Source organism: Sturnira hondurensis, unplaced genomic scaffold (assembly GCF_014824575.4).
Source record: "Sturnira hondurensis isolate 20B ecotype Veracruz unplaced genomic scaffold, ASM1482457v3 Scaffold0022215, whole genome shotgun sequence".
Taxonomy (NCBI): Eukaryota; Metazoa; Chordata; class Mammalia; order Chiroptera; family Phyllostomidae; genus Sturnira; species Sturnira hondurensis.
In genome coordinates, this window is record NW_028094846.1 from 7,190,637 (window position 1) to 7,434,429 (window position 243,793).

The 243,793-nt window shown below is 51.5% G+C and overlaps 1 protein-coding gene across 1 annotated transcript; it reads left to right on the top strand.

Annotated features, from left to right (window-relative positions):
* Positions 1-56,977: 56,977 nt before the first annotated feature.
* Positions 56,978-237,596, top strand: PAPPA2 (pappalysin 2). Its single transcript, XM_037035167.1, has 22 exons — positions 56,978-58,103; positions 81,594-82,665; positions 124,019-124,164; positions 131,796-132,089; positions 133,701-133,893; positions 137,244-137,365; positions 140,203-140,692; positions 143,523-143,651; positions 147,063-147,154; positions 151,096-151,289; positions 153,067-153,219; positions 161,548-161,683; positions 162,081-162,297; positions 179,576-179,747; positions 183,094-183,271; positions 184,593-184,806; positions 198,498-198,666; positions 200,010-200,145; positions 201,760-201,869; positions 207,400-207,471; positions 235,372-235,470; positions 236,887-237,596. The coding sequence occupies exons 1-22, from the start codon at positions 57,185-57,187 to the stop codon at positions 236,959-236,961; spliced, it is 5,382 nt and encodes a 1,793-aa protein (XP_036891062.1). The 5' UTR covers positions 56,978-57,184; the 3' UTR covers positions 236,962-237,596.
* The last annotated feature ends 6,197 nt before the right edge of the window (positions 237,597-243,793 follow it).

Below are 243,793 nucleotides of genomic sequence, written 5' to 3' on the forward strand. Positions count from 1 at the left end.
ACACTTTTCCTTGTTGAGTTTTATTTAGCCAGTGGTACAATTTGGAGAGGAAAGGTAGAATAAATGCCTCATTCTTTCTGGTTACTTAGCAGCTGTCATGATCATGTTCTCCATCGTCTTCTAAAAGTGCCTTTTTATTTTAATTATCACAGACTCATGTGGTGTAGGTTCATACGTGCATCTAACATATTCGGCGAGTTTCAAGCAGTTGTAACAATTCTCTATTGCAGGTCAGTTGATCCCATTATTGGCCACTGAGAGCCTCCTCCACAAGCACTTGAACCCTTCGATGTGACCCCTGTAGTCTCTCGTGATTCCCTTGTTCTCTGATAGGACAGAATACTCTGGGCACAGCTTGTGCATTTCCCGCTCCAGACCTGCAACCTGCCATTTCTCCAGGAATCCCTGGTTTCTTTCAGCAGGAGAGGGCACCTTGAAACCACAGTCTAGGTGCAGAATGTGTTCGTTACTGCTGTGGTCATTGTTTCTTTGCCTTTTCAGAGCTAGGAAGTATTCATATATATTGAAATATAAAGTATGAATTCATTTGGATACTTCTAATTCAAATTTGGTTTGTTATAAACACAATAGGCTTAGAACGCCAATAGCGGTACCACTGTCACCAAGGTGATTACTGAGAGTTATATTTTCATTCGCTCTGTGCCTGTCCCTCTGTTTTTTAGCATGTGAGCATTCTTAATTTTTTAAATTTTAATAGGCTTTCTATGTAGAGCAGTTTCAGGTTCACAGCAAAATTGACCAGGAGGTGTGGAGGCTTCCATTAGGCCCCTGCCCCCACTGACGCATAGCTTTTCCGGCCATCCACCCCCGCCCCCCAAGAGTGCTACGTTTCCCAGTCGTTGCACCAGCATCGGCGAATCATTACCACTCAAGTGCGTGGTGCATGGTTTACACTGGAGTTTGCTCTGGGTGTTACATATTACATGGGTGTGGGCAAATACACAATGACATTATAATATCATGCGGAGAAGCTTCACGGCCCTCAAAACCTCTGCACTCTGCCTGTTGATCCCTTCCCTCCTCCCCTGACTCCTTACCTGTTCACTACCTCCGTAGCTTTACCTTTTCCTGGAATTTTACGTGGTTGGAATCCTGTAGTATGGTAGCCTTTTCAGCGTGGCTCCTTTCGCTCAGTCCTGTACATGTAAGTCTGCTCCACGTCTTTTCGTGGCTCGGGTGCTCATCTCGTTTCAGCCCTCGGCAGTATCCCATCGTCTCTTTTCCACAACTCGCCTGTCCATCCACTTGAAGGGGTCCCACAATTCCCTTAGGCTCCGTTTAAAAAATAAATTTCCTTCAACCTTTTTGTGTTTTCCTGGTTTTCAGACTCAGTGGTTTACATTGTGCTATTCTCAAGTTTGCTGATTCTTCCTTTTGCATGCTCAAGTCTGCCTTTGAACCTGTTTAGTGACTATTTCATTTCAGCTCTTGTGTTTTTTAGCTTTGGAATGACTTTTTGGTTTCTTTTTAGTTTTCCTAACTCTTTATTGATGTTTCTATGTTGTTCACATTTTGGTTTCTTTAGTTCTTTGAACTTCCCAAGACTGTTGTTTTAAAGTCTTTGTCTAGTAGATTTGCCTGTGGGCCTTTTTCAGGGACAGTGTCTGTTGACTTAATTTTTTCCTTTGAATGGACCATACTTTACTACTTCCTGTGATTTTTTGTTGTTGAAAAATGGACATTTGAGCTTAATAATGTGGTAACTCTGGAGATCAGATTCTCTTTCTGCCCTAAGGTTTGCTGTTTGTTGTTGTCGTTTTCATTTTTTTTAAATCATTGTATACTGCCTCTTTGCCAATGTCCTAAGGTGTAAATTTAGGGTCTTTTCAGGCCTTTTCTGACCCTGTCCCTTTCCCTGAGTGTGCGTGCTCACGCTCTAATTTTTCTCACGTGTATAGCTGCTTTTTAATATCCTAGTCTTTAATGCCTGGCTCCCAGAAGGGGAAAGAAATGAAGAAGGAGCAAAAGAAAGCACCAGGCTGTTAGGTCCCTGGGGTGTCACTTCTGCTGAATGGAGGGTTGGGGACTTGGCACAGTGAGGGAAGTACAGCAGCCGCCGCCGCCTGCCTTTCCCTCTGCATCTCAGTGATGAAAAGCAGCAGTCAGTGATCAGAGCCCAACACCCCAGCGTTTGGAGGTTTGGTTCCTCACTGCCCACCTGGCTTCTGCAAGCGGCGCCCAGATTGCTCCGGTAACATACGCGTAGCCACCTGCCGTGGGGGGAGGCCTGGGTTATGGATAGCCGGGACTGTGCTAAGAGCTGCCGTTGACCAAAAATTAACCACTACGGACTCTCCAGGCCTTCTCCTGCAAATTGCAAGACTTCGATAGGCTCCAAAGCTACAAAATAGTTACATCAGACAGATTCTGCCAGCGCCGTTGTTGTCTAGGTCGTGAGGCTGATTTCTGGCGCTTCCTCCTTCACTGTCTTGTCAGAAGCATCTTCTGAGCCCCAGGTTCTACCCTTAGAAGAGTCCTCTGTTGTATGGATAAGTGGGGGAAACCAGCGGGAGAGAAAATTACGTGTGCGGTGTGAACACAACTACCCCAAACAACTAAAATACAAACTGAATATTAAAATATGGGGAGAAACTAAATGGAAACATGGGAGTCCTCTTTGGTTGGTGATCTGAAGAGAAATTGCTCTTTCTCCTTTTCTTGATTTTCCATATTTTTCATTTTGAAGCTACAGCAGCATGAATTTACACAGCAAAACCAAGCACACGGACGCTGTGCCGTGATGCTGCTTCTGGGGCACACGGCTCCTCTGAAACGTGTGCAGCGGGTCTCCCGTGGCGAGAAAGCCATGCTGTCATTAATTCGGAGCTGGCACCGAGTAGGTGCTCAATAAATATTTGTTGAGTGAATGAACGAGTAGGTATGTGCATGTGTGTGGGTATGACTTGGCTCACAAATAACCGAAAGCCTAGCGTAGGTGAGGAGTTTTTAATGGAGTGTGACTGGGGATGGAAAGCCCAGATTCTCCACTCTTGGCCCAGCGTGCGTTGTTCCTGGCCCCCGTGCCTCCTTTCAGGAGGAAGGCCTGCACCGGGGAGAGATGGGTGCCTCTTTTAGTAAGCGGCAGGAACCCCGTGGGCCGTCACCGTGTCCTCCTGATACCCAGGAATAGCCCTTGCCAGGGCCCTTCCTGTCATTAGGGACCCTCCAGGCTGGGAACCAGGTGAGACGTTGCCAGGCCTATTTACTTTCTAAAGCTCTCACCAGACAAGTTAAACGAATGAAAAGGTCATCCATCCGGCAGCATCCCGGCAGGGCCGAGAAAGAAACCCAGCGTCTTGTGTTCCTAATAATAGAGATGAGCCATTTCCATGTGTGTTTTCCATGCTGTGTTTTGGAGGACGGGAGAGGGAAGTGTTTTAAGGAGGCGAGGAAGAGCTGTGGTCATTGGTTCACTTCATCATAGGAGTCTGAAAACGGGGGTGTGGAAATGTCAGAGGAGAGGTGGCCGGGTATCTCTGTTGAGAGACCTCGTGGGCACTGGCAGTGGACGTGGGGGGCAGAGGCCCAGGGGAGTTCCTGGCCTTGCAGGGGGCGTGGCTTTTCGGTGCAGCAGCGTGGTAGGTAGGATTTCTGATTTGCTCTAGGTATTCGGTGCTGTGTCTTTGAAGGGCCTTTGCAGGTTTTTGGAGCAGAGACTGTTTTTATGCAGCTTTGATCATCTCTCGTTCCCCCCTCAATATCTTTTCTGGTGACTGGGCCAGCATGGTGTTAAAAGAGTCAGAAAAGGGGAAATCACTAAAAACACATTCTCCAGGAGGGCTGCCTCTCGGTCTTGCCAAGATCAGGCTCCCCTGTGACCTAAACATGGTCTGAAAACTATCGGCAAGCGCTCGTTTCAGGTCAGGTTGTAGGGTCCGTGTCAGCAAGGACTTTGTCTGTCTTGTTCCCTTGTCCTGGCTCCGAGGACAGTGCCCAGCACACTGAGTACCCTTTGTCCACCACCAGAGCCGGAGTTCTGCGAGTTCAAGGGCTGAAGCTCAAGTCCCCACAGTCATAAGAAAACATGGGGACTGTCATTTTCTCCTAAATCCAGTCACCTGCCCCCAGATGACATGCTTTATTGTAAGGGGACATGAGGGAGAGGGTTCCGGGTGTGCCAGTGCAGTAGCGAGATAGCATGGTGACCACTGGCTTTGTCTGAGGAGGCCCCCAAAGTGGCATTTGGGGTGGCTGTCGGGGTGGCGATGGGTGGTCACACTGGTGACTATGTCAGGGAAGACCAGACGTTTTCATTGCAATGGCAACAATTAGAAAGCAGAGATGACCATTAAATGTGGAGGAGGAGGTCTGGAAATTCTCGGTCAGTTGGTTGGACCAGAGAATGGCCCCAAGACTGGCCCGGCCACTCCCTGCATGGTCTGCCAGTCCTGGGGCCAAAGAGGGGGGCAGTCTCGTGGACCCCTCGATGTGGCCTCTCTGTCTAGTCTGGGGAGATGACCTGGCTTTTGCCCGGCACCCACTTAGGTCACCGTCTCCTGTTGACGTCTTACGAGTGCGACTCCACTGCCCCTTTGGTGGACAAGCTGGGGTAAGACACGGACTGAGTTACACGAGGCCTTGGGGGCAGAGTGTCTGCTTCAGTGTCTCCCCGTTAATCAGCCAATGAGGGTGTTCTGTTCACGGGAACGTGACAAGAATTCTACCCAACCAGCAATTTGGAGACAACATAGTAGTCATTATGGTAGTAATATCAGCTAACTCATCTGTGGTACCTACTATATGTCCCAGAAAACCTTACATAAATTATCTCATTTAATTGTCACAGCAACCCATGGGATAAATACCATTATTATCTCCATTTTGAAGATGAGGAAACTAAGGCACAGAGAGGTGGAGTAATTTTTCCAAGGTCACACAGCGTATGAACTAAAGCACAGAGCCAGATTCTGGGAGAGTGTAAGGCAGCATTAGAACCATGTCTTTTGGACCCAGCTGGTTTTGACTTTCTGATCTTTCTTGTGAGGGGTGTGGTGGGTGGATGGTAGGGGTAGCGTCTGTTAAGTGTTTAGCAGAGTCATACACAGAAGGAAGTGGTGATTCTTTGGCCTTCGTGACCGTGAGGCGGTTGTGTAGTATATTCTGCACAGACCAGACTAATTTGCAGGTGATGTGGTTCAAGGTTAGTGGGCGAGCGGACCCTCCGGGGTGCCTGTGGGTGTTTGCTGAGTGGTTGCGGAGTCAGCTGGCTCAGAAACATGAGCGAGAGGGTGTCCTCTTGTGACTTCTTTACTCCTCACACTTTCTGTTGTTGGGCCACCTGTGTTACTCAGTACCCACTGTGGTTCAGGGTTCTCCAGGGAGGGTCCACATGCCTTGCTCCCCCATCAACTCTAGAAGCTTCCCTCTTCAGAGCCCTGTGCTCGGGAAGCCTCCGCATTATGACTCGATTTGTGAAACAGACAGCCATCATTTTCTTCCCCAGATTCACGGCCCATCGACCTCAAAGCACAGAACATTAAAAAACGTTATTTTCTCAAGCTTGAATTCGAAGACTTAGCCTTCAGCAGAGAAATACCCAGGGAAGTGGCCGTGGCTAGGGGCCCCTCTCCACCCCATCTTGGCCACAGGGCAGGGTTTCCAGCAGACTGACCCCTGTGAGGCCTGGCATTGAACACTGTTGTTCACTGACTCTCGCTGGAGAGGAGCCAGCCGGTGGGAGAGGGGGTGTGCAGAGGGCAGCCCCCCCGCCCCCGCAGGCCTGCCCACACCTCGCTCTCGCGACCAGGCCTCTCACTGGGCCTCCTCACTTCCCCGCTTGGCTTGGCAGTGCTGCTCTGGGCACCAGTCCCCGAGAAGTCTCTCTGCTCCCCAGTTCCTGGGGCACCCGAAAGGGCTTCTCTGGGTAAGCCTCAGGAACACAGGCCAGCCCTGGAGAGAAGGCGGTGGCGTGGTTTTCAGGCAGACAGACCTGGAAGGAGCTGGCACGCCTTGCTCCCGTCCTGAGGGACAGGTCCCCACTTCAGGAAACCCCCGTTCGAGCTGGCCCCTTTCCTGGCAGTCTGAACTGAGAGGCTGAGCAGGGAAAAGGAGAAATGCAGAATTCCACCCCACCTTACGGGCAGGCGTGTGGTTGGTGGGGAGTGGAGGGACGCAGGCTTGAAGAGCCAGGTGGGGAAGGGGACAGGCAGGGGCCACTGTATGTAGCACGCCAGCTGTCCCCCAGGCCAGGTCTGCTTTGTAGACGCTCACTATGTACGTCTCTCGACACTCGTGGGGGCACGCACATGTGACAGAGAATGGATGAAAGAAAATGTTTTTTTTTTTCTCCAGCAGTAATTTTCTTCCATGACACTGGTAAGAACCTCCCCCTCCCCCTCTCGTTCTCCACCCCTCCCTCTGGCTCTTGCCAGGGAGGAAAATCCTACATACACACCTGGAATCATAGACCAGACGGAAACACTAATGCCAGTCACCCAACTGTGCGCACGTTCTCCAGCTTCCCAGGGAGGCCGCACGAAACCCTCCCCTGGACGCACCTCAGCACCGACACGCACCTATGCCCGGTAGTGCCGCCTCCTGGGCGTCTCACCCTGCCCTTGGCCCACCTGCCAGTGGCCGTCCTACAGGGTTGTGGAAGGGCGGAGGGTTTCTGGAAATAAGTCTGACACCAGTCTGACGGAGGGGGAGAGGAGCTTTCTAAATATTGGATTAAGACTGGCTCCGCGACTATTGATATTCCCATAAGAAAGCCGTTAGTTAGCTTGCTCACCACTTCAGATCCCCATGAATATTTCATTGGTTCACTTAAGCTCTGAAATGTCAAGGCACCTACAGACACAAGGCACCTCTGTGGCAACCGGGTCATCCTGCCGCCCTCCTGAGCCGGGGACCCAGGCACAGCTCTGGAGTGGTGCCGAGTGGCAGCTTCAGGACAGAGTTGTCTGTCCGCCTCACAGGGATCTCAATTTGTATCTAACCGGGCCATCCCCTAGTGTGGCCAGGGCAAGGTTTCCAGAAGACACACCGTGGCTTAACACACATTTGTGACTCGTGGAGTAAGCAGACTTCCCCAGCTGGCCACTGCTTCGGGGGGGAGGGGGAGGTCAGCCGATGAATCCTCTTACCGTCTTCAACTGAGCTAATGACGGTGGCACGTCGGTTTCACTTGTGGTACTGGGGCGGAAAGGTAAAATTGAGGCTGTGATTTTTATCGTCTGACCCTGGACAAGAATGGATGTTTTTAAAAGGATCCCTGCATATTTCCCATTCATTTCAAAAGAATGAGTCTTTATTCCTCCCCATGGTCACAGTGCCTCAGCACCCTGGTGCTCTGGAATTCTCTCTTTCTCCTCTGTGACAGATTCTCATGCCGCAGGAGGAAAGGAGAGCAGTCACTCTACACAGGTCAGGAAAGACCTTCAGTCACGGTGAAATCTGTCCGTCCAGACCCTTCCCTTCCCTACACCAGATGCTGACAGTCCGTGCCTGGTGCTGAATGCATCAGAGCAGAGTTTGATATATGGAAGACCTGTTGGGAGTTCAGGTCCTGGCAGACAGATTCAGCATGACCGCAGGGACTTTGGGCAAGTCACTTAACTCGTCCGTTGTTTTCCACTCGACAATTACTAATTAAATGTTGTTATTTCGCTCATGACTCTTCTGGTTGTAAGTGAAGAAAATTAAAATCCAGTTGTCATGAACATAAAAAAAGGAATTCATCATGTCATGGAGCTGAAGCCTCCAGGGATGGCTGCGGGCTCACTGGCCCCCAGTGTTCACACAGACGGCATCAAGATTTGGTTTTTCTCGACTGTTCTTTCTGTGTCGGCTCCATTTTCACAGGCAGGCTTTGTCTTTGGGCGACCCGACAGCTACCAGCATCTCTGGACTTGTAGTCTGTCTTCTCAGCCTCGTGTCCGCTGGGAAGAGGGTTCACGCCCCCCGGACGCTCTGATTCTGGCATGTCTTGGGTGGGACTCTCACAGGACCAACTTGGGTCATGTGCTCATCCGGTCACAGTGACCAAGCGGGACAGCATTCTGTCCAGCTTGGAGCGCACGCCCAGCCGTGGTGTCAAGTCTGCTGAAACCATAGGTAGTGGGAGGAGAGGATGATGGCTTCGCTAGGAAACTCAGGATTCGGGTTCCACGAATTGGGGGGGAGGTGCTGGCAGGTAAAACCGACATATGTCCTGTTGAAGTTTGACCAAATGCCCTCCATGTTGCCAAATCCCACAGTCAAGTCTCCATCCTCCACTTACCCGGTCATTAGCAGCACCTGACACACGGATCACTCCTGCCTTCTTGCCATGTGCGTTGCTTTTGGATTCCAGGCCCTCCAGCCTCCACCTGTCCACGTCCTTTTTACTGACTGTCCTGTGTGCTGGTTCTTTTTCCTCTCCCTGACTGTGTCTGTTAGAATCCTATCAGAAACCATACCAGTAATGTGAGCGGAACAAAATATAGAGCACAGAACTGACTTCCACTAGTGTATAGTTTCATACATTATGTACATATACACACACTAGTGTGTAGCTTTGTATATTAGCAGAAAATGACTAGGAGAAGAAGCAAAAGGGGGCCGTAAGGGATAAAGAAAAACAGTGCAGAAACCCACCCCCCTGCTGAGGTTCAGAGCTCTGGGAGGGGGCGTGTTGGCTCCAGGAATACCAAGCCTGGTCAAGGCAAAGAATGGGCCAGGGCCCAGGGGTGAGAGCCGGAGGGTGTGGGCTGCAGCTGGTCCCTGAGGACGACTGAGGTGAGGGCTTCTGGACCTCTGGGCCCAGTCCTCAGACAATGGCACAGAATCCAAACCTGCCTCTCAGCAAATGGCACCTGGACTCCTGAGCCAGAACACTGGAGTCAGCTTCTCTTCCTTTCACACTTGACGTTTAACCTCTCATCAGATCCTGTTGTCTGCACGTCCTGAAGGTGTCTAGAAATGGACCTCCTCCCTGGCCACAGCACTGCTGTCTCCCACCTGGGCAATTGCATTAGCTCCCACCTGGAGTTCTGGCTTTGGTCTATTTGCCACCACAGTCCCAGGTCAACAGAGCAGCTTGAGTGACCTTGTAAAAATACCAGGTAGGTTCCACCAGTCCCCTGCCCACACCCCTCAGTGGCTTCCATCACGCTCAGAGAACAAGCCGGAAGGCCTGATACTGGCATATGAGGCCCTAGCTGACGTGTCCCCTCACCTCTCGGACCTCTGTCTCTCCTCCTGTCTCAGCCTACTCTGGCCTACCTGCTCTTCTGCAAACTCTCCAGGCATGTAGATTTTGCATCTTTGAACTTGCTCTTGCCTGTGTTCAGAAGCCACATGGTTCACTCTCCTACTTCCTTCAGTTCTTCAGAGCAAATATTTTCTTAGGATCCTACTTGGAATATTTTTAAAGGATGTTTTTACTATACTTTATTTTTCTTTGCAGCACTTATCACCATATATATATATATGTATATGTATACATATATATATATATACATATATATATACATACATATACATATATATATCACATACAGATCTCTATAATATAAATTATATATGTAATTTCTTATTGTCTTTCTCTTCCTACTGTGTATGATACATAAATACAAGCTCCATGAGATGTTTTGTCTAGTGTGCTCATTGATGTATTCTCAACAGCACATAGTAGGTGCTCAAGAAGTACTTTTTAAAAATGAAAGCATGCATGTGTACTCTAGCAGTACATGTGAGAGTCTGAACTAGGGTCTAGACTGTCACAGAGGTGTTATAGCCTGAAGCCTTGCCCCCAAGGAGCGCACCACCTGGTAGGGACACTTAGGCCCAGGTGCATCCACGGCACAGCTAGAATGTGATACCGCAAGAGTTCTCCTATCAGGTGCTCCTGGCACTTGGAACTTTGATTGTATCAAATTTAGGGAGTCAGGGAAGACTTCCTGAAGGAGGTGGCATGGAACAGTATCTTAACTCTCCTAGAGGGAGGGCAATGGAAGGCTTTCAAATGGAGGGACCACCTCAAGCAAAGGCCCAGACGTGGTAGAGCACCGAGCGTGTGCGAAGCCACTGAGCCATCCGTTTTGGGTGTCTTCATAGGTGGGGGATAGTGGTGGAGGGAGATGTGAGAGGAAAGACATGTTGGGACTGGTTTGTAGTTGGCTTTGATGTCTCAGAGTCTAGGAGGCCTGCGAGAGCCGTTGAGGGATTTTGGAGGAAGGGACTCGAGACATCTGGGTCATGTTTATGAGTAGAAGGGACGGGGCTAATACTCGGTGGGGGGAATGTGTTGAACAAAGAAGAAATCCTTGAAGGTGAACCAAGTCTGGGGAAGGTGAGAGGGGATGAGCTCAAAGACGAGGGGGGTTTGGTCAAAAGTTCCTTCGTAGATCCTAAGGAGGAGGGATATGACAAACGTCCCCCCGCTTCTGATGACTCACTACTGACGATTTGAAAACATGGCTCAGAAAATGAGGCTGCAGGTGCTCGTTGGGAACCAGCAAAGCGAGCCATTCCAATCACACAGCTCTCAGTGTGCACGGTGGCTGGGTGGCTGGGTGGCTGGCCGAGGCCGTCTTGACTGAAGGCTGCCAGACAGCCATACCTACGTGAATCCCTTTGGAAACGCGCTTCAACCCCAGAGAGCCTGCAACTTTCTAGTGCCCCTGTGTGCCACCAACGGTACCCCATTACCATGGAATTTTCACTCTGGGCAGAGCTGATGGCCAGCTTCTGTTCTCTGCTGAAGTTCACATTGACCTCAGCTACCGTGGCCTGTTCTGCAGAATCTCCCTGGGAAGCAAGTTGGGGAATTTCTGAGGAGAAAGTTCTAACCCATGACTAGCGATCTAGTTATGAGAAACCCTAGAGGAGCTAACTACTTTGGGAGCATTTATTGTTATTTTAAAATTCCGTTATTTCTCCAGTCCCTGTAATCCTGATTTTGGGCAAAAGCTCCCCAAGACATGAGCAGAGGGCAAGCCAAGTGGGAGGCCAGGGCTGGTCAGTATTCACAGTACAAGCACGGCCTGTTCCGCACACTGACGGACTGGTTAGGCTGGGACAGGCTCCCAGAGGTTTATTGGTTTGACTCTCATAGCATTTATTGAGTGTGAGTACGTGCAAGGGCCTGCGCTGGGACCGGGTGCAGCCAAAGATGAATAAGCATGGTTCCTGCTCCCCAAGGGGTGTGGGGTCAAGTAGGGGGTCAGAGATGTGTGTAAGCAACACAAGAGAGACTGTGAAGGGAACAGCAGGGGTTAAATAATGAAAGGTGTTGGGTCAAGGATAGTGGCATCCGGGCTTCAGATTCCCAGTTGGAATACTGGTATTAAGAGGCCTCTTCTAAATTCAACTCAGGCAGTGAGGTTGACGTGGGGATCCTAGCTGGGGTTTTAGGCAGGTGAACAGGAGAAATGGAAAGAGCTGCTTCTGAATCCTGCATTAGGGATGAGCAGCAAGTGTGTCTGGAAATAGGAAACCCTCGTGTTACGGTTCTCTTCTTTCCTCTGTGTGTGACACTGCTCTTTCTGCAGCTCTTCTGTGTGGGTAGAGACAGGCCCGGGTCATCCTTCTTTCCCTGCGTGGCCAAACTTCTATGGACATCATACCTGTTCTTTAAAATCAGGTAGACTTGGTTGGGTGGTTGTAGGCTATCAGTTCTTAGGGACGCCTTAGCTTTAGGCTATAATATATAAATAAAAAGGTAGAGTATAATGAGGGCTGGAGATTTTCTCTCTAGGTCTGTGTGTGCGTATAGAGACACATGGGGCTACAGATACGCAGATAGATAAAGATATACACAGAGACATATTTGTTTATGTGTTTTCCCCCTAGACCGTCAGCCCCTTGAGGGCAGGGACTCTCCCTCTGTCCCTCCATGTTTGTGTCTAGCCTTTCCACGAAATTAACTTAGAAGTATTGAGAACAGCGTTGTGGAGAGGGCTGATGGAGTGACTCTGGGGTCAGACTCAGGGTGGATCTCAGCCCTGCCACCGTGCAGCTGCGTGACCTTGGACTAGGGCCTAATTCTCCGAGGTTCAGAGGTCTCACCGGGATAACTGGGATGGCAGTGCTGCATCTCTGCATGCAGTTGAGAGGTACAGTACCTGGTGGCAGAGTCCACAGTAAGCCCTCGGTAGATGTTGCCCATTATGTCTAGTCTGTGGGTGGAGGAGGGCTGTTCCAACGTGGTGTGAGAGAAGTCCAGTGCAACTTGTGTCTCCTTGATCAGAGGAGACTCAAGGGTTCAACTCTTCTGTCCTCCGCCTTCCTCCCTGTCGCTTTTTCAACTTCTGCCACTTCTGTGCTCCCCACCGAGATCCCTTGGGCTTTGGGGCAGGGTGTGGGGAAGCCCTGAGGTGCGGACTCCTCTGTGTGCCTGTTCGTCTGAAGTGACCAGGGCTCAGAGGGGCCAGCACGGGCATCAGGAGCCAGCTGGCTCCCTCACACCCACTAGAGCTTAAAGGGCCCTGCACTGTGACGGGGGGCGGGGAGGTCCGAAGGGGCCAGGACCCCCGACTGCCCCCCTTACCGTCACTCCACAACCTACCTGGATCCCAAGAATCCCAGCATCGCCCAGATAGGGATTTGTTGTTGTTGTTACCATGCATCGTAGTCTGGACTGGAGGCTGTCCCACTTACTGCGCAATGTCTGGTGGCCACGTGCTGGCCTGCCCGGCCTGACCCCGGATTCACGCCGTGATCGCAAGGGCCGGCTCTGCCTGTGGCTCCCAAGGGCTGGGCCGCTCACTGGCTCTGCTGCCTGCAGGAGAAAGAGTGGGAATCCTGTCAAAGGCTGTAACCCTTGAGGAGTCATTGTAACTTTGTCCTTGGATCAGACTTTTGCTGTAGGCGGGCTAAGGGCCAGGCACTGTGGAGAGGCCGGAGTCCCAAACATGGAGAAGAGGAGGGACAGTCCCTGCCCTCAAGGGGCTGATGGTCTAACAGGGGTGTCCATCCTGAGGCTCATGGGTCACATGTGGCTCAGGATGTCTATGAATGTGGCCCAACAGAAAATTGTAAATTTGTTTAAAACATGAGATGTGTATGTGTGATTACGTGTGGCAATGTAATTAATGTATGGTCCAAGATAATTCTTTCAGCGGGGCCCAGGGATGCCAAAGGGCCAGACACCCCTGGGACTCTAATGGCGAGAACGGAAGCCGTGATGGCGGCCTGTGGCCCGCCCTACACTCTGTGTGGACTGCGTGCTGCAGGAGCCCCGAAGTGTTGAACATTAGTATTGCTGGGGAGGGGTTGGGAGCTGCCTTCCCAGATCAGGTGATGTCTGGGCTGGGCTTGAACACGAGTGTGGAGATAGGGGAGAGAGGAAGACGTTTGCATAAATAAAAAACATGGAATTTGAACACGTATGACACGTTTGGAAAATGCTGAGGCTGAGTGTGACCACTGCATTGGGGGAGCAGAGCCACGGGGATGATGGGAAGTAAAGTAAAAACAGATGGAAGCAGAAGGCAACAGGTGGTGGATGTCAAAGGAAGTTAGCTGACTTGGTAAGAAGTATACTTGAGAAAAATCAAGGTTGTTGCTTTTTACGTAAATAATGAAGATTGTCATAAAAATGGAGCGTAATTATTATTGTTTTTATTTACCTAAAACCGTTTTAAAATGAGTTGTGTTGCAGTGGTTATTCGTTTTGCTCTCATTAACATTGTTCTGTTCTGGGAAATGTAAATATTCCTGAATTTTTAACTACACTTTGAGTTTTCCGCTTGGTTTCATCCAATCTCACTGAAGGAGGAAAGTAAGATCAGAGAGACGACATGATGTAGCAAAGGCCCCGTGACAAAGTGGCAGAACCAGAGCATGCATCGAGGCCTTCTGTCCTGAAGTCCAGCACTTGTCAAACATAGCGGACCTGCACTGTCCTATTCTGGGCAGGTGTGTGGTTGGAAGTCCACGGGATGCTCCCGACCACCGAGCAGGGAACCCAGCGTGAAAGCGCCAGGGGTCAAGTGTGTGGGACCAGAGACAGCCAGATGGGAGGCCTGAGAATGAGAACGGTGTCTGAAACCAGAGGGCAGGTTCATGGAGCTCACAGGGCTCGCACCATAGAGTCCCCTGCCACCGCTGTCACAGGCGTGGCGCTCAGGTCACGCATAGGTGGCCGTGGAGCCGGCTTAGACTGGGTCTTCTCTCCTGTCCTGCCCTCTCCCAGCTCGGAAAGCGTTTCTGGCCCAGCAGGTGCTCCAGTGAGAGTGAGAAACATTTGAAACATTTTTTTTCTGTGTTTCCAGAATATGAAACAAAAATAACTTTTTTTGGATGATGGCGATGATCATAATGATACTATGCCGAAACTTTGGGAAGTTAAATGATTTACTTCAAGTTGTACAGTTAGTTGAGGGGCAGAGCTAGATTTGGATCTTAGTCTGTAACTGAGTCTGGGATCTGCTAGGTCCATTGTCCTTCCCTGTAGCCCAGAGGTGCTATCGTGAGGTGCCTTGGCCCACAGGCCACTGGGCTTTGTGGCTTCTTAGAAGGGTGTGGGTGTAGGGGGTAGCTGGTGCTCTGGCTGCTTCCACACTGCAGAGCCGGACACAGTTAAACTCAGCGCAGACCTTTCCCAGTAATAAGAACATAATCAGAATGATGCCCTAAATGCAGTCTGAACTTCGTGGTTTCCAGGCCATTGTCATCTGCAGAGTCTCTTTTAGAACCGCTTGGCCTGGTAGGTGAAGTGGGTTTAGGGTTCAGGACACTGGGAGGGCCCTGAATGGGTCTGAAACATTGCTTACTGTAACACACAATGAAAATATGTTTTGTCTTGTGGTCCAGTGGTGCCCTCTGACCTGTTCATTTTCTTTCACTTCACAATGTCAGTCACAATTCAATCAGCTGATCTCATGGCATGCTAGTCTAACCAGTTGCGACTTGCAGTTTGAAAAACACTAGAGACCACCTGTTCATGTCCCTCCTACTCGATGTCACAGTTCCACGACGGGGCAAGTGTGGAGTCATGTATGGTTTGTCCCATACTGATACCAGGTGGGACGCTGAGGGACAGGGAGGACGGAGGCCTCTTGCCTTCCCTGCCTCACATCACCTGCCCCACCTCACCTGCCCCACCTCACCCCTTTGTCTGGTTGTCAAGGGCAACCACTTCCAATTTCCTTTTTCCTCTTGGTACTTGATTTCCTAGTTCTAAGTGATGTTCTTCACCTGTTAGTTTTCAATTCCTGGTGTTAGCTAATAACTTCTTGTTGCTTGTCCACCCACCCTCCTCCTCCACCTTCATTAGGAGGTCAGGCTGACAGATATCACGATGGCGGCTCTGTGGCTCCTGACGCCGTGGAAGAATGTGGTTTGGGTGTGACGCGTTTGTGAGTACTGATCTGAGTAGAACAGACTTCATCCTCAGTTGCAGGCAGTGCTGCCTCCCTTCTTGGGGACAGAATTTGTAGCGTGGGAGCAGAGCAGAAGGACGCTTTCTGTAGACAGGAAGAGCCCAACGAGAGAGATCAGATGTGTTCTGTTCTTGCCCCTTAAGTTACCATTTATGTAATATACTCTTCCCCTGAAAGAGAGGGAATGAGAAGTGACAAGTGGCCGTGAAGGCTTTCCTAAGTCACGTCACCCCCAAGGAAACTTGAGCCTGGAGACACATTCAGGCATATGTCCGTCTAAGTTCTAAATAAGAATTCAAGAGCAAGTCCGCTTCTCTGGAATCAGAAAATAGAACTTGAAATAGGTAGTTAAAGGAACCAGAAACAGCTCTGTGCTTAGCTAAGCTTGCTTTTTTTTTTTGTATTTTGTTTTTTTTTTTTTTTGGTCATTGGCCTAGCTTAATATTTCTGTTGAATTGTGTTTTACCACTCAGAAACTCATTACCAGATGCTCCGTTCTGGGAGATCCAATTGTTAACATCATTGCATGAAATTAAATTAAAATTTAAAAACCACACAAATATTAAGACAAAGCTATGGATGTGTCTGAACATAAATGAGACCAAAACTCAGGCTGAATACTCTAAGAATGCTGAGCCCCTAAACTTCACTATGTAATTCTTCAGTTATCTAAGGTGAGGAGTGGAGTGTCCACCGTGCCATCGGCTGGTTTCAGCAGTGTTGTGAAAGCCCAGACCAGGAGCGGATCCCTGCCCCTGACAGTGAGTTGGGACTGCGTATAAGGGTTTTGTCTAAAGCTGCGGGCACAATCTTGGAGTTGCACTTAAAGGTCTCACGGCAGGGGGAGGCCACACACAATTCCCAGGCAACAATAGCATCAGGAGCTTCCAAGTTCGAAAGTCGGGACTCCTTCATTATGTGGCCTGGGCAGAAGATGAGAGTGCCAGCAGAACCATGTTCTGTTGCATGCTCCCGACCAGTCGGGGTTTAAATTTGCAACCTGAATCAGCAAAACTTTTGGCATTCGAGTCTACTAAAGCCGAAGAGCCAAATTTCTGCCTCCTGTTACATGAGCCCAGTTCTCACTGACGTCAAGGAGAGCTGTGCATGCCTAACTGAAGGCAGATCTTGGCCTGGGTTCGAGACGTAGGAGAACTGGCACCCCACGCTCACGTCAGAATGCTGTCCCGCCTGGCCTTCTGATAACGCGGCCTCCTCATTCAGAACCCTCTCCCCCCACACTGGGAGCGGGGCCTTACCCCAAAGCACAGATTGGAAGCATCATCTAATACAGAACTCTAAGCCAGATGCAAATTTAACGTAGCTATGACAAAAGCCATCTGAGTGGGTAGCTCTCTGATTTCACGAGCAGGTTATATGGGTGACCTGCCCTTGGAGTGTGCTCAGTGCAGCTTCTGATTTATGCATTTAATTATTATTGTTAATTCTAGGACAAGAAGGCTTGTACCTACTTCTCCCTTGCTGTTTCGTTCTTGTGCTTGAGAATACACTACCTTCCCTAATCGATTCCTGCTGCTGGCTTAGTTCAGTGCCTAAGACAGAGCCTGGGACCAGAGGATGTAGCCTTGAGACTATCTGTGGGGCAAACGGGTTTTATAAGATAAGAGATAATAATAATAATAATAGCTCACAGTCATGCAGAACTAACTATGTATCAGGCACTGACTTATATATATTAAGTTACTGAATCCTCACCACACCCTACCCTACAGGTTTATTTGTTTATAAATGAGGAAACTATACAGAAGCTCAGAAACTTAGGACGTGGCCGGGTAGCTCAGTGGGTTAGAGCATCATCCTGATACGCCAGAGTTGCGAGTTCAATCCCCAGGTCAGGGCACGGACAAGAACCAACCAATCAATGTATAAATAAATGTTACAGTAAATCAATCTCTCCCTCTCTCTCGAATCAGTAAACAATTTTTATAAGAAAAAAGAAACTTAACAGGTAGTAAGTAGGTGGTGGAGCTGGGATTTCAATCCAGAGGCCAGACTTTTGTTCACTCTGCTGAACTGCCTCACAGTTAAATGCAGGAATTGGTTATTATTAGTTAGCTCTTAGCCAAATAATGTATTTATAGCTGAGCAAATCTACAAGAAAGAAACATTTTACTAGAAAGTGCTTGTCAAGACCTAGTTGCGTGATCTTCACTGTCCGAAAAAGTTCTTCTCAATACTGGGAGAAATGGTGCGACCTCCCAGACTAACTGAGCACCCCAGTGTCAGGGCATCTTTGATATTTTTCAGCAGAGAGGGAAATGAAGTTTGCAGACAAATTTGGTGTGTGTGACATTTAAACAAACTTTAAGGTTCCGTCAACTGTGTCCCCTTTATTAAATGTGTCCGGTGTATGCATTGGCAATGAGAAGAAGATTCTCATAACTGCTTTTTAAATGTGGGTCATCTTTTCCCGTAGGAGAGCCTCGCTGATGTGATGGTTGGCTTTGCCAGCTGCTGGTGATCTGACATACAAATGCTCACTTTATGGGGAGGGCTGAGCGGCGCAGCTGCGACGGGGACACGGAAGCTTCCCCTGGCCCAGACCCTACAGGCAAAAGTGGGGAGAGCGTGGTAGCCCCATCCCAGGACTTCTCAGGTCCCTGCAGAGGTGATTCCTGAGCTGGGGATGGCCTTTTGTCTTGCCTAGGGGGTCTCCTTCCTGAGACCTGTGGCTTAGCAGTAGCCGCCTGCTTTCTTTCCTGGGGCTTCTGGTCGTTGGGTTCCAGTGGGCACGCCTTACTTTGTCTCCCTGCACCAGACACACAGACTGCCTTTTTAGGTCGTTGCCCGGCACGTTGTCTCAGATCTTCCCCTTGTGATAGTGGGCAAACCACAGGCCGTTGGAGTCTCGGGAGAGGTCACGGTCCGCCGTGTCCCTTGGCATGGGGACATCAAGAAAGGGGGTGAGAGAAGAAAGGAGAGTGGGGGTATTGTCTTGACAGGATTGAATTGGACACAGTGGTAAGTCATTCACGTTTTTTGGAGAGCGAGGAGTGTGACTTGTCTGTGGTCACGTGACTCATGCGTAACGGACCGGGACAAGAATCCAGAACATACAACCCCCAAAACCACACTCTCTTCATTCCAGACATTCTGAAATGTGTCGCAGGGCCAGGAAACCTTTTTTGTAGCTGGACAGAAAGAGCTTTGGATTTATGTCCACGAAAACCCCATGCCATTGCCAGGCAGTGTGGCGTACACCTTCAGTGCAGTCTCGCCCGCACTTAGAAATATCGCGCTGAGTTGGCTTTCTCCACCGTCTCTTTCCTTGTCTCTTCCAGCAGGGGGTTCAAATCCAAAGCCGGTTGTTTAGTCCTCAGATGCTGTCATCTCCTCCTCTACCTCTCTCTCAGAGAGGAACATCGTCTGAGCTGATGGCAAAAATGCTGGCCTGCAGATTTACAATGGGCTAGTCGGACCACCTAATGCAGGATTCATTTCCATGGTACCCCTTCCTAAAGATCATCAGCTCATACTCACCTACGTCCCGATGGTGCCCGTCAGAGCATTGACTGCATCGTGATGGGAGAGCTCCAGTCATTACACTCTGTACAAGCTGTAACACCAGCTCCAGTTTTACTTTCTGAACCAGGTATTTCCAACAGGGGTGCCGTGGGGTTCTCTTTCAAAATCATATTGTTTGGCACACGTGGTGTTTTTAAAAATAATTAGTCCTCATTGAAAAAACTAGGAGACTTCACATACAAATAAGGTTTTCTAGCTCTTTGACTGAGAAAGATTTTCCAGTATGGCACCCACATTCCCATGGAGCAGTAATGATCAGGACCTGAGTGGGGACTGGGTCCTTAAGTGGGACCTCAATTGGACACTTCAAAGCCCTCCTCTCCCCCTGAGTTTCCACGTTCTATGGTTGTGTGTCACTTGCTGTTAATTATCATGCACACACGATCGTTTTTCTAACATCCGGCTGCCTTAGTTCCTCGTGGTACTTTTCAATCCTGCAGGCATGTTTGTGACCCTTAGAATTAGGCAGCACAGAGTAAATATGCTCCTTCGGGTACATGAAAGGGATGGCCTTTAGCCCTCCTTTTTGTGAGGTATAATTATTTTCCTTTAGCTGTACCTTGTATGGTATAGCTTCTAATGCCGTCACTCCTCTGGACATGCCTGGCCCCTTTTATTTATTTTTTAAATATATTTTATTGATTATGCCATTACAGTTATCCCATTCTCCCCTCCCCCCCCCCCGCCCCTCACCACTGTCTTTATTCCCCTCCACCCTGCACGGGCCCCAGAGTGAGAGACAGTCCTGGAAGGCTAGAGCCATGGACGTTTGGTCCCTTCCAGTTCTTCAGTCACAGACGCCTCCAGGATCCGGGAAGCACCTGAGGTTGGGTGGGGAAGGCTGTTCATTTCCTGCGCTGTTTGCAGAGCATCCTGCTTTTTCCCGGACACGGCACTCCCCTCTCTTCTGGCATCTGCTCTCGGCCACGCTCTACTCTGGGAGTTGCTAAGTGCTTATGAGACTTTGGCCACAGAGAGTCACCCCAGGGAGGGCATCTGCCACAAACCGGGACAGTAAGAGATTTTTTCCTACCAGAGCTTGAAATTTTGGTTTCTGAGGTTATACAGAAGTGCACCTGAAGCTACAGGTGGCCAGCTGCTGTGCCTGTTGGAAATGTTGGTCAGAAAGAAACCACCACGCGGGGAAGCAGAGGAGTCAGAAGGGAAAATGCCAGGCAGCATCTCTGCGGGCCCTGGGACCGGCCGTCCCCAAGGTCGTCCTGTCCACATTTTCTTTCTAGTAAGCCAGTGTTTCCTCTTCCTTTGTTTCTTCCCTCTCTGTCTCCTCTCTGTTCAGTCCTCCCTCCTGCCATCCCTTCTTTTAAAAGCTTATTCATTCAGGGAAGAAACCTCACAGACTGTCACTCACATAACTGGGGACAGGTCTTTGCAGGACAGGGAGTGCTTTCTGATGGCGATGAGGAGGGCCCTACTTGCCTGCGATACATGGGTTCTGCAGGACGTGGTGACGACTGGTCCCCGCACAGCAACATCCTGGGGATGTAGCAGTGGTCCTTGTCGGCTGGCCTGGACTTTGTGCCCTTGCCACTCTCGGGACCCTCTGTCCACATCCCCTTCGCCCTCTCCAGCACCATGTTGCAGTGCCTGTCAGACGCTGTTGCCTGGCCCAGGAGCTTCTTGGGGTGGCTCTGGGTGAGCACATGGGCGTTGTTCTCAGCCTGCCCTGGAGCCCGGGGCGCGGACCCAGCTTCCCTGCCCCTGTTGCCCCTCCTGGTCATCTCCCTCGGGCTGGTCAGGAGGCTCACGGGGGACGTAACTCTCAGGTCCGTCCTGTCTGCTTCGTGTTGCTTCTACCTCTGAAGAGAGTCTGATGGCCATTTAAACGGTATTTCTCTAGCTGGCAACCAAACAAGACAGTCTTATCCTGCACACGGGGTGACCGGGTGGTACGGGAGAACAAGCGACTGCCTGGCCACTGCAGTGGGGACGTGGATTCCTCACCAAAAGGGGCCAGGAGTTTTCCTGATTTCTCGTCTGCACCAGTGAGGTGGGGACTCCATATTTTGGAGAAATAATTATGTACTAAATTGACTTCAACTATGTCTTATTAATCCTTGTATTCAGAAAAAGTAAATTTTCAGTAAGTAGGGATTCAACTTAATCGATTCCCATTTCAGAGTCTGTGGTTAGTCATGCCAGAGTAGGTGATCCTTGAGTCCTCAGGACTCTGTCTCACACTGACCCTGGAGCCTGGGAAACTCTGAGTGAGATGTTCATCACTCATGTTTTGAGTCAGTCTGTGGGCCAGGAGACGTACATTTAAACGGGTCTTAGTGGAGAAGAGGACAGGGTGGGAGGTTTTGACTGCTCCGATCTCTGCCGGGTCCTTGTGACCACCCCCAGCCCACCCCGGCACCACCAGTTTCTCTTCCAGCCTGGGAGGTGAGGCACTGGTGGACAGCTCCCTGCAGCAGCTCTCTTCCTGACGCCTCACCTCGCCAATTCACAGACAGGAGTTCTGAGGCTGGAAAGACCCACTGCCAACGGGAGGACTTGCCTCCCACTGGCCTTGTGGCAGTCCACCCTTTCTGGACCGTTGGCTCACCCGCGCTTTAGTTTGTTTTGTGAGTAATAACCTGAATCTGTGCGTAGATTTCTGTCCCTCTCCTTGCTTGTGGTAACTGAGCAGATCCTTGCAACATTTCCCTGGGTCTGAGGCTCTGATGTGTCTCTCTGTGTGTATGGATGTGGTCGGAGATCATTCTGTGCTTTCAATAATAAATGAGAACACCCTGGTCTAGTTTTGCAATGTTTATGCCCCTTGGTGGTTTAATTAGAAATCAGAGTCCCGAGATAAATGAGTGTGTGTTTAGATGCACGTGGGTAAATGCTTAAGTCACAGGAAGCGGGACGCTTCTGAAAATGTTCACATTTAGAAATATGTATGTGTGTGGAGAGAGTGGGAGGTTTTGTTAACTCAGTAAAGATAGCATGGTTTTCCAGATATTTTGTTTTTCCTCCCCCCAGTTGGAAATCTTTCCTATGTGTTTATTTCACTTCTAGGTATTTCATTTCAAAAATAAGAAAAACAATGATTTTTATGGATAAACCAGATTAAACATAGTGTAATTTTATGTTCCTAAACAAAAGGCAGAAGTGACTTTAGACCTGAAAGAACACAGAAAGAAAAAAAATTCAATTTCCTGATATATTTTATTTCCAATACTTTTTTCACCAGAAGTCAATTTTCAAAGAAAAAAAATTTTACCTGTGAGTCTGTGTCCATAGGTCTATAACCAAGTGATTGAGTTCACACTTGGTTTATGAGCTTCATGTTGTCTCACCATCGACGTGTAATATATGCCTGTTTATCTGAAATCTCTTTCTTCCAGCAACATGAATTTAGGAAATTTCTGGCTAAGATTGGAGGTATATTCTCTATCCATGCCATAAACCAAACACGACCAATTCTCACTGGAATTAGCCTTTGACAATGACTCAGTACCCGTCTCCCCTAACCTGAGTGCATGACAGCATACGTCTGAACCGTGGCCACTGTGGACTTCAGCAGCATTAATTGGCTAATGCCCAGTGGGTCTGAGAGAAATCATCTTTTAAATGTGAGGAAGCTCACTGAAAATATTGACTTGTATGGGCTCTACTCTGCAAATACGCCGTACAAATTGGTTTTCTTTTACAGCCTGTTAGCGCCTGGAAGGCTGCTGGGGTGGCACTGATGGGCTGTTGTCAATGCTACTCATTTCCAAATGTTAATCATAAGATGTTCTGTTTTATACATTTAACATGCATGTATCTAGATGTTATAAACGACATGCAAATATAAAACGCCATATTTCCTACACATGACATACATGTAGCAGTCTGTTATAACATGTGTAGGGACGGCGTAGGCACCCAGTTCTCACACTGATTCTGAAAGCGAAAAGCACAGTGGGAGCTGCAAAGCGAGTTCCCAGAGTTGATGCAAGAGTTTTCTCAGTTTCATGACCTCTTCTTCTTAAATTTTCTTTTCCAATTACAGTTCTCTTCAGCGTTATTTCGCATTAGTCTTAGGTATGCAGCTCAGTGGTCGGACAGTCACATACTTTACAAAGTGTCCCCTGATATTTCCAGTGCCCCAGTGGCACCATGCACGGTCATTACGGTGTCATCGACTATATTTCCTACGCTGTACCTCATGGTTAGCACCAAACAGTTAGCTTTAGTGTCCCCTCTGATAAATATCTTCCTAGTTTTTTTTAGTTGTCCTTATAGTCATCGGTTTCTCTCTTTTGAATAGTGATTACAAACAGGAATGAAAGATGGTGGTAAGACAGTCTGTCACTGCGGCAGATCTTTCGCGGGAGGGTGCCCCGTGCCCCTTACCCTGTCTCCATCCCTCGGGCCCCTGTCTCCACACCCCGAGTCACATCTCTGCCTCCGTGCCGACGGACGGATGGAGCATGGAACTGCAGGAGCTGAAGCCGGGGGCAGGCAAACTAATAACGGACTGCTGTACCTCTTGACATTTGTAAAACCCTTTCTCTCTCACTGAAGTAATTTTCCAGTCAGACATGGGGAAGCCTTTCCCAAGGTCCCGTCCATACAGATGGTTGTAAAAGAGCCGAGAGACTCCCTTGCACTCTGGCCTCAGCAGAGAAGAGCGATGACTTCTTTGGGCGGCCCTGATCATCCTGTAAGTGGCCGAGGGAACCACGACAGGCCCCTGGAGAAGAGCTTGCTGATGGTGTTTCTGTGGTCCGTGGCCCCTGGGGTGCTCACCATTCCAGCAGGTCGCCATGGTAATGCCATACTCTCCGGCCTCCCTCCGAGCCGTTTGTGCTGGCCACGCCAGCATCTCATTTATAAAATTAATGCGCCGTGGGGTTTAGCTTCACGGCTGCTAATAAAAGACAATCTTTGGTGGAATAAACGAGTAAACAGGGATCAGCATAAACTAGCATCAGAAGTAACTTCCGATGTAAGTTCTCTGTTAGGTCTGGATGGAGCCGTTTTTAAAAATAAGCAGGACTAACCCTGTTGAAAGCAGGGATGATCCGCGAAACAATAGAAAACTGTTCAAGGTTTATTAAGCACTTTTCTCCAAGTGTCTGGAAGATTTGCTCCTCATTGGCTGTCTGCACCATCCATCCGTCGAGAAGCCGAACCATTTGTCTGGGTGTTAGAACAAAGTCGTGATGCCTCAGATGAGGGTCCCGTCCCTGTTTTTGTTGGATTTAAATGATATTCGTGAAAGTCCACCTCTGGTATTTGGTGTGATGCGGTGAACTCTCACACAGCTGGGGGGCGGGGGGCGGGAGAGGAATTTACTTATGTTCTCAGCCAGTCTTACGTATTTACTCTTTCCCTGAAATGGTTAACACAATGGATATAATCAATGACTTTTTCAATTAGAAATTTTTTTCGGTTGCAGTTGACATTCAATATTATATTCATTTGAGATGTACAGCATAGCAGTGACACATTTACATAACTCATGACCCCCCCCAATGAATCTAGTACCCCTCTCACACCGTACATAGTTATTACAATATTATCGACTATATTCCCTATGCTGTACTTTACATCCCCGTGGGTGTTCTGTAACTGCCCGTTTGAGCTTCTCACTCCATTCCCCCTTTTCACACAGCGCCCTGCCTTCTGGTGACCATCGGCTTGTTCTCTGTGTCTATGAGTTTGTTTCTGGCGGGTTGGTTCTTTGTGTGTTTTAGGTTTCGCATATAAGTGAAATTGTATGGCATTTGTATTTCTCCGACTTCACTCAGCACGGTATCCTTTAGGTCCAGTCCTGTTGTCGTAGGCGGTAAGATTTCCTTCTTCATGGCTGAGTAATATTCCGCAGTACACACCCACTATCTCTTCTCTACTCAGTTGCCTGTCAGTGGACACGTAGGCTGTTTTCATATCTTGGTTAGTGTAAATGATGCTGCATGTACAGAGAAGTACATTTATCTTTTTGGATTTTTAAAAATAGAGCTACCATGTGACCGAGCAATTCTACTTCTGGGTATTTATCTACATAAATGTGAAACGCTCATTCTTATGGTGGCTGTAGGGGAGAACCCATCTCCTGTCGTTTCCCAGCTCCTAGAGGCCGCCCGCACCCTTGGCCTGGAGTGCACTTCCACCGTCAAAGCCAGCAGTGGCCCATCATGCCTTTCTCACGCCTGTGTTGACTCCTCTTCTCCCACTTCTGTGTTTGAGAGTTCTTTGATTTCAGTGGGCCCACCTGGATAATCCAGTGTCCCGAATTTAAGGTCAGCCAATCAACAGCCTTAATTCCATTTGCAGTGTTAACATAATTTAACAGAATTGTTTTTATAATTTGCCACATAACATGGTCACACATCTAAGGACTAGGACATAGGAATCTTTGGGCGGCCATTTTTCGGTCTCCCACACAAATATAGAAAAAAAAACTGAAGAGATACTTAGTATCATAAATTTTTTTTTAAACTTTGCCATGCAGGTAACTGGGAAACTTTCTGACTGTCGCAGTAAGAACAAGGACTTTTTAGTCAGTATGTTTCTTATTCCAGTGTGCCATGGCCCTTGTTCTTGAACCCAGGGATCACTACTCCGATACTGTGAAGTGAGGGGTTCTCGGGAGCGCAGCATCAGTTCAGCGGACGTCAAGTTGCCGCCATCGTGCAGCTGTCTCCGTGTCTCCACGCTCGGCAGGCAGCCGTGGCAGAATGCCTCTGCAGATTAGGAGCCGAGCGGTAGTCTTTTGAGAGAGGCGAATGCGTCAGAAAATGAGTTGTGCAAATAAGCGTTACATTCTTTTTGATTCCTGGAATCAAAATACAATGAACGAGAAACTCTTCTCCGCATGGGATGAAAACCCACAGCATCGATGACGGGTCTAGGGAGGCAACTTGAGAGCTTCATTTCGTATGTCTTCCTTATCTTCATTAGGTCGATCTCAGGAAATTGTGAAGGACTTCGTGGAGTGGGTCCGAAAGTTCATTGTCAATTGGTTCTCTCGTCTCTGCCACGGTCTTTCCGCAGCGTGGTGCTGTTCCTGTACTCGGTGGTGCTCTGGACCATTGCTGGGGGAATGGGTTGATATCAAATTGTTTATCAAATTCTTCAGTGTACCCTGCGGAATTAATTCTTCAGAAGTCATTCGGAAAATAGTGAAGTGCCCTTGAAAAGATATAAGCAGTACAAAAGGGTGCATGCAAACATCTCTCCCCATCTGGACCCCGTGTTCTGTGCCAGGGAGGTGTTCTCCTGCCTGTTGCTTACAATTGACATTTTAGTTGATGGAACTTGCTCTTCAGTGAAGTTGATCAAAATAACCATCCCAATGTCAATACAACATACTGGAACCTTGACATTCCCACCCCCATTCGCATGAGGAGAAGCAAGTGAGGGGAGCAGCCCAGTCCGTGGGGCGGTGCTTCCCGCTGTCGGGCTGAGCGTCAGACGCCCCAGAGGAGGCTGACGAATTCCGGCCATGTCAGGATTTAGGGCTGAGCTGAACCTTCTGCAAATGGCAAATGACTGTGGCCTGCTCATTGTCCTCACTCGTATTCTGTAGTCCTTGGATAAACTCTTGTGACTTGCATATATTTTTTCCTAATTTTCCAAGTGAATTTTTTTCTTTTTATGCTCCCATCAATAAATATTCCTGGTATTTCCTTGGCCGTTTCCCAAGGGAGAACTGCCTCTTCTCTCTCGCCCCACGGCTTCTCCCTGTCTGCTCTCACTTAGTGAGACACTAATCAGAATGGAAAACAGGATTTGGAGTTTTGAGAAGAGCAATTTCAGGGTATCTGCGGAAGTTGGGAGGCCTGCTGTGACCCAGCCATGTTACTTGGCCCAGTTGGCCAGTCGCTCATTCCACAAACTCCCCGACTCTGGAAGTTTGTAAAATGAGAGTGTTGAAGGCTGTTGCATCTGCCTCTCACTTCCTTCCCTGAAAGCGCTGTGGGCCTCGCCGTTGCTTTCTTCTCTTTAACCCACTGTGCCCTCTGTTACACAGCGTTATCTTGCTGGCAGCTCAGGAGGAGAAAGGGCACGAGTTCCAGTACCTTCCCGGGGTTCCATTTAAAGTGGGCAAGTGAGAGGAACGTGCCTTGGGGGAAGCACGGATGTAACAACTTTTTCCAGAGAGCACTGCCCGGTCCCTCTAAGGGCTCTCACCCCCTGCGATCTCTCCCTGAGTGGGTGGCCACGGTTTATTGCCAGTTTTATGGATGACTCGCCTGGAGGGCCTGCAGGGTGCTACTCGGCCCCCAGACACTGACCCCAGTCAGCCTCTTCACCAGGTTGGTTTCACAGAACAAGTTAACACCCGGGGAGAGAAGTCCCCTCAGCTTTCCCGTCACTTGGACTCAACCTCTGTTTCACTGCAGCCTGGGCTCATCACCCCTTTTATTTTGTTTGCAGAGAGTAAAGGTTTTATTTTTACTTTCCCAAGGGATGGAAAGGGCTGGGGTGGAGGTCTGCACCAGTCCGGAGTGGTGAGGGCTTTGGGCTTCGATTGGGCCTGGGGCGCTGGAGAGCAGGATGTTTCCATTGGGCTATAGCTTGTTTCAGTGTTGTCTGTGTGTGTGGGGTCCGAGTTGTCAGGTTGTTGTGGTCTGGTGTGTCCAGTTTCATTCCTGGAGCCTCTGTGCCTTCAGGGCCCTTCCAATAATTTGCTAGTCCAGTCTGGATGGATGTGGTTTCTTTAATTCTAGAGTTGTCAGACTTCTATTCAGCCTGATTTCTGACATTCCTGAGTGGCGGTGGTTCTATATTTTAGTTGTAATTTTTATGCAACGAGGCAAGCCATGTCCACCTGTGCAGCCATGTTGGCTGGAAGTCCTCTCTGCTGAATTTTCATGCCCCCCCCCCACTGTCTGCTGCCTCCCGCCAGTTCTCAGTGACATCCTCATCTTCCGTCATCACCAACAGCCCTTTGATAAAACACGAAACTTTAGAAGAGAGGTGTGAACTCATGTCTCTACGGCCTTCTTCCATGGGTCGAATCTGTTTCAACTTAAGTTTCATTGTCAGTAAGATGGGGGGCATAAAAATACATTCCTGCCAGGATGAACTCAGTGCCCACGAAGCATTAAGCACAGCATTTGGTACCTGGAAAGGCTTTCATAACGGTTAGCAAATACCATCAGCATTGTTATCGAGGGAGAGGGACTTGTAGATGTTAATACAGCAAGAGTGTCCTTGGGGGTCCAAAGTAAGGGGTGATTAGTTCTGACTGCGTTAGTGGGTCGGCCTCCCTGAGCGGGGACACTTGAGCTGCCCTGAAGGTCAAGTGGCGGTTCAATGGCTGGAAACTCTGGAAGGACATCCTGGTTGGATGGGTCCACAATCCAGTCTCTACATGATCTCAGCCAGGGGGAGGCGATCGCTCAGACTTTTAGAAAATGAAGAGTCCCAGGCTCACAATGGGAGCCACCTAGGCGGAAGGACAGTTAAGCCGCAACCCGCTCATGGGCTTCCTGCAGAACCTAAACAGACTTCTCAGGCCAGCGACTCATCCACAGGACAGATGACACGTACCTGTTGCATAAGCCCAGTGCTTCTGGCTTCTTTTCATCACATTTCTGTCACCTGTCTTTGTTCCGTTATTAATATCCAGCGCACTGAGCTCATAGACGTGATAAACTCTGTTTTGTACCCGTGCATTTTTCCGGCCAGGAGGGTGATTTCTCCCCACCCCATCCTCCTTCCCTCCTCCTGCTTCACTCTGACACGGAGAGGTTGTTACCCCTGTACCTCGTTCCATAGTGTGCTTGCGGCGCATAGGCAGCTGGGAACAGCCCTCACCGAGCAGGGCACTGCCTCTCCTTTAGTTCCCACAGCCCTCCTCTGCAGAAAACACTCTTTTCCCAGGTCATGGGTAAGACTCAAGGTGAAGTAACCGGGCCAGTGCCGGCCAGCCTGAATGTGATGCTCTGCCTGGTGACTTTCTCCAGTGATTCTTGTTGTCATCACTGGCCATCATGTCCCCAGGACATCCAGACCCCATTTCTCCCTTCTCTTAGTTTCTTTTTTTTTAAATTTATCTTTAGAGGGGAAGGAGAGAGGGAGAGAAACATCAATGTATGGTTGCCTTTTGTGTGTCTCCTGCTGGTAGTTAGCCTGCAGGGAACCGGCCTGCAACCCAGGCATGTGCCCTGACTGGGAATCGAACCGCAGTCGTCTGGTTCGCAGGCCCGAGCTCAATCCATTGAGCTATGCCAGCCAGGGCTCTCCCTTCTCTTACTTTCGATGTCCCTCAGGCTCAGGTCCATGGCTACCATGAGTGTCTCATCCCAAATACTGCCGAGATTCCCATTTCTGCTCTTGGAAGTCAGGTGGACAAAGCTTAATTCTGTCCCTTACGAGAGGCATTCGTGCATCTGAGGAAAGTTCAGCCGTAAGCGCCCTTATCATCATCACTTATCCCAGCCCCTCTTCTCTTTTGTCTATTGTGTTTCAAGGCAAAACAATTTCTGTGGATAAACCTTGAGGTTAAAGGATGACAGTGGTCAAGAAAGGTGACCATGTGACCATCCCCGGGACTCTGATTGTATCTCAAGGGCCCCTATAGGTGACTCACTTTCATTCAGCTACAGAATAGCCACACCGGTCCCTCCTGGTTTCTGTTCTGTGATTTCTGGCCTGAGTGAAACTCAACTCTTAAAGATGAATGAATCGAACTGCTCCATTGTGAGCAGGTAATCTGCAACCCCCGGTCGCCTGTTCCTACCGAGTTCTCACACCCGTAGACTCTTCCTCGGTGACGAGGAGACGGTCCCCACCAGTTACAGTGCTCTTTCCTCATTAGGAAGTCAGCACTGCGCGGGCACGTCCTCGTCTCCCCCCGCCTGCCCGTGGCTTTGACTGGTGGGGGCACCAACTGGGCCTTGATCCGCCTCCTGGAAGGCAGCACGTTGGGAATGGCAGGAGGAAGCAGGAAAGCATGAATATTAATTAGTGAAGATTCCAAACAGAAGCCTTTTAATTATATTAACATGCACAAGCCTGTAGGCAGCGAGATAGTCCCCGCCACAGATCTGTCGACAGGCCATCACCTCAGCCATGTCATTGCCTTTTAATGAATGAATATATACATTTCAAGTGGGGGAGAGAGAAAAACACTTTGCTGTTGATAAATATTAAAAGGAAACCGGCATCTGCGACAGCTCCTCTCTCTCGGGCTGGAGGTGTTTGGGGAAGGAAGGGCGGGCTGTCCCCTGGACCGCTCATCCCACGCTGCGAGAATGAAGCCTGTGGCCAGCATGGGTCCCTTGCAATTAAAAACAGGTCCCGGCGAGCCAGAAGCTCCACCTCTTGGCAGGGCACGAGGCCTTTCAGGAGTTGCATTAACTTTTCGGGTCACTTCCGAACCATGCGCCGCAGGGAACAAGGAACTCAGGGGCCTTCCTCTGTTAACTTGTTCACACAAAACACGGAAAGACTGAAGGGTGACTGGCCCCCCTGGGGGAGGGGCCATGACCCCACAAGCTCTAGAACTCCAGGGCGAAGAAGAAGTGGCTCTTAAGAAGGCAGATTTCAGCAGATCCTCGGGAGAAGACAGGCTGGCGGGAATATGGAGACACTCAGGACCTGAGGCCGGGGAAGAGGGTGGGCAGCAAAGCTAGTCACAGTGCAGCCTCCCAGGTCAGAGACCTGGAAACTGAGGCCTAGAGGGAAGGAGTCACTTGCCCACACTCAGGACTAGTTAGTAGGGTAGTCCTGTTCATTTACTTACCCGCTTCCCTACCTACCTGCTTCCTTCCTTACCTATTCACAGTACCCCCTCCTTCTCTACAGTATTGGCGGCCTGTGACCGTTCTCCTGACCCCCAGTCTGGGTGTTTTTCTAAGACTTCTGGCTGCCTTCCTAACTTTAAACAAGAACATGCTTGAGGACATTAAGAATGCCACGTAATGTCCACACCTTACATAATCAAGACTATCCATCCATGGAATCCAAAGTAGTTTGGGCTACATGCAGAGAGTCTATAAGGTTCGTCCCGGTCAACAGAAATGCCAACAGAAAGCCTGCAGTGGAGTTGCCCTTGATTTTGGAAATGCTGGCGGGGAGAGAAACAGACTCACCAGAAAACACCTGAAATTAGCAGCTTTGAAAGGAAGGTGAGCAGAAACGGACTATTTGAGGTGCAGCTTTTAAAAAATTCTGCGCATTTAAAATCCAGCCAAGAGTCCTCATGATTTCAAAAAGCTTTGTGTGGGCTTTTCAAGTGGAAGTTCGGAACCATTCGCAAATGGGTGCAGCCCTGCCCTTGAGCCGGCCCGTGGGGAGTGTGCAGGTGGCGGGGGCTGGCCTTAGGCTGGTCCTGCCAGTCAGTGAAATGGCATTCCCAGAGCAGACACGCATCTCACAGACATCTGCCCTTGGCTCCATGGGACCTCAGGCGAGACTGCGGATGACTTAAAAGGGGATACTTCTTATTGGAAGAGCAACTCAAAGAGCATGTCAAGAATAATAGCAAAGTATTGCTGCTCTTTCTCAGTGATGGAAATATCCACACGTGTTGCTCTGGAAAGCAGAGATCAGACCCCCAGTTTCTGAGATTTCGCACTTAATTTATCCTCATCACTGAGCCACAGTCATATAATGTATTCGGTGACATTGAAGAGAAGGAAGAGAACCTTGAAAGGCACGTGGCAGAACATTAGATGCCCACTCAGGTCCGTGCAGTGTGGACTCACTTTTTCCCGCGGTGCCACACAGGATTAAGGTCTAATGGTGCAAAGCAGAGCCAGGCATTCCCTTATCGGCCTGCTCTTCTAAAGAGACCTCGGAACAAGTAACTCAGCCCCCTGCAGCAGTGGGTACGCACTGGGAGCAAAGGTGCGCAGACCGGCGGCCTCCCTTGTGGGGGCGGGGGAGGCTCTTGGAGGAGGTGGAGCCAGAGAACGAGCCGGATGCACAAAAGTGAAGGTGGAGGGAGGCAAGGAGGCAGGGAGAGGAAAGGACGGGACTTTCAGAACCAAGGGCAGTAGCAAAGGCCCACAGTTTGGACCACTGTGTTGCTCCTGACTCTAGATGAAGGTCCAGGTGCATCTGACTCAGGGATTTGCCCCTCCGTGAGATGACAAGAAGAACTAATACAGCAGCATCCAGCAACCCACCATTCACGGGTCCCGTGTGGGTCCCGCTGTGCCACCCAGACGTTTGGAGGATTTGGCGGCTGGGAATCTCCAGGAAGTGAAAGAAAGCAACAGGAGTGCCCACCACCCGCCTAGATGATGGATTGCCGTGAATTCGAATGAGCCCCAACTCGGGGTGCATCACGAGGGCCCCTCACGTGCAGCTAGCATCTTTTCCTTTTTAAACAGAGTGGAGAAACTCGTTCATTGTCCGGTCGGTGTTACCAGGGGCTCGCCTCCTTGCCTGCACTTGTGTAAGGGGAGGAGGAGCAGAGGCATTTGACTCTAGAAGCGCGGGCTGGGGAAAGGCTGTGCCTTAGCGCTGGCTTGATGTGTTCAGCTGGTGACCGTCTTGGGGCAAGGTCCCGGAAGCTGACCCTGGGCTGAACCTTTGTTGCCTGAGAGGGGACAGGAGGGAAGTCCTCCTTTTGCAGTGTTAGTGGCCTTGGCTTTCCTGTAGACCAGGGACAAGGTGGGGACTAGAAATGTCACACTCCCCCCCCCCCCCCGGCCTTGTCCAATTCTACTTTCTACCTCTTTCCCCCCAGGCCTTGCATGGGTCTTGAATCCAGACACCAGGCTGATTAGGGACTGTGTGGGGTACTTTACCCTCACTGCTTCCCAGAACTACCAGAAAATTCTGGAATCATACCAATTCCGTTGAATTCAGGAGCTTGGCGCATTGCGGGGTATCTTGAAAGTACAATAGTTTGGGTTCAGGCAGCCGAGCCAGGTTTTCAGAGAGCGAGAGGGCAGAATTGCCGCAATGAGTTAGTCTGGGGAGCTTCCAGGGGCACGTGGCCATCGCGGAGCCTTTGAAGGTCTTGTCATCTGCGTGCCAGTGTCGGAGAAGGAGCAGACACGGTTCCCAGGCGGCCCCTTATCGCAGCGGCACATGCGTATCTCTCTGATGAAGGCGAACTCGTGCTCGTTTTGAGTCAGCCGGTGAAGTCCAGGCTTCCAGAGGACACAGGAGCCCTGCGATTAAGGGAGGAAGTGTGGGTGACTGAGTCAGGCCCGGGAGTGTGAGGAGGAGACGGCTTGGCGGGGAAGGACTGATTTGGTAGACAGCTTCTGCTACCAGACTCTCCTGGCCTGGTTTCTAAGGCTGGTGGAGCTGCCAGTGGAAGTGGACCCGGTGGTTCTCGTAAAAACTGTGCCTGTGAGGGGTTGGGAGCTAGAGGGGTGTGCTGGGGATCAGCGTAAGAAAGCGCAGCATTGGTGTGTGTGGATAGATCCGTGTGGTGTGGCGGTTAAAGATGATTACAGCCTTCCTCCCTCCCTCCTTCCCTCCCTTCTTTCCTTTTTCCCCTCCCTCCCTCCCTCCCCTCCATCTTCCTTCCCTCCTTCCCTGTCTCTTCATTCTTCCCATAAGGAGGGTGGAGCATTTCCCCCTCTTTTTAGGTAAGCGTTTTACCCAAGAAGGAGGCAGAGGTGATGCTATGTAACTTTTGGGGCAAAGCCCTGAGATGTGGCTTTCACTTCTACCTTTCTTGGTTCCTAGCCTCACACTGTGAAAAAACCCCACCTGGACCTCCCAGAGGGAAATCCAAGGTCCTGACCAGCAGCCTGCACTGAGCTCCCAGCCCGTGCTCTGCACTGACTGTGAGCCTCGGTGAATGAGGCCCCTCCTGACTTCCAGTCCTGCTGGCGCCCCTCCTGAACCTCCCCCAGCCCACCCCCAGGATGCAGAAGAAGGGCTTGGTCGACCCCCGCATCATGAGGAATAAGCTGCTTTCAGCCACTGAGTTTTGGGGTGGTTTGTTAGACAGTCCAAGATGGCCGGCACACGCAGAACCTCCGTGCTTTGGCGAGAAGGACTTCCCGGGTGAGGAGAGTGGGACGTACTCTGCAAGTGGCCCCTGTGATGGGAGGCAGGCTGGCTGGCTGGCAGCGGGAAGGCAGTCCCAAGGGAAGATGGGAGGAGGAACAGTGACGGCCACCAAACGGTGGCCCTTATTGTGGCACGTGCACCGGAGGCACTTCTAGAAGACGTGTCGGGATGTTGGTGGGAGTGGGTGTGAGAGCTAGAGGCTCCACCGTCAGGAGCAGGCAGGAGCCAGAGGGCCTTTCCCAAAACAGAGTTTCATTAACAGCCTGCAACCCTGTGGTTCCCTGAGCCCCTCTTCTCCCTGTGATCTGAATCACATTGGATTGAACCTCCGATTCCACATCTGGTCAAAGACCAGCAGGCTCCCCAGGATTGCTATGAGTTTTTAGCGGAATCGTTTTCTCCTCATTAGCCCTGGCTCTGGTCTCTTGCTTCCGCCATTTACGGCTCCCTTTCATGTTGTTTCTGTTCCACATAATATCAGCCTAAACATGAAAATTTAAACCTTCTCTTAATTTCCACAAGTTTCTACTCATAAAAGCAGTTTTTGTGATTAATGGACTTTAATAAGGAAATTTGAGGTGTAGGAAAAGGGTTTTTTAAATTCTCACCTGAGGATCTGTTCCTTGATTCTAGAGGGAGTGAGGGAGGGTGAGAGAGGCAGAGAGAGAGACACATGCAGAGAGACACACACACACACACACACACACACACAGAGAGAGAGAGAGAGAGAGAGAGAGAGAGAGAGAGAGAGAGAGAAACATGAGTTGGCTACCTGTCCTACACACCCAACTGGGGATGAGACCCACAACCTGGGTGTGTGCCCTGACTGGGGATCGAATCTACAACCTTTTGGTGTAGGGAACGATGCTGCAACCACCTGAACCACACAGCCAGGGCAAAAGAGGGCTTTCAGTTGTAGCGGTACAGACTTGAAATTGCACGTGAGACGGTGCTCGTTCTTAAAATGCTTCAGGGGAACCTCCAGCTGCCACTGGGGGACTTCCATGAACCTTGGCTCGAGCCTTGTTCCTTGTCATGGCTCCTCTCTCCCTCCCACCTTTCAGCAGCAAAAGGGGTCACTCTCCTGTTCTCCTGTGGCACAGTCTATGCACCTGTTGCGGTCTGTGTCTCACTGTCCATCCTAAGTCGCTTGTCAGGGTGTTTGCTTGGCAAAGACCCCTGTTCCCCAAGCTGCACTTGTGATGTCAGTTGTTCTAGGGGCAACGTTCCACTCTCCCATGTGAAACCCTCCCGAAGCCACTGCAGATTCCTTCAAAGATGCCCAGTGTTGGCCTTTCTCTCTCTCTCCTTCTCTCCCTCTCTCCCTCTCTCATTGAATGAGAGGAAAACCAAAATAACAAACCTGGGGGCCAGACCCAGCTTACTGCCATGCCTCTCCTTCCTTCCTTCCTTCCTTCTTTCTAGAGGTTGGAGATGATGGCCCAGTCGGCACCCTTGCAGGTGGTGTGTTCTTTGTGACTTTTCTACACTGCCCAGAGGAGGAGGGGGTAGTGTTCCTGAGTCTTTTCTCTGGATTTGCAGGCTCTCTCCCATCCCACATCCGCCTCCTCCCCCCACCCCCCGACTCGGGGGCAGGCAGGCAGAGCTGGCTTGCAGGTTTGGGCAAACTGGGGGTGTGGGCGGACACCTCTTTGGAGCAGATACAGTGACTTCTTGCCCTGACATGAAGTGGCCCGAGTATCATGCTGAGCCTGTGAGGCCGGGTTCCTTCATGACACACGCACCTTCATGGTGCACCTGTCTGTGCGGGCACTGACCTCTTCGGGCAGGGTGGTAGACGCGGTGTCTGGCCTTCCAGGACACCTCGTTTAAACCAAGTGCACTCGGTTGTGTTCTGGGGGAGCTGAGGAGCAGGCTGGGGAAGACGAACCTGTACTTGTGACATCCGAGCACATCTGAGGTGTCGCTCCTGCTGTATCTTCACTGAAACCAGCCATTTCCCGCTCACCAGACTCCCGGTTTCTCCCCAGACTTCCAGGGAAGGCTGTCCTCGGGCCTGGACGCAACTTCCCTGAACGGGGTCTGCATTTTTCCTAATTCTCGTTCATTAAACTGAATCTGGGAACCCAGTTACCTCTGGTCCCCGAAGGTCAGACTTGAGCCTCTGACGGTAGCTGGCACCTGGCTCATCACCACCTTCATGTCGCTCATCTCCTGGGATGGCCCAGCACCTGGGAATTGCCGACAAAAGTGATCTGTGCTCACAACTTCTGTGTTTTTTTGTTTTTGTTTTAAATTTTCTAAGTGACATGTCAGAGATAGGGAGCGGTCTCTTTCATTTAGAAACTCAGCCATTGATTTATTTTTACTCACTTTGGCGCGGCCCTGTGTGCAAGTGCACTACAACTGAGACACGGGATTTCTCGCCGAGAAGTTCATGACTCAGTGGGCGAAATGAAACGGTTGTACCTCCCCAGCTGGCGAGGCTCCCCTTTCCCACCTCCTTGCAAACACTTGTTGTTTGTTGACTTACTGATCGTAGCCATTCTTACAGGCGCGAGGTCACCCCTGACGGGGGTTTTCATTTGCGTCTCTCTAATGATTAGTGACATGGAGCATCTTTTCACCTTGTCTGTCGGGCATCTGTATGTCCTCTTTGGAGAAGTGTCTGTTCGGATTCTTGGTCCATGTTTCACTTGGATTGTTTGTTTTTTTGGTGTTGAGTCGTATGGGTGCTTTCATAAACTTCAGTTGGGCCTCTGTCTCCCGGCTGCTGAATTCACGGAGGCCTGCCTGTGGAGGTGCTGGGCGGCCGCTTGTTCAGTTGGGAGGCGGCCTCTTCTCTCCAGGGTGGGGACGGGTACTGGCGGGAGGGGGAGGGAAGGGCAGCAGCTATCGGCCCAGCAGAACTGGTGCTCGGGGTGGGGTTCTGCCTTTCCTCACCACCCACGTCTGAATGCTGCATTTTCCAACCTAAACACAAACCTGGAGAGAAGGGGATCCTGCGGCTAGCTCTGTTTTCAGTGCCGTGGAACATTTGCCGGCATGGCGATCCATCACTGGCTTTTTTTCCTTTTTTTTTTTAACCCCTCAAGATGAGCATTTGCCTTTTTTTACGGGTATGTTTGCATCTGCAATGCTACTTACTTTCTCTCCAGACCAAGTTTTCTTTTTTTTTTCCCTTCTTGCCTCATTTTTGCTATCTGTGCCATATTTCTTTAGAGTTTTTCTTGCCTCATCCCTTCTTTCATGCCAGGAGAAGTAAACCAAAATGGGCTGGAGAGATTCCAGTGCTCAATGCACAGGAACTGGCCAGAAACCTCCACAGCGTCACTTCACACACATTCTGGAAATTTCTCTTTTCCATTTTTGCAAGCGGGCAGGCAACCGTGGCTGCAAGGGGAGATAAGGCTCGGGGTTCAGCGCTGCTCAGAGGCCAGCGAGCCGAGTGCTCTTAGCATGCAGATCTGTTGGCCCGGTGTGTCTGGTGCTGCCCGCTGTCCTGGGGAGAGAGATGCCCCCAGTGGCTTGGGATGGCCAGGCCTTGGAGTCACGCTTTCGATCAAGCCTCACTCTCCCCCTGGGCCCCAGACAAGTCGGGAGCTGTGGCATCTGTGATGCTTACATCCCACCTGTGTCTTAACGGACCTATAGCAGATTCTCCTTCTCCCTTTAAATTGTGGTGGAAAGAGGCTGAGACTGGGATGGAGGGGTTTCCACCGAATAGCTCTGCGGTCATGGACAAGGCGCTTCACGTCTCTGGATCTCAGTTTTATTATTTGTAAATTGTAAGAGTTAGAAAATGCATGATTTTATATGAAAGGTGTGTATTTCATGTCAGATACTGGGGTTATGTTGGCATGAAAAATGGGGCCTAAGAACTGGAATCCGAAACTCTGTGGGGCTGAGGAAGTCTGTGCCTTTTTTTTTTCTTTCTCTCTCTCCATTTTCGTACAACTGTACTTTTCGCTTCCAGCTGGGAGAATCAATTCTGTGACACGTGAGAGTTTCATTGGGCCCCGAATCTTAGGCCACTGTGGTCATTCATAAAAGACAGCCAGAGTTTTAGCTCTGTCTGCAGGAGGCCACCAGGCCAAACTGGAACTGAATGTTCTGATTTGTACTGAGTTATTTGACAAGCAAACATGGAGCCCCTTTGATGTAAGCAGAAGCGTTCACACTAACACGGTCCCACTCAGCAGGCAGGCAGGCAGACCAGCGCCAGCGGGGGGTCCTGGCTGCCTCCCGGAGCTCTGCTTACTGTTGATGTGTGTAAGTCAGCCCGACTAGACCCCATGGGGTGCTCAAGGTTCCCCCTCAGTGGTTTTCAGTGTGTTGTGCCAAAGGCAAGGGCTGCCAGACGCGTAACTTTCTGAAACAGAATGGAATCTGAAAAAGAGCTCTCCTTGGGTGTGGCAGGTGGTAAGCCCAGTGCAAAGGTGGCCACAGGCCGGGAATGATAGTTGTGGGGTCAACCAGTGTCATCGGGAACCTGTCCTGGGTGCTGGGCTCTACCCCCGGTGACGCTTCCTGAAGTGGTATTTGCCCCTTTCAGTTTTTCCCACAGAGTCTGAATTTTCAACCAGTTCTCTCCGGCCAGTGGGTCCCTGTCCTTCCGTCAGTGTTAGGCTAACTGAGCAGCTTTTCTTCTGAGCGTTTCCGGGAGCTCCATACAAGGACGCGTTAGGTCTCTGTTTACCGACCAACCGACACCTGAGGGGTTGGCGGTTCTCGGGGTCAGTGTTTCTTTTTACATGAGTTTCCAGGACTTTCTTTCCAACTGAAGTGTGGCTAATACACAAGTCAGTTAAAAAAAAAAGAAAAATCTGCCAATCAAGTGGGTGGTCTCAGGATTTTTACGGGACTCACACAGAGCACGCACCAGCCCTCTGGCTCGTTTGGGCGCCGACCGAAGTTGATGTTCATGAAGCACATCTGTATCTTGGGAAACTGGGCTCCCTAGGGGCCTCGTGGGTGAGGGCTGCTGGGCTCAGAACTGGCCTTGACCTTCTGGCAGAGGGCTGAAGAAAAGCTGTCTCAGACTGTGACGTTTCTCGCTCCATAAACCAGCAGCAATTTGGTTGTGGAAGACCCCGGCAGAAACAACGTGAGAAAATTGAAAACACACAAGCACATTTGCGGAGTTTAATAGGGCCTGCTCTGGCTTTCTCCCTCCGGTACCTTGGAGGTGAGTTGCTGACCTCTATTTAATTTTCTGAACTGCAAGAATTATGGGCCCAAAGTTCAGTGAATCGGAGCAGGTAAGCTTTTATGCCTGCGAGCCAGCTTCCCCATCAGCATTAAGTCTACAAATAAAAGCAACATTACTATTTGTACTTCCTGGGGTTTGTGTGTGAGAGAAGCCAAGCGTGTCCCTGCTGGCCCTGCAAAGGTGACTGCCTGGTCACGGCTCTGTCCAGGTAATGCGATGGAGCCTTCCAGTTTGGGCCAGAGGAAACAACCAGAGCAGGTGGACAAGAGATGTTCAAAATAACACACGCAATTCCATTCAGAAAAGGGCACCTGCTCAAACAGGGACTGTTTAATTTTCCCCCTGGCCACTGGCAATGGACGTGTGCTGGGGGAGTCTTACGTTTGTGCCCTTCCTGGACACTCACCTTAGTCACGGCCGAGGGCCTGAAGGGCACCCAGCTTCCTGTGTCTCCCTGGCTGTAGATCAACACAGCAGGGGCGTCGCTGTGGCCACCGGCAGGCACGCAGGACAGTCACGTCCACATGCTGTCTTGGTTGTGTATTTGCCCGACTTTCTGTCCTGTGCTCCCTGGATCCCCCTCTGCCTATTTCTGCCTCTGTCCCTGCTGCCCAGCACCAATGTGATCTTTCCATGCCATACACACATAACCGAACCCCCCCACCCCGGGGGCCCCCAACTAGGCTAGAAGCTGCCCTGCTTCCCCGAGTCCTCTGTGCTGGTGGGATTCAGGCAGATGCGTTCATGGCCATGGCGTAGGTGGTTTCCGGGGAGGCCAGCTCGGGTTTGTGGCATTTGCATTGGGTTCCTCACCCTCGGGGTTCCCTCGGGACCACACTTTGCTATCTTCAGAACTCCCTCTCTTCCTGACACAGCGCTGCCCTTCTGCTTCTTGCCTCTGGGACGTGACTCCCAGTACCGTGAAGGCAGACAACGCAGGCAAACCTGCAGGGGGCGCTCTTTCCAGGCATGAGGTTCTCATTGCCTAGGACCTTCTGAGAATAGCACCTCATTCGAAGGGGTAAGTCCAACGGCGAGGATTGGAGGCATCTTGGTTGGCTGCCAGGGACTGTTTTAGCAAGGCAGTGATTGTACTTGAAGTCCTCCCTGTGTCTCTGTCCGTAGGTAAAGGGCTAGGTCACCGTCGCCATCACCCGAGGCCATTTTGTTACGACCGCACTCAGCATGCTGGTCCACCCAAAGACCTTCTGCTGTGGAGATAAGTCTTTCGTTTCTTCAGACCGCTGCCCTGGGAGCTGTTTGCATTCTGTAGCACGATGAAGTTATTTTTCTCCAGCCAGGAGTGAGGAAATGTTGTGCCCCCTCCCTGCTACTTCAATAGTGATGCTAGTTCATGTCTTGGTCAGCATTGGCCATGCCCAGTTTTCTCCTAGAGGACTTGGGCCTCGGTCTGGGGCAGCGTTTCTCAGACTACACCCTGCAGATATGAGGAGGTGCAGGTTCTGGCTCAGTGACTGCCTGAGATTCAGCTGTTCCCACGAGCTCCCAGGGGACGGCAGCAGCGCTGGACCCCCAGCGGGACCTGTGCGTGCCCGGGCTGCCCCACACAGCGCGGTCTCTGGCCACGTGTGGCTGTAGAGCTCTTGACGTGTGGTGGGTCCAGACTAGCTGTAGCATGAAATGCACCCCAGATTTTGAAGCTTAGTAAGTGGAAAAGAAATGTTAAAGTGTCTCATGAATTGTTGTTACAAAAGTATGGACTTGTATTTCGCAATGATAATATTTTTGGATCTACTTGATTATACCACTAGTAGTATTTTACCTTTTCCTTTCCACTTTAAACATGTAGCCGCTAGAAAAGTTTCCGTCACACACCGAGCTTGTGGTACGCTTCGGTTGGGCAGGGCTGGTCTGGAGAACCGCACACGGGCAGCAGGAGGGACGGGTTGCCGAGCCCACCTCTGGCCCCTTGCATTTCTGCCCATGGCCCCAGCGTGTTGCTCATTGGCCACCGCTCCTGACTGTTTTGCCAGACTTCTAACATTAGGATCTAGGCTCGCCGCTGATGTGTGGGCGTTTCCCTGATTCATCGCCTCCTATAGCCTCAACCAGGTGGTGGTTTAAACTTGCCCAGGTCCGAGGAGCCATCATAGCTGCTTAGAATGGGGAAGAAGATTTTGAACATAGCCGGTTGCCTTTAGATGGGGGAAAAATAATAAAATATTGAACACATATGAAGCTACTAGATATCGGCAGATAGGATAGATAAACACTGAAGAGGTTATTTTCCTTGGGATTTCTCACTGCAGGGAAGACTGTCTCCACCAGTGTTGGCTTATCTACACCTGAGTGTGGAAGAGGTGTGTGCCGGTGTGAAGCAGCTGGAACCACCTGAGTGTGGAAGAGGTGTGTGCCCGTGTGAAGCAGCTGGAACCCTGGTGTGTCCAATTCAGAGCTGCTTTCTCACGGGTGACCATCCCACACTGGTAATGGGGGGGCTCCTGAGACATCGTCTCATGTACCTGGGCTGCGAACACACTGAGGTGGGGCTCTTGGGGGCACTTGGGAAGGAGAGTGAGGGGGAAGAGGGAGGGATTGCAAAGAGTTGGAATGGAAGTGATTTGCCCCGGAATTCTGCTCAAAATTACAATGAAATCCTGTGCACATTGCTACATGTCTTGCCAGTCGGGGTGCAGAGGATTGGGGATTGCTCTTCACCGTGCTCCCCCTGCTCCTGCTTCTAAAGATCGGGGGGCGATGGCGGGAAGTTGTATAAAAGTGGGGAGTGGAAAGGAGTGGGCCAGCTTGCCACGGGGTGGAGAAAAACAAGCAGGAAGTGGAAAAGAGGTAGAAGGCGAATAAAACACGAGGAGAAATGTTTGTATAATGTTTTTACAAGGACATCAATGACAATGACATAGCAGTTATCTATTGCTGTGCTAAGCCACCTAACAAACAGAACCCCAGTGGCACACCGTGGCAGACTTGTTAGCTCAGGAGCTTGTAGGGTGGGTCTGACTTGGCTGATGGTGGCTAGACTAGTCTGTGCGTCTGAGGTTAGCTCCAGGTAGGCCGAGTGCCCTGTGGATTCACCTAGGTTAGATCTGCCTACCCGTGTGGGGGTTGGCTTGTCCTGGATGACCTTGAGTGTCCCTAGCCGCGAGGGCTGGGTGATGTTCTCTCACCCTTGTTCCTTAGTGCTCATCCTCCCGCAGGTTGGCCTTGGCACGTTCTCAAGGTCATGGCAAAGCAGTGAGAGCAAGCATACCCGATCTGTCACGTGAACACTTCACATGTGGTCATGTTCACTAACATCCCACGGGCCACGCCCAGAGCCCGTGTAGGAGGGTACTGCAAAGCCAAATGCAGGCGGGACCAGAGAATTAGGGGCATGGACCAGTGCATTACAAGTGATGTGAGTACCAGCAGGGATTGGCTACACCCAGTCCGTATTGACACTAGAAACTTGGCTCGTACACTATCTCACTTAATCCGCCTACAGACCGGTGAGGGAGGCACATTTACCTCCCCGGTTTTCTAGATGAGCATCAGAAGCTTAGAATCAGAGGCATCTATTTAGCATTTAACAGAGCTGTGCTTGGACCTTCCCGTGGAGCCCTAGGCCATGCGTCGAAATTCGGTGCCACGCTGCTTCCATTCGCGGCCTCGCTGAGGTGGGACAGATGGTTGTCCTGGTTCTTTCTCCTGAAGAGACCTTTCTTCACAGATTCCTTTAGACCTGGTTGATAATGAGGGGAAAGCTGGGGAAATACTTTTTACTCTTTTCCTTTGCTTTGAGTGCACTAGGTGCGGGCTCACTTCTGTTCCCCAGCGCTGGCTCAGGGGGTGCCCACTGCCCCTTCCCTCCAAAGCAGTGGGCAAGGCTCAGGTGTCATCCACGCTGTCCTGCTCTGCACCTCTGTGTCCGCTGCTTTGCACTTGGGACTTGAGTTCCTCTTGTGCCCTTTCCCCTAGCAGGGACTCGAGGCGGATCTCTGAATGCAGGAGGGGCTTGATTAACTAATGCCACACTCTGACTTACTTTCAGTTCCTGTCCATCTCTCTGCCTGGTGCATCGGATACGGCCATGCGGACCTGCAGCATGCCGGGTACCCTGTCCACGCACCAGATTCTGTGTACTCTCCCTTATTTTCCTCCTTTGGTGCTTAAAGGGATACGTCTTTTTGCTTTTTGTTTTTAAAGAGAGAAGAGGGTCGTTTAAAAGTGGAGGAGGTATGGTGTGTATGTAGGGGGTTGGGGGGGGGAGAGAGAGAGAGAAATGGGTGCATGAAGCCTCTTTCCCTGACACAGATAATCAATGAATGAAATTAATTTGGCACTTTCCAAATATTAGGTAAGGGCGAACCAAGCACTTCATAGTCCTCTTTGATTTAATCCTCCCAACCTGTGAGCTAAGCACTATCATGTTTCTGTTGTATAGAAGTGGAAATCAAAACAGGCGTGAGGACGTTTGTCCAAGGTTGTACTGATGATAGTAAGCGTGGACGCCAAGCCCCAGAGCCACGTCTGGTCGACTCCATTGCCTGTGCCTGCGTCCGCTACCTTCTCATCCCCGTTTCTTCATGGAGCTGGATCGAGCCGGGCTCTCCTCCGGGCAAGAAAGCTCTCGTGCTTGCTTTTAGAGATGAGGGAAGAAATGAAACATAATGCTCGTTTACTCCTGTCTGGACCAGTTTTGTTTCCCTTGTTGGGGGCCACCCCACCCCCCATCTCCTCCCCCACTGGCCCAAGTTCCCTAGGCTGTATGCACACGCAGGCAATCTCTTTTCAAAGTCCCTTTATCTTATCACTAGACAGTACTCCACAANCTGCAGCACGCCGGGTACCCTGTCCACGCACCAGATTCTGTGTTCTCTCCCTTATTTTCCTCCTCTGGTGCTTAAAGGGATACGTCTTTTTTTTTTTTTTTAAATATTTTATTTATTTATCTTTTTTTAGAGGGGAAGGGAAGAAGAGAGGAAAGAAACATCAATGTACGGTTGCTTCTTGTGCATCCCCTGCAGGGAACTGGCCTGCAACCCAAGCATGTGCCCTGACTGGGAATCGAACCGCGATCCTCTGGTTCGCAGGCCCGCGCTCAATCCACTGAGCTACACCAGCCAGGGCTTAAAGGGATACGTCTTTTTGCTTTTGTTTTTAAAGAGAGAAGAGGGTCGTTTAAAAGTGGAGGAGGTATGGTGTGTATGTAGGGGGTTGGGGGGGGGAGAGAGAGAGAGAAATGGGTGCATGAAGCCTCTTTCCCTGACACAGAAAATCAATGAATGAAATTAATTTGGCACTTCCCAAATATTAGGTAAGGGGGAACCAAACACTTCATAGTCCTCTTTGATTTAATCCTCCCAACCTGTGAGCTGAGCACTATCATGTTTCTGTTGTATAGAAGTGGAAATCAAAACAGGCGTGAGGACGTTTGTCCAAGGTCGTACTGATGACAGTAAGCGTGGACGCCAAGCCCCAGAGCCACGTCTGGTCGACTCCATTGCCTGTGCCTGCGTCCGCTACCTTCTCATCCCCGTTTCTTCATGGAGCTGGATCGAGCCGGGCTCTCCTCCGGGCAAGAAAGCTCTCGTGCTTGCTTTTAGAGATGAGGGAAGAAATGAAACATAATGCTCGTTTACTCCTGTCTGGACCAGTTTTGTTTCCCTTGTTGGGGGCCACCCCACCCCCCATCTCCTCCCCCACTGGCCCAAGTTCCCTAGGCTGTATGCACACGCAGGCAATCTCTTTTCAAAGTCCCTTTATCTTATCACTAGACAGTTCTCCACAAGTTCAAACCACCCATAAACTCTGCGGCCAGCTCTTCATTCACAGGCCTTTTAAAGGCAGACTCATAAAAAAGGCCAGCTGAGATTCTGGATCTGACAGTCTTCTCGTCTGTGTTTGCTTGGCCTCACAGGTTTCAAAACTTTTGGTTAAAGTTATGGCTGTTTATATAACCTTTACGGATTATCCCTCAGCTTCTTGAAGAGACTTAAGTCGTCTCTGAGCCCTTTTCCTTCTACCTGTACCCCAGTGTCTTGGCAGGGCCCAGGACTCACATGGTGATGAATGAAACGGGGATTGGAGTTTAATAGGTGCTAAGTAAAGGCCTTTCATTTCCCTGCTGGATAAGCCCTTCTCCAGGCCCTTTCAGTCCAGATGCCTGTGTGCTGGTCCGACCAGGCCGACAAGAGCCATTCTGACAGTGGAGCTTAGCGGGCTGGAGAGCTGCACCAGGCCCCTCGCCCGGCTGCCAAAGCGGTACAGGCGCGTGGTGGGAGTCTGGGCTGGCCAGCTGCACAGGACCCCACCAGGGAGGAGGGGGCCAGGGCCAGGTGAAAGGTTAGTGGAGGGAAGCACAAGCTCGGGTTGGGTCCTGGTGGCCTGACCCAGTGGGAGCCACACATGTCCCCTCTCTGCAGAGCGGGCCCCTCACACACATAGCCTGTTTCCATTCAGCTCTTCCTCCTTTCTCCTGGCTGAGTGAGATCCCCGTGGGTGTGTTTACACATACTGCGAAGGGTGCTGTGATGACTGTGGGTGTGCAGGCGCCCCTTCGACATTCAGAGTCACTTCTCTTTGGACGTTTACCCAGAACTGGGATTGCTGGATCACAGGGGAGTTCTGTTTTTAATTTTTTGGTAACCTCGTGCTGTTTTCCATAGCCGCTGCCCGGATGTGCTTTTCTCCCAAGAGTGCGCCAGGTTCCCTTTCTCCTCACCCTCATCCATGCTTACAATTCTCTCTCTTTGTTTGTTTTTTTTTTTTAACACTAAAAAAGCCAACCTAACAGGTATGAGGTAGCTCATGGGAGTTTTGGTTTGCATTTCTCTGCTCGTTAGTGATGTGTAACACCTTCTCGTATACCTGTTGGCCATTTATATGTCTAATTTGGAAAAGGTGTCTGTTTAAGTTCTTTGCTCCTTTTTTGAGGTTGTGGGGTTTTTTAAATGTATTTTATTTTTGCTATTGACTTCTGTGAGTTTCTTCTATACTTTGGATATTAGCCCCTGATCAGGTATATAGTTTGCAAATATTGTCTCCCATTCCGTAGGCAGTCTTTTCATTTCATTGGTTGTTTCCTTTCCTGTAGGTGGTCAGGCTTTTCTTTTTGGTCCGGGCTTAGCTGGGCCCAATGCTAGAAAGAGACATGAGGAACAGGTAGCCTTTTGCTATTCAAATAGCGCCTTGTCATTGCATCTTTGGAAGCGGTGGGGACTGTTCCAACCTTCGTGTGTCCCTTCTGGCCGTAGTCTGCTGGGAAGGGCTCCGGGCCCTACAGCACAAGGCTGAGGAGAAGCTTCTCTGTAGGATTTTTTTCTCCCCAGCAATCACAGTTTCTCATGGTCCCTCAGCTGAGCCTGGTTTCTTCAGACCTCTGGGGACACGTGGAAGACAAGACACAGGCACCGCCCTAGGCTGCTTTGCACGGTGGTCGTCGGGGGGAAGACACAGAAGTGGGTAAACTGTAGGGCTTGGCAGCAGGTGCTCACTTGGAGCTTGAATGAAATGCTAAGTGGGCATCTCATACATGCCCTTCTCTCTAGACATGCCCTTCCCTTGGAAAACTCATCTTCATTTAAGACTATGTTCAGAAAGCACCCCTCTGTGAAAGCCCTCGATTGCTGCTTGAGGAATTGGTGGCTTTATCCTGGTGTCTGGTGTCATGTTGCTCCCCCTCCGAGGCAGCACCTATAGCCGTGTCTTAACCATTGGTTTGTGTTCGGGCCTTCTCTCTAACCAGTCTGTGTGGCAGTCTAGGGCAGTGCCTGTATCTTCTCATCAGTCGGCCCCCGAATCTAGTGTGAGGAGTCCAGAATCTAGTGTGAGGGGCAGCAGGTGCCCAACTTAGGTTTCTTGGAAGACCAGGTGAGGCCCTAATGACTTACCTGCTTCTTCACTGAAGACCGAGTTCAGAGGGCAAGAGGGGGCCAAAATGCTGAGTTAAAATGAGACTCTTGACCACATGGCCAGGAAAACAGACCTACCTAATTCAGGCCAAGGAGAGCGAGCACTCGGACGCTCTACGGGCAGAGCTGACGTGTGGCCTTAGGTGGGAAACGTGTGTTCCGTGGCATCCAGCCTCCACACCACAGTCTCTGAGGTCTCACTGTCTGCCTAAGAGCCATTCAGAGCCGGTGACGGCCATGGTGCCCTCTGTCACTGCCACTTTCCATCAGTAATTTGAGGCACATTGTGTGGTATTGGGGGTCAAGGACCCAGACCCATGATTGGAATTTTGAGAGCCATAATGCTGGATATTGTTTTCTATTTCTTTTTAAGTGGAGGGAGATTGATGGGACTGAGTAAACTACGCTGGAGCAAGGAGCTCACCGGCTGACATTTAGAGTGTTTAGGTAGAACATGCTGTGTGCGTTTTGGGTATATGTATGTGAGACACACAGTTCCCACCATGACTGAGGAGCATGCCTTTCAGCTGCATCACCAGAAAGCCCCCAAAATGCAGTTGGGAGCCTCCACCTGACTTCCTCCCTTGTGAGCCCTGAGCGGGTATGGAGAGCTTCAGCCAGATTCCTCTGTATGAGATTTTGCCATCGGTTTACACGAGTGCCGCTCCTCGGGGGAAGGGCTGTGCCCGGGGGGCACCTGGAAGGTAGTGAGGGCGGTCTCGGGGTCCCAGTGGTCACAGGTTACTGCTGGCGTTAATTAATGCCAGGGGTGTTCGGCGGCCTTGTGTCGCAGGAGGAGTCCCACAGAATGAATCCCCCTGCGTCCTGCTCGACTCTCCAACGTTTGTCCAGATGCTCCTGTGGACAAAAAACTGATCACAGCTGCAGAGTCAAGGAGCTGCTCTGTAGGCAGTAGACACGCTGCGTCACAAATGTTATTTTCTACGCTTTAAGTTGACTTTCCCAGGAAGGCAAATAATGTGTTATCGAAGGAAGGTTTGCCTTTTGATTTGTTTGTGGATTTTGCCAAAGGGTTGTTTCCCGTTTCAGGAAATGGCACCGTCAATGCCAAGGGCTGTTCACGTACCTGAGTCACCCACACGCCCACCTGCCGGTCCGCACTTGGAGCTCGTGCCGTCATGTGACTGCTGCCAACATTTACTGACAGATTTGCCCCAATTTCGGTGCACCGGCACCAAGAGGGCACCTGGAATTGTGGCCCATCCTTTTCTTATGTCCCTGGAAGCAAACTTGTTCATGAAAAGTGAGTTCCGGCCTTTGGTTTGTTCTTTTTTTTTTTTTTTTTTAAAGATTTTTATTTATTTATTTATCTTTAGAGGGGAAGGAGAGGAAGAGAAACATCAATGTATGGTTGCCTTTCATGCGTCCCCTGCTGGGAGTTGGCCTGCAGGGAACTGGCTTGGAACCCAGGCATGTGCCCTGACTGGGAATCGAACCGCGATCCTCTGGTTCGCAGGCCCGCGCTCAATCCACTGAGCTACACCAGCCAGGGTCTGGTTTGTTCTTTAACGCATTCGTATCAGAAATTAGGTACACATGGAAATTCATTTACCTTTACTATAAATGTTGGTTTTCAAATGACTTAACTTTGAAATCCTGTCAGGTAGGTCATGCTGTGTTTGAATTTTCAGGACAAGATATCTGCTACAAAGCAAGGGGCTTTGGGGACCCCCGGGAATGACAGATTTAGATGAACAAAGAGCAATTGGAACGACTAAGAACTGGCATCCAAACGGATCATTGAGAGTGACCGAAAGCTTACAGGAGGAAAGTTGTAGGTGGACAGTGTGGAGGAGTGGATGTCTTCTGTGGTACTAATGTTTATTAAGCACTGACTCTGTGCCTCGTGCTGAGAAATGTGTCTTATTCCAGCCTCTCACGTGTGGCTCAGGCCCAGTCTTGTCCTGGAGACCACACAGGCCATGGGAGCAGAGCCCAGATTAGAACCCGTATTTGTCACCTACAGAGCCTGCCCGCTACACCAGACCACCTTGGTGGAGTTTAGTCTGCAGAGAAGGAGCTGGCACTTTCCTTGGCATCTCCTGTGGAGCGGGCTGGGGGGCCTCCGACGCCCAGGGCTTCAGGCTGCCTTGGTCTGTGTTCCCGCCTCCTGCTGGGGCTGGACCTTCAGAATGGCTGTGCTGGGGTTTAGGAAGGGAAGTGTTGTCCTTTTTAAAGAGTTTTTATTTATCTTTAGAGAGCAGGGAAGGGAGAGAGAAAGAAAGAAAGGGAGAGAAACATCAATGTGAGAGAGAAACACTGATTGGTTGCCTCTTGAACATACCCCAGTCAGGGACCAAACGTGAAACCCAGGCATGTGCCCTGACTGGGAATCGAACAGGCGACCTTTTGCTCTGTGGGATGACACCCAGCCCACTGAGTCACACTGGTCAGGGCAGAAGGGGAAATTTTTCTTTTCCGTAGGCCCACTCTCTTTCCTAAAGACATCTGGGGGGCACATCTGTTTTGAAATACAGTGGCACCTCAGTACCTAGCGATGAAGCATTTTCTCTCGTGGGGCAGAGTAGTGACTCATACAAGTTCTAGAAAGTGCAGCGAGCCCCAGGCAAATGCCAAGTGCCAGAACATCTTTTTCTCATCACAACGCGACAAGTACTGGGTTGGATGAGGGCGGCAGCCGACGAGGACCGAGGTGTGGCTGTACTTACCCGTGGACCACATCTCAGCAATGAAACGCCAGGAGCCCCTCTGAGTATTCAGAATCTGGGCTAAAGCCCGGAGTTCCATGTCACAGTTGACCTTAATCCAGAAAGTATACATTTTATGATGGTTAATAGACCATCAACTAATAGCTGTTATTAGTGTTAAGCGTTTGTATTAGTGATAGGGCTAACTCGACATTTATCTATCTTGCATGATTTCTCCCAGTTGGAGTTCGTGAGTGAGGGAAGTGACTGGTTTTCTTAGATTTTGGCAAGGGCCGTGAGAACAGGCATCTTTGGGCATCTGGGGAAGGCACCTTAGCGTCGGCAGGGGTGGAGTTAGCCCCTGGCTGCTGCTGGCAGTGGGCCTACCTTTCTCGGAGGCATCGGACCCTCCACCAGAGGGGACTTTAGGAAAAGACGTAACGGAGGATGCTCCAGAGAGACCACCGGGACGTCCTCGCTGGGAAGAGTCTGGCTGTGGTGTGTAGGGGTCCGGTCATCTCCGGGGTGCGTTCATGTGCTTCCAGAAGAGTCGGTGTAGCGTGGGAGTTACCAGCGAGGGCCCTGGAGGTGGGCAGTGCTTTTCAAGGCATTTGGGCTCAGGTAAGTGACTCAAACCCTCTGTGCCTTAGTTTTCCCGTCTAGAAATGGGGCTCATAGTGGAGCTGTCTGCTAGGTTCGTTGTTGGGTTAAATGAGATAATTTATACACCTTGTTTAGTAGCTTTACATTGACTAGTAGTTGCTACATTGGGCACCCACTATGTGCTCAGTAAACGCTGGCTACTATTCCTATGACTCATTTGAAAATGGGGATCGCAGAAGTGCCCCCCTCACAGAACTGATGTGAAGTCTGAATCAACTACTCTGTGTAAAGTGACTCAGACGGCACCTGCCATGTGGCAAGTAATGAAAGTTATCATTAATACTGTTCTTACCACTGTTTTGTGAGGATTACCCAGTTTAAGATTCCAGCACAGCATCAAGGTGGAAAGCCGCTTCCCTACTTGTACTGTGTGTTCTGTTACTGCATTTGGTAAATACACTGGACTTCCTCCTCGAGAATCACAGCTCAAACGCTTCCACCTATTCTTGCCGCTCGTGTTACGGTGGCGTTACACTTGGCCACGGGGCTTTCTGTAAAAACTCAAAGTTCAGGGGCGTCCCTTGGGAAGGTGCACTCAAGTCTCTCGGATAGTTACAGGAAGTGGGCACTGGCTGTTGCTTTTTTTAATCACTGAGGAATCAGAATCTTAGAAAAGCGTTGAGTTGAAAAATCGGAGAACCTCAAGTGTGGCCCGGAAGGGGGCTTGGAGAACTGCTGTTGCAGCCTCCTCCTTTGACAGGTGGCTCCCCCACCCAAGGTCAGGCAGTTCGTGCAGGGCCGGCCGAGCAGGGCCCTGCCCGTGGGCCAGCATGCACTTGGGGACTGGTTATTTGATTAGTTAGGGCTATTAGTCGATGGAACCGGGACTAGAAGCCAGCTCTGCTCCAGAAAGTCTGGGTCCACGCGCTCCCTCAGGGCCAAGGTGAGAGCTCAGTGCAGAGTTTAGTTACAGAGTGGCCCTTAACCGCGACCAGGCAATGTCACTGTGCTCTGGTCCTTGGCATCCTGCAGGATGCAGAAGAGAAGGACACCGTATTCAGAATCCAAAGCCCCTGGCTCCGCCCTGCCTCCGTTTTTCTCCCGCCCTCTGCCCTGGGTTTACTGAGGTGCACAGCTCACAGATGTTTTCGTCCTCGTGGTGAGGAGGAAGGAATGCACAGGAAGGTGCTTTGGGTCAAAGGCGGAGCAAGTATATACCACGTCTGGTTGTCCTTGTCGGGAGGCTGCCGGTTGAGGAGACTCAGGGCACAGAGGCAATCCTCACTGAGGCCAAGCCCTGCAGAGCCTTTTCCTTCCCATGAGCAGGGCAGGGTCCAGCCTTGCTCTTAACCCTCCCGCAGCACCAGGCCTCCCCAAGCTGGTTCCAAGGCCTGAAACGTTACAGGAAACACTTACCCAATAGGGGCCGTCACTGGGGGAAATTCATCTGTGGCCTGTTGCCCCTGCCTTACCTCTCCTAAGCGGGTGGGAGGCCTAACCTGTGGAGGAAATACTTTGATCTAGTTGCATGAAAGGCACTTTGCAAAAACACTTTGCCGTTTACATCGCTAACAAGTTATAACAGTACTAGTGTTGTGGAAAAGGGCACGATCATCTAACATACTGAGCTCCACTCAGTTCAACCCAAAGGGCCTCTCTTGGCTCCAGATGTGTCAGGAGGAGTGAGAAGCCCAGATCCGCGTTTCCTTGTGAGTGCCGTGTGACTCTGCTCCCTGGGTTGTTTTGCCCAGATGTGGACCCTGGGAGGCCAGTCTCGTTCTGCCTTCCAGTCCCCCCCGATTGGCGGTGGGTGGCAGACAGCAAGGCAGGTGCAGATAGCGCAGGGGAAACCTGGGTTGGGATTCAGGAGGCCTGGAGGCCATATGTGGCCTGGCTCTTAATTGTGTGACTTTTCCCCTTCCCTCACCCGTGAAAACATGGGCTGTGCTCGGTCACCCCGAAGGAATCCCCAGTGACCCCCATGAGTGATAGAGACACTGCCTCTTAGCTCTGGGTGCTGGAGACTGGGGAGAAGGTGGGGGAGTGTGGGGGGCAGAGAACAACAGCCCTGAGCTGTGGAGCGAGAGCCTTCGGGGAAGCTCGTTCTCTCCAGCTCTAGCTGAATACAGTTCCAATAAACATATTGCTGAAATGTTTGCTTCCGGGTGTCATTTCAGACTGCAAGTAGCTAAAACAGATTCTGCTCCTATATATAGATACCGCGTTTGGTTGTGTTCTGGGAAGGTTTCATTACTACGCTCCCTGGCTGCCTCCCAGATGAGCTTGTCCCTCAAGGGATCAGATTTGGGAATCAGAGAGTCAGCGAGGACCCGTGACTGTGTCTAGGGGTCTCCCCCCGCCCCACCCTTTCTTCCCCCAGCCTCCCTCCCATGAATGCTCTGTACCGCAGGTGGATGCCAACTGGACTGGCTCCTCCCTGTGTTCAGAGACTCTCGATAGTGCTGGTGACAATGCTGGTGGAAACTGACCAGCCCTACTGTGGCAGCAAACACAAGCAAAACAGCTCTGATATCCTGGCTTAAAGGAAACACAGTGTAAATGGGGTTGGAATGAAGTGCAGATTATCACAAACAGCTCAGGCTTCAGACAAGAGGACCCAGGACCCTCCACGGGTAGAAGCAAAGGAAGGGGCAAATAGGGTTTTTTTGGAGGGGAGGAGAGGGTGTCTACATTTTCCTTGTGAATTCTCCAGGGGAAGAGGTTGCTGGGAAAGAAAAGGTGGACGAAGGCCGGTGGCCACAGGGGAAGGAGACACGGGCAGGCAGGGAGAGGGAAGAGGGTTACTTACGGAGACGAGGCAGAACCCATCGGATTGTTAGAGAATGTGCCCAGTCAACAACAGCGGGCCCCTCGAGTGAGTGTCCTTGGTTACAAAACCCAGCCTCCACCTCGTCTGGCCGTGTCCCGCCTCACCTGCCCCTGTGGCTTCTTTACGTCGAAGCATCGTGGGTCTGAGCTGCCTCCCTGGTCTCCATATTCCATGTGCCTCCCCGCCTCCTTCTCTTTCTCCCTTCCTCTCTGTCTCGTTCTCCCTCCTCTCTTTTTTAGTCCTTTCTCCTCCCAGACTTTTCTCTTCTCCCTTGGTCTCCTTCCCCTCCCCCCTCCATTTCCCTCTTTTCCTCTTCCGTCCCTGCTCTCCCCTCCCTCCTTCCCCCTTTCTCCTCTCTCCTCCCTCCCTCCCTCCCCTTGTCCCCTGGCCCCCTTTCTGCCCCCCTTTCTGTCCCCCTCCCCTCCTTCCTCCCTCCATTTCCCATCTCCCCAACCCCTCTCCCTGTGTTTTTTCCTCCTTCCCCTGCCCTCCCCCTCCCACTCATCCTTGTTTATCTCTAGGCTCCAATTTCTTGCCTTATAGATTTACCTGCAGAGAAAGACACCGCTCCTCTTGCAAAAACTGTTTAAGAAATCCATATCCTTTCCCTTCAAGCCTTGGGCATTTCAGCAATGATATTCCTCCCCCAGCTGCCCCCGTCAAAATAAAATAAATTCAGCCAGCTCCTGCTGTGTGTCCTTAAATCCATTCCCTCTGGTCTCGCTGGTCTGAAAGCCTGTACCCTCGAAGGGGCCTCCTGCATTTGCTGGCAGCCCTGCTCCAGTCTGATCGCCACAGATAGTGCTTGGGAGTGAAAAAAAGGGGGGAAAACCCTCTTGTTGGAGATTTCAAAACAGATTCTACCCGCTTTCCAGTCCGTGGACTTGCGGAGTGGCAGGGCTTAGGGGAGCGGGGTAGGGGACTGGGGTGCGGGCGTGCGTCATAAACAAATAAGCCACAGAACTGATAGCTGCGTGTGAGTGTGTGTTTCCTGTGGTGTGTTTGGTGTCGCTCTCCCTGGCATCCCGAGTGGGTGCTGTAGGAGCCTGCCTTCCCTCACACGTTCGCTGGGGTCTGGTGTGTGTGTGTGTGTGTGATGGAATTGGGGCGGGGGGACGGCTGTGTTTTTGATCTGGTGCACTGGACAGAGGAGCTGAGGCCAGCCCACCTTTCCGCACATGTCAGACAGATGGGATCATTGTTAAAAGCCGTGGCCGAGCGGTGGGTAAGGCAGGGAGGGGAGAGAGAGGAGGGGGACCTCGGAAAGAGGGGGGCACCTTCTAGTGGCTTTGTGTTTTCACACGTTGGAACTGACAGGAGCCCAGCTTCTCCGTGGGGGGTATCTCGAGGGCAGGGGGCTGCTGAGGGGTGGGGTGGAAAGGAGAGCGAGAGGTGGGGTGTTGGTGGGCAGGGTTATGATGTCCCAGCAAAAGTTACAACAGGAGGAAAACACAGACATGGTTCAACATTTTTTTTTTAAACTTTGGACTGCCAAGAGCTGAAGGAGAGTGGTGAGCAAAGGAATGAAGGCGAGAGGGAGAGAAACTAAACTGGAAGCTTGAGTTTTGTGTGGCTTCTTGAAAGCTGATGAATGGATTATTAGCGGCTGAGAGCCAGGAGAGACCTATGGGCCTGCGAGATCATTCCCACAGGAATGGGGGAGCAGTGCACGCGGCTGCTGCTTCCTTGCTGCGTTATCCCTCCTTCCTGAAATGAATGGTAGGAATCCTTTTTCTGGGGGTTGTGGGGGTGGCATGACGGGGTGGGGGGAGTTTACTTCTCCTTTTCTTACCTGGGTGTCTTCCCTCCATTTTAAACTAAGCTTCCTCTCCTTCCTTTTTTTTTCTGGTTTTTGCTCTCTCACGCTCTCTCTCTCTCTCTCCCATCTCCCTCTCCCTACTCTGCTTTTCTGTCTTCCCCTACATCTCCCCCTACCCCTTCCCAAAGCCCCGGCCTTTACTGAGCTGCTTCAGGAAAAATATAAAGAAATGAAGGGCAGAGTCGGGGGAGCAAAGGGAGAGATGGAGATGATAAGAGGAATAAGGGTAGTCCAGGGCCAACAGATCTGTTCAGTGGTGTCCACGTGGCTGTACTGATATCTTTCTGGGGGACTCGCTTTGGGTCTCCAGGGGACACAGCCCAGGGAAACAGGGCATGCCCCTGAGGGGGTGTTTGGGGTACAGCATCCTTAAAGAAATCGGTGATTGGCTGGGGCAGAGGAGCTGGGAAGACCACGAGGAGACCCAAAGCAGAAGAGGCGGTGTGATCTGACTCCGAACTCTGTGGGCTGTAGGTTTTCTGTTTGGGCAACACAAGCGGTGATTGTAGAAGGACAAGTGATTTTCCTTATTATTCAACCAAGGACCCACTATTATCTCTCCACCTATTTTGTGCCTACCTGAGGCCAAACACCCTTGCCTGTGTTGAGAATGAGAACCGTGCTGTGTGTGTGTGTGTGTGTGTGTGCACGCATGCGAGACTCCTTGAGGTAGCCTGCATTTAGGCAGCATGATTACAGAGGCGAAAATCACAGTAGGTACTTCCCCATCCTAGCCATTCATGTCAGATCAATTGAAAAATACTTGCTTGGGTCTAGCTGCTCATTTTTGCGAATTACTTATTCTGAGCATCTCGTTTGTTTATTTGTTCACTCAGCACATGGTGACTTTTAGTAGCCAGAGTGAGAAACTTCAGAGAGTGTAATCAGCATCTTATGGCAGGGTAATTGGTTTTCTTCTTTTTTTCAAATGTCCTGTATCCAGTGCATTTGGGGTGTTTTGTTTTAAATCCCAAGTGATTCAAATAAGAGAAAAAAATACAGGAGGTTTGTGCAAAGCAGAAGAAAGAGATGTGAGGAGTCCCTAAAAGGCTGGTGTGGGTTTGCTAGGCAGGGCTGCTCCCGACACACGTGAGCGTGTGAGTGTGTGAGTGTGTGAGTGAGTATGTGTGTGTGAGAGAGACGGGCGGGGGGAGACATACAGAGAAGAGGGCTCCAACACCGTATTGATTGTTGGCTATTGATTGTGTAGGCTGCGGCTGCTGAGAGAGGAAGCCCGAGATGTTTCTTGGGGAAACCGAGAGTGGCATCTGTGCCCTGTGCCTCGGGGAGGTGGGGGGTTGTCGGGGGGAAGGAGGGGACAGGGAGTGGGTGGAGTGATGCACTGAACTTATTAGCTTTGACATCATCGTGGTCTTTAAATGAAACAACCGAGGAGATAATTCTAGGCAGAGAGGAAGGGAGATGGGGAGCAGGAGGGGCCGGAGCGAGCAGGTTCCCTGAAGTATGGGCTCTTCTTCTCACTCTCTTGTCCATCTTCCCAGGGACCCACAAGTCTCCAAGAAGGTCGAGTCCAAGGCTCTCAGACTCATCAGGTTATTAGGGCGTCAGACCAGCAGCCCAAAGGAGCACTTGACAGAGACCTGCAACATACTGACCAGTCGGAAGGGGATTTAAAAACAAAAACAAAACCTTCAACACTCCACCACCCCAAGCCTGGAGCTGAGAGGAGCTCTGTGACCTGCAAGGCAGACCGGAGGCTGGAAGGACTCGGGCCGAGGACACACCTGCAGAGTGACAGTTAAGTGCCCTCTTGGGTCTTTGTGCTCCCCGATGCTGTTTGCCCTTTTCCGTTAGCATAAGACTCTGTGCATCTGCATACACTTCCTTCTGGGCGTTTGTTCGAAGGTGACTGTAATTTAGGTGAAGGACTACGGAAAGGAGGGAGCTCCTGGGAAGGACCAAAGTGGACATCAGAGGAGAAGGGTCTTTTTGATGATTTCAGGTTGCGAGGGCTACATGTTTGTGAGCGAGTGTGTGTTTGAGAGGCTCTGGCTTCTGTCCACGTGTCCCTCCTCTAGAATCAGCGAGGGGAGGGGCTACTGAGAAGGGGGGTAAAAAAGGAGAAACCTGAGCTCTCTGGAGGAAATTCAAAGGAACCCAGGGAAAGGAGCTTCACTGCGAGGACCGAGCTGGAGCAGGGAGGGAGGTGAAGGGAGAGGTGAGGGCGCACGCTGGCTGGGGCGTGGAGACCGCCTGGCTCGGGCCCCGGAGCAGGTAGCCAGGAGAGGCACTCTTTTGGGGCTGCCTGAAAAAGTTTGGTCTGTGAACGTTTCCCCGGTGACCGCGAGTCCACGGCTGGCCAGCTCTTTCTCTCCAGCCCGTCCCCCCATCATCCCAGTGTGGTACCCAGAAGTTGACTTCTGGTTCTGTGTGAAGAGCTGGGGGAAGCATGATGTGCTTAAAGATCCTGGGACTAAGCCTGGTGATCCTGGCTGGGTGGGCGCTCAGCCCGGCCAGCTCCAAGCCGGGCTGGCCACACAAGCGGTCCCTGGCTCAGAGGGGACACCTGAGTGAGATGCCATCGGAAGGAGAGCGCTGCTGGCTGGGCACCAAGGTCCGAAGACCCAGAGCTTCTCCCCAGCATCACCTGTTTGGGGTCTACCCCAGCAGTCCTGGCAGCTCCCTGAGGCCCTATCCTGTGGGGGATCTGGGCACCCACCACACAGGACGCAGGTTGCCCACCGCCCAGGAGATGGCTGTGAGCAGGGTTGGCCCAGCCCTGACCCCGAGAGCAGCCGTGAGGAGTGAGGCTGAGCAGCCGGCTGCCCTGCGGGTAGGGGATGGTCCTGTCCGGCAGTCAGAGCTGCTGGGAGACGATGGTGTTCATCTTGATGATCAAGGATCCAAGGAATCTCTAGGTGAGGCTGGGACTGGGGGACGCTCAGCCACGGCAGCCACCATGACCACCACCTTCGCACACCAGAGGGCACCCGAACCAGAGACCCAAAGGCAGGGTCTGGCCAAGACCAGGCGACGTCGCCAGGTGGCAAAAGGGCAGGCAGAGGGTGTGCACAAAGACCTCAATGTCTCTCCCCAGCATTTCCAGCGTTGGCCTAAGCGTCCCCTGAAGCATGGGGTCAGAACCAGTCCTTCGGAGGACAGTGTCCAGAATGGCAAAGGGAACCCCTACCAGGAAGCCGAGACCTCGAACTCCCACGGAGGGGGACTGCCCGTCTTGTACTTCTCGGGGAGGCGGGAGAGGCTGCTGCTGCGTCCGGAAGTGCTGGCTGAGATTCCCCGGGAGGCGTTCACAGTGGAAGCCTGGGTGAAGCCGGAGGGAGGTCAGAGCAACCCAGCCATCATTGCAGGTAATACCCCCCTCCTGGGCTTCCCCTGCTCCTCGGGGTACGACTGGCTTCATTTTTGATGGGGTCAGACCATGGGGGTGCAGAGGGGAAGGGATGGATGGAGCAGGAAAACCAGGAAGGGCTGGCCAGGAAGAGGGGGTAAGAGGCTTTCTGCACCAGCCCAGCAGGGCTCCCAGCCTCCCTACAATAGTGATACAGTGATGACTGTGTGACCACAGAGGGTCTGTCCCTTGTATCAGTCTGTGGTCCTGCTCACTGTGCTGGCACTTTGGAGACCTCCAGCCTACTCTCTCACTCCTCTTTAAAGGGGAAGACCCCCAGTTCTTTGTCACTGGGGATGAGGTTCACACACCATTTCTTATAGTCCAGTAGGAGAGACCCAGGCAAGTTGAAGCCCTGTGAGAGCCCAAGGACCTGGGTGGTGAGTCGCGCCTGGGCTGGGCCGGGCAGCCAGAGCACCAGACGGCCAGGTGCTCAGCCACCGCGTCTGGATAAGTGCCCTGTCTTTGAACTTAGCAGATAGCTCCTATCTGGTTCAGGTCCTGGGGTCCCCTCCTAGTCACATGTGAGCCTAGGGACATAGGGGTCCCCTGGAAAGTGTGGGCACTCACAAGCCAGGAACCTGGCTGCGAGCCCTGGTGATCGTGAGAGGAGCCTGAGAAGGCACCTTGTGTAACGCCACGGTTTCTGTTGCAGGCAGCCTCTGGGGGCGTCACCCACACCTGTTTCCCACTACACTCAGATCTCAGTTTTCCCAGGCAGGCACCCAGCAGGTCGCAGGAAAGGGTGGGGTTAGAAAGAACCGGCTCCCTTGTTTTACTGAAGGGAACTGTTTCAAACACAGGTTGGGGATGACACCTGACACTTCATCATTCCATGTCATCCCTTTGGGGCCCCCCGCCCCCAGCGACAGAACCTCACCTGAGGCTAGGCACATGTAGGACCTCTTGAAGCTTATTTGTTTGGATCGTCCACAACACCTGTGGGTGTTTCCAGTCCCAGTACGTGGAGACGGAAACGGGAGCAGCACAGAGCCCGCCCGGGGCCCCCTGGGCATGGAGCTCTGTAGCCAGGGAGCGCTTGACGGCTGTGCAGACAAAAAATGAATGTCTCAGGTCACTGGACGCCTGCAAATGAGCTTCAGACTAGAGGGCGAAGTCTAGGAGGGAAAGCCTCTTCAGTGGGGAGTTGCTGCAACACCCCTGCTGGACACGCTGTCTCCCCTTTCTGGCTGCGATTTCTCCTTTGGAAGCTGGGATTCCCAGACGCTGAGCACTGGAGAGTTTTGTGGCTTTACCGCACTTTATTTTGGGGTGGGAGAGGGTGCGAGGCGGGGGGTGGGGGTGGGGAGAGGGTGCAAGGCTGGGCTGTCACATAGGTGGGGGTAGAGACGGAGGCAAAGGAATCCCTTGTTCCAGGGCCAAGTGGAAGAAATAACAAGATGATTATCTGACCAGGCTTGGCAATGCCGCTGCTTTTCCCAGATGACACCTCCGTGCCACCTGATCTGGCTTCCCGGTGCCCATCTGCGGGACGGCGGAAGGGGGGGGGCAGTCTCACCGTCTCGCCCAGGTCCGAGGCTCTGTTCACCCCTCCCCTCACAGTAGCAGCCCCGGCTCTGGGATCAGTTCCCTGGCTTCCAGGGAGGCGTTAGGGAAAGACCCAACAGCAACACACGAGAGAGGCTCATAGAGACTTGCTCTGGGTTGTTAAACCTCAAACCTGGGGAGGCAGACTCCTGAGTGGGGGTCCCTGGCCTCTATCCTGACCCTTCAGTGTCCTCCTGTCTCATCTCGATTGGTTTCACTTACAGCGCTCCCGGTGACATCTCCCCCACCCCCTCCCATGACCACCTGTCCATCCCCACCAGTTGCCCCCCCACGTCACTGCTACACACACACACTCAGATCCTTCTCCAAAGCGCCCATTTGAACCCTCTTAACCTCCCTAAGCATGTAAAATCGGGCAGGGAATCTTTTGCAGACAGTCTAGCTTCTGGGGTTTCTCGCTCTTCAAATCAAGGTGGCCTCTCTGGTGTACTGGTATTTCCCCTCAAGTCTGCACCAGGAAAGTGGGGGGGGGGGTTTGCCTAGGGCTGTCTCCTCTCCAGCTTCCACCCTATGTCTCCCTTCAGCCTTGAGCACATCAGTAATTGTTCAGGAAAGATTTAGGCTAAAAGTCTGGGAAAATGGGGAAAAGGAACAGGTCCTCGTTCTTCAGGATTCTAGCAACCACACTCCGGGGGGCTCAGACATCCCTTTCTTCTCACTGTGCATAGCTCCTATGCCTCATGAGCCGTGGTGGAGAACTCTGCTGGGGCCAAGGTCAAAGACAGCCCCTCTAAGGCAGAGAGGTCTCTTATTTGCATTTATTTACTCCCCTTAAGAGAATGGTGCATTTTCCTCTCTTGCCCTCTCCCTGGCCATGTTAGCAGGTTGAGGCCTGTTCCTGGGGTGACTGCATCTGCCCCCCCGCTGCCCCCGGGGCAGGGTGGCAGCTACGGGGTCCTGTTCCTGGGATGACAGATCCCCCTCTCCCCAGTGTTGGATGGCAGCTAGTAGGTCCTGTTCCTGGGACTGAAAGCGATTCAGCCACTCACTTGCACTGGGCTGGCCCTGGTGCTGCAGGACTTGGCTCCCACACTCTTTCCCAGCAGTCCCCAAAACTCAGTCTCCACAGCCCTAACTTAGGTCTGGTGCCCTGGTTCTCCATCTATTCACCAGGGGCATTTTCTCATAATCAAAGACGTCTTCATCAAAGACACCAGCCAAAGTGGAGAGGGACCCCTGAGATGTGGGGCATCGGGGAAAACTTCCCACACAGGGCACTAGGTGGCAGTGTTGCTGCACGCACAGGAGAGCTGGCCAGCCTTGGAAGCCACGTTGTGGGGAAAGTTCTGGTTTCCTGAAGGGCTGTCTCTGCCCTGGCCTCTGGGCTGTGTTTAATCATCCCCTCCCACAGGGTGGCTGGTAGGCATCCCTTAGGGTCCGCTTCATCCAAATTTTTTTCAGGATCTATGTGAAGGGGCCGCACTGGCATTTTGGGGGTGTGTGACTATGACCTTGAGCAACTGGTAAGGTACGAGAATGTCTGATCACTATGTTGTATGCCTGAAATTAATATAATCCCGTATGTCAACTATACTTTAATTGAAAAGAGCTTTATTTTCCAGAATGAAAATTAGGGGAAAAAAAAAAACATCAGCTAGGGTTACCTCCTACCCTCTCCGCAAACTCACACCCAAAAGAGGAAGTTGTGTTCTAGAACGGATTGCCAGAAGGCCATCCTTTAGCGCCAAGGACAGTGCGGGCCTCTGTGGCCCGCAGAGGGGAGTGATGCTGAAAATGAGACCTCATGAAGCTGCTGCTCTCCTATAGGTCAGAAGCAGAGCAGTGAGGTCTAGGCAGCTCCGTGTGCAGCTGCAGCTGAGGGGTGGGTGCCCCCTGGGAGTAGCCTGAGGTCGGGACCCCTTTGGGACCGACCACTGGAACTCAGCAGTGGACAGAAGCCAAATTCTGTGCCGTCCCGGGGTGAAAACTCCCGCACCCAACCCTGAAACCATCCTGTTCCTCTCCCCGCTTCTCAACTTCCTTTCCTCTCCCTCACCCCCAGCATACACAGAAAAAAACCCTTTTAATAGGTTTCTCCTCACCCATAATTGATTTCAAATGTTCCCTGAACTTGCCCAGCAGAGCAGCCACCTGCAGCGCCAGGCCGCAGGAGGCCGAGTCCGTGAGTTTCTGGCAGGACTGCAGCCCTGGCCCAGGTTTCTTCGTTCAGCAAATATTTGGGGGGGGGCCTCACCATGCAGAGCACTGTGGGGAGCACTCAGGTGTCTAAGAAACGGTCCCTGACTCAAAGATGAGTTTTCCCCTGTGAGAGTCCAAGTTTCAGAGCGTCTCCTGATGCAGAACCCGGGAGCCAGATGAAGCTGGAGTCGGACCCCGTCTCTGACGCTCATCGGCGCCAGGATCTTTGGCATCCATCACACTGTTCTGAGGCCTGGTTTCCTCACCTCGAAAAACGAGACAATGTCTTGCAGCATATTAGGGTGTCCAAACCGGTCATGTATGTCAGTGCCCAGCACGAGGCGTGAGCCGAGGGATCGGTTCCCCGTGCGGCCGTCACCATGGAGGCCATCGTTCCCGAGTGACCTCCTTGTCTTTGCGTCTGACTCATGAACCTCTAATTTCTACCTAGGCGGGATGCTCACTTCAGTTCCTTAGAGTGTCAGCTTGCTCGCCCGTCGGGGAGTGGTGGTAGACAGGGTCTTTTTACACGGTGGTCTCAAGGCGCTTGAGACCACGGTGCAGTCGGAGGCCCGGAGGAACGCTTATCTTTTAAACTCACTTGTTCTTTGTAGCCTGGGCAGCATTCATTTGAATAAGCTGGACAAGGGTCCCGAAGTTCATATAAGGTCACCAACCCTTCTGAGAATGTGATGAAAACTAAATCCCCCCTCAGGGAAGCGTGCAGGTTTGTGCAGTTGACGTTACTTTGAGGGTTCTCTGGGTTTCCTGGTGGCCAGAGTCTGCAGGCGTCAGGTCGGAAGCCTCTTGTTTAGGGCATATTGGCAGCTTTTTGTCATTGTCGTCGTTTGGAATGACACCTGAGTAATGAGCTGGCCACCCCTTTTCCCAGTACGGGAGCTCTGCACCGAGGGGAGGAGCTTTGATTGCGTGGAGGGTGGAACTTCACAGAAGACAGATTCGCAGGCACAGACGTGTCAACATGGATGTAAAGAGGATTTTGAGGGAGGGCTGCAGGTGCTGTCTCCCCCTTTATGCAGTAGGACTCAATGGGAGCCACTGAGCCACGCCAGGCCTTTCCCGGAGCTCCTCTGAGACAAGTTCCCCCACCACCCCACTGCACCCATCATGTCCCAGCTGCCTCTTCCCTCGCTGCACCCCTGCTCAGAGTCAGAGTGAGTGCCTGGGGCCTGGGCGTGCATTTCGGGCTGAGCAGCCCCTGACCCCCCGTGGAGTGGGAGAATCGTGGGGCTCCGGGGTGGGTTCTGTTCACCTGCCTTGACTAGGATGAGATCTGTGAGTTTGCTTGTATACAAGGTGAATCAGAAAGGCCCTCCAGAAGAGAGCAGTGTCTGCTGGTACAAGTGAAGCAATTGTCCCCTGCCCCTCGGCCGACAGTCCGGGGCTGGCCCCCCCGTGCATGCAGCCCTCCTGGGTCCCCTACCCCAAAGGGTGCTCCCACCCCCCGAAGCCTGTCTCGTGTGGTTTTCTGGCGCACATTGCTTCCTGCCTTATTGGTGCTGTGCGTCTCATGTCTGTGTGCTGAAGTCCCCCAGGAGCCAAGCGCATGCCTGGTTCTCTTTGGTTACCCGGAAGACTTTGAGCAGCGTTAGAGTCTCAGTTGTGTTTACTGGGCAGAAAAGTAGAAATTTAGATCACTGGGAATCCATTCAGAATGAGGAGCCGTCTGAAACTCGAGGTTTTTTGTGGAGAAGTGGGGCAGCGGCTTCCAGATTCTGCTTTTGCTGTCCACACAGGCGGCTCAGGGGCTTCCGAGGGGAGCTGCCAGGCACAGACCTTCCGGCAGCTCCCCTCCGGCCTTCCGCAGGAGCGGCTCCCATCTCATCTGTCTCAGGTGAAGACGGGGTTTGGTACTTTCAGAAAGCGTAATTCCCACGACTCTAGAGCAGAGCTGGGTGGACGATGACCTCAGGGCCGCATCTGCTCCAAAGCTGAAGACCAGTTTTGAAAGTGAAATTTTACTGAAACGCAGACACACCCATGGGCTCTCCTTGGCTCCTTCCGTGCCACATGGCTGGGTGGAATCGCAGCAGCAGAGGCCGTGCAGGGCTGACCGCCTGGCCCCGTGTAGAGGAGATTTGCCCCCGTGCTCTAGAACACGGCCTCTGCCCTTAAATGTGCACAGAGACCACCGGGGGTTCGTAAAATGTTGCAGCTGCCTTGGGACTCCGCCTCGCAGTCTTCCGGCCATGGGGCTTCACCGACCCAGATGGCACATGTGCCTTGGTGTGGCAGGGACACGGGCACGCCTGTCTCTGGGAGACTCAGGGCTCTCAAGGCTCCAGCTTGAAGACTTCCAAGACCTTGCAGAACATTCCTCAGATGGCCTGGCTTTCACCCGAACTTGCTTCCCACTCCCCTTCCTCCAAGGCTGGGCTTACATCATGGCCTGATGGCTCTCCCAGCCTTTCTCGCCCCTCCCCCCCCCCATACAACACTGAGCACTCCCCGCATCTGAGTTTCCGAGTGCTCAGCCATTGCTGTCTCCCTGGCCCACGTGGTTCAGGGTCTGGGGTCTGACTCATGGGGTTGGCTCTGGGACTCGAGGCCTCCAGGTGTCCAGGGTGTAGGCTGGGGAAGGACAGGCCCTTCTGGGTGTGGCACAGAGCGCTTTCCTCAGAGCACGACCACCGTGCGAGTGTCCTGACGTCCCCCTCCCGCCTCAGTGCCTGACACCTGTGACCGCCCTCCTGCGCCAGTCCCCAGCCTGCCCTTTCTGCCACTCTCTGCGGGGACAGCGCAGGGGGCCGGGGCGCTGTTCACTGGGCTCTGTGCCTGTCCGCTGTGAGCTGCAAGCCCGCTTCCCCTCCTCAGGAATGATGTGGAAGCCCCCGAGGCTTCCACAGTTCGTGGGTGGAAGTGCCCAGAGGTGACAGGGCCAGGGCGGGGGACTCAGAGTCCCCTTTGGCAGGCAGCCTGAATAAACCCAGCCACTTGCTTGTCACTCGGAAGGCTTTGTCCTCCCCCCCCCCCCTGCTCCGTCCTTCACGCTCTTGTTTACGGCTCCTCTGGGGTGCCATCTGAGTCATTCATAATGTGTGCCCCAGGAGGCCTGGCTCCATCCCCGCCCCAGTCTGTGCTTTGGGGAGGCCAGATAAACAGGGGGGGTGGGGGAGGAGGCTGCACCTTAGCTGGGATTCTGAGCCTGTACACTCTGCACATTCGTTGCGTCCAGTTCCTGATGCCATAAACAAGTCCATAAATCCTGGGCTTCTGCACTTCAGTACATGGAATTAGGATACTCTGGGGGCTTGTCAATCCCCTTCTGCTCACATCATACACCCCGTAATTCTGGCACCTGCCAGAGAGCGTGCCTCTATGCTAAATTTGTGTCTGCAAAGTAGTGGTAGCATCCTCTGCTCCTTGTGTTCCCTACCTGCCTTCAAACCGTCCCGCCCTTTGATCTTTTCAAAAACAGAACATCTGAGAAGCAAAGTGTAGTGGTCAAGCAAAAACGCCCGGTCTCTCTGTGAGTCAGACCTGCGTGGGGGAGAAGAGCGGTTCTGTCCAAAAATGCAATATGGTCCTTGGAACCCAAGTCCCAGAACCTTTTGAAGTCAAAGCATGGCCATGGCAACCAATCAGGATGCCATACCCAGGCATTATGGCTCATTTCTGAATGAGAAGTCCAGCTACCGATCAGAGGGGAAGTCCTAGCGCTTTGGAGTGGATCCTTAGGTGAGTCATCAGTAGGTGAGTCTGCTGGTGACTCAGCATTTGCTCGCTTTCACACAGATAATTACTGGGCCTTCTGGGCCAGTTAGGGAAGAAGTTAAGTAGTTTGGATCTGTGTGTTCACCCATCTGTCCATCTGTCTGTCCATCCATCCAACCATTTTTGAGCTTCTGATAGGCGAACTATCAGGCATTTAACCATGTGCTGGAGAATTCGGTGTGAGGGAGGCAGGGGCTGTGCGTGGGCGGTGCTCATGGCCTGCTGGATGGCAACCTGTAGCTGATTGTCCCGGCCTGGCCCTGGGAGGGCCCAGGATGCCTAGGGAGTTTGAGGGCTCCTGGGGGCTGGGAGAGGAGGCCTGGGAGACAGCAGACCTGGGGAAGAGAGAAAGGGGTAGAGGTGTCAGTGTCGGGTGGCACAGGGGCACCCAACAAGCCAGACGTCCTAAGTGGGGCTCATGGGACGCAGCAGTCAGGACACCAGTGGCGGCTGGAGGGACAGCAGTTCCGCTTCAGAGTTGGGGGGTGGGGGTGGCAGAAGGGACTCTGCCTGGCAGGGAGTGCGGATGTGGGTGAGGGGCGAGGGAGCAAAGGCAGCGTCGTCTCGAGTCCTCACTGTGTCCGAAGTAGACACAGGTTCCCAGAGGCTTTGTTTTCTCAGCCGAGGGTGACGCAGCGCGCTAGGCCCTGTGATAGGGCACGGGTCATCCAGAGCCGAGACGGCACAAACACACGGGGCCGTGATGGAGGATGAAGTCCCGGAAACGCAAAGCAGGCGGATGCGAGCTCAGTCGTTCCAGGAAGTTACTGAAGACGGTTTTTACTAGACCAGTGCTCGTGTGGCCCTTGCTCTGTGCCAGGCCCGACCGTGGCCACTTCACAAACAGGAACTCCCGGGTAACTCGAGGAAGGTGGTGGAGAACCTGGAGCACAGAGGGGAACGGGGTGCTGCCCCGGGTTGTACAGTGAGTTCGTGCAGCGGCAGGACTGGCACCCGAGCCCTCTGCCCCCGGAGGACATGCTCTTCTGCAGAATGCGGAGCTGTCTCTCACTCTCAGCCCGAGCACGGAGCGGAGAAGGACCCCTCCCTGCCTCAGACAAACCCTTCTCCGTCCCGCTTCTCCCGTGCCCTCCAGCCCAGCACGGGTCAGCTTTGGCCCTGTGGATCCTGGCGGTCTCTCAGCTGAGGGACCCCTTTCTCCTCCAGCTGACTGCATCGAAGGGAACCTCCCCCAATACAGAGCAGTTCAGGTCGCCTTCCTTCCGAAAACCCTCGGGCGGCCCTGCTGAGCGCTCAGGATAGGGTCCCGCTTCCTTAGGAGGCTGTAGGGGCCCCTGCTTAGCCTCTCAGGCTAGTCACTGCCCTCCGGGGTAGACACACACTCACCCACACGTACAGGTGTGTGCACGTGCGTGCGCCTCTGCACACTCACACCCAGACCTCACTCGCTTGCACTCATGCACACACACCCACTCTCTCAACTTCCAGCGACACCAAACTAGTAGCAGTAGTTTCTGTCTTTCCTGGCCTCTGCCCTCTGCCCTCTGCACTTTTACTCCTAACAGGAAACTCCTCCCCCACACCTAACTTACTGGAGTCACTGCCAGGGCTATTCACTAAGTGGCCCCTCTTGCAGGAGCCCTCCCTGGTCTCAGCGAGGTGGGCTTGCTCTTCGAGGGTTCTCCTGTGTCCTGTCCTCGGCCTCGTGGGGGCACATAGGTCACTTACCCTCACTCCCACCTGACTTTGTACTTGAGGAGCTGGGGGGTCAATGTTAACCAAGTGGGGGTGGCCCTACTGCCATGCCCTTTTGTTTCTACCTTACGTGGGGCTGGGAGCTGCTTGAGGCCAGGGCTGGGCTTTGTTCATGGCTACACCCATGGCATGTGGTACCCTGTTTGCAAGCAAAGCCCAGCCAGCACCTGTTCGGTAAGAAGTGAGCGAGGGAGGAAACCAGCAAGGGGGAAGACTTGGTCGGACAAACTTGGAAGTGAATTGTTCTCTTTGGAAGCTGGCACAGAGAGAGACGTGTGATCTTTTGGTCCGGACAGTTTGGAAGTTGGCTAGGAGGCTGGAGGTCTACTCGTAACAATGGAAGTAGTGGTCCCCCTTGTCTTCTGCGTCTGGACCTCCTGCGTCTACCTACAGTAGATAACTCTCCGTCAGGGACTGGCCTCCCGGGAAAACGGGATGTAATCGTAGCCTGGTTGATCTGCGATGATTTTTAAATTTTCAGAAATGGTTCAGTTTATTTGCTCTGTATTGACTATGGTTTGCACGTATCAACTCTTTTCCATTCTCTCCCTAGAATTCTCGCTGTGTTTCGTGCACTTGCTCACGTTGTTTCTGTCCCAGGAGGGAGGGAGCAGGGGAGAGTGTGTCTGGGGGGGCTGGTCTCACCAGTCTGGGGAAGAGGCTTTGGTCCTTGGGTGCTTTCTGTGCTCTTCTCAAGTTCTGATGTTACCACCAAATTCTTTTCTGAGGGGATGGAATTCTTTTAACATGAAACACTTGCAGGCAGTACCTGGCTCGGTTTATTTTTTAATTTGCTCACTTGCTAATTCAATTATTGAAGAGATGTTTATTGACCACAAAGGAGGTATTCAAGATCTATTTTTGCAATAAAGTCCAACTTCATGCAGAATAATAATAAACACTAAGCACAGCAGAGATCTATTTTAGACATTGTTTGTGTCAGGGCACATTAATTTTTTGGAATAATTGCATGATAAAATATCCTCCTAATCTGGCCATGGCACGCATCCTGAGAGTAGAGGTAATCTTGGGCACAATTCCCTCCCTGGGTGTGGCCGCCTTCCTGGGCCTTTGCACAGAGTGCAGGCTGTCATTGGCCTGAGCTTGGCTGGGACCAGCCGTGGCAGAGGACCGGACACAAAGGCCCTGCCCACTCTGGTTTCCTTTCTGAAGAGAGGTCTGGGATTCAGGAAAGGCCTGCCACGTGTTGGGCAGCAGAGAGCTGGGCAGGACAGAGAGAGGCGTCTGCTTGCCCTCTGCTTCCCTCCACTTCTGTTACCAACTCTTTTGGGGGCCCTGCCTCCCACTAGGCTACTGTCTTCCTTTTCTCTACTTGGTGGTGGTTCAAGTTCAAGTTCCTGAAGCTTAACATTTGGGGACTTCAGAGTGCCTGCAGACTTCTGGGGGCTTAGCTGGATCCCAGTCATCTGTGGGTAACCCCAGCACCCAGGGTGGGGCTTGGACTGGAGTAGGCACTTTGGGTTGAATAGATGGATGGAGGACGATCTGGTCCCTTTCTACCCCTGGAATGGGACTTCTCCTGACACCCTAGAGTCGACCATATTATCAAGCAAGGGAAGGACTTCCCTGACTTCTCTCCTCTCCACCTATTTCCAGCTCCTGGCCTCTGTGCGAGCTGTCTCTTCACCTTAACTGTTCTGCATGTCTCTCTTTGTTCATCTCATTGTTATTCTTCATGGAGTGGCTAGGAATTCAGCATCTGGAGGTGGGTGTTGCAGGCTTGAGCGCTTTCCTAGCTGTGTGAACGTGGCAAGCCGAAGTCCCCTTCTCCGTGAAGCTGGTGTGAGGGTCACTCCTGTCCGATTGAATTGCCGTGTTGGTTAAGTGAGTTGATAGACTTCACAGGCTTAGAGCTGTACCTGGTGCATGGTGTGTTCTCAGTCAGTGTCTGTTGCCTTTTTCATCCTTTGGCAGTGATGTGGTGGAAGAGAAAGGACCCAGCACCTTGCCTTCAGGTCACTGCCAGGCAAGCAGGCCCAGGCTGTCACACCCCTCCTCCCCAGGGCCTCCCCTGCCCCCTCCAGTCCACGCACACTCTCTTCCCTTAGCTCTCATGCACGGATATGTTTGCACGACTGTGTGAGATGATGGGACGTTGAGTTATTTGTAGCGAAACCTCAATGCTCTGGATTCCAGCTAACCAGCATCCTCCACTCACCCTCATGTTAGGTAGTCTCCCTTCTAGGAGATAGAGGCACAAGACTAACGATGAATTCAGAAGAGGGGTCTGGGAGAAATACAGCCCGACCATGGAGGTGGGGGTTCAGCTTATTCCTTCCCACCTTCTGCGGCCACTGTCACAGGATGTGTCCTGACGAGAAGCGGTCAGAAGGATAAGGACCTTCGGGTCCTTCAGGATGAGCCCAGAGACTCCAGGCTCAGGGTCCAGGGACAGCATGGCCCGGTGACAACTCAGCCTGGCCTCTCCTTCACAGGCAGGACTCTGAGGCTCCGAGGAGGAAAGGCACCTTCCAGACGTCACGTAGCAACAGACAGGGACCACTTCCCAAGTTTCTTGGTTCCCAGTCTGGTGTCACTTCAGTGCTTTAGGTTGCCTTGGTTACTGTAAATCTCTTAGCGGAAAGTGACAAAAAGCATTTTAGAAGGATTTCCAATAAGAAAATTCAAAAAATTATGATGTTAGTCCTCATGTGACCCGACATGTCAGTTAATGAGATTGCCAGTTTTCCTCGTTCTTTGGCGTTCCCACTCAGAGGTCAGCTTCAAGGGTCCAGTTTGAACACTGGGCTCTGAAGACGCCCCTGTGTCTGAGTTGAGAACGGGTCCCCGTGTTCTCTGGTTTCTGCTGAGACTTTTGAGCGGGCGTGGCATTTCGGTTTGTGTGTCGCTGGTATCACTTGGGTCCTAGGAAGCAATCTGGACCCCCTAGGTTACTTGTGACCTCGTGGTAGAGGCCAAAGTGTTCAGCTGTTCTTAAGTAAACAGAGGCAGGACGTGTTCCCTGAGTGCCCAGGAGCCACATTGCCCGTTGCTATGAGAAGTCGTACGGTCTTCACGTGTCTCACGTGGAGAAAACCTGATGTGCAAGCATCTAACCTCAGCTGACCGGTCAGCTAGGCAGGCATTTTCCTCATGAGAGGATCTTGTTCACGCATCTTTTAAATAAGCCCCCTCCTCACCCCCGGCTGGCCCCCCTCAGTGCCTCTGTATCACGAAGGGGACAGCGGACATCGGACATGGTCTCAGCACTCCTTAGGGGGCATTGATTCCACCAATGGTACCTGGGGAAAGGAATGCCAAAGAAAACCTCCGAGAGGGCTCTCAAAACTATTGGTGGAGGAAAGGAAAAAACAGGAAATTGGTGTTGCTTAGCTGGAGCTGTAAGAGCAAGTTCTCAGAGGGACCTTGCGAGGGGAGGGGGGTTGTGGGGGAGGGGACATCCTGCTCCGGGTGTCTCCCAGGGCCAGCCTGTGCCAGGCACCTAGGTGTCTTACTAAGGTTACGATACACACAGCGCTCCTGGCTGTCTAAGGTGCGGGGCATCACGCCGCCATTCTCCTGGCTTCTGCACAACCTACCTCTCGCATTTGGAGGTTTCTGTCCTTCCTGTCACGTTGCTGGAATTGCAGGGCTGAGTTTTCCCGTTTCTGTTAAAAGTGGGGAGGTCAGGCTGGAAGAGCAACCCAAAGGCTGCTCCTCACCTCTGCTGGGAGGCAGCAGCCCAGCCCACCCCTCTTATGCCCCCATGCTCCCTCTGTGAGACCCCTCTCTGCGTTTACCCACGGGGCATCAAGGGGCTGTTCATCGAATTTTGGGGTCACAGGACCCTCAGAGCTTCTTGGATGATTGGGAAATTTCATATTGCTTGTTCTCAGAGGTTATTAAAAATGGTTGAGATGACACTCCCCCCAAAATCCACATGTTCAAAATTGCTTTGGACATTCTCCCCTACCCTGTCCCTCCCTCCCTCCCTCCCTGGCTTGGAGCACAAAATACAGCTCTAGGGACATCACCCAGAACTGGTGGGGAGGTGACAGAAGTCTAACTACCCTTAGTTCTTCCAGATTCATCATAAGAAGAGGTAAAAAACAGTGCATTCCTACAGGGCCCCTGTGGTTGGTAACTGTGGGGAGTGAGTAGTGTAGGGGGAGCTGGTTCTTCTATTAGAGGGGGGTGCTCTCAGCAGCTCTGCTAGCTGCCTCTTGTGGATTTAATTCATTAGTGAGTTACCATTCTGACTGTGCACAGGACATTGGCCTTGATATGCTGGGAGTGGGGGACAGTGCAAGACAGGCTTACCTGCTCTCAGGGAGTTTATAATGCACTTGAAGAGAGAAGATCTATACACATCAAAACAATGATAGTATTAGCAATAAATAACAATATCAGTGCTGATAGGTGCTAAGCACTCTTTTTCTTTTTTTTTTAACATGTGTGAGTTAATTTAATCTTCTCCAAACCCTATAAATTAGGTGCTATGATCTCCACATTATGGATGAGGAAGGTAAGGTAAAGAGAATTGCTCGTGGTTGTAGAGGTACCAGGTTCGGTCGACCTAACGGGTCTCATTCCACAGCCTGCTGGCGAGTTGGAGCAGCACGATCCACCTTTTCGTTCTCAGCTGGCTGCTGGGCCGGCTCCACTCAGCCGCTTGTGGGTCTGGACCAAGGTCTTGGAGAGTCTGGGAATGAGGCAGGGTTGTCCGGGAGACCCTCCGCGGCTGCTGAGGGCCTTGTCCGGTCTGTGGAAGGCTTGGTAGAATGCCAGGTAGGCTATCCGGGTCACTTTTTTCTGGCCTTCATGGATTACTTTCTCAGTGAAAAACAAAAACAGCTGGCCCCCCAGGCAGTCGGAAATGAGTGCCCAAAGCCTTGGGGCTTTTTGCTGCAGGGATCAGGGAAGCTTTCTTAGGGATGAGGCCCCGCTGCCCCCAACTTATTCTCGGTCCATGGCAGAGCTGAGGACACACCCATCTGAGTTGCGCTGCCCCCTCCTCCCCTGCAGACCCGCCTTGCTGACTGCCACCCTCGGTGGCCCACCGAAAGCCAGGGAAGTCCCTGTGCTGAGTCCTGTCTTCCCCATGCATAATGGGAGCACGCCCACCAGGAAAAGTGCCCCGTGAGGAAAGGTTGAAAAATGTGCTGGAAAGATGCTTGTGAAGCCTCCCGGGAGCTCTGCCCCACTCTCATTTGTCAAAACTGGGGCTCACAGATAAAAGGGGCCTAATCCTGTCTTGGAGGAGAGTTATCTAGCCGAGCCGAAAACGCCTCCGTCTTGGTTCGCTCTCTCCCACTCTCCTTGCCTGCTGACACAGCCTTCCTGGCTGCCAGGTCCCGTCTTTGATGGATGGCCCAGCTCCTCCCCCTCGGCCCCTTTGTTCCCTGGGTGCTCTCTGCGGGGGGGCGGGGGGGCGGGTGTGGGGTGAGTAGTTCTGCAGGAGGGCAGCAGACCCACCGCATGTGGGGAGCCCCAGGCACGACATCCTGGGGAGGAGGGACCTTGCCTTGTAGCAGGTTGATTTATGGTCATGACCTAACCTGGCCCTGTTTTTAGCTCGTTTTCCTCCTAGAAACAAACTTCCCCCACACGGCATGTTTTTTCAGTTACCCGAGCTGACGCCGCTGTGCGTGACTCCTCTGTTTTGCTGAAGAGGACCTCACCTTCCTGGAAGGGATGGGCGTTCCGGAGAAGCAGGCCTCTCCCGCCCGATGCTGGCCCTCCCAGAGGTGCAGAGAACTTGGCCGGGGGTGCTTTCCTGGAAGTGAGGCCCCACGGCCGTGCCTGCATCCAGGGCAGCATTTCCATCCAGACCTCAGCCCGATCTTCTGCCACCTTGGCCTGTTGTTAAGTGATCTCCTCTGTGGGACCCCACCATGGGTAGATGTGCCCCCCAGACTGGCGCTTTGCCCGAGGAAAGCTTTCAGTAAGTCTTACCACGTGTGCTGTAATCCGAGGGTGTCGGGTCCAAAAGGAAGCCACTTACTAGGTGATGGCTGGGAAGGAGCGCATCTCATGTCATGGGAAAGGCCAAGCACCTGTAGTTGGGCAGCAGAGTGTGCTTGGCCAGGTGCAACTGCCAGGCTGTTGGGGTCCCCCGTGACTGGTGGGAAATGCTCCTTCTGGGAGTCCAGAGTCTCATGACTCAGTTCAAGGGCAAGAGCAGAGCAGGAGCACCAGGCAGGAGCTAGGACCTGGCCCCCCTGTGATTGTGTGGGAAATTCACACCTGCCTAAGGCAGGCCTTTGTCAGCAAGGGACTCTCAAAGGCGTGGCTGGGTACAGAAGTGGCAGCCACGCCGTGAGGCTCCCCACACTGCAAAGACCCCCTGGACCAGGGTAGCCCAGGAAGGTTTCAAGGACAAGGCAAAAATTCAGCGGACCTTTGAAGGTCCAGCCCATTGACGGGAGGTATTGCAGACCAAGGCGGAGACCGCGTTTGGAGTCTCGGTGCCAGGGAAGTGGTGTGTCAACTGCAGAGCAGAATTTTGGGTGGGAGCGATAATGGGGGAGAATGAAGTCTCGCTGAATCCTTCTTGGCCTTGGGTCTACATAGCCTGTCAGACAGGGGCAAGTTTTTTGTCTTTTCTGTTTATTTCACCACTCTGAAATAAGTTCACGTAATGTCCTCGAAACACAAATGCTCCTCCGCTTTGAGGAAGAAGGGGTAGGAGATGGTTCTTTCTCTTCTTTTGTTATTACCATAAAATAAGAATGCCAAGGACAGGTTGATTCCCCACAGTTCTCAGAGGACTCTTTTTTTCCCTTTTCTTTTTCTCCCTTTATACTGACTTACATAACTACCAGGGTGAATAAACTTCTATGCCCGATACGACGCTGGGAGCACTGCTGAAGGCCGGTTCCCTCTATGTGGTCTCGTGGTCAGGGGACTCCATTCTCTCACGACTGACTGACAGAAGCTTCCAGTAGGGAGGAGAGAAGGAGGTGGTCTCTCAGAGCGGTGTGATCGGCCCTGCCGGGACCCTCTCCCTTCCCTTTCTGTTTCATGCTCCTGCACTGGTCACAGACCCAGGGAGAAACCAAGGGAGACGCAGCGGGGGTCGGGGGCCCTTGGCTGGGAAGCGAGCTTTCAGTCGAGGCTCCTCACTAGCTTCCCTCCCGAGTCCTGGCTGTGGGATAAGAGCCCCCCTTCTCCTTGGGGTCCTCTAGAATTGATGACTGAGTGTTCCATGTTGCCAAAAACCCTGCAGGGCCACCCAGAAATGTTGTCAAATGTTCAGGAGGCAGCCTGTCAGTTTAGGTGTTGGCCGCCCCGCGAAGGTCAGCTGCTGTGCTCCCAGGGCCTTCTCCTCAAACCCTTCCCAGGCGGGGCTCTTTGCCTGCACGTGATTTTGAGAGCTAGTTGCATTCGCCTTCCAGAAGTGGTCTGCAAATTTGTCCATGCCACACTCACTGGCCCTTACCGTTCTTGCTTTGAAACAACAACGAACCACTTGAGTCGCAGGGTTGGAGATACTTAGTGCAGTGGGAAGAGCAGGGCCCTTTGGCCGAACAGAACTCATTTCAATCCATTTCTCGTCCTTTGTCGATTAAGACTGTGGATAAATTCCTGAAATTCTGTGATCCTCAGTGTTTTGGTCTGTGAGTAAAGATATAAAATTCAGCTCGTACATTTGTGGGAGGACTTCTCAGGGGTGGTACTTGTCCAGCGCCTGGAACGTAGAAAATATTTAATCATAAGTAGTTTAAGTCTTTTTTTTCTTCTTTGCATAAGCAGCAGACCTCCCCAGTGCAAAGAAAGAGCCCAAGACGTGGCAAGAAATGGGGTCCCTCCTCTCCAGGGGCCACACCGACCGCCCCATCACACAGTTTGTAACACTCCAACTGTGATGTTTACCATTACAAGGATTTTTCATAATCACTCAGGGAGACTGTGGCCCAGTTTCAGAGAAGGCTTTTCTCCTGAGGGAAATGAACTCTATTGATTCCGAATGCTGGCACTGATAACAGACACTTCCCTTCTCCTGAAGACCCACATGAGAATATAGCCCCGGGAAGCCCCCCAGGGTCTCCAAACGTGGGTTTGGGAGTTGAGATCAGGAATACAATGAGCAAGATAGGCTCCCCCCATTTGGTTTCCTTTCTCTCCAAGCTTAGGTTAAATACAAGGTAGGGTGTCAGGGCAATTTTCTATTTGGTCAACACTGACGCACAGTGGAAGCCAGTCCCAAGGAAGAGCTCAAAGAATGGTTCTTAAAGTTTCAAGATGATGCGGCCCAAATGTTTGGCTCCAGCACCACCACCCTTTTTCAGCTTCCATCATCTGATCTGATTTCTTCTAACCCGTGGGCTCTCATAGTTCAGTTTGGTGTTGAGTGATTTCATAAATCATATTGATGATCTGGTCCCTGTGTTCCTCCCAAGAATGTGTCTCCCATGTACATCCAAAGTTATAAAATCTGTTGCATCAGCTGAGCCTGACCATGGAGAGTGTGTTGGCTTAGATTCCATGGGTTTTGTTGGCTTCGCTTTGCTAGATGGAGAAGAAGTCTCCTAAATGTGGGGACTTGATACTTTTTCTTTTGAATCAAAGTCCATATTGACCCTGCTTTATGGAGATCAGGGAGCAGGGGTGGGGGGCCCTCCTGAATGCATGTGGACGAGCATGCAGGCTGCTCTGTGACCCCAGGTTGCAGCTGGGAAGATGCTGAGGAGCAGACCTGGGATAAAGATTTTATTTCGCAAGTACCGTTGATTGCTGGGTCCTCGGGAAGATATTTTAAGGCTCAAGACTGAGCGTGGAGGCAACATTAACCTTTCCCCACTTTAATAAAAAAAAGACTTTATTTTTATTTTGGAGCAATTTTAGCCACACACTAAAATCGAGAGAAAGGTGCAGCGGTTTCCCATGTGCTCCCAGCCCCCCACATGCGTGATCTCCCGTGTGATCAGAATCGCTCACCGGAATGCTCCTTTTATTTTTCACCAAGGAGGGAACTACGCTGACACGTCATAATCATCTGAAGTTCACAGTTTGCTTGAGGGTCCACTCTCAGTGTCATACGTCCTGTGGGTTTGGACAGAAGCATAATGACCTATTTCTGTCATTATGGTATCACACAGATTTTTCCCACTGCCCCAGAAATATGCTCCGCCTGTTTGTCTCTCTCCCCACGCCCCTGGAGACCACTGATCTTTTTATCATCGTCGTCCTTTTGCCTTTTAGAATTCTGTGTAGTTGGAATCATACAGTTCGTAGTCTTCAGATTGGCTTCTTTCACTCAGTGATACACATTCGTGTTTCTTTCATGTCTTCTCGTGTCTCGACGGCTCATTTATCTCTAGCACTGAGTAATATTCCATTGTCTGGATGGAGCACAACTCACCCACCACAAGATCTGACAGCTGTGAATAAGCTGGTACAAATGGATGTGGGCAGGTATTTGCACGGACAGAGTTTTCACCTCCTTTGGGTAAACACTAAGGAATGTGATTGCTGGCTCATATGGTATGAGGAGGTGTAGTTTTTTGTTTTTTGTTTTTTAAAGAAACTGCCAAACTGTCTTCCAAAATGACTGGGCTAGTTTGCATTCCCACCCACCGTGAGAGAGAATTCCTGTGGCCCACGTCCTCACCAGCATCTGGTCTTATCAGTGATCTGGATTTCGGCCATTAGGCGTGTCATGATATCTCGTTGCTCTTTTATCTCGTATCTCCCTGATGACATCTGATGTGGAGCATCTTTTCATTTGCCAACTGGCCACCTGTACATCTTCTTTGGTGAAATGTCTGTTGGAGTCTTTGGCCCACTTTAAAATTGGATCTTATTTTTTCCTGATGGTTAAGTTGTAAGAGTTCTTTGTGTATTTTGGATGACTGTCCCCTATCAGGTGTGTTTCTTGTGAGTGTTTTCTCCCCGTCTGTGGCTTATCTTCTGGTTCTCTTAATATTGTCTTTAGCAGGGAAGTTTTTAATTTTAATGAAGTCCAGCTTATAAATTCTTTTTCTTATAGGTTGTGTTGCTGTTTTATCTAAAGAGGAATAACCACATTCAAGGTCATCTACGTTTTTTCCTGTGTTGTCCTCTAGGAGTTTTATAGTTTTGCAGTTCACATTGAAGTCAGCGGTCTATTTTGAGCTAATGCTAGTAAAAACATACAAGGTCTGTCCAGAAAGTATCGAGGCATGCAATCTGATAAATAGAGACATTTATTGAAGAAGATACAAAATACAAGAAATGTTTTACGTAGGACAATGACGCCTCAGTTCCCTTTAAAGTAGGCATTTTGGGACCTCACACAGTTTTCCCAGTCGTTATCAGCTGCCTTGTGGTATTTTCCTAAATCTCATTGACCATTTGAAATCTCTTTCCTTTCAAAGGTGATTTTAGTTTTGGGAAAAGCCAGAAGTCGCAGGGCACCAAATCTGGGCTATCAGGGGGCTGAGTCATCTGGGTGAGTCAATGTTTCACCAAAAAAAAAAAAAATCTGCGTGAGACATGATGCGCGAGCAGGTGTGTTGTCAGGATGAAGCTGCTAATCACTAATTCAGGATGAAGTTGCCCGTAGCTGCAGCCTTCTGAATCATCTGAATAGTTTCTGTGGAGGAATGTTCAAGCGTAATGAAAAATTTGATGGAGATTCATTGCTCTACTCGCTCAGTCATTTTGAATGCGATGTCCACACAGTACACATGCTCACTCAATGGTGTCTACCACCCCCACTGACTAGTACAGTGAGGTCATCCTTGTTCACGCATGCGCATTCCAGTCCACTCTCCTTGGCTGCCAGATTACATCAATATTGTGCAAACAGTTCCTATTATTTTAACAATGCCTGGACTTTTTTCTGGACAGGCCTTACCTGTGTCTAGATTCTGTTTCTTTCTTTTTTTCTTTTCTTTTTTTTTGCATGTGAATGTGCAGTTGCTCCAGCACGTTTGTTGAAGAAGCTGTCTTTGCTCTACCGTGTTGTCTTCGCTCCCGATCAAAGTTCAGTGGACTGTATTTGTTGAGGGTTGTTTCTGTTACGTTTCAATGATCTATTTGTCGATTTTTTAAAGTACTATACTGCCTTGATTACTATAGCTTTCTGGTAAGTTTTGAAGCCATTTTAACCTCTTTTAAATGATAAAAAAATCAGATCCCCAGCAGAGCAGCCACGAGTATTTCAGCAGTCAGAGGGGGAAGGAGACGCTGGGCCACCTACAGCTGCTTTCCTCGTTAGTCTTCACAGCGGTGGAACCGGCTCAGACTAGCTTGCCAGGGCCAGTGATGCCCATCTCTCCAAACCCCGTGTCAGCAACATCATATCAATATCTTAAAATTGACCTGTGGGGTAACATACCACAGAAATTGGCAAATGCTGCAAATCAGGACTAGTTTGTTTTTCTTCAGAGGACTGGCCATCCGACACAAAGCAGCGTAACACTGGTTTTACATCTCATTTGCTTTTCCTTTCAGCACCTCCTCCTCACATGCCTTCTCAGCACCATAGTTAATGTTTCTTAGTCACTTGGTATCAGTTAGGTACTGTGCTAAGATTTTTTGCAGCAACCTCATGAGGTAAGTCTTCTGTGATCTCAGCGTATGGTTGAAGGAGGCTGAAGAGCAGACCAGCGATGGACAAGTTTCGTTTGCAGGTACAATCTACAAATGATTACACTGAGGCTCAGCAAGATGGTACAGTTTTTCCGAGGTCTCCCAGCATGTCAGTGGTGGACTGGAGACTGGGGTTTCTGGCTGAGTCCTACTTGTAGCCACCATGCACGGTGTCATTCCCACCACAGACAACTGTCCTGGGCGCCCGGTGGTGGCACCCTGGTTCTTTCTGCCCCCAGCCCGACAGCAGGCCTCTCAGAGCCTCAGTGTCTGCATCTCTGTGATGAGGCTGGTGATGCTCATCTCGCCTACCTTGGAGGATGGCTTGCTGCTTGAATGGTAGTTAATACAGGGTTGCTTTGGAAAGCCTCGAGTACTGTATACGGGGGGGGGTGGGGGTATATCATTCCATGCTAAGAAGTGAAGGAAGAAATATTTATGAAAAGAACACCATCTCCCCGCTTAGAAGATTCAGCTGAAGTGGGTATTTTATATAAACACAGGTTGTGAGATATATTAGAGCAGTGTTTCTGGGTGAGCTGGCAGAACCTCTGATCTGGGATTATCTAAATTTATCGCTTGGAATACTCAGGAGGGCTCAGGCCTCCCTGACCTTCCCAGACAGTCTGACTAGGAGGCAAGGCCAGCTTGGCGTCAAAGGCAGGTCCGGGTGGCACATGTTCTCTAGGAATCACATTGCTAAGGGGGTGGGTCAGTGCTGGACCCTTGACACTGAGTCACTTTAGGGAGAATTCCTGCCATATTATGTTCCTGTTGTAGTAAAGAGGCTTAGCGCTGCTTACACTTCAAGCAGTGAGCGTATTTCATTGCAGTTGTTTATTAGGCTGAGTCTTCTGCGCTACACTGAACTTGCCATGATTTCAGACAAACACTGGGCTACTGTAGAAACCTCCAGCGCCCAGTGTGGAGGTTGGCAGCGGGAGCTGCTTCATAGGTGTCTGCGGAGCCAGCACGTGGGTCCTCTTGTGCGGCTCACGTGTCTCTCGTGCCACAGTTGGCCATCTGCAAACTTTGGAAAGCTCCTCAGATGTCTTAATTGCAGTTGGACCAAGCATGCCAGGCAAGGCCAGCAACTGTGGGCGTTTCATGCTACAGTTATGCTGCGTGCTCTCAGGATATCAGAAGCACTTGGCAGGAGCACAAAACCTTCCATGTGTTTCATGTATTATACAGCCCGAGCTCCCTACTATGTTATATGAAGGCTACCTTGACCGCTCTTACCCCAGGTACCTCTGTCTCTACTGTCCCCACTGTGGGGAATGATCGTCTGTAATTCTTTTGCCTGGCCAGTTCTTACACACTCTTCAAGATTAGGTTCGGGTCTCGTCCCCTCCCATAGTCCTCTCTGGTTCGTGGGTTGAGATTCGGCTGTGTTCTCAACTCACCTATGTCTCTGCTGACCTGAGTTCTGACATTATATTGAAGTGGCCTTTCGTGTTTTTTACCTCCCCCCGAGACTTCTCAAAGGCAAAGACCAGAGGAGTGTCCATGTCGGGCGGGCCAGCAAATGTTTGAGGAACTGAGTTCACTGATTCCGAGTGGAATTCCTTTCTCCAGGAGGAGCGTGACGGGGAGATGGAATGTGAAGCCTTTGTGGTTTCGTAGAACAATGGCCCTTCAAGTGACCAAGCAGGGTTCCCCCTTCCCTCCCGTGCGAGGTGAATCTTGGCGCTTCCTGGTTATAGGTTCCCTTTGGTGACTGAAGCTGGGTTTGTCTGAGCAGATTGTAGTTCTAGCCTAACTATAGACTGGGCTATTCAGTCTTACGGGAGAGGGGACTGGAATAGTTCTCCATTCTCATCCTCCAGATGAGGGGAATGGAGCTGTGCATTCAATGAAATTCCTGGGAGGAAAAAGTGGGCTCACAACCAAAGGTGGAAACATGTAAGGCTTCCGGACCGGCTGCTGGGTTCCCTTTCTACCTGTGGTCACGTTGTGTCTAAACTGCTCTTTCCTGTTGCCAAGTTATTAGTGATCTAATTATCTGTAGGCACTTCTTTGTTTACTCAGTTGGATGTAAAAGTCTTGTGCCTACGTTGAGCAAGGGGGTAAGATTGTGGGCGGTGAGCATCTTTGTCTATCTGGGCAAGGCCCGCTCTGCACTGTGGTGAGCGTCAGGGGTTATGAAATGGTCATTGTTGTAACTCACTTGACTAAGTGAGGACCGTGAGGCAGTGACATTGTGCCCACTCTGGGGACCTGCTGTTCTTTGTGAATGGGTGTCCTTGGCCTGAGAGGGCCACTGGAGGGAACAGCGGGCTGGGACTGGCATTAGGCTGTTACTTGCTCTCTGACGGGACTCTCTGATCCATCAGCTCCTTGTTCTCCCCAGGAGAATCGTCTTTTCACTATTCAGCAGAGAAAATGACTTTGTGAGGAGACAGGAGATTATTATGTTTTGTAAAAAACTATGACTGTCCTTGTGGCTTCGAGGTCAAGGAAGGGGCCAGGGGCCAGGAAGAGGAGGCATGGATTAACGTTAGTATAAGCAACATTTGTATAAAAATACCAAATTGAGTTCAGTGTGATGGAACCTCAAGTCAGGGATGGAGGTTTGCCAGAATGGTGTGATAAGGGTACTGGACAGGCATCTCAGGCAGGGAATTTGTATCACTTCATTTTTTTCCCGTGAAAAACCTTCATGCCTGCTATTCACATGGGTTTTCTTCTCCCTTTCTCTGTCCCCCTTTGTATCTGGCATTTCTCCCCTCGATCCTTCCTTCTTTCCCAGGTGTATTTGACAACTGCTCCCACGCCGTCAGTGACAAGGGCTGGGCCCTGGGAATCCGCTCAGGGAAGGACTCGGGAAGGCAAGATGCTCGCTTCTTCTTCTCCCTTCGCACGGACCGTGTGAAAAGGGCCACCATTGTGATTGGCCACAGTCGCTACCAACCAGGCACGTGGACCCATGTGGCAGCCACTTACGACGGACAGCGGATGGCCCTGTATGTGGATGGCACTCAAGTGGCTAGCAGTCGAGACCAGTCGGGTCCCCTGAACAGCCCGTTCATGGCCTCTTGCCGTTCTTTGCTCCTGGCCGGAGATGGCTCTGAAAATGGGCATTATTTCCGTGGACACTTGGGCACACTGGTCTTCTGGTCAACGGCCCTCTCACAAAGCCACCTCCAGCACAGTCCTCAGCATCCAAGCGGGGTGGATGAGTTGACCACCCTGGTGCTGACAGCCACTTTTGAGCCCCTGGAAGAGCAGTGGGTCCCCTTTAGAGATGACGAGTACCCACGGCTTGAGGTTCTCCAGGGCTTCGAGCCAGAGCCCGAGACTCTGTCACCTCTGCAGCCCCCACTTTGTGGGCAGACAGCGTGTGACAATGTAGAGCTGATCTCCCAGTACAATGGGCACTGGCCCCTGCGAGGAGAGAAGTCAATCCGCTACCAAGTGGTGAACATCTGTGACGACGAGGGCCTGAACCCCACCGTCAGTGACGAGCAGATCCGCCGGCAGCACCAGGCGCTCCTCGAAGCCTTCGGCCGCTACAACATCACCTGGCAGCTGAGCGTCCGCCGGGTCCACAACTCCACCCTGCGCCACCGTGTCGTGCTCGTCAACTGTGAGCCCAGCAAGATCGGCAATGACCACTGCGACCCCGAGTGCGAGCACCCGCTCACGGGCTACGATGGCGGCGACTGCCGCCTGCAGGGCCGGTGCTACTCCTGGAACCGCAGGGACGGGCTCTGCCACGTGGAGTGCAACAACATGCTGAATGACTTCGACGATGGGGACTGCTGCGACCCTGCGGTGACGGACGTGGGCAAGACCTGCTTCGACCCTGACTCGCCCAATAGGTAAGAGCCCAGGGCGCAGGGAGTGCTGTTGGTGTGGTGCATTTGTAGCATCTTTCTACATTTTCGGTCTCTTGGGTACTAAAAGGGTTCACACAGCCCCCAGGTGCAACGTGCATCCACCCTCCAGACATTATTGTGCTTTTGTGAAGTAGTAGGTGTTGTGATAAGTAACTAGGGACACAGAGATGACTAGGATGAGAGACAGCCCTCACAGGCAGCTGTGTATGTGGTGTGAAGTGCTCCTGAAGATGTGCACCAGTGCTTGAGGCACCTGAGCAACCTAGCCCACAAGAAGAAGCCAGGGGACTGTCACAGAGAGCAAACAAGGTAGATGGCATTCAGCACTCTTCTGTCCTCAGGTTCCCAAGAAGTTACAGGAAGAGGCCGCGTGTGCTTGGCCTCTGGTGCAGGCTGAGCAGTTCACCTGCTTTGTGGACGAACCCAGGATGTTGTATATCTTACCTCTGTCTCCTTTAGGATCGGGGGCTCCTCACTGGCCCCATTACATTCCCTTCTCCACACAACATCCAGAAGCAGCCTTTGTAAAAGATCTATCAGATCCTGTTGTTCCCCTTCTTAAAATTTCCCCCACTGTGCCTAGAACAGAATGCAGACGCTTTGCCTGGGTCAGAGGCAGGCCCCTGCCTACTCTCCGGCACCCCCTCCCCCCAGTGCCCCGCTGCACAGCCGCCCTGGCCCCTCCTGTCCCACCTCCCCCATCCCTGCCTCCAGGCCTTTCATTAGCTGGTTCATGTTGGAATCCTCTTTTTCTTGAATTTCCCTTGGTGGGTTTTCTCTTGTCATTCCAATATCTACTTAAATGTCACTTCCTGGAGCAGCCTTTCCTGATCTCCCAATTTAAATCAGCTGATCAATCATTATTACATCCACTAATTGTACTTCTCTCTGTTACACGTATCACTTCCGGTGTTTTTCTTGTGCAATCGCGTATTTAGTATTTATCTTTCCCTAGTTCTATGATCAGGGCCTTTGTTGGCCCTGATGCTCCCAAGGGCCCAGAACAGCCACGGACCCTCCTCCCTGTTTATCTCATGTTCATCGAAATGAATGAGTGGGTCTGGGGTGTCTGCCATGGGCCAGAAGCCAGTGAGAGGATTTCCACTGGACGGCCTGTGTGAGGGTTGGGGAGTGTTAGACGGAGACAAGAAAGGAGAGAGGTGGGTGGTAAACCTGTTAATTTGTGTGGATGGGCAAGGCCTCCCCGTTAGGTCACTGGCACCTCTGTACAAATGTTAAAAAGGCTCACACCTGAGCTGTAGACTCAGTGGGAGGCGAGAGGACCGGATGTCAGTTCCCACCGGGTACTGAGAGGGCTGCCCTTGTGTGTGTTGGCCACAATGTGTATGGTAACTCATGGTGTCCCCACGTGCGGGCAGTCAGTCAACACCAGTTCATAGGTTTGCCTGTGGTCCAGGAATGTGGTGTCAAGGATTGAGTGTAAGGTTTGGAATCAGGGGACACAGTTGAATTCAAGAGGCCTCACTGCTTCATACAAGTGTGTACAGGGCGGGTGATCAGTGTCATTTGTGTTACCGGCACCCCAGGGTTGTTCTGTGAGTCAGATGGACTAAGGCACAGGAAAGTGCTTGGTAACCGCCTAGTTTTCAGTGCCCCCAAATAGTCCTAAACTAACATCAGTTGCTATTACCATTATGCGGGCTGATAGGTGGGGGAGGCCTTTGTTTATATAGCAACATTGGGGAACCGACCACATTATCAGACATAGTCACGCAAGGAAGATTCTGTTTGGGTTTGGTTATTAGATTTTGATAACCTTAAGCAGAAGCTAAACCTCACTGGTAATAGTGGTTGCCAACTCTTAGGGTCTCCAGAACGGCAGGGGAATCTGGCTCACTCCTGTTTGTCTGCGGGTTCCTGCAGCCCACTCATTGCCCTGGCCAGTTGAGCTGTCCGTCTCTCATGGTAGCGGCATCATTCCCCTCGGTGTGGCCCCGTGTTCTCTGAATCCCCGCAGCCGGAGACCTCCTCTGGGTCTCTCTTTGTGACTCACTCCACTTGCTGCCACCATGATTGGCATGGCAACTCAGCCCTTTCTGTCTGTGGACCCAAAAGGGACTCAGGCCTTTTCATCCCTACATGCAAAACTCGCTGTGTGGAATAAAAGGAGCTATCTATATTTCTGATAGTTAAAAATATTTAAATCAAAGTAATAAATGCTCATGGCTAAAAATATTAAATTGTGTCAAAAGGTGTAAAGAAGAATTATAGCCCCCTGCTTAACTCTTCCCCGCCCTTGTCCACTCTCTACACTTGCACCCACATTTGATTGCCTTACCTGTCTTTTCCGGTAGTTACCTTCATGTCTCCAAATACTGTGTAACTTGGTCCATCCACTTGAAACGTCATGCACTGATTTGCTCTTACCACGATAAAGACAAGAGGAGCTCTCCCTCTGTTTCCTGCTTCTCCCCTCCTTCTTTTCAGCAACGTTATTGTACTGTTTTTAGTTGAATCAAGTTAAATTTACAATATCATCCCTATGAAACATTGTTTGCTGTTGTTGAAGAACAAAGTATTATTTTGTTACTGTGTGTTTCTTTCCTGGCATAGCTTTTCCCCACCCTCTCTCTGCTCCTTGAGTCTCTGTGCCCTCCCTCCCTCCCTCCCTCCCGGTCTTCTGACCCTTTCCCTTCTTCTCTCCTTCATTGTGTTTTGGTACCTCAATTGCTTTTGCATGTCTTATCATAACAGCTAATCCGTAGAAATAGTGTCTTTTTTTAAATACTTTTCAATCTCCCTTCTTGTTCATTTTGTTATTCTCTCTACTTTCAATCTTTCTCACTGCTGCGCAGTTTTCATCCTGGAACTTCTCTTTTTTTTTTGGATTGAAACCACTGTGTCCTGAATTGAATGGCTCTCTCTTAATTTACTACCTTGTTTCTCTAGAAAACACCCTTAAGTAACTTTCTAGGAAAGGGTGGTTTTGGTGATTTTTTGAAATGAATTTTGCACAATGTTTTTATGTTGCCTTTACACAATACTGATGATTTGTCTTGGTGTAAAATTTTGGGTTGTAAAACAGCTTTCAAACTCCTGCATAAATTTATTCATTGCCTCTGGCTTCCATTCTGATCATTGTATACCTTTTTAGAAGTGGGCTATTTTTTCCTTTAAAAACTGTTTAGAATGTTAGCCTTAGCCTTTTTATTTTAGGGATATTCTGGCATATATTTTTTTAGCATTGGACTTGTATTTTTATTTTTTTGTTGAGTACTCAGTTCCAACACTCATGTCCTTCGCTGCTGGCAAGTTCTATTAGATTAATACTTTGATTTTTACAAAGTCATTTTTTTCTTATTTCTGTTCTACCCCAAATCTCTTGAGGGTGGATCTGCTGAATTCTGTTTTTTTTCCCCCTCTCATATGGTCTATCTCTTTGTTATTTTGTTCAGTTTTTTTTCTTTTGGAGAGTTCCTTGAGTTTATCGTCCAACTCTTCTGTTGAATTATTTTTATTTCAGCCATCGTACATTTAAGACCTTTGACTTTCTGTGTTAATCTACTTCTATTTTAAGGAAGCAGCCTTGCTTGATACTAAAAATGAGACCCATTCTGATTTTCTTAGGTGCACTGTATTTGGTTGGCAGGTGGTCAGCTTTCCCCCCCTCCCTTAATTCCTGTCTGTCTTTTATGTTGGAGAGTTTCCTCAAGTGTCCAGAGTGAGAAGCACACTGTTACGTTTGTACTTGTGATGAACCAACAAGAATCATTATCTCTGGATTTACTCTTTTGGAGGAAGAAATCTGAAGGCAGAACATAGTGGAGTGGAGTTTCTCTTTCCTAAATTCCTTATGTTTATTTCGTTAAGGAATTTCCCCCCTCCCCCATCCTCTGCCTTTTAGTCATTGTGGTGAGTTCTGTTATTAAAAATATTGAGTGTTTTTCATAACTCTCATTGGCAAGTACCATATTTTGAAAAACAATTATTCCCATGTTGTGCCAGATACAGTAAGCTAAGCAGAGGGACAAATTAAAAAAAAAACAAACCCCCAAAAAACAAAGAGTAAGTGCTAACAACTAGTGGAGGGGGTTGGTTATTTCATGTGCACTCCCTGGGTTTAAACCCAGGCCAAGGCACTAAACCAATGTGGAGTGTGGACTGAGTTTTGGGGCTGTAGCTTGGCTCATCGGAATGGACTCTGGGTTCACGGAGACATGGACCTAGAATTCGGTGAGAGCCATTTGGTGGTCTCTGAACTGAATCGCCCCTATTATACAGCAGCTATTCCCATGAAATCACAGAACTGAAACTCACAGTTCCATTATACCGAGACTCTAAAGGGCCTCCAGCTCCAGCAAATGTTTGCCGGATATTCATGGAGAAAACCAAGGGTGCCAGGTACCGAGTCCTTCTGTTCAGGAGGTCACAGCTCAGTGAGGGGAGGGGGGAGGTGCACCTGCAGGTAGATCACTCACATGCAGCTGCATCGATTGGTGTAGGACACCCACCTCATCCCTGCAGTCCTACTCAGCATCCCTGCTTTCCCAGCCCAGTGAGAAACCAGGAATCTGGCCCAAAGAAGCTCCTCTCCCAAAGGCGCAGTGGAGGAGAGAGCCTGGAGAATCCAGCATCAAACATCTGTAACCCAGATGGGCCTCTCCAGGGGAGAGTATTTCTCAGACTTGGGACTGGTCAAGAGGAGATATAAATTATAGACGTGTCCCCCAGCCAGTTGGGCAGTGTTACTGAGATAGAGGAACTTGGCCATGGGCAGGGAGGCGACATAGGCCAGATGTCTGTTTCTCCATAGTAGCTGCCCTAAGAGAGGGTCTGCAAGCACTGAGGAAGGCAGGGACTTCATCAGAGGACAGTCACAAATGTCACTGGCCACTCCTGTGAGACATCCTAGGAAGGCAAGCCAAGGGACTGTCTCTGCCCTTGGGGAAACTCGGTTCTCCTGACCCTGGGAGACTTCAGCTTTTTTTTGGTCATGAATTGTTTCTGTTGTTTTTCTTTCTAAAACGATGTCTCGGAGGTGACGGGTCCTCTGCTGCTGAGCCGACTTTCCGTCCTTTCCTTGCTCCTCCTCTCCTTCCGCATCAGAGTGGAGCTCGGTGCCCGCAGAACTGGGGCAGCATGCTTGCCTCTCCGCTCTGGTTTCTGTGTGTCAGATTTCATAATGTGGTTATCACACAGGGGAAAGGCACCGAATGAAAACCAAGGGCTGAGATGGCCGAGCACAGTCGAAGCCACCATCCATCACCAAGTGTCAGACCACGCTGTGAGGCCGACCAGGGGGCGCCCTCTGCGTGTTTTCGGAGGGCCGTGGTGGGCTAAGGTCGCCGCGTGTCGGTGACTCACTGTCTTCGTTGCTTTCTCCCCTGAGTTTTGCTGCTGGGGCATCTGAGGGCAGTGGATGGCTGTACGTAGCTGTGCCGGGACATGGCCCACTTCCCTCTGAAGGGTCCTCCTGGCATGGCTGTGGAGACAGTCACACCCACGGTTGGGCACTGCAGGACATGTTATCCCGGGGCAGGAGGGCAGATGCGCACAGCTCCCAAGGGAACAGGCGGAGAACCCAGTGCTGCCTGGACTTGGATGCTTGGGAACAGCTGTGCTTTGCTCGCCCACCCTCTCCGGACATGCGGCCAAGGGCCCTGCTGGGCTGGGCCCCTGCAGCGGTGGGTCTGGGAAACATCAGCCAGGCTTCATCACAGGTTCCTTTTGAAGTTGGGATTCAAAGTTCCCTGCAGCCAAAAAAAAACACACGCGGGGAAAATAAGTGTAAGGGGGTGGAAGAGGGTGGAGAGTAGATACATGGAGGGGAAACTGAACAGCTCTTCCCAACGTGCCCGCAGTGCAAACTCGAGAGAGAGAAGACTCACCCCATACTCCTATCACCTGGCCAAGAGGTTAGGGGGTGAGAAATAGGAGAACACCTTACAGGTAAGCTCAGAAAGTGTGCCTGTAAATAGAAGCATCTCTTGTCAGTTTTCCAACAGGCCTGTTTCTCCCCAGGCCCAATAGGTACACATCACACAGTACAGAAAACCCACAGTCTCTCTGTTCACCTGGCTCAGAGAACTTTCCTTCCCAGGTGAGTGGGCAGGGGTGGTTTTTCTCCTTTTCATGGTTATTTTGTAGCCACAGAGGTGGACTTCTGAGCCAGCCATATGTTGTGTCTGCGTTAAAAATATTTTCTCCTAGAAACTTTTTGGGAGAGACCCTGGTCTCTGAGTACATACTAGTTCAAGACACCTGGGCCTCTTCCTAGGAGTTGGGACACCGGCCCCGGCACCCTGGCTAGGTGCCATCGGTCTCAGATGGTCACGCTGAGGGATCCCTTCCTGGAGCTTCAGCCTGGGGACTTAAGAAATAGCCACGACTTACAGACATTTTCTGTTTCTTCAGGAGGCCTGTTTATATGTTACTGTGGAGATGAGAGTGGGCCTCACGGCTGGGCCTTCCCCTGACTCAGACAAGTCAGTGGGGGGAGGGGGCGGGGGGGCGTGGAGCCTGTAGTTCATCTGGGCATCAAGCTTTTGCTGTTTTTGAGGATTTGTTTCAACAGAGTGTCACCCTCTGGAGGAAGCTGCTGACCCATTGCTCTCTTGAACCCCCATGTGTCTCTGACTTCTCACCAGGAGCCCTGCCTCCCGCCGGGAACTTCCCCGGACTTCCCCAGACTTCCCCAGACTTCCCCATCCTGGTACCTGGATGTCTTCTGTGTATCCTTTAAGACTCTGCTAGGATGTCACTTTCTCCACCCTAGAAACATGCCTTTCTGTCTTCACACAGGAATCAGCTAGCTCATGTGTACGGCGCCCTACCCGCTGTGGTGGGTCACCACTCCGCTCAGGCCCCATCGTCCCTCACCTGTATCACTACTGTGGCCTCGTCTCCGGTTCCCCACTTTTCCTCTTGCAGCCCTCCCCGTCTGTTTTTAGCCAAGCAGCCAGAGTAATCCTGGTAGAGCGGAACTCCGATCAGCTCATCCCTCTGCTCAGGATCCTCCAGCAGCTTCCCAGCTCACTCAGACTCAAGGCCAATAGTACTGCTGTGGCCCATGGGACACCACCGGATAGGCCCCAGTTGGTTCTGGGGCCTCCCCTCCTCACGTGCTTCTTGGTGCTCCATTCCAGCTGCACTGGCCTGCTTGCTGCCCTCGACTTGACAGGTGCACTCCAACCACGTGAACTTTTTTAGTGGTTTCTCACTCTGCCGGAATGTTCTCCCTCCAGATTTCTACATGGCTAGTTTTCCCACTTCCTTCTGGTCCTTCTCGTAAGTCACCTTTGGCGGAGCCTTCTCTGGTGACCTCGTGTAAAATTTCTCACGCTCCTTGGACTCTTCGTAGTTGCTTTCCTGTTTCATTTCTCTTTTTAGAATTTACCTTTAACCTGCTACATATTTTCAAAATGTTGCTTCCTGCCCATCTTCTCTGCCAGCATGTAAGTCTCATCAGAGAGGAGGCTTTTGTGTGTTTCGGTTACTATTTTACCCTCTCACTTAGAGCAGCAAGAGTAGGGTAAGTGTTCAGCAAATAATTGTCGAGTGAAGGAATGTTCTTGTCCGAGTATGGTGGTTGGCAAACCATGGCCCGTGGACCAAATTTAGCCTACCACCTGTTTTTGTAAATACAATTTTATCGGAATGCACTTTTATTGGAATCTACTTGTTTACACATGGTCTACGGCTGCTTTCATGTGGTAGAGTTGTGTAGTTACAGTGGAGACAAGGGCCCACAAACCCTAAAGTGTTTACTGTTTGGCCCTTTACCGTAAGAGCTGGCCACCCCCTGCTCGGGTACATGTTCATCATGCCCTGTTGTGATTACCCAGTGCTTTCTGTCTCTCACGTAAGACTCGAGGCTCTTTGTTTGTAGTTCTGGTGACATTGGAAGGATGAATGAACATATATGCGAACTAAAAATCGATGACCTATGGGGAACGACAGGGTTGGGCAAGGGTTCGGGTGGGGTAGGGTGGGCTGCTTGGTACAAGAGAAGGGGATATGCAGAACCTAATCCATCCAACTTGTCTCATTACTGTGGTACCACTGCATGTCCAGGAGTGAGTGAAGTAACTGAAGGTAACCATGATAACGTGAGTGTATCAGCTGGGGTGGGAAAGGCTACAAACAGTTCTATCCGTGATCTCTATCAGTTCTATTGTTTTGAGTAGCTGAGCTTGCACGTGGCTCTGAAGGTATGACACATGGAGTCGATTTTCAGGATTCAAGAAATAGTCAATTACAGTAGGCAGGAAGTTAGATGAATCCTCATAGGCCAGAGAGACGGTGATGGACAGGTAGAGTGAAGTGGCCCAGAACGGAACGCAGCTCCCTGTAATCAGCTACAGCCTCTTGGAAGTGATGGCGCTGACCATTAGGCTTTTGCGGTTGTGAGGGACAGAGACTCACTGCAGTTAACTGAAGGCTGTGCAGTCACGTAGGGGCTGGAGGTGGAGCTGCAGCAGGTGGAGGTGGGTCTGGCTTCTCCACGTCTCGGTGCCCCTGCGCCACGTGCGTCCTGTTCAGTTTGCTCGGTCTCCCGCGGTTCCCGCCCTCCTACAGCCTGACTGTACAACTGAACTCAGCCGGCTGGGACCCCTGTTTTGTCTCCTCTTCCGATTCACGTCTTCTCGCTAATTGTCTCAGTTTCTTGTGGACCCTTGGTTCAACTTCTAGAAATAGTCAGTGTGAATCGACTCAGTTCATTTTTATACATTAGGGCCAGAAGTCTTAGGTTTCCAGTTCCAGCGGCTGTGGCCGGCAGAGCAGGACTTTGGGGAGAACTTGGGGGTTCCCAGGGCGGTCCTCTCTCACCCGGAGCGCCAACACACCTCGGGGAGTGAGCTGGGGTTTCATCGTTACTGCTCAGGGACGAAATCCTGGCGGGGGGAATTCTCGGTATTGCCCCTTGCCTCATTCCTCAGCCCTTGCTATTCCTACTGTGTAACTGTCTGTCTATCTGTCTGTCTGTCTATTTATCTATCATCTATCAGTTTTACCAATGAAACAAAGCCCTTTGCATGAATTATCTCATTTAATGCTCATAACATCTCCAAGAGGCAGATATTTTGATTATCTCCATTTTACAGAAAAGAAAACGAAGATTTAGAGAGTTCGATGATGGTCACCAGGCAGAGGCAGAACAGGGGTTAAAGTCTGATTTCAGAGTCTGTGTTATTAACAACCGTCCTGTTCCGTGTATTGGGTGTAACTCTTACACGCCCAGCAATTGCTTTGTCCACAGTAGGTGTGTAACAAATACTTGTTGGCTTTAGTTATAAATGGTTGTTTCAGGGACTGTATACCTGAGGAGATGAGGGAGTGGAAGGGGGACATACTGAGGGCTGAGTGTTTAGAAAGCACGTTGTGTAAGGTAGGTTCCTTAAACCATGAATAGTTAAGAGCAGGAGAAAGAGCTTATTAGGAAAAGGCAGAGATACGAACCGAAGTACAGAGAGTCACATGCAGACGCATTCAGGCCACTCCGAGAAGAACAACTGGACAGGAGGGGACGTTTCCTAGGGAAGAGAAAGAAAGAAAATTAGAAAAGCCGTATCAGGAAGGCTTTCGGTGTTGGGCTAATGGATCGGGACAGGAAGTGGTGGGGAGTCATGGGTATATGTATACGGAGGTATCTGTCCACAGGTGGGCAGGCATCTGTTTTAATGTACAGCTGGTCTGAGAGTCGCCATCGCTCAGGAACATTGGCTCTTCCTTCTGGGATCAGTTTCTTTATACCTGGAAGGCTTTTCTCCTCCTTCCTTCCTTCCTCCATCCCTCCCTCCCTCTTTCTCTCTCTCTGTTTTCTTTATTAAAATGTTTTCTAGTCATATATTTTTAAATTTTCACTCCACAAAGATGTTTTTATTTTACCAAACTTAAAAGGTAACTTTTCCAGGCATGCAGTTTTTTTTAAAATTTTTTTATTTATTTATCTTTAGAGGGGAAGGGAAGGAGAGAGGAAGGAAACATCAATGTATGGTTGCTTCTCGTGCATCCCCTGCAGGGAACTGGCCTGCAACCCAAGCATGTGCCCTGACTGGGAATCGAACCGCGATCGTCTGGTTCACAGGCCCGAGCTCAATCCACTGAGCTACACCAGCCAGGGCTTCCAGGCATGCAGTTTTAGATAGGCTATTTGCTTTCTCTTATCAATATATTGTGTTATACGACAGTTCCCTGGTTTCCTTTGATACTGTTCAAAAGTTAGCTACCTCCCTGTCATTCATTCACAGTCTCTTTGGCTGTTCTCTCTTTCTCTCTCTCTCTCTCGTCTTCAGTGTTCCAAAGTGCCAGTGACACTGTGATGTGGATTTTGCTGCATCTGAGGTTTGTCGTTATGGACTCAGTGTTGCCAAGTCCAAGCACCATACTGTCATCGTGGTTGAGGAGGTATCAGTCACATCTCTTCAAATACATTTTTCTAATTTTTCCACAGTCTCTTTCTGGATTTTTCGATTCCCGGTCAGGGCACACGCCTGGGTTGTAGGCCAGGTCCTCAGTAGGGGACTCGAGAGAGGCAACCACACATGGATGTTTCTCTCCCTTTCTCCTTTTCTCCCCCTCTCTCTAGAAATAAATAAATAGAATCTTTAAAACAATGTTCAAGAAGGAAGACCAAGGTGCTGTCCAGGGAGGCCCATGTCTACCACGTGTGTGTGTGCTCAGTAGCTGTTCAGAACTGCCTGCTGCACGCGTGCTACAGAGTTGCGGGTGTCGTAGCATTTGGGCCAATGACAGAGTTAGGGGCTAAAACCTTAAAGGATGAGTGTGGGGCTCAACCCAACACCATAGACATTTATAGGGGCGAACTTAGATTTTAGAATGTGAAAAATGTGAACCAGGCTGCTGGATATTTGTGTTTGCAGCAGTCAGTGTGAAAACAACAGTCAGGAGCATAAGTTTCACACGAAGCAAAAGTGTGGTGTAGCCAATGAAAGCCCGCCAACACCTTTGGGCTCCATGGGCAGGGAGACCACGGTCAGAGGGCTGGAAGGGGCGCCCCTTGTGGACACAGCCCGAGTCGCTCCGTCTGGGGTCTGGACGCATCAGCTCTGGGCAGCAGGTTTTATGAGGAACACCGACAGCCCGGGGCACATCCGAAGTTCGGGGAGGAGAGCGGTGACAAGTGAGACAGTAAAACGACCCTGACTCCCTTCCAGGAGGGTATTTGAACTTCTCCCTGCTCGATCAGGAGCCAGCGTAAAGGGCATATTTGAAAAGTCACACTGGCCTCTTGCATCTCATTCGTTTTATTCACTCACCCACTAATACATTCAGTTCCTAACAAAGTTACTGAATATAAAGCCAAGTGCTGTCTCTAATCATCTGCAGGAACTAACCAGCTTGTCTCTCGGCTTTAGTCTCCGTCCATCCTGACCCCCAAGTGGAGCCTACACTGTCACCAGAACGATCATTCTCGGAGTCATGCATGTGCCCAGCCCTTCTCAACTGGGAGCTCATTTGGGGAGAAGTAGGGCTTCGAAGTTGCTCTTGAAACATGGGTAGTGGAGACCAGAAGGAAGAGAGTATTAGGTGGGGGGAAAAGGGTAACAGAGAATTGGTGGTGTGGACCGGAGGAAGGACCTGTCTTTCTCCGAGACAAGGGAAGGAGGTGAGGGTAGACTCAGATGTCTGAGTCGCTGGCAAGCAGGCAGGGATTTGAGAGAGGTTTTGCCTGGAAGCCTTGATCATCTTGGTGAAGAGAGAGGCAAGGGTGTCTTGGGGCGGGGGGACGGTGACTGACAGTGCAGGAGCTTGAGGGAGATTGAGATTGTCCAAACAACCTCTTTTTCATCAGTCTCTGCATGCCAAAATTGGAAGGAAACATGATTCTAACCCATTTCCTTCTTTCACGAGCCGTTGCGCAAGAAGATGATTCTGGAAACAGCTGCTGTGAATCTCTGAGGAGGTGGAACCAAGGTAAATTCTGAAAGACAGATGAGCCTACTCGGATTCACTCGAGGAATCTCCCAGCTGGGTCTTGGGGATCACTGAGTTCAACTTTGTATGTTACATTAGGTTGTATGTTTCAGAAAGCTTGTCTCAAGTCACAAAGCAAGTCGACTGTCTGATTGGACGCCTCACGGGAGGTCCTCTGACTCCTTGTGTCTCCAACTGCACCTACCTGCTCAAGCTGACGGGTCTGAGTACCCGCCTCAGCCTCTCCACTTCATCCCATGCCTTTGCGGCACCGTGTGGCCTCAGAACTCTCTTAGGGATCAGAGGAGAAACTTTAAAACAACAGATTCCTTAAGACACTCCCTTGCCCATGTGGTCATGTGCTTCTCAGGTCCACTAGTGTCACATGCTGCGGCAATTGGGTAGAAGATTCTGGAGAAGGAGAAAAATAAGGAGGTTGATCAGAAGAGGATGTGAACGAAAGTTCAGAGTGGGAATGAAGTCCAGAGCTGCCCGTCAGCATGGGTCATGTGACTCCCAGGAAATTAGAATGGGCTGACTCTGTGGTGTCTGTGGCCCAGTGCCTGGGGAGGCTTCTGGCTTGGTGACCAAGTCTTTGCCGCTGGCGTGGAGAGCAGCGTGCACGTCCCGGTTTAAAAATAACAGAGAGCCCTGTGCCCACGCTTCGGTGCCGTTGCCACAGGAGAGGTTTGGAAATCAGGAAAAACTCCAGCGACGAGCGGACTGAAAAAGCCGTATCATTTTTCCAGAGCTGGCGGCCGTCTTCTGTTTTGAAGAATGAATAAACCATTAACCCAACTGGGGAGGGGGGTGGGGAGAGAGGACGAGGGGGATGAAGAGGTGGGTGAAGGAAGAAAAGAGCCAAAGTATAGAGCGGGGGTGTCAGATTCATTTTCCCCAGGGGCCACATCAGCCTCCCGGTTGCCTTCAAAGGGCCGAATGTAATTTCAACTCCTTAACAGTGAAGGAGTGGTGACATACAGTCCTGAAATTATCTTGGCCCTTTGAAGGTAACCACCAGGCTGATGTGGCCCCCTGTGGAAAGGAGTTTGACTTTCCTGGTATAGAGGCACATTTTCTTTTCTCCAATCGAGAATTTGCATCTTAGATACCAGGCTTTCACAAGAATTAGATGGAGATTGGGTAGCCCACCCACTGGCTACTCAGTCTTCCGTGGAGGGTTCAGCTTGGCCATTTCCCGAGGGGTGCGGCAGCTCCATGGGCTGCGCCGGGTACTGCGCCGTAGCAGCATTTGGTGTGAGGTCTGCTTTGCCCGATGTCTGTTGAATGACGTCTGTTATTATATGTGTAAACTTGAAACACTGGCCAGAAATGAAACAGGTCTCTTGAGATTATATTTCTGTCTTGATTTCCTTCCTTCCAGTTCCACGCCGGGGCCTCCTCGGGCATCTAGAACCCCCACACTGTGTCTAAGCAGGGGTGCACAGTGCTGATGAGGCCCGATTCCGAGGAGACAGGAGTGTGGAGAGGCCCCACGTCAGAGTCACCTTGGCAGGGCATTGAAGAGGCTCCTTCCAAGGGGGTCAGGACACTTACCACGTACGGCTCCTCAAAGTCGGAGCTGACCTAGGAAATGCTCTCACGGTGCTTCCTTTTGTAGAAGGTTAAGACCTGTGGCTAGAGCTATGAGAATAGCATGTGGAGTGTGGGCTGCATCGAAAGCTAGAATTTAGGAAACTTTGCTAAGCCGCTCTATGAGAGGCAATCCCTGTGATGTTTCTGACCCCAACCAGTACTGGTTTCTGTTGCCTCTCAACTTTGGTTCCTCCATTTTGCAACTTGAGATATTTTGGTATCAAGCTAAAGCTTGAAGCCCTTGGCCGTGCTAGATTCAACTTGGTGGCCTCTGCCCCCGGCTCATACTCTGAGGCTCATCTTGTCAAAACAGGTTCTCTAGGTAAGTCACCCGGACCTTCCGAAGGCATCTGCTTCCTGCCCTGTCTTTGGGGGCAGACCGCCATTGGCCCTGTGTTTGTTACTGACCATACCGAAAGGCCCAGAAGGTAGCTTTCACCGCATTGCCGTCAACCACTCGGAGGCCCCAGGAGCTCAGAGAGATCTTGCCCGTGCCGTGGCTGCTTTTGATCGGCACATGTAGGTCCATATTGACATTGGTGTTGCAGTAAATGACTGTGTGAAGAATGTCCTAAGAACAACTGAGCAGTGAGGTCAAGAAACTACCCTGAGCGTTCATTCTCCCATTTGCTCATTTATTCAAACATTTGCAAAGCACGTATGATGTCCAAAGTACTTTTTCTCTGTGAGGTTTACTGCTGTGGCAAAGGAATCGTGTTAGCGGTTAGAGATCCTAGAATCTCAAGCATTCCCGAATGCAACAACTGCCTCCTTTGTGCAAGCGAGGTGACAAGTTCACAACGGACTGGACTTGCGTTCACTGCAAGTTGGCTCTCGTTACCGTGTGTAGTGAAACGCGCCTGCCCACACAGAGTACACAGTCAGGACTGCAAAGTGGGCTGTGGAGGCACAGATGATAACTAAAAATAATTGTTATGTGTTAACTAACTTGTCACATGTAAGCTGTTATGTACTACGGGGGTTATAGAGAAAGGAGGGACCACTTCCAAACTGTGTTCGTCAATAGGACGGTCACATAATTTGTCACACAGATCGGGACGCCATTGAGGAGGTAGGTCAATAATTAGGGCAGGGTGAGGGGAACAAACTGGGACTGTCCCAGTGAACCCGGCCATAGTGTCGCGTTTCCAGGAAAGGTTGGGTGGGGGGGGGGTTGCATTTAAACCAGACCAGTGCACATTTAAACCGTAATCTGCCATTTTCTTTTTCCCATGTACCTTTGAATTGGCTTAAATATATCAAGTAATAGGGTCACTTGCTAAGACTTGGAAACACAGCATATGCTCTATGCTGTTATAAAAAAAGGACCTGTAGTCATTTACTTTGGAACACAGGCAATTCGTGTTAAATAACTCTGTGATCTGAGGAGGCCAGAGGTGATCTCTACAGAGCTGTGGTGACCTCAGGTCAATGGCTGTCCCCAGAGGTCACGTATCAATTTTTCTCACTTTTCATATCAAGGTGTCTTGAAGGAAGTGCCCTCACTAATATACTTGATGATGGTGAACCGCGAGAAGGCGAGTTTCCTTCCGAGTTTGGAGACTGAGGACAGCTGAGGGACAGAGAGGTGGTAGGCATGGTGGCATGCCGCGTCCAGTCTAATGACACTTACAAAATCATCTGCTCTCGTCAACTCCAGTCACGCCCACCTGCGTCCAAGAGAAATCAAAGTAGCGTCAAATGATAAGGGAAATCATTGGCCAAATGAGGACTAGAGCCATTCCCTCCCCTCGTTACTATGACATCTGTCTCAAGAGCTTCCATTTTGAGCCCCACTCTCTGGTTGCTGTTTTTCCCTTTCTAACTCTGTTCTGAACAAAATCCCCTTGGCCGGCTGAGTCAGTGTGTCTCTGATTCAGAGAGGTGGATGGTCTGTGTGTGTCTCTGATGACTCACTGTTGGCTGCATAGACCCCTGGGCTGTGAAGAGGTTCTGGCAGCCAGGAGGCCATTGCAGTGAACAGTGTGAGCTCCAGCCGTGCCAGGAAGCGTTAGAGCCAGCCTTCATTATGGTTGGGCCGAGAACGCAGCCGGTCCTCATTTCACCTGGGGCTGTCCCTCCTGAAGCCTCCTCTCCGGGACCAGCTGCCTCTGCCTTGCCTGCAGGGGGCAGGAGAGAGAGAGCGGCCCTGGCAGGCAAGAGCGATAGAGTCAGGTGTGCAGAACGCTGGGGAGATTTCCCCAAATCTCAGATTTTTGTTTGATTCCATTAGTTTGCTGAGCCTCTCCTGGGCTCCTTCCTTCACTTTGTGACCTTAAATAACGTGCAGTCTAAAGAACAATATAAACAGACAAGCAAACAGAAACAGACTCATAGATAAAGAGAACAGGCTGTGTGTCTCCAGAGGGGAGGCATACTGGAGGGCTGAGAAAGGTGAGGGAGTTGAGGAATACGGGTTGGTTGGAACAAAACAGTTACAGGGATGTAAAGCACAGTGTAGGGAACATAGTAATATTGTTATAGATATGTCTGGTGCCAGATGGGCACTGGAAATATCATGGGGACCACTCTGTAAAGTATATGATTGTCTAACCGCTATGCTATATGCCTGAAACTAATACAAAGTTAAACAAAAGTCCATTAAAGTCACCATGCACCTGAGCAGGTGTTCTTCCTGCTTCCGTCACCTACCCCAGGAGATGGTGTGGATGGTTAACGTGGCCCTGAGAGGGCTCAGAGTTCCTTGAATGCTAAGCCTTATAAGTTATGAGAGTGAGTGAGCTGACACAAATCCCCAGCTAACAGAATGTGTTCCTCTGGTTCGAATTAGTGAGTTTGTCATTGTTGTGACAAGAATAAATTAAATGCAAACCAAATAGGGCGCATTTTTATTAGTAAGGCTCTTCAGATCTCCCTTTCTTTTCCTCTTATCTGCTGTTCCGTTCTCATCTCTCATCATTCCTGGAATGCACAAAACTTCTCATCGTTTTCCAAACATGTCAGGCTTCTCCTCGTGTTTGTGCCTTTGAAGTCGGCCTCCCTTGCCGGAGCAGTCCTTTGCTCCTTCCATCTGGTGCCCTTCTTCTTCAGACTCCGCTTCCTTGTCTCCTCCACTCCCATCCCCGGGCCCTCCCCTGCTCTTCCTTCACTCTGTTGTTGTGTTTGTCCGTTGTCATCATGATTTTAGGGGGTTTGGGAGTGATATGTCCTGACAGAAAGGCAGAGAGAGTGAGGACTTGGCAGAGTTGGGACTGGGGACTGAGCCAGGTTGTGGGGGTGAGGGGGTACTTGTGGGCACTTGCCAGTGGGCACTCGAAGTAGGCAGCCCAGTCAGCAGAGGACACTGGGGCTGAGGACACTGAGGGTACCACCCGGGGACGTTGCTGTGGTCCACATGCCGAGGGATCACTCAAACCAAAGAAGGGCTGCAGCCAGTGGGCGGCCCAGATGGAAGCAGGGGTTCAAGGCCAGAGCTGGGAAGGAGACTTGATAAATATCACAGGGGTGGAAGCCCAGGGCTCACCCTGCCCTGATGGACGTGAGTCGGACAGTATGGTCGGTTCCACACTGTCGGCCCTGAGGCTGCCGACAGAACTCTCCAATCAGGAGAATTGGGCCGGAACCTAGAGAGTACGACAGGGGGAGAGTGTCAGTACCTCCATTTGGGAAGAGCCGGGGAGGCGGGGAAGGACTGGCGTTCCGGCAAACGGAAAAAGGCGCTAATCTTCTAGCATTGGAGCGTCCACTCTCACAGAATGCAGCTCGTGTCTGGTTCATCCCGTGTCTCCGTGCCTAGCACTGTTCCTGGCATGTCGTAGATCTTCAGTAAATGATCGAAGCGATGGACACATGGATAAATGACTCCCTGCCTCTGTAAAATGGACACACACGCCATCCACTATTGGCTGTAAAGGAACACTAAACCAGCACATTAGTGATGCAACCCATACTGTTGGGCACGCGTCCCCTTCTCACATTGTCATCCCACTGTTTTCTGAAAAAATACGGGAAGTCAAATTCATTTCAAAAATAGAGTTGGCATTAATGTCTTCATTATAAAAGAGGGTTGTGCAGAGAGAAGAGTATACAAAGCATACATATGTGATTTAAAGACCGACTCTGAGGTTTTCTTTTTAACAGCTCTGTTGCTGAGGTGACTGGAGAGGACACCTGTCTTCCAGCCTTTGGGTGGTGGTGTCCGAATGAGCTACAGTGTGCACCCGTGTCCCTCTCTCAGAAAAGCTGAAGTGACACATATTGAGAGTGGCTATTGATTCTGCAGGGTTTCCCATAGTGGTCATTGAAAATAGGAATGGATTAAAAAATTAGTAAAGCTTAGTGTTTGGGACATTCTTATCAACAGAGTCACACTCGAAGTGATTTCACGGGGAGATCACATGGGAGCGCACTGGAGGGCTGGAAAAAAGGAGACAGTGAGGATTAGGGAGGGAAGCCGGGAGCTCCACTTCCAGAGAATGGAAGGGGTGAGTTGAGAGCGCCAAACCCCACTGCGTTTCTGGGCTGGGTGCTCAGCAGCGGGAATGCGGTATTTCTTGGCAGTGGGACTGGATGGCCTGCTCGTCACATCTGTTTTTCCTCTTGTATCCGAGCAACTTCCTTTATTTTTTGCTGTTTCTTTAAGGATTCTGACCTGTCCTTCTAGACCTATATGCCGTTGGTACCAAGAGAAAGGCTGGCACTGTTTTCTGAGGATTTGGCTACCAGGAAGGAGCCTTTTCCCGTTAATTACTCCACTAACTTCCACGGTATAGATTTTAGGACTGGGACCATAAGAGTCCACTGGTTTGGTATCAAACCCAAAATGTTATCAAATAACCCGTTGTTCTGGAAATAATTAGTCGGATTAAGTCAACAAGTTGTTACCATACATTGTTTTCAAAGAATGGACTATCTGAAAGAATGCAAGTGCCAGATAAGAATCTGAGAGTTGGATGCGACCACAAAGGTCTCCAAGGCGAACCCTTTGAGACTCTGCCAAGTTCAGTGACTCGCCCAAGGCAAGGGCTGGACCCAGGCCCCTTGATTCCCAGCCCAAAGCCCTTTCTCCTGCCTCCAGGTTCTGACTTAAATTTGGTTGTGCATAAAAACTGAATTTTATTGTGATGTTTGTTATTCATGTACAAAGAATCTAGACATTGGCGTTATTTTCAAAATCTGTTTTGATAGTGTCATTTTTATCCTTCCTTACGAGGAAAACCCTATGAGGGAAGTGCTCTTGGGAAGGGCTGAGGAGCGGCATCCCAGACAAGAGGGCAGGGGTGTGATCCAGGGCACAACAGGAGAGCTGGCTTTAGGTTCCAGCCTGCCCGGGTCACTCCCACGGTGGCCAGGAAGCAGAGCTCAATGGTCCAGTGGGAGTTGGCGGGTCAGGTGATGCTGGGAGCCTGTCTGAACCCTCCTCTCCATTCTGTTCCCTTGTGAAAGAGGCGATAAGGTGACCAACTGAGAGTGAGGATGTGAAGAGGAAGGTGTTGGAGGTTTGAAAGCAGAACAGAAGATGTGAAATAGTTTGCAGGTGAACAGGAGGGTGAATGGACCAGGGACATGTACTGAGATCTGGACAGCACAAGGCCCACTTGAGATTAAAGGCCACACATTTAACATTTAAATTGAGTCTGGGCAGGGTATTTGTGTGTTCTTCTGTGGCCACCCTTCAGTTACAGGGGCCCAGACAGGTCTGTGGAAATGTTGAGTCAACGGGATTTGGGGGTTCGCCAGGGATGCATACGATGGAAGAAGACGAGGGAGTTGAGGATATATGCAAAGGAGGGGGCTAATGATGAAGACTTCCGATCTCTGCGTGTCAGAAATCCTTGTCCTCTTCTGCAGACCTGTTGGAGCCACGGAGAACTGCCTTCCGACTGGGCTGTGGGAGCTCCCAGTGCAAGTTTGTCGGATGTGTGACTCTCAGTGAATGAAGTCATCCTGAATCATGTGTTTGCACCACGGTGCTGTGTGCCGTGCGGGATACAGATCGAGGTGTGCCGTGATTTCTGCCATAAAGAACTTTATAAATAGAATATGATGTAAAAACCACTAAAATAGGAAGTGAAAGAATTTTGTGTATAATTGTATAGATGTATGTGTGTGTACGTGTGTGTGTATTTTATCATGCCATTGTTTTATTGCTATTGGGCATTTTCTTTGAGTGATGGCTCTTTTGAAAATACGTAAGTAGGGATACACCCAAGCAAGGCAGCTGATACCATGGGTCTGTGTAGGCTGGTTTTTAAAGGTAGTTTTAGAAAGATAGCCTTGTATTTGCCTTCTCATTCGGTTTGTCATCTGAGATTGAAACTGTCTATAGGTTGTTGAAGGATTTGCAGTCTCCTATTTTTAACAGAGGTTGCTCCCAGATAAAATGCAGTTTTCCTAGTTCCTCTGCTGCACAAGATGTATTGCGTGTGACAGGTCTTTTATGTTAACAGCTAGATATGGAATCCTGGGCTGTAGTTGCAATTTATGCTGCCCGTAAAACTCAGGGCCGTTGCCAGCGGTGGAGAAGCAGTCAGGGTTGGTGTAAACAGATGAGCCTGATCCCCGCCCGTCGTCGTTCACAGCACCTTCCCCGTGAGAGGCGTTCTCTCCAGAAACTCCTCTGACACTATCAGGAAGGTGCACACGGCATCAAAGCCAGGCTTCCTTTTGAGTAGGCGGGGGTGTGTGGACACACAAGTGGTGTGAATTCCCAGGCATTCTGCGCATCAGAAAGCGGTTCCTCTCGTCTGTCAGCTGATTATGCCTGCAAGTTCATGACTAGCACACTATTTTCATGACTTCAGCCAAATAAGAGTTTGTTCTTTGGTAAAAAGAAATGTAACCATATTCATCATTGGATAACAGATTGAAATGTTAGACAATGGACTACCCAAGTGGGTGATCACAGGGATGATGGAAAATTTCTATGTATATGGGAGTTTTTGGAAGTCCAGATGTACAGGCAGCTGGGTGGGCTACTGGTATCAACGCCTCAGAGAGCAATGTGGAATTTAGAATTTCAGACCCCAAAAGGGGTCTGTGTGTGAATTTAGCTGGAATCCAATTCCATGTGTGCTTAGGGTACCCAGTAGGGAATGAGGAAGTGAACGTGGGGACGGTAACACAGGTCCAGCTTTAATGACCAGGCCTGGGACATATGGCAGAGGCTGGCTCTCATGATAAGGTTTTCTTTCATGTGTTCATTCTAATTCACAAATTATTGAATTAAGCCAGTGTTTATTGAACATCTCCTGTGTGCCAGGCATTGAGGAGGACACTGGGATAGGAAGGCAAATGCCGTAATTATCATGCACAGTGATAGGATTCTGACAGACTATGTCCGTTATAGTCTAGAAGCCCTGGTGGATCACCCCAAAAAGCCTGAGAGCAAAGAAAGAGAGAGCTTCCTGGGAAATGTAAGATACAAGATTTCGAAAACATCACTGAAGGTCTAACGTCGAGCCACCGATGTGCTAAATGCTCAGGGGGATGCAAAGTGGAGTGGGAGGCAGGTCCTGCTGCCACCAGCTGGCAGCTTCCGGTGCCCAGGACTCGGGCAGCATCACTGAGAGCTCCGCACGTCAGACAGCGGGCCGGGGAAAGCGCCCCTGGGGCTGTGCTTTGATGAGCTCTTTAGGTAAAGGTAAAGGTTGTTAACAGATGTATCAATATATTTCTTTCTGCCTTTACCAAACTACACGCATTTTCATATGTATATAAAGTACTCATTTTTATAAATATTGTAGGCAAAATGAGAAGTTTGCACAAAAGCACACAGATGCGAAATGGCGGTGGAGCAGAGTATGTATTAGGAGAGAGGCTCCTGATGCCAGAGAATTAGGCCAGGAGGAGGTAATGAAAGACCTCGTGTGCTAAACTGTGGGGAGCTACCGAAGGTTATTTAGAAGGATATGACAAGATTAGCATTGGGCAGAAATAAGGAGAATGGGTTAGAGGGAGACAACATTGTGGAAGTTGTTTGGGTAACTCTCAGAAGAAAGGACAAATGCTTGAACTAGAAGGAGACAGTGGGGGTAAAAGTGGAGGGAAGGCAGATGGGTGAGGGACGCTGAGGGCTGCACAGGCTCAGGGGGCTGGTAGAATCGGGGAGGGCTTGAGGGAAGGGGCGATGCGTGACGTATGGCCTTGGCACCCAAATGGCGAGCACCATTCACCATGACAAGGAATGGAGGAGACATAGCAGGTTTAGGAGCAAAAAGCAGAGGGAAGACACGAGTTAGTTCAACTTTGTACTGACTGACTTTGAAACGCTCAGAAAGACCCCTGGGTGACACTGTGCAGCAGAAGGTGGGACATGCGGTTTGAAACCTAGTGACCAGTGTGTGGAGAGTGGATACTGTCCTGACAGTCACGAACAGCGTGGGACAGTTGGTGCCATAGATTCTGAGGGATTCACCCAGGGAGAGTCAGTTCAGTGTGAGCACCAGGTGGGTGAGTGATGAGGGCTTGGGAGAGAAAACTGAGAAAAAAAAACAGAAGAAATCCAGGAGGCTTGTTGTCACAGAGTACCAGGAGCAGAGCATTTTTGGAGGGACTGCAGGGTTGATAGACAAATATGGTCTCTCTATGCAAAGGACTGGTATCCAGCTGTGAAAAGGGGTGATGTGGCATTGGTACGTGCCACGGCGTGTGGATGGAACTTGAAAACATGATGCTAAGTGAAAGAAGCCAGCTGCAAAGGACCACAGATTATATGTTTCCATATGCATGAAATGCCCAGAATAGGCAAGTCTATAGGGACTGAAAGCAGATTAGGGGTTGCTTAGAGCTGGGGAGGGCGAGGGGATAAGAAGACGTTAGCGAGAAGATACAGGGTGTCTCTTTGTGGCAGTGAAAACAGTACTGTAAAGTTGACTTTGGTGACAGTTGCACATATCTGTGAACAAACGAAAAACATTGAACTGTCAGTTTGAATTGGGTGAATTGTGTATGACATGCATTTTAGCTCCGTAAAGCTGTTGAAATGGAAAGGAGTACGGAGTAAAGTCATCCAGTCCAGTAGAGAGGTGCAGCAGTGAGGACGGGAAAATGTCCTTTGCGTCTGAGAATGTGGAGCGGTCACGGGCAAATCCAGTGATGTGGGGGAGTGAAGTACAGATGACGGTTGTCGAAGAGTGAATGCGAGGTGAGGACAATGGTGTCTTTGAAGAACCCTAGCTCAGAAGGGAAGGAGAGCGCTGAACACTGAGAGTAAAGATGGTATTTCTCTCAAAATGGAGGAGAGCCAGGAGAACCAAGGTTTTGAGGCACGGGAGTGAGGGGGCTGACGAGGGAAAGGATGCGTAGGAGGAAAGAGAGAGAACCCATGGCGCAGGCTGCGGGGAGGAGCGCGGGCAGGAGGAAGGAAAGCTGATGATGGACATGTCCGTACCTGGGAAGGAGCAAATTCAGTGAAGTGCTGAGCTCCCATTTCCTCCCTGAGTTGGGGCAAACATTGTCTACAGTTGAGTGGGATTTAGCTTGGTAGATGGTTTAGGGAGGGAGAAAGGATTTTCACTGGTGAAGGACATGGAGGGAATTTTCATACTAGAGACACGCTGGGTTGCTAGGAACTGAGGTTGAGAACCAAGCATTAGTAGGAGCACCAATCTCTGTATTTGTGGGCACTTTATAATTTTTTAGATCAGCTCTCAGGAACCTGGACAGAAGAACAAATGCTGGGATTGGTTCAACCGAGAAACATTGTGGGTACTGCCTATAAGGAGAACAGAGGAGTCGAATACCAGGGTGAACAGCTGGCTAGCAGGATGGGCGGGGTGGGGCGGCAGCCGGGAGCAGGCAGTGAGAGCGTGCTGACGGTGGTCTCCTGGTCTGGGAAGGGTGGTTTGAACCTTATTTTAGCAATGGAGCTCTTTAGCTTCGCAAAATCAATCTCCTCGTCAGCCCCCAAGGGAACAAACAATCTCACCTCTCAGCGTGCCTTCCCTAGTCCCTGGGCAGCCTGGGGGGGGCGGGGGGGGGGGCTTGGGCTCTTAGGAAAACATGGAACGGCACCACTCTACAGAGGACTTCATGAAGCACATCAGTAAACACCAGACATGGAAGAGTAACAGTATTCACAGTAAAACAATAACCAACAGCAAGGCGAAGGCGGGGGGAGTGGAAGGGAGAAGAGAAACGCTTACTGGGCACTTACTTTTTAACCAGGCAACTTTTTAACCAGGCACTGGTCTAAGCGCCTTATACCTCATCTTCTCAGTGACCACGTGAGTTAAGAAACCTGTGGCCTCTGTTTTGGGTGAGGGCGTGGAGCACAGAGAGGGAGATGGCTGCAGGAGTCTGGTTAGGGCGGGGGCAGGGGCCCGAGGGCTTCAGGAGAGGAACCCAGTGCTCACCTCTGGGAGCGGGGATTGGCCGCACATTGTCCTGCTTTGGCAGGGCACGGGAGATGTGGGGAGGCAGGGGAGGTCCCTCTCTTCCTCCATTTCTGCGGCCCCATCCCAGTATTTATTGTCTTCTCCCTTAATTTCCTGTTTTCCACTCAACTTTCCTCTATGCCTTTAGTTTGGAAATTAATTCTTCCTGGGTTTGTTGTTCATTTTACTGTTTGTTTTTTTTGGTGTGTGTGTGTGTATGTGTGTGTGTATGAATGAATTAAAATAATTTTAAGGCTGACCTTTTAACGTCATTTCCAATCTTCCCCTGTGGCTGCTTCACGCAGAGGCATACTGTCCCCGAGTAGGAGAGGGCACATTTTATTGTGTGGTACCTAGTTTTCATTATGTAATAATTTAATTGCATGACAAATGCAGTTGCAAAACTGATGCTACTCCCAGCGCCCCGCACAGCGCTGCCAAATGCCCTGAGTTAACCCGACGTTACCAGGCGTGAGTCCCGGAGCCCCAGAACCTGCAGACCCAGGAGCGCCGAGTGACGTGTGTCATCGATTCTGAAGCCAGGGACTCAGAGCCAATAAGGGCGACCCCCACACTATTTTAGGGTTCCTCTGTGGCACCCGCATCAGATGGTTTCTTACGGGCACACTCCGCTACTGCTGAGAGCCCACAAACACGGCCGCAACGTGACAGGCGTGCCAGTTAGTAGGGAACTCCTGTTGGAGCTGTTTCATCGTCCAGAGGTAATCACAGAATTTTCAGAAAGGTCGACTTCGCCTGCTTCTTTGTTTCCATGTTTTGATCAGGGAAACCAAGGCTTGAGGTTTCCATTGGCTTCACAGTTCCCTAGCTATGAATTTGGACAGCCAGGACTAGAAGTCAGTATTGGGACTTGAGTAAGGTCTATCGAGTGGCCAGCAAATCTGTCTAAACAGATGCTTTCCCTGAAAGGTTGGCCATATAACCAATTGGATAGAAGGTGGGGTGGGGGGGGGAACATCGGCAAACCATGTTTGGTTTTGTTAACACTGTTTCCAGAAGGGGAAGCGGTAGAACTGGTGAACTGATTTCAACTTCTAAGTTAAACTTAAATACTTGGGATCACTGCCTCAAAACATTTTCCGTCGTTAAAATTTTATAGGTCACAGCCTCACGAGTTTTGTAGTATATCAAAATCATGAGCTTTAAAAAATGTCTGATACCTGGACTGTATTTGCATATATTTCAAAGCAAATCTCAGAGGTGATGATAATGCACAGAAATTTGGAAATTCTCAGTATAGTAAATGACACATTTATTGGCACATAGAGACCTACGTTCATTCATTTACGAAGTGAGTAGTTGTTGAGTGTATCCTTTCACAACAAAGGTTCTTTAAGGGAGACTGAAGGAAGTAAGACATATTCAGTGAACTTACAGTGTGGTGTATGGGGTAAATGTGGATATAAGTATGAACCAGGGGAAAACAGGGTTACGTGTTAAAATGAGGTGTGGGGTTTTATTGTAGCTAGAATACAACAGGGGTGAGGAGGTGAGAATTACATCATACTTCTGAAGGAGATACACATTCATCTTGCTATTGATGGATTGAAAAGACTGGGTAGGTCGAGTTTGCGATGTCAGGCAGTGGAGATGGTGTGAACGGAGAACAGTTGCAGATGTCTTCCGGGACCAAGAGCAATGGCGCCCCACTGGATCAGGGTGCTGGTGGAAGAGGAGGGAAGGAGAAAGCCCAAAATCCAGGGTACGAAAGATCTTCAACATGAAATCAAGGAGTTTGAAATTAATTATGGGGCAAGGAAGAACCATGTTTTTTTGTTTTGTTTTTGTTTTGGGGGTTTTTGGTTTGTTTTGGTATATTGGGATATACTTTTTTTAAAATTCTGTTTTATCGATTATGCTCTTACAGTTGTCCCAATGTCCTCCCCACCCTTTGCTCCCCTGCACCCAACACCCCCCAACTCCCTCAAGCAATCCCTCTACTATTGTTTGTTGTCCATGGGTCATGTGTATAAATTCTTTGGCTACTCCATTTCCTATGCTGTACGTTATATCCTCATGGCTATTCTGTAGCTACCTATTTGTACTTCTTAATCCCCTCACCTCTTCACCCATCCCCCACACCCACCTCCTCCTGGCAGCCATCAAAACACTCTCCATATCTATGATTCTGTCTCTGTTCTTCTTGTTTGCTTTGTTTGTTTTTTTAGATTCAGTTGTCGATAGATACGTATTTGTTGCCATTTTATTGTTCGTAGTTTCGGTCTTCTTTCTCTTAAATAAGTCCCTTGATCAGAGACTGAATGACCATCATTTATCCCTTGAAATATTAATTTGCAACAGGGTGCAGGATGAATTGGAGGGGGGGGCCTCCTGAATCTGAACAGGTGGGCCCCAGGACTCACTACAGTGTTTAAGCCAGAGCTCCCCATTGCTTACTCTGAGTCTGTCCTCTGCAACAATGCACGTGGCAGAGTTTTTCACAGTCTCCTTCCCTGCTCTCTGTATGGCTGAATCAGCACCACGGGTCTCTCCAGCCCCGTCCTGTGACCAAGTCAGTGCCGACCCAGTGCAGAGTGGCACTGTTGTTTGCCGCACGAGTTGTGTCAGATGAGAAAACCCGCAGACACGTTCCAAACCACAGTGATAGCTTTGCACTCTGGAAGGAACCGGGAAGAATTTGATTACTTTCTGTGGGGAGTTTGCAGGTGGGAAGGCAGGGGATCTAGTTTCAGCTGTCTGGTTTTAATTGGGCTTCTCGCACAGGGCGGAGAGTGTGCGCATGGTGTACAGCAATGGTTCTTGACTCAGTCGGCAGCGGCCTTGCCTCATCAAGGACATTCTGTTTCCTCTCCTCTCTGCCTGCTCTTTTGCTTCTTATTTTCTATTCTGATTGCAGACTTATTTCTTGCCTTTCCATTTTTCTTTCTTCCCCCTGACTGCCCTTCTCTTCCTTAGGTCTACCCTAAAGGGTCACTATGACCATGTCATGTGGGAACAGAGTTGGGGGCGGAATTATTTGTGAATTACTGTCCAGGGACGAGCTCTTTTCTTCTGAGTTGAAGTATCGGTATCACCCAGGGGCCTTGCCCAGGCCTCGGCAGTGGTAAGTTCCCCAGAGATGATTTTGAAAGAAAACTCAGCGTACAGCATCAGACACATCTGTGTCCTTCACAGTGAAGGTGGACCCCACCTGATCTCAGATCTTCCATTCTGTTGCTTTATGACGTACCTTGGTTCTATAAAGCCACATCTTGGTTTTGGGTTTGAAGATAGGCTCACCATCCCCCTGAGAAATAAACATAAAAATGTGCCCCAAACAAAATACCTATTGAAAAGAGAACATTCTTTGGGTGCTTTACAGACTCCTCTTGGAAAAGGCCAAAATGGGGGAAAAAAGAAAGAGAAAGAACTGAGTGGCAGGAAGGAGGAGGCGGTGGGTCCAGACTTGGCGGGTTTCATTAGCTCCGGTAGAAGCTTCCCTGGAAGGCCTGAGCCGGAGTTTTCATTGGCAGGCCTCAGCCGGGCTATGAGAGCCATTAGACGAATGCATTGTGTGGGGTTTTCTTTGGCCCGATCTTCCCTATTATTTAGGGTAGAAGAATTTCACATTTGCAGGGAAGAGAAAAGACTAAATGCCAGCCAAGCCGAAGCCCCTCCGTGGCGTGCCACGTGGGGGTGAACCGGCTTCGGGGCAGGGGTTTGCTGAGCATTCCTAGCCCCTCTACATTCCCAGGTGCCAACTGGATCTGAGCAGGACTCTTGGATTTTGTGTTTTCCTCTTTCTAGTTAGAAAGTAATCGGAGCTTTGTGAACTTTCCTCTATTAACTTCTGCCTCAGCCTTTTTCTGTGCGGCAATGAAGCCTTTTTAGGATGTCTGCTGAGGAGCCGAGGGCCCTGATCTGGGACACCCCATCTTTGTAGTGCAAAAATAAACTCGGGTTTCGGGGAGGGTGCCTGTGCGTGTGCATGTGCATCTAGGGGAGATAGATGAAGAATGCTGCTTGTCGAAACAATTGTGTCAGTGGTTCCCTGAGTTGGAAATGCCGACTTCCTTTTTAAGTAAAGGATGAGGTTGAGCAGATGACACCTCTGTCTTTGTTGCAGCTTTTAAGAGCATCTTGGGGGGAAATACCAGGTGAAAAAATGAAGATGCGCTCACTCTGTCCTTTCTCTTCTAGCTCTGTTTTCCTTTTGTCGTTGCTGTTGGTAGACCCCTCCTTTTGGTCCTACTACCGAATATAATTAGAATAACAGAGACTCAATGCCCGCCTCCCCACTCTGCCTCAGCAACTGTGTGCCCAGAGGCACTGCCCACCTCACCTGCCCCTGCCGAGTCTGAGGCGTTCACGGAGGCGCGAGGTGCTTTCAGCTGTGAAGCTGCCGCTGTTTATGGCATCTATAAATTTGCATGGTGAAGGGTGAATATGATCATTGAGGTCTCATTGGCCCTTTTAATGCTTTAAAACCAGAAGTTTCTCTTCAAGGAAATCATTCTCCTTGCAAATTTTCGAACAAGTAAAATGCAAGTCCTAAGTTCCGTCTTTGCTCCTGTGGCCCTGCTGACTCCTTGCCACAGCTTTTGAAAACAAGCCCGATTGCGAGTAGAAACCAGTTTGTGAAACCGTTTTCTGTGGTTTTTTGAAATAGGCAGTATTTAAAAAAACAAAAAGTAAGCCGTTTTCAAATGTGTTTGAGGAATAACGATTGGTTTTATGTACTTGGTATTCTGTCACGTGCTTTATATACGTTATTTCATTTACCCTGCACAGCAATGTCAGGAGGTAGGTGCTATTACTGCCCTCACTTCTCAGCTCATTTTTGTGTTCACTGGTTCAAGGGTCACACTCACTTGTCAGCTCGTGAGCCACGATTAGCAGCATGACCTCACACTCCCAGTGACACGAGAAAATGGCAAAGCCCGCGTCAACCTGGGTCATCTTAATTCGGAGCCACGCTCCTTATTTCTACTTAAGGCTGCCCCTAGGAATTTAAACAAATTTTAGTTTAATTTAGTGCAGGATGTCTCAGAACATTGAATAATCTGTATTTGGGAGAAAGAGGGAGTACACCCTTTCTTTTTTTCCCCTTTTACTGTGGAATGTAAAGGTTCTTCCCTTTTGTGAAGGGCCTTGGAGGGGGTCACTGTCTCTCATCAAGTTCAGTCTATGCTGAGTCGCCCTCGCCACCACACTGGTCTTCAGGGCTTGTCGGTGATGACTGTGGCGTGTGGGGGTGACCACCGGCACCAAGAGGAGTCAGGGGAAGGTCTGAGTTACTGTGCGCGCCTTCGCAGCCGGGTCAGCGCAGGCATCCACATCGCTCCCAGATGGCGCCACATGGCTCTAGCACCAAACTTGCCTGTAGAACCACACTTCGATAAAGTTCCGAGGCAGAAAGATTTCGTGCTCTCAGAATTTCCTTTTCATTCCATGTCCCAGTGGGAGAGAATGCTTCACTTTTCTGGGCCTTGCCCAAGCCGCCCCTCCTGCTACAGACCCACCTCTGAATGAGTTGGGACAGTCTCGCCTGAAAGAATAAAAAAGCTGAGAAGGGCACAGTTGTTCCTATTTTACTGTTTAAATGACAGTAATTGCAGAGGATACTTGTTGAGCAAAATAAATTTGTGTGGATCAGAAAAGAGGATGAAATACCAGCAGCTCGAGAACCTGGACGTCTGTGACTGTCTGAATTCAGAATTATGCACTAGAGGCTACTTTGGTGTAGAACAGAAGTCAGCAAACTTTTTTCGGTGCAGGGCTAGACCGTAAGTACATTAAGCTTTCGGCCACCTCTATGATCTTTCTTGCACTCTTTCTGCCTTCCTCTGCCTCCTCCTCTCCTTTCTTTTCTTTCGTGTAACTCTTTAAACACGTCAAAACCATTCTTCATTTGTAGACCAGACAAAAGCAGACACAAGCAGGATGTGGCCTGCAGTTTAGAGGTGTTGGTCCAAGGCCTGGAGTGCACGCACACACACACACACACACACACATACATACATACATCCACACCTATTGGAGGGTGTCGGTGGTGAAAGGGTAATGTGGAGAGTGCTGGGGCAGCAGAAATAAAATGGAGAGATGGCTCAGCTCTAGGCTGCCCAGGGGAAGGGAAGCCCAGCTGGAATAGACTGTCCCTGGTAATTACGAGGAGACCACAAGAGCGTGAGTCATTGCTCGGCCGTAGCCTGACGACGAACGCGTAGCCAGCGCATGATCCTCAGCTGGCTTCCAAGCTTTGCCGTCAGGGCCCAACAGGGAGAGAGACGGAGGAGAGGAAGCATGCTCTCCAGATGGAGCACTGGCCCTGTCCTTCTCGAGAGGAGGCATAACAGCGTGGTTGAAGGACATGCCCTCTGAGCCCGGTTCTCAGAGGAGAAGAGAGGGCGGGGCCGAGCCAGAAGGTGTGAGTGGAGAGGGAGGCCGAGGAGGGCGTGGCTGTGGGCACACAGGGCCTTCTTTTTTTCTCGGCCGCTACAACACTTGCAACTTCCAGATGGACAGGAAGGGTGGCAGTTTTCTAGAATCCAAGTTCACAAGTGATAATGTAAGAGACAAAGAGCCCTTCTCCCATCAAATGCCTCTTCGCCAGGAGGTGCACGTATGGGACCTCCAGGTGGAGTCTTTGGGCTCCACAAAGGGGAGAAGGGGGCCCCTGGAGCCCCGTCTCCGGAGGCCGGTGGCCAGCGAGCCCTGCAACAGGATCAGGCAGCTCCTGGGGGAGCTGTGAGCACCTACCGCAGGGCCCAGGAGCCTCGGTGGATTCAGATCTTTCTCTCCAGAAACTCCTTATAACCAGAGAGACTTGCCCTTGGAGTTTCTGAGCCTATTTTTTTAAATGCCTATTTTATTCTCTGGCTGTCCCTTGCACCTAATTGTTTTATCAGAAGGAGTCAAATATGGACGCAGAAATGGCTGTTCTCTGTATGCATACACTCTGTGTATCTCCCACGGTGGAATTTGTTTTAATTCCTTTCTGGGGCTCAAGGCTGAGAAACATTTCGTCCGTCGTCAGAGGCAGTACTGCACCACGTTAAAGGAGAGCTCTGACCCCCAGGTCACAGCCTAATGCCCCGTGCTGTCTGGGAGGGCACGGAGCGGGGAAGGCAGTGCCTGGCCTCACCAAATCTGCGGTTGGGACCAGTTTTTGATCACGGCTCGGTTAGCAGAGGAGTCATAGAAAAAGAGCATTCTACGCCGAAACAAATACTTGGGTACTTTCGTGGAGCCATGAGAGAATAATGCAGGGGCAGAGCCATGAGTGAGTTCTTTGAGGATTTGGGAAAACAGTGTAAGAGAAACAGTGGCCAGAGGTGAAGCCGGACAGGTAGCAGGGGGACAGATCAGGAGGGGCTTTGGAAGGTTATTCAGGCCTTTGGGTTTCGTCCCTGATGCCCAGGCCACCATTGAAGGGCTGTAAGCGTGTGAGTCACTTGCTCACATTTCCGTCAGGAAGACGGAAAAAGACAGAGGAAGTCTGGAGACAGGCTGACCAGCAGAGGTTTTGCTCAGGAAACCATGAGACTTGAAGGTATGCTGGCTTAAAGCGATGGCAGAGTGGACTTTGATTGTAGAAACATTCAATAGAGAACTTACTGGAGTTGGTGATTGGGTGTGGCGTTGAGAGAGGGGGAGGAGTTTCACATAACTCCCTTCTGGAGTGCCCCATGCAGAATCATGGTGAGGCCTGTGCCCATAACACAGGAGGTAGAAATGAGAAGGGAGGGTGGGCTGAGTTTGAGGTCTCCTCTAGGGCGTGATGCTCAGCAGACAGTTGGTTGTACTTGTCTGGAGCTCAGGAGACAAATATAAGCTAGAGACATGTTTTGGAGTCATCATCACACAAGAAGCAGTAGGAGTGGACATGTCATCCTAGGAGAGTGTAGAGGGTGATGAGTAAGAAAGAGAGGCTGGGCCTGGGGAAAGCAGTGCTTGAGAGAAGAGAACAGGGGAGAAGAGGGCCCGTGAGAGGTTATGGGAAAGGGCGTTGTAAGATAGGAGACGAACCAGGAGCATGGCGACATACCGTGGCCAAGTGAAAAGGAAGCTCTAAGAAGAAAGTGGTCTTTGATGCCAGATGCCTCGGCAAGGTCAGGGGGGTGAACACAGAAAGGTGTGCAGGATGAACGAACAGCTGGGAGAGTATCGGTGACCTCGCCCTGGACGGCTTCACAGAATGCTGAGGATGGAAGAGCCGCCTCAAGTTGATACATATAACTTAAGCATACATGCAATTGATAACTAACGCAATTTATCATTATATCCAATATCACATTTATGAATTCCACATCTAGGAACCAACCCGCTAGTGTACTTCGAAAGCATGGCTAACCGCAGAGGTTCTCTGGTTACTTGGAAGTAGAAGTTAAAATGACCAGACATGGGAGAAGGTGAGCTTGGGGGTGTTTTCTCAGGAATCCCAGCGAGGCAGTCTCCCTGCGTCTCCCTAGTAAGGGGTCTCCTGTTCCCGGTTCTCCCACGGTGCCATTTCACAGCTTCTGGGCTTCTCAGAGTTCCCTGCCCAGCACCTCACTTCCCACTCTGTGGGGATCCCCTCACCTTCTGTTCGATGGGAAAGCAGCCGAGAGATGCCTTTGCTCAAACATGCCATCAACCCTCAAAGCCAAGCCACTTGCTCACATTCTTTCCTCGCTTTCCCTCCCTTCTATTGCAGGGGCCCGTGTTCCTGTCTTCCAGGAGGTTCTGGGAAGGTGATGCCTAAGACTAAAATTCTGGGACTTGTGATTTATGGAGAGTTTCTTTTAGCAGAAAGGGGAGAGGGAAACTGGATAAGGCAGAGCAAGGGGACAGGCAAGCCTGTGGTCTCAGCTGGCATCTAGCAGGGACCTCCGGGGCCAGAATGAGCCCAGCATGGGGCCCAAGCATGGGGCAGAGGGCTGGCTCTTGCAGCCCTCCCTCAGTCAGGCATTACCTGGGAGCGCCTCTGGGAGGCATGCTCTCCAGCGAGGCAGCTCCTGTTCGTCCAAGGGCAATTCTCCGAAGGAAGCAGCCAGCAGCGAGCCGGTAGCTTCAGACACTCACAGCAGCTGGGGTCGGGGTACCTGCTCTCGTGGGGCAGCATCCACTCCTGTGCGAGCTGGGTCTCTCCTGTTGGTTTCGCCTTTGAATTCTCTTAATTATCTCTTCCTCTCTTTTCATTTTTCTCTCCCTTTACTGGTGCCTTTTAAAAAGCTAATTTAGCCCTGGCTTGTGTGGCTCAGTGGATTGAGTGCCTTCCTGTGAACCCAAGGGTCGTCGATTCGACTCCCAGTCTATAGCACGTGTGTGGCTTGTCGACCAGGTCCCTAGGGCGGGGCACAGGCAAGGCAACCACACGTTGATGTTCCTCTCTGTCTCTTTCTCCCTCTCTTCTTAGATCTAAAATATATATAAATAAATAAAGTATTGTAAAAAATAAATAAAAGCTAATTTAGTAATGCTTCAATTTCCCGTGTAGAAACTGGCCATCCTTCTCCGCACCCTCAACCCCTGGCTTCACCGAGAGGTGCTCGTCTGCGCCCATTAGCTTCTCTTCCCTGAATCCCCTCACCCTCCAAGCCACCGCAGTGTGGTTTTGGCCTCTGTGGTTTTCCTGAAACTACTTTTGCCAGCGTCTCCAACCTTCTCCTCGTTTCTACTGCTGATGGAGGCTTTCCTGTTCCCCTCTCACTTCACCGCCAGGGGCATTCGGGTTGGTTTTGGAGACCCCAGCCCTCCTGGATCCCTCCCGAGCTCTTCACCAACTGCTTTTCGGATCCCCTTGCCAGTGATCCCCTTGCCGGTTCCCGCTTCTCCGCCTGTTCCTCACAGCGGCCACTCCTTGGGGTTGCCTTCTCTGCCTTCTGTTCCTCTATCCTGGGCCGATGGAGGCTTTTGAGGTGTTCAGGGAAGATCACCCCTTCACTGTCTCATGATACCCGATTCAAGAGTAGATATGTTTTTAAACAGAGCAAAATTAATAGACTCTCCCCTGAGACTTCGTGATTGCACAAGTCTGGATACGTGTTTGAAAAGGGACTCTCTCTTCCCCGACCTCTGGTTCCCTAAGCACATGATGTGTGCTGAGTATACCTCACTCACTCCGTAGTTTTTATTACCGTCTCTGCACCAGTGTTCTCTGAATGTGTATACCGCTCAGATCTAAAGAGCCGCGTGTACCTGTCTCTACCCAGCATCTATAATTTGATGATCACAGGTGACTTCAGGCTGCCACCCAGACCTGTTCCTTCTCCTATTTTCAATGTCAGGGAATTGTGCTACCCAGTGACTCACTTTAAAAGCTCAGGAATTATTTGGGACCCTCCTCTTCCTCACGCCACCTCTTCCCATTGGTCACTGCTTTCTGTAAGTTCTGTTACTGCGTGGCTTTCAAAGGCAGCCACGCCCCCCGCCTGTGCTCCTCAAGTCTGTTCTCCACATGGTCCGAAGCCCAGTCGTGTCTCTCCCTTGCTCCAGTGCTCTCTGAACTTCTCACCAGGGTTTGCAGGGCCTTTCAGGTCTGACTGGTGTTCTCTCTAGCATCCTTTCCACCTCCCTCCAGCTCTCAGGGACTACTTCCCCCTCTTGCCCAGGCATCGGGCCTTTGTATCAGAGGCCCTTTCTCCAAGGGTGTTGTTCAGCACCCTGTCCTCATTGTTCAGTCCAGGGCCTGAGGTGTAGTAGATGCTCAGTAAATACTTTCTGAGTTGAGTGTGTTATCCTGCCTCCTAAGTCAAGGCATAAAGTGTATTCAGTGATCAGTTTTCTTACAGGATCTGTTGGTCTGCCCCATGTCAACGGAAAAGCAAGTTCAGTTTGGTGCATGTGTATTATCAAAAAGAACTAACTTCAGGAGTGTGTGGGTGATGTATTACAGAAGAATGTTTTGCTTGAAAATAGGATTTGAAGAAAACCTTTCAAAATGTTCTAAAGCAATGGAAGAAAGAGTTGGAGGAGAAAAGAAGAGCAAAAACATGACTGAAATAGTGGATGACTTCATGGGTCCTGGCCATTGGTGGGAATACACTGTGTCCGCTCCAGTTACCCACAAGGACCACTCCTCTGGGGAAAACCTCCTATTTTTTAAACCCAGTGTGATGCCTGTGGAATGACATTGCCCATTCCTGCTCAGGCCCCGGGAGTTTATCACGTACGGTGTTCTTGCCAAGAATCTGCTGTCTTCAATCACCAAAAACATTGTCCAGGAGGGTGCGTTTGGGCCTTCGTCTGGGGTGTGTGTTTGCTTCTCAGTCTCTACCAGAGGCAGCAGGTCCTACGTTTGGCTCCTTTGGATATAACTGGACCCTTGTGGTTCAGGGGGTTTTGTAGCAGGGCAGTGTTGGTGAATCTGGGGGAACGGAGGGTTGGGGTATTCTCTGTTTCGTCTTTCAATTACAGCCCGTCTCCTCCACTGATTCATTCAACCAATATTAGAGGAGTGTTTGACAATATGCAAGATGTTGCACTGAGCCCTCTCACCGTGAGAAAGGCATGGTGCTTGATGCCTGGACACCCCGCCCATCTAATGAAATAAGGAATGCTGTGGCGCATATATATATGGGAAGTCCACCTCGTAGGTTGACATGTGTGTACGGTTTTAAATGACGACAATTGCATCGAGCTTGCCATTGTACAGCCTGCTTTCCTACTCAATAACATGTCTGGCACATTCTTTCATTGTAATAAATGGAATAATAATAGACCCAGATAATTTTTAATGGCTTCTGGTATGAATATTATGTGCTCTTAATTTAGTTTGCTAGTTCCATTTTAAAGGAGATTTATAGCATTTCTATTTTATTATTATATTCTCTGCGATTATACTATTTAAATAATATACCATGTTGTTATACTATCACGTTATTATATATTTTTTGCTATTATGCTCTTCTTGCTGGTGCCTATTTCAGACCTGTACAAACATCGTAAGAGAAGTATCTGGAGGCAGAATGTCAACCGTTGGCATGTACTGCCTGCGCAGGCGTACATATTTCAATTACATACTGTAGTTCACTGTGTTACAGACTAGACTGAATGATGGTGGTTCAGACACAGGGGCTGATCTCAGGCTGCATGATCACTGTGGGCCTCTCAGAAGAAGTGAGATAGAAAACGGGCCTTGAATGTCAGGTACAGTGTTGTTCATTGTACATGTAAGGGTAGAACTACTTAAGCAAAGCAGGGACACCCTTCCCAACCCACCCCCCTCAAAGCAACCAATCAAATAACCTCAAAACCAAAAAAATCGAAGGCATACTTGACATCAGTGTACAAATCACTTTAGCTTAATCAGTGGCATAGTGGTGCTAAGCCAAGCTTGGAGGGTAGGTCGGGGCCTGGAGTAAACGTCTTTGAGTGGCAATTTAAAGAACTTTATTGTGGCCACAGGGAACCAAGAATGAATAGGGATGTACCAGTTTTGATGTTTTGCAGAGGGGACTGGAGTGGACATGATATTAGAGGAAGAAAAATAAGACATTTTAGTATGTAACAAATAGGTCCTGTAGGAGAACTCCATCCTGCAGAGTTTCTCCTGGCCACTGCGGATGAGAATAAGTTCATCCCGGACACAGTCTTATTGTTCTGGTGGAAAGGGTGTGGCAGTTTCCTCTAGTGGTAATTGGGAGAATGCCCAAGCCCTTCTCCCAAATGGCTTTTATTCGGATTGGTGTGTGCAGGGGTGTACAGCAAGCACACATAGCTCATCAATCAATGTCAAACGCTATAGTCTTACAAAAACAGGTATTATGTATAGATACCAATTGAAGGAACACAGATATCTGTGCTAGGTCAGGGTCTGTGAGTCATGCTGATGCCAGAGGGTATTTAAGACATGTTTCATGAGATACATGTCTTAAGGAGTTCACTTCTTATGCCTTGAACTTAAACATCCAGTTTATATCAACAGGGTTATGCTAGGCAGAGCAGGTTTCAGAGGACAAAATGTACATTCTTTCTCAGACCAGAATTGCCCCCCGGAGCCATTCATTCTAGTACAACGGCTGCAGCTGCCTCTGGCATTGTTTTCAGGCGAAGTCAGGCAAGGGTAGCAAAGCAGCCAAGACATTAGAAGACCTTTTACAGGTAGAATGAGGACTCAGGCTATGACAAAGCCAAAGGGTGGGGGTCTTTCTGCCCCTTCTCTATAGTCCCCTAAATCCTTCCGTGATGGTCCCTTTGCAACTGTGCCTGTCTCAGGTTGTTCCTCTCTTGAAGAATCTTACCCCTCATTGGCTAACCGTCATCTGCCCTGGCCAAGCAGGGGGAATGAGGGAGGCAGGGGTTGTGCTCCTAGGTCCAAACTTCTGCCTTTTACAAGGACACCGTCACAGTGGACGAGGGCCCACACCTCATGCCCATCCTCACTTGATCATCTGCACAGAGCCTGCTTCCCAGGTCGGTCACATTCCCAGGCACCAGGATTATAGATGTCAAAGATGAAACCCAGGTCTCAGTGGGGTTAGAGGGGTAGGTGCATGGAAAAAAGAAGTGCATGGGAGGTGAGGACATGAGTCTTTCAAGACGTTTGGATTGAAAAGGATGAAAGAAAAAGAGGGTATTGGCTGTGATTTCCTCAGCAACCTCTTCCACAGGAAAGGAAATAGAAATTGGTACGGGAGTAAGTGTTTGAGTGTATGTGTCTGGGGGAGAGAGAAACAGAGAGATCTCTTGATGAATGGCCTCAGTTTTAGCCTCAAAAAAGGAGGCGGGATCATTTATTGAGAGTCCAGGGAGTAAGAGGTGGAGGTTGGTGGGGGAGGACAGGCACGGGAAGATTGGTGAAGGCTTCAAATAACTCCTGGAGAGGAGATGACCATTGGCCAATGAAAGTACAGATAGGCAGAACTAAAGAGCTACATCAGGTCGGGAATGTTAAAAAATCAGTCTGAGCCAGGGCGACAGTGTGAATGGAGTGTGAAGGTCATTGGAGGTAACAAGGTCAGAAACAAGACTGTGTTTTCAGTGGGCGTTTCACAGAAATGCTGCAGTTTCCTCGGGTGGCAGGCACTGGGGGAGGGGCGGACTGTGAGCCAGGCTGTGTGCCTGCGGAGCAACCTGGAGTTGGGGGATGGAAGGAAGTGGGGAGTGCGTGGTGACGCAGTGAGGGCCGTGGGCCTGAGAGCAGGAGGGATTTGACAAAAGGAAAAACACAACTGAGTTTCTGGAGCTGCTCCGTGCACCCGGCAGAAACCTGGTCGCTACTCTGGGGGCCTGTAAGTAAGACCCGTGGTGTGGGCCCAGCAACAGGCTGGTGGAGCAAGACAGAGGTGATGTTCACCAGGAGGAGGAAGCATAGATGGTGACACAGGTGGCGGCTGGGGTGAGGAGGGAGCCCTACTGTACTTTGGGGCAGAGAGCCATGATGTGCATGGGGTAATGACAGCAAGGCTTGGATTTGACCAAGCCGCAACATCCCCGCTTTGGCTCCAGTGTTTCTGTGAGGGAGCTGGCTGAGGGCGCGGGAGGCCGCCTGGCCCTTCTCCCACTGTGGGATGCAGTCAGGACCTCCCTCTGGACAGGGCTTGCTCAGCCTGGGGGGCAGGGTCGCGTGTCCCATTCTCAGGGCACGCACGTGACCTTCATGTCTTGTCTGTTAACACACTGCTTTTTGGTACTGGTTCACCTTCCTTCAGACAGCTCAGGATCTTTTTTCTTCTTTCTAGCCTTATTCTTGGATTATTTCTGTCAGTCTATGAAAGAGTTAGTCAGTTGACTGTTAAACTACAGCATCCTTTCATTTCACTCTGTCAAAAGCAAAGCCAGAATTGGAGCTCTTGGGTACACTTGGATGTTGGCATGTGGCTGGGGACAACGGTCAGGGAGCAAGGCAGAAATTACAATGAATGTACCAAATCTGGGGTGGGGAGCAATGGACTGGGGTGGGCTGGACACTGGGCAGTGGTCAGTCCCAAACCAGTGGGTCGCAGTCAGGAAGTTGGTGAGGTAGGTGTGCATTCTTGCAGGGAGCGTGTCGGAGGTAACAGACATGAGCAGTGAGCACAGCAGTGCAGTATGTCAACCTCAAGGAGGGCTTGTTTCAGAGACAGCTTTTGGAAAAATAAAGGCGCAGCTTGGCTTTGGTGGGTCCGAGCCCTGCAGGAGAAGATACAGTGAGCACAAGGGTCTGGAGTATGGAGGGGACGGGGAAAGGCAGATCCTGGCAGGAGTTAAGCAGATCGGTGCGGCTCGTCTCTCATGTCACATGCAACTCTGGTCAGTCCGTGATTCTTGATTTCTGGGACATTTATATGTGTCATCGTACCTTCCATTGGATGTCAAGTTCTTTTGGATAGTAAGTCCATCTCTTAATAAATGACTTGTGAAGCAGGATGTTAAGTTCTGTGTTTATGAATAGTGTCCACTTTTCCCCATGCTAGTTCTGAGGCAGACTCGGGTCCGGTTCATTGGCAAGCTGGCTGTTTTCATTTGTTCCATTTACTGTCTAAAATGGTGCACATGTGTTATAATAGGTGGACATCCTACAAGCAAAGTGGACGCACTGACCCTTCTTGGTTCAGGGAATCATCTGGGCAAAATCCTTGTTTTCAACAAAACAAGGCATTGTTCTAGCCATTCGGTTGATGACTGTTTCCAACTGTCTCAGGCGTTCTAATGTGTGTTCTCTTCCTTGTACTCGGCAGCTTCCATCTCTATTTCTGTGGAGCGCAGGGGTGACCACACCCAGGGTGCCACCAGCATGACAGAACCACTCTCCTGGGGAAGGATCGTTTCCGGCTGGGCGAGAAGTGGGAGAGGAGTAGAACCAGCTAACGAGCTCTGTGGAGGGGGAGGAGGCCTCCTGGCCGGTGCTCGGAGGGGACCAGTGGAGCTGCTGGGTTGAGGGAGGGCAGAGAGGGGGTGGTGGCAGCCAAGACTGGTACCGGGCAGACAGAGACACCAAGAACACACAGATAGCCCAGAGAAACCGCACCGGGGCCAGGGGTCGGAAAAGTAGGGGCGGGGAAAAGGGANCCTTTCTTCCAGCCTGTTGAAACATCTCCATGCAGAAGAATTATTTGATGCCATCACAGCTCCAAACCATCCATTTGTCAATGCAGGGAACTAATTATTTTTTAATAAAGGAGAAAGGGAAACAGGATATGACTAATGTTCAGGGAAAAGCACGCGACAGTCTGAAAAACTGTCTCCAGGAAAGCAGCAGAAGGAACACCCCTCCGATGCATCACATCTGACATCACCTCATGGAAGTGGATGATTCTGGGAGGTTGAGAACTGTCTTTCCAAGATATTACAACTCAATAAGAAAGGGTATTTTTCCAATCCATTTTCTCCCAAGCATCTCTGGTGGTTCCAAAGCAAAATCATTTTTGTTTCTTCTATTTTTCTTTTTGGTACTGCTCTGAGGGATACGGACACGGTCCTTGGGAATCTCTGCCCCTTGGGCACTCCTTGCCCGCGTGCCCCGCACGTGGGTCAGGTCGATGGCATCAACGGTGTGTGTGGTTGGGGGACCGGGCAGGCGAGAGGAGAAGGGGCCTGCTGCTCTAACAGGAGCCTCTGGGGTGGGAGGTTTCATCGTCCGCAGCTCGTCTGCTGGAACAGCAACTGTGAAGCACAGCCCAGCGCAGGCCGAGTGAACTGGCGCTCCAGCTGAAGCTGTGCTGAGCACAGTCCCTCTTCGGAGTGGCGGACCGTGGTTTCGCTGTCCCTTTTTCGAAGAGCTTGTCAGTGAGCGTGGCAGGCTCTCTTTGCTCACAGTAAAGTTTTACGCTTCCCTGATGCCAGGCAGATGAAGGTATTTGATGATATATGAGCTTATGAAGAGATCACATGAGCGTTTCCCCGTCGTTTTTTTAATGGGCCACGGGGCATGTGTTAATGGACCATTGATTCCGTGTGTAAACCTAACATTGCCATGTGCTTTGAAGACCACCAATGAAGATACTTGGTTTCATAAGGAAGTTGAAGTAGGGGTAGAGTTTCTATGGGCTAACGGACTAGAAAGAGAAAAAAAATAGTATAATCAGTATTCCTTGCAGTAGCTTTCTGATGTCCTCTCCTACCTATTGCTCATCTCTTTTATTCTTTTACTTTGTTTCGTAGCCACTAGTTCCCCTTTAAACAATAATGCCTGGAAACAAGCACGCACTGGAATAAAGATTCGTTGGTCGTCCTGTCTCAGTGTTGATCGCACAGTGGGATGGAGAGAGCCAGGGCCCCAAGGCAGAAGGCCCTCTCCAGCATGGCCTGGGGGTCATTCTCGGGGCCCAGGACTGGGAGTCTCATTGGGTTTATCTTGAGGAAATTATGCGGGTGTGGAGTGGGGATTTGAACACGAGGTCAGATACTGAGGGTTCACGTAAATATGTTAATGCTAGCAAGGTAGTACCTCACTGACCTTGGAATAATACCCCCACTGTGTGCTGGCGCCTTTTTTGTGCACTTCCTAACCGTCTGGTCTCGGCCTCTCTGTCCCCCTGAAGGCCGCACTGGGGGTGCCAGAGTCTGCGTGGTGCAGCGCTGTCCCCCACCCCCCGTGTGCGGACCCCGTGTGACACTCTCTCCTCTCCCCACCCCCCCAGGACCTACATGAGCGTGAAGGAGCTAAAGGAGGCGCTTCGGCTCAACAGCACGCACTTCCTCAATGTCTACTTCGCCAGCTCAGTAAGGGACGACCTTGCAGGTGCCGCCACCTGGCCTTGGGACAAGGACGCAGTCAGCCACCTGGGTAAGTGCCGCATAGACCAAGTATGGTTGCAAACAGGAGGTGGCCCAAAGAGAGTTCATGAAAGAGAGCTCGGGGGGGAAAGAAAGAAGAAACATACATTTTACTCAGTGAATTGGCTCCTTTGGCTGAGGATGGTTTGTTGGGGGGGAGCGGAGTCTAAATGTTTCAATGCGGACAAGTGAGAGGCACTAGAGCAAAGGGCGGGGGGTGCTCAGGGTGCTCCAGACTGAGCCTGTAATTGGGATGGGGACACAGCGGTGACGTGGGACGTGATCCGTTTTATGTCTGGGAGGTGTAACCTATTAAACTAAAGGAGTGAAGACAGGAGGCAGTGGTCTGAATAAGAGAAAGAATAAATAAAATAGAAAGTCAATTAGAAAACATAAACAGAGCCAGAAGTTTTGGGGAGAGGGAAGAGGAAAGCATTGATAACCCCCTAGAAGGACTTACGCACGAAGACATAGGAGAGAAGGACTGTGTGACCACAAAGAGGGTGAAAGAGGTAAATTCTTACACGCACTGCAGACATCACCAGGCAGTGAGTATCCTCCACAAATGTCGTTGGAGGAATTGGACTTCCACGGGCAAAAGAAAATGAATCTTAATGCGAATCTCACACCTGAGTACAAACGTGAACTCAAAATAGACCATAGATTTGAATATAAAAAGCAAAGCTATAGAACTTTCAAAAGAAACATAGGAGAAAATCTTCAGAGCAGGCTTGCATGAAGAGGAAACTTACACATAACATCAAAAGCGTTGTCCTCATAAATAATAACGGATATATTGACCTTCATCAAAATTTAAAACTTCTTCTCTGAGAAAGACTGTTAAGACAGACATGTTAGACTTGGAAGAAACCGTTGCAAACCATACCCCTCACAAAGGATTCGTATCTAGAATATATAAAGAACTCTCCCAACTTAAAAGTAAAACAAATATTCCAGCTAGAAAATGAACAAGAACAGGAATGAACTTTTTACCAAAGAGGATACACAAATGAAACATAAGCACAGGAACAGATGTTCAATGTCATTCTCCATTAGGGAAATTCAAGTTCAAACCACATGAGATATAATGAAACCCTTGCTAGAACAGGGTATGGCACCGGGGATGGAGTCATTGGTGGGGTACACTGGCTTGCTGTTGGATAGTCACTAGACTTACAATGGTGATCACATTATAAGGCATATAAATGTCAGGTTACTACATCGTACACCTGAAATTAATATGATACTGGATGTCAACTATACTTTAATAATATAGAGAGGGCAGTGCAGACCGAAAAAGCCGGTGGACACCAAGGTTCAGGCTTTTAAAACCTGGACATACTTAGGAGTGGAATGTACCTGGCTGTCCCAGTGCTCCTCACGTTTATTTTTGCTCCCTCTGACCCTCTAAGAGACTTTGGGGAACACTCTGCACCCCGCATACAGTCTGACCTCTAAAGATTCAATCCTAGGTTTCAGTGGCAGCGAATAATAGAACTTCTGGTGTACTGCTTTAAATTGTTGACGTCTTAAGTTTACTTTTCTAAATGTACCCTTACTTGCGATCACTGTCATCTATTTAAAACAGTCTGTGAGCAGGCACGTTCCTACCGTTGGGAAGTGGCCACTGATCCTCCTCCTCTTTGAATTTGTGTTTCCGTTTCATCTCCCCTGTAGAACTTTGTACTCATGCAGCGTGTATGTGCTTCTTTTCTCAGCCTTTAATTGCTTACCTGTTTGTCTGCTAAAGCCATAGTTTGAATGAAATAAATCTTTTGCAGTAAGTTTTCTAGCTAGACTTTCAATTTCGATATGGTTGTGTGTTTACATGGGGTTGTAGAAAGGACACAAGAGATTCACCAGAGCCTGTCCCCGTTTTCCTCCAATGGTGGTGTCTCACAGAACTGTCTCACACCATTGCACATGGGACATGGACACGGACACAGATCACAAGTTTTAAATTGGTGACGGTGTCTTCTCAGCTGAGTTAACTTTTGAAATGATTGCGTGTCCAAAATTGATAAAACCCACATTTTGAAGTGCTGATCAATGATGAGTACACGAAATAGGAATGTGTATTTTAATGAGCTGAGTGTGACTTCTTTCCCACATTAGTCCTGGTGTCTATGGATGAAGATTAATTATTGCTGTAGCAAGACAGGGTTTAGTATCCATGATCTCGCTGTTAAAAAGTTCTGTAGCTCTCAGCACTGAGAAACGCTGCTCACATAAATAAGTAAACAGGGTGGTGGGGTACAGGGAAGAGTTCCCTTTGACTGAGTGAGCAAGTGGGGTGCTGAGGTGGAAAATAGAGGGAAAGGAGGTGTGGATGGGGAGCTGATTTGGGTTTGGGTGTGTCAGGCGTGGCATCTCTACAAGTCTGTCTCTGAAGGGGCTTAAACAGAAGCAGGAGAGGGGCAGGGCATGGGGACATCCTAGCCACCAAAGGAGAGAGAGGTTAGAGGAAGTCCTGGGGTCCCCCAAATGCAAGGGCCACAGAGGTGAGGTCAGTAAAGGACATCCTGGCCAGGTAGAGAAGAGACTGTCACTCTCTGGCATAGGAGTTAGATACTTCGGAGTGTCCTGGGCCAGCCATCTTCCTTCACTGTTCCGGAAAATGTCTCTCCAGCCAGGGAACATCCAGACATCCCCATTGTAGCATGAGCAGCACTGCCCGGTGCGCGTGGGACCCAGGAACCGCGTGGGCAGAACTTGAACCTGGCAAAAGCCTTGAATGATAGAGTAGATAAGTCCTTCATGTAGACAGGAGTAAATGGGCTCTTTAGCAGATCACCCCTTGGGGCCTTCGTTTCCTCGTATATATGAAATGGGGTAATAAGCATGGGGAATAGTACCTGGTGCATAGTAGGGCCTCAAAAATATTTGCTTTATGAGTAGCAGCAGCAACAACAGCAACAGTGTAGAAGTTTCCGATATTGTGGAACCACAGACGGTTGGAACCACAGGTGGGAAGTCTTTGGTCATCTCAGCCAGGTGGTTTTGGCTAGCGGGACTGCAGAGAGCCGGGGGTGGGGGGGAGCTTTGGCACAGTCAGGTCAGGGCGGAGAAGGTCCTACCTCTGTCCACTGGTCTTCTATTCATGGCACCAAAGCGGAGCAACTCCTCCTGGACACGAGGGAGGAACAGGGTGTGTACACTGCAGTGCTCTGAGGAAACATGAGGAATTCTAGAGTCATGAAGGCTCAGTGGCCTGTGCAGGAGAGGACCCGGGTCTGGGGCTCGCCCACTGGCTGCTGTTGTAGATCATTCCATTGTCAGAAGTCGGCTTTCAGCGGGCAGGCTTGTCCTGGGTGCCTTGGGAACTCACACTTTGGTAAGCATGCTTGGGTATTGAAAATCTTGGAGGAAATTGCCCTGAAATTGGGGTGTCCCAAAGGTAGGTTCATGCGCTTAGAAGTAGGTAAACAAATAATCAGCTTCATGGGTGATTATTTAGATACACCGTAAATAACCTTTATCTCTTCCAAAACATACCGTAGTCATCACTGACTCCTTGCTGCCCAAAACAGTGCCTGACATGGAATAAACTCAAAATTAACAAGTGACTTCTAGAAAGTAGGTTTTAGTGCATGTTCTGTAGTGCCTACAATTCTGACACACAGTTTCATGTGTGTACATGTGTGTTTGGACTGCCCTCATTGAGAGCAGGGAAAGGATTCCATCATAAGTCCTCAGTGCCTCAGTAATGACATCTTTAGTTTTATTAATCAGATGACTTTTCTCCCAGGAGGTAGGAGTAGCGGAGAGCTCAGAGCACTTGACAGTGGGGAGTAAGAATGGCTGAAATGGTATGAAAGGAAACCTAAATAAATAAATAAATGATGCCAGACTCTGCAAAATCTTCACCCTCCACACATTCTCATCTTGGTTTTTTAGCCTTGCCCAGAATAAGGACTTTGTTCTAATGAGACCACAGGCTATAAAACTAAGAAGCCAACATAAGACTTGGAGGTGGAATGGTTTCTGGTGTGGTTCTGTTAAAATCTGCCGCCTCTTCTAGCTCTGTGTTGTTTTTTTTAACTTCCTCCATTTCCTCCCTTTGTGTATCAGTGCACCTCTGCCACTTGCTCCGCTTCTCCCCTGGACCCCCAGGCACACCTCGATGGCTTTGTCCCCTCATTGTGGACAGAGCATTTTGAGGAGTGCGTTGTAGCCAGTGACTGGAAGTAATTACGTGGGCACCTGCGGACCAGCCCTCAGCCTCCGTGTTTTATGGGCATATACTATTCAGCCCTAAAAGTTTTACAGAACGGTTTTACAGTCATTTCCACTTGTGTCTTTTTTCTCAAACTGCCTAAGGTTTTTTGTGTTTTTGTTTTAATGAAAGTGGCTTTGGGAACCAACTGCTCTTCACCATGTGCTGCTCCGTCGGTCTGATGCTGACGCTGGGAAACGCCCCCAGAAGCTGAGCATGCAGCCGCTTTTCGGGAGCTTGGCCGTCTGCTACATTGCTTTCATCTTTTCATCAGCAACGGCCCTCTCTTTTCTTCCCCCACACCGTCCCCTAGACCACACAACAGACCTGTCTTACGTGTCAGCGTGCCCTCGATAATCTCGGCTGAAAGTTCTCCCTGGAAGGCGCCTGGGCTCCCCGGCAGTGCATGAGGCAACAGCTGGCCCACACGTGGCCAGCAGGTGCTGGGTCCAGGGAGCCCCGTTCATAAGCTGCTCTGCGCACACTCAGTGGTGCCGGCAGGGAGTGGGGTCCAGCCCAGTCTGTATACTCAGGTGTGCATGCAGTATAGCTCTTACTTATTCTTCTGTCATTGAACCTAATCTCTGTTTTGAGCCCTGTGTTGCCACGTGGTAGAAGTTTAGTCGGTTGTTTTGCCTGGGGCTGTATCTAATGTGATCATGGCTTGTCAAGGCCAAGGCCATAGGGGAAAGGACCATTGAGTCCTTAGTCGCCAGGTGATGCTGGGCACATGAGACGACTCTTGCTCCCATCCCAGGTCCCACCTTTGGCGAGTCTCTGGGCGTCTCTCTGTCCCCCTCCCCTTTAGCTTCACTGGTTCGCCATTCTCCTCGAGAGCTAGGCACGTCCCCAGGACTTCATCACTGGGGGTGAGGCAGGATCCCACCCTCAGATCACATGCACAGTTTTGAATCTTGGCCCCTGTGCCGGGGTCTCGGAAGGGGCAGCACAGCCCACCTCATCTGCTCCCACCACCACCCATCCGTGCCCACTCTTTTCTTTTGACCACGTTGCTCTTCCTCCAGCTTAGAAGAATCTCTTCCAGGCTGAGATGTAGTGGCGACACTGGTAACTCCAGGCAAGGCTCACTGTCCCGCACTCATGCGCCGTGCTGGCTCAGCCCCAGAGGCCTGTCAAGGCCCAGACGTCACAGGCTTTGGAAACCTCGCAGCCAGAAAAGGACCTCCTTCCCCCCCTTGCTTCTCACGCTGTCCTCTGCCTCCCAGTGGGGTAATGAATGAATGCAGGGGAGTCTGGCTCCCCGAATCAGCAGCAGCACAAGGGGGAGGGAAGCAAGGAGCCCCTGGGGTAAAGTGTTAGTATTTCCAGGTGGTTACCCCTCCATTCAGACTATTGCTTCTTGGTCTCTCCTGTGTAGGTGCTTCTGGCCTTGGCCTCAGCCCCTAGGCAGCCTTGCTGGACAGGAGTCGGGGAGGCCAGCAAAGGTAGAGAGCGCCCAACAGTGTCTCAGACTGAAGCCTGAGGGGCCCAGGGTGGTTGAAACCGTATTTTGGCGTGTCTTCCTATGTCCTGTTTCAGGGTGGTGGGTGCGAGCAGATGGCCGAGGGAGTGGGTCCCGTACCCCCTTCTGACACCACGCAAATCCTCCAAAGATGAGGACGAGCAAAGATGAATGGAGGTTTTGAGTATAGGAAGTGATCGTTGTATTCCCCGTGACTGGAGAAGTGGGAAGGGAAAGGTAGTTGGTGCTACAGGGTAAAAGTGTCCTGTGTACCCACAGCCTGCCTGCAAGATCTATGAAGAATCAGGCGAACAGCCCCAACCCCGTAGCATTTCTGTTCCTCCAGCGATCACGAATGCAGGCTACTGTGAGGAATTTTTGAATGCCAGTATGCCGTCTATGAAGAGCCTGGGCACTGGTCTGTTTTCGACTCTGTCCAAGCCCCGTCTGTCTTCTGGGTGCCCATGGGTCTCCGGGTCAGAACAATGTGGAGACCAAGTGCGAGCAGCTTGGGGGCCGGTGCAAGCTCCCCGCAGGAGGCCCTGTGTCCACTTTGCCTGGCGACGCCTGGTTCTGCTCTGGAAGGCCTGCCTGTCTGTGGTCTCCCTCTTGCTTCTGTTCTCTTGATGAGCGAAGGCGCTCAGGAGGGGGTCAGTGGGGTGGGGCAGACGCGTCCAGGCTGCAGAACGTAATTACAGTGATACGGCAGATGGCCTGATGCGCACCTTGAGTTCCTTTGTTCTAGAAAATAAGCCAAATGCTTCTTTGTCTACATGACTGTTTCAGTCTTCAAAGCAAACCTTCAAGGTAGAAACTGTTGTTATTACCACCGAAGAGATCAGGGATAGCCTTGGGGGCTTTCAAGGAATATTCCGAAAGGTAAGGACTGATGCATTTCCAGTGAGTGTCCACGCCCAAAGAAGGAGCCCTGGTCACTCCAGAGGCTGCCCCGTGTGAGAGAGGCTTCTGTGCAGCCTCTTCTCACATTCCTCTTCAGATTCTGGGCCACAAGCCTCTCCGCCTCACTCAGCCTTTGGTATGAAATGTGTGCGTGCGTGTGCCTGTCATTTTTTATCAAGGCATGGTGTGTGTGCTGTTTTTTATCGAAACATGGAAGAACTTTTGTAAACTAAACCATGAAACAATTCGTGTCTTTCTCCTCCCACCCACGTGGGCGTGGGTGAATGATTAAGACTTACTCCTCTGATAATTCATAACAAGCTTGTCTCAGTTGGAATAGGGAGGAGAAGCGTATGGGTGCCTGTGTGCAGCAGAGAGCAAGGAGAGAGTGACATGGTGGGCAGGAGGCCACATGCATCTCCAGGCAGAGAACCTGGATCCCGGGAAAGGCCACGGCAGATCTGAACTTGGGATGCTTGACCCTTTCCAGCTTTTCCCTTCCCCTTGGGCTGCAGAGAGATGGGACTCTTGGAACACAAAGTGCAAGGCCAAGGTGGTGACAGTCTGCGATAATACAAATTTGCACACGTGGCATTTATAATTGTCTCACGCAATCCTGCATGTTAGCTCTTAGTGGCCCAGGTGAGGACAAAAAGGGGGCTTAGGAATGAGCTGGCTTGCCCCCTCACTGTACAGATGGACGCCTGCAGGAAGGTTCAAGGGCAGAGCATGGTCCTACAGGTAATTAGCAGCAGGACCACATTCCCATCCATAAGTTCTAGTCAGTGCGGCTCCGCGACCTTGGGCTCCAGTGGGAAGAATTACTGTATGCAGCCCGGGACCTTGGGGTTTTCCTGAACGCATACCCTTCCTTCTGTTGTCTTGTCTGTATTATTCTCCCTGGCATGGGGGGGGGGTGGCATGTTTACTGGTCAGCTCAGAGGGTGTTTGTGGCCAGAGGGAAGAGCAGGAACCGAGGCCACCAGAAGCTACAACATGTCCCCACGGAGGCTGACGTGGAACCCTCCATGCTCAGAGATGTTTTCCAAACCTTCCCCTGCAGGTGGCGTTGTCCTGAACCCGGCCTATTATGGGATGCCTGGCCATACCAACATCATGGTCCACGAGGTGGGGCACGTCCTGGGGCTCTACCACGTCTTCAAAGGGGTCAGCGAGAGAGAGTCCTGCGATGACCCCTGCCGGGAGACCGTGCCCTCCATGGACACTGGGGACCTCTGTGCCGACACGGCCCCCACCCCTAAGAGTAAGCTGTGCCAGGACCCGGAGCCCACCAATGACACCTGCGGCCCCACCCACTTTCCAGGGGCTCCGTTCAGCAACTACATGAGCTATACAGGTACGCCAGCCGCCTCTCGGGGCTCGTTTTGGGTTCAGGCTGCATCCGGAGCAGGGGCTGGGAGGGTGGGGGGTTGTCGGGCAGCCCGTCCTGCCTGAGTCCAAGTGTGTTTCTCACGGCCTCCACTTTTCTTCATGTCTCTGAAGAACGTAAAGAGACAGTGAGGTGTTCAAAGTTCTCGTTGACTAGATTCTCCTTGACTAGAGATTAAAAGAAAAACATACATCTGCATTGGGCACCGAAAACAAATGTGGCTCAGTGGGTCGGGCATCATTCTGCAAAGCGAAAGGTCACTGGTTTGATTCCAGGTCAGGGCACATGCCTGGGTTGTAGGTTTGGCCCCGCAGGTAGGAAAGGCCCCCTGTTGCTATATCTCTCCTCCTCTTTCTCCCTCCCTTCCCTTCTCTCTAAAAATAAATAAATAGAATCTTAAAGAGTAAAGAATGGCACTATCCTGGCCTTGGAAACAACTGTGTCCTCTGGTCTTGTCATCCTGGGCTTCGCTTCTCCTTTGCCCCTGACACCTTCTGTGTTTTCAGCAAAAAGTAGTACTGGGTGTAGTCCCCTGTTCATGGATTCAGATTTATCACTTATTCCTAAAATTAGGGACAGATTTGACTTATTGGGCCTATTATAGTGGTGAAGGAAGGAGGCAATTTGTCTGTAAGGTCCAGGGACTTGTTTGGTGATAAGTTCTAGAACTATCCAAAAAATAAAAGTAAATAAACCACAGGACCCTGGTCCTGCCTTTGAAGGGAAGGAGTGGTGAGCTGGGCCTGTTGCCTGTCAACAGATTCCTGTCCAAATCTCACTCTGGTGTGTGATTCAGGGGCGCCACACGCATCAGGGCCAGCGCCCACCCCCGCCCACCCTGCCAACAAGGACACAGTGGCCCTTGCCAGGGCAGAGCGGCCCGGCCGTGGGCCTCGAGGGACAGAGCTATTTAAGCCCTGCCTTTGACGTGGGCAGAGGAAACATCTAAGAAGCAGGCGGAGGTGTCTGACCCATGTGCTTTCATTGGAAAAGGCCCAAAACTAAGGGTGGTTTCCTTTCTAACACTGCAAAAAATGTATCCCCTGGGGAGATGCGCCCAGCTCCAAAAGTGAAGTGGGGACCACAGTGCCAGTCCTGCCGCCTCCTTGACCTTTGGCTCTCTTGCTGCTTGAGCCTCATCACTAAAGACTCACTCACCTTGGCCAAAGCCACTGCGCCCAAAGCAGGTGTCTGCAGCCCCACAACCCTGCCCCAGTGAAAAGGCCGTAGGCTGAAACACTGCCACCTTGTGGCTTCCTGAATAAGCAGCTGTTGGCCCAGAGCAGGCCCTGTGCACCTGGGCCCACCCTGGCCCAGCCCCGGGCCAAGGTAATCGCCCAGGCTTAGAGATGAGCACACGCTGCTCTCTGCTTTCTCCCCCCGTTTTCAGCTGAGACACGTTCTGGAAAGAACACATGTATGCATTCGACTCGACGGGTGTTCATGGAGCTACCAAGAGTGAGGGGTCGTGTTAGGTGCGGGAGCCTCAGCTGCGAATGAGGCAGAAGTTGTCCCCGCCGTGGTGGCCTTGGCAGGCTGAGACCCCCATCTCTCTCGTTCCCTTTTCTGTCTCCGCAGATGACAACTGCACTGACAGCTTCACCCCTAACCAGGTGGCCCGCATGCATTGCTACTTGGACCTTGTGTACCAACAGTGGAGTGACAGCCGGAAGCCCACCCCCATCCCCATCCCTCCGGTGGTCGTCGGGCAGACCAGCCAGTCCCTCACCATCCACTGGCTGCCTCCCATCAGTGGGGTGGTGTACGACAGGTGAGGGGGGCCCTCGCCCTGGTGGGGCTGTGAGTTTCCTCCACTGCTGCTCTGCTGCATGGGGGGGGGGCGTGGCAGTGGGGGAGGCCCAGATAGAATTGTGAGCCAAGCAGCTGCTGGGGTGCCCCTTCCAGCCTGCCCAGTCCCGTCCCTTTGGCAGCAGGGCTCGTGGGCTCCCCGGGAAGCCAGGGGCTCGTCACCTGTGCTCCCACCTTGGCGAGGGGCCTTGCAGATGTTTCCTGTAGGATGTCCCATCTGAGATGGCACTGCCACCTGGCTGCGTCAGCCCCTCTCCTTGGGGGAGAGGTGCCACAGAGGCTTGCCCCTTGCACAGTGGTGAGGGGGGAAGGGAAGTGAGGTGTGTTCTTGTGCTCAGTCCTGGGGAGGGAGGGTGGTGGGTGGGTGGCAGGCTACCCACTGCCACCTGCTGTGCGTCAGGGGCTTACCTGGATCACAAGGGTGTTTCTAGAGCCCTCTCTGCCTCCTGATGTACCCAGTGCCTACCCCACTCACGGCTACCATCTTGTGGCCCTGTCTTTATCTGTTCATTTTTCTCTCCGCCCACTCAGCCGGCAGTGCCTTTGTCTCTTGGCCTGCCACCGTAGGCACCAAACACATGTCTGTTGAAGGAGGAATCATGACATCTGAAATTAGTTTTTACTCATCTTTTGCATGTTGGTGTAAATGGATACCAGGGACATTTTTGTCCAAAGGAGAGAAGGGGGGAAAAAGACCCCTGACCACGGGGGCAGATGGAGGCACGTGCTTTAACAAGAAGGACCAGAGCCCCACCCATGACCTGCATGGGCGCTTTGCGCCCCAAACCTGCTGCTGTCATCTACTGATGGGGCGGCCGGAGTCTGCTTGGCCTTTTTGTGGGGGATGCGTCATGCCAGGCATCCGACCTGTGGTGTCCCTGTTCTGTCCTTCCAACGAGGACAACCCCCACAGGTTAAGCGGGACCCTGGGGGCCTGGGCTGGCCCATGGTGCTAGCCCAGCCCCACAACTGGAGAGAGGTGGATGGGGGGGCATCTGTGGGGCTTCAGAAAGGGGGACCGTGGGATGTGTTAGTTCCATTAATTTAGCACTGCCCATAGACACCCCTCTTCTGTGTGCCACGCTTCCCCTCGAGGTGAAGGCCCCAGCGAAAGGGCTGCATGTCCCTGGAGTGAGTTTCCTAAAAGCTGAGCGAGGGGACAGGGAGACACCGGGATGTGGGGTGGGGCGGGGAGCAGGAGAACCACTTCTCCAAGTTGCGACCCCATCCTTCTGGGATCTCGTCCCCTGCCCTTGAGACCTCGATTACGCCACTTGGGCACCTCCGTCCTATACAGCACTTCTGGTTGTCACAGCCCCTGAGTACTCACAGGTCCTCGTGACGTGTGACCCTTGTGCAGCTCTGGTCACACGGGCCGAGCAGTCAGTCCTCCGGGGGCCTGTGCAAAGCGGAGTTTTATGCCCGTTTATGTAACACATGTAAACAATTTAATCTTTCAGTCCCCTCTCTGCTGCAGACGCTGTGATAGAGCAGACCTCAGCGCTGGCTCCCCGGGAGGCTGCTGGCGGAGAAGGCCGTGCTTGCTTCCTCTCCCCAGCTCGGTGGGCCACAGCGCTGCGGCCTCCCCCCACGTGTGTCTGGGGAGACGCGCATCACATACCCCGCGATTTGTGTCACGCTGGGGGTTATGTTTACTCCTCCCCAGTGGGAATCTGGAGTCCCTGTGTCAGCGAGGAGCTGGGCCGCGCACTGAGCAGCCCCCCCCCCACCGAGGGCCGAGTGCATCGGGGCCTGTGGTCTGGAGTTGTGTCTGCACAGACGGGACCACCGGTGGCAGCTGGAGCACGGCGCTCAGGACACCTTTCCTTTGCCCAAGTCCTGGACACGTCCAGGGGTTTGGAGACTTTGCTCAAAGGACTTAAGGAAGTTGCCATGACCTCAGGCAATTGACTTAATCGCTCTGAGCCTGAGCGCCCCCCTCCTAAACACAGGCTTCTTAGGAGATTGGCAACAATTTATGGAAAGCACCTCGGGGCGCCACACCAGGCGTCTCAGGGGCTGGCCGCATCATTGTGACCCCTCTTTAACAAAGCACCAGCTTTCTAGTATTTTTGCCTGATATAACTTTGTCCTCTACCTGCTGAGAAACTTTGATTCGATGCCCCCATTTTCAGATGCGTGGTCCACAGTTGGGCATCTGAAAAGGTTCAGAGTGTCGGAAACGAGCCTCATGGAGTGACTGTCTCTTGTTATGTAGCCACTGACTGCCCTTTTCCCGGTGACCCCAGATTCGGTGCTCGGAGAGGTCTTCCCAGGCAATAGGAATGGTCTCCGATGCCCGTGTAGCACACACGGCTGGAGAGACTGCCGAGGCCTGTGTCTGTACCAGCTGCTGGGCGTGGGAAGAATGGGCCCCTCTGGGTCTGGACCCCCTCATAGGCGAAGAAGGAGGGGCCACAGGAATCCCCAAAACACCAGTGCAGTGCCCTGGGGCAAGAGCCAGAAGGCTCAGGGGCGCTGGAGGAGAGAGTGTGGGTCACTTGATCAGATTGACTGCCACTGCCAAGGTTACGGTGGGGTGGGTCTTGAAGACTGTGTAGGAGTTTGCTAAACAGAGGCTTGGAGAAGCTATTTGGTAGGTGAGAGAACAGCACGTTTCACCACAGAGCTATTCGAAGGGTTTGATGTGTTTGTGGAATGGTAGGTAACTAGTTCCTTGTGACGGGGCGGGGGGGGGGGGTGCCGCTAAGGTACAGGAAGGAACTGAGGCAGGTGGGGCTTGTGGGGGACCTTGGGTCGTGACGAGATACTCATCTGCGTTCTCCAAGGGTGACCGAGAGCCCAGGGGCATTGCATTTCATACAGCTCTGATTTTACCTATGTGATTAAAAGTGGGGAGTTTAAAACCTAAGTCCACATACAGCAAAAAGTTTAAAAACTGGTGTCTCTTTGGGCGTGGGCGGGGGCGGCGGTCAGGGGAGAGAATCCAAGGCGTCTTTGGATGGCTTGCAGAGTCAGTGAGGAGGAAGTCCTGTGTCGGAGGATCCAGATCGAAGTTTCTTTGTGTTGAATGCCTGAGGCAGGAAGCTGCTCACCTTCATCCCTGGAGGCCTCCGTCAAGACCTAGGGAAATTCCTCTGCCTGCTAACCTTGAGATTTCTTCCCACGCCACTGATTTTACGAAAGAGGAGGTGCACACGTGGCGGAAATGATAGGAGAAGGAGTCCTGCTCCCTGTTGCCCCACCCCAGGGTCTCACCGCCTATTGCCACGCCCTCACCCCATGAGGTCTTCTGAATCCCGTTCTGCAAGTCTCTGACAGATTCTCCCCTCCGCCCCTTCCTCCCCGCAGGGCGCCAGGCAGCGTGTGCGGCGGCTGCACAGAAGACGGGGCGTTCCGGCAGTACGTGCACTCGGCGTCCTCCGGGCGCGTGTGCGACTCCTCGGGCTACTGGACGCCGGAGGAGGCCGTGGGTAAGGGACCACAGCATTTCATTCAGACCTGGCGGCTGCGAGACTGGGGTGAGGGTGGAGAGCTGGCGTGTGCGTGTGCACATGTGAGTGTGATTTGCTGGGAAACACTCTGCCCGGTACCTTTGTGTGCCGCCAATGTCCGGCCTGTGCTTGGTTCAGGGGCCCAGTGGCCGTGGTGGGGCAGAGGTCAGCTCAGAGGGCGGAGGGACGGCGAAGTCCGCTGATGCAGGTGGAGACTTCAGGGTGCGAGAGCCCAGACACGCAGCGTGCCTGGTGCTTACGGCCCATGGAGCGGCCTTGCTGCAGGGCAGCATGGGGTGGCCCGTCCCTGTCTCCACCAGGAGAGTGACAGAGAACATGCTGCAGGGAACACGCACACACGGGCACAGCCAGGCTCCGTGGGCATGGGGTGTGCCAGGCGCTCCAAACTGATCATTCTCATTTTTGCCGTTTTATGAGTCTGTTCATCACTGGTGCTGGTTGTGCTTTGGATGCGATCTAAGCAGGGCTCTGTGAGTGGGGAAGTGTTTCTCAGCTGTTCCTTTTCCGCTCTCTCCCCCAACTTCTCAGTTACATAGTCACCTGCATAGGTATGTTAGGGCCTCTGAGACAAATCAGAGTGTGCGTGTTGTCCCAACTCAAGTCCCGAAGGTGCGATTGTGTGAGCCCCTGCTGATGGCTGGCTTGGCTTCCGTCACCACTGCCTTCAGTGTTAACCTAACCATTGTCTTTCTCTTTTACTTGTGCTTATTAAGGCCCTAGAAATGATTCAGTCAGCTGTGCTGGGCACGACCCTGTCTGAGTGAGTGTGCAGTCTTGATTCTAATAGGAAGAGATGGAGAGAGTGCAGGTCCCCAGGCTGTCCGCTTGGGCTCCGAGGCACTCACATGGCGGGAGCCTCGGGGAGGAACCTGGAGGGGGACGGTTCGCTTGACCCGCTGTGTAGGTCGGAAAGTTACTGTGAGATTCCTGCTGGCGTTGCGCCGGCTCACTCGGGGACTGGCGTTTCTCGAAAGGCCGTTCCTGGTGCAGACAGTTCGTCCTGTGCTGCTGCTTTCATGCCAGTTTCACTCCTTGGCCCTGCACTTTTTTCTTTTTAATTCTTGGGAAAATTTTAAATTATCTGGTAGAAATGGAAGGAAAGAAGTTCTGGGTTCGAATTCTCGTTCTGTGTCCTGAGGCAAACCGAGTCACCTCCGAGGGCCTTCACGTGTTTTAATAGGTGGTCGTCATGAGAACTTTCTGACAGATTGTGCTACCTTCGGAATGGCTTCCAAAAGCCTTTGCACTGCAGGTGTTCTGGGGGACGTGGCTATTGGAAAATACTGCTAAGAAACGCTGGTCCTCCGCTGCTTTGAAAAGGCGAAGAACCAAGTTACTTCCGAAATACGCACCACGGAAGTTACTGAATCCCCTGCAGAGCGTGCAGAAACTCTCGCGTGTATGGACGTGCTCTGGTCATGTTTAATGACTCCGAACAAGCTCTCACTGACCCCCGACTGCTTTCTAAATTCAGCGGGGACCAGAACTTGGAACCAGACTCATCCCACTGAAATGGCTTCTTCTCGGTCTGAACGCCCCTGGTTCCCTGGTCTAAAGTAGCCCCTGGCACCATCCGGACCCTCAGGCCCCTTCCCTTTTCTTCAAAGGTGCCGTCACCGCATGGAATGGCCCTTCCACCTCGCACCTGTTTGTTGGTGCACCTGTTACTTCTTCATAAGACAGGTGGCTCAAGGCCACCTTTGCCGTGTTCGCTCTCCAACAGCTGGATTGGTGCTGGGTGTAGGAGAGGTGCGCAGCCCACTTCTGTGGAATGCACGAATGAATGAATGAATGAATGGGTTCGCAATACAGGCAAAAAATAGTAAGGACCTTACGATGTAACACACCCAACACACACCGCTCAACACACACACGCTTAACATCTGAACTGGTTTCCTCTGGGTTTTGGAATATTGTTTATTTTCCAGACTCTGAAGAGCTAAATAATCCTGTTTTTGCAAATGCAGCTTGCAGATGCCTCTCTGGAACGTTGTATAGATCTTCCATATTAGCTAGTAAGACCGGGGTTAAATGGTGCTTTTATTATAATGAGGAAACTGAGGCTTAAAATAACCGGCCACAGCCACACAGGTGATGGTACAGTTGCGCCAGGAGCCTGAGTCTGCTCGTTCCTGGTCTGGCACTTTGCCTGCAAGTCCCCTCATGGGACAGAACAGAAACCTTAACATGTGTGATATCTGACTTTTCACCATTACATTTTTGCTCAGCTACTGACTCTCTGTTTCCCTCCGCTGAAGAACAAAGTGCCCCCGCAGCCGTCTGCGTGCGTGACTGGCCGGCTCACACACGGCAGAACCGGATGTGTGAGGGCCTCTTAGGGCACGAATGAAGTTCTGTGGCACCTGGTTAGAGCGTTGGCATCAGATTGAGGCAAAACTTGGCCTTATTGACAAATAAAACAGGGCTTCCGAAGCATTACTTTATCCTAAATTGTTAACAAATGAATATAAACAATTCTCTGATCAAGGAATGTGTAAGGACACGACTTGGCTTCTCTGGCTCAGCCTTGTGTGCCCACCTGCAATGAGGGTCGCTCCACTCCCAGGCCCCGGCCGGAGCTCTCTTGTTAAAGGGCACCAAGGAGGGGACATGGAACAAGACAGGACTTCTGAATTGTTACTCCTTTGTCCTCAGTAGTACTTACGACCCAAGCCACTAAGCTGGCTGGCTTCCGTAGGAACTGGTTCAAAGTTTTCTTCTCTCTCCTTGCTGGTTGCCGCTAATCTGATAATGGTCGTTCCTGATGTGTCCGTCCTCCCGTCCGTCTCCCTCAGGGCCTCCAGACGTGGACCAGCCCTGTGAGCCGAGCCTGCAGGCCTGGAGTCCCGAGCTCCACCTGTACCATATGAACATGACCGTCCCCTGCCCTGCCGAGGGCTGCAGCCTGCAGCTGCTCTTCCAGTACCCGGTCCACGCCGACACCCTCACGCTGTGGGTCACCTACCTCTCCACGGACCCCTCCCAGGCCCTCTTCGACACGGAGATCTTGCTGGAGCACCAGCAGTCTGTGCACCTGGGCCCCTTGGACACTCTCTGTGACACCCCTCTCACCATCAAACTGCACGTTGACGGGAAGGTCGTGGGGGTGAAGGTCTACACCTTCGATGAGCGGATGGAGATCGACGCAGCGCTCCTGACCTCCCGGCCCCGCAGTCCCCTGTGCGCGAGCTGCAGTCCTGTGCGGTACCAGGTTCTCCGTGAGCCCCCATTTGCCAGCGGCTTGCCCGTGGTGGTGGCACATCCTCACCGCAAGTTCACGGACCTGTGAGTTGGGAAGCGGGGCTTTCTACTCCACGGTGCTTCCCAGGGTTTGGGGAGTGGGTTCTGCTTCCTTTCCTCCCATTTTGTACTCTGACATACCCTTAGGTGCAGAAAGGTCCAGAATCTCAGAGGGGGCTTGATTCTGAAGTGGCATATCTGAGATGAGGACAGATACTTCCCAGAAAGGGACAGGCAGGTGTTCTGACTGAGGAAGCCCTTGTTAGGATTATGGGGAGAAGAGGTTAGTGTATGAGGAGTTTCTGTTGGACTGGAAGTCATTGCCACAAATAAGTTGACTGGAGTCAGGTAGTCCCGTCTGGTGACGCAGCTTAATTTCTGATCCTTTGCTGAGACACCACATAGCTCCGTGACTCACTCACGGTGCGGGCTTCATGTTTCCCCTTTTCCTTGTCCCTCCCTCACTGCCGCTCCCTTTCCTTCTGTTCCAACTCTCCTCTCACTCCTTCTGTTCTTCCTCCATTTACCGAGTTCTGCTGCGCCCCTGGCACTGTGTGCGCAGTGCTGGGGACCCAGACTGAGGTCAGGTTGTTGACCTAAAAGACCTCAGCGTCCAGAGTGCCAGGCAGGCTCGTGTCCCCACAGACAGGTTCTCCTTCCTCCTCATCCTCAGAGATGCCGTGAGGGCAGAACTCGGGGCAAGACAGGAGTTCGGTGGGAGGGGCTGCTCTGGTTATGTTGCCGTGTTAGGAGCAGTCACGACTAAGGGGTAGTGGGTCCAGACAGCAAACACTGTCGCCCGTGGTTCTGTGGGTTGGCTGGGTGTGCTCACGGGGACTGGCTTGGCCGGGGTTAGGTGGCCTGGGATGACCTCACGCACATGCTGGAGGCCCAGCGGAGGCGGCTGATGTGTCTGGGAAGACACAGGCCCCTTTCCACACTATCTCATTGCCAGTGGGCTTCCCCTGGGCTTGTTCTCATGGGGGCGACGGGGTTTCCAGCAGCAGGGAGGGCTCGCCCCAGACGCTCACGTTTTTCAAGCCTCCGCTGATGTTGCTCATGATGACGTTCCACTAGCCCATGCATGTCACGCAGCCAGTCAGATGCAGGGGCAGCATGGGAGACCTTACCTGTTGAGGTCACGCAGCCAATCAGATGCAGGGGCAGCACGGGAGACCTTACCTGTTGAGGAGAGAGGCCGGCAAAGTCAGGTGGCCGAGGGGCGTGCCTCGGGGATGGGGGTTGGTGGCCTTTGTAGTCAGCCGCAGCTACGAAGCAGTGGAGGACGCTGGTGGCCTCGAGCTTCTTTACACTGTCCTTCCCGTTTGCTCTCCGAGTCAGAACCGGAAGACAGCGAAATGGTCAGTAAGCCAGTGCAAGTGGGCAGCGAGATCACGGGGTACCTTCTGAAAGAAGAGCGTTTTTGAGATTGTCTAATTGGGCAGTTAAAGTGATACTGATTGTCTCTCTAACTGGGTGTCCACACACACGTGCACACATGCACACACATTCTTTATGGTTGACGACACTCCATTCTGGTGATGAGGAAACGAAACTTTGCTTTGGTTGAGCAGAGCGAGTTAGGGGCTGTCCCAGGACTCAGGTCCAGCTTTCTGACCGTCTCATATCAGTGTCCCTTCCTCAGACTGCCCCACCCCACCCAAGAAGCATAAACTCAAGCTGACGCTTCCTACCCATCCCTCCCAGCCATGCGACAGTGTGAGACTTTTATGTGAGGCCGGATGAGACGTCCGACCGAAACTCCCCCGCAAAGGGCGGCCATTAGGGCTGATAAGGGTGCAGAACTGGTTTTGCTTTGGAAACAGTGGCACTTTCTCACGAGAAGATCGCCTCATTAGCCAAGGCTAGTTTAGAAACTGAAAGGTCTTTCACACTGGGGTGCCTTTCCTATGAAGATAGCTAAAAGCCAGCGCCGAGGTGTTTAGGGTGTTGGCAAAGCCCCAGGGTGTTGGTCGTCTGGTGGTGACTGCACCCAGAGAGTGGAGGTCTGTGGCGGAGCTGAAGGGTCTGTGGAAGAAGGGCCGGGCTTGGCCGCTGGTGGCCCTCCCTTGGGGGTCCCGCCCTCTGAAGTCACTCCCACCCCACCCCAACCTGACTCTGACAGTAGTTTCCCAGTTGGGGCAGGCCCTGGACAAAACTAAGATGAGGGGAGAATTTGTCTTTGGGACCAGCAGCCCCCCTGTGGAGCCCCCACACCCACTAAATGTTCTGTCTCTCCCTCCCTACACCTGGTGAGCGCACTTGGACTCCGGAGGGAGTCTGGCTAAGGCCTTCCCTCTCCGTGGCAGCTGGCGAAACCCATGCCTGGTGTAGTTGCACCTGACAGGTTTGGGGTGGGGAGTAGTTTCACACACATCTAACCGGGGCATTCCTTGCACCCCTGCTAAAATGGTGATGGAAGGCGTGCCTGGCTCCTAAAAGGAAACAGCGCTCTGTCCCCTGGAGATTCAGTTTCCCCGAGGCGAGGATTCTCTTAAGAGACAAAAACAGACAAAAGCCTGTAATCCAGATTCAGGAAGGGCCTTGCTGAGCCCAAACCACCAAGTCTCACCTTCAGTTTGCAAATACGCTGCTCCTGCAAGAGTCAGTGTTTTTTTACACATAGTAAAGATACACCCGAGATACACCACCCCTCCCCTCCCCCCGAGTTTGTAGGACTTCTAGTGAATTGTGTTCACTCGCTCATCACTCCTGGCACACTCACTATATGGAAGGTACTGGGCAAACAGGCACGGATGCGGCCCCGGCATCCTGCGCTGTGGAACACTGCGCACCCCCGTGGCCCCCCTGGCGTTTCTTTTAGCCTCCTGCACACTGTCTCGAAGCGCTAGTCACGGCCCATTGGTTTCCACAGGGAGGTCACACCGGGGCAGCTGTATCAGTACCAAGTTCAAGCTATGGCCGGAGCTGAGCTGGGAGAAGCCTCGCCCCCACTGAGCCACGTCCACGGAGCGCCGTACTGTGGAGACGGGAAGGTGGCAGGGTGAGTATTGCACATGCGAATCTGAGAGCAGGGACTCCAGCCCCGCCGCCCCCCACTCTGCTCCACCCAGGAGGTCAGCCTAGAGCTTCGGGGTGACTTCTATAGAAAAGCGAGTGGCAGGGCACTCTAGGACCTGGTGGTTAAGGGGGGGGCACTTTTATTTGGATCTCACCCCAGAGCTCTGAGATATTGGGTGGATTTGGGGGGGAGCGGCCGTTAAGGTTTCAGAGAGCAGCTGTGGTTCAGGGAAGGGATTCACGGGGGAGGGTTCCTTGTCAAAGGATGCCCTGACAGGATGCGAGTCTGCCTTTGGAGCCGTGGTCTGGCCCGTGCTGCTCATGGGCTGTGTGGTCTGAGGAAGGCGGTGTAGCCTTCTGAGTTCCACCTCCTTGTCGCACCCCCAGAGGGCCCAAAGCAGTGCCATTCGCGGCTATTCTATAAAGTCACCAAGGTGAAAATGGAATCAGTCCTTTGGCTTCTTAACTTGCCGTGTTCTTTTATCTGTTGCTCTTTCGCAACACCAACCTAGGGGACTACTAATTCATTCTGGCTTGCCTGGAACTTAACCCGAATTTAACACACACAACTCATCCCAGCAGTCACCCTGTATCAACTGTCCTCTGACTCCCCTGTCACTTGCATAAATCGGCTGTGGTTCGTCTGAGATGCTGCATGTTACTAAGGGGGGCTGTCTTTAATTCCCTGGACCAGGTGAGAATGCACTGTACCTTGAAGCCCCAGTGGCAAGCAGTTCTATGGCCTTTCTTGGGACCCCACCCCAGCTCTTAGCCATTCCTGAACAGTTTGTCTTCCCAGGCTCCTGAGACCCTTGAGCTTTAGTGTTGGTATGTTCCTTTTCATGGCAGTCGGAACACCAAATGTTCCCAGAGCTCAGGAATAGGTGGGGATGGGTGCGGTCACTTGAATACCAGACCTGGCTGGTTGGCTGCCTACCTCCGCCACCTCAGTCAACTTTCTCACTGGGGAAGCCTCGCATGTGCAGCGGATAAGTCTGGCTCTTGTTTTCCCTGGTCTGGCTGCCTCTTTTTAAGTCTACTGCCCTCCAGTTAAGGTGCTTGTGGGCGTGGTCCCTGCTGCTGCCCAGGCACGCCCTCTGTGAACAGCACTCTGCCCTGAGTTGTAGGCTGTCCTGCAGCTGTTGGCCGGTGGTGGCCACCTTGGGGTCTGCCGGGAGTCTGGGCCGAAGGAGTGAAGGGCCCTCTTCCTCACCTGGCATTGCCCAGTCTCTCCTGGGCCTTGAAACAGCTTCCCCTGAGCAGTACCTGCTCGGCTGCTGGGCCTCGCAGGGTCCTTATCAAAGTTTGCCTTTAAGCTTCTGCCCACGGTCCCTCTCTGTAAAGAGTCGCCCTCAGCCCTGCCATCCAGTGGCTCGGACCGGCTGCTTTGTCTCCGCTGGCGGCACTCTTCACGCTTTTACATGTAAAACACGGGGGAGCCACGCAGATTATTTAACCCGCTGCTCAAAACTTGGAGAGAAGTGCCCATTCGCTGTGAGGGAGCCCCAGACCTGCAGGAGGCTGGGGGCCCGGGGCCCAGAGTGGCGTTTGTGTGGGGCTCGGCGTCTCAGCGGGGGCTGCCAGCTGGCGTGGGTGCCGAGCCTCAGAAATGGGGCAGTTATGGCGAAGAAATGGAATTTTATTTAATTTTAAATCATTTAACTCCAATTTGAAAACCAAAACGTGGTTCAGTTATTGGAAAAACTGACTTGCTCTTGAACTAAATACAGACCAAGTGTTTGAATTGAGATGTGTGTGGAAAATACACATCGGATTTCAAGGACCTAGCATTCAAAGAAATAATGTAACATATATCATTAATAATTTCTTATACTGATTACTTATTAAAAAGTTATTTTGGATATACTAGGTTACATGAAATATGTTACTAAAACTAAATTCTTTAAAAAAATTTTTAAATGCGACTTCTATAAAATTAAAAAGTGTATGTAATATGGGTCTCATATTTCCATCGGGCAGCAGTACGTAAGATGACACAGTATATTTATATATTAATTGTTTAGATCACCTTCAAGATGAACATGAACTTGAAGTTCCTTAATCTCTTCAGCTATGTTATTTTTGTATGTCTTTTATCTGTTTTCCATTTGCAGTTTACCATTTCAATGGGATTATCATGCAGTCGTATTCCTGTCCTGCTGCTAATTTACTTTAAAACATTCTCACGACTCAGCATTTCGCCTTCTCTCCGTCCCCATGAGGTGGTGTAACTGAAGCAACTTCTCCACCTCCATCCAAATCTAGATGTTAGTCGCGTCAGCTTTTGATGTTCAAAACAAAAATGACATATTTCTTTTCCCAGTAAAGGGTGGGGCAAAATCAGCTTTACAGTTGTGAGTATGTGAACCACAGAGTTTATTTTTGTGTCGCTATTTATTAATTATTTTATTATTTTCCATACAAACAACTGTCAACTTTTGCTCCATCCTGTTTTTCCCCTGCAATACATGCTAGCTGCCACCAGGTGGTGGTAGGGAGCAAGGGCCACACCCGAGCCTTAGAGATGCCCAGACTGAGGAAGGGCCGCAATTGGCTGCTGAGTCTTTTGGTCTGTGTGGACAGATTTCTGATCTGCAAAATCCTGACTTTAACAACAACTGCGTCTGAATTAAACAAAGAGTGCAAACCAGGAAATATCAAACAGAAACAAACAAAAAACAAATCTACACGGAGACAAGCAGGTTTCCCCCTCACCAAATCCACTGATTCTCAGGTTTCATTCATAAGAGGGTTGGTAGGCATTTTCTAGCTAAAGACCACTTACCAGAAACACTGTTAGGACCCTCATGGGTCTCCTGGATGTTTCTGAGCCCTGAGCTACTTGAATTTGGGGGATTCCCACAAACCGCTGGACACGCCCATCCACAGTCATTGCTTAATTTGTATCTTCCGTAAATGTCCATGTACTTAATTTTCTGTGTGTGTGAAAGCATTCTCTTAGCTCCCACTTTTTTCCAGCTTATACTTTTTTGTTTTTTTCAGTTGCAGTTGGCATTCAGTATTACTTCCTAGTAGTTTTAGGGGCACAGCATCGTGGTTAGATAATTATACTCATGACAAAGTGATCCCTCTGAGGTTGCCAGTCCTGGCCTGGTGCCATAACACAGTTAGTACGTCCCGTGATAACTACCAATTTGCACTTCCTAATCCCGGCACCTTTCTCACTCGGCTCCCGAGCCCCCTCCCCTCTGGCGACCATCCATCCGTTCCCTGTATCTACAAGTCTGCTTCTGTTCTGCTTGTTTGTTCATGCTGTCCTTTTTCCCCCCATGTGTGAGTGAGATTGTTACAGCTCACACTTTCTCATGTGGAATGAGGAGTTTTAAGAAGCCAAGATGGTGGCCGTCTGTACATGCCTGCCTTTGCCTTGCAGGCACCTGGGAGAGGAGTGTGATGATGGAGACCTGCTGAGCGGGGACGGCTGCTCTCGGACCTGCAGCCTAGAGGAAGGCTTCCGCTGCACGGGTGAGCTTGGAGATGCCAGTGTCCGCTTGTGTCCTGTTTGGGGAGGTGTTTCCATGTCTCAGTGTCGTGAGCCCTTGATGTCCTGTCAGATACGGCTTACTGGTGGTGATGATGGTAGTCGTGACAGTGACGTTGGATGTGTCTGTTGTGTGCCAGATGCTAACCGATTCACATACCTTAGCTCATTTAACACCTTCTCTAAGTATGAGAGCACTGCAGGGCGGCCCAGAGACCTTCGCTCTCTTGCTTTCTCTTCTGCAGCTAGACATGGTGGCTTCGGGGTTTGAACCAAGGAAGTACAGCCGCAGCATCTACAGGGAAACAGTCTACAGAGTCTGTCTACCCCTCGCTTATACTGCCCCCTAGATTAATGTTACCAAGGATTTCTCCTGGGTCCTCATGTCTAATGTCCATGTCAGCTAAGTAACCCAGTCATAAGGATTCTGCATTGAAATTTGACCAAGGGATCATTTGAAGTCACATGGAGTGCTGTGCTTAATAATGAAGGTCATGCAGAATAGCAGAGGCTCATAACATTTCTTAAGCATGGAGAACGCTGGTAATGAAGTAGAATGAGGTGGCTTTGACTCTGGGTGCCTGCTAATTGGGGGGGGGAGGTGCCCAGCACACTCCTCCCGACTCTGATTAAAGCCATCACCGATGGGCCTCTTAGAGGCAGATTCTCTCTCCATTCCCATCTGCATACATCGTAGTGACTCTGTGGAACATAACCATTCAGCAAAGTTATTTTAATCAGCAGTGCATATAAAAATAATGTAATGTCTCTAAATCTCAGGACAGAGTGGGACATGATTATAATTATGTAGAATTTATCCAAGTATTCAGTACTGTACAGAACACACACATGCCCCTGCCCTCTAAGGTAGAATCAAGAAATCATGGACCCTGAGTAGCCTTCCATGCGCCCAAGAAAAGATGCTGGCAGTGCCCCGTGTACCAGGGGTCTGGTGGATGCCCTGCCCCTGCCTTACAGGTGAACAGGGACTTAAGTCTGGCTTCCTTCAGCCAAGCTCCTGGGAGATGGGCCCCTGGTACATTGCTTATGCTTACATACTTCTAGCAGCGAAGAACGTGCCTTGAAACAGACTGTTCTGTTTACAAATGGCCTTGCCTGTCACAGATTTCTTCTCTCCTTTCTGGTTTGGACACTGAGGCTTGGAGTGTATCAGACACTCATCCACAGCATCACAAGGGGGCCTCTGCACAGCCAGACTGGAGCTCAGCTTCCCTGAGGCTCAGTCAAGTGCTTGCTCTCTTGCTGTCAAACTACAGAGGACAATTTTCCCCCGTTTTGACTGCTGTTCAGATATTTGAAATGCCTCCCTATTATCCTCCTTTCCAATCCAAACAGTCCCTCTTGTGATTCAGTCTCCAGAACTTTTCTGATTAACCGTGACCTGGCACGCTTCACGCGGTCGGTGCCCAGACAGGAATTCCGTATTCCAGGTGCGGTCAGGTGTGCAGGACGTGTGGAACGGCTGCCTGCCCACTTCTGCACCCGAGTCTGTTCTTCCGCTTCCATGTGCATCTGTTCTCTTTGTGGTGCACGGAGGGTTGGCACCGAGCACATTCGCCCCTCCTCCCCTCGCCACCCCCAACCCCGCGCCTCCTCCAGTGCAGCTCGCCCCTCGTTTAACTGCGGCAGCACAGGCCTCACTCGGTGCTGCCACGTCCGATCCCACTAAGTTCGGCTCCTGTTTCCTTAGTTTCTGACTCCAGTGAGACTATACCAAGTCTCCCGGGATAAAGTGAAACAGGATGTCCCTCCCAGTTCCACATCTGTTTCAGAGAGGAATATGTTCATAATAGGTGACGTATATAGTTCCAGTCCATTGTTTCTCCGGAGATGAGGTTTGAAGGGATTATCGTCGAATGTGTTTTAAAAGCGTCTCTTCTTTGTAGATGGATTTGAAAAAGACAGAGGCAAAACGTTTAAGTACATTGTAAAAAAACAGAGAATCAAAAAGAAATAGTCGCTGGTTCGTAAACAGCAAAACAAAGCAAATATATATGTTATAAATAATATATGCATTATAAAGGATATACATATATTCAGATATACATACATGCCTGTATACATCTAAAATACGTGCATATTTATGTACATAAATACATGTGTACACACATCTCTATGGAGAGAGGGAGAAGGATCGCCACGGGGAAGTTAATTCAAACGCACACGTACTGGCTCTGGGGCGTGGGGGGTGGGCCGTGCGGTTGACGGTGTGCAGGCCCTGTATAGGCTTAGAACCCAGTCCTGGAAGCCGTGGCTTATTCCTGGCAAGTAAAGCTTGATTTATCACAGACGGGTCTTAGACTTGAATACATTATTAAAAAAACTGCTCTGGCTGGTGTAGCTCAGTGGATTGGGTGTGGGCCTGCGAACCACACGATCGCGGTTCGATTCCCAGTCAGGGCACATGCCTGGGTTGCAGGTCAGTTCCCAGTAGGGGACTCACGAGAGGCAACCATGCATTGATATTTCTCTCTCTCTCTCTCCTTTCCCCTCTAAAAATAAATAAATAAAATCTTAAAAAAAAAAACAACTTTGTTTCATTTGTTGATTTGAGAGAGAGAGGGGAAGAAAGGGGAGAGACAAAAAAGAGATCGATTTGTTGTTTTACGTGTCTGTGCCCTCACGGCTTGATTCCTATATGAGCCCTGAGTGGGGATCGAATCTGCAACCGTGGTGTATCTGCATAGTGCTCTAACCAATGAGCTGCCCGACCAGGGTGACTTGAATAAATTATTAAGGAAAAGGATTACTGTGCACATGTTGACAAGTAGTGGAAATTCCTGGAACAGTCCTGTGGCATTGCTGTGAAGAATTAAAAATACGAAGATGGGTATAGTAATGGTACATTTTAGTAATGATGTGATTGAATGTGTACCTGTGTTTTATTTAGAATCATGGTTTTATTTTCATGTTTCTTTGAAGTAGAAATGGGAAACAAGAAATGTGCTGCTAACATTGATTGTTCCGCACTGTGGTAGAAAATGCAGAACTTAATAAACGGCTTTGTAACTGCACCAGAGCTTTCCGCATTTGAAGCTGGTTTACACAGCCGTAGTAACTACTGTTCACTTAGTCGGGTTACCCTACGGACCAGTGTGGAACGTGTCCAGAGATAACGAGCTGGGTTGACTTCCCCTGATATTTTTTCTTCAGGGTTCATTTCTCACCCGTCTGCCCTCGAAGGCAGTCCTGTCTGAGCTTGCGGCACTGGGGGGGTCATAGGGAGCCCCCAGAACCTGTATTTTATAAGATCAGCTCAAATCCAAGCTCTGTGGCTTAGACACCATGGGAGTTTGACTAGTCACTGGAAATCACCGAGACCCGGGCTTCCTAATGATGAACCAAACAAAAACCACATGCCTCACGAGCTGCTGTAAGACTGCCAGAAGTAACACCTCGTAACCCTTGTAAGTCGGGGGCCCGTAGTGCCCAGTTTCAGGTCGGATGTACAGCGAGTGGGAGAAACTCACCGTACAATTCAGTGGCAAAAAGTAGTTGAAAACCGATCCCTGAAATGCTTTAGTATTCAAAAACCATGAAGGGGATTCACATTATACCATTTATTTAAATTCTCCTTCTTTTGTCCACTTTCTCATGTCCCCAGCTTCCCCTAAAAATCTTGCTCAAACTATTCATTTAATCTTTCCTACAGCCACACGGCCGCCTTAGGCTCCCCATTTCTTCTCCCCCTACCCCTCTTTATACCTTTGTTATGTAGGTGGGGTCTACCACTCTCCCACTGAAAAGGAGTTCTGCTTTTTGGGTGTGTGTGTGTGTGTGTGTGTTCTGCATGTTCGAGGTGGCCATTTAGACTGTCGGTTATGGGATTCTCTGGTGAGCTGGAACGAAGTGTGATTACTTTTACATGACACATTTTCAAACGTCGTACGGCATGTTTTGGCAGGGGAGCCGAGCCTGTGCTACGCATTCGAGGGAGATGGGATATGTGAGCCTTTTGAGGAGGAAACCAGCCTCGTGGACTGCGGCCTCTACACTCCCCACGGGTACCTGGACCAGTGGGCTACCCAGGCTTACTCCGCTCATGAAGACAAGACCAAATGTCCTGTTTCCTTGGTAACGGGAGAACCTCATTCCATGGTGAGTTAAGCCAGAAGAGTCTAGTCCTGGCTTTGGCATCACCTTTAGTCCTTACTGAACCTGGAATAAGATAATGGAAAGTGACAAGCTTCCGGACTAGCTGTTAAATCTTGTCCCCCGCCCTCACCTGTGTACCTTTGGCTGTGCTGTGGTTGGCTTCAAAGTATGCATGTTGTCTCCAAATTAGCATAACAGAAGTTACACTTTGTGTGTAAGAGAATGTATTTTAATAGAAGAAAAGGAAGCGGTAAACAGAACGTCTGGCTTACACCACCGGTCCGCCGGCATTACTGTTGGCATTACTGAGTGATGTTGGATGAGGCACTTGACTGCTCTGGGCCCTGATTTTCTCGTACACAAGATGGGTATAGTAATCCTTCTTTATTCAACTCAATGGGTTACCAAAAAGATCAAATAAAATTTAAAAAAATGTATATCGTAGATCAGAGTATAATTTGATTTAAAGAATTCTTGCTATTGAAATTCTAAAGTTAGCCGTAAAGATAAATTCTTAGGTATCCAATTTTTCTAAAATACCTATCTAAATAAATAGGAGGTCCTCTGGGGACCCTCCCGACTGGCTTCTCTGAGTTCGAGTTGAGGACTGAATAGTGGGTGAGAGCTCAGCTGTTGGGTACCATTCCAGGTGTGTCCGTTGCCAAGTAAACTCTTCCATTCCTCAGAAGCCTAGACAGTACAGTCCTTCCAGGAGAAGGGAGGTTCAGCTCTCGAGGTGTCTCGGGCCAGGGTGAAATCACCGGAATTTATACTGGAGGAGACACCCCGGGAGACTGAGGGACCAGCCGAGGCTGGTGCTCCCGTTCCGGAAACTCATCTTGGACCAGAGTGTCTTCTGGGGCCCAGGTCTCTGCATCCTCGTCCTGCAGCTTCCTTCCTCCTTCTGGGGAGGCGGCTGGTGTTCTTCAAGGCATGCCCTGCCATGGGCCTTTCCAGTGGGAAGACGGGCGATGGGTGTGTGCTCGCTGCAGCTTTCTTTGTGAGGAAAAATGGCCGTTTTGTGGAAGTTCAGCACTGTAGACTTCCACCGACATCTTACTGGTCAGATCCAGGTCGCCTGGTCACCCTTGGTGGTAAGGGACCCCGAGGAGATGAGCCCTTATCCCAAGGTGCACTGTCCCTTTGAACAAAATTGAAGTTCGTTCACCAAAGGGAGGTGAACTGGGCATGGGAAGGCAGCTAGCAGCGTCTGCCACGCCCCCTCGGCCCAGTTCTGGCACCCTTCTCGGGAGTTCTGGTGCCCCGGGGCGGCAGCCAGGAAAGTTGCCAGATTCCGAGCCAGTGACAGCTTTCAGTCTGGCCCGCCCGTCTTCCCTGAGCGGAGCGGAAGAAGTTTCCTGGAGTGTCTCGTCTCTGGCCTCTTTTCCCACCTGAGTGCTCAGCAGTTGCCTGACTCAGTAGCCTCTCTCCAGGGGCCAGCAGGCCCAGCAAGGCGAGAGCTTGACCATCGTCCCAGATGGACTTTCATAGCTAATTCCAGAAGCAGTTGCCTGAAATGCGCCAGGAGCTGTTCTTTGGGCACGATCCCCTGGGCCACGGTGGGCTGAGAGTAGCCATGTGGGTTTTCTGCCCAGGCAGGTTCCGTCTGGGGGCTGACCGAGAGCTCTGAGACAGTCCTCTACACTGAGAGCGGGTTCCCCTCAAATATGCGGTCATGGGGCACTCGGGGCAAGAGGGAACCTTTGGCTCTGTGCTGGCGAGTGTCCTTGTCTTAGCCCTCACCCTGCACGTTTAATCTTTCGCTGAAATTGCATTTCAGGTTTGCACTTCGTACTACCCAGGTTTACCAGAGCGCCACCCTCCTGCCGGCTGGTTTCCCTGTATGCTCCAAGGAAACCGATCTCCGTCTCGGAATGAAGGCGGTGAGCGGCCAGAAGGCAGCCTGGAGAGCGAGGACGGGGCCTGGCTCAAAGTAAGTGGCCCGCACACGTCCCTGTGAAGGCTGCAGGTGGATTGTGCTTTGGTCTGTGCACACACACAGGTACATGTGTGCAAACACGTGTGTGCGTATCTGTGCTTACACATGGTTCATCGGACTGGCGTGTCAGGAAGCTTCTTTAGTCATTTCAGAGTGTTTACATTTTGAACCTATTTTTGCTCTTTTTAAATTTGTGCTTTTTTGTAAGTGATCGGTTTATCAAAGTGTAACATGCACACAGGAAAGGGCCAAGGTCAGAAATGCATAGACCCAGGAGTTCCTACAAAGTGCTCACAAAGTTCTCTCACCACCACACAGGTCAAGAAATAGAACATTAGCCTCCTCTTCTTGGTTATTGTGCCACAACAAATTAGTGGGGAATTTAGGAACTGGGAGGAAACATGCACTCAGAGGAACAGTGTTTTCAACCCTGTATTTATCACTCACCAGCCAAGTGACCTTAAAGTAATCACATAGCCTTCTTGGCCTTCTTGGGCACTGGTTTCTTTAGCTTTAGAATGAGATGCTTGGACTAGACCGTTCCTTCCAGGTGTGCTTTTTATTTTAAACTTGATAGTACCTTTTTAAAAATGAGATAAACAAATAGTATTTTAGTTATTTTTTTATTGTTCAAGTACAGTTGTCCCCATTTTCCTACCACCACTTTCCCCCATCCCCCCTCAATCCTTCCCTCCTTTGGCTTTGTTCGTGGGTTCTTTGTAGTTGTTCCTTTATGACCCTTTCCCTTCTTCCTCCCCCCGTCAACCGCCCCCTCTGGTTACTATCAGTTTGTTCTTTATTTTAGTGTCTCCGATTATATTTTGCTTGTTTGTTTGCTTTGTTCATTAGGTTCTCCTTATAGGTGATCATACGGTATTCGTCTTTCACCGCCTGGCTTATTTCACTTAAGCATAATGCTCTCTAGTTCCATCCATGCTGTCACAAAGGGTAGGAGCACCTTTTTTTCTTTCTGCTGTGTAGTATTCCAGTGTGTAAATGGACCAAAGTTTTCTGATCCACTCATTTATTGATGGGCACCTAGGTTGCTTCCAGCACTTGGCTACTGGAAATTGTGCTGCCGTGAACATTGGGGAGTATAGGTTCTTCTGAATCAGTATTTCAGAATTCTTAGGGTATAGTCCCAGTAGTGGAATTGCTGGGTCAAAAGCACTTACATTTTTAGTTTTTTGAGGCAATTCCATGCTGTTTTCCACAGCGGCTGCACCAGTTTGCATTCCCACCAGCAGTGCACTAGGGCCCCCTTTTCTCCCAAACCTGGCCAGCACTTGTTGTTTGTTGATTTGTTCATGATGGCCATTCTGACCAGTGTGAAATGGTGTCGGACTGTGGTTTTAATTTGCATCTCTCTGATGGGTGAGGATAAACAAATATTATTTTTTAAAAGATTTTAAGGGAAGGAAAGAGAGAGAGAGAGAAATATCAGTGTATGGTTGCCTCTCATGCGTCCCCTGCCGGGAACCAGGAACTGGCCTGCAACCCAGGCATGTGCCCTGACTGGGAATCGAACCGCGATCATGTGGTTCGGAGGCCCGTGCTCAATCCACTGAGCTACACCAGCCAGGGCAAACAAATATTATTAATAAGAGGAGTAGTCTTAGGCTATGAGGTGCTAAGGACATTGATAATTATATCCACTAATGCCTTTAGAGCCTTGCCACTCACAGTCTGATGGGCGTCCAGGAGTGTCACCTGAGAGCTGGGTGGAAGTGCACTTCAGCTACCTAGAGGATTCTCTGTGTAAGAGGGCAGCGTTTCTGGTAGATGTTGGAATGATTTCTGTACACATGGTTGCAATTTCTAAAAAGTACTTGCCTATTGGAAAAAAACCTTCTGTTAAGGAAATTAACCCACGAGGGTCTCTGCCTTCTCCAGGGACCCTGAGAAAGCAAAGATGACTATGTGTGTACGATTTTCATGTCCATGCACCACCTGGCTCACGGGAAGAGGAGGAGCCTCTCCCAGGGCTAAGCAGTTTGTCCCCAGAGGGTAAAGCTCTACTTCCTGATTCCTATCTGATTACCACTCATCTGACTTTGTATTGATTTTACCTGGAAGCTGTTGCAGGCCTAGACATGACATCTGAGCCGACTCTGAGTCTCATGAATAATTGCGATAGCATTTTTTCCCCACCAGGCTCTGCAGTGAACGCCTTCATCCCCTCACGTTTGCATCCTTGCTCCCGAGAGCCCTTTGTCCATCTTATGTGCCGTAATCCCTTTTCTCATTCTCCTACTTTGTCATAAGTGATTCAGACTCCAAGATAAAGACTTGCATGCAAAAGTTCCTCCAGAGCTTTCCCCAGGATGGACAGCTGTGGGGGAATGAAAGAAGCAGGAGTGGGCAGAGGGGGGAGTAGCCCCCTCTGTCTGCATCCCATTCCACCGGGAGCTGGGATGGCCCTTCTGAGTTGTCCCACCTGTGTACTACTCTTGTCAAACGGCCACTGGACATGGGTTTCTCCCACCGGAGGAGGTCTGAGTGGCTTACCTCGCCTCCCATTCGCTAAAGACTTGGTCTGTCTCTTTCTGACCCCCTGCCAAGTCCCGAAAGCTCTTCTAACACAGGATCTCCACACACCTAGCCCTGCCGTCTAAGATAACAGGTGAGGAAATGTGCTTAGAAGGAGTTGGGCCAGTGAGTTGATTCTGATCTGAACCCATCCACTGACTTGCCCAAGTCCGCATCTTCAAATGCCTCCCCTTGGACAGAGCGGGCCATCGTGGTGGGTCCCTCTTCATCTCACACAATGACCTCACTCTTCTGAAAACAGAACCACGGGAGCTCATGGTGTTTATAGCCTTACTGGTGCTGTGAAGGAACAACACAGGACGTCACCTTGGTTTTGACCGATGATAAGAGAGACAGGGGCTTGGGTACAGGAAGGAAGGTAAACCAAGTTCAACACTCCCTCCCAGTCTGACTCAGTTCCTCTGGTGTGGGGACCGCCAAGACAGCTCAGTGGCAAGAGACCAGCTGCCTCACACCTTTCCTCCTTCTGTGAGGTTTGGACTTCCGGTAAAATCCCCCGAAACTTTGAGAAGTGGTCTCTCCCTTGTCAAATTTCCAAAATCTTAACACACGGCAATGTTATTAGGGAGATCCATGTGAAATTTCCAGTAGTTGATCATTTTTTTGCCTACAAAAAAGGCAAATGCTTCCACCAATAGTGCAAGAATTCTCAATCTAGTTTCTCCTAGCCACTCCCGCCCATTGGATTGCTGATGGCTTTTAAAGGTTTCTCTTAGCTCCATGCAATTGTGTGAGGCTTTTATGCCTAAGCTTCATTTCGGGGCTGGGGGTGGAGCACAGATGTCAACACACTTTCTAAGGCATCTGTGAAGTGAGAACCACTGGGTAGTCAAAAGCATACAGAGCAAAGTTGGAAAACCTAAATTCCCACGTCTCTAGCATTTAGCTAGAGCAGGGATGTCAAACTCATTTTCACTGGGGACCACATCAGTCTCGCGGTTGCCTTCAAAGGCCCAAATGTCACTTTAGGACTGTGTACATGTAACTACTTCTTAACCAGGGGCAAGGAGCTCTGTGCTATCTCCAGGTAGAAACAAGGTGCTGGGCTGGATAAAACAAGGTGGAGGGCCAGGTTCGGCCTGTGGGCCTTATGTTTGCCACTTGTGAGCTAGAGGACATCACTTCAGCGGTCAGAATCCTGCTTTTTCCACTTCCATTCTGTAACCTTTGTGTCCTGGGGATACGGCAGAGCAAAAACCTCTAACGGGAGTGGAAACCCAGTGAGCTTGATGGAGGCCCTGGCACAGCCTGGGGTCACGCTCAGCAGACCATCAGGGGCGACACAGCCAGATGGAGTGTCCGCCCACCCTCTCCTGCTCAGGGGCCTGCCCTCTCTCTCTGGGATCAGGACGTGCCATAGATGAGTGAGGATGGGAGGGAACAGAACAAATAACAACCCAGTAACCAACCAAAAGCCTCTTAAAACCTCAGAGAGGATTATTCCCAAGTTTGAGGTACAGTGACGGGGTCTGCTCTCCAGGGGCCACCGCAGGGGGTGACCTGGGAGTTGGGATGCCTGGCTCAGGGCACGGTCAGTGAGGCTGTGCCCAGCAGGCCCACTGTAGAAGGGCTTCTCAAGCCCAAACCGCTCTGCACTAGGGCAGCATTCCTTCCGCCTCCCCCTCTCTAGTGGCCGGAAGTTAGGTCTGGTAGGTCACATGCAGGCTTCGGATGAAAAAGCCACTGAGTGTGTGGGATTGATTTTCTACTTTTGTCCGTCACTGTCTGTCTGGCTTTCTATAGAGCTGTGTTTTCTCTGTTCCAAAGTGTTTTGTGATGGATTCACTGAGCCAATTCACTGGCAGTCCTAAGAATCACTCATGTTCCTGAAAGATCTCCCCCTCACTCGGACGCCCAGCCGTAGCCTCTCTCCTTCCTTAGAGCCAGGCTCACGTTCGGTGTATATCACCCATGTGCAAAGTGTACGCAGTCTCCTTGTTAAAACAAACACCACAGCCTTGGAGATGGAGCCACTGTCCTCCAGACCTCTCGGCATCTTGGCTTGTTCTTTAGGGGGCAGATCTGAGCAATCACCCCGGAGGTGCATCTGGGGTGCTCGGTCCTGAAGGGGTTGGGTCTGGCTGTTCCCATAGTGCACGTGCTCTGGTGATTCGAGGGGTGTCACACTTGTAATGGCAAAGGGAGCACAGAGGTAGAATGGGTAAGCGCTTCCTGTGGCCCAGTGTTGTGCTTCAGTCACGACCTGTCTTTCATATCTAGGAACATAAAGTTCGTTATTTATTTTATGTGAAATAAAAATAGCGAGGGCTACTGTATGTATTAGGGTAGCTGTGACTTGGCTGTGGAAAGGGCAACTTTTAAAAATAGTATCTTTGCTCAGATAAGGAATACATAGCTAGTATTCTAATTTATACTCTAAATTCTAGAAGTTTATCTATATGTACAATAAAAGTAGGTCCTTAGTAATTGTAGTTACTGGAACTGGATTAACTGAAAAACCTAATAAAAGGGTTGTAGATGTGTATATAATGGATACATATATACATACATGTTTTTGTAGATTCCACTTATAAAGTAGGATACCTTCCAAACCAAGAGCCTCAAGTACTGCCAGTTTCTATGGAAGTAAAACCTAGATACCAACTCATATTTCTGCAAGTACCCATTTAAAATAGTATAAATAGTGCAGAAGAGCCCTGGCCGGTGTAGCTCAGTGGATTGAGCTCGGGCCTGTGAACCACAGGATCGCGGTTCGATTCCCAGTCAGGGCACATGCCTGGGTTGCAGGCCAGTTCCCTGCAGGCCAACTCCCAGCAGGGGACACATGAAAGGCAACCATACATTGATGTTTCTCTCCCTCTCCTTCCCCTCTAAAGATAAATAAATAAATAAAATCTTTAAAAAAAATAAAAGTATGTATTTAAAAAAAATAGTGGAGAAGAAATATTTTAGTCTATACAGCTTAGAAAAATCCCAGTTCTTTAGATCCCAAAATACACGTATGTATGTTTCATTAAAAATTTTTACTTTTTCCCTTGTCTTCCTGAAGCATGACCAGAATAAAAGGTATTTTGGGGGAAGTAAGAACTATCGAACATCGAGTCCAGGCTCCACAATAGACACTGTCCTGCGTGTTTTCAGATGATTTCGTCTAATCCTGCAGTAGCTCCAGGAGTTGGCTGTGTGTCTGTTTCTCAGATGTCGGGGGGGATGAATCCCAGGCTCAGAGAGGGGACGGGATGGGGTGCTCAGACTTAGCCCGTGGGTCAGGAGGGAGCCAGGAGTGAAACCTGGACTCTGCCTGGCCAACCGCCCCCCAGATCGGTGCACTTCCTCACCCTCTCCCACCCTGTCTGGTCGCTCATGTGCCCGGTGCAGATTCAGACTGACCCCTGACTCAGAGGCTCCAACAGCCGAGTCAGAGAGTTGGCGCTTCCCTTGCTTTAAGTGGCTGTCCTGGGGCCTGTTTGGTGTTTGGACAAGAATGGAATTTGGTTACCTCTCCTGAGGAGGAGGTCGCTCTGAGGAGAAATGCCCAAGAGTGGGCACCCCGTCCCTGTCTCAGATCTTTGTCTCTTCGCTCTGTGTACCCCAGCCCTCCTCTGCCTGCATCTCACCTGTGGCTTCTCCACTTGAGCCAGGGCCTGGGAACCCTGGTGCAGACGCGCCCCTGAGAGCAAGGAGACGCATTTCTGGGAGGTGTAAAATGCGTTGGAGGTTTTGGACACGAGCCCTCAGGACAGAGGCTAATCAATGTCACGTGGGCGGGGTCCATGGCAGCATGGACAGAGGGTGGGACGACTGAGCCCTCCTGTTCCCCTTTGAAGTGCCCCCCGAACTCTTCAAGTCTGAGGACTATTGGGGTGAAGCCACCAGGTACTTGTTTAGAGTCTGTCTGTTCCCGGCTCAAGAAATGACCCAGAACTTTCTTCTAGCTCTCGGGTCTCTTTTGTGGTGTGTGGGATGAGGAGGCTATGGGAGTCCCCAGGGCACTTTGATGGCCGTTGCTGCCGCAGTAAGGGTGCGTTTCATGTCCAGCCTTCCGGCCAGCCAGGGACAAAGGACCTCGCATTGCAAGCCATAACCTATGGGTTTGGATATTTCTTAAATTATAAAGGAATATTTATGACTTCAAAGAGGGGAAATGAAAAAGGGGAGGAAGACACAGTAAAAAGAGAGTGTGGCTGGTCTTCCCCTCAAAGGAGGAGGAGAAGAAGGGCGGCTTGTGCTACATGGACCACCGCAGACCATAACCCCCCCCTACTTAAGCCAGCAGTGCAAATGAGCACTGTAAACACACCGCCGAGACTCAGGAAAATGCCGTCTGCGGGCAAGGAAGAATTCCCATTAAAATGGCAAACATGTTTTACCCTCCTGCCCCCCGTGTCAGAGGAGGTAGCTGCCGTTTGATGTGGCACCTTGCTTTTGCCCCGAGGACACTTTTCTTGGGGCTTCCTCGCCGTCAGGACCCGAGGAAAAACTGGAGAAATGTACGCAGGTTTGAATACTGTGACTCCCAGGGAACCCCGGGGAAGGTCGGGATTTCTTAACGGAAATTAAGAGAAATATTGCAGTACGATATACAGAGGATGTGTTATAGACTTGTACCCCTGAAATCTTCATAATCTTATTACAATTGTCACCCTGATAAATTCAGTTAAAAGGGGGGGGGAAGAGAGTCAAACACATACACAGTTCCCTAGTATGTGCCCCCCTTTTTTCTCTGTATATGGTGGTTGCCAGGGTTAAGGGGCCAATTCTATGGCGACGGAAGGTGATATGACTTGGAGTGGTGGACAGCAGTGCCACACCCAGAAATGTGGCAGAAATGTACCCCCGAAATCCATGGCACTATGAACCCGTGTCACCCCAACATTTTTAATTAGAAAAGGGTATTTAATGGCCACTTTATAGACTAAAGACATTCTGTGGTCAGTAAAGAAATATCTTGAGTATGTATGTAGTCCAAAGGGTAAATACATAGAGTCCTATACAGAGATAAAAAAATCTGCCACGTAAATCTGAAGATAAAAGAATTATGTTGAGCTGTAGACAAACAAAGCTAGAGTGAGCGCTTCAAGGTCTTCAGTGCAGAAAACACGATGTCTGAGTCGTCCCCCGTCTCTCTGCACGATGTTTTCTCTTACAGTGAAGGCTTCGCAGCGGCAAGGCGGCCTAACCCTCCAGGAACACTCCTTCCCCATGACCGAACTGTCTGTGCCTTGGCGTTGGCTTGGTTTCTGGCTGTGAACAGGGTGTGTGTAGGGGGCACCACGAGACCCACATGAGGATACACAGCTTGGCAGCTCCCAGTCTCAGAAACGGCAGAGTCCGCATGAACCTCTCCCCCACGTCACAGCTCACGCGCTGCCCAGGAGGTTCTGATGAGAGTGTTCGTGGAAGTGGGATGGGGAGGGGGAGGAGAACAGTTCGCTGCGCTGCGCCCGTTCAGAACAGAACGCTAGTGCGGTGACCGGCTGGTCCACCTCTCTCACTTTGGAGATCAGAAGGTGCTGGTTGGCAGTGTGGTGTGTTGTCCCCAGCAGTGGACCCTTTCGGTGGTCTTTCGAGAGACATTTAAAGAAAGACTGGTTGAAATAAAAAAGGAACACTTGAGCTGAAAAGTCTCGGGAAGAGCAGGGAAGCCCCAGTAGCCGAAAGTTGTCTTCCTTCCACCTGACTCTCTTGAGTTTTGGGGGTGACCCTGGACGTCTTCCTGCGCTGACTCCGTCGGGAGAGGAAGCTCTTATTTAAGGTGTCTCGACAGCCCAGCGGACAGGATGGCTCACACACACATGTGCCTGTGCCTAGGTGTGTTTCGAGAGACCCGGAGTGGCAACGGCGATTTTTATCTTCTTGGCTTCCGATGGCCCAGTGCCTGGCAAACGTCCGCAGCCTGCAGTGACCCTTCACCTGACCGACATCGGTGGAAACAACCACTCTCTCGGTGAGCCCAGCGTCTGTCCCCGCAGGGCCCCTGGGGAGCTGTCGCATAGTGAAGAGGGCACGCCACGTGCGGCTGTGGCGCTGCGCCCGCGTTCCTCATCCCTGCCCGTCTCCCGGCACATAGGAGCCAATTGCTAAGATTCTTCAGCCCACGAAAACATATTTTTTGCTGCTCTGACCAAAAAATAGGTATCATTTTGATTCATTCCCACCAGACAGCTATTGTTATGTTGGCTGTTGTGATTTTTTTTTTTGGACAATTTAAGGGAAAAGAGGTCAGGGCCCCTGACCAAATTGTCAGATACTGCATGCTTTAAAAATTGGGGGGCCCACTGATTGAACGTCGCTGTGCTGTGTGAACGGTTTCAAATGCGATTCCCAGCCGTATTTCTCTTCAGGGACCTACGAGCTGGCGTGCCAGCGTAACCCTCTGGTTGTCAACGTGAGCCAGCACCCAGAGGTCCCCCTGTACCGCACCGCCTCCGTGCTGCTGAACTTCTCCTCCCCGTGGGTGGGCATCTCCGCGGTGGCGCTGAGGACGTCCTCCCACATCGGCCCCTCAGTTCCCAGTGACGGCGTCCCAGAGCGCAAGGGGCAGAACCATCAGGGACAGAGGTACACAGTCCCCTTCCTTCCCTCCGTTCTTTATTTTTCTCGTGGTGGCGACAGCTACCATCTCCACACGTGGCCTTGTGGATGCATTGGGCACTTAGTCACTGACTGCAACACGGGGCTGACAACTACTAAAACGACAGGAGAAGGAAGCAAAGAACCATTGGTCGGTGGCACGTTTGGGCTTTATATTTTGCTTTTCTTTCCGTAGTTGAACATAATATTTTATGTAAATATTTACCATCTTTACAAGGTCTGCAAACTTTTTTTACACATAAAACCACTACCTTTAAATTAACCTTTTTATATGAACTGCCAAAAATTTGCTGCCAAAAAACAAGGTTCCCTAAGCAGTCTATGTCTTCCCACTTATTTCCCCCTGGGCAGTGTATATAGGAAGTTTGATAATTAGTTTCCAAGGTGCATCAGGTATATCAATCAGAGTTATGGATGGAGAGCAAGAGTACAGTAGCCGCCATGTCTTTCTGTGGACACGTGATAGTGACCACCTAGATGAGGTTTCCTGGGCTTCTGCCACAGTGCGTGGAGGGACCACGGTCCACAGCATTGGTGGACCCAGGGTCGGCCCTGATTGGTGGGGCGGTGGGGCACACCAAACCCTAGAGTCTGTGCTGTGGTTGGGCCAGAATCATTCTCTGTGTGGTTGGACCAGTTGCATGGGACGCAGGCAGCAGGGTTTGGTCCATCGGGGAGTGAGGTGTCAGGCGATTGGGATTCTAGTCACAAAAGCCAAGTTCCCTGGCAGGGCCCCATCACCAAGGGGAGACTCTGGTACCCCTGCACCCAACCTCAGTACACCAGAACCCCAGCCTTGATGAGGGAGTAGGAGGACACAGTGCTTGGGCGGTATCTTAGTTATCTCTTGTGGCGTAGAAAATTACACCTGAGTCAGTGGCTTATGGCGTTTTCTGTGGGGGGAGGAATCTGGATGCAGATCAGCCAGGTGCCTCTGGCTTCCCACCCCCTAGGAGCTTTCCACCAGCTGTGGGCCAAGGCTGCGGTAACCCCCAGGCTCGAGTGGAGCTGGAGAATTCACTCCCAGGCTCCCTCCTGTGGCTGCTGGCAGGCGTCAGAAGGTTGGTCTCCAGGCTCACTCACATAGGTGCTGACCGTGGACGTGCTCACATGGGCGTGGCTCAGCTCCTGGCCTTGGGGGCTTCTCCGCGAGCCGCCGGAGGGTTCTTACGACATGGCAGCCAGCGATCCAAGAGACAAAGGCGGCCAGAGCGTTCGAGGACGTGAGAGAGGTCCCAAAAGGGAAGCCACGGTCTTTTTGTAACACAGTGTTGGAAACGACAGCCCATTACTCTGGTACAGTCTATTCTTTAGAGATGTGTCAATAAGTCCAGCCCATGCACTCATGGGGAGGGGTTTCCCCAGGGCCTGGATCCGTAGGGCCCATGGTAGAGGCCGTCCGCTCCACGCAGCAGTAGGAGAAGTGCATCCGCTCGGGGCCACCTTGGTGCCAGGTGTTGTAAGTGCCGGGGAGAGAGAGACAGCAAGGGCAGGTGATGCACACAGAAACGTCAGCTCGTTCGCCTGCTACTCCTGTGCCTTCTTAGGGAGCAAACGTCTTCGGATATTAACACCAGAACGCAGACGCCTAAAATAACGTTGTTTACTAGGATTATGGCCTGTCTCTCTCATGTGTTTTCACATTATTTTCTCCGCTGGCTCCACCTCTGGCCGCAAGCCCTGCAGAATTTCTTTCGGGTCCCTGCAACATGTGTTCTTGATGAGCTTCGTGCCTTTGCACAGAGTGTTCCTACTTTCTTGAATGCCTTCCAGTCCCTCTTCCCTTCAACTCGTACTTCACCGTCGGGAGTCACCTTCTTCTGTGGGGTTTTGGCAAGCCCCCTCCTGGGTCCCCAGGGTCTTGTACCCCACCCACACTCTAGAAAAGTAGCTATCACAGCAGGCGATAACTCTTTATGTACTGGCGGTTCTTTCCCGCTGCGCTCTGGACTCCGTGGAGTAGGGATCCTGCTGCTCAGTATGTTTCGGTGCCTAGCAGAGGGCCTGGCACATAGTCGGGATCAGAAATTGTGTGTTGATGGACAGGTACAGACTTCAGCTCTCGCTGCTCCACGGAACAGAACTGAACAGGCGAAGTAGAAGAGAAGTCACAGCCTCTGTAGACCTGAGGGACAAGAGTGCCCCCCACCGCAGCCGTGACGTCTCAACAAAGAAGTTGATGAGCTGTGATCACGGCTGCTAGTGCAGCTCCCATGTTCACTTGGCACTGTGGGGAAAACAAGTTTCATATGCACGCATGCAAACCAGTCGAAATAAGATACGACTCTCTAGTTTACACAGAGTGTATCTGGAATGCATAAGCAATTCCAAACCACATGTGACTGACAGGAACCATGCAAATTGGCTTTTCCCTCTCCGCCAGCAAATCAGTGCAATATAGTAAATTTTGGTACACAGGGAACCTAATAGATCCCATATATTTGCTTTGTGAACAGACTTAAACATCTGAATCCTTCCAGGTCCCCCGAAGAATAGAAGAAGCCTTTTGGCACCTTTGTATCCATCCCAGTTGTAGATGTAGATGGACCATAATGTGAAACCCTGAAATTCTGGGCATAGTGAGAGGGATTCCTGACTGCCTCCTCCTTACCCCTTATGACCCGAATTCCATTAATACTGCAGCGGGCAAGGGAGAGGTGACAGATGCCCGCAGTAGAAGACTGGTATCCATTTTGCACATCGCTAGCCAGCGATGGCCAGTGGCCTGTCTGTCCCACAACACCGCGTCTTTAAACCAGCCTGGCTGGCTCCCAGAGCCTGAGCGGGGAGCCGGGAAGCCTATGTGTGGCTCTGCGGTGACGCTCACAGTCCTTGGCTTGGACCCTTTGGCTTTGGTCTCTCTCTTCCTCTTGTTTCCCCTTCTGCTGTGATGGCTACCCCGGTTTATGACCCTTTGGGCTGAGTGTTCTGATCACAAACCCCTTAGTCTTGAAAACTGAGCTTGGTGTTCCAGGTTTTGGCCACCAGGGCTCAATAGGAGCTCAGTGCGGTCTGACTTTCCCTCTGTTCCCAGCTCTGGCTGCTTCAGGAGAAGGCCCTGTACAACGTGCCATAGTCCCCGTGCATGAGGGCATCAGGTAGAGCCCCAGCCTGTCCGGAGCTGCGTTGTTGACTTTGGAAAGTAGGGATATATACACACACATATCTTTTTTGACTAATGCTGTGGGGTTTGGAGTGTGGTGTGTTCGAGATACAACCCAGGAGCTAGTAGGTTAATTTGCCTGTGAGTGGATTTGCTTGCAGATCATCAGAACTCTTATTATCTACTTTGGAAATTCACAAGGTGAAGTCTAGAAAAATTCACTAATTCCCTGCTGGGTATGTGGCTTCTCCTACACCAGAATTTTGCTCCTCCAGTCACATGAACCCATGGAAATGTTGACTGTAACTCCTCTGACCCGACCTAATGGCGTGTCCGTCACATCCTCGGTGCCGAATTTCAGAAGAACACTGTCTCCTATCCCAGGGCATGGGCTCCTAATTGTGGTCCATCCTTGCTAGGACTCATCCCTTTATCATTTGCACTTTTCCTCCCATGGATTTTCCTTTCTGCCGGCTCTAGACAAGGTTGAGAGTGCAGTGTTACCTTCCTGTTCCACTTTTCCTTTGTGGTGCAAACAGCTCTGGCTTTTTAAAAGTGTTGATGTTAGATAATTCGGTGTTTAATACCCTGTGTCTGTTTTATCTTTATTCGGGTTATACCTCTTGCCAACCCTTTTGCCCCTTGAAATGCTTTTGTCTTTGTATCCTACCTTGTTCAGGATTACAGTTTCTATCCCCGCTTTCCTTTTGTTTGTGTGTGTTTGACAAATATTTGCCCTTTTAAAAATCTTCACCCTTCCTCTGTCTGGACTGCCAGTGAGCTCGGTGCATGTCCCCCCACCATGCTTCTTACCAAAGCAGGAAGGTTTCTCCGTGTAAAACTGCCCCCCCTTCTGCTCCTGAAGTGTATCTCGTGGCCACAAACCTCTGGTGTGAAGGGCACCCTGGGGTGTTTGCATCCTTGGGACACTTCTCTCTCTTCCCTGAGCACCGCTCCATTCCTTATTTGCCTTTTTTTTTCCTAGAAATAAAATGAATGCTTTGGCTTCCAGTGAGGTTTCTCAGTTCGGCTCCCATGCATTTGGAAGTCCTCACAGGTTCCAGTCATCAGTCTCGGTTTTCGGTCCTCGTAAGAGTTTTCTCGTTGTTTTGTGTTGTTGGTGTTTCGGGGGGGTGCAGGCAGAGGTGACCTCACCATATCTACGTGAGGTGAACTGCGCACGCGGCAGGGGAGCTGTGGCGCGTTCTCACACCGTGTGGGAGCGCACCCCCGCCAGTTCCCACCCCGCGCCTGCTGCTCCGTTTGGCCGTCCACCCTCCCCCGGGTGTGCGCGTTGCCTGCTGTCAGCGTGTGCTGCTCATCCCCATCCCGCTCTGGCCACCCTCCTTTGTCTTGCTAGAGTGGAATTGATTCTCTGATGATGGGCATGGTGTTAATAAGCTTTGACCGTGGAGGGTTCTGGAGATACGCAACAGGAGGAGGAGACTTCTCTTTGTGGGCTCTGGGTGCTGTTTTCTCCTTGGCTGCTCTGATGTGCTCAGCGGTCAGGGCCAGCAGGCACNGGTGAACTGCGCATGTGGCAGGGGAGCTGTGGTGCGTTCTCACACCGCGTGGGAGCGCACCCCGGCCAGTTCCCACCCCGCACCTGCTGCTCCGTTTGGCCGTCCACCCTCCCCCGGGTGTGCGCGTTGCCTGCTGTCAGCGTGTGCTGCTCATCCCCATCCCGCTCCGGCCACCCTCCTTTGTCTTGCTAGAGTGGAATTGATTCTCTGATGATGGGCATGGTGTTAATAAGCTTTGACCGTGGAGGGTTCTGGAGATACGCAACAGGAGGAGGAGACTTCTCTTTGTGGGCTCTGCGTGCTGTTTTCTCCTTGGCTGCTCTGATGTGCTCAGCGGTCAGGGCCAGCAGGCACTTGGCATTCCCCGTCAGCTCTTCCTCACGATCAGCCAAAGATGATAGATTGTCACTTGTGGCCCCACTGTGTGCCAGCAATTCCTAGTACCTGTTTCCCATTGACAGTGTCGTAGTCAGGCCCAAAGACAGAACCATCTGGTCCCCACATTCTGTTTTTGGTACTGTCTCCCACAGCTACTTCCAGTTCTGGTCTGGGTCAGTTTGGTCCAATCAGGACACAGTCATTAGAACAGAGAAAGCTTAATCTAAATAACCATTAACTAGGGGCAGAGGATGAACTACCAAGGGGTAAGGAGAACCCCAGTGTATTGGACGGCGGGTAAAGGAGCAAGCATTGCTCTCAGAGATGAGGAAAGAGTGTCACAGGAAGGAACAAAATGCAAAAGAGGCTCCCAGGTGGGGCTGTAGGTGGATCCCGATGGAGAGAGTGGGCCATAATGTCCCAGTGGCAGGGACCCTCACTGAGGTCCCACGGGCTGGGTTGCTGGTAATGCCACCACGCAGTGGGGTGCTAACCAGAGCTTGTCAGGAGGCTGCTTGCTGAACAGCTGCCGTTGGGGTGCAGGTGAACTTTCTGGGAAGTCATTCACTGGGGTACCTTTGAGACCTGTGGGAAAGCCAGCAAGGGTGCTGGTGGGACACATGTCCATTCGCTGGGACACGCAGGATGTCACTGAAAGTCATTGCGGAGTGAGCACCACTGGACTGAAGCTCCGTTGGACATCGAGTGCGGCAAAAGCAAGGAGAGGAAACCATTCAGGGGTCGAGACGTCCTTCCCTCTTCAGTGATGCTCCAGTTACATCTGCTGGCAGAACGTGACCTCACACCAGCTGGAGAAGCATCAGCGTTGGCACCATCATCTCTAAGCAACTCGGGCTGGAGGAGCTGGAACGAGGGTGGGCAGTGAGTCGGTAACTGACAGGGAAGGTCTTGTTGACCCAGGAGAAACCCCCTTTCTCTCTACCCCTTACGATCCACGTAAAGTTTTCCCCAAGTTCCTGGCTTTAGTATTAAAACTGCTTTTCAGTATAACTTCTAAGTGAGTAGCTTGACCTCACTGGAAATGCACATTTTGGGTTTTTTTTTTTTTTTATGTTTTGAACTTATTTGAAGTCCAAGGCAAACATAAAGTATAAATACCTCATTAGCTTATTCGGTATAAATACACACTCTGATTGAGATGGAAAACAAGTAATGGATACTCATAAATATAAGATCGTAGCGGGCTCTGAGGTTTGCCTTCAACTACAGCTTATCAAAGCCAAGTATTCTAATTTAAAATTGGGTGGGATACTAATCTTTTAAAATGAGTATCTACATGGAAACCTGCATTCTTCCTTCTCTCTCTCTCTCTCTCTCTCTCTCTCGTTCTCAATCTTGTGCTTTCTCACTCACCTCAGAAGTCATGTTTTAGTCCCTTTTATCTTTGTGAATAATTGATTCACGTGACAATTTAGGTCTGATACAGTGCGTGTGTTTGTGCGTAGAAAGAGAAAGCGCGCCATTCAGAAATGTTTGTGAAGCGCTTGCAGTGCGCTAGGCATCCTCCTCCAGTCGTGGACTCAGACTCTGAGGACACAAATTCACCTTTATTTGAGATTAGCACAAATAAGACTAGGATCCAAGGAGTTTGTTTTTAGTCTAGAAAGGCCTCATTATATGAATGGAAAACTGTTTCAGAAATATACTCCTGTCTGCTGCTGTCCAAGAAACCCCGCCGCCCTCCCGCACGCTGTGTTTGCACTGGGGCGGCACGGGTTGGCCTGGCCCCGGAGTAAACAAAGAGCACCTGTGGTTCAGACGTGTTTATGTAAATGGCATATTTATTTGGAGGAAACTCTGAAACCGAGAAATGCAGATGGGGGCCCCAAGTAATGCAGGTACGCTAGTGATCTTTGATGGAGGAGGTGGAGACGGGCAGAATTGGAAACATGCTTGGGACTTTGGGGCTGGTTCAGGAAATGAATTTCTAGATTAGAGCGATTTTACGGGCAGAATCCAGGGGGAGTCGGGGTCACTAGGAAAGGAAAAACATTGACCCTGCTCCAGTGGGGTCCTAGCCCAGACAAAAAGAATCTTTCTCTTCTGTGGATAGAAAATCTGCGAAGAATTACTGCACTCTCTTGGAGATTGGAAGTGCAAGTCAGTTGAAAGGGGCGCCTTCAGTTTGGAAAGCCCAGTTTATGTTCGTATCAGGTTCCCATCGCCGTGTAGCAGTATTGCTGCCCACTGGTCAGTTGAAACCAGCACACATTCACGCTCGTGTTTCTGAGGCGAGGAGTGCAGACCAGGCTGAACTGGGCTCTGTGTAAGGTTCCAAGGAGGTGTCAGCCAGGACCGGTCCTCATCCGAAGGCTCATGTGGGGCAGGTCGCGTGGTTTTTGGCATTTGGTTCCAAAAGGTCGAGGGTCTCCGTTTCCTGCAGGGTGTGGCTTGTCACAGAGCCCTCCCCGCTGGCCAGCTCCTACATGGCGGCTTTTTCCTCCAAAGCCAGCACTGCCGTTCAGTCTTAGGCGATATAACCAGAAGTGACATTCTCCCCAATGCCACATTCAGGTGGTTAGAAGGCAGTCAGTGGTCCTGCCCACACTCGAGGTGAGGAAATGATGCCGGGGTGTGGACTCTGGGAAGCAGGGGTCATGCCCAGTGCTGTCCCCTAGCTCAGGCTCAGGGCATCTGACTGTGGGCGTCTCACATCCTGAAAGAGGCAAATACCACACTGTCATAGTTTTCGTTTACCACACAGCTTGGGCCTGGGCCTAAGGGACATGCCAGGAATTTGCGTGCAGGACGAAACTGCGAGGGAGGAACAATGGTTCCGAGAGTCGGGTCTTACAGAAATTCCCCGGTTCTCGGTGGGTGGGATTTTCTCGGCAGCCTTTCTGCGTGGTCTCTCAGTTCTCCGTGATCTAGGTGGACCACGTCCGTTTTATGAATGATCTGTACCCACATTTTATTCCGATGCTCATTTTCCCTGTATTCCTAGGGCCAAGCTACCCTCAGAGCCCTGATCTCCATGGCTCATCTGGAATCCCTCTACTATCCAGTAGTTAAATCTAATTGGCCCTATCAGTTTGTTCCCTGTAAGATCATAACATTATAGGAAACCAAAAAAACTGTGGTTATTTTTCAAGCGATCTGCATTCTGATTATTTTCATAATGTTGGACACCTGAGCCTTAATTGTTCTAGCAGTTTGGGTCCAGGGTGTGAGAGTGTGTGTGTGCTGTATGTGAGGGAATCTTCTAGAAAAGGTTAGTGTGCACTGAATCACACATCTAACCTTTAAAATCACTTAACTTTTAAACTGATAGTGCCATTGTAATGGTATTATTTTTAAGTGAAAACATTTTTTTGTATTATGAGCAGTATCCCCAGATTTTTCTCCTCTTTCTTTCCTTCATAAATCTTCATTTTCCTATTTACTTAAAGCAAACTAGTCATGAACACAGGAAGTCTGTGCCCACGCCCCCCACTCCCCCCCTCCCCCGCACACACAGAGACCTGTCATCCCCCAGGCCATCCGTCATCGGCCAAGGCACTCAGAATCTCCCTCGATTCTCCTCCTCCCCTCTTTTATGGACACATCAGTCTGGGAAAAGGAAGTTGGGCTTCTCCCAGGGAGCAACTGGGGAACACACAGCGTGTTCTTTCTTGATTCCATATGCAAGGAGGCAGCTTCTACACGGAACTACCTTATTCATCAAAACCCTTAGTAATCAGGCTGTTACTGTGGGCACCACGATGGATAATATTGAAGTTCAGCTTCTGACTCTTGTATATATAGCATCAAAAAGTACGTAGACATTATTAGCCTAACCACCATGGGGTTTTTGTTGTTGTTGTTCATGTACAGAAGAGGATCATGTGATTTTAAAAAATGAATAATCAAAGACCAGTGTGGATCTGGTTTGGTGCAGACGCTCTGTGCTCACGGAGACCTGCAAGTGGACGCCCACGTGCACTAGTTTGGGCGCCGCTGCTTTCTCTGCGCAGCCCCTGTTCTCCAAGTCCAGTTTCCCGAAGCAGGGACAGCAGAAGAGAAACAATGCAGGGAGAAGAGCCAGCAGTAGCTCTCACCGCCATCTCGTCATCTTCAGTTTGAAGTGTATGAGTTAAAGTCCCACGCAGGGTTGATGCTGTCTGCCTTGCCTCTTCAGAGCCCTCTCTCCGTGGAGCCCTGTGCTGTGACACAAAAGGCGTCCTTGCCCAAGAAAGCTCTTCTTGAGAAGGTGGATCTGCTGACCGAGAAGACGGAGCCTGTGCCACTTGGCCAAGTACAGAGGATTTCTGGGTCACCTTCCATTGTCCACGGAGACCTCACTGTAGGCCTGGGGTTTGGATTGGGTGTGGAAGGCTATGGGAGAAAGGAAAGCGCCTTTCCCAGGGGCCTCAGTAGTCCCAGAGAACGTTTGGGGGAAAGTGGCTGTGTTTGCTGTTTGGGAGATGTTGGGACACTAGTCTAGAAATTTCTCTTCTTGGTTATGCTGCAGGGCACAGGTAGGGCTGGGGCTATACTGTAAGGCCCTCTGAGCCCCGGTCCCAGTACCGGGGCTGCAGCCAGCGCTCAGCTCAGTGCCCTGGCCTTCTGTCCCTGCCGTGATCAGGGTGTTAGCCCGGTCTTGGTCAGAGGATCATTCCTCCTCTATTATCCGTCCTTCTGCTTCGCGCTTCATTATTCCCTGGAACTCTCCTTGCTGCTGCTTTAGTGATTCCCATTGTGCTTCGATTATTTGGAACTCAGATCTGAAATGCCAGCACTTCCCTCCCTGCCCTGCCAGGCTTCTCCTCCCCCCGACTTGTCCCGTGTGGGACATTCAGATCATCGACTTTTCGGTGGCCTCACAAAGGGACAGACTCCTTCCTGTCTTTTGTCAGGGGCTACATGTTAAAACATTTGTTCATCCCCTCCTCTTTTATTTTTAGGAGAGGATTTCCTTTTAATGCTCCAGGATGATGGGAAGTCTTCTCTCTTGCTGCTGGGAAAGGTGCTGGAGAAATGAAATATGTATTACATTTCTACTCATTTGATTATCTCCTTCCCCAAAGCCGTTTAGCAAATGAACATTGAATCTGGTTTGTTGTTGTTGGGTTTTTTTTGTCTCTTAAGCAAGGAAAGAATTATAGCTGCTCAGTTGTTCCCTAGGTTTCTTGCCCAACTTCCTTTCCCCGGGAGGAGTTGTCCATGAAATACAGGACAGGAGGGGCAGCCACTGAAGGGGATTCTGAGTGTCCTGGCTGATGGATGGCCGGGGGGGTGATGACAGGTCTGCTCGGGAGGCACAGTGAGCCGTGTGAGTCTTTTCGACTGTCTGCTCTCATGGGGTTACAGAGGAACAAAGAAAAGGTCACGGACATGATCTCACTTAGGCAATTACTGGAGGATGGCTGACTATTCTAGAAATAGTCTTTATTAAAAGGTGACCTTGTCTGCGATGGCGCTTAGTGAAATGCTTTCTGAGCATTAGTTGAGTGACAGCTTTTGGTTGAAGGCTAGAAACCTGCGCACACAGCTTAGGAGGATGCGAGGCTGCTGTCTGTCTTCCTCGAGTGAATTGACTGGTTTCAGCACCATGACTTTGAAACGATGCCCCTTAACACGTCTCAGTGTCTGAAATGCGGCTAGTAGGAGTTCTTTGTCTTAACGATCTGTAGCGGTCTCTTTAAAAGGGCAGGTAACTCGTTGATAGGAGTGGAAGTGTTTTAAGCCATGATCAACTGTTTACCCCAGGCGTAGTCTCTCATGCCCCTGGACGATTCAGAAACAGACCAGGACCCTGCCCGAATGCAACCTAGTGTAGGCATCGGGGAGTTTGGGGAAATGGGAACAGCACAGAAAATCATGCTGGAAGGAGGGATGCGTTTAAAATATCACCTGATTTCCAACTTCGCTCAGGTCTGGCCTGTCCTTATGGTCTCTATTGGTGGCAGCTGGTGGGAAGAGCACAGAAAACAAAAACAAACCCATATTTCTAGGGTTCTGTCACTTTGCCAGCCTGCCCAGTAGACAGACACTGTTGACAGATTTGACCATACGTTCTGGTTGGAACGACTCTTGGGCCGTGCCTGGTTCCGTAGGCAGCGGAAGTGGGGTGACTGGGGTGGGGGCAAGCCCAGTGCCCAGACCCCTGCCTCTTGCTTTTGCCTGCGTCATCTAGTCTCACCACATGATTTTAGGGTCCTCCTTCCCCTTCTTTGGGTCTTCACTTCTCCACAAGCAAACGAGCCGTTGATGTTGCAAGGCTCGGGGTCCCAGGAGAGCAAAGGAGCAGAAGGGAGTCATCCTCCAAATCTGGTGTCAGCCGAGGACTGACAAATTCTGGGGTTACAAGATGATGGGAACAGTGTGGGGCTTCTGCTGGGGCGTCCAGAAACTTCCCAGGGCAAGGAAGCCAAGGGGCGGAGGGAGAGTCCCAGAGGGGCCCTGCCTGTGTTTTAGGTTCTACTTTTAGAGGAAATTTGCAACTCACTCAAGGTGCTGGTTCGCAAATCCTCAATTACACGTAGTTAAGTAGAGCCCCAGAGTGGCCCCCCGCCCCTCCTGCCTGCCCCGAGGGGTCCTACTCTAGCCGCAGATGGAAGCTCATGCCCGCTCAGCTGTCCTCACGGGGCTTTGCTCTTCCCTCACTTGACACCACGTGTCCCGCAGTCCCCCAGGCTCGGCCTGTGAGTGTGGCTGGGGGAGTGTGACTCAGGAATGAATAGTTTAATTGGTCCCCAGAGATGAAGAACAGGTAGGGGGAGTCAGCAGACATCACTCCTCGTGGGGAGATGCCCCACGCGGAGGGGTGACTGCCTTTGCAAGCTGCAGGGAAAAAGTTGTGTGTGTGTGTGTGTGTAGCTGTTGTCGGTGTTTCTGGTGGGTGATTCTGCTCCCCTGGTGCCGGGAAGCACCCTCTGCCAGTTAGCCAGCGCTAGTTTAGACTCCTCCTGTCCACATGCTTTATAACCTACATTAAAATCATGGGTTCTGAAACTTGGTCACCCAGGGCTTTTGAAAGGGAGTGCTTTTGGCTGTGCGATGTAAATCTGTTTCTCTTTAGAAGTACAGGGGGCGTTTGGAAAGGACTTCTAGTGTTACAGCCAGGCGTGGTAAAAACTGGGCCCAGACTGAGAAATGAGCGGAGCAAATTACCAAGTGCTGGGGGCCACCAGAGTCCAGTCCTGAACTTGCAAATAGGTCACAGTCTAGAAAGAGATGGCCATCTCCCAACAGGGTTATTGTGAGGCACCAACTCTGGGGCAGAGACCTCAATAGACGGGCAGGGAGACCTTCCCTTTTCCAGGGTACGGGAGTGAAAGGAGACGTGTGCTCGGTTCAGTGGTCCATCGTTTCTCAGCCAGGGAGCTGCTGCCACGATTCCTCTGTTGCTCTCAGATGGGAATCTTCAGAGAGGCACTTGAGTGAATTTTCCCTTCCCAGTTGGTAGGATCCTTCAGGGAAACTCCTCAAAGGGCCAGCAGGGTCCTGCCCAACGAGGCTGATAGTCGCCATCCCGTAGGACAAAGATGGGGCCAGAGAGAGAGGGAGGCAGAGAGGGCAGCCAGAGCGGGGCCTGCCTTGGTTTGGAGAAACAGCAGAGCTCTCCAAGGACAGATGGGATCATCACTATTTGGTGTTGCTGTTGAGGGAGGGAAGACTGATGAGGACGCAGTCCCTCTGCATTCCGTCTGCCGTCTGCTGCCAGACCCCGAGCACACATTCCTGCTTCGCCCGCACCCTCTCCTTTCAATAAGAATGAGTAAAACGCAGTGGGGAACAGAGAGACATCTGACCCCCTTTTACTATTTAACCTTAAAGGGGCTGCTTCTGCGGACACCACCAGCTTTGCTCTTTGGTCGAAGGTGGCACTTCTTGGATCAATGCGTTGCAATCTTGGGTTAACTAAATGACTGAAAAGGTTGGGACATTAAGCAAAAACTCACAGTGGGCAAGACAGACCATGCAAGACTCTCTCGGGCTGCCCACCGCATCCGGCCCACTCCTGGTTTCCTGCAGTCCCACCCCGGCACCGCCAGCACCTCATCTGTGAAATGAGATACCTTGTTAGAGCTGGAAGGGCCCTTCGGGAGAACCTGGTTCTACCCCTGCGGTTTACAGATTCTCAGACAGAGGACGGGGCGGTGGAGAGACTCACCCAGGGCCATGGAGACGAGCACCGGCCAGCTGAGGCCTGAGCTGGGGTCACGTGGGTTCTGGCCCTGTCCCAACACCCCGTGCCGTTCCTCAAAACGCCTGGTGCACACGCCAGAGGGGTTGTCCTGAATGTGCCTCAGTTCCAGCGATCGACTGTGTTGAGCCTTTTCCAGCTGCCGGAGGGAGGGCAGGATATGAACTAGAAAATTCCATGAGTTGATGTCAACCTCATTTTGAGAGTAGTTTTTTGGTATGATATTATAGTATTCCTGTGGTAGAAAGTTCTGGAGTACTCCATAACTTCTTTTGGTCCCAGTTTCTTTATCTCTAAAAACGAGGAATTCAGGCCGAATGACCTCTCAGGTCCATTTAAGTTGTAACAAGCCGTGGTTCCGCTAGGATCGCTGCTTCAGATCGCCCTCCGCATCCTCCCACCCCGGCATTTGTATTCAAGAAACGCAGTCTTTGGCTTCTAATCTTCTGTCAGAAATGGATTGATCGATTCTGACTGACCTGGGAGTATTGTCACAGTCTCCTGAAAGTCCTCTGAGGTGGCTCAGACCCTTAGGAGAACCACAGACTGAAGCCATGGGCAGAACAGCCAGGACTTTGCCCCTTTGCCAGCAACCAGCCAGCTTCCTGAAGGTGGGCCTTGCTGGGAGCCAGGCCGTCTTCCCTGCAGTGGCCTCAAGGAGTGGAAAACCCAAACCTGGCCTGGGGCACACTCAGGACAGGTTTGCCCATGGTCCGTCCACTCCCTCTGCAGAGAAGACTGTCTGCTTCGGGGCGGCAGCTTTACTCTGCTCCCCACCCACCACTGATGGCAGGGGTGAGCTCTGGGAACTCACTTCTTAGTCTTCTTTAAATATGGATGTTGACCTCTTTCAGTGTAAGTTCTCCATGTTAGTCAAATTTAAAGAGACCTACACATACTGAATTTTGTTCAGGAAAAAAAAGGTGGGGGGAGAAGTGGGGGTTGTTTTCAGGGGCTGGGAGTGCTGTCTTGCCCTGTGCTGACTGTAAAGCATTGGCAGAAGCGTGCCAGGCTGTCTCTGCTTTCCTGGTCCTCTTCACACATCACTGTCAGATCCCACCCAGAGACAGAATGTGCTCTGAAACAGCTGTGAATGTGTGCTCAGTAACCCATGACCCGTTTTCTCTCTTCCACGGTATTGAAGGTTTGCTCAGAACAAGGGGCACGTTTTTTTGCTGTTGGTCTTTCTTGTGGCTGCTGCCTTATAATTTGTGCTTAATGCGCGAAAGCATAATGACCAAGTGGAGGGGCCAGTTTCCCCTGGGGCCGGCCTTCTTCTTGTCCAGCCTTGGCCTATGGGATTTATTGACTTCTTTCAGGTCACACACACCCAGGCCTTTACAGTGCTGGGTTTCACTCCTGGTGAGCGTCAGCATCCTTGAAACTTAAAAACCACAGATGCTGGGATCCCACCGTGGGCCCACAGAATGAGAACCTCTGGGGCACAGGTCTGGGCACCCATAGTCTTTAACTAAAGACTAACGAAAAGCCTTTCTCGGGTGCACCGAGCTCAACCCTTGGTGGAACTTCGCACTGCCCACCCCCCACCCCCCCACCGCCGAGGCTCCCATGTACAGGCATCACTTGCAGACCCAATAACAGGCAACATGCCTGTGTTACGGCAGGACAGTGTTAGGTTTGTGCCAGTGTTAGGTTTAGGCCGCAGTTGGGTACAGGGGACAGTAGAACAGCCCGGGGTTCAAGTGTATTTGGAACAGGGATTCAGTTGAAATGTATGACTTTGGGGAGTGAGGACCAGAAGAGAGAGTGGAAACTTACCCAGGGTCATGGGCAAAGAACAGCGTGAGGCTGATGGTAGGTGGCTGTCAACAGAGTGTCCTTTCTAAGGCCCTCCCGACCTCAAATTCCATCGTGAGAAACCCACTACTTTGGCTGAAAACTTCGTCTGCTGTTAAAATGGAAATACCTGTGAATCACATCTGACGGGGTTCATCCCATGCTTACCTAAGAACATGTTGTGATGAGGTGTGAGGAAAGGTCTGGAAAAGACGGGTGGAAGATGAGGAGCTGTCACCAAGGAAGGGAACACCCTTAGAAGGGCACCTTGCAGACCACGGCAGCTGGACAGATGTGGCTTAGCTAGCATTTGAGAGAAGACTGCTCAAAACGAAGACTGTTGAGTATCTATACTTTCCCCCGGCCACCCTGAGAAGGAGCTCCCTGGCTCATGCCGGCCTGTGCTGCTAGCTTTTGAATTGAGAAGAAAGCAACAGGGAACCAGCCCCCCTCCCCCCGCCCAGGGAGATGGCCTCGTGGTCCAGGCTGGCCCCAGAGCGAGGGCTCCGAGATCCGGCCGAGGATTTCCCCCCGACTCGCTGTGTGGTCTCCAGCCAGTCTCCAAGCAGCTTGAGTTTCCTTGTGTGTCAAACCAAGATAAATAGCTGACTTCCCACCTCTCCGGGGTGGGGATAAGACTCCTGCTGCCTCTATCCTTCACCTGCGTCTGAAGACCCCGAGAAGAGAGCTTCCGAGGAGTTTAAAAGCCCTGTTGACTGTTCGCAGTATCTTTGTGACCCTGGGCCTTACGTGGCATTCAGGGGACTGGGCCTCGAGGCTGGGAACCGCGCCACTCGTGAAAGCCGTGTCTGTAGTGGACGAGAAACGCAGAAGGGCTTTGGGGTTGAGGTGTGAGGCAGAGAGGTCCACAATTGGTGCCAGATGCCGTCAGAAGCTAACGACCCGACAAACACCGTCCTCATAAAACAAATTCCTTAAAAAGGAAGCAAATGGAAATACAAGCTAGTGAAAGAATTTGCAGCAGCTGCCCCGGGACCATTTCTCACTTCATAAACAGGTCTGGGTTTGGTGGGGTGTTTTTGGTCTCGGTTTCATTTCATGTCACTTTCCCCCTTGTCTGTGCTCCCCTGTCTCTCCCTCCCTCCCTCCTTCCCTGCTGCCAGTGCTGGAAGGACTTCGCACACTGGTAGTCATAGCAACAGTAGTTATTGGAACCCCATCCTGATGGAAGGAGGCTCATTCACAGGCTTTGTTTTGGGTCCTATCTCAGCTGCAGATCATCCTCAAGGATGACACGGTGTAATTCGATGGAGCCGCTGAAAAACCAGCCTGTGCTACTTCTCGTTAAATTCTTGGCACTGAGCGGACATGAACCACAACTGTTAATGGTTCTGTTTTCCTCCGTGCTGACCACACGGAAGGCGAACCGCATTTCGCGGCCGTCAGAGCACATAGCATGTTTGGAAGCTGCGGTGCTTTAGCGTCACTGGTGAGGTCCTCTGGTCTCATCCCGTGAAGAACAGGCGGGGTTCGGCTGTTCTTACCCTGGTGGGTTGAAGAGAGACCCAGAGACAAAGGTGTCTTTCGTGCGTTGCATATGCAGTTACGGCGTTGGGTTCGGGACACTGCTGTTGAGAGTTTACAACCCCTCCCCCAGCTCCCGTATTTCTCCCTCCAGTGGGGCTCCCTGCGGGTTCTGGGGTGTTCCTCCACCTCACAGAGAACAATCAGGGCCGAAAGAAGTCAAGGCTTTTCTCCGTAGTGCTCAGCTGCAGCCCTTCATCCCGTACCTAAAAAGCATGGATCAGAGAAGCGCCAATGTCACTGGCATGGGACTTCAGTCCCGTGGGCACACGCGTGACCAGGGCAGCATTGTTAGCATCTTCAGGTCAAGTTCATCTTCTTCTCACCAGCGCCTTTCAAATCAACTCTCAGTCACTTCAGGGCAGTATGCACATAGCCAGAGACAGTTCCTTTTCCAGTCTCACGTTGTTACTCTGCTCTTTAACAAAGCCGCTGAGCACTAATACCTCTCGGGGTGGGGGTGGGGGGAAACTGAAGCCAGTGGATGAGGAAACGCACAGCACTCGTCTTGGCTGATGTGGAGTGCCATCATGGATGAAGAAATACCTCGTTGGTCCCCCGCACTGGCCCGTGATACTCTTCTTGTTTACTGTGTGTTGAGTGGTTCCAGGTCATGTAGAAGGAGGTAGCGAGCTTAATGTAGGCTTTAGAAAAAAGCATTCTCTTTGGTTTCAAGGCCCTTTCCAGGAGAAGCTGCCCCCTGGGTCTGTGTCAGCCTAACCAGGACGTCTCTCTCTCTGTCGTCCCCAGCTGTGTCCACCAGCCCTGCGGGGAGCAGGGCAGTTGTGCACCCCTGCTGCTCGACCACACGGACGTGGTGAACTGTACCTCTGGGGGCCCAGGTCACATGGAGTGCTCTGTCACCTGTCAAAGGGGGTTCGCCCTTCAGGCCAGCAGTGGGAAGTACCTGAGGCCCGTGCAGGTGAGTTGGAAACCTGTGTCATCAGGGCTGAGCTCCCGGGGAGGGAAAGTCCTCATGCTCCTCTCTCTGGCCCCATCGAGGGAGGGCAGGTGGCCAGTCATTTGAAAGGAGACCTGCAGACTCAAAGGCCAGGAGGGGTGGGGCTTTATAGAAGTTCGAGGTGCGAGGCATGTAAGAGCCTGTGCTGTGCCCACTCGGCAGGGGTCAGTGTCCCTCCAGATGGACAGTAGACCGGGGCGTGTCCCATTCTTTTCCCTGTTCATGTCCTCCCGTAAGAAATGGCAGTCCCCACCTTTGCCTTCAAGACGAGAATGCCCCAGTTCAGCCCTGTCCCCTGGTTTGCAGCCAGCTTGTCTGTGGTTCATTGTCCGAGTCCCCAGCCCTTCTTACGAGAGGGCTGGAGGAAGAGTTTGCTCCCCTTCCCTCTGTTACTGAGGTGGGGGTTGTATCACGACTCTAGCTCTGATGGAAGTTTCCCAATTTCCATGAGCCACCACAGCACCGTTGCCAGGAGTTCAAGGAGACTCAGAGGTAAGAGCGTGGCCTGGGACAGACCTGGAATGAGATTTTGGCCCTACTATTTATTTGGTGTATGATTATAGGTAAAAACAAACAAACAAAACAAACAAACCTCTTTGGGTTTGTTTCCACATTTGTCAAATAATTAGAACAGAACTATTTCTGTTACTGAGTGGTTACGATGACTGATTGGTAGTCACTTAAAAGCTTCTAGCAGAACGTGAGGCACGGGGCACTCTGGTAAGCTGCCGTTATTAGGAACGTCTTGCTGTATTCTCAACCAGAAACGCCGTCCCCCATCTTTTCCTCAGAGAGCTTTCTGTGTCCTGCCGAGCAGTCTCTCTAGAAATCAGCCCTTGGAAAGCATGTCCACAATAGGAAGCACAGACAGTGCGTGTTAGGCCAAAGACAGCGGCACTTGAGGAGCAACCTGGGGACAAGGGGCACGGCGAGGGAAGAGTGGACAGCGGGTGACTGGCAGTCAGATACCAGTGGTGCGGAAGAAAGGAAATTCATGGGTCAGTGGAGACTTTCATTTGCTTAGAGACAGTCAGAGTTTAAAGACACAGACGTTGGTTTCAGTGAGTTTGGGTTCTTCGTGGGAAGGAACAGTTACGGCAGACCTGTGCATTGTGAGGCTTTGGGCTGTAGAATGGTCATATCACCTCCCTGTTCTTAACCCAGCCTAACTCGCTCTAGAAAAGAGAAAAAATGAAAAAGGACCTCCCTCCAAATTTAGGGACTGGATACCTTCATGCGACAGGTACCAGAGGGGAGAGAAGAGATGACAGTGTTTGCAATCTGCTAAAATTAAGAGCCAATTCAAAACGAAATGGACAAGGCTTAGTGAAGTCAGGAAAGAAACTGGGTGATACATGCCCGGTTTGGGAGTTTGGAAGACGCTCTTAAAGCTGCGGTCTGAGCCAGCGTGGCAGCGTGCCAGGCCACCAGGGACAGAGTCTGGGACGGGAGCTCACGCTGCACCAGCCGTGTGGTGGGGGCCACTTTCCCGCTGACTTCCCCTGTCACCTGAGGTGGGCCCCCCTAAGGAAATGATACAGTCCTGCTCAGGATCACGAGACAACGGGGGATATTTGCTTGTTATTGACACAAGAACTGAAACTAAACAGAAAAATGTGTCTGGCTGTGACTTGGGCCCTCCTGGCAGGCAGCAGGGGGACATCGGGAAACAGGGAGGAGCTGGTAACCAGGAGCAGGTGGCAGGGGTGACAGGTGCTTCACCAGTCATTTTACCTTTGGCCGTACCTCTGGCTGTGGCCCCTGTGGTCTCCTGGCAGGATGGCTGGCCCAGCCACAGAGTCATCTTCCTCCCCTCCCCCTCTCCCTCTCTCTCTCTGTGACCTTTGGTGACTCCCTGGCTAGAGTGACAGCTGTGTTTTCTCCCAAACAAGCCCTCAGTCCCTGCTCATTCTGTTCCCCTCACTCAGAACATTTTCTTCCTCCTCCTTCCCCTCCGAAGTCCCACTCATCTTTCAAGTCCCAGCTCCTGCATCACTGGCTCCATGGGTCTCCCCCCAACACGCCGTCCCTGCTACCCAAGGCCAGCCAGCCCTGCCGCCACCCCGTAGTGCTGCCTCAGCCCTGCAGAACGAGCACACACATGTACGACACTGCTGTAGTTTTTACAGACTTGTATTTTCTCTCTTCGTGGCCCCCTTTTCCTACCTCTTCATCTTATCTTTTGCGTTCTTGGATTGTTTTCTCTGCACTCATTGTGGGAAGGGGTAGGATGTAACAGAAGTCTATCTCTTGGGTTTTTCCTGTACCTCCTGTCCACCCTCTCCCTTTGTCTGTCTGTCTGTCTCTCTCTCTCCTGTCCATTCGTTGCCTTCAGGTGCTTTCCGAGCCACTGGCCCCACCTGTGATCTCTGCTGGTAGATTACTAGCTCCTTGAAGGCGTCTTGTTTACCGAAACCTAGGACAGAGCCTGGCCCTTCCATGTGTGCAGTCAGTGTCTCTTCATTCACTCGGTGGCGAGGAATTCTCAGGCCACCCTTCAGAACTCGGGCTCAGGAAAATGGCTGGCATCCCAAATTTCACCACGCCGTGTGGACGGTGCCCGAGAGGAACTGATTCTCAACTGCTCTTAGATTCTGTGCCCCATCCTTTATTCGGTGGCTCATCGGGAAGGCCCCATGGGCAGCCGATGGCATGCTCTACCATGGGCAGTTTGAGAGAATTTATCAGAAGGACTACCTGCAACGGTGGTAGCAAGATCTCAGGAAAACACAGAGAGGCAGTGCAGTCTCCCGGGTTGAAGGGGTGGTCACCGCCCCCAAGCCTGGAAGGCTGACCGCAGGGAGCAGCGAGAGAACCGGTGAGGGGAGAACACAGGAGCTGTGTGCAGAGGGCCACCCAGGGTGGGGCTGACCTGCAGCAGCCCCCTGCGGAGGAGCAGCAAGGGTAGACACCCTGACCTCCCCCCTGCCCCTGCCCGTCTCCTGCCAGTGTGCCCTGCTCAGAGGCTTGGAATGCACAGGGGCCTGCGTCCCTGGGCACAGAGCAGGGCACAGGAGGGTAGAGAGGGAACAGAGGGACACACCGGGGCGGCGGAGAGCTGGCCTGGGGGGGGGTGTCCCCCCCCTTCCGTGGTTCTCTCCCACAGACATCTTCCCTCAGCCTCAGAATTGGGAGGCCCTGTGTTAAGACAATGAGGCAGAAAGCGGGAGCAAGGCAACATAACTTTGACCTGTCTTGAGTTTTTGCACAAATCCTCAGGGGAAAACTGTTTAGATAAGCCTTCTAATGGGACCCGTGGGAGGCGTTTCATGGGGTCCTGACAGAGCGACCTTCTCCCCATTTCTAGCGGGAGATCCTGCTCACATGCTCCTCAGGACACTGGGACCGGGCAGCCCACTGTGCGCCCCTTGACTGTGGTGTCCCCGACCCATCCCTGGTGAACTACGCGACCTTCTCCTGCTCAGAGGGAACGACCTTCCTGAAACGCTGCTCTGCCTCCTGTGTCCCTCCAGCCAAGCTTCAAGGTATTGTCTGGCCAGCCAGGAACTGTGGGCTGCAGGGTCCCTCCAGCCTCTCTCTTTTTGGGGGCTCTTCAGGGATCTCTCCTGCACCCCGACACATTCTTCCCATTTGCTCTGCTGGGCCACCCTCTTCTGATAACCCCAGCCGAGTCCCCGAGACAGTGCCATTCTTCCCGATGGCCTGGGGGGATGGCCTGGCTCGGGGCCTCATCGCCGAGAGAAATAGGAATCTTCTTCTGTTTTTATTCGACTGTATGTCCTCTGCAGCCCAGCAACAACAGGTTCCTGGTAATATTAATAATAACACCACACTTACCATGCCCATTTCTTAATTTAATATTGACCACCATGTTATGAGTTAGGCACTTTTCTCTCTGTTTTGTAGATGAAAAAGTAGTGGTCAGTAGTGGTCAGTAGCGGCTGCACCACTAGTCACAGATGACCACGGGGAGGAGTGTGGTCTAGCTACCCTGCTTGCTCTTCACCTCCTTGCAGGGTAGCTCTTCCACCTCCCGTGTGCCTGCCAGTGGCTTGTTAGCAGTGCAGCTCCCTGAGCCCCACGCCAACAGACCTGGGTTTAGAAGGCCTGGGGTGGGCTGGTCACGCAACCTGAAGTCCAAGTCCTGCTTCTCGTAGGCGTCTGGTGTGGGGCTGAAGCCCAAAACTCGGCAGCCAGACGGCCCGAGATCAGTCCCCGCCTCAGCCTCTTACCAGTTTGGGCCTGTCACCGAAGCCCCGTTTCCTCTGCTTCCAGAAGGCGGGGAACAGTGTCGAGGTTTGACACTCACATGGGTTAGTGTGTGTGAAATGTTTAGAACAGTGCCTGGTACAGGGCAGTGGTATTGTAGTAAGTACCATAAAAACATGACCTACCATCATTATAATGTTTTCCGTGACACAGGCACGGCTGCGTTTTTACCATCTGTAGGTAGGAAGCGAGGTCATGACAGGGGGACTCGCACTTCTGTCACTGATATCGAGGGGTCATTACCTGGCCTCTGTTCTGTACAGTAGGTCACACTGTGACTCTGTTCTGTATAGAGGTCACACTGTGACTCTATTCTATATAGTAGGTCACACTTTGACTCTGTTCTGTATAGTAGGTCACACTGTGACTCTATTCTGTATAGTAGGTCACACTGGTGGCCCTGTGGGTAGGAAATGCAGAAAAGACATTTGCCCTGAGATTTTAGAGAATTGCTCCACAAAGAGCGATGCCCTTTGTAAGAATGCCCATGTGGTGGCTGGGTTGGCTTTGTCTGACCTTGTGATGTCTCTGGACTCTGCGTTCTGAACACCCTGCGCTTCTCTTTCCTGGAGTCAGGACTGAGCCCGTGGCTGACCTGCCTGGAGGATGGGCTCTGGTCTCTCCCTGAAGCCTACTGCAAGCTGGAGTGTGGCGTGCCCCCTGTTATCCCGAATGCCAACTTGCTCCTGCCGCGCTGCCTCCAGGGCCACCATGACGTGGGCTCCGCCTGCAGATACGAGTGCAGACCCGGCTACTACGTGGTGGGAGGCGCGGAGCGTCAAGTCAGGAAGTAAGTGGGCCCACCCTGGCCTGTGCGGTGCTCGCTGCACCCACACCTGGCTCCTGCTCCCCCTTTGAGAGTCCCAGGCCATTGCTTTGGGAATAATACTAGGACCTCTGGGTCATCCAGTGCATGTTCAGTTTGTTTGCTTTTGTTTGTGCCCTCTCTTTTTACCCGCGCAGGTGTAGTCCCCAGTCACAACAGGTAGGTTGACCAGGTGTGCTTCCTGTGAAGACGATCCTCTATAGGACCTCCCACAGGAGGTCCCATACAGTCTCATCTAGGTGTTCTTTAAAAGAGTTTTTGCCCTATTTATCATTTTCCTTTAAAGTAAGTGTTAGGGGCTTCCCAGGTGTTACGTGTGTGGGGACACATCAGGGACCGTCCTCTGGTTGGGACCATCCAGGGCCCACGACAGCAGCTATGGGAGAAACTGTGTGGGCCGTTCCTGGGTTAGACACTTGCCGTGTGGTGCTGGGAAGGGGTTTCTCTGCCTGGGTCTTCTCATTGGTCAGTGAGGATAAAAGTAATAACATCCCCCTGGTGGAGCTGATGTGGGGACTAGTTAAGTTTCTACGTGTCAAGCGTAAGGTTCAGCCAGTTTACTTTGAGAGCATGGGACTCAGTACTCGTTAACCTTTAGCACCATTACCATTGTCTTTCTGCTTTTGTGTGCACACTCCTAGACCCAGAAGCCCGGGAGCCTTTCCTCCCAAGGCCCAGCGACCAGAACAAAAGCTTACAGCGTCTCCAAGGGCAAGGGCTTTGCAGACAGGCCGGTCCGAACCCCGGCCACGCCCCTTTGAGTAGGCTCTGTAACCTCAACCGAGTCACTGAACGCCCTGGGCCTCGATCTTCTCTGGAAACTGGGATGGTGCACATGTCACAGTGTCGGGCGGAGGGCCCAGCAAGAGAACACAGATCCAGCCCAGTGCCCGCCTGGTGCCAGTTGCTCCATAAATGGTTTTGGAAAAGGAACCCTTTTCTAAACAAACAAATGCTTTCAGAAAAAGAAACTCTTTGTGCTCAGTAAATAGCAGCTCTTCTTTTCCCAACCATAAATTCTGTCAGTTCAGGAGAAAATCAAAATCATTTTTTTACCCAAGACTTCAGTTGAAGTCTGACCATAGTAGGTATTTTTTTTTTTCAGATGTTTTTCTTAAACTAGCGAAGCCCCAGCCATGGCACCAGGAGGTGCACACTTTGCTCGAACGCTCTGGCGGGGGCAGGAGGAAACCTGGAGGCTGGCTCTCGGGCTCACATTTGCCGCCTCTGTTCAACACCCAGTCGCTTCCTGTGGGCAGACTCAGTGTGATTGCTCCCAGGACCTTCCTCCACCCCAGAAAAAGCCCGGACACACATGGGAGGCGGAGAGGCCTTCGCCCTCCTCGTTCTCCCAGTTTAAGGCAAGAGCCAGGCTGATCTGAAGATGAATACTGATGAAAAATTCATAGCAGGCAGCATCTGGTTCAGTGGACTCCAGCAGGTATTGTCAACAGATACAGCAGAAAACATGTTTGCATGTGATTTGCATAGGATCTAGGTCAATTTGCATAGTAACATGTTGACAGGCAGTGAGTGCGCCCTGGTCATCTCTGTGTGGGAATGGTATCGCCAGGAGCCGGGAGGCTGCTTTTCCCTGTCTCCCCTTGCCTCCCTTTTCACACTCCTGCACCCCGACTCAGATATTGGCAAAGCAGAGTGGGGAAGAATGGTCGAGGGGGCGAGGGAAGTTTCAGGACCAGGGAGAAGAACTAAGGGTGGTGGGATTGTTTCCAGCTCTCTCTCGGCCCATTGAGAGCCCCCCCCCCCCCCATAACTGTGGGCTTTCTGCCTGACCCTGCAGCTCCACCCTGCAGCTCCCAGGTGGGGGCACACAGGGACCGTTCCTTAGCACGACCCCTCCAGTTGAGAAGTTGGAAGCTTACATCGCAGCGCTGGCATCGGTTTGGGCTTAAACATTTACATTCACAAGCGCCGTGTTGAACAGAGATTACTAAATTGTTTACTGCCCTGTGTAAACTGGTTTAAATCTGAGTTTGTACCTGTTTACATAGCAGGCGGCGGGTTGGTAATCAGAAGTTTACCGGTCAGTGTAAATCACTGTCACTGGCCAGGGAGTTAGCACGCTCTGCCTCAGCCTTGTTCCTTGCTTGGTGGACGGAGCCCAGAGCTGTGTAAACGGGGCCCTTGGCTTCTTTCTAGGATGTGCAGGCAGGAGGATGAGGAACTAAGAAAAGCACTTGGGAGATCCACCCAGACCCGCGCCAATTTCTTTCTTTCTTTCTTTCTTTCTGAAAGACCCGGGCCAGCCGGATGGCTGGCCTCTCTGTCATTTTATTTAAGTGGGGGGAGACAAAAACTGACACTTCTCCAGGTCTTGCCTGATCTCGCTGGGCCTTGCCTGCTTCCCCAGGCCCGTCGCTCCCTCGTCCCTGGGAGACCACCCCCCTCCGTCCCACACAGTGGCTTGTGTAGCACAGGCCCCGAGGTGCTGGGCATCTGCTGCTCCCTCATCGAAGCCGTGGCGAGCACGCCTCTGGGCCTGCGTGCGCGCTCTTTCTTCTGCCCAGCCCTCTCTGACAGTGCTCTTTTGCTTAGCTGACCCTGCTCTCCTGTGTTCAGCACAGGTGTGATGATCTCGGAAGCCTACGAGTCGCCCCACTCTGTAGGAAGTGCCCCTCCCGTGGCCTCGCATTGCACACAGACCCTCCCTGGCAGTGGCATTTGCCTCACTGACCAGAAGTGGTCTGGTTACCTGTGTTCTGCAATGGACCGGGAGTATTTGCTTATTTGGCGTCATGTGCCCGGCGGTCCCTATAGTTACTGCTCACTCATTTACCCAGTGAATGCTTTCTGAAAAGACTGAATGTATAAGAAAACTCATGGTAGGATTTTCCCATTAAGAAATGGTGAAGGAAAGAGGGGGCTTTTCCTAGGAAGTGCTGATCTTTTTTTTTAAAGATCTTTTATTTATTTATCTTTAGAGGGGAAAGGAAGAGGAGAGGGAGAGAAACATCAATGTATGGTTGCCTCTTGTGCATCCCTGCTGGGAACTGGCCTGCAACCCAGGCATGTGCCCTGACTGGGAATCGAACCACGATCCTTTGGTTCACAGGCCCGTGCTCGATCCACTGAGCTGCACCAGCCAGGGCAGAAGTGGCGATCTTTATTTCAAGTGCCTTAGAGTGGAAGAAACCTTTGGAAAATGTATGTGCGTATGTACCTCCTAGCACTTGTCTCGGCAACGCGAAAGGGATGGTCGTGGCCCAAAGGCAGCTCTAACGTCATTTCTTCTGCAGACATTGGCCTTGATTAGCTCAGCTCTGTGAAGTGAAGGGGACCAGTGAGAGGACCAGTCCTCTCCGAAATCTCACCAGAACGGCAGTTCTAGAACCTGGCTGTACCTTAGCGTCCGCTGGGGTGATTTTAACAATCTTAATGTCCAGCTCACACCCCAAACAGCAGAGTCTCTCTAAGGCGGTGGGGGGGGGCGACCCAGGCACTGGTGTGTCTCGAAGCTCCCCCAGTTACTGCTCTGTGCGCCCCAAATCAAGAGGCACCAGCCTGGTGGAACCTTCGTGCCTGTGAGAACAGTGTTGGTCGTGGGATTTTGACTTGCCTGAAGAAATTCGGAGTGATGTTTGCCTTTTTTCCAAAACTAGCGTAGCAGCCCTGTTTTCATGCCAGATTTTTGCGTGTTTCTTTGAGGCGTGTTTACTTTAGGAGGCAATGGAAGGAAAGCAGAACTGTAACTCCAAAGAGACTGCGAAGATTAGGTAGTTCCAGGAGCTCCTTCTTATTCGCATTTTCTCACACACACGCGCACACACACACACTGTCCTTCCTTCTCCTTCCCCCTGTGCAGATGACACGTGTCATCGCTGGTCACTCCTCTGTCTTATTAACCTGGCTCTCTAGGGAGCTGGAATAAAGACGTCCAACCGCGTGCTAGCCGAAAGGTCGTGCTGTATTCGTGCTTCCCTTTCACGCTCACAGTTACCTTTGTTCTCCCGGGGCATTATCTCTGTGTGTGAAGGGTAGGCTAACCTCACAGGGCTCGTAACTGACTTGGCTTCTGACCGATTCCACAGCCTTTTACCTTGACCGAGGTCGGCTCTCATTCTACAAGCCGTTTGTCCAGATGCCAGTCAAAAGGCACTCGGCCCTCAGGTCTTCTTGAGAGTGGTTGTGAGCCGCCGGCCTTTCTGAGGGTCCGCCATGGGGTCAGCTTTTCCAAAGTACGTAAGTCTGTGGAAGTTCTAGAAACACAGTCTAGGTCAACAGGGCAGTAGCTAGGCCTCATCATGTGACTCGTCACTGTCACACAGATGTGTGGTTGGTAAGCCTCTCCAGTGGGGATTGTCTGGTCTGACTTGGGGGGGCCTGGGGGGGCCCTGGAGCTGGGTGTGTGGCCTTGACCCATCTGTACCCACAGATGATTTCCGTGGCCGAGAGTCAAAGCGTGAGGCTCAGGCTCTGTTCTGTTGGGTTGATTTTGCTGACGATGGTGCCGTTGCTTCCCCCTGTGTGCTGCGAGTGCTTCTCGTGGCACGAGTACGTGTTGTTATCTAAGACAGTGATGCTGTATACTGAAATAAAATACGATAAACGTTATTATATAACAGTATAAAATAATACATAACAAACCACTTTATTATATAATATATATTACTATGTAATAAAAGAATATACAATACAGTGTAATATATTATGATATCATAATCTATAACTTGGTATAATGTGATAATAGTGCCTTTTAGGCTATGATCACCCCCTGTTACAGATGAGGAAACTGAGACTCAGAGAATTACTAGGTAGCTCTCCAAGGTCACTCAGCCAGGGTACGGCCTTAAAGCCATTACGACTCCAGAGCCCAGGCCTTTGGATAATAAGACTTTTAAGCTTGAGGAAATTACTTCTGTGGGCTTTTGTTGTTGTTGTTGTTTTGCCATATCTGTAAAATAAGAAAAAGCCTTGAATGACTTTCAGCTCTAAAAGTCTATGTTTCACTTTCTATCTCAATACTGTCACTGAGAAGAGTTAACTCTAGGGTATAAAAACGTTGAGAGAAACGGTATATAGTAATTTATTACCATCGGGGATAAAAAAATAGAAGCAGTGACATATTAATAAACACACATCCTACACAGGCACAATCTTAGTGGGCAGTGCTTAGAGTTATGTTCCCATCTCTGATCCGAAAGGGCGTCCAAGGCCGAACTCTATGCCTCTCAGTCAGTTTCGGCCAGTTTTTCTCCACTCACACCCAAGAGAATTGAGTGCAGGTCTTCCTGACGATAGCATTTCGGGAGGTCTTTAAAGATTTCCAGAATTGAGTTTAACTCTTACATTAAAATTTTTCTAAAACTTCTAAAGAAGAGGATGTAGTCAAATTGTTAGGGAAGCTTTTCTTAGTCCCAGAATTATCTCTTGGCTTAGAGTTTAATTACGCAGATTCTGGGGTCCGTATAATCTAAGTGTGAATCCCCCGTCTGTTCTTTATTAGCTTTTGGCCTTGGGCAAGCCACTGATTTGTATTGATCGCTGTTCTTATTTACAAAGTGAAGATAATAGAGAATAGGCGTACTTATAAGCTTTTGTAAGGATTTAGGGAGATAATAGATGTGAAGAACCTACACAGCTTTGGTTATATTAAGCTTTAGTTCATCAGTAGCTGCTTTTTATTTACGTCATCATCATTAGCAGCAGCAGAAGCAGCTGGGTTTCCACCAGGTTGGATGCCTTTGGTGGGTTTAACAGGTAAACTTCTGTAACAGGGAGTGTATTGTCTCCCAACCGTAGTTGCTTCCTATGCTTTGGAATAACAACACAGAGACCGGAAAGAGTGAGGCTGATGTTCCAAGTGGGACGTATGGGTCTTCGGTTAGTTACTAGGTTGGTGGGGGGATGCGATTCCCCTGCCTGTTAGAAAGTGCGCACATACATCAAGCCAGAAAGGTCATTGCATTTTTTTAAATGTGCACTTTGTCCCCTCAATTGGAACCCTCTCTGAATGAGTCATTTCCTCCTGCTGTCGGCTCACCGAGTTGTCCAAACCCCACAGAGGCTCCAAGTCGGCCATGAAAAGGGAAACGGGATATGGGGGGAAAGACGTGGAAACGAAACTGTCAGCAAGACCGAGCCGGACGTGCTTCAGAAGTGAGGGTGGGCAAGTGAGGTCGGCTGGTCTGTGGGGGGCGGGGAGGGCCTGTCCCGGGGACCCTACCTGGACTCGTAGGCTCTTCTGGTCTCTGGAGCCATAGCTTGAATCTCTGAGGTTCACCTCGTTTTATTCACTATAGGAGGGAAAGAAAGACTTGGATAATGGAGTGCACAGTTGAGACAAATGCTAAAACTCTGTAAATGTCCTGGATTGGGGATTTTAAAAAGTCAGTGAAATGCTTTCCCCAATTTTTAATTTTTATGTCATCCAGTAAGAATAGGTGCCTCCTGTGTGGACGTATGTGTAGGTGTGCATGTAGACACATCTACTGTGTGTGATTTTCCAATTAAGGGACATACTGTAATCTCCACATACACTTGTGCAGCTTTGAGAAATAGAAATTTGTTTTCTTTCCGCTAAAACCGTGTCTGGCTTTATAATTCGTGTTTATAGTAAATGCATTGCAAAGTTTATCCTCGGAGTGCTCAGTTCTCTTGCCATTGCAGGATCATGTGAGCCTCTGGCTCATTTATCACGGCCTCTTTTGGCCTCGGAAGGCTGCGCCTCTGCTCCAAGCCTCCGTCACCCGGACCCACATGGGGGTGGGCCCAGGCCAGCTCGCCACGGTGGGCTTCGAGCAGCTCTGGCGACCGGCGGCGAGCCTTCGCTTGAAATGGAGCATGTGTTGAACTCATAAATTTCCCTGTGGCCCTCAGTGCCAGTCTCTGGAGCAGCCTTATTGTAAAACTGTCCTTCCTCTTTTGATCTGATATTCGTTGTTGATTTCTCTGTTACTCAGAAAACAATCTTTAAAGTCTGGAATGAGGAAACACTGGCTTGTTCTGTATAAGCCACCAGGACTTTCTTCATCCTCTCTTCTCCTTGGTGCCCTTTCTTCGCTCCCTTTTCCCTCCCCCACCCCACCTCTCGGGCTCTGGCTAGCCCCTCTTCAGCCTGGCGAGTGAACGCTGTGACCTGGCCTTTGGTCTCTAGTGATGGGGTCGTCTCAGGCCAGATGGATTTATGAACTGTCTCCCAGAGGATTCTGGGTGGGACGAAAATGTGAAGAATTACTTGGGGTAGGTGGGGGGAGACTGAGCAGAGTAACACTTCACATTCATATCCCACACACAGTGTAGGATATGTGGGAGTGTGGCTGAGTAGGTCCTTCAGTCATCGGAGCTAATGATTTCTGCTGCTTGCTGAGCCCTTACTGGACTACAGGCTTCATACACACTAACTTATGTGATCTTCTAATGATCCTGTGTGGGAGCCGTTACTGCCCCCATTTTTCAGGTAGGAAAACTGAGGAAGGGTGGGTGATCAGTGAAAAGTCAGAGACTCACCACGAGCTGGAGTTGGAGCATTAGTCTCCGCGTGCTAAGTCATCAGCTCTGAACCATCGTGCTCCACCGTCTTCCTGCTGGGAATCGCGCAGTGTGGCCACGCGAAGCCCTCTCATGGCCACTCTGACTTCGTCCTCCGAAGTCCAGGAAAGTTGGCCTGGAGAGGGTTAATCAGCCATGTCCCTCAGGCCCTCCCCAGGGGGATGAGCGATCAGGAGGACTGCAAATACAGGGCTCACCTGTGTCCATTCCCAAGTCCATACGAATGTCTCAACCTTCTAGAAGGTCTGAGGTCTCACTAGTAGGTTGAGGTTTTATCTTTGCTGTGGCTTCTGGACGAGGAGCCATGCAAGGAGCTTCTTTCTCTTCTGTGACAGCAACAGCGGCGTGCGGTGCCTGAGCAGGAAGGCCCCAGGGTGGGTGTGGGTGTGTGTTACCGACTGTCAGCACTTTGGGTCATGCCTGTCCGTGAATCCAGCTGACGAGGAGCATGGGTGTAACAATACCTGGAGGGTTGCGAAGCTGGAGTCTCAGTGAAGATGACCAAAGGGTTTCTTACAAGTGGGAGAACCTGCCTTCTGAAGTTGGACTCATACCATCTGTGGCCTTTCTCTGCCGGAGCTTCTGGCCCTGCCCTCCCTCTAACCCACCACAGGGCCACATTATGGGCTTCAGACACTACCTGCCACACTTCTGGATTCTCACATGCCCTTCTTCCCGGCACCCTTCTCCTCCTTGCCTACCTACTGCACCCTGTCCATGTGTTCCTTCCCTGTGTCGTGCCCTTCCTCATGTCACCAGGCAGGGTCCGTAGCTCCCCTTGGGCTCCCTAATGACAGCACCAACGTTTGTTTCTACAACTGCATGACCTCATGTGACACATGGGCGCATACTAGGTGCTCAGTGAATATGCGTTGGCAGCGCTTATCAGTGGACAAGTAACTGAATGATGAACAATGATGAAGGCAAGAGACTCTTCCTTCCCATTTCCGTGTTTTGGACTCAGTTCGCCCTGCCTTTCAGTGTAACCCTCACTTCCTCAAACGTACACTGAAGGGCGGCACCATGTTAAGACCGGTTGTACATGCTTGTGTCAGTGAAACCTCAGGCCGTCTTCAGATCTGGAGGTAACCTGAGCAGATTGGTTAGGAAGAGAGCCCTATCCCCTGTATGGAGAATGTATGCAAGGGGCCATACATGCAAAAGAGATTAAGTGGGAGGCTGTTGAACTTGACGTGGGAGAGGCTGAAAGTTGGACGGTTAAGGCTGTGGCACAGAAGGATGGAGAAGGGGCCCCAAACTTGAGTTAGGTGCCCAGGCCTAGGGGCAGGGCGCAGCTGCACCTGGCAGTTCAGAGCCCTGTCATTTAGCAGCAGAAAGTCTAAGGATAGACGTGTGGGATGGCCAGGCTTAAAAGTGGAGCCACCCACACACTTTCAGGAGTCGGCAGCTGCCCGTTCTAACAGAACGTGAGGAACGGGGACAGATTCCAGAGATACTGGGGACGTCAAACTGAGAGGACTTGCCGAGGTAGAGCGAGATCAGGTCGGGGCTTGGGGAGAGGTAAGATTGAGAGAAAGAGTAGAATCAAGGATGTCTCTCAAGGTTCAAGTTTGAGCAACAGGGTAGAGGGCGGTATGCTTCTGAGCTGGAATTGACTGAGGAAGAGCATGCGTGGAGATAAAGGGACCAGGAACTCAGGTGCTGGTCATCTTATCACCCTGGATATGTCTGAAGGGAAAATACTCTCACACAATGCCTAGTGGGCGCTCAGTGTTCTGTTGTTAATTCTCTTACTGGAATTATTCGCGAGGGGCGACCCGTTGGAGACACCAGACGCCCTCAACCAGCGAAGACCCGATAATTCTCTTAGAGTCAACCATCATGCTTTGATGTCCTCCAAAGGAAAATAAACACTACTTTTGAAAACCCTGCCTTGGTGATAGAAAGATGGGGTAGACGCGTGTATGCCTCAGGCAACATCAATCAAACTTCCAGCCAAGTGCTGGTTACAAGATCTTCGTTTCTGGCAAAGATGTGCAAGGCAGAAAGAGCGCAGCTGGGTTTTCAGCTCTCGGTGGACGCCACGAGTTCTGGAAATTGGAAAACGTGTCTTCTGACTTGGAAGTTGTGGCGATGTGTCTGGAGCAGTTAGAGGGGAAATTCGTGCAAACCTCCTTCAGCCGCAGCGCCTCATGGGACCGTCTGCTCAGTAAGTCGTCTGGCTGTAGCTGTTCGGTCTCTGCTCAGTGCCAGCCTTTGGACCAGGGTTGTTCGGTGGGCAATTTTGCTCCCCGATTTCTCTACCCATGGCTTGATTTTGCTAGCATGGGAAAGTAGCATAGGTGTTTCTTAGTTTGCCCACCTGGCTACACAGTAAAACTGCTGGCAGTTTGAAAACTACAGATTTCACTGTATCTACTCATCTGCCTGTCCACTTGGTGGTGGTGATTTTTTTTAATGGCTTCTGCACCACACGTCTTCAATGTCATTTGGAACCATTGGTCTGACGGTCAGGGCGTTGCCTCATGATTGCAAAACTCTAGACGCTCTTGTTGCTTCGGCCAGTGACTCGCTTGCTATGTGGCCTCGGGCGAGTCCCCTCATGGGTACTGGTGTGCACCCCCTGCCTGAGAAGTGAAACAGCTTCACCTCTCCCACTCCACGGGGGCGAAGAGAGGGCAGGGAGCTGATGGCTGGTGCGTGGGATGTTTCTCGTGAAAGGCTGAAGGGACTGACAAGGGCCTGCTCATGTGCCTTGGTCTAGTGTCCAGTGCCAGCATCCTTGGAAATGCACACTCACTTCCATGACTTTCGAGTGTCACTCGGCTCTTTATTCAGATGCTCTATGCAAAGGAGCTGGACCATTGCGGATAAACCAGCGTTTTTTTTTTTTTTTTTTTCATTAAAAGAGTCAGGGTCACTCCTCAGCGTCAGCAAACTAGAAGAGGCAGCCATGACACCCCTGGAGGTCACAGTCCCTCCACTTGTACCGGAGACAGTCCCCTCCATGGGCTGTGTGCAGAGGCCCAACTTCCCGGAGCAGGGGGATCCAGGACATTCAGCATTCCTGACACAATCACAGTGGCATTCAAGTGCCTGCTGCATACACTGGGATCTCCAGCCACAAGCGGGAGTGGGTGGGCATCACCATGGAGCCAGGGGGACAGCCCCAGTCTCCGGGCCCAAGGCTTGGATGCTCTGTGGGAAGTCTGGGGAGGGACCTGAAGTGCGCCATCAGGTGGGGTGAGGAGCAGAGGCTGTGACAGGCCTATGGAGAGACGGCCACCGGAGGCCACGCCCTCGCCAGGGAGGGGGAGCTGTGAGGAGAGTCCAGAGGCCGGGCGGGCACAGGAGGCCCTGCAGAAAGGCAGCTGCGTTTCCTCGGGAGCCAGAGTCTTTCCCATCCATCGTCACTCCCAGCCGTGGGGCCACCACGCCCCACTCGCTCTTTGCCATCCAAGTTTGTTGAGTCTCCCTGCACCCCTGAGGTTATTAATGGGCAGGGGGCTGTATGAAGTTGACCTTGTTGAATGGCAGGGAAAGGAAGGACTGTGTCTCTGGTTGAAGTGCCCCAGGCAATTCAGATAGAAATACCACATGAAGGCAGAATGTCATTGTCCTGGCCAGGCAGGGGTCTTCCTCTCTAAGCATGCTGCCCGTCAGGTTTGCCAGCCACACCCCTGGTGTCAGTGCCCTGGCCTGCTCTGTCCAGCTGGGGACATCATTCAGTGGGGGCAGGGGAAGGGTTTCATTGGGAGGTGGGAGGTGGTGGGAGTTGGGGGGTGGTAAAGAGACTCCCCAGGAAAGCATAAACTCTAGTGGAAAGAAGAGTGAAGAATCCAGTCCAGGAGAGGGGCAGAAAGAGAGATAAAGGGCGGTCCTTATGGTCAGAACAACGGTGACCCTTTCACTGGAAATACATTTGGGAAGAGATTTTAAGATGACGTCTGCCATTAGGGTGAGAAGTCATTGTCAAAGAGTACGTACTGTGGGATTCCGTTTATCTGAAATTCAAGAACAGGCAAAACTGGCCGATGCTGATGAGAGTCAGAATAGCATGGGTTGTGGGGAGCAGGCAGATGTAACGGGCGGGAGCGCCCCCAGAGCACCCAAGGGCTGCAGGGACCCTGTGCCTTGGTCTGAGTGGTGATGGCCCAGGTGTGTTCGCAGGTAAAATGTCTTGAGCTGCTGACGAAGATTTGTGTAATGTTGTGTACGTAATTTATTCCTCGGGGCAAAAGTGTCAAATGAACATTTCGTTTCTGCCACACTGATAACTGTGGCCTTAAGACAAAGGACATCTGTGACGCTCAGTGGGAAAGAGATGCTACTGGTATTCAGAGTGGACTGTGGAGCACGTATGGGCCAATTATAGAGCCAATTAAACTGCACCCAACAAAAGGGCCCCTGGCTCTGGTCTCGGGACAGCCTAGTCCAAGTCCTGTGGTCGCTCTTCCTGTGGCTCTCTGAGCCGGCTATACTCTCGCTCCGGCATGGTTTCCTTCTCTGGAAGGTGGGTGATAATAGTGCCTTCATCTCCTGTTTGGGGGGGGTTGTGAAATAAGGTACGTAGACATCTTGCCAGACACCTGAAATACAGCTCCAAAATTGCGTTTATTATTAGCAGAGAGTAGATGTATGTCCACGTAAACTGCAATGCTAAAGTATTCCAGTCCTAAAATCATATTTCTGTTATAAAATATTCCTAGGAATAACGGTGTGAATAACTATTTCCAAGTGCATATTGTTAAAATATGCTAAACTATTAAAATTTATTTAAATGATCTGAAATGAAATGCGTTCTGCCCTATAGGATCCTGGGCATGTTACTTCACATCCTTGGGTATGTTTCTGTATAAAACGGGAGTAACAATGCCACTTTTATTGGGAGTATTCCGATGATTCAGTTTGTTAAAATATGTAATGTGCTCTGCAGTGTGCCTAAACACGTTGGAAATTGGGTTAAATGGTTCAATTTGGCAAATATTTCGCTAACGCCTAGTGTAAGCTAGGTATTATTTCTTTCTTGTGAGTTAGGAAACAGTAAGAATCCTTGCCTTCAGGACGCTTCCGGCCTAGTGAGAAAGATGGGTGTGCCCGTTTATAAAACAGCGTGGCACATGGTACCCTAGTGCAAACCTAAGATGCTGGGGGAGGGCGTGGGGGGCGCTGTGCGGCAGTGCAGTCTTCAGGCAAGAGTCTGGGGATGTCGGGCACGCTTACATTTACAAAGGGACTCGTGATACCAGAAAATAGCAAGTTGAGGCCACACCGTGGTTGAGTCAACGGCTAAGGGATTATTTCTGCTTTGGAACCACAAACTTATCTGTACCCAGGAGTGTTTTGAATCGGAAGTGGATTCATCAAAACGGCACTGTGGAGAGCACCTCCACGTTGGCAGCGAGTCGGAAGGGGCCTGGCATGGCATGGCATCCTCCGTAGTAAGACCTCCTCCTGTTGCCCGCCGGCTCCCTCCAAGGCAGCTCTCTGGCTGCAGGCCGTGTCTGTGCGTAAGAAGGGAGGGTGCGTCTTCCAGGATGGTGTTGAGTCACGTCTGCTTTGAGTGTTTGATGAAAGCCATGAACTCTTTCCAAGGAAAAAATCGACTTACAAACAAACACAATAACCATGGTAATCTGCAGGAAGGCTCCCGGCCTTCTGAAGTTCAGGCTGGGAGCCGCTGTTTGAGAAGGTTCACGTGGCTGCGTCGTCTCCCCTCTCTGGAGAAGCAGTAAATATTGGCAGCTTCACTTACATCCCCATAGTAACACTGATGACACTCAGATCCCTTCTGAGTAGTCCCCTGAGTGTGTGTAACACTCTGTGTCCCACCCTACCTGACACCTCCCGGGGCACTTCAGTATGAGACCGCTGCAAGGTGAAAGGCATAAAGAAAACCCAACTCGAAATAATCCAGACCCTTCACTGACGTTTAGCAACCTCTTTTGAGAGCACTGTGTCACACAGATCACACTCGTTCCTACTGTCACTGTGAAGTGTACATGGATTGCCGTTTTTACTTCCTCAACTTAGAAGTGAGACCAGAGAGATAGGGCATTGCACTAACAAGAACCAACTGCTTCTGCCTGTTTGTGAATTCTTAGCACGTACTCCTAAGGCTCGGGTCTTCTTCCAGGGCCTCCCTGAGCGGGTCTGATGGGCTCTTCTGTCTCGTGTCTTATCAGCAAGTTCCTGAAGATCCACTGCCTGGAGGATGGGACCTGGGAGCGAGGCAGCTGTGCCCCAGTGGTGTGCCAGCCCCCTTCTCCTGTCTTCGAAGGCATGTACGAATGTACCAATGGCTTCGAGCTGGACAGCCAGTGTGTGCTCAAGTGTAACCTGGAAAGTGAAAGGGTAAGGATAACTGGGACCTTTTTTGGATAAGGCTGCACCCTAGTCTTGGTGACCAATCCCTGAATGTTGAGTAGAAGTGATGTAAATGAATCCCAACAGCAGGGCCTTACTAAGCTGGGATTCTAACTGGGGTCTTGATACTATTTGACAGGGAATTCAGAAGATACCCTGTTTGTGGAATATTCTTTTAGAGCTTTCTCTTGGATAAGAAGGAAAACCTGATGGTTTGGGTACCTGAATAAATCCCCCCCAAATGCTGGGGTTCTGATGCGGCCACGTGATTTCCTCCCCCACGCCGTCACTGATCTGCCGTGGTGTGGAATACTTGATAACGTTCTGCCGCAGCACAGAGCCCTGAACAGATGCGTGCATTCCTCGGCAAAGGCAAAGCTGCAAGCGCTGCCCAGCCACGATTCTCTCTAGGAATTTGGCAGGAGAGAGCCCCAGGGAAAGGCACGCAGTCTTATCATGGCCCTCTGACTAAGATCGATTTTATTGTAGCGTCTTTACAAGCACCACACGCATGCACGAGACAGGCAAAGACCAGGGGCCTTGACTGCCCTCCGGCACACGTCTGTCTCTCAGCGTCCCACACTCCCAGATAAGTGCTGCTGGACGGGGGCCAAACGCGTCTGCCACAAGTAGGACACGACATCAGGCGCCTCTGTCGGCGCTGGTTGCTGAACGGCTCACGAAGTTGGCCGCACGAAGGAAGAACCGGTCGTCTATAATTCCCGAATCTCACTGTCTCGGGTTTCGTGAGTCGGGCTGCTCTGTGTGTTCTGCGCCTGGGGTCCTTTGTGGTGTCGGGGGTCTGGTGCTGAGAGCCGCATAAACCGGGGTGCACGCAGAGACAGGCAGCAGGGCTGTGCCGTGCCTGTTCAGGCAGAAAGGCACAACGTGCCATCAGAGATGTGCCGACTTGTTTTCACGGGATCAAACTCATCTTGAAAAGTCTTGTATTTGCCACAGACGGCAAATACTGTGTGACAGTATAGACGAAGCAATGCAAAACACCATTTGGGAAAAAAAATCCAAAGGTATCTCAGAATACGTAGGCTACAGTTCATAGCTCATCCAATTTTTATGGCCAAAGGAAAATACATTGTGAATGAATTTTATTAATGACAGAATTCGTCATGAGTCCTTCACATCAAAACAGCAAAAAGAAATTGTCATGACTTTTACTGGTCGGTGACAACGTGCTTTATTCTTTCAGTAACGCGTTCTAGTCTTAAGTTCTGGAAGGTGGGGAACAGTGCCATTGGATCAGACCACTTGTCCGCTGGCTAAGTAGACTTCACGAAGCAGTGATGCCATGTCCTTCACCCTTCCCGTTCTAGCCTCCCATCCTCTGCACCAAGGAGGGACGGTGGACGGAGGAGTTCAAGTTGTGTGAGCAGCTGCAAGGGGAATGCCCCCCGCCCCCCTCGGAGCAGAATTCTGTGGAGTACAAGTGCAAACAGGGATACGGTATTGGTGAGTCCAGGGAAAGATGCTGGATTTTGCTCCAAAGGGATCTTTGTATTAGACTGGCTAGGTCTCGAATCAGATCCATGGTCGTCCCCAAGGAGAGGACGGAAGGGGGAGTGGATGCTGAGCTGCTTCTGTAAGATCACGGTTTGTGGCAAATTCATTCCACATGTGCATGTGGTTGGTGTGGCTGCTGAGCCACCTGCGTGGTGTCTGGGCACGTCGCCCACGTCACTGCGGCTGAAAGTGGGCGAGTTTGGGGGGGAGTTACAGTTCCAGTGGGAGAGGTAGGAATGCGGAGCCGCACCCCTGGCCTGGGCCGGGCTCCCCTCCATTCCCTCTGCAGATCGGCTGCAATGGCAGCTCCTGGAAGGAGATCCGAGATCCCATTGGCTGGCGTGGCTCTTCCGCCATCCTTTCTCTACAGGGGACCAGGCGCTGGGTCTCTGGGCAATTTCCTAATCAACTATCAGTAATTGCAGTTAAAGATACTCAGGTCTGCACTGCCTGGAGCAAAGCATCATGGGAAAGTGATGCAAGGGGTGGAAAACCTTGTGCAATTAACCCCAAGTCCTGACACCCACAAGCAAGCAGTAGTTGTTATAAGTCATTCTAACTTGTGTAATGCCAGTGGGTGTAATTTGTGTTAATGAGGAAGCTAGTTAGATTCCGAGATGGCTCTTTCCCATCTTCAGATTGCTCTTTGCACGGAGGTACCTTGAGGTCAGGCCTGGGCAGTGGGGTGCTTGGACTACGTCTCTCAAGTGGTGTTTCATGACAACTCCCATCTCCCCTCCTCTGACTTCTGCATTAGAGTGTCATGCACTCACATATAGAGTCCTGCAGAGTCGTGGAGCTCTTTGGGTTATTACACAAATTAGCGGGGGAAAAAATCAAAACAGGTAGTGAGAGCTGAAAAGAAACTTGGAGATCATTAATGTATAGATGAAAAAATAGAAAACCCTAGACTACGCTTTCTTTAAGTAGAATTTTGTAAGAAACTTGGGCTCCATCTACCAAAGAATGGAGCAAGATTTTCCTTCAAGAGCCCGACATATGACCACAATTTTTGCTCATGATTTCCCATTGTTTCCTCTTTTGATCATATGGTTTTTGTGGCTACCGGCATTGTGATCTTCAGCACAGACATCATAAATCTACGTTCATAACTTCTGGGCCTCTTTTTATCCCAGCCAGTAAAGTGCTTAGGTAGTAGGTGCTGCAGTTATAAGCTGTAGATGACCCTATAAGCAAGAATGATAGTAAATGTATTTAAAATGCACCGACCAACCAGGGTACACTTTGGCTAGCCAGAGTTCCGGAGTGGGGTGTGGAGATCATGCAGAGCTTCAGAGATTCCCAAGAAGTCCTGGACCAGAAACAGGAGGGGTCAGCGGGGGCACGGAGAGTAACCTTGGGGACAGAGGCTCTTTGCCAGTCAGCGTGGGAAGTATCTTGACAGGTGCATAGAAGATGAATACTGGCCCATAACCTTGATAAAGGTGACCCATAACGTAGAAAGGAAGTGCTCTCGACAAGTCGAAACCGTTGGTTCCAGGATGAAAGAGCCTGAGAGCTGGGAAGTTCGAGTGTCCGCTGTGACCAAATCTGTCCCTTCAGGTGCAGTGTGCTCCCCGTTGTGCATCGTGCCCCCGAGCGACCCGGTGGTGCTGCCTGAGAATGTCACCGCCGACACCGTGGAGCACTGGATGGAGCCCGTCAGAGTCCAGGTGAGCAGGGGGCCGTCTTCTGCGTCGGGCATGCAGCGGTTCTCCACAGACAGCGTGTGCCCTGGAGTCTTTTCAGAGGCTTTTAGAGCCTCTTCAGAGCAAACAATGACATGGGTCATCTCTAAGGAGAAGGATTACAAGTCACCAAGAAAGAATAGGGAAAGCTTGAGAGAAAAGATGGCCCACACTCAAAGTCCTCAGAGGGAAGACTCTGAGACCAAACGAGGGTAATGCAGGAAGAGGATTAAGAGAGGACAAGTGCCACTGATGAAAAATAGGGAAGAAACCAGGCTTCGGGTGGCGGGCACGCAATAGAGGACGTACATGTCGAATGATCATGTCGTATGTCTGAAAATTATATAATGTTGCCAGTGTCACCCCAATACATTTATTCACTTTGAAAAAAGGACAGGAAAACTAGGATAAACCGGAGAAATGAGTAAAAACAAAAGAAAGGACGTGCAAAGAAAGAGGAGTTAGGAAAAGAAATGAAATTGAAAACAGAGTAACTGAAGGAACTGAGCGCGTTGTTTCTGAATGGCTGAATCGAGGGTCTTTAAGCCAAAAGAAAACCGAAGGTTAGCTCGGTAGTTAATTCCGATGATCCTAGATGTGTCCTTCTGGAACTCCTCTGGAGGAAGGAACAACTTCTAGCAGCTTTGGTTGTGAGAGAGAAGAGAGTAAAGATGGAAATATGCTATTATTTTTTAACATTTCAGGGCTGTGCAGGGTGTGGGAAACAAAAGGTCAGGCTGGAAACTCTCATGTGGACTTGGGTGTCGAATGATGTCTCCCTTCGCCACCCACCACACACAGAGATCTAGCCCTTTCTGCAGATCGATAGCCTGATAGAGAAGAGGACACCCGGCAGAAGGGCTCCAATAAATGCCTGCCACTCAGGGTGACTGAGCAGGGGATCGGGTAGGTGGGACAGGCAGGAGGCAGCCAGAGGTCTGGTCAGCGCCACTGCCATGCGCAAAAACTAGGGCCTCCTGCCAGGCTGCCCCCGACCCCCGCACACCCGGCACACCTGGCGCACAACACGCACACCAAGGTGCCTGGCGTCTGGGGTGCCTGAGCGGAGGGGGTGCAGGAATGGCTAGGACTTCTTCTGGGGGCACTCAGTGCTTTTCTCATCCCCTTTATTCTTTTCTTTTATCTGTCATCCTAACACTAAAAATTCAAGATTCTTGAGGGCAGGAATGGCGTCATCCTGTGATCCCCTGATCTCCTCCATTTGTGACTCATGTTGTCCTCTGCTCGAGACGCGGCTGCTGGATGAAACGGCCCCAGCCCCGCAGGGCAGCCCGGATCCCCCGCAGGCCTCTGCCAGGCTGGGTTTTCATGGTTAACCATCGTATCGAGAGAGCATCTCGTTACCTCTCGTGGCTTGCCTACTTAAGATAGGAAAATTAAGGTTTTGACTTGCGTTGTGCAGAAGTGGTCCTCGGGGAAGCCGATTTCATGGAGAGATTCTTCTCTATGCAAAATGTGGCAATCGCGTGCACATACATGAGTTTTTCTAACTTGAATTTGGAAGTGTTTCTTTTTGAAGGACAAAAGCATTCATCATAACATCCTATTTCCCTTAGTTGTTTGCTCATAAATCTATTTTTTTAGAAGCAGTGTTTTTCCTTTTTTTTTAGTACATTATCATTGTGAAGTCCAAATTAATGTAGCGTGGTCCAGATTAATGAGATTTCCCTGTGGCTACACACGTCAGGTTTGCAAAGATTCTGGGCACCACATAAAACCCCCTTCTCAGCTCCCCAGATTTTCAACAGGACTGCGCGCTCCGTCAAAACAAATCTCATAATTTCTGGCCCTGTTTTCTGAAATCGGTCCCTAAAGGATTAATAATTACTGAAATAAAAACAGGCTGTTTGAAGAGGAAGAGAGTAGCAGGAAGAAACAGGAAAGATAGTGTTTTCAGGAGCCACGCTTTCCAACACAACAGTCTCCCCACCCTGCTGTCTCCTCACGTCCTGGTCCTTGGCCCCCCGCCCCCGAGTGTCCTCTCGAAGGCTACAGTTGTGCCGAACAGCTCCAGTGACACTTGCCACCCATCAGTGGGAACACAGATCACTCAGGCCCCTGAGTCACCAGTGGGAACACAGATCACTCAGGCCCGTGAGTCACCAAAGACCTTTTTCATCAGCTGTAAGCTCAGACCTCACCGTCAGTCAGGAGATGTCTCCCAGCACCGGGCCCCTCGTGGCCGCAGCAGACTAGAGAAAGAGGGTCTCGGGGGACAGGCGGGCAGAGGAACTGAAAAGCAGACGTAGACGCCGGGCGGTGTGCTCGACCCTGGGGATGTGCTCAGAACAAAGCTGTATCCCATTTAGCTCGCTGCATCTATAGAAGTGAGGAGAGTGTCACAAACATGGGCGGCAGCAGAGCTCTGTAGTCTGATGGGATGAGCCAAGCAACTATTGGAATAAAGAAAACAATTGAGCAATTTTGTGTTAGATCTTCGTGTTGGCTGTCCACCCGTCCTGTGACCTTTAACTAGGCGTCTAACTAGGCAGCAGCCTTCCTGCGGCCTCAGACCATCCGAAATGGCCCTTAAGTGTTTTCTCTCTCCTTTGCTCCCTCTTCCTGTTCTCCTTTCTTTTCTTCCTTTTTTTTCCTCACTGGCTTTAAAAAAAATTGTTTTAATGGTCCAACCAACTTTAATGGTTCAAATATTTAAATTGATTTTCTCTGAACCTTTTGTTATATGATGATTCAAAACATTCTTGGCGCTAATTGGTGCAGAATCAGTTCATCTGAAAAGTGACTTGCCAATAGTGTAGAGCAATTGCTGTAACCATATACACATGTAAAGAAATAATCGTTTAAAAATTCAAAATCGCTGTTACCCCGGAGGGAGGAAGGAAGGAGAATGATACTGGAAGGACACATATAGGGGACGTTAAGGAAATCTCTAGTGGCTTATTATACTATGGAAGCAGAGACAAAAAAATGTTAAGATTTGATAAGTTTGGGCAGAGGATATAAATTTGTTCTTTCAGTTATTCTCTATAGCCATTCCAATGTAGCATAGATGGTTGTAATTTGTCAAAAATGTTCCAGAAGATTAAAAAAACCATATCGAGCTGTTGAAAGGTAAACTGAGGCATATTAAAGTTTTAAGAATTTTAAGGCGATACCAGACCAGAGAAGTGAGGAGCACTCCTCTGGGGAAGGACCTTGTCACGGAGGAAAGGCAGAAGCAGAGTGAGGAAATTATTGACAGGCTATCGCTTAAAGCCTCCTCGGCAGTTTGTGATTGGTTGTCCTTCTGTTTCCCCTTCATGGCCTTAAGAAGCCTGGGGCTTAGACTGTGGTTGGCTTGTTCAGTGAGCCACCACAGCGCCAGCGCCCCAGTGCAACGGCCCCGTGTTTGGTTAGAGCAACGCATTCATCGGGGCCAGGCCTTCTCGCCGTGAATTTTAGGTCCTGAAAAACACTTGACATTTTCCTCCAATTTTGGTCAATAAGTAGTTAAATGAATGGCATATGTATAGGTTTACTCACGGGACGAATGGCTTTCAGAGGCCGGAAGACAAAGGAAAACCCTACAGACACAGCCTCAGTTCCAGGGGTCAACAGTTACTCATAAAACATAGTTCACCTCTGTGTCGCTGAGATAAAAAAATATCAGTGGGAGGCAGTTCCTGTTCTCCAGGGTTTTGCAATCTAGGCAGGTCTGGGACACTGGGACCAGAAGGGTTTGGGTTTTTGTAGAAATTATGGAAGGCTGCCAGTCCCAGTTAGTGTCAAGACTGAGTTATAGAGCGTGTAAAAGTGGATGTGGCTATTGTCTATGCCCTTCCATGAATTTACTCTGTGTTTGTACATGCGTGAAATGATTTATGCATAAGCTTTGTTGGAACAAAAGACTTTGTCTGTCGGAACCAAATGTCCATTGATGTACATGGGGTTAAACAGATTAGGGTACATCTGGGCAACGGGATTCTCTGCAGCCCATAGAACCCAGCAGCCCAGCTGCCGTGAATGCACAGAACCCCAGAGGCACAGTGAAGCGAAATAAAGTTGGACGGGCAAACAACCACAATGCACCAGGGGTGCAGAGGAAAATCACAGTGCTCTGTCGTTTGTGGGAGGAAGTAAAGGGGTGTACACGTCTGCGTGCATACACACATAGACTATCTCTGTAACGATACAAAGAAGATACAAAAGTAGGAGGGAGACAGTTGGGCAGTGAGAACAGGGGCAGGAGGGAGGCCGTGTGCCCCTGTCCACCTGTTGTGTGGTGTTCTGTGAGCATACATTCCATGCTCAGGACACGAAGTTACATGACGACAGAAAGGTGGAAAAAATAATTGGAAACAATAGGAGAAGAGAGCACTGGAGAGAGAGAATTGAAAGCAGAGATGGACTCTTTTCCTCCCTCTTGTTTTTCCTGTGCAATATACTTATATTCTGAGAATTTCTAAAGTGTTAGAGAAACAAAACCCAACATCCCTGCATTTAGAAAAGGGGTGGATCGGCTAGAAGGTTTGGAGGGTATGAGAAGCTGACACACTGAGTTCAGAGTGTTCTGGAGAGTTCTGGCCATGGTCATCGTGAGAGGCTTCAAGGCCAAGTGAAGGGACCGGACATCCCTCCACGCCCCGGCACAGCAGGCCTTGAGCACTCCGGAGCAGCACCCAGATCGGTGCAGCGCAGACGTGTGGTCTGGACCCAGTGCCAGGCTGGTGAGGGTGGCGATAGGGCTGTCGGGGGTGCAGTGCTAGGGGAGGGAGCCCCGTGAAATTGAGTTACTGTTTAACACAGGGCAGGCAGCAGTTTCGGTAGGCGTCTGGAAGTGGCCGCCGGGAATGAGAAAGTCACCCGTGTGCTGACACGAGTGTGTGTCCACACTCACTCACTTTGTGCTGGTGCTGTTGTGAGTCCCGGCAGCTTCACATTGACCTCCTTTGTGTGGTGCATACGTACACCCTCTAATTCCTCTAGGGAAGAGAAGGGTGGGGCTCACGGAGCTGCGCTGAGCGTGCGCTAGCCTCCAGGCCCGGTTGGGGCGCTCCCGTCTTCTGACCTCACCTCCCCGAGGTCCCTTTCTAGCTCAAGGCTCTTCTTGTGAAGCTGCATTTCTCAGCCATTAAAAACCCACAGTGCTTCCTGACCAACACAGCCATCTTGCAATGTCTTGTAACGTTATTGAAAATGTCAAAACAAACGAAACCAGAATTATGCCTAAACCACTTGATACTCATTATAATATTGAGGATTCCTTTCTAAACCACACCTACACCACCACCCTGGAAATGTTGCTACCTTGGGGAGGGGGAAGGAGGAAGAAGAGGATGAAAAGTCCCCCCCACCGACTTTGTGCCATGGCATTGTCGGCAGGACTAGCAACTCCATGGGCAAGACCAGACCTTGGAGTCTGGTCTTTTTCGTGGGCACAGGCGAGTCTTGCTGCTCAGGGCACAGGGTTGGACCGGTGGGGTGAGCTCAGCATTCACCCCTTCTCCCACTGACTGGCTGTCTGTGTTTTTGCCCCACCGGCCTCTTCCCTCAGAGCATCGTGTGCACCGGGCAGCGCCAGTGGCACCCCGACCCTGTCCTGGTCCACTGCATCCAGTCATGCGAGGTAAGTCACCTCCGTGTCCCCAGACCCGGGCCAGACTCCTCTGCCCCACTCGCGGGGCCGTGAGGCTTTCTAATTCTAGCTCCTCCCTGTCTCCACGCCCTTGCCTTTTGTTTCATTTCTTAACTTTAGCTCCACGGTCCCGCAGTTACAGATATTAGGATTTCTGCTTTTGGCTTTTCTTTAGGCGAAGTTCCAGGGTTTCATTTTAAATGACTTAGTAAGAAGTAAGTTCAAAGCGCACCAGCATTATTTATGGCTTTGGTATTCTCTAACAGGCCTTGTTTGCGCCGAGTTAGGTCAGGGTTTAGCAGGCGGACGGCTCACAGGCAGGTTTATTCGGCCAACAGGGTGTCTAAGAACAATTTTGTTTTGATTGCTCATATTTAAAAAGTGGGACTTTTTCACATAAAATTCGTATGTGTATATAAAACATTTCACACACCCGTACACACATACTCCCAGTAAAAATAAATATAAAACACTTTGTGTGAAGATGTTTCTCTTGGAAAACAAGACTGTCTGGCAACCATGGCAGTGGTTAGCTGGATCTGAGTAGCCGCTACAGCCCCAAAAGGACAGCTGTTCTTCAGGTCGCATGGTCCTCTCCTCTCCCTGGGGCCCCCCCACTAATTTACATCAGCCGCCTGGGTCAATTAGGCATCTCTGTTGGACCCCTGCAGTCCACCGTTGGGTGACTGAGTCAAGACCTTAACCACCTCAAGGAATCCTGTCTGCTTCTTCACACGGGGACATTCCCTCCCGGGGACGCAGAGGGCACTGTGACTGCCTGAGCCAGATGAACAGGGGTTACTGCAAGGAAGAGTCGTGAATGAGGCAGGCTCATCTCGATGGATGACCCAAGGGTCGTGACCTTGAGAGCAGGGGGTCACTGTGCGCACGGACCCACGAAGTCTCTCGCCCTGGGCATAGCCAGTGACAGATACTCCAGTCTCGTCACGTCAGGTTTTGTCATCCAGATCTCTCATGGGAAGTAGTGAAGCCACGTAGCAGCAATGCCTGGCTCATCCTGGCTGCTGCCCTCTGCTGGAGAGAGCTGTTCGGTGGCCATTGATTTCCAGCTCCCTGCCCCCTTCCCCACACCCACCCTGCACGTGGGTGAGTCCCTTTGTTCCCCTGTGTCTCCGTTTCTCTTGGTGCAGTTCTGGGACACTGGGATCTGTGTGAGGCCAACGAAGGGGGAAAGGTGGCATTTCCCACAAAGGGAAACGAGACCTATAAAACAGCCTCGTGAGAGGGCACCGGGCAGAAGGGCGAGCGTGGCTTGTTCTCTGTGATGGTGCGGGCCAACCACAGCCCGTCCTCTGCCATCATTAGAAAAACACATGGCAGGGGGGCGGGGGGGACAGGGCTGACTCATGCGCCGGGCAGGGGTAAGAAGTGGGGAGCGGAGGCCAGGGAAGGTGGGAGGTAAACAGATGGACGACTGGGGGGACTGGGGAGGAATCAGAGCATCCGGAGAATTCCCCTCTGCTGCTTCAATGTGTGATCACAGGAGGGAGGGCGGGTAACAGGGCTTGGAGCTGACTGCGGTGTTTCCCAGAAGGTTAGACAGAGAGCCTTCCCCATTTCTCCTCCCCTCCTCACTGCACTGCACCCCAGCCCATGCTCTGGATCCGCATTCCAGAGCTTCCTAGGCTTCCCCAAGTCCCTCTGTCAAGGTGACAAGGAGTGAAACTCCACCCCCTCTTGCAACTCCTGCGCCAGCCTGTCACCACGTGCTGCTGAGCCTTGACCTCTGGGCCGCCCTTGGTACTCTCAATTCACCCGTTCCGAGTGTGGCCTCTGGACCAACACAGTTGGCGTCACCAAGGAACCTGCTAGAAGTGCACATGGTCAGGCCCCACCTCCGACCTACTAAATCGGAGCCTGTGGGCGTGGGGCCCAGCACTCTGTGTGACAAGGTCCCAGGTGACGCCGAAGATCACCCCTCAAGTTAGAGAACCACAGCTCCAGTCACTGTGGGAGCGGACAAGAAGTTTCCTAGCCTAGAGTCCCTAATTTGAAGCTTTCTTCGTCCAGGAGTGGTTCTGCTTTTTCTGCAATATTTCCTGAGACTCTCTGGGTCAGACTAGATTTGAAAGAACGAAATTCTGCTTCTGGCCTCCCGGAAAAGGCCAGGAGGAGAAAAACATCCCTTCGAGAAGTGGGAGAAAGAAGGAAAGAAAGAAGACTTGCTGTTCATAGGAAAGGAAAGGAAAATGGATAAGGAAGGATAAGGAGAAACAACTCAGAGGAAATAAGGAAGGAGAAGTGCAGAGAGGGGAGGGCGAGAAGGACAAAGAACGAGAGGCGGAAACTAGGATGTTCCGAGGGTAACTTGGCAGGCATGTAATTCTTTACTGGAAAAAGTCAGCTGAATGTGTTAGGGGGAACCGGAAAGTGTCAAGGGTGGACGGAGGGAAAACAGACCCAGAGGTGAGAGAAACCAACCAGGGCGAGGAGGGAGCCGGGGGATTGTATAAAGTGCAGCGCAGAATTGAGCGCAAAGTGGACACTTTGTTCCCTGGTATCTAAAAAGGGCCTTTTATTTTTGCTTTCCGATGCTGACTCTGGTTCTGAGACGTGCCCCTGAGACTCACTGCCCGTGAGAGAGCAGGGCCTCTCCTTTATTTCTCTCGGTGAGCCCAAGAGAGCGACTCCCTCCCCTCATGACCCGGGCCGTGTCTCACCTCTGTCACCTTTGTGCTTTTCTGTGTCCCTTTGCCACAGAGATTTCGCCTTCAGTTCCCCACTGCCTCTCTCATTCTTTAGACAATGGCTCTGAGGCTTTCTTTTCTTTAAAAACGTGTATGTAGGTAATCCCGTCTGCTCCATCACACATGTTCGCATCGTCTCAGCAAGCACGTGTACTACATGTCTGCGACCCAAAATTGTTCCTACCATAATCCTGTTTTTCCCATCGTTTCTCCTGTCTGGCCTTCTTGACCTGAATACTTCTTGTATTTTGGGGAGTTTCTATAGGTTGCAGATGGGCAAAGATGGTGACTGGCTTGGTAGGAAGGCTCGGGAGCCTGACAAGCGGAGATTCAAGTCCTGGGTCAGCCGAGTGCTGTGAGCCTCCGTGTCTTCATCGGTGTTGGGAAGTGGGGGCGACGAAGCTGTTTTAAGGAGTTGTGATGGGGGACTCATGCGACGATGCACCTTTAAAGCATTTAAGTGTCCCGCCACGTCTGGTCCATAGCGGATGCTTGTCGCGCGGCGGCGCTGGTTGTGGGCGGAGCGAGAGCAGCAGCCAGCAGGGGCGCGGCGGCGCTGGTTGTGGGCGGAGCGAGAGCAGCAGCCAGCAGGGGCAGAGCTGCTGGCGTGGCTGGAGCACGACCAGGCGCGAACTCTGAGGGCGGGAAAGAGAAGAACTGGAGGAGAAAGGGAGACGGGCTGCTCCCGGGGGCTCCCCGGGATCCGTAACTCGCAGATCACGTGGAGCCGGCTGCTCATCCAGCCAGTCACTGGGTCCCCTGGTCACCAGCTGATTGGACGGGCAGCTCTGCTCGCCCCTGGTTGGGGACCTCGACGTGTCTCATCTGGGTTATCGCAGTGGCTTCCTAATTGTTCTTTCTTTCCCCAGACCTGTTCCCACTGAAACTATAGATAGGTATCCAACCATCTGTGTAACTGTGTAGAAAACAAATATTTATTGCCAAATGCTTGTCCAATAAAGTGTACTCTTTTTCTAGTGTGGAAAGAGAAAGAGGGACGGAGAGGGAGGGAGAGAGAGGAGCAGGGGAGAGACACTTCTCGTTTTGTGGGGTGAGATTTGAAGGGAGCGTGCATTCCATCGTGAATATGCTGCTACATTCAGATCATGTGCGTCTTATCCTCTCATCTGTCCTTCCTTCCTTCCCACCTTCCTTCCTTTTTCATAAGGTCACATATATTCGTTTTTCCAAAGACCACCATGCTAGATCCCACTTAAACAGAGAACGTCTTATTCTCTAGGGAAGACAGCTGAGGATAAAGGCCACACCTACAGCCTCCTTTGGGTCAGAAACGATTCCTTTCCTTCTCGAAGGATGATTGAAATGGAAAGAGGGAGAGGGGGAGACCTGCATTTTGACTCTGCTTTTCTCTTGCAAGTTTTCCCAGGATCCTGATTCTCTTGTCAGCCATTTGCTGGCTCGTACTTGGACCGTCTCTTTTTCCTAAAAGACAGGTAGTTGCGGAGGACAGAGGCAGAGTGATGTCAGGAGAATTAGGTTGAAGTTCTGACTTCACACTTGGTAGCTGTGTGTAGTGTCCGACTGGCTTTCTCCCAGAACCCCTGTGAGAGCAAGTGAAACAGCTGATGTTAAAGTGTCATGAAAATTGCTGAATAATATAGCCTATTAGTAATGACCTCGCTGAAGGAATAGTAAAGTAACTGTGGGGACATGGTCTTATTGAACAAACTAAAAATTCAAGAAAGAGTCCACTCATGCCCAGTTCATATCTTTATGACTATTCATTGTTTATACTGCAGGAAGCTATGGTTAATTAGTGTTCTCAAGGCCTCCAGTAAAACTTAGAAATCATTTTAAGATTTTTTTTGGGGGGAGAATTTGAAGTAAGGCTCTCTGAGTATTATTAGCTGACATTTCTCTTACAGGTTCTCATACGTACCCTTGTAAATGCCTGTTACGTCACTTGTCAGATTATTTCAGCCTTATCTGTTAGGTCCGTCCTTCCAAAGGGAAGGACAGCTTGCAGGTTCCATCCTGCGAACTCCCGAGGGGTGGATGTCTTTTGTTTGCTTTTTTACTCCTTTGAAAAACGCAGGTCCAATTCTTCAGTGAGACCTGAGTCAGGGCCCCATAGGCAGAGCCAGAGAATTGAAGGTAGAACTTTGACTCAACCTGGAAAAGATTGGAGCAGTCTTCTGGGAAGTCTTGTGAAAAGTCAAGTTGGGAAGCAGAGGCAGGGGAGGCGTAGAAGAAGCAGAGAGCAAAGAGCCACCTGCCGCGGTGAGGGGGGCATGGAGCAGAGGACAGAAAGCCGTCTGGGGCTGGAGTTGGCCGTGAACCTCAGTGCCATTCCCTCCTTCCTGTTTTCCTGGGCAAGTCGCTGACTCCTCCAAATGCGTTTCCTCAGATTTAAAATCTGATGGGTAAAATGTGTCTTTTAAACTTGTCACGTACCAGCTTCAGGAAATGGTGACGTCACAGACATGTGGTTGCGGTGTGGGACCTGCGGAGAGGTCACGCCCCAGCACAATGTGGGTCGTGCTAAGTTTTCCAGGCATAACAGCAAACCTGCTCTCGTTTCTGGGGGATTTTGCCTTCCTCCTAGACTTGGCCTTGATTATACACACCTGAGTGTAGTCCTCTCCAGGGCCCCTGCTCAGATTTGGGCCTTTTGGTTAGCCGTGGTTTCTGATTCACCGGTGGGGTGCATTTGGGAAGTCGGTTGGCACTGTCCCAACGTGGCATCGGCCCCAGACCAGCCCAGCTCTGGGTATCACTGCTCTGTCCTGGCAAGAGAAACTCTTTAAGAGTCGGAGCCTGATAAAAGTTGTGCAAGTATCTGTTATGTGAATGTTCCATAAACACTGTGTGCATGATAAACATTAACAAAATTCTGTTTATCAGTAGTTCCGAGTGACTTCCGTTATGCAAAGCAAATGTAACACTTTTTCCATGGTCCCAAAAGACAAGCAATGCGTACCTATGCACACATGCATTGAGATAGTGAGAGACCAAGCTGATCTGGAGGAAGATTCGATCAAAGATTGCTCAGTGAGACCCTTTGGAACCCCCACTCCATCATCCTGATGCCCCCCAGGACGTGGGAGTTTGCACAGGACCGGAAGGAAGGCTACTGTAGTGTGTGCCGTTTCAAAAGAAAAGGGGGCCAGACAGTAAAGGCTGCCTGCCCGCTGGGGTGGTTTTTCTACTAGAAAGGGTTGTGAGTCCCAGTCCGGTGTTTATAAGGAGCTTTCCTTCCCCAAAGTCACACCAAAGAGATGGAGGAGAAATCACGTGACTTGAGCCCGTGTGCCCTTCTAGTCCACACGACGTCCTCCGAATTTAAGGAGGCAGCTAAGGAGCTGGCCACCGGACGGCCACACCTGTGGATTGTGCTGAACTGGGGTGACCACCCAGCTGAGCAGCGAAGACTGGTCCTGGCCACACTTGGCCTTCACTCATGTCAGCTGGAGATAGACTCTGCTGCTCGTGTTTGTTTTTAAAGTGCGCTTAAGAACTAGCTGGGGTGCTTCTTTTAAGAATGCAGATTCTTAGATTCCACCCCTCCCTCTCAAGTCTCACATGTCAAGTCTGGTGTGACGTCCAAGAATTCACCTTCTTAACAGATGCCCTAGGTCCTTCAGCACAGGTGGTTCTCAACTGCACTTGGAGAAACACTGAGCAGGGATGAGTTTCTACACTCAGATCATTGTAAAGCCTGCGTCTTGGGGGAAAAAAGGACCTATCTTCCAGTAGTTCTTTAATAAATGAAGAAAACGCCTAAGATAGAATAAAGGTCAGAAAGGTCAAGGACAGAGATAAAAACCGTCTGGGAGACAGTGGTAAAACCAAAATTCTTACAAGCCAGAAAAGGCCAGATGGTTTTTCAGTCGTAGTTAACATTTTTCAAATTGGGGCTGGTCCTGAGTGAAGAGCAACATGACTCCGTTCCTGAAGCAACAAGGTGCAGTGCATGTGAGCGGGGCCCACAGGACGCCCACGTGGGGCGCAGACTCGTCCTTGTGCCCACCAGTGGTCTGACCCCGTTCTCTCCATAGATCTGGTGTCCATAGCCATTCGAAAACGCAGAGCCTGGGAGGGCAACGGAAGTGATATCAACACCTTGATGATAATACCTTTGGGGGAAAATGAGAGGAACTGGGATTCTTAAGCCCAAGAAGAGAAGGATAGAGATGAAGGGGTGAATAGTTTCCTGTGGGGAGTCGTTCACATGGAGAGGAGCGAACGGCCACCAACCCCCATTAAGAGCAGAAAGAAAACAGAGGGCTGAAGCTGAGCAAACTAGGACGTCAAGCTGGTCTGCGTGAGCGCATCCGGAAGTGCTGGACCGTGCACACGGTGCTACGGGGAAGTATTTAAAGGGCCCTTCAGTCTTGGAAGCACTTTAAAGGAGCATGCATTGCCAGCTCCGTGTCACGGATGGAGATTTTCTGCCATCTCAGACACAGGTGGTTGGGTGTTCTCCTCCCTGTAAATTGGGGTGCCACTGGTCTAACTGTAAACCTATCTGTGTTTCCTTTAAGCAACCGGTGGAGAGATTTTTGTGTGTTAATTACAAATTCCAAATTAATTATAATTACCCTACGAGTTACTTAATGACAGACCATTTGTACAGGAGGGAACCGTGAGTGGAAAGAGCAGGTGAGGGGGCCTGGGGACAAGCTCAGCCGGGCAGACCAGCTGCGTTCACTCAGACGGAGATGGGCAGTTCTCCTGTCTCTGTGCTTTTATAGTCGGTAACAACAGTGCTTCCACTGACTCATTCCAGCTGCTACCACCATTCCTCGGATTCTTTCTTCGGTGTTGCCTGGGACCTCTCCCTGTGGTATTTGTATTCCAGATGGTAGCCCTGTGAGCTGCGCCCGGGACAGTGCCTCTCAACACTCCCAGGCATTGCCTGGGTTTGTGCCTGGGTCTCGATGGGGTGCGGGGGCCAGTCTATAACTGATGAGGTGGAGATGATGGCGTGGAAGTGGGGTTTTTATTGCGCCTCCTCTTCTTGCCCGGAGTTTGAACCAAGGAAAGGGAGAGGGGAGCTGGCGTCCGACTGACAAGCCCCGTCACTCCAGGAGATGGATGTGTGTGATTCTGGGGCGCAGGATGCCTGCGTGCAGATGTGAGTGACGGGGATCAGAGGCGAGGGCGGGAGGAGGCGGTGCCTGGGCAGCAGGGACAACTGGCCTGTGCCTGAGGCGGGGCCCTTTCTGGGGAAGGGCTTCATCCCTCGTTAGGATTTTGTCTGCTTGTTCTTTTATGACAAGACGTGAGATTTGTAAGTAGGTAGGTAGGTAAAGTGTTGCAGGCCATTGTATCTGACCATGTGCAGCTCCATCACAAGAGGCCAAAATGTCAGCACAACCCTCAGTGTGAGGGGCTTTACTCTAAAGGTGAAGTGAAATGGGGTCTGGGGGACCCTGGGGCAGCCGCACCAGGCTCGGGCCTCCTGCGGGCAGGCGGTGAGACTCGCGAGGGCCACAGTGAGTCAGCCCCAGGAGCTCCCAGAGACCCGGGACTTCCACCCGGCCACCACGGAGAACCAGGTTCCCGGGGGCTGCTGTGGTCCCTGAACTTGCCAGGAATTCACATTCTCAGGGTGCACCCTGACATTGGGGTCAGAACTCTGGGCCTGGGGTCCAGCCACCAGTGTTCCAGAGTCCTCCAGGTGGTTCGGGTGGCGCCTCAGCTCTGAGACCCGCTGGCTGAGAGCTCGAGGAAGATTGTTCTCGACGGTGGCCCTGGTGCGGGACACCTACAGTAGATCCCTGCTCTGATTCCACGCCTTTCTCCTGTCTCTCCCCCTCAGCTGCAGAGTGAAACCAGTTCGGCGGCTCTTCCTAGTCTTCTCGTTTTTATCTAGGATTTCTCTCTACCCTCTGCTTTAGCAATGCCTCTCCAGCACTAGTCACAGAATACTTCTGGTAAATGCCCCCAACTTGAATTTCAAAGTGTGACTCATCTTTCAAAAAACACTCACCTGATGTGGGGGTAGGGTTAAAAAAAACACCACTCACCTGAGTATGTCTCTATAAATTCCTTATTAGCAAGAGAAAAACGGATCTTTATAACGACATCTATGGGCCCAGTGCTCTACATCAGCTTGGTCACTTGGGCACTGTGTGACCGTAAAGTCATCCTTTTCACTTCTGTCTTGTCATTTAAATAAGCGGCAGCAACCGAACTTCCCCTTGCCATATTTTAGCTCTTTACAAGTCGGGAATAACTATCAGGCCTCCCCTGCTTCCCCCCGGGGGCTGGTCGGATGGGCAGGCTTCTCTGTTCCTGTCTTGCCAAGTTCCTTAGGATTTGTGGGTGAAAGGGGTTGTTTGAAAAGGGGTTCATTACTGTGGAAAGAACAATGGCCTGGCAGCCCGCACTGGGGACAGCAACTCCACCTCTGGTCGGGGTGGTGTCGGTTCTTGTGAGCCTGAGTCTGAATATGTGTTGGACGTGTTAAAACCCAGAGAAAAACTGAAAATTAGCTTAAGTTGGAGCCGTCTTCCAGGCCCGCGTGCTGCCAAATTCCAGTCCCCTGGAGATGTGTTTGTGAACTCGGCTGCCAGCTCTGTGCAGGCTGCACCCGACTGAAATGTGGGGCCGCCTCTGGGCTCGTCCAGGGTCCCGCTCGCCGCGGGGCTCGACTTCAGCTCCTCCAGCTGGACTCTGAGAGCCCAACTCCAAGTGCTAATTAGGGCTGGGTTTTCACTTTGAAAGCAAAACCCATTGTTTTCTTTCCCTGCCTTTTTTTCCCCTTTTTAATAAAGCATTAAAAGCACCACCGTGCAAATTGTAAAACCTCATCTAGATTAACGACATCCCTGAGAATCTGTGCTTGTTGAAGCTCCCGGGGGACCACGCTGTGGCTTCCTTTCTACCCGGCTGCGTTCTGCTTCTCTGTCTTCGGGCCTCCTGGGTGGGCCACCTTCTCACCCTGTTAACTCTCTGTACGACATGGGTTGTCCCCTTCTCTCCTCCCGCCGCACCCTGTTCCTGGTGTACGCCATGCTTTTCCCGGTTTTCCTGTCGTTCTGATTGTTTACGCCCAGTCCAAGCTTGCAGACGATTCCGGTATTAACGTGCCTGCAGAACGGACACCGCAGACGTGCAGCCGTCTTGTCTTCCACCTGCCCGACCTTCCAGATGCTTCCCGGTCATTATGCCGAGGTTGTGAGAATTAGCAGTGAGCGAATATAGTCAGGACATATCTGTAAATACCCCTGTTCTCTGCTCATAGGGACTTCGCTGCACTCGTATTTCTAACTGCTGCTAAAATGTGTCCTCCATGCAGCCTAAGCCCACCCTAGCCCATCCACCGAGATTGCTCTCAAACCCTCTGGAACACGCACCAGCCTGCCGTTTGCCGTCGTGGTCATTTGTACAAAGCCTTCAGTAGTTAATCGTGTGGACGGGCTCCTTCAGAAGGGTCATAGATTTCAAACTGTTTCCAGTGCACCCTAGTAAAATAGATAATTCCTGTAAGTGAAATTATTTTGTTAAATACTTGTGCGCGATAATGACCGAGTGCTAGCAAGGCGTTCTGTTGCGTCTGTTACATTTGATTTTTTATGCCTGTTTTCTGCCTCACCCAACAGTGAAGCGATGCTGGAGGGGCGGGTTACACTTCCAGATTGGTTTGGGGGATGTAACAAATGGCAGCGGGCAGCATGTGTGAAAAGGGCATACATTTCAACTCCTGACTGATGGGTTCAAATCTCAGCTCTGCTATTATTAGTGTATTGTTTAAACTTGACTTTAATTCTACAAGAGTAAAACCCACGCCCGGCTGAAGCAGTCAGCACCCGTGCGGTTCATTTGGATGGCCAGCCAGGCCCGCCCCTTCGCCCTCTCAGCTCAGTGCGGGGAGTGAGACAGGTAGTCTTGTGGGTGGGAAATAGTGCCCGTGGCCACAGAAAGACGTTCAAGGCGGCTCAGACGTGAGTGGACTCACTGGCCGTGGGCAGTGAGCCTGGTGGGGAGTCTGGAGACCGGAGGTGCAAGGCGGGGTAGGAGAGCTGGCAGGTCTGCTGGCTGCGAGGAAGGTGGGGAGGCAACGACACTGGCCAGAGAGAAGGTCTGGAGGGCGGAATTCAGAGCAAGAGGGCTCTGCGTGCGTGGCCCCACCTTTCCCGGTGCAGAGCCCCTGGGGTCATTTTAATTCCTCCCTTGCTCCTGCCATCCACTTCCTGTCCGTCGGGCAGTCCCACCGGCTCTGCCTTTAAAGTAGGTCCCTGGCTGCCCTCACCCTGGTGGAGCTAGAATCACCTGCCCCCGGGCCCTGGCAGCAGCATCCTGGCTGGTCTCACCACGACCCCACCGCATCACCCTCTGTTCTCCGCACAGCGGGCAGAAGGTCCTGCTAGACGGTTGCTGACATCCAAGCACCCCCGCCAAGGCCCTCTGGGGTCTCTCATTTCACTCGCAAAAGCCAAAGTCCTCCCGGGGGCTGCGCCCACCCTGCCAGTGTCCCCCGTCGGACCACCGGCTCGACAGTTACAGCTGTCCCTCCTCATTCTCTACCTACCCCCGTGTGCAGGGCTGCCTTACACTGCCACCTTTTCTTTGTTAAATGAGACTGCTCCTTTCTCATCGTTCAGTAAGCACGCACTTACTACAGTTGGTGTCCATGTTCCCCACGGTGGGACTCCGTTTTATTCCCTGTTACATCTCGAGTCCTCAGGACGGAGCAGTGACGGTCGAGGGGGAAGGCTCAGTGGACACTTGTGAGTGTCCGAGTGAGGAGGGAAGGGCAGGGCAGCCACAAGCTTTGGAGAGGACCGGCCGATGGGCAGCAGACTTAGGAAGCAGCTCTATCACTGCGGGGGAAAAGAGAAATGGGGCCAAAGTGAGGAGTGAAAAGATTACCAGGAGGCCCTGAGTTTTATGGCTCCGTTGGGCGTCTTTTCTACTGAGGCTCCTTTGTCATCATCATCGTTGTGGGGGGTCTGCAGTTGGCAGGGCCCTGGACTGGCCCTCGGGCTGGGCCGAGACCGGGCCCCAGGTCCCCTCAGCCTGAGAGCTGTTGGCACACGGAGGAGAGAAAGCTGGGTCCGTGTATCTCTCTGGTCACGTGACCCATGGGAAGGTAGCTCCCCTGGTTGGTTTAGAATGTTCTTTTGCTCTCAAACGTGGTAATGTTTGGGAAAGCATTCGTAGACACTACAACGCCACCCCCTCATACGGGATTATCGTCATGATTCTCATCCCTTGGGAGAAGCCTCCTGGGGTGAGGCCAGGCTGAGGCAGGTGACACGTCCTCCATGCTCCCACCAGTGTCCCCAGGGGAGTGACCAGGAAGAGAGAACACAGCTGTAGCTGGCGGTGGTGAGGCACAGACCTCCACTTGTCTCCACGTACTCGGCCTTGGTCCCCCCAGGCCTTGGCCCCAGCCACCTTTACAAAGCGCAGGCGCCCACCTGGGCCTCCGATCCTGGCCTGAGGGGCAGACCCAGCGCAGATGGGAGGTTTGGTGGCAGGGCCCCAGCCCCACCCTTGGGGTGGCCTTGCTTCCCAGGCTCCCCCTTGGGTAAGTGCCCACCGTTCGCAGAGGACACAAACCCTCCGCCTTCTTTGTCCTCTATTTCATTGACCAGAGTAACAAGAATAAGAGAAAATGGGCCTTCGAACCCCTTTGGTAAACAGCTGCCCTGCCTCTTGTGCGCCTCGGCGCCCCAGCCCGGGAACCCTCGGCGGGCCCTTTGTTTCCCGGGAGAGGCTCCAGGGCTGGTTCTGTCTTATACATTGTTTTCCTCCTATGCACGACCAGTAATGAGAACTTGGCAGGAGAGAAGATTCAAATGGGTCAGGAGGCGCTTGTGGCTTTTCTCGGGCTTGTTTTCCACAGCCGTCCTAGCCTGCAGCATACCTCTGCAGACGAACTTGGCTGCAGAGGCAGCCGCGGTGAGAGGCCGCCGGGGAGGGCCGCGCTTCAGGCCAGGGCGGCTGGAGCCCCGAGCAGGCTTCCCGAAGCACGGCGCCCAGGTGTTTCCTTCCACAGGCGCATGCACACACACAAGCACACACACCCACACCCGCGCACCCCGGAATCCCCACCAAGCACAGATGTTGCTGCCCACCCTACCCCCGCCCCGTGCCAGCCCCCTGGGGTGCGTGGCATTTTTTTTTGTGCCAAGCGCCTGGCAACAGTGTTTCTCTTTTCTTCTCCCCTCCCTCCCTCCTGCCCCCCCCCCCGCCCCTGCACCCGCCGCATGTACACATTCCCTCCTGATTCATGCTGGGCCAGCCTCAGAGTTTTGTTGTTGTTATTGTTAGTGCAAGCATGAGATGCTTCCAAAGCTGGAGAAAAAGTAAAAGAAAAGAAGAAACCACAGTAACCCCCAAAGAAAATATGTTCTAACCCAGGAATGCACAGTACTTCATGCATGGGAGGTGTCTTCCCACCTCTCCAAGCTTTGCTGCAGAATCAAGGGCTCCGAATGCCAACACATGAAAAAACAAATCCATCCAGCTCTTTTGGGTCTGAGCCTCACCCCATCTCTCAGTCTGAAGGCTTGTTGCTCCCCCTGGTGGCCGGGGTTTGTACGAGTCTCAGAGCTTCCTTTTCCAGGGGACACCATGGTTTCCACACGAACATTATCAACACTTCAGGTCCATCTATTCATTTCTTCACTTAAAGTATCGTCTTCTGGGTGCTCCTTTGTGGGGAGATTACAGAACATCAGTTCCCAGCACAGGGTCTGCGGTGGAGGTGGGAGCACAGAGAATTAAGCATGTAACACGCCTCCACCATGCGGAGAAGCCCTTACGCAGGCATCGCTCTCCGCAGTGGGTTTAGAAGGAGATCAGCGCACGGAAAGGCAAAGGTGTGGAAGGAAGTGGCGTGATGCTGTCCTTGCATTTTTCTGTAATAACGCTGCCCTGACAATTCCCAGATAGTGTTGCCTTTGAGTAACAAAGCATATTCCTCATGTACATCTCTGTGGGGTGACTGAAGTGGTTCTGATGTAGGTTCTGGGCCGGGTTCAGGTATACCCAGGGGCCTGCCACGGCACGCCAGGCCCTTCCAAACCTGCGGGCTCAGGTGGCACGTGCCACACACAGTCCATCGGTCAAGGCAAAGCGTCCAGCCAGGTCCACAGTCGGCAGGAAGGGGGGCGGTGCCCTGCTGTTGATGAGGTCCCGACGAAGGCAGGGAGCGTGAAAGGAACTGCGAGTGTGTGATACATAGTATCTGCCCGTCACAAACATTGGTTGTGTTCAGATTCACTCCACCGTACTCCAGGCCCCTCCGAAAGTCTTACCCAGTTGGAACATTAGGCTCGAAACCTAGACCAGCATGATTTACACCAGTTGCAAGGCAGCGTCTCTTAACCTGGAGCCCAGTGTGCTAACATTCCAGGTTCCCTGCCTTCCAGATACCCAGTGGACAACGCGGAGCAGGACAAGACCGCCGCCATAAACATCCCTCTTTGGAGGCGAATAGCGAGAGGTTCCTAACCGTCACTGGTCCAGGCCAACTCCAAAACCCTTCTGAGGGCGTTTCCCAGCACCCCTCCCTGAGACCAGGGAATGCCCTTCATCTAACAGCTTTGATTGATCCCTGGATGGAGTCCTAGGTCTGTTGTTCTTCGTGGCTCTTGGTTCTGTTTGAAGTTCTTTTTTCCCCCATTATTCTCTTGGGTCACAAAAAGAGAACCTTGGGGAATACCGCTGCATTGCGAGCTATGTAACTTTCTCAGCCTGCTTTCTCCTGGTAGAGCGTAGGGGACTGGGGCTCTCTCGGGGCCTGTATTGACCCAAGCTGACGGTGCTTTCCGCCGTTCAACTCTCCCGCACTTGACTGGATTTGTGTTCGTTTAGCTTCCGTCAAATCCATATTCCAAGTGCACTGTCCTCACAAGGCTTTTCAAGATCTGTCTCTTTCTATAGGTTTATTTTATTTATTTTTTAATTTTTTTAAAGAACTTTTATTATTTATTTATCATTAGAGGGGAAGGGAAGGAGAGAGGGAGAGAAATAACAATGTATGGTTGCCTCTCGTGCATCCCCTGCTGGGAACTGGCCTGCAACCCAGGTAGTGTGCCCTGACTGGGAATCGAACCGCAATCCTTTGGTTTGCAGGCCTGCATTCAATCCACTGAGCTACACCAGCCAGAGCCCTTTCCATAGGTTTATTTGTAGGTTTTCCAAGTTTATGGGGCTTCTCTAGGACGAAGTCCTTAGTCTCTTTTCTGTGAGTCACTTTGTTCAGTGAAAAGCCTTAACAAGTCCACCCCTTTGTGTGGTCTTCGCCGGAGAGGAAGTCTTACCTTCCATCTTAGATGGCCTTACCAGCCCAGGACACCCCTCGGTTTTATCCGGGGCTGGTTGCCGATGAGAAGCAGCCTTGTGTTTCAGTACAGCAAGTCCTGGGATCAGTGCTCTGAGGTCCCTGTCACTTCTGCTGGCAAAGCAGCAAGTCCTCGCCGAGCTCATTTCGTTGCGGTCCTTCATCCCACGAAGGCAGTGACCACTAGCTGACCCTAGTAAATTCTTCCTTAACGCTCTTTACCCAAAGCCGATAGGCTGTGAAGTAAACTGTCTGACCTGCAAGTCGTAACAGCGAACGTTGTAACTCCCCCCCTAACAACTGCAGGAAACATTTAATCAAACGTTGTTCCGCTACTGAAAGAGCGATTTGATGTCTAGCTCCCTGAAACAGTCCCTTTGCTCCCTGACACACTGTTCCAGGAGCAGGGTGTCGGCGCATCGTCACGGCAGCCCCCCACTTCCGACAGCAATTTCCGTATCCTGCAAGCGTGGCTATGATAAGGCTGCAGAGCAGACAACCCCATAACCCCAGTGGCGTGTCACAGAAAACAGCGCCGGTCTGCTCAGGGAAGCTGATCTTGGGGAGCGTGAACAAGAGTGGAATGATTTGGAGGTTGAAGACCTAAGCGAGGAGGTACCTCACTCAGGCTCTTGGGTGCCAGGCCGAGTTTGGACTTGTCCTCTGTGGCCAGTGTTGACCCAGCAGGCATCAGAACGGGCTGTGGGCACCAGTCGGCCCTGAAGTCTCCGTGATTTCACAGGAGGGAGGATGTATTTCTCACTCGCCCATCTACGGCACCTGTCCATCGCGTCCTTCTTATTCCTCGGTCCCTTCAGGGCGTGGTCTCCATAGCTGCCCCGCAAAGAGGCAGAGACCAAGTAGAGGCAAAGACCGGTAACTCTCGAGTCCGTGGACCAGCAACAGCACGTCCTTCCTGCTTTCCTTCCCGTTTATCAGAGCGTGGTCACATGGCCTCACGCCACTGCAAGTGGGTCAGGGGCACGCGGAGCTGGCTGGCGAGCGTGAATGCCAGCATCACAGAGACGCGGTGCTGAGACTGGCAGTTCAGGGGGAAAAGCACGGTGGCACATTTGGACTTCACAGCCAGCACCTTGGCATCTCTCAGCTGAACTAAATAACAGCCGTGTCCCCGGACGGAGGAAGCGGAGAGGGAAGGGGTAGAAGGGGCTGAGGATGAGACCGTCCCTGCGGCGGAAGCGGGTCTGTGTAGGCGTTGGGTGTGATGGTGGGAGAGGACTTGGAAAGGAAGTTCCCTGGGTTGGGGGGGGATGGATGACACTCTGGGGCCCCCTCAGACAGTAATGTCTCAGGGGGCTGTGAGACACCCTCGGCCAGCAGTCTGCCAACACGTGACGCCGAAACGCCTGCTGTGGGGGGTGACGAGCAGCGGGAAGCGTGCGCTGTCGTGGTGGTGTGCCTACTCTGAGGGTCCGGTGAGGCCCGCTTCTAGAGGCCGGGGGGCATGTCGGATGCTTTGTGCTGGCACCCACCCACCCCGATCTAGTTTGGTGTTAAACATGTCCCAAAGAGCCCATTAATATTCACACCTGGCGAAGTGAGGCTCATTTTATTCTCTCCTTTGGCTGCTCCTGGCGTGGTGTTTGGCAAATTTCTTACGCATTGAATATGACATATTGGCATTCAGAAATAGTATTTTATTTTTTCATGGATTTGTTCATTGGAGACAACAGGTAGTAAACTGAACATGCCCAGCTGTGAAAGGCCTTGAACAGGCAGAGGTGAAACCCGCTCCCTGACGTCCTGTCTCTCTCTCTCATGGGTGGGTTGGAAGTTTAGATCGCCTCAGTTTAATTTTCCCCTCTGTTGCTCATTCCCCACGTGTCCCTGGGCATGGCCCTCGGTCTCATTTTCCCCGTCGGTGGAACGTGGATAATCATATTAGCCCGCCTCACCAGGCGATGTGAGGACGCATTAAAATGTGAGATTAGATTCAGCTGAAGTCTCTCTAATGGGAGAAATGGTCAACTTGGTGGAGCGTGTCTGCAGTGCTGGGGGTTCAGGGGTGGCCGGTCTCTGGCCTGAGAACCCCTTGCGGCCCCGGTGACACCCTAGCTGGGTAGAGAGCCCCTGCAGCCGGCCCCACCTGTGGGCTGTACTCACCCGCCCCGGTTTCCTGCCTGGGCGCCCAGCCCAGGGCCAGACCCTCCCGAGTTGCCTGTTTTTGAACGGCCGAAGCCGGCTGCCTTTTCACTTCTCGGCCTCCCCGTGCGAGCTGCCTCCTGCCCGTCCTCTTCGTAACCCCTCTCACAATCCCTCCTTTCAGACAGGGTCTCTGGGAATCCTTTGGGTTGACAAATCCGTAAAAATAGCTACATTAATAAATTCCCTGAATAAGGCATGTGTGCTCGTCTCCTCCGGCTGCTGTAACACAATAGCACGGACTGAGTGGCTTAAACAGCCAATGTTCATTTCTCAGAGTTCTAGAGGCCGGGGGAGTCCCGGCCCAAGGTGCAGGCTGGCTGCCTGGGGTGCCAACGGCCACCTCTCGCTGTGTCTACATGAGACAGTGAGGAAGCTCTGTGCCTCTTCTTAGAAAGGCATTGGTCCCATCAAGTAATTGCCTCCCAAGGCTATACCCCCAAATAGCGACGTACTGGGAGTTGGGGGTTCAACATACACCTTTTGGGGCAACCCAGTCTAGCCTGTCACCACGAGAGTTTTGCTTGCACTCACTTTGCCTGGACAGAAAATGGTACACAGAACTGAGTCTCTCAGTTTTGCATAGTAGGTGGCTGCCTTCACCACATAATTTTGGAGGTGCCGAGTATGCTCCTGTTTCTCCCCCAAATACTTGTCTGTCCCTAACTCTCTACAAAGTTGTTGTTTTTTTACCTTAGTGTTTATCTTTTATTTAGTTACAGATTTGTATTTGTCTCTAACCCCTCGGTATGCCAGCTACTTTCTAGAAAGGCAGGAGACCCTGTGGCGGAAGTGGATACAGTGTTTTGGGTGCAGTCGGGGTTGGGGGAGTGAAGTCCGGCATGGAGGTAGGAGTGATGGGAAAAAAATTAATAAGCTATCTGGGGACCAAAGCCGAACCTTGACACAACATTTCTGCAACAGTTGTCAACAGTAGAACATAAGAGAGGCGATCAGTGTTTCAGAGAACTCGGCTCATTGCTTTTGCCTTCTAAGGAGATGTTCTGTAGTCATTCCATCCCCCCATTGGGCAAGGTGAGCAAGGTACCTGGGATTTCCGATCAGAGTTCTTAGAGGGAAAGGGTGACCTCTCCAGTAGCCAGTCCCGGGAGGGCCGCCGTCCCTGTTCACCGGCAGGGGACATCAGTCCCCAGAGTGCGCGGGCTCAGCACACTCAGGAAACACACAGCCCACCCTGCTCTCACAGTCCGTGAACCGACGTAGCTGAGTGTTTATCGTGTGCCGGGTACACACTGTGAGCACTCACCGCCCTCCCTGCCCTCCCTGCCCTCCCTGCCCTCCCTGCGTCACTGGTGAGGAAGCGCAGGGGCGGAGCGCTCGCCCACGTGCGGGACTCCTATGTGAGCCCAGGCGGTCTGTTCTCGGAGTCTCTGTTCTTTGACTGGTAGGAAGGTCGAGAGCAAACAAACAACACATAAACCAGGAATGCAGGGTTAGCCCAGCCGAGGAGTGACCACGGGACGCTGGCCACCTGTGGGGACGCCTCCCCGGGCATTGGGAGCCTGAAGCCAGCGAAAGAGGAGAAAGGGGAGGTGTGCCAGCGAGCCCTGCTTCTCGGGGATCAGAGACCGGGACGTGCGACGGGAGGGCCTGTTGTGAAACAGATGCACCGCTCAGGGGATGAGTGAGCAAGACACACAGACAAGCATCCCGTCGATAGAGGGAATGTAAACAAGCCACTTGCTCAGAGAATGGGTTCCATCTGGGGGAAAGTGAGACTGGACGGCCCACCCAGTGAACGGGGAACAGAAGAGGCCGCCAGTGGCCGTGGATGGCGTGACAGGTTGAGGCCGAGAACCACAGTAATCAGCCCCATGACTGGAGCCGTTCGTGGGCATGGGGACTGAAGATCAGACCAGGGCTAAGAGAAACAAGACTGTTGGCAAGAACATATTCTCGAATAAACACGACACCTCCCTCCTGCCAGCCCTCAACTCAGCTGGACCTGGATGTTACTGGGGCGACAAAATCGTCCCGTCGGCATTGTGGGGGAGACTGGCAGGGTCGGCGGGGGGGGGAGGGTGCGGGGGCCTTCCAGCCCGTGTTGCAATGGGAGGGGCAGAGGCGTACTGCGTCTCGCAGTCCTGAGATGTAGGAAAGGTACTTTCTAGCTTTTCTAATGAGAAAAAAAATTTTTTTTTGAGAAGAGCTTAGCACGATATGAATAGTCAACATGTCATAGATGAGCCTTCATCCCCGTTGGCCCTCTGCCCAAATATGACCCCTTGCCAAGTCCTGACGGTTCTCCTCCACAGTCTTCCCTCTGGCCTGCTTTTTTCGTTTGCACCTGACACCCAGCCATGGCTGCTGCTGTCGGTTCACGTCTGCTGGAGGTCGACCTTGGCCTGCTGTGAATCCCTCCCTCTCTCTCTTGAACGCTCCCCACCATTCCCAGCTCGGATGTTGGAAGCACAACTTCTATCATGTTCTTCTGCTCAAAAACAACCCTAACCCTTCCGTTGCTCCCTGTCATCTTCAGGACTAGATTCCTCTGGGTGGAGATTTTGACCTGGTTCCAAACTTGGGCCGTTTACACTCCAGGCAGGGGGCCACAGGTGCATCTCGTCTCCGGCCACCGGAAAGCCTGCTTTGTAGAAGCCTTGCCGCTGGGACTTTCCTCCTCGCCTCTCTTCTTGCATCCCGTCCATCCTCAAATGTCAAGCCTAATCCCACATTCTCCCCGAAGCCTTTGTGCCCGGTCCCAGCCCCTTCCCTCTTCTGAACAGTGGCTCTCTGCTGCGCTGTTGACTACCTGGGGAAGGAGTCCTCTGCTGGCCTGCGGCTTCCTCCCCATTATCTCCGATACCGTGTGGATGCTGCCTTTTGCAGGGCCAGTGACCCTGGGGCTTTAGGACAAGGGGTTTGTCATGCGTTGGACGTAGAATCCACTGTGTGGCCCTGGACCGAAGGGCACGTTCACTGCGGGTCCCTCCGAGTGCCCAGGGCTCCTGCCGCCGGCCCCACAGCAGGTTCCTGGGGTAAATTGATAGTCAAATACTCCAGGTGACACCTGTGTCATGGATGCCCGGGACGCTGGCTTTTCCCCAGACAGAAAGGGGTTGCTTCATGCTCACAGTGTGGGGCGAGACCGGGCCAGTCGTACAGCACTGAGGAGTGGCGAGAGACAGGTCACTGTCACACAACAGTGCTGGAGGCCTGTGGCCAGGCAAGCCAGGGTGGCTAGCACAGGCCTGGGCCTCGGACGGGGGTGCCATGTCTTCACACAGGAGCCACCACAGCACTGGTCCTTGTCCTTTCCATCTGCGAAATTAGTGTGGTCACAATGCCAGCCTCCCAGGTTATGGTGAGAGGCTCCTGAGGGCGGGAGGGCAAACCTCACAGGCATGCACCTTACATGCAGCACACGCCACACATGGACTGAAACTAGTGTCTTGCTTCCATGTGACGGTGTGGCGTTTGTAAAAATGTTTTTACCTTTAGGTTTATTTCTTATTCCTGGAGCTTCCAAGAAATTCTAACATGTGTATGCATGTATAAAATAGATAGGTTTTAAGGTTATATATATGTAATATAAACATCATGTGTTATTGATTATATACATATATCATATATGAAATATATGTATCATATGCACCCTATTTATGTGTAATGTGCATGCATACTCATACATCTACACACGTATACTCTGTATACATACAGAAACAGCGTGTGAGAAGGCAGTACTGTGTGTTATACCCCATGCACGCTTGTGAAAACCCCAAAGAGTGTGGATTTAGATGTTTCCCAGGGGCAGGGTCTCTGTGAAGAGCCAGGTGTGGCAAAGGGCTTTGGGAACCCCCTCGATTTCCACCCTAGAAGTCTCTGCTCTCTCCTCGAAATTTCTCCGCGTGTGCCTGATGGCTGCGGACGAAGATGAAATGGAAGGAGGGAGTGGGGAGGAATGACAGAAGAGGTGGGAGGGAAAAAAAGGACTCTCAACAAACAGCAGGAGAGCCAAGAAAAATATTTAACCCCAACAATGAATATTGTCATTTCCTCCCACGGTCTGCGTTCCCTGTCACCTTCCAGGGGCAGGCCGGGGTGCCAAGGCTTGCCGGCTGCCTGGCAGGAGGGTGTGTGTGGGGGGCGCAGGGAGGCCAGGGCACCGGGAGACGGGGACAGAGAGAAGCAGAGGCTGGAAGTCTGAGTGGGGTCCAGCAGGACCCACGTGCTCTCTGTTCCTTTCTCCCAGCTGCGGGTTTCCCACCTCGGACTTTCACTGTTTCCTCGTCAGGCCCTCTGCTCCGCCCCCCCCCCCAAGCCATGTGGGCTCTTGGACACCACCCACAGCTCATTCCTGTCACGTGGGGTGTGGTCTCGGCTGGGGGCCTGGGTGAGTGAGGAGCCACAGAGGTGGCGGGGGCCGGGCAGCAGGTCCCACCTGCTCAGCAGGGTGTCCGTGGTGGCCTGAGATTATGCTCTCAGTTTCCTTCTTCCGAATCTTTAATCTGGGTTCTCGAAGGATCTGTTGTAGCTGGATGGCCACAGTAAGCTGCTTCCAGGTGACATTTCAGAATAATTGATAATGAGAACATATATCTGGGGAGGCCAGGGAACCAGACGGAGAAAAGGCGCCTTATCTTGGGGCAAAGGCAGGAGGAGCGGAAAGGGAGAAATATCCTGCCTTCTTAGCTGGTGAAGTCGACTGGGGGAGTGATTCTCACTCACCAAATACTCGTTAGGAACCCGCCCTGGTGCGTGAGGCATTGTTCTGATGGGGGGGGGGACTTAGTGCTGAGGGGAGGGAGCGGGGAATAATGGCAAAGGGAACAAAGAGGAAGTGTCGCCCCCTGGCTGCGGCAGAGGTCAAGCCTTTTTGTTGGAAGTTCTGTCTCTGACCCTGACAAGGTCTCTGACTCTGACCCTGGCTCCAGTCCGCTGGAGAAGGGGCAGAAGAGTCCCTGGACAAGCAGCAGGCAATCCATTCCTGTTTTAAAGGAGCCTGATGCCATGTGGCAAGACAGTGTTGGGGGACCTTGCAGGTCACCTATGCCATCCTCAACACGAAAGCAGCAAAAGCCAAATCAGGAGGATTAACGGTGGCCCCAGCCTTGCAGTGAAGATGTGAGTGAGGTTTGGTGGTGCGTCCTCATTAGTTCCCATCACAAACATCGGTGCTCCGGGGCCCAGCAGTCTGGCCACCTGGGGACCCCTGCCATGGCCACCAGGCAGTGTCTGCAGAAGCCTTGCTGGGTGGTGCCAGGAGGGAGGTGGGCGTGGCCATGAAATCAGAGTTTGGCAGCAAAGGGGTGGCAATCATGGGCTTTATCAAACCTGGACTAGCGGCCACTGGGGATGAGCTGCTCCAGAGAAAAGGGGAAGCTTGGCGGGTCCAGTGAGACTGAGGGAGGAGGAGAAAGAAGGCTTTTCTCTAGGACACGGGGTCGCTCTGATGCTCCAGAGCCAGCCAGTGACCTTGACCGAGACAGGAGCTTTGCCGAAGGAGTAAAGGGGGTGGTGGTGCTGCCACAGCCTTGGGGGGTTTGGGTGAAAGGCAGAGGTACAGCGAGTCTCACCGTAGGTGCGGCCTCTGGGTCACATGAAGGCCAGAGCAGTGACTCTCTGCGGTGGTGTTTCTCCACAGGACAGGTCACAGATTTGCAGGAGGGCTGTGTCATTGGTTTTTAAGTCCCCTAGGGTAGCGTGAAAGGGACCCAGGGACAGCTGTTGTCATCTCATGGCTCTCTCTTGAGAAGCAGGGCGCTGAGTTGGAGCTGGTATTTTCCTGGCCCAGATTAACGCAGCCTGTCTGTAAACATCCCCGGGCCTCTTTGGTATTTGGGGATCTAATGCCCCCTGCCCAACCCCCCCCGCCCCCCCCAGGAATGGGTGAGAAGCCTGGAGCCAAGTGGGACCAAGACGAGAGGCAGCTGCATGGGGAGGCAACAGGCGGTTTTGTGTGTGTGTGTGTGTGTGTGTGTGTGTGTGTGTGAGGTGGGAAACCTGCTGTTGGGGCTCTGTTTGCGGCCAAACACAGGGGGCTGCCAGGGGCTTGTTTTGGCGGAAGGCTAGGGCACAGCGAGCCTTCTCACCTTCCTGTTTGCCTGTGGCGCACGTCAGGGACGAGGTGTCAGTGACGGTCTGGGGTTTTTCAGGGGCCTAGACACCCACGTCTCCACCATGGTTTTGAGGAGAGCCTTCGTGTCCAGAAGCCAGTCGGGCCTGCCCCGCTCTGTTTGTATAAGCTCCACACCCCCTCCCTCGTCACCCGACCGCTTCCTGACTCCGATGGGCGCGTGGGTGGGGAAGGGAACAGGCAGGAGGCTCGGGCACACCCAGGGCTGCAACACTATTAAGGTGGCGGCAGCGGCGGAATCGTGACGTTTTTCTGACCAGAGTCTCTGTGGAGGGGACCCCAACCCCAGCCCACAACTGTGGTCACAGAGGTTGTGCTGCTGCTGCCCGCTCGGACCTAGGAGGCATTGAACACCCCCTGCAGGCAGGTCCGTGGGCTGAGCGCTGACCCTCCGTTTGCCCAGTCGTTCCTTACAACAGCCCCACAGGGTGTTCCTCTCACTCCCGAATGAGGATGCTGCTACTGGAACAAGCCAGTGGCTTGTTCGGAGCCTAACAAGCGTGAAGACCAAGCGGAAACCTGGGCACAGGTTTCCCCACACTGGACCCTCTGCCCTCAGCCACCACGCCCACAGCCCTGGCCTTCTTCCTGGGCAGCAGCTGTTAAGCTCTGGGCACCTGGAAGCAGATGGAAATGTTGCAGGTCAAAGAAGTCATTTGACCTTATTCTGTTTGCTTCTACTTTTCGATCTCAATTTACCCCAAGTGTTTCTCGTGGAAGAGATGGGTTTTTGTGCCGTTTGGTGATGCCCCCTCTGAGACTGCGCTTCGGTTTCGGTGTCAGATGAGGACGCTGACCATCACCGGCTCCTCTTTCAGACCCCGAGGACCCAGGTCCTCGTTTCCCATCCCCCTCAACTCTGCAGAGCCTACCAGGCTGCTGCTACTGCACGAGAATCACGACTCAGACACAGTTCTCGTGTCAGGGGCACGGCGTCCTCCTCCTTTTCCTAGTGTGAACGCAGACACCGTCGGCGGACACGGGGGTGGGCAGAGGTTTTATGTGCACGTAACCCACCAGGCGTAGCGTGGAGCCCATTCATCTCCGAGTGGGAAGAGGTAGTAGAATATGCCACCTGAAAGTCCTCCTTTGGTAAATGACCCCAAAGTGCTGGATCAGATTTAAGCATCCTCTCTCAGCTCTGCAGCTGGGGGACTAGAGGGGAAGGGAAGTCACCAGGGGCCCCAAACCAGAAGAAAATGTGTTAGGCCTCAGACAAAGCCTGCTGACACCTTCTGGCCTACAGCCCACCTCGGAGACTTGATCGGGACTCTGCTCCTGTCTCCCCCGAGAGGACACGGGCCCTCGGCTGAGACCCCAGCCTGTGGGTCGGAAGCCCTCGAGGCCAGACGAACCTCTTAGAGCGTCACTGCGGTCTCGAGTTCCGTTACAAGCCGTAGAAGAGAAATGTCCTCAATCTAGTTCAGGTCATAGCGAGGTTACCAGCTAATCAGCCAAAGCCGATGGACTTCTGTCTTCCCAAGGGCAGGCCCTGCACAGGGCGGTCTGGGGCCATCCAGCCCTCCGTGTTCACCCTCTTCTTCCCAGGCTCCTCTTCCTCCCCCAGTCATCCAGCCCCAGGGTTGCTCTACAAGGGCTATGGGTAGAGCCAGTCCCCAAAGGCTCGTGTACCCCCAAATCCGGATTAGGTGCTTCTCTCCCACCCACATCTCGGTGCTAGCTCTCGTCCCACGAGTCAGCAGCCCATGCTTACAATGGGTTCTCCCCACGGCTGGAGTTGTGTTTGGTTTGTTTATTTACGTGTCCCCATAACTGAGCCCGGCATCTCTACATGTGGGATAAGCAGTGTTGACCGACGGGAAGAGTGACTCCGTCCATGGACAGGAGACCCAGCCACACCCTCAGCAGGTTATCATGAGGTAACATAACACAAAGAAGGAGTCCTCTTTACTTTTGAGAAGCTTCCGAAACACTGGAGGCGGGAAAGATGGACAGCTCTTCCCCTTCGCATGCCTTTGCTTACGTGCAGCTGTGCACTCGGCCGCTTTGTGCGCCTGGAACACAGCGAGCCCGGAGAGCCTGGCGAGAAAAGCCTTGTAGTGCCGACTGCAGGGGCATCATCAATCTCGCTGTTCCGGAGAGGAGCCGCCCAGACTCTCAGATGAGCTATTGATGTGTAATTCTGAGAAGCTTGAGTCAGGCAGGCTCAGAGATAAATGGAGTGTGTGTGTGTGTGTGTGTGTGAGAGAGAGCGAGAGAGAGAGAGAAGTGTTCACATCGATGACTTTGTAGTCTAACCATTATTGAAGTCAAGGAGGTAGACATTTTATAAAGGTTTTTTCTTGGGTCAGAAATGGTTAAAATGAAGAGGGCAGCTCCTAAAGGAACAGGGTTCAGGTATTTGGAAAACACTCAGGGCAGAGCGACGTCCCGCGTCTGAGACCTTTCGGTTCCTGAGATTGAGAGCCCCTCGTCGCCATCCCGCCTTCAGATGCTTAAGAAACTCGGGGTCAGTTAGTCACTTTCCCCTTCCTAGTTTTTCCATTGCAGGCTTCTTCCCGGGGCCGCGTTGCCATGGGAGTCTCTGTTTGTTTTGGGTGGAGAAGCTGTTTTTGGCAGGTTGGGGGAGGAGCAATCAATTCTAATAGGTATACAGTAAATTAAATGCTCGTGGCTTTCCAACCTTTTCTCTGTATTTCTGCTACTTTTTTATAAATTCCCTTCTCTTCCCAGATGACCCTTTAAGGGCAGAAACGCAGCTGTGTCTAGAGAAGTTTCCCAAATCGTTTCTGCTCTTTCCAGTGTATCTTCCCTGATGTCCTTCGGGTGAGAAGCCATGCTTGGGAGTACGTTGGAAAGACAGATGTCCCGGCCCCCTTTACTGGTCCATCCACATGTTTCTGTTGCTCTTGTGAAGAGGAAGCTCCCCCTTTAACCCTCCATAGCGAAGCCATGCTTACGTAGTGGGAAGAGTGTTTTGCGTGGTCTTTTTTGTAGACAGTTGCACAAAAAAGAAAGAAGGGACAGGTCACGTTGCATGAGAAAATGTACTTCAAATACTTGGAGAAGAAACAGAAAACTCCGGGGAATCTCGGTGGTTGTGTCTGGTCCTCCTGGGAGGCCCTGTGGGCGTTGAAAGGTTTGGAGGGTGCAGGTGGGGGTATTTTGAGTCCTATTACGTGGCTGCGGTGATGGACCCATGTCCTGATTGTGTGGCCACCCCAGCTCTCCAGAGCCAGCTGGCCCCGGCGTCAAAGGCAAGTGCTCATCTCGGGAGCTTTGGTCTCCTATCCCAGCGAGGCCCGTGAGGAAAAGAATTCATTTCCACTTCCTGCTCCCCGCTGACGTGGCTGCAGCTGGGTGCCAGCTCTTGCGTTCCGCCCCGCACGTGGCCGCTCTTTAGTGATTGGCAAGCGGGCACATCTGGAATGATGCTCACGTGACCTCAGGACTCCACAGAATGAACCAAAACACTGAAGTGAGGTCTTGGATGAGCTTGTTCCCATGTAACTCAATGGGCGAAAAGTATCTAACGGCCATTCTTTCCAAGTTTAGTGGTGTGTCTCATCACAGCATGACAAAGGAGGGGACAGTCTTCCCATTTGACATGTAAGGAGCATGGGGGAGAGAGGCTGATCGGAACTTGTGAACTGGAAGGTGGCCACAGAACTCAGGAGTCTGGTGACCGTCTTGTGGCCCAAAGAGACGTTTTCTGAGGCCCTGCCGTCATCGGGCGTCACTGAGGATGGGGAAGGCCACGGTGATTGAGCGGACGGGCTGGTGGCTGTGTCCTCCGGGCCACTGGGGGCCGCTGTTCCCCTCCAGGAGTGGCTCCAGAGGAACCACGCCCTGGGCCACTGGGTGGTTTTTCACCGATTGTTGCTATTCTTACCCTGCCTTCCCCATTGGGGCGAAACACTCCATTAACTCTGGTTTGGCCTGGGCCCCTTTCCCACTTTGGTTCCTGTGGCCTCACGGCCGAGGGGGGGTGGCGGGGTGGGAGGGAGCAGCCCGCTTTCTCTGCTCCCACCCTGCATCCTGCCGCTGCGCACAGGTGGTTGTGGGGGGGGGGGGCGCTCTCTGTCCCAGCATGAGGGTCCCTCACCCGAGGACCACTGCGCAGCCGGCCGGCATTGGAGTCTTTGTAGCCCCTCAGAACTCCCAGGGTCTCTCAGTGTGAGCACCTGTGGAAGGGGTAGGAGTGGTGGTCCTTAATCTGTGAGAGGCGCCACGAAGTCCAGGGGCAGGCCTTCCGATCCCAAGTCTGCCTGCCTCTGGCTGGTGACCCAAGACAGTCTTTGTCATCTCTCTGCACCTCCGTGTCCTTGCTGATAACAGGACTTTTGGAACCACCTAGGCCTGATGCACAGGGCTTTTTTCCTGATGGTCGAGGGTTGAAGTGTGTGACTCTGCTTTGTAACCTGCACAACATAAGGGCCTATTATTATAAGAACCTAAAAAAGAGTTTATCAGTTCCGGTGAGCCCTTCCGGGCCTCTGTGTGGCCGGGAACAGGTGCTCAGGGAGATATCATCGTTCCTTCACCCCCCCTCACCCCCCAGTCTCATCTTCAGACTCAGTTTCTGGAGAACGTGTGGTCATTTGTAGCCTGCCCCCCAGCGGCTCTTCCTTGCTGTCTCCTGTGTTGGGGTGGGGGTGAAGCTGGACTCGGACACTGACCTCCCACCCCCTTGCCAGCCTTTCCAAGCAGACGGTTGGTGTGACACCATCAACAACCGGGCCTACTGCCATTACGACGGAGGCGACTGCTGCCCCTCCACCCTCTCCTCCAAGAAGGTGAGTGAGGGCACCTGGTGGGGGGGGCAGTGGGGGCGGCAGCCCGGGGGGCCCAGTCAGGTGCCATGGCTAGCTCCCCTTGGTGTTTCATAACCAGTTTTCTTTCATCAGTCAAGAGGAGGGGGTTACAATGAGCAAACGCGGGGGCTTCTAAAGTGACAGGACCCAGGGCAGTGGTTTTCAGGGCAGATCCTCAAAAAATACCAAGTCTCTCACTTTCAGAGAACCGAGGCTTTTGCCACTGAAAGACTCACACCCGCTCACCACCCAGGAGGTGTCTCTGTACGCAGGGACTGCAGCCTCCCCCTTGGGGAGGCGGGATGACCAGGGGCGGGGAACCCAGCTATTAGGCTCCGTAATCCCATGAATAACCCTATGAAGTACATTATCAGCAGGTTGTGAGCGTCAGCTGAGTGGCTACCTGGAGCCCTCCCACGACCGGAGCCTGGACAGAGGTCCCTTTCGCCTTTGATTCCTTTTGCTCTGGGTTCTATTAAATTAGCAGCTGTCCTTACACTAAACAGGAAACTCAGTAGGCTGAAATGTTACAGTAACGTGGATGAAGAAACCGAGCGCTCCAAAGCTATTGGACGCTAGTTGGCCGATTTGACCAATCAGAAACACACAGGAGATGGCACGTGTGCCCAGCGCAGTCCGACTATTAAAACATACCTGTCCTGTGCCCCCAAATGCCCCCGTCTCTCTGAAGCTAGTGACGGATGCCCCAAAAGTATGTTCATCTGGTGTCAGCAGCTCAAACAGCGCAGACTTCTGGACCATGTCTGGCACGAAGGAAGGATAATTACCCAGCAGGGAGGCAGGCCAGCCACAGACTAGAGAGAGCAAAGGGAGGCCTCGTTTCACCGCGCCCCGGGGAGAGCCTGGGTGTGAGAAAGGCAGGGCCCCGTGCTTACGAAGGTGGCGAGGGCCATCCTGTGGCTCCAGGGACGGCGGGCAGGGGGAGTCTCGGAGCTGGTCGGCGGAGCCTTGGTGTTCCAGCTAGTGTGTCTCGACCTGGAGTCCAGTCACCTGACTGCTCTGTGAAAAGGAAACGCTACCCGTCGCTTCCTACTTTAGAGGGATTTTGTGATGATACTGATGCAGCGAAATCATTAACAGCAGCGGGTCTAGACATCGGCGGTGGCAGAAACAGGAGTTACAGGTCCCTGGACGTGTGTGTTTTGTGCCCTTGGCTTCTCAAAATGACACAAAGGAGACTCCTCCGGGGTAGTTACTGCTGGGCCACCCACTTCTAGAGGAAGTGAAGCGCCCTGGCGTGCGGGCGTGGGAACTGAGGGCCCGTTTCATTGGCGTGATGTTAGCATGGCCTCCCATGTGCCCTCCGGGACCCGGCGGGAGGAGTATGATGCTCGGCGTGAATAGCGAGTTGTCTCCTCTTTTCTCTGACCCCCCTAGGTCATCCCCTTCGCGGCCGACTGTGACTTGGATGAATGCACCTGCCGGGACCCCAAGGCAGAAGAGAACCAGTGACTGGGGCCGGAGCCCCCCTCCCACTGCCCGGGAGGGAGGGAGAAAGGGAGGTCCCCACAAAGGGAAACCGGAGGTGCACGGCAAAGGAAGTTCGGGACAGGAAGGAGGAGCGTGAAGGAGAGCGTGTAAGGAGCACAGGAGGATGTTTGTAGGTGCCAGCCCGTCCTATCCAGTAGCTCAAGGAAGGAAGAATCGTAGGCAAAGGTTTCTTCAAAGAGGCAGGTGACGAAAAGCAGCAGGAGAAACATGGTAGGTGTACAAGGACCCGCCTCCCCCATTTGTATTGTCTCCACCTCCCTCCTCAACTCCTGCCTACGCCCCACGAGGCACCCGCCCCCTCTCCAGCCCACCCGACTTGCACACCGAAACATCGGGGGACACGCGGCCTGGGACACTTCCCACGCCCAGTGGGAAGGAACTGCCACCGTCCAGGACCCGTCTGCTCCAGACTGGCTCTCTCCCCGTCTTTCGTGTAGGCTCCCTTAGTAATAATGAGGTAGTTATTCTTGATAAGTATTTAAACATGATTATAGAAATATATTATATATATATTATATTTTTTGCTGTCTATGAAGCTAAAGCTCTCCGTTGCCCCACACATGCTGCTGTGAAGTTCCCACGTCCGAAATAAACGCTGCGGGGTCGGGGACAGGATGGCAAGTCGTCTGCCCTGTTTGTGTGGATGGGGCTCGGCAGGCTGCCGCGGGGGACGCAGGGGACGCGGGGGACGCGGGGCAGGAGAGCAGGGCACATGCGACGGGGTTCTCCCTGCTCACGTGTCAGCTCCTCATCTTTTTACTGGCTGGGCGCTGGGATGATGACATGGACGGGCGTGGGGCCTTGGGTGAGGGTCCCATGCTCGAGGGTCCGTCTAGGAAGAGTAGACTAACTCCTCCTCGCTTCCCAGAACTCCGGGTGGGAGTTGGCGAGACCCAGGACCTTCTGCACCCGCGTGTGCCATTCCAAGTGTGTCTCTGCCCGGGCAGGCAGTCACCGTGTCCGTCCCGGGCTCGCTCTCCACGCCCCAGGGTTATAGCAACTCACACATTCCTCAGACATGGCCTCTGGTCTCCCTCCTCCTGAGTCCCCAAGCCTGGCTGTCATTCACAGCCACGTGACTGACTTGATTTTCCGGGGAAGGACACGTTAGGGAAACAGCGGAGGGGAAAGGCTGAGGAGACGGGAGAGCAGGAGGGGATGGAGGGACAGAGGATGACTGCTGGGGGGGGGGGAGGTCAGGCGATCGGGGTCTGGGGCAGGAGGGTAAAATGGCCCACGGAGACTCTGCCCCAGCCTCCACAGCAGACCAAAGGGATCCTTTGAATAACGCAGGATCGGAGGTAAGTTCCTTCAGGCGCTGTGCGTCAACTGGGTGGCCCAGAGATTTCAATTGGAGCAAGCAGCAGAGACACCTGGAGCAAGGGTGACACTCTGTGGGGAGAGAGAGGCATTTCAGCTATTCAGGGTCCATTTCCTCCTTCTTTCCTGCTGGGCGGATGGGCCTCACTTGCCAGGACCACATGAACCTGCCTCCTCGTAGTCCCAGGTGTGTTGTTTCAGTGCGGGGCCTGGTTGCAGTTGTGGGTCTTGGGGACAGTGGCTGGATGAGGCTCCGGGGAGTGACAGTGAGGAGCTGCTCTGTCGTTTGACTCCCCCGTTATCATCTCAGGAAGGGCTGGCAGCCTGCCTCCCCCGAAGCCCCCTTCCCAGTGGAAGCGGGAGCGGGCAAAACAAGAGGGCGGCCTTGGCTTCTGGGCTCTCCCGTCAACACCGAGGCTGCGGCTTTGCCAGCAGGAAGGGCACTTGGCACCCAGCGCTGTCCTGAGCCAGGTTTCATGCAGGGAAGACCATTGTGGAGCGGAGCAGAGGACCGGGGACGTGCCCCTATCTCTCTGGGGCTTAGTCACTGGGGACTAAGCACTGGGAAAGAGCAGAGTGTGTCCACCCAGCAACCCGCACCTGTCTGGTCACCTGGTCACCGCCGTCAGGGACTAGAACCTGTGTTCTGCCTGGGGCCCCACTCGGCACCCCCAGGGAGAGGATAAATATTAACTTCCAGGGTTCGAGCAGGTTCCAAATGGCAAGGACAGTGGGAACGTTTGGATTCTCCATTTTTAAAACCATGTAAACCTGTTTTCTTGGGGACAGAGTCCGAATTCCTGGGAAGGTGTCTAGCGCCCTGGAGGGGATCCTGCCCGGCCTGAGCCCGAGGCCCTGAGCCCGGTCCCCAGCCAGCCGTGCAGGAAGGCCGCAGCCCACCCCCAGGAACGTGGAGCCCACGCTTTGTGCTGGTCGGGGGCTGTGCTCGGTGCCCCCCACAGAGAGATTTCAGTGGCATTTCGTTCTCTGGTGGCGACACCACAGTGCACTGCCTGTGGACGGTGAGCAGGAAGCTTCGGTGGGGGCTGGAGAGCGCTCAGCTCTGGCCGCTCAGCGGCAGTGGGCTCTTTCAGCCCCTGTCCCGTGGGGACCCAGTGCTCTGAGCCCCTGTGTGGGTCACCCTGGTGAGGGACTTTAGGCATCAGCTCCTCTTTGCCCCCTGTGATGGTCGGCCTTCTTCGACTCTTCCCCATCCATTGGGCCACAGCCTGACGGCCTCTCCCTGGGCCCCTCCCATCTGTTTCTTTGTTCCAACTGCACTTCCCTGCTTCCTCTTTCTCCGGGCAACTAGGGACTCTGGCACCCAGGCCGGCCAGCACTGGCTGACTCCTGAGGGATGCATGGGGCAGCCTCCAGTGCAGGATGTGGGGAGGGGAAGGATGGACACGGCAGAGGGGCAGCCGGCAGACTTGCACGTAAGAGGAAGGATGTGCTCGTGATTCTCTCCTTCCCTCTGTCCATACAAGGCAATGGACTTGACTTTGCTCTGCTCTGTGAGGTCACGAGTAAGCCAGGCAGTCAGCACCCCAGGGGATGGCTTGAATGCGAAGGAGGGGAAGGGGTCCCAGGTCCTGTATTGTTACGTAAAACAGCTACAGCCAGTTCTTTGTAACATGGTGAGGTGTTCATTATAGAATCAGCGCGCACCACCGGAGGTGTCCTTGGCGTCCTGTTCTTTGTTTAAATCGCCCCTTCACTTCCAAGCGGCTTTCCGTTCGCTCTGCCAGGTCCAGATGTGCATGATTGAGTGGCCCTTTCAGTCCTGTAGGAACTGTGAAGTCTGTGGCATGTGTAAGGAAGGTGAACTTGAGAGTTCGTTAGAAGAGGTGATACACCAAAGCAAGGGACGGAGTAGTGATGTCGAGTGTCTGGTGGGTCATAGAAATAAGGTGTGAGAAGCCTTTGCAGTTGAGAGGATGGAGGTGTCCCTGCCGGAGACCGAGGTGGGCGGCCTTTGGGGGACGGTCCTTGGAGGCCCCTCTGATCCTCGTGGGAAGAGGGAGGGGGCAGTCCTGGCAAAGACAAGACCAGGGTTGAAGATGTGGTGGCAGGATGGGGAGAGGCTGGCGACACCGGACGTCGCGGGCCACCCTGCTGAGCTGGAAGGTAGAACCAGCTACCACGTGCAGCACAGTTGGCAGACAGTCTCCCTGAATCCTCACGACGATACTACACCATCCACGTTCTCCCGTCATGGAGGAGGATGCAGCCTGGTGAAGAAAGGTCCTTTAGGTCCCGTGACTGGACCCAGGCGCAGGTGAGGTTCTGGGTCGGGGGTGAGAAGGAAAACAGTGCTGATGGGCTGTGTAAAGGGTTCGGGGAGGAATTTCTGGGACGCTGCTTCTGCACTAAACTTACACACCCATACAAACTGTCTCAGCTGACAGACAGAAGCCAGGAGGGGCAGGCGTTGGAAGAAAGAGCATGTATTTGCTTTTTGATAAAATCCGTTTGAGCCCTGGCTGGTGTGGCTTTGTGGACTGAGCGCTGGCCTACAAACCAAAGGGTCACTGGTTCAGTTCCCAGTTAGGGCACGTGCCTGGGTTGCAGGCCAGGTCCCCAGTAGGGGGTGTGCGAGAGGCAACTACACACTGATGTTTCTCTCCCTCTTCCTCCCTCCCTTCCTCCTCTCCCTAAAAATAAATAAATAATATATTTTTTTAAAAATCAGTTGGGGGGCCAGATAAGAGTTGAGCACGCTGGAGGAAGCTCTTGCAGCTGGGCACTTTTTGCCAAGGGCTCTGGCCATGGCCCACACTGGCAGCTGCCCGAGGACTGGGGGTGACCTTGTCCCGCCTGTGAGCCACTGGGAAGGACTAGGAACAGGGAGCTGAGACTGTGCGTTCGGACTCTGGAAGCGGGGGTTTGGGCTCGAAGTAAACATCTGAGAGGGGAAAGAGTACCGCTGACACAGCTCTGTGGTTCACTAGGTGCTCACTCGAGCTTCATTGCTGCCCGTGGGTTAGGCAGGACACGGACGGGTTTGTGCTGTCATGGTGTTCCCACCCCCGCTGCACCCCCATTCTACAGACAAAGACACTGAGTGACAGAGAAGTTGCAGGACAATTTAAATTCATACAATTACGTATAGGCTGGGATGGGAATCCCAGTTTTCTGTCACAAATGTAGAGTATGCTTTCTACCATGCCGCGTTCGGCCCACTGGGCCCAGAGGGAACCCAGAACCGACTGATGGGGGGAAGCGACAGGTCTCCTCACCTGTTTGTTTCAGGTGCTCATTGGCCTCCTTGTGGCTTTCTTGGTGATGGAGGGTAGGAGAGCTGAGAGCGAGCCTTCCAGAGCCCCCTGCCTGCGGTTCACGCCAGGCCCTGAGTATAAGCAGATGCCTTGCAAATGCCCCTTGGGGCAGCTGGCCTGAGACATCGGGCTGGGAAGCCTTCTGCCTACTAGGGTCCCCAGGGACAGTCCTGGAGAGGGACTTTGCAGCTCTGGTTTCCATTGACAGACAAATGACAGGACAGGTCACTGGTCAGCTGGCCCTTGGAGTCAGGCCAACCAGAGGGGTGGGGGTCCCATAGGGGAGGAGGGCAGAGAAGAGGTTCTCCTCCCAAAAGGGCATCGTGGCAGCCCGGACGACCACCGCTCAGCAGCCCTCCCGTTTCCGGTTGCCCAGTGGTTGGCCTGGGGCAGGAAAGGGCGTGTGTGTGGTGGTGAGAATCTTCTCTCACCGTGGGCCACGCTCACAGAGCCACCCACAGGTGCCCTGGGTGTTTAGGTCTGGAGCAAGGTCAGCCTAGGTCAGAAAATACTGGCCTTTCCCAGTCCACCAGAGTCTGCGCCTCCCTGGACTTGAACATGCACTTTCCCCTCAGACCACGAGGCGTGCGCCGTTTCTGCATTCAGCTCCTCGCCCGTGAGCTCCCTATTCTTCCCCTGCTCATTTCGTCGGCTTCAAAGGCCCTCTGAAGGATCGAATCATTCACTGTCGAGTTGCCTTCTATGGGCTGTCCTGCCTAATTGCAAGTCAGTCTGAAGTAAGAAACTCACAGGGTCCCGGGGCTTTACAGTTTATGTCTGTGCTTCCCTGAGTTCAGTGCGGCGACCAACACCCAGAGAGCTGGTCCTGTGGTCGTTTCATCAACAAATAATCCCCAAATTTTCAACCTACTCAGGGAAGAAAACCAAGTCCCCGTCATCATGGAACTTGAAAGGAGGTTAAGGAGACAGCAGCACACCCAGAAGTGTCTGCTGGTGAAGAGCTTACGAAGGAAACTAAGGTGTGGGCAGGGGCGAGGCGTGGCCAGGAGCGTGAGGTCACAGGGTCGGAGTTGTGCAGAGCGTGGGCTCCTGGGGCGAGGAAGCAGCCCCGAGCCCCAGGCATGAGAGCGCTCGGTGCATCTTTGGGGAGGAGCGCCCAGGCCAGCGTGGCTGGGGCAGGGGAGGGAGGAGGCGAGGGAGGAGGCGAGGGCGGACAGGGACTGGGGGTCATCGAGGGTGCCTGCAGCCAGGGCCACAGCTCTGGCTCGTACTCAGGGAAGTTGCTTCCCACCCCGGTGTTGCGGGGCTTGGACTAAACCCACTGCATCCCCTTTGTGCCTCCCTCGTCCCCCTGTCTGTCCGCCCTGCCCTCCCCGCCTCCGGCTGCCGACCCCTGCCTCTTGTCCCCACCCCATCAGCACACTGAGTCCACATCACTTCCTAAAACACAGCTCTCCTTGAGTCAGCCGTGGCTCAGGGACCTGAGCCCACAGTCTCTGGGTGTCCTTAACGGCCAGACCAATGCCGGCACAGCCAGCCTGCTTCCCTGGCCTCCCCTGCTTCTGAACGAGCCCCCTTCCCGCTCAGGGCTGGTTCTGAACCCCTGGCCTCCCTCGTCCCCTGCCCCGAACCTGCCCCTCTCTGCAGCCCTTTCTCCTGCTCTCCGTGGTCACGAAGCTGTTCTCGAAAGTTACCGTGTCCCTGACTGACCCCTGCTGTCCTCTCCCAGGGCACTCAGTCCAGCTGAGTGATGTTTGGTTACGTGTCTCATCTGTGCCCCACTCAGCTGTAAACTCTTCCAAGGCAGGTGCGCGCAGGGCCCCGTTAGGCCCTGTGATGCCTTTTGAGGGAGAGACGAGCGCCCTCCACTCTGAGGGAGAGCAAACAGGCGCCACAGAACACTGGTTGAGAACGCAGCATGGGCTAGATCCGGCCTCCTTGGCCCCTGGGACCAGGCAGCCTTGGGAGAGTCGGAAGTTTGCACCCTGGCAGGGTGGCCCTAGAAGCACACTCTCCCTCCATTTTGGAGCTTGGGCCCTGCCCTGGACCTTTTGCTGAATTATATTCCACATTCAGGCTTTTATGGGCGTGAAAACTGAAAGAAAAGAGGGTGCCGTGTGTGGGGCTGGGGATGGGTGGGTCGACCTGTGGACACTCGGCTCCACGCTTGGACTGGCTCTGTACCAACAGTCCCAGAGGCATCGGCAGTGCGGGGCCAGCACGGGGGACGGTGG

Bases quoted from the DNA above. Each gene is read 5' to 3' on its own strand.
- PAPPA2 (XM_037035167.1), top strand. From the start codon at position 57,185: ATGATGTGCTTAAAGATCCTGGGACTAAGCCTGGTGATCCTGGCTGGG. The intron at 143,652-147,062 runs GTGAGTATTGCA...TTTGCCTTGCAG, and splicing joins GGAGACGGGAAGGTGGCAGG to GCACCTGGGAGAGGAGTGTG. The intron at 151,290-153,066 runs GTGAGTTAAGCC...ATTGCATTTCAG, and splicing joins CGGGAGAACCTCATTCCATG to GTTTGCACTTCGTACTACCC.